The sequence below is a fragment of the Zophobas morio genome, unplaced genomic scaffold (assembly GCF_036711695.1).
Source record: "Zophobas morio isolate AGI-343-1 ecotype UQ-CSIRO unplaced genomic scaffold, CSIRO_AGI_Zmor_V1 ptg000006l, whole genome shotgun sequence".
Taxonomy (NCBI): domain Eukaryota; kingdom Metazoa; phylum Arthropoda; class Insecta; order Coleoptera; family Tenebrionidae; genus Zophobas; species Zophobas morio.
Window position 1 is genome coordinate 907882 of NW_026972111.1, and position 274507 is coordinate 1182388.

At 34.1% G+C, this 274507-nt stretch overlaps 16 protein-coding genes, 8 long non-coding RNA genes and 1 pseudogene across 34 annotated transcripts; 15 read left to right on the forward strand and 10 right to left on the reverse strand.

Annotated features, from left to right (window-relative positions):
- Positions 1–771: 771 nt before the first annotated feature.
- LOC135123204 (uncharacterized) lies at positions 772–3118 on the forward strand. The gene is made up of 5 exons (XM_064047697.1): positions 772–918; positions 1107–1170; positions 1356–1994; positions 2075–2086; positions 2139–3118. The coding sequence occupies exons 1-5, from the start codon at positions 772–774 to the stop codon at positions 3116–3118; spliced, it is 1842 nt and encodes a 613-aa protein (XP_063903767.1).
- Positions 3119–9132: 6014 nt separating this feature from the next.
- LOC135123205 (uncharacterized) lies at positions 9133–11779 on the forward strand. Its single transcript, XM_064047698.1, has 3 exons — positions 9133–9370; positions 9439–10407; positions 10476–11779. The coding sequence occupies exons 1-3, from the start codon at positions 9133–9135 to the stop codon at positions 11777–11779; spliced, it is 2511 nt and encodes an 836-aa protein (XP_063903768.1).
- Positions 11780–13675: 1896 nt separating this feature from the next.
- Positions 13676–15492, reverse strand: LOC135123263 (uncharacterized). The gene is made up of 3 exons (XR_010279579.1): positions 14555–15492; positions 14278–14505; positions 13676–14230 (listed from the first exon to the last, which is right to left on the reverse strand). It is a non-coding gene; the product is annotated as an uncharacterized LOC135123263 (long non-coding RNA).
- Positions 15493–18517: 3025 nt separating this feature from the next.
- Positions 18518–20364, reverse strand: LOC135123206 (techylectin-5B-like). The gene is made up of 4 exons (XM_064047700.1): positions 20141–20364; positions 19050–19992; positions 18768–18992; positions 18518–18720 (listed from the first exon to the last, which is right to left on the reverse strand). The coding sequence occupies exons 1-4, from the start codon at positions 20222–20224 to the stop codon at positions 18518–18520; spliced, it is 1455 nt and encodes a 484-aa protein (XP_063903770.1). The 5' UTR covers positions 20225–20364.
- A 1980-nt stretch (positions 20365–22344) lies between these two features.
- On the reverse strand, positions 22345–22892 carry LOC135123277 (uncharacterized). Its single transcript, XR_010279586.1, has 2 exons — positions 22695–22892; positions 22345–22566 (listed from the first exon to the last, which is right to left on the reverse strand). It is a non-coding gene; the product is annotated as an uncharacterized LOC135123277 (long non-coding RNA).
- Positions 22893–34095: 11203 nt separating this feature from the next.
- LOC135122951 (uncharacterized) lies at positions 34096–36549 on the forward strand. Its single transcript, XR_010279500.1, has 3 exons — positions 34096–34216; positions 34273–34415; positions 36421–36549. It is a non-coding gene; the product is annotated as an uncharacterized LOC135122951 (long non-coding RNA).
- A 20261-nt stretch (positions 36550–56810) lies between these two features.
- Positions 56811–58251, reverse strand: LOC135122952 (angiopoietin-related protein 1-like). The gene is made up of 4 exons (XM_064047454.1): positions 57918–58251; positions 57397–57871; positions 57108–57341; positions 56811–57058 (listed from the first exon to the last, which is right to left on the reverse strand). The coding sequence occupies exons 1-4, from the start codon at positions 57993–57995 to the stop codon at positions 56880–56882; spliced, it is 966 nt and encodes a 321-aa protein (XP_063903524.1). The 5' UTR covers positions 57996–58251; the 3' UTR covers positions 56811–56879.
- A 14451-nt stretch (positions 58252–72702) lies between these two features.
- Positions 72703–74251, forward strand: LOC135123276 (ankyrin repeat domain-containing protein 50-like). The gene has a single exon (XM_064047791.1). The coding sequence runs from the start codon at positions 72945–72947 to the stop codon at positions 74100–74102; it is 1158 nt and encodes a 385-aa protein (XP_063903861.1). The 5' UTR covers positions 72703–72944; the 3' UTR covers positions 74103–74251.
- A 2738-nt stretch (positions 74252–76989) lies between these two features.
- Positions 76990–125169, forward strand: LOC135123265 (uncharacterized). Of its 5 annotated transcripts, none has more exons than XR_010279581.1 (4): positions 76990–77394; positions 77444–77564; positions 124122–124212; positions 124461–125169. XR_010279581.1 is itself a non-coding variant. In XM_064047762.1 (4 exons), the coding sequence occupies exons 1-2, from the start codon at positions 115694–115696 to the stop codon at positions 122267–122269; spliced, it is 5820 nt and encodes a 1939-aa protein (XP_063903832.1). In that variant the 5' UTR covers positions 115663–115693; the 3' UTR covers positions 122270–123903; positions 123953–124212; positions 124461–125169. The 5 variants fall into 5 exon arrangements, 3 of the variants coding, with proteins under 3 accessions (XP_063903832.1, XP_063903835.1, XP_063903836.1); XM_064047762.1 differs by lacking the exons at positions 76990–77394; positions 77444–77564 and adding exons at positions 115663–115774; positions 116531–123903 and having other exon boundaries at positions 123953–124212; XM_064047765.1 differs by lacking the exons at positions 76990–77394; positions 77444–77564 and adding exons at positions 115663–115774; positions 116531–123903 and having other exon boundaries at positions 124086–124212.
- On the forward strand, positions 86656–110533 carry LOC135123264 (uncharacterized). Of its 2 annotated transcripts, none has more exons than XM_064047760.1 (4): positions 86656–86837; positions 98437–109522; positions 109572–109718; positions 109814–110533. In XM_064047760.1, the coding sequence occupies exons 1-2, from the start codon at positions 86820–86822 to the stop codon at positions 104809–104811; spliced, it is 6393 nt and encodes a 2130-aa protein (XP_063903830.1). In that variant the 5' UTR covers positions 86656–86819; the 3' UTR covers positions 104812–109522; positions 109572–109718; positions 109814–110533. The 2 variants fall into 2 exon arrangements, with proteins under 2 accessions (XP_063903830.1, XP_063903831.1); XM_064047761.1 differs by having other exon boundaries at positions 109934–110533.
- On the reverse strand, positions 124387–129124 carry LOC135123270 (uncharacterized). 2 transcript variants are annotated; one of them, XM_064047777.1, is made up of 3 exons: positions 129073–129124; positions 127956–128119; positions 124387–127904 (listed from the first exon to the last, which is right to left on the reverse strand). In XM_064047777.1, the coding sequence occupies exons 2-3, from the start codon at positions 128005–128007 to the stop codon at positions 125413–125415; spliced, it is 2544 nt and encodes an 847-aa protein (XP_063903847.1). In that variant the 5' UTR covers positions 128008–128119; positions 129073–129124; the 3' UTR covers positions 124387–125412. The 2 variants fall into 2 exon arrangements, with proteins under 2 accessions (XP_063903847.1, XP_063903848.1); XM_064047778.1 differs by lacking the exon at positions 129073–129124 and having other exon boundaries at positions 127956–128171.
- A 6107-nt stretch (positions 129125–135231) lies between these two features.
- On the forward strand, positions 135232–136267 carry LOC135122953 (uncharacterized). The gene is made up of 3 exons (XR_010279501.1): positions 135232–135836; positions 135890–136005; positions 136063–136267. It is a non-coding gene; the product is annotated as an uncharacterized LOC135122953 (long non-coding RNA).
- A 2396-nt stretch (positions 136268–138663) lies between these two features.
- On the forward strand, positions 138664–149847 carry LOC135123279 (uncharacterized). Of its 2 annotated transcripts, none has more exons than XM_064047793.1 (5): positions 138664–138780; positions 139171–147874; positions 147926–148125; positions 148352–148512; positions 148587–149847. In XM_064047793.1, exons 1-2 carry the CDS (start codon positions 138763–138765, stop codon positions 147181–147183), a joined length of 8031 nt encoding a protein of 2676 aa, XP_063903863.1. In that variant the 5' UTR covers positions 138664–138762; the 3' UTR covers positions 147184–147874; positions 147926–148125; positions 148352–148512; positions 148587–149847. The 2 variants fall into 2 exon arrangements, with proteins under 2 accessions (XP_063903863.1, XP_063903864.1); XM_064047794.1 differs by having other exon boundaries at positions 148595–149847.
- Positions 149848–157593: 7746 nt separating this feature from the next.
- On the reverse strand, positions 157594–158071 carry LOC135123207 (T-complex protein 1 subunit epsilon-like; annotated as a pseudogene).
- A 1051-nt stretch (positions 158072–159122) lies between these two features.
- Positions 159123–167019, forward strand: LOC135123280 (uncharacterized). 3 transcript variants are annotated; one of them, XR_010279590.1, is made up of 4 exons: positions 159123–163176; positions 163263–163344; positions 163421–163600; positions 163801–164041. It is a non-coding gene; the product is annotated as an uncharacterized LOC135123280 (long non-coding RNA). The 3 variants fall into 3 exon arrangements; XR_010279589.1 differs by lacking the exon at positions 159123–163176 and adding an exon at positions 166594–167019 and having other exon boundaries at positions 163183–163344; positions 163801–166547; XR_010279588.1 differs by lacking the exon at positions 159123–163176 and adding an exon at positions 166614–167019 and having other exon boundaries at positions 163183–163344; positions 163801–166547.
- A 2863-nt stretch (positions 167020–169882) lies between these two features.
- On the reverse strand, positions 169883–178168 carry LOC135123281 (thioredoxin domain-containing protein 11). 2 transcript variants are annotated; one of them, XM_064047795.1, is made up of 10 exons: positions 177826–178165; positions 177345–177780; positions 171926–172102; positions 171684–171875; positions 171549–171636; positions 171032–171486; positions 170752–170976; positions 170511–170704; positions 170303–170432; positions 169883–170250 (listed from the first exon to the last, which is right to left on the reverse strand). In XM_064047795.1, exons 1-10 carry the CDS (start codon positions 178050–178052, stop codon positions 170041–170043), a joined length of 2334 nt encoding a protein of 777 aa, XP_063903865.1. In that variant the 5' UTR covers positions 178053–178165; the 3' UTR covers positions 169883–170040. The 2 variants fall into 2 exon arrangements, with proteins under 2 accessions (XP_063903865.1, XP_063903866.1); XM_064047796.1 differs by lacking the exon at positions 169883–170250 and having other exon boundaries at positions 170309–170432; positions 170511–170616; positions 177826–178168.
- Positions 178169–178248: 80 nt separating this feature from the next.
- LOC135123282 (uncharacterized) lies at positions 178249–179563 on the forward strand. The gene is made up of 3 exons (XR_010279591.1): positions 178249–178591; positions 178643–178758; positions 178819–179563. It is a non-coding gene; the product is annotated as an uncharacterized LOC135123282 (long non-coding RNA).
- Positions 179564–196233: 16670 nt separating this feature from the next.
- On the reverse strand, positions 196234–197854 carry LOC135123284 (pre-mRNA-splicing factor RBM22). The gene is made up of 5 exons (XM_064047798.1): positions 197701–197854; positions 197589–197642; positions 197274–197537; positions 196864–197225; positions 196234–196810 (listed from the first exon to the last, which is right to left on the reverse strand). Exons 1-5 carry the CDS (start codon positions 197752–197754, stop codon positions 196285–196287), a joined length of 1260 nt encoding a protein of 419 aa, XP_063903868.1. The 5' UTR covers positions 197755–197854; the 3' UTR covers positions 196234–196284.
- An 80-nt stretch (positions 197855–197934) lies between these two features.
- Positions 197935–212854, forward strand: Flr (flare). The gene is made up of 9 exons (XM_064047797.1): positions 197935–198207; positions 198322–198443; positions 198490–198580; positions 206855–207183; positions 207238–207522; positions 207585–208055; positions 208117–208350; positions 208518–208668; positions 212498–212854. The coding sequence occupies exons 1-9, from the start codon at positions 198192–198194 to the stop codon at positions 212605–212607; spliced, it is 1809 nt and encodes a 602-aa protein (XP_063903867.1). The 5' UTR covers positions 197935–198191; the 3' UTR covers positions 212608–212854.
- Positions 212811–224328, reverse strand: LOC135123287 (protein bric-a-brac 1-like). The gene is made up of 4 exons (XM_064047800.1): positions 224088–224328; positions 223847–224020; positions 213187–213325; positions 212811–213138 (listed from the first exon to the last, which is right to left on the reverse strand). The coding sequence occupies exons 1-4, from the start codon at positions 224265–224267 to the stop codon at positions 212855–212857; spliced, it is 777 nt and encodes a 258-aa protein (XP_063903870.1). The 5' UTR covers positions 224268–224328; the 3' UTR covers positions 212811–212854.
- Positions 224329–224412: 84 nt separating this feature from the next.
- On the reverse strand, positions 224413–233951 carry LOC135123286 (protein phosphatase 1 regulatory subunit 7-like). Its single transcript, XM_064047799.1, has 4 exons — positions 233792–233951; positions 233467–233743; positions 233263–233425; positions 224413–225089 (listed from the first exon to the last, which is right to left on the reverse strand). The coding sequence occupies exons 1-4, from the start codon at positions 233820–233822 to the stop codon at positions 224607–224609; spliced, it is 954 nt and encodes a 317-aa protein (XP_063903869.1). The 5' UTR covers positions 233823–233951; the 3' UTR covers positions 224413–224606.
- Positions 233952–248802: 14851 nt separating this feature from the next.
- Positions 248803–249390, forward strand: LOC135123208 (uncharacterized). The gene is made up of 2 exons (XM_064047701.1): positions 248803–249145; positions 249284–249390. Exons 1-2 carry the CDS (start codon positions 248803–248805, stop codon positions 249388–249390), a joined length of 450 nt encoding a protein of 149 aa, XP_063903771.1.
- A 12561-nt stretch (positions 249391–261951) lies between these two features.
- On the forward strand, positions 261952–262620 carry LOC135122954 (uncharacterized). Its single transcript, XR_010279502.1, has 2 exons — positions 261952–262041; positions 262089–262620. It is a non-coding gene; the product is annotated as an uncharacterized LOC135122954 (long non-coding RNA).
- A 536-nt stretch (positions 262621–263156) lies between these two features.
- On the forward strand, positions 263157–263723 carry LOC135122955 (uncharacterized). Its single transcript, XR_010279503.1, has 3 exons — positions 263157–263262; positions 263318–263604; positions 263657–263723. It is a non-coding gene; the product is annotated as an uncharacterized LOC135122955 (long non-coding RNA).
- Positions 263724–268505: 4782 nt separating this feature from the next.
- On the forward strand, positions 268506–268988 carry LOC135123209 (putative nuclease HARBI1). The gene is made up of 2 exons (XM_064047702.1): positions 268506–268542; positions 268594–268988. The coding sequence occupies exons 1-2, from the start codon at positions 268506–268508 to the stop codon at positions 268986–268988; spliced, it is 432 nt and encodes a 143-aa protein (XP_063903772.1).
- Positions 268989–274507: the final 5519 nt, after the last annotated feature.

A 274507-nucleotide genomic window follows, 5' to 3' on the forward strand; every position in this document is an offset into this window, starting at 1 on the left:
GAGCCGGATTGCAGCGGTTATAACTCATGCAAAATCGGTGCCGTAATCAGAAGCAGAATCAAGAATCGACGACGTCTTCATCATCAGATTAGTGGCTCTCATTCTTATCTTATTCAATCCCGTTCCACTAATCTCGAATTTGGGCGTGCCTTGGTTAGCGTTGTGCGGTACCTAAGTATTTATTCTAATTCAAATTACGCCTTATATAACAATACGCTTCATTTTCTCTTATTAAATTCTATTCATCTCCCAAAGTCGCTAGATGAATTCATAAATCGCATTACATATTCAATAAGTCATATCGTGGTTCTTGTAAAATCTCAGAAAATCCTTAATTCATCCTATAAGCTAAATCTAAATAGTTTGTATTTTTTAGTTATAATTACGCTTTGGATCAGTCGTAATCTCGATCGAATTCTAATTCTTTATTCATAATTACGGTGGTAATTAGGGTTAAACTTTATCAAATCGTTAACTCATCTGCTCACTCTCATGATTGCAATTTAATTCATAGATAGTGAGAAATCAAATCTTGAAAACATAGCCAACCTCTATATCTCATTTAGTCATATTATTATAGTTACACAGTACGTGCGTTAAGCAATTTATTCGTTAAAGTTTTTAACTTATTCTATATATATTTCTTTAGTGCGTTTTTCATCGTGATTCAAATTCTAAACAGAAAGTCGAAAGTTGCATATATCAAATCAATTTTCTGTAGTTTCCTATTGTTAATATAAACATAATCACTTAATTTATCAATCTCGTAAAATGACAAAAGCCGACGAAGCTAGAAGCGTTCAAAGCACAATTCTGGAAAAGTTATCTCGTATAGAAGACTACCTACAAAAGATTAATACGCAAAATGACAATATCAGCCGTTTAAAAGCGCGTCGAAACATTCTTGAAAGTCTCAGGGTAGAATTTGAAGAAAACCAGTACGAGCTAGAAAAATTAGATTCTAGAACAAAAGAATCTAAAGCGCAACACCGTAGCGTTCGAATTAATTTCGAAAATAAATATTGCGATCTTATGGGGGAAATAATCGAGATTATTGAGAAAAGCGAAAGCTCAAATTCGTATCGTCTTCGACGTCCACTTTGCAGACGAATCAAAACAATAAAGAATGTCTTCTAAATTTGCCGGCGTTAAACTTAAAAACATTTTCAGGTAGTTACAAAGACTGGACAAACTTTGAAAATTGTTTCAAATCCGTAATAGACGAGAATAAATCATTAAATTATAGACAAAAGCTTCAATATTTAAAATCGTGCCTACGCGAAGAAGCCCTAAGAGCGGTTGAATCCTTATCCTTATTAGCGATGAAAATTATTCTAAATCGTGGGAAATTCTAGAAAAACGGTTCAAAAACACTAGACTGATCGTTCAGGATCATGTTATGTCAATTTTAAATGCTCCGCTATTACTCAAATCTTCCCCGGCCGCACTTCGTGAATTACTAGACAACGTCATTACTAATATGGCTGCCTTAAAAACATTAAAAATTCCAGTAGAGTCTTGGGACGCGTTAATAATTCCGATAATCGCGGAAAAATTAGATTTTAATTCAAAACGGGAATGGCAAACGTCCTTAGATACCAGAATTCCTACTTACGAACAATTTATAACTTTCCTAGAAAAGCGTGTTACGGTTTTAGAAGCTCTAAACAGTTACGGAAATTCGGGCAATCAAAATAATGCTCATCCAAAGAGCAATCAAATTACAAAACGCACTACAGCACATTTAGCGACTACAAAACCAAAACGAAGCTCCTGTTCATATTGTAAGTCTAATGAACATATGATTCATCAATGCCCTGAGTTTATTAATCTATCAGTACAAAGTAGACTTGAAAAGGTCAAGCTTATAAAACTGTGCATCAATTGTTTGAGAAATAATCATTTTGTCGAAAATTGCAGAGTAACCACTAAATGCCGCAATTGTAATAAAAAACATCATTCGTTACTCCACGTTGACGCCTCAAGTCAACAGGGTAATACAACTACGCTTAATAATGTCTCAACGCACGCTAACGACTCTACCCATTCAAATCAATCTAATACAGTATTGTAGGCTACAGCGATAGTACTAATCAAAAATTAAAAAAATCAAAATCAGCCACGCAGAATATTCCTAGATCCGGGATCAATGTCGAATTGTATCACGAAAAAGGCGTGCAAGGAATTAGGTTTACGGAGCTTTAAAGAAAATTTTGAAATTAAAGGCGTAAATGGTACCACCAGCAACACGACTCAAGCGGTGTTCATCAATATAAAGTCCCGTTATAATGCTTATTCAGCCGGAAATGTACAATGCATTGTCGTTGACAAAATTACGGAAAGTTTGCCGCTGGTACCATTAAACCCAGACGATTTGGAAATTCCGAAAGATGTGCAATTGGCGGACCCTCATTTCTATGAAAGCTCCAAGGTAGACGTACTAATAGGCGGCGGGCTCTTCTGGTCATTGTTATGCGTAGGCCAATTCTCTCTACCTACTGGATTAGTGTTTCAAAAAACCCATTTCGGTTTTATTGCGGGCGGCCCGTACTGTAGTAAATCTAATGCACATCCTGCAATAAATCGTCGTAATACTTCCGCAATAAATACGGCTTATTGTAATCTGGCTGTAACCACTCAAGATTCAATGGAAGAACGAGTTGCTAAATTTTTTGAAGTCGAGGGCAGTAGCACAGGTTTTCATGATAAGCAACCCCTATCTGATGAAGAGCTGAAATGTGAAAAACATTTCAAAACAACAACAATACGCGATACAAAGGGCCGTTTCATAATTAAACTCCCGACAAAGGGTAATAACATAAACGTGTGGGAGTCAAAAAAATTAGCAATGAAGCGTTTTTGTAGTCTCGAGAAAAAATTTGCCAAGGACGAAAATCTTAAGACGGCCTATTCAAAATGTATGCATGAATACCTCGCGCTAGGGCATATGCAGTTGATGTCGAATAATCCAAAGACTAACACATTATACTTACCTCATCATGCGGTACATAAAGAGTCCAGCACCACCACCAAATTAAGAGTCGTTTTTGACGCTTCCGGAACGACTGTTTTTTTTCTTTTTTTGGTGGAGGGGAAATGTCTACGCAGACCACCGTAATGGTTCTTGGCCTCTTCTGCGACCTACGGTGGTACTGGTGGAATGGTTACCGCCCTAAAACCCCTCCTTTTTCTGCTCGGGTACCAGGACATTGTCCCTTACACCCATGACGCGCATCTCGGTAGACACAGCGGGAGCTGCGCTACTGAGCTCGGTTGAGCTATTGATTGCCTAGGAGTTGGCCCCCATCGTCGGCTCTTCCTCGCGGTCCTGCGGCCGCTGGAGATCTGAAACAGAAAAAGTGCGCTATGCGCTGGCGTTAGTTGTGCAACACCTTGGAGGTGATGCGGTCAGGGAGTGGAGGAGGCTGGGAAAGACCGGTCGGTGGAGACGGCAGGTGGTGTTACTTGCCGATTTGGTCTTCAAGCAGCGCCCTACGGGGCCGCTTGCGACTGGGGGGGGCTTCCTCGTCGAACTCGTAGTCGACGGCTTCTCGCACCAGGGGGTTGGGGTCTTCTTCAGCTTTCCTGAAGGCTCGGAGGGCGATTTCGTGCAGGAACTCCTTCAGCGGCGGGAGGTTGGCCTCGCGGAGCAGTTGGGCGTTTCTGACGAACCATGGGGCTTGGAAAACCTGTCGGAGGGTTTTCGTCTGGATAACTTCCAGACGGTGAAACTGGGTTTTGGACGGTTCGTAGCTCCAGGCCACTGAAGCATAGGACATGGTGGGGCGAATGATGGCGCGATACAGCAACAACTTGTTCCTGATCGACACCTTACTGCGCCTTCCGATCAGCGCAGACAACGAACCCTTTATCTTGTTCGTATTGGCCACGATGTAGTCAATATGAGTGATAAAGGACAGCCGTTTGTCGACGATGACACCTAGGTATTTTGCTTGGCTCCGCCAAGGGATGACCCGGTTAAACATCGTGACGTTTCCTGTTTTGACCCAATACGTCTTTTCGAGATAAGAAGCGCAGTGCTCTTTTCTGAATTGACTGTAATGAGCCATCGTTTGCACCACTCCTCCAGCGCATCCACGGCCTCCTGTAAGTAGGAGGTTACGAGGTACGGCATTTTGGAGCGCGTCAGGATAGCCGTGTCGTCTGCGTAGATGGCAAGGCTAGTTCGGGGGGATTTGGGTATGTCCGCGGTGAAAACCGCGTACAGGAGCGGGGAGAGCGCCGAGCCCTGGAGGAGTCGGATGATTTCACTTTGTTCCCATTGCTCGCTCCTAAGATTGATCAGTGCTTGCCGGACTTCCCATTGGAGGCGGTTCGCTGCAGTCCGGTCGTCCTGTTCTCCAGTTCGTCGTGCTGTGCGTCTGGCTCTGTTCTTTTCCCTGATGAGATTCGCGATACGCTGTGGTAGCGCGGGCCGTTTGAATGGCCGCACAGGGCATCGAACTGAGGTCGCGTCGATGGACGCCCGGATATGATTTTCGTAGTCCAGGGTTGCTCTTTCGACTTGCTCGCTGTCCTGGAAATTCGTTACGAACTCACCAAAGTTGCCCTTGATATGTTCGGCGAATTTCGTCCAGTCCGTGGTCGTGATTATGTTGGCCGCGGGATCGTTGGGTTCGTTCCCGATGCGCATAATCACCGGGAGGTGGTCGGAGTGGAGCTCGTCGACGACGTTGACGTCCACTTCGTGTCGGATGTTCTTGACGAGGGCAATGTGCAAGACATCACCTGGTGCATCTGGTCGGGCTCGGTGGTAGAACGTCGGTTCTTCGGTGGAGATGACGTCTACTTCCGCGGTGTTTTGGAGGAAGGTTAGGAGACCCCTTCCGTTCGCGTTGTTCTGGCGGCTGTGCCAGTCCGAATGCTTGGCGTTGAAGTCGCCAACTGCGATGGTGGCCTCGTCACCTGCGACGAGGTCAGCGATGTCTTCAACCTGGAGCGTGTTGGAGTTGTTGTAACAAGCGATTAGGCGCAGAGGCCCTCTCGCAGTCACAACGGGTGCCGCCGTCGCTTCCAGTTGTCGGAGATCGGGGACGTAAGAAGAAGAGTGTTTAATCTCTTTCCTTACGTAGATGGCCATTCCTCTCCCGTTTCCGTCCCGGCGTTCCGTTCGGTGCAAGGTGTAAACCGGCATCTTTGGATCTCGGGAATTCCACAGGAGGTTCGTCTCGTTGACGAGGATGGCATTGAGCTGGTGGTCTTCCATGAACTCTTGGAGTTCATAACGCCCGCTCCGGAGTCCACTGGCATTCCAGAAGGCGATCTGTAAGGAATTTACAATTAGTGGTGTACTACCCATCTAATTTTTGAAAAGGAGGGGAAGGAATGCCGCCATTTTTTCCGCCATGGACTGCGAGTCCTTGGCGGCGGCGATGGCGGTCATGAGTTGGCTTTTTTGGAGCTGGAGGTCGACCTGTTGGCGAGCCGTGAGGACGACCTTCTTGGGGACGGGAGCGGGTTTGGGTTTTGGGGTGACCTTGGGGGGGGCACCGCGTTTGGGGGCGGCGGTCCTGGGGGCGGTCGTCTTCGACGATGTGGAAGGCTTCTTGGAAGCCTTCTGTTGCTGTGGCTTGGGGAACATGGGACACCCCTTGTAGCTGGCCGGGTGTGGCCCGCTACAATTTGCGCATTTCGCAGGCTGCCTGCGCTGCTTCTCGCAGTCGCTGGTCTGGTGATCAGCGCCGCATTTGACGCAACGGTGTTCGGCCCTCTTGGCCATGGGCATCTCGGCGAGGACGAGAGGCATCGGGCGGTCGTTTCGGTTCATCCGACTCACCTGGATTGGTTGGAAACCCAGAGACTCCAGGTCTTCCAGCACCTCCTGGCTGGCAACACCTACGGCGATGCTGCGGATGACGACGCGGACGGTTTTCTCCTCCGGGAGCGTGAAGGTGTGATACGGCACCTTCATGCTGTCGAGTAGCTTGACTAGTTTTCTAAAATCGTCAGCTTCGACCGGTTGGATCCTCACTCCGTCCGGAGTGCTCTTCGCTTTTGAGTACCGGATGGACTTTTCAGTCATCCTTCCGGAAATCTCCGACCATCTCCGGCCGTCACGCAGGATTACTGGTGGAGTCCTGCACTTCGGGGTGGTCGGGGGCCGTGGTGTCACCACGGGGATGTCCGTCTCGATGGTCTGGGTCTGGGACTCGGCGGGGTCTCGTCGACGACGGGAGTGGTCTCGGCGGTGGTAGCGGGCGTAGCCCTGGCGGTGTCCCGGTGTGGGCGTGCCTGGTGCTGGAGCTTGTGTTGCTGCTTGTCAGCAATTGGGGCTGGCTGGGGCTTTTTGGTCTTCTGCTGCTTCTTGCCAGCAGCAGATGGGGCTGGCTTCTCCGTGGTCGGGGGCTTCGCTTGTGGCTTGGGCACCACGGTCGGAGAGGGAGACGCTATCTTCAGCTTTTTGGCCGAAGTGGATGACGTGGGGGCTTGCTCCTCGCCGCTGAGGGCGGAGAACATGTTGAACATGTTACCAGTCGAAAGAGCAACCCTGGACTACGAAAATCGTATCCGCGCGTCCATCGACGCGACCTCAGTTCGACGCCCTGTGCGGCCATTCAAACGGCCCGCGATACCACAGCGTATCGCGAATCTCATCAGGGAAAAGAACAGAGCCAGACGAACAGCACGACGAACTGGAGAACAGGACGACCGGACTGCAGCGAACCGCCTCCAATGGGAAGTCCGACAAGCACTGCTCAATCTTAGGAGCGAGCAGTGGGAACAAAGACTAGAATCCCTGAACACCGTGGACGGATCGACCTGGAAAGTGGCCAAAGCGCTGAGAAGCGACAAGCGGCCACTTCCACTGATCGACAGCGCGAACAACGGCATCGTCTTCAATGAAGAGGACAAAGCCGCCGCCTTCGCTCACAGTCTGGAGAACCAATGCCAGACGAACATCGACCCTGATGCAGATGACGAGCATCTGGACCTCGTCGAGGAAACCGTCGAAGAAATTCGAATGGCAGAACCCGACGAAGACGCCCAGATCCGCGAAGTTCATCCCGACGAAATCCGTGAAATCATCCGACTCCTCAAGCCCAGGAAAGCCCCAGGCCCAGATGGCATCCCGAACAAAGCATTGAAGAACCTCTCCGACGAAGCCATCGTCGCACTAGCAGGTATCATTAATGCAATGTTCAAATTCCGATTTTTTCCAGCTAGGTGGAAAGAAGTCCATGTCATTTTCGTTCCGAAACTGGGGAAAAATCACATTTTCCCGGAAAATCACCCACCCCTCAGTCTCCTCTCGTCCGTGGGGAAGATCGCTGAACGTGTGATTCGAAAACGATTAGCCGAGTCGTCAACGAACGAGGCCTAGTCCCCGATGAACAGTTCGGTTTTCGCCCCCAACACTCAACATCAACTCCTCCGAGTAGTCGAATTCGCCGCAAAATCAATTGAATGGAAACAATTGACTGGCGCGGTGTTCCTCGACGTTGCGAAAGCTTTCGACACCGTCTGGCATGATGGACTTGTTTACAAGCTTCACCAAGCAGACGTGCTTTCTTCTTTCCTGGATTCCCGCACGTTTAAAGCGCGCATTGGGCACGCTTTATCTGCGGAGCATCCAATTAGCGCAGGAGTCCCCCAGGGCTCGGCGCTCTCCCCGCTCCTGTACGCGGTTTTCACCGCGGACACACCCAAATCCCCCCGAACTAGCCTTGCCATCTACGCAGACTACTACTTACAGGAGACCGTGGATGCGCTGGAGGAGTGGTGCAAACGATGGCTCATTACAGTCAATCCAGAAAAGAGCACTGCGCTTCTTATCTCGAAAAGACGTATTGGGTCAGCAGGAAACGTTACGATCTTTAACCGGGTCATCCCTTGGCGGAGCCAAGCAAAATACCTAGGTGTCATCGTCGACAAACGGCTGTCCTTTATCCCTCATATTGACTACATCGTGGCCAATACGAACAAGATAAAGGGTTTGTTGTCTGCGCTGATCGGTAAGCGCAGTAAGGTGTCGATCAGGAACAAGTTGTTGCTGTATCGCGCCATCATTCGCCCCACCATGTCCTATGCTTCAGTGGCCTGGAGCTACGTACCGTCCAAAACCCAGTTTCACCCTCTGGAAGTTATCCAGACGAAAACCCTCCGACAGGTTTTCCAAGCCCCATGGTTCGTCAGAAACGCCCAACTGCTCCGAGAGGCCAACCTCCCGCCGCTGAAGGAGTTCCTGCACGAAATCGCCCTCCGAGCCTTCAGGAAAGCTGAAGAACACCCCAACCCCCTGGTGCGAGAAGCCGTCGACTACGAGTTCGACGAGGAAGCCCCCCCCCCCAGTCGCAAGCGGCCCCGTAGGGCGCTGCTTGAAGACCTAATCGGCAAGTAACACCACCTGCCGTCTCCACCGACCGGCCTTTCCCAGCCTCCCCCACTCCCTGACCGCATCACCTCCAAGGTGTTACACAACTAACGCCAGCGCATAGCGCACTTTTTCAGTTTCAGATCTCCAGTGGCCGCAGGACCGCGAGGAAGAGCCGATGATGGGGGCCAACTCCTAGGCAATCAATAGCTCAACCGAGCTCGGTAGCGCAGCTCCCGCTGTGTCTACCGAGATGCACGTGATGGGTGTAAGGGACAATGTCCTGGTACCCGAGCAGAAGAAGGAGGGGTTTTAGGGCGGTAACCATTCCCCCAGTACCACCGTAGGCCGCAGAAGAGGCCAAGAACCATTACGGTGGTCTGCGTAGACATTTCCCCTCCACCAAAAAAAAAAAAAAAAAAAAACTCGAGGCAGTCGACAGCGAGCAGACCAACAAGAAGAAACGGATCAACACCACGGGGACCTGGAGGAAAACCACTCCGGCGCTGGTGCGGCCGGCCGGCGACCCACAGAATCAACTCCAGGGGCCCCCGTCACTCGTTACGACACATTGGCGTTTTTATTTACCATCTTTCCCCTGCTCTTACAATTTCGCAACCTTCCGAGCGCTCGTCTTCTTCAAGACGGAGCACGTCGTCGTAGGGAAGTTCACCACGTCCTGAAGCCGGTCCCGTAACAATGATAATCTTATGCGCGGTCCAGTTATTCAACGTGATCTATTCTCGATAATCTTACAATTCCGAACTTTTCGATTTGCATTAAACGCGGATATTGCAAAAATGTACCGCCAAATTCGCGTTAACGACGAAGATGCTAATTACCAATTAATCCTATGGCGCGACGACCCTAATAAACCGGTACAAACCTATAAGTTGTTAACATTAACATATGGTACCAAGCCTGCAAGTTTTATAGCGACGCGATGTTTAGCGGAATTAGCAACAATCAACGAAGAAAAATTTCCCACTGCCTGTCACGTAATAAAAAACAATTTTTACATGGACGACCTGCTAACAGGTGCCGACTCGATTCCTGAATTAATTCAAATAAGAGACGAGCTCAGGTAATTAATATTCTAAAACAAGGGCAGTTCGAGATAAGAAAATTTCACTCGAATGACGATGATTTTTGTTTAGGAAACACAACCAAAAAGGTAACGAAGCGCGTAATCCTATCACTCTCGTCTCAAATTTTTGATCCGCTGGGTCTCATCGGCCCGGTAATAATGAAGGCTAAGATCATTTTACAACAGTTATGGTCGTTAAAATTGGGATGGGACGAAGCGGTGCCATTATCCATACATAGCGCATGGACAACGTTTTTGGCCGAATTACACAATTTAAAGAACATAAAAATCTCACGTAAAACTATATCGAACTCGCTCGTGATAAGCGCGGAACTCCACGGCTTTTCGGACGCATCCCAACAGGGCTATGGAGCAGCCGTCTATCTGAGGGTGCTAAATGAATTTGGTGCGTACGAAATAAAACTCATGTGTGCGAGATCGCGCGTCGCGCCCTTTAAGACGATGACCATGCCGCGACTCGAGTTATGCGGAGCGTTGCTGCTGGCGCAGCTAATGTCGAAAGTACGGCAAAATATTTCTATCAAAATCATTAGAGAAATCTTCTGGACTGACTCGAGCATCGTACTGGCATGGATCCACACTCCCGCGAATTCGTTAAACATTTTTGTAGGAAATCGCATTTCGGAAATCACTGCTCTGACAAAGCCAACCGCTTGGCGCCATATTAACTCCGAGAACAATGCGGCAGATATCCTAAGTAGAGGTTCATACCCATCAGAAATCATTCAAAATCCAATCTGGTTCAGCGGACCAGGATTTCTAAAACTCCCTGAACATCAATGGCCACGATCCCACTTAAAAGTCAATTGCGATAATGCACCAGAGAAAAAGGATCCGGTGATCGTATGCAGCGCAGGTACGATATCAGAGGCATTGTTGCACCAATACTCCACCTTCAATAAATTGCAAAGAGTCATGGCGTGGACTCTTAGATTCGTTCATAATTGCAAAAATACTAACAAAATACGTAATTCCAATCTCTCTACTAAAGAGCTTAACGAAGCACCATTTGGCATAATCCGCATAGTCCAACAGGTAGAATTAATAAGGCGCCTTCGAATAACTCTAAAATACTTTCGTTAAATCCATTTATGGATGAAAACAAACTCATACGGGTTGGGGGCAGGCTGAAAAACTCAGCACTCGATAGAGACGTAAAACACCCTATTTTATTGCCCAAAAATCGCGTAGTCACTAAGTTACTAGTAAGACAAGAGCATGAACGCCTTCTTCATGCCGGCCCCCAAGCCACCTTGGCGTCCATCCGCCAACGTTTTTGGATCATTTCCGCAAGAAGTGCCATTCGACAAATACTTCACAAATGCCATCCGTGTTTCAAAATTAATCCAACACGCCCAAAGTTCAAAATGGGGGATCTTCCCGCGCCCAGAGTGCAACCGGCGCGACCATTCTTAACATCAGGAGTAGATTATGCGGGACCAATCTTAATTAAAGAATCGCGAGGACGAGGTAAACGTTTAATAAAGGCCTACATCGTACTATTCATCTGTTTCGCGACAAAGGCGGTGCATATTGAAATGGTTAGCGACTTATCCAAAGACGAATTTCTTGCTGCGCTACGTCGGTTCATGAGCAGACTTGGCCACCCTCTCGATATTCATAGCGACAACGGCACTAACTTCATCGGCGCAAAAAATGAATTGAGGGAGATAACTGAATTTTTGCGAAAACACGAGGGTCAAATCAGCCGTGAACTCTCAAATATCAATGTCAATTGGCATCTAATTCCACCGAAATCTCCCCACATGGGAGGACTCTGGGAGGCGAATATAAAGAGTATGAAGAAGCACTTAAAAAAAACGGTCGGTAATTCTCATTTAACAATGAATGAGATGTACACACTACTCGTACGCATCGAGGCTTGTTTGAATTCGGGACCGCTCATACCCTTAACCAATGACCTTAACGACCGCCAAGTCCTTACCTCCGGCCATTTCCTGATTGTAGAGCCACTAACCGCGCTTCCAGAGTACGACCTCCAGGGAATACCACTCAATCGACTGTCCAGGTGGCAGCTAGTGGAGAGGCTTCGAAACCATTATTGGACCCGGTGGACACGTGAATATTTGACGACCTTACAGAGCCGCGGCAAGTGGTTCCAGAACAATAGTAATCCGGATCTAGTAGGATATATGGTGGTCCTTGTGGAAGACAACCTCCCGCCCCTATCCTGGAGGATGGGGCGAATATGCGACGTGCATCCAGGAGACGATGGCCAGATACGAGTCATCAGTGTAAAAACGACCAACGGGATCGTCCAACGTACTGTGAAGTTTGTGTGCTTGCTTCCGACAGGAAATATCAGTGACGCGCAGTGAAATAGTCATATGGCCTGTCATTAGTGATGTGCAGTGATGATGCGCTTAGTGCATATAAGTGAAAGTTATTGCGCTATTCCTACTGTATTTGGTCCTTGTTTACGATATATTTTATTAAGTCTTTGATGCCTTTGTGTATATGCATCATGTAATTCCTATAGTGTTTGTCATTGTTATGTTCTAGTGTTAAGGCTTAATACCTTAAGGGGGCAGTATGTACAATCCATGTACAACAATGAGTAGACCCTTCCAGGTAGAAAGGTCGTAAGCTCCACCCCCATCATTTTGTGAATCGGTCTAAGTACCGAAAACTTCCATTACGAACACACATTCCGACATCACAAGTTCAAGTTCGTACTGTAAGCGTAAGAGAAGTAAAGTGTTATTTGTTAACAAGGTGTTTTAATTCCAATAATAACATTCGATCCACAACGGGTTAAAACAGCCTGATTTACAGTTACAATTTAAAATTATTTCGTCCACTCGACCAATGGCTACTTTCATGTTTTTTCGACGTTTCATAACCCCTTGAGTATAAAAAAGTAATCTGTCATTTTAGTTCATCTTCTTGTCTGTCGCCTATGTCGATTTTTAGACAGAAATTGTATGACAACATATTATAGTAAAATATGAGTGTGACTGACAGGTGTTATTTTTTTTTAAAGACTGATTTATTTGATTGTATATGTACTTAGGTATGAGAGAAGTTCTATCTAATAAAGCGAAGCAAATTTTTTTAATCCCAAAATAGTTTTTTACATATAATATCCATATGTTTACTTTAAACATTTTCAGTCTAAAAGAAAGGGCATGCAGTTGATATTAAGAGACTGAACTAAATTATCCACGATTTGACAACAAAAGTACACACGAAAATAATAACAAATAGGAATAACGAACAAAAAACGATGAAAATGAAATTTAAAGAAATTATAGGACGAAAGAACAAAAAAAAAATACTATAAAACTAAACAAAAAAAAAAAAACAGAAACTATTAAACAGTGAAAAAACTACCGCAAAACAAGATTACTATTATAAATATGATTAAAATGACGAAAACAGGTATTATCAAAGATTTTTTATATACAGGTGTTTACTAAAAATGTAACAAAATTCAGGGGTTATTTTAAAATTTTTGTCCATGGATACTTTTGGATAAAATGCTTTCTTCCGAACAGTGCGATAAATGTTTTTTGTGTAGAAAGCATACTTTATTTTATTAATTCATATTACATGTAAAGATTCTTAATTTACAAAAATTGCTGAAAATGACTACCACCAACATGCATTCAATCTTTTTCTCATCGACTGCCGAACTTCTGCAAAAATACCAAGGTTATCACTTATTGGATTGCAGCGGTCAATTGTACAATTTTTCAAATGTTCTTCATTTTCAGCTTGAGGAGTGTCAGAAATTTGTGAAATATTTGAAGAAATATTCTACTAAAATGCCTTCTGTTTTTCTTTGAGAGTCTTCTTACTTTCCTTATAAATATTTTCGTAAGGTTTATATACAGAATAAATGATAATTAGATAAAGGAGTACTATTTTGATAAACCCACACATTCATATAAAAACACCCAAGGAGTCACAAATTTCCAATACCAATTAAACATACACATCCATTGCACTTAATTTTTGGCTCAAAGACGAATTAAACAAAATCAAACCATTGTTTAAGTATATTATATACTGAAGTATATTATATACTGAAGTATATTATATACTTAAACAATAGTTTGACTTTGTATTTCATACTCGTCCGGACTTATGTAGATATCTTAGTGTTCGTGAAGTCTTGTAACCATACAGTAAATAAAGTAGAATAAAAATATTAATTTTTTATTCGAATGATCCATCCGGATCATTAAATATATAATAAATTAAAACCAACTTCCTAATATTAAACAATCTAATTTTTACCAAAACACAAATACGTAAATATTGTGAAAAAACATTAAACAAATTCGACCATTAATATCCAACCATTAAAGATGTATCGTTTCCATTTTACAAAAGAAAAACACGATCAAATAAAAAATTTAGTGCATCAGCCATAAAATCCTACCTCATGCATGATACTCATGAAGGTACTGTGTTCCGTAACATAGATACCAATATTCTCCAAAGTGACCTTAATTATCGAATGAAAAGTTTCATATTTTGTGTTGGATACATGCCAAACTTAGTATGGTGGTTTCAAACCAAATAGCTAAATTTTCAATTGAATTAATTTTTTATTCAAAATGCAAAAACCAAGAATTAGTTGTGTTTGGACAAATTAACTTAAATCGTCCTAATCATCATTCTTGCTTCTTTGAGACTATAGTTATAGCCATGAAATTCATTCCAGTTTATTGCTGACTGATAGTATGTTCCAGGCGTAGGGTTTTTTATATATTTTGCACTAAGATCTACCTGAAGACAACTCGTGTACCACCAGCCACCCTCTGCAAGAACCTTTTTATAAACTAAATCAAAATTAAATAAAGTTTACCAAAACTAGAGGCACAGGTGCCGGTGGAACTATGGTCATTATCGGCGGTACTAAATTTTGCACCATCGTGCTCCCGGAAAGAATTTCCAGCAGTTCCATTATACGCCCCCAAAGATTTTATTTTATAGTCTTCGGCTTGGCTGCCAATCTGAAACCTGTTGTATAAAGCGTAAACCGTTTTCGAGTCCCAGTCCATTAGTTCGAATAACAACTCGGTAGGTTTGCTGTCTGAAATAGCAAAATAACATTGTGCAGTACTGTCAACGAAAAGACTCACTCGTCAATTCGTAAAAATGATCCAAACCCAACCAGTGTTCTCCTGAAAGATTACCAAAACCTTGCTTATAATCAGTTCAATTTAAAAAAAAATTTTCCGAACCGTCGAATCTATTCAGAACGTAAGTCCAACCACCTCCTCTAGTTGACATGTCACACCAAACCAAAAAATTTTGCAAGGAAATCATTGGCTGGATGTTATAAATACCAGAACTGTTATATCCTCTCCTCTGAACTTCTTTACAGTCACTTGGCACCGTTCTACATTGCTGAACTTCATTAATAATTTTTACCTGCGTTTTTAAAAGCCCAACAGTTATTCCATTAAATATTTCATCCTTTGCTAGACTTAGTTGGTGTTCGGTTGTAGTGAGGATTTCCTTTTTAGTTTTATCCAATTCATTTTTTATTTCTGTACCATAAATTTTGAAATTGTTTTCTATCACTTCCAATCTAACATTTTCTTTTGTTTCAGCCACAATTTGTTGTTTCGTTTCTTTCAGCTGATTTTCCAGGTTGGTGAAATGTGTTTGCAAGTTGCTCATTTTATCAAGTACTTCATCCTTTGTTTCGATGAGTTTCTTTTCGATGATAGAATAAAGCGAAAATCCCGATTCTTTTGCGGCGTTCATCTGAATCGTCATTTCATTCTTCGTCTCTGTTAATTGTCGTTTAACATTTTCTTTCGTTTCTAACACAATTTCGGTTTTTGTTTGCGATAATTGTGTTTTTAGGCCTGAGTCGTAAATATTGATTTTCTCTTCTACCACGTTTTCGACTTCTTCGATAATTTCCCGCTTTATGTTTTGCAGGTTGTTTACGGATTCTTTTAATGCGTCAAAGTGTGGTGTGTATTTCTAATAGCAATTCCGCTCGTACAAAGGAATTATCGTTTACGGTGGGTTGAAGTTTTGCTTGATTTTTGCTAGTAGAAAGCACCGAAAACTGCCAAAAAATAAGATAGTTGCTAACCAAAATTGGTGATTTAACAAAATATGTGTTGGTCTTTTGGGGTGACATTTTACAGTATACTGTGCTATACTTTTTTCAACTGTATAGAAATTCTGAATGAATTTTAAAAGCGTACTTACGTCGTCAATGTCACTAGGGTTGAGGAACACATTTCTGAACAGCAACGTTATTAAGAGCACAATTTTTGAAACCATTTTCTGTATGAATACTTTTATTATAATACGAAATTTTTAATCGGCGCTTTGTAATCTCTTTGTTGATATTCGTGGTCCTTGACCAAATGTGTGATAAATGAAAAAGTTATCTAACAATTCTGCACAAAGGTTAAACTATTATGCAAACAAACAACAGTAGGTACATCATTATAGGAATTAAACTGGCAGAGTTGTCCAGACAATTGCAAAAAATTTAGGTTTCGCCTTTTTAATTTACTTAGAAAGTCAAAAAAGCGGAAATCATTAGACGTTAAGCTCTTTTATTGGAAACAATTCTTGAAATGATGATTCATCGTTTTAATCTTTTAGAAGTACCATATGATCCAAAATATTTATCTGTCATAACGGGAGGTTATGATTAATATATAGGTAAACTTATCTTATATTTTTTTTCAATAAAGATTAGCTCTAAACAGTCTCTTTTATAAGAAAACTTTTGTATTATATCTATGGTACTTCGAAAACTGAACAGAGTATAGATTTTTTACTTCCCGAGCGTAAACAAAGGAAGTATTGTAATCGAGTCCGTCGGCCGACTCTCTACTTTTACGTTTTCTCGATCTTTCATGACCCCTAGAAGACGAAGAAATAGGTCTCCCATTTCCGTCTGTCTGTCCGTCTGTCCGTCTGTCCGTCCGTCTGTGCGTCCGTCTGTCCGTCCGTCTGTCCGTCTGTCCGTCTGTTGTCCCGGATTTTTATTAGACAGATAATCTCCGAAAGTACTCGACCGATTGTTGTGAAATTTTGTACTTATATTAAGAATATCATGTAGATGGTAAAACGCTAACCAAAATTTGTCTAATCATCCCCACCACTAATGCGATGACGTCACTTCAAAATTGTACATAGTAAATGGGTTTTCAATTGTATAAAATAACATAGTCCTACACATGTAGTTTACAACTCTGAATCGACTTTTCACCCGAAACGTTCAGATTTTTGGAAAAAAAATCAAAATAATAAAACAACATTTTGAAATTTAATTTTTAATCTGCTAACCAGAATGCTTTGAAATGTTGCAGATGTTTTAAGGCTATAAAGAGCATAATAAATGTTTAGTCAAAATATTTTTGCTTATCCCCTCCAAAAACTTGATGACGTCAGCTCGAAAGTTTGCCGAATAAATCATATCTAAAATGTACAAAATATGATGAGTCTGTACTTGTGATCTATCACTCCATCCATATTTTTTGGATTTGCATATACAGAGTGACTCAAAAAAATTAATGAATGCGTAAATATATTTTATTGATTTAATCAGGAACTACAAAACGGAATGCTCTGACATCTTGCAGATATTTTAAGGTTATAAGGAGCATAATAAATGTTTAGTCAAAATATTTTTGCTTATCCCCTCCAAAAACTCGATGACGTCAGCTCGAAAATTTGCCGAATAAATCATATCTAAAATGTACAAAATATGGTGAGTCTGTACTTGTGATTTATCATTCCATTCATATTTTTGGATTTGCATATGCAGGGTGACTCAAAAAATTTAATGAAGGCGTGAATTTATTTTATCCATTTTATTAAGGAATTACAAAACCGAATGCTTTGAAATCTTGGGAATATTTTAAAGTTATTATAAGCATGGTAAACTTTTGTTCAAAATGTATTTGTTCATCCCTCCTAAAAAAATTGATGACGTCACCCTTAAATTTTGCTGAATAAATCCTATCTAAAATGCAAAAAATATGATGAGTTTGTACTTGTGATTTATCATTCCATTCATATTTTTTAGATTTTCTTAAGAGGTGGTTCAAAAAAATTAATGAAGTCAATTTATTTTATTGATTAAATTAAAGGCAACACTTATTATTAGTATTACACCCCAACCAACCCAATTTGGTAGACACAAAATTTGTTAAAGGAAAAACTCGGTTGAAACATAAGGGTAGCACGCTTATTTACATCGACTTTAACATTACAGACCTGCATTTGTTTTATGCGCTCACTTGGTTCCGCGAATGTGAAATAGACATGTTTATAATCAACCAATTGTGAATTTCACCGTCGAGAATTAAAATAAAACCCAATGTTTTATATAATAAGCGGAAGTCGAAGCAATAAAACCGATGGTCGTTTTGTTTACAGTTTCTCTGTTTTAAATTAAGAATGTTTATACATAAACGATTTTCAGTTGCCTTTCATATTACTAGACAGCGGATTTTTGTCGGGCTACGTCACGATTATAGGAGGGGACGCGTTGGATCGCCGGGACTCAGTAGCGGGTGATAGATAATCACTGAATTTAATCAGTACTAATTCCATAAATATAATTAACGATTTATTAATCAAACGGCTAAGTAAATGAGAACGGGAATTAACAGCAGAGTGCAACGAAACAACGTTATTCTAATCTCAAATAAACGAAGTGCAGTCCGCAACCGCAATGAATTCGCATCCCGTACGAGCCGTACCGAGTTTGGCCTTGCCTAGCCCGACAGAAGTCCGTTCTCTAGATGTTACACACCGGCGCCGTTTACGTGAGTAAATTGTTTCGTTATTTTATTGATTATAAGAAATCAATATTCAAAACGACCCAATTCATTTTCCCGAAAATTTGGGAATACAATAATTTTATTCTTAGTATTACACTACATCTATCCCAACTGATATACGTGTCCTTGCAAAAATGTTGATGACGCCATCACAATTTTTTTTTAAATTGCCACTACAAAAATGTATTGAGAAAAAAAAAACACAATAGGCATGCAGTCGTCAAGTTTCCAACAGCGAGGGAAGTACTGTCTAAACTCTTTAGACCAATTTTTTATTCAAGTTGCAAAAACCAAGAATTTGTTGTGTTTAGACAAATTAACTGAAATCGTTCTGATCATCATTCTTGCTTCTTTGAGACTATAGTTATAGCCATGAAAGTGATACCACTTTATTGCTGAATAATACCCAAGCGTTGGGTTTTTTATATATTTCCCAGTAAGAAGCACCAGATGACAATCTGTGAACCACCAGCCACTCTCTGCAAGAACCTTTTAATAAACCAAATTAAAATTAAATAAAGTTTACCGAAACTAGAGGCACAGCTTTGGGAACTATGGTCATTATCGGCGGTACTAAATTTTGCACCATCGTGCCTCCGGAAAGAATCTCCAGCATTTCCATCGTACGATCCCAAAGTTTTTATTTGATAGTGTTCGGCTTCGCTGCCAATTTGAAACCTGTTATATAAAGCATAAACCGTTTTCGAGTCCCTATCCATTAGTTGGAATAACAACTCGGTAGGTTTGCTGTCTGAAATACATAGCAAAATCACATTGTACAGTACTGTCAACGATAAAAAAAACTCACTCGTCAATTCGTAAAGATGATCCAAACCCAACCAGTGTTCTCCTGAAAGATTACCAAAACCTTGCTTATAATCAGTCCAATTAAAATAAAAATTTTCCGAACCGTCGAATCTATTCAGAACGTAAGTCCATCCACCTCCCCTAGTTGACATGTCACACCAAACCAAAAATTTTTCCAAGGAAATCTTTGGCTGGATGCGATAAATACCAGAACTTTTGTATCCTCTCCTCTGAACTTCTCTACAGTCACTTGGTACCGTTCGACATTGCCGAACTTCATTAATAATTTTTGCCTGCGTGTTTATAAGCTCAAAAGTTATTCCATTAAATATTTCATCCTTTGCTAGACTTAGCTGCTGTTCCGTTGTAGTGAGGATTTGCTTTTTAGTTTTATCAAATTCATTTTTTAGTTCCGTATCATAAATTTTGAAATTGTTTTCTATCACTTCCAATTTAACATTTTCTTTTGTTTCAGCCACAATGTGTTGTTCCGTTTCTTTCAACTGATTTTCCAGGTTGGTGAAATGTATTTGCGCGTTGCTTATTTCATCAAGTACTTCATTTTTTGTTTCGATGAGTTTCTTTTCGATGATAGAATAAAGCGAAAATCCCGATTCTTTCACGGCGTTTATCTGAATCGTCATTTCATTCTTCGCCTCTGTTAATTGTCGTATAACATTTTCTTTCGTTTCTGACAGAATTTCGGTTTTTGTTTGCGATAATTGCTCTTTAAGGTCTGCTTCGTAAATACTGATTTTTTCTTCTACCACGTTTTCGACTTCTTCGATAATTTCCTGCTTTATGTTTTGCAGGTTATTTACGGATTCTTTTAATCCGCCAAGTATAGTGTTTATTTCAAATAGCAATTCCGCTCGTACAAAGAAAGGATCGTTTACGGTGGGTTGAAATTTTGGTTGACTTTTGCTGGTAAAAACCACCGAAAACTGTCAAAAAATAAGATAAATGCCAACCAAAACAGCTGATTTAACAAAATATGTGTTGATGTCTTTTGGGGTGACATTTTACAGTATACTGTGCTATACTTTTGTCAACTGTATAGAAATTATGAATGAATTTTAAAAGCGTACTTACGTCGTCAGTGTCACTAGGGTTGAGGAACACATTTCTGAACAGCAACGTTAATAAGAGCACAATTTTTGAAACCATTTTCTGCATGAATAATTTTATTATACTACGAAATTTTTAATCGGCACTTTGTAATCTCTTTGTTGATATTCGTGGTCCTTGACCAAATGTGTGATAAATGAAAAAGTTATCTAACAATTCTGCACAAAGGTTAAACCATCATGTCAACAAACAACCGCTGAAGAAGGTTAGACTGAGAGAATCCCATGGGTGGACATACACCATCCTCTCTAAAAAAATGTATTTAAGGAACCTGCGTAAAGTGGAATTTTAGTATGACGTGAAAAGTTTAATAACATCAGTTTGACAACCGTCATCAATGGAATCAGGAATAAACTGAGTAACCCAGAAAAGATTTGTTGTCGTGGATCTGCCATGCATAAAACCGTATTGGTGAGGTGTACTATAATTATTAACCTGAAAATAAAGTTGGTTGTAAACTAAGAACTCGAATATTTTGGAAAAAGTATTGATGATGGTCTTTACCTTTCTGGATTGGAATAATTTTAGATATTTTCCAAATGTTCGGAAAAATTCCAGAATGAATGCATAAGTTGAAGATGACAGACAAAGGTTGTGCGAAAAGCGGGGATCCCATCTGGTCCCTTAATATGATTTCTTTTACTCTTTTTATGACTTTGAAAACATGTTCAGAACTCACCTCCGTCAGTGTAACATTATCACTAAAGCTTCCTGTTGAACCATTCAACTGCCTATCAAGAACAGATCGAAAGTAATCAATTTAGAGAGATGGCGGAAAGTAAACCACAAAAATTGTAACAGTATAACTGAGTCAACTGACACTTTAACAGCCAAGACATCAATCAAGTGAAGAGTATGAGAAAGAGAATGGTCTAAATTAATTTTCATGGAGATAAATTAATCTTTTACGGCTTTTCTGGAAAGGCCAGTTTTCTTAAAATCTCTATCTTCTCTATACACTATAAAATTCTTATCGAATAGTTCTGAGTCTCTAACACCTGGATGAATCCAAGTCTCAGTAAGAGCGATCAAATCGTAGTCACAGCTAGACACAGAGTTATAGAAACATGACAGCTTTGAGTTTAGACCATAATAATAAAAATGTGTTATGACGTCATCAATATAGATAATACTAGTCACAGCACAAAAGAAAAGTAGTCACAGCGTCTCCTTGTTTCCGACTTATAGCCACTGCGCCACTTCTGTCCGGTGTTGGTAATATAACGTTATTATACCTTGCATATTTTCGTGTAACATTCATATCATTTAAAATATAATTCATTGAAATGACGTCATCAAATTCTTGGTGGGGATGAATATCCAAATTTTGGATAGCATTTAACCTTCTACATGATATTTCTAATATACATACAAAGTTTGACAACAATCGGTCCAGTAGTTTCGGAGATTACGTGTGCCAGCACATTTTCACTAAAAACAAAAATTAAATTGCATAACATTTTATAGTAAGACTACGGCGGATTCGACCTCATTATAACTATTTTTACTTCCAGAGTTTACCGTTTCCGTATGTCTGTCCCATTTTTTTCCCCTTCAAATCAGAAACAGCACATCCCATTTTCACAATTTATTACTCCTTATCAACATCGATTTTTTGAAAAAAGATCAACTGTAACTAACCTCACATGTCTTTCACACTTCGTTTCTGAATCCATTGATAATCATGGCTAAGTGGATACAATTTATACGGATTTTTGTAAAGCATTTGACAAAATTGACCACTACGTATATTACTCGACAAGTTGCGGCAATATGGTTTTTCAGATCCCTTGATCACATTATTCCGATAATATCTTATGAACCGGCAGCAAGTTGTTATATATGTCGTAATTTTCGCTCTAAATCCATCCATCTTTCCCACAGGGGTCCAATTTAGGACCCTTATTATTTATAACATTTATTAACGACATTGTTAATGAAATTACGTGTGAAAAATTGATTTTTGCTGATGATCTTAAACTGTTTATTAAAGTTGATAGTGCAAGAGACTGTCATATTCTTGAATACAATTTTAATCATTAACTCGATTGGTTTGTTATATTTAGGTACTCAATTCATCATTTTTATTGTTAAAATCGAAACTTGGTCCGTTTTGTAAATGAACCTGCAATAATTCATTAATAGTCGAGCAAGATAAAATAAGAGTGAATTAAGTATAACAAATTTAATAAACATGGCAGTACAGTTGTTACTAAAATTAGAAAAGTTTCATATATGTAACTAACTATATTAAAAACAAATATTTTTCGAAGATGCTTTTTGACATAAGTATTCCACTAAGCTAAGATTCATACACTTTTGTTTACATATTTGATTTTCTTCTGGATTAGACTGATGGGGTGTCTTGACTATAGGTTTTCCTTCGATTCCTGTAAAGATATATTATTAATAGACTTAAGTTTTTACAAATTATTATTAATAGTTGTGTTACAACAGTGTACAGTTGTGTAATCAACAGTAAAATAGTTATTTTTTTATTTGAACATAAAAAATATACCTCTGCCAATTTCCAAAAATCCCTGATACTTTTTATGCTTTTCGAAGACGATTACGTTGGAAAGCCATGTCCAGACCAAGCCCTAAACATTACGTTGTGCACTTGTCACGGTCCAAAAATACATCAAAAAACATTTGTAGCTCTTGCTGAAATTTCCTTTTTTTTTAAATAGTTAAATTGTTGAACTCCGTTTAGACAATGTTTCCTGAAATATTTGATCAGTTACTCTATTTTATTTGTTGACTCTAAGATTAAAATACCTTCGTAAGATCGTGTCATAGATTTTGTTGAACATACAAGAAGGCGTATTCCATTTTTGGAATACTTTTCCATGCATATGATACTCCGAACAAAAAAATGTTCTTAAGCCAGTATTTTTTATAGACAGAAATTCGTAGGGCGGTCTCCCAAAGGACGATGATTTAAGCTGGATAATTTGTCTGTCACTGAAAAAATTTATATACTTATAATAAAAATATACAAAAATAGACCCACTATTATTATTAGTATTTAGAAAATGTGAGCACAAAGTACGTTCAACAATATTAAGCAAAAATAATGGCAGATTCTACTCACACATAATAAACAATCCTCGAAAATGTTGTCCCATTTTGGTAATTTTAGTCCTGTATTCGACATTGCTTCATGGAATAACAATTCTTACGTCAGTTTATCGAATCATCGGTTCTTATCCTTGTGATATTTGTAAGAGTTTATCGAGAATTCCGACTGATGCATCCAACTTGGTTGGAATGCTAAAACAAAATTATGAATAGTGGAAATTTTTGATTTATTTTCTTACCTTCGCATATATGTTGAATTATTTTTTTACAACCAGTAATTTAGGATGTTCTGGTAGAAAGGGTCCTGCAAAATTAAATTTTAATTCATTTTGTTTTCACAACATGCGTATTTACCTAATTTTTTTTCCATTTTTTATTTGTATTATTATTTGTCATTTCTTTCTTTTCAGTTTTCTTACAAATCGATTCAGCAGATTTGTAGATAATACTAAACGGTACCATGCATGGAGTACTTTTTGTTTAATAATAGAGAAAACACAATTGTTATGTACTTATGTTTTTTTACGAAAAAATTGTTTAATTGGTTATTGTAAGCGACATTAATAACTTTTCCATGTTTTTGTTTAAAATCAAGAATTAACATTTATCGCTATACCTATAGGTGATAATCGATTACAATTTTTTATTGGAGTTACAATTTCCGGTATATTTTGTAATGACTCGTGACCAGAAGACTCAGCAAACGTGATGAAGTGACGTAGAAGAATTTTCAGTAAGTAGGTATAACGCTTTATTTGTCAGATAACGTCGCAACTTTAATCAAAGATACAGGGAAATGAGTGAACACATTTGTCCCTGTAGAAGATGCTCCCCAGTTTTCTGTTTTTAACTACAATGCGGCCTATACTTTGTGGAAAACTAAGCATACTGAGGTATGGCGAGCTGTCTCAGACCATGTTCAGATTCTAGCCAAATACATATATTAATAGTATATTACATAACGAGTGTGGTAAATAGGTAATTCAACGAGCGCGTAATGAGCGTTAGCACACGAGTTGTGTACTATACTTTTTCCACGACCACACCTCAAAAATATTTGAATGTGAAAGAAGTTAATATTTGATTTTAGCTATTTATTAACTACAAACTATAATTATACATTGAAAATGTTAACAATTAATTATTTTAATTGGTATGAAAGTTAATCGTAAGGTTTGGCAATTTTTTGTAATTATTGGCGTTACAGTTTTTTCGAGAACAGTAGTAGCACATTTCCCTAATACTGCAGTTGTAGGTGCAAATATGGCTGTTGATGTTGAAGGCATCTCTTGAAAATTTTCAGTTCCAGATAATTCTGCTTTAAGAAAATGAAAATTATGCACAATCGGTGGACTTAAAAGAATGGTACAAAGAAAATTTTCGTAATGAGTATCAAGCTTCAGATCCTTCCTTTTTCGTTATCACTATTGAGCTACCTTTATCTGCTTTTCCTATTACTAGTTGTTCTTCTTTTATTTTCTTCTTAAAAGTTCGGGCCACTTTTATTTTTTCTCTGTTCTTCATTGGTGTTTTTTCAATTTCTTTTCTAAAAATCTCTGCGCATTCTATTCTTGTTTTTTTTCTCACTGTAAAATCTCTGATTGCTATATTTATTTCTACTGCCAGTTTTTCCAGTTTTTCTTTGTCTACGTTCTTGGGTCCGTTATTAAATTTTATGTCGAGTTTTAATTTACTTACTTTTATTGTGTGGTTTCTGTAGTACTGGAGGCAGTTCGCAGTGTTATTGCGTATCTAACTACCTAATAAAATCGCCAACAGACGATAGACAGACGTAAACGGGAGACCAATTTTTCGTGTTCTAAGCGCTGTGAAATGTCAAGGAAATATGAAAATATCTATGCTTCAAGTGGACCCTAAATTTAAAGAACTTTATTCTATTTTTCTACCGCGCACGTTTTTTTATTTTCTGATAGAGCTATTAAAGCACCCAAATGACGTCATAGCAGTTCGTTAATAGCAGAAAGGGGTTCTGAAATAGATCTGGTGTAATTTAGATCGGTAAGATTGGTAGCCATGACGAGAAATGTCAGGTGAATGTTAGTGGCAAATCTCAAATTAAAATTTCCCGTATTTGGGGGGGCGTAAGGACTTCACTAACTTCTTCACAAGACATTTTAACCAATTTTAGCTCGAATTGATTCGAATTACAGTTGTTGTTGTGAAAATTCGAACGTCAAATATTTCGGGGTTCGTGTCAGACCAACCCATCACCAATCACGACAAAATTCCCCAGATTTAAAAAAACGCAAATTTCAAATAAATTTTGCCAAAAAACGTGCGCGGTAGAAAAAATAGTATGAATAAGTCGTTCGTAAGGCCATTGTGGCACTCATACTCAATATAACTCGCGGCTTCGCCGCTCGTTCTATAAACTTGGATTCGTGCCTTATGAAACTCGTTCTTTAATATAGATATATACTATTTTGGAGTCTCGTTAAACAACGCAACTCATAAAATGATTAACCTCAGTTGAATAAGAACTTAGAAAATTATTACATATGAGAATTCGTAAACACTATTAAGTATTAGTTTTTGTGAAAATTTCTCGAACAATAAATAATTAATAACTAATATTTTCTGGATAAAAACATTTTCAATCAAGTAAATGAATATAAGTTTTGTTCTTAAGTATAAATCCATACATTACACAAAAAATATCGCTATGTTCAAATAAACTACGCCTTGAATCTTAGTCATCATCATCAACGATGGACGACGAGCGTCCAAAATTACTCAAAAGTTGTGAAAATGTCAATATTTTGATATTTTTTATCTGCATACGGGTGCCTAATCTGGGTCAATTAAACTTAATTTCATTGAGAACATCTTGACTATAAATTTGTCCGGTTACAATTATTTGTAAAAATATCAAACATGACATATTCCTCCTACTAAGTAAAGAATTTTCATCAACACTGTCAAGTAAACTAATTTGATCACAGTGTCTGACAGAATATATAGCAAACATCTTAAAATATACATACTTCGCAAACTTTCTCAGTACATTCTCTAATAGATCTATATTATGTTATATGGTAAGGTTTCCATACTACACTACAATATTCTAGTTTTGCTCTAACCAATGTATAAAATAACAATTGAATGCATTGAGTAATGGAGCTTTAAGATGGAATTGAGGTAAATAACACAATGACACGTGGCGGAAGCGGAGTGCGCGGTTCCTTGTCGAGCTGGCGGTCGCGCCATCTGCACAAAGGATGCAGGCCTAGAATAGAAGTCAGGGGCGGTCGGGATGACGTGACGCTGTCGACTTGTCCCAATAGCCGAGACCCAACCAAGAGTTTGAGACCGTAACGGCATGCTCGTCCAGGCACATCTCTTCGTGATGCAGCGGTGCTGGACGGCAGTGCTTGCGATAGAATAGAATCACCGTTGTGGGTAGGAGAAAAGCCACGGCGAGGAGCCCCAAATTCCGCTCATGCTACAACGTCCCCTATGGGTCATTTTGCTGTACTCTAGAATGACATTGAAATATTTCGATCGCCAGACTCTTATAGCGCTTTGGTGCCGTTGTCACTGTATAGAATTTTATTAAAATTTCGTTCTCTTTTTGCCTGCCACACGTCCGCAATAATTGGTGTATTTACATCCAGTTTCTTTAATGCAGAGTTTTCTTTGCTTTTATATCTTAGGAAGAAGTATTATGGCAATTTTGAACTAGTTAGTTTTAACAAATGTTTTAATTACTTCAGCAGAGAATTTTTCTAAATACATTCACAGTCAAATCCATCGATGAAAAAAATAGAAAAATATTATCGTAAATCTAGCAGTGACCCGGAAATGACCGGCATTCAGGCAAAAAATTTATAATTACCGGCACAAAGACCAAGCAGTGATGTGGATTCATTAGATTAATAAAATTCCGAGATCATGGTGCCTTCAAGACTCAAACTCACGATCCTGGATGTGATAAGACCGAAAGAATACTGCAAGCTGACGAACAAATTTTGAAGTTAGAGTTTCACAGTTTGTAGTGCGTCGCACATTAAAAGATAGTCCACGATATCATGAATTCTGTCGCACTTTTCACGGTCTTTTCCCAAAGTGGCCAACGTTAGGTTAATTTAACTGCCGTAAATGAACTCTTACCAATCTTGTCTGAAGGATTAAGAAGCGTTATAACGTAACACTTAAGTATAAGCATCCAGAAACTTATTCCTACTGTGATAAACAAAGAACAAGTCCTGATTAAGTGAATTTCATGAAATCTTCTAGCAAGTGGTTTATTTAAAGAATCTAATGTCTGTTAAATTGTGTTAGAACTAGTTAACGATTAAAATCCTAACATGAACTGTGACTTTACAAACAATGAATCAACATTCCATCACTTGTTAACGTCGGTCGGAAACTCGCATGTGTCCGCTTGAAAAAAAAAAACGCAAGAATTAGGTAAACTTAACCTAGCTAACTCAACACAACGACAAACCAAAAGTGACCATCACCACCCCTTTAGCCACCAAAACCACTTCTACCAACCCTCTCAATAGAAATTTCCGCAGGGCAGCTACCAACTACAAGAAAAGAACTAAACGTGCACATGGTCCACAATGTTTAACTATTTTCTTGATTGAATTTTTTCTTCAAATTCAAATTATTCAAATTCGATTTCGGGCCGCTGTTAAATTTTTTTTAGCGCGAAATTTTGATTCAAATTCGGTCACCACAACATCTTCCATATTTATCTTTTTAATTTATAACTTAATTCCACTTTAGGTTATTTAACAATCCAGGCTTGTTTCATATTAAAATAAATTATACAGTGCATCTTTTTTAAAAGTGCCCATAGGGATTCCCATGTTAAATTTAAATTTAAATTGCCTTATGGAACTCGGCTTTTTAATATACTATTTCTAAACACAATGTTTATACGAACGCAAGAATACTATAAATTAAAGATTAACGATGGGTTTGAGAGGATAATTCTCATCGCGTCCATCTCTAAGCGTAGGGCGGATAAAAGTACCTGTTTGGTTGGTTGCATGTTTACAAAAAATGTACCCTAGAGACAAGATATATTTATTAGGTGACGTCGGATATTTTTTTCGTTTCATCGATATACCTAGCTTCTAAATAGGCTGATAAACTTGTTTGTTTTTTTAGCTAATATGCCGCGAGAGCAATCCAAAAAAATCAAAGACAGCTAGGATTTTTGAAGATTTGTCAATTTGAAAGATTGAGTAGAAAATCACACGCTTTTAAAAATTCATGGGTGTCTTTGATCGTGTTTTTATTGCCGTCTCGGTGTTAGAACAAAATGATTTATTTTTTTAGCAGTCACTAGTAAAAATGGATATTCTGTGTATAAAAAAAGATATTTTTTTATGTAACGGGTGGTCAATTAAAAAATCACTCAGAGTAGGTGTTGGAATATCATTTCATATAAACGTCATGTCTGTTCTTATAACATACCCAGTAAACACAGTTGTGATGTTAACGTGTCAGGTACGTACTCACAAAAGAACAATAAGTACATCGCATGATTATGTCTTAACGATATACCTAGAACGTAAGCTATATAACATCACAATGGAGTACTCATGCTATGTAACAAACACGTAATGTTGACTACATTTACTAGATATCTCATTATTATGTCGCAGCGATATAGCTTGCATATAAGCATTTAAACATCACACTGTGGTACTCCTGTTATGTAACTAACACCTAATGTTAACTGCATTTACTAGATATCTCATTATTGTGTCGCTGCGATATAGTTGGCAGGTAAGCCTTGTAACATCACAATGGAGTACTACGGTTATGTAACCAATAAGTAATGTTAACTGTAGTTACTAGATATCTGATTAATATATATATATATATATATATATATATATACATGCTTCGGAATGTTTTATTTTTATTAGTTAATTATGCAAAGTGTTTTTCAGTTGATTTTACAAAATGGCATGTTAAATCTAAAATTAACGTTTCTGACAGAGCAACAGCAAAAAACATTTAAAAACATACATATCGAGTATTATATAGCTCTATTTTATATTTATTATTTACGTTTGTGTTGCAAGTAAATAGTATATTCATAACAAAAGATGCTGAGTCTTAAAAAAAGAAATTTCTTCCCTGTCTTAAATCTTGCACAAGCGAGATGACGCCAATAGTGAGTTGCTCTTAATTTTTTTTTTCATATTATATTTCCTGTAATTATATTTATTTATAATTTTATTTTTATATGTGCATAACGACCTGCGCTTTATAAAACAGAACAAGAGACTTAATGCACATATAGTTTATGATCAGAATTAAAAAATGTCCCATCTAACAGGTAATACGAATTAAGACTAGTAATGAGACATTATTTTTTAACCTCTGCCTATGCGTCACTGCCAAAAAGGAACAATTATACATATACAGAATTTTGAAATGACCTCGAAAAATAAAATGATATATTCCATTATTTTATTAATTCCAATGCAAAATATGTTGATCGGCAACAAAAGCAACAAAAAGAAAAAAATCGAAATTAAAAACCAATCTATTTCAAGGTCAGCGATATCGTTCTTAAATAAAAATGAATTAAATAATTTCTTCACTTTGATCGTAAGGAAAATAAATAATAATTTGAATACAAAACAATAATTGATCATCGAGTTTTGTGTATTGACTTTCGCACTCAGTTATAGGTATATCTGTTTAACATTAAATTTTCAAAAGTTTAGATTTTTCCAATGTAATCTTGGGCTCTAAAATAAACTGGTAATGTATAATGTATAATTATAATTGAGTATTTTTGTGGTTGATCTTTAAATTATTATTTATTCAAAAAATTCACTTAATTTCATATCCAATATGTAACTAACTGAAAACTGATAATAAAGCAGCAGATATGACGAAATAGTGTAGACTTTTTTTAATGTCGGTAATAGAGTGTATGTATAATAACTAGAGAGCGGAAAATATGCAGCAAAATTTTGGGAAATATGATCATATGACATGCATCAAATTTATGCAAATATGCAATAACTTTCTTAATATATGCAGAGATATGCAGTTGCACATGCTCAAAAAATTAAAAAAAAGCGTAATAACCGAACTAAATTTATTTACAAATTGCAAAAACACCTTAACTTTTATTACAAAAAATACATAAATCACATTGCAAAGTGTTTAATTAGATCTCACTGACAAATAAATGACATTTTTAAGATAATATTCTTATACTCAAAAATAAATATAGGTAAACAGAACGAATTAAAAAATAGTAGTAATCGACTATTTAATTACTATTTTGGTAACAATTTATTTTTAAATATTTTTCGAAATATTCTAACAAAAATTTTTCCGGTGATTCTAAAGTATGTATTTGTAAATAAAAAAACTGCGTACTGCGTCCACAGATGTAAAAATACTTATCGGATTAGAGCAGGCACAACAAAACACAATTCCTTCTTGAAGAATAAGTTCAGGAAAAGGTTTAATTCATAATAGTTATTTACATTATGAGTGCGGTAGGTAACATTTTGCAGGTTGAGGTCGTAATTTGCCACCCGACGCGAAGCGGAGGGTGGCATGGGACCGAAACCTGCAAAATGCCTAACGTACGAAAATTGTATTCAATTTTTTCCCCGACATTGAGTTTATTTAAAAAAATATTTCATTTTAAAAATATTTTCCGAAATGGCAAGAAATGAAGTGACATTTTCGGGACTTGACGTTTACTGAAGGAATCTATAATACCGACAACCACGAGATGGCGCCACGTGATTTTTTTTTAAATTATTTATTTTTTCTAATTCAAAAGTTTTGATTGAACAAAACATTATGTAAAGTAGTGTTCTAGTATGTTTTCTTTTATTATTTATACAGAACTTTTTTTAGTAGAGCTTCTAGAGGCTAATGCATATTGAGTTACTTTGGCGCCCAAAGGCGGTAAAGCGACGGTAAATTGATATTTGGTGCGTAAAGTCACTGTTACGCGGCATGTCAAACGTGTGCGAATGTTTTGTTTACATGTGAGGAGGGGAAAAATTAATTTGAGTTATCTACATATTGACACACATCTCTATCGCTTTAAATACTTAAATGCAAACTCACGATGAAAAATAATAGGATAACGTCCCTTCGACCACCATAAAACATACCATTAATACACTTAAGTAACGAACAAAAATATTGAAATGAACGGTATTTCCAAAAGTAATAATTAGGACCCGAATTTACCTGGAAGGATGGCTTAACACCCAGTGGTTCCTCCAAACTACCATAAAACCCAAACCCAGTTATTTGAAGCTCAGGACAATATTTGCAATATGATTCATGAAGTTTCGTTTTTCTAGAAAAATACCGATCGAATGGCATTTTTTTTTCAAAGTAGCACAAAAATTGATAAAAATGCAAAATATGCACCCGGTATGTGAAATATGCAGCAGAAGGCAAATATATGCAAATATGCAATTTTTTATAGCTGCATTCATTTTTAATTAGCATGATTCGTTCACATATTAAATATCAAGACTTATATGCAAAAAATAACGGATATGCAAATTTCATAAAATCCGCTCTCTAATAATAACCAATACCTGCGCCTAAATTAAGGAAAATTTCCAACTGGACAATCGCAATAATCCCCCTTGTGTTCTTAATAGTACTTTTACACCTCTCCCCCCTCCCCCCCATTAAAGTGCAGTATGATTTTGTCGATTTTGTGAGAATACCTACAACATTAATAATAAATAAATAATAGCAAAACGCAAATTCAAAATAAATATATTGTAAAGATATAAACAAAAATCTAAAAAAGGCATAATACCGACACGATTAATACATACATATATCACTATTTAAAGGTACATCACAAAAGTTTGTGTGTTGTCTTCCCAAAACAGAAGACTAAAATAATTAATTAAGCCACAATCGAACAAAATGTTCTGAATTTTATTATTATAATTCTTATTTTGTCATTTTTAAATAAAGACTTGCGTATTCTCATATTTTTAAGAAAATGGGGTGACACGTTCTTAATTGGATCAATAAAAAAATTGTGATGACGCCAATAATAATGTAAATAATACTTGTCATAGCACAAAAGAAAATTAGAAACAGCGCATTACCAATGCAAGAAAAAAACAAAGTGATAAGAGCTGTGAAGGCAGTACGACTCCGCAAATACGACTGATAAAATTTTTGTTGTGCAATTTTTCGAAATCACTGAGACAAGTGTTATTGTTAAGCAGGTACGTGACAGAGCGAAAATAGCACATCTGGGGTTTCTTGAGGTTCCAACTTGACAAATAAAATCATAAAAATTCCTCGATTCTTTTCGGTGAAGGGATGAACCGGCGTCAGTAATAGTAACTTACGCTCGGGAAGTAAAAATATTAATAATGTGAAAAAGTTACTGCACAAAATGTGTAGAAGTGCACATTAATTTAGGCCCTGCCCAATACATCGGGTATGTTTCTGTTGTTGTCTTCGTTCGACACCACTGTATTTACAGTATTTAAGCAGGTATACGTTTCCGCCCCTAAAATCCCACGTACGGCATCTTTTGCCCAAGTAAATACAGCACCTGGAATGAAGACAGAAACAGAAATAGTTTTACAACACCTTATCAAAATTTAAAAAAACCACTATGGTATTATTTGAAATTTATTGTTAAAGATTGTATGGTCAATTAGATGTGGGTCGTCGTATTCTTTAAAAAGTGACCTTCGTCAGTGAGTTCGTAATGCTTAATTAATAATTATATTCAGAGCGAAAAATACAACGGCTTTATTAGAAATACACCAAAGACAAGTTTTTTCATTGTAATAATTTCTAAGAATTATTTCTGTAAACTTGTTCACTTGAAATGTTATTTTGTAAGTACCTGCTTGGCAAATTATAAATAGAACATCTGTAAGGTGACCAGATTTCAAAAGCCCGAAACCGGAACATTAGTTTCCATTTCCATCGTAATCTGATATATAACTGCTTTGAAAATTTTTAGTTGTAATATACTAACAGTATTGACATCTGCTGACATTTAAAACAGTGCTGACAACCGTATCGATACAAGTTTTGTTCCCAATTTTTCACAAAATCAAATTACTATTCATGAAAATTAGTGATTTATCCGAGGATTTATCTTTATTCTTATCAGATTTATAGAAATCGGAACATTCACGGAACGAATGTTGTAATCGGAACATTTATTGGACGAAATTTGAAATCGGAATTATTAGAGTATTGAAATCGGTACAGTTTCGATCAAATCGGAACGTCTGGTCACCTTAAACATCTGGGGTTAATATAGGGAAGACCCAACGACACAAACAAAGCCATAAAAATTCTTTGCCCATTGTCCCTGAAACGGGACAAGGTTTTGAAGAGTTCATTCGTCGAATTTTGATTTTATAACGATGTTTATAAAGCGATGATGGGTAGCAAAAAAACTAGAGAGTGGTTAATTTTGATTTTATTAAATTTATTTTATCTAGTGAAAAAATAACGCTCAACTTCTGCATTTACTATCCACCAGATGTTTGGGGGGTGCAGTCGGACCTTTGTTGGTTTGGTTTGTCTATGAGTCGGACGATCCCTTTTTTCCGTATTTATGGTTATTGCACTTCAGACTCACAGTGAAGCTGTCGAATTCCATTTGGCCATTTGGTTCACAATCACCGAACCTTTCTCGTGAATCCGTAAATCACTTCATTTTTAATGCAGTTTTGTGAAAATTGTGCCATTCAGTGTGGATTAAATTTACACTAGGTAAGTTAATATAATTCTAATGAAGTAATCATTTTAATTTTTACATGCTTCTGTTGTTTTTGATAGCTGTACATAAATAACAACAACAGTTTTTTCAGACAAGCTGGAAATACCACCATTAATCACTGAAGATACTCCCGCTGATTTTGAAGAACTTACGGTGATTGTTTTTGAAAGTGAGGCGCTTTGCCACAACATGTTGCAAAGGTATGTTACTGCAATTTTTTATGAACTAGGTGCTAATGAACATAATTTTACTCTAGACTTGAAACAAATACAAAAAATATGTGCGAAACAAAAGAAATTCTAAAGGAAACGAGTGAACAAATCTCCAATATGAAAACGTCATCAAATGTGACAAATCAAAAAGAAAACAGTAATAGAAGATATGCCGCCAAGACCACAGGTAAACAAATTTTGAGGAATTAGAAGATTATCTCTGCCTACTACAACAAGCAGGTTTCTTTGTAAGTTAAAAAAATACAATTAGTCCAGTCAAATTAGCGATCAACCTCGCAATGAGAGATAATAAGCTGAATTTTCGTATATACCTTCATTTTAGCGTTCTAAAAGTTGTCTCAAAAGTCTCATAAAATCTCGTGTCTGCGTCGTAAGTTATTCAAGGTCAAAGGTCAAGAAAAACATTATTTTGCGATTATCTCGGTTTCTATTGCTCTAATGATGTTAACACCTATTATCATAATTGTAGAGCACAAATTTGGGACAAATTTTATTTGAAACATTTTTTGATACACTTAATCGTTTTTGAGATAGCGGCCAGTGGGCGCGCAGCGTTCATCCATACATACTGTAATGCAATCAACCGTGAAAATATCTGTGAATACTACCTTGAATTTTGAAAAATTTGTATTATTTATCAGTTAATACATTGCATTTAATAACATTTTGCATATTTGCAATACATTTATTTAATGATACTTACCTACTTTGTGTAATTAAAAACTCTTTAAATGACATATTTATTCTAGGTATATCTTAGGTTAGATTATTATACTATATCTTAAAGTTATATTAATTTTTTCAAAGTAAATTTTAAGGAAGTAAAACGAGTTCATATATTTTAATTTTATCTTTATTCAGCAGCTAGACATTTCTTACGATTCATCTTGCAGTGAAAATCTATATATTTTTAATAATTTAAAGAACAAAAGTATCAATTTTCTTCTTCTGCACCGTCATCTTCTGGACGTTCGGGAATTTCTGTTTCATCGTCGTCATCTTCGGTGTCCTGAATTGTTGTTTCCAGACCTTCCCGTTATAATCATGATAAGAAAATAAGTATTTAAAAACTTGCACATTTTAAAGATACAAATAAATTGAGATATACAATAAATATTTCATTAAATGAGTTTTTAATTACACAAAATAGTTAAGTATTATTCTATGAATATATTGAAAATATGTAAAATGTTATTAAATACAATGTATTAATTGATTAATAATACAAATTATTCAAAATTCAAGGTAGTATTGACAGATATTCACGGTTGATTGCATTACAGTACGTATGGACGAGCGCTGCGCGCTCACTGTCCTCTATCTCCAAAACGATTGAGCGCATGAAAAAACATTTTAAATAAAATTTGTCCCAAATTTTGTGCTCTACAATTATGATAATGATTGTTAACATCATTGGAGCAATAGAAACTGAGATAATTGCAAAAAACTGTTTTTCTTGACCTTTGACCTTGAATAACTTACGACGCAGACACGAGATTTTATTAGACTTTTGAGACAACTTTTAGAACGCCAAAATTAAGGCGTATACAAAAATTCAGCTTATTGTCTCTCATTCCGAGGTTGATCCCTTTTTTATGCTAAAATGACTGGACTAAATATATTTATATGTACTTACATATAACATAATTTTGGATATTATATACAGGTAGATGCCTGTAATACTATAACACTTTTTAGGAACCTACTAAACATGACACATTTCGCTTAACACGTTACATACATACTTAGTGGGTTGCAGAAAAGTCTTATAGTGAAGCACCCTGTATGTTATACATACGCGGTGACTTCCAAATAGATTCGGAAAAAAAAATCCTTTAATTGTCACACGGATTCAAAGTAATTAAATTGCTGCTCCAGTTTCAAGAAACAAATACGGAACAACTTGTTAAATGTAAATGATGCGGCAATGATTTATTCAGTTTCCATTGTGACTAAATTTTTTCTTTATTTTTGCTGTGTGTTGCTTAGATGAAAACAAATGACACTGAATGAGGTGTGGATCTTGATATTTTTCCCCTGAATTAGGACTAGATAAAAGAAATTACTTAAAATTTTCTCTACTTCGTGATCTTGTGGTTTTATTTTCCGAACTTATTTCAGAGTTACTCGATATATACACATAAAAATATTTTCTTCTTTTCTTATTTCAGGAACTGCTATTGTCCCAGATAGGTGGTAATGGGAAAAAGAACAATGTGGAGCGTATATTAAAAAAAAAAAATTCAGCGAATTTGCTGTAGCTTGTTTGTTCGGTAGGTAAATTCCAAAATGGTTGGGACAAAAACAATGAATATTATGAAAGGTATTTTTTTTGCAATAAATATAATTATTACAATTTTTATTTTTGAAGAAATTACAATGAAGACCCATTCCGCAATAGAAAAAGAAGTAGAACAACGCTGCTCAGAGTGGCTACGACATTCTAGTCAACGCCTGAAGAAAGAAAAAACAACGACAGTTTATAGTTTCTGTGTCTTTTTTTAAGTGTAAATTATATTGTATTATTTTCGAATTAGGAAATCATATATATATATATATATATATATATATTTATTTATATTATGAATTTATATTAATTTTTGTATTTTATTACTTATTACTAGAGCTGTGCGGTTGAAATTTATTTATCCCCACTATCCGTCCCATCAGGCCAGCAGTGCAGGCCGCTGCAGTCTTGCCTTCCTCGCTTCTCGCTTCCCAGTTGTGTATTATTTTTCATAATTCACACCAATCGGTTTGTTGTCAACGAGACCGACACTTGAACATTATTAAAATTATTGTTCTTATTATTTCGTGGATATGGATTTTAAAATCATCAACTGACTTTCAGTGAACATTATTTTTCGCGTAAATTCCTTCGCGATACGTAACATCGGCTGCGAGACACTGGCCTGCAGTAGTAGGGGTCGATTCAAAGCGTTTAAATTTCGACCGCCTAGCTCTACTTATTACATATTATATTTTTTCAAACATTGAATAAAATAATAATTTACTGTAAGCTCTAAATTTTACTCTCCATATCCATATCCCTAAATGGTAACTAGACTTTCTGAAATGCCTATTCATATCGCATAGATCATGTTAATAAAATATACTGAGAGTCATATGTTTACGATGTTGCGATATATACGTAACGTCTATGTCCATTTAATACGTTATATTGGGGTTTAAAATAAAACGTAACAGATACATAAAAATATAGCGAATCTAGCGACATACTAACACAACGTTATGATGATGTACCGCGAGCACGTCTCTAGTCTGAAAGGATGTGGATGTCACCAGTATGTTACAAGCATGGGTCACTGTTGATTACATTACATAGCACAGGGAAAGCAAATGTACGCAGTTTGGGATGTAACAGCTAACAAGATCGTAGACAGAGTTAAGTGGCATTAACATCGCTACAACGTAACTGTGTTTACTGGGAGTGTTTCAAAAAACAAAGCAGGTTATTCGTCAAATTATAGGCCATAACCTAATTTATTTTCACGTCGATGAAACAACCGATTCATGTGGACGTTATGTCCCAAATTTGTTAATTTAAACTTTTACCAGTGAAAAATGTGGCACTTCATTGATTCGCACAAAAATTTGGGAAAAGACAAATAATAATTTTATTCATGAAGGTTTAACGAACTTTTTCTTTTGGAACCAGTTTCAGATGCTGCTACATACATCTAATTTTTTTTCCTCGTTTTATCCATGTTGCTATTACATGGTTGACTCATGGTATAAAGATTGGCTGAGGAAATTGAAATTTATTTCCAATAGTAGTAGCAGTAGATTTAATCACTAATGTTGCAAAATTTTTATTAAATCACGTTTGAGGGCACAATTTTATAGAAATGCATTGCCCAATTTACCATTACCTTCACAACTTCTTGTAAATAGGTGGGGAATATGGTTAAATGCAGTTGTATTTTATACCAAAAACGACAATGCAATTAAGAATTTTGTTGATGAGGTGTCAGATGATGCTACTGTCGTGCCCAAATTGTTTTTGACCACGGCCGAGCATTTGGACTCTAACGAAATTATTTATTTGGGTGTAGGCCCATTTCCTTGGAAATGGAAGAGCTAAACTGCATGTGGGGAAAGAGGTAATAATCAAACGCTCCTAACATTTTAATACATATATTGAAAGATAAAACTACAAAACTACAAGCATAATAAAAGGATAAATCAGTAAATATATAAATGAAGAATATCAAAATAAAACATGAGATTAAACTTACATAACTGAAACATGCAATTGTGTTCCATTATTGAAAACCTTAAAATCTACGAACATAACCCACGAAACTAATTAAAATTAATCCTAAAAAAATCCTCTAATATCATCATGCAATTAAAAACTTGAATTTAACCTAGTAAATCCCTACCTATAGATACCTTCTAAACCATAATAATATTACGTGCGTGATACATAAACTTCGAAAACTCCTAAATATGAATTCGAGTAATGCACTTAAGTACTTAAATAAACTGCGACTGGGCATTTACCCGCTAACTAAGTGCTATTAAAACAGCTAGAAACAATTAATAGCTATTTAACGAACAAGTTTGTTAAAGAAGGCGATTAGTAATCGAGATATTTTAACGCGCTCGTTCCTCGCGCGTTAATGGTCGAGATTATTAATCGCCTAGTAACAGTCGAGCTAGTTACAATAAACATTAGTTGGATAGGTCCAAATCATGATGGATGCATACATAAAGTGGATCGAAGCATAGAATACTTTGGCCACAAGCGTGCTATTGAGCCTTTTTGGGAAATTTCGGAGAAGGATGTAAGTAATACGAATTCCGAATACCTTACAACCAGCTTTTCGGCTAATTTAGTGACCCCACATTTGCGTTTTCTAGGAGGAGTTAAAGAATCGATTTCTATGCAATTTCCCATTTTGAATCTTGACTTGGAAAATTTTTGACATTCAGAATTATGACATTTCACGTAAGGACGTGTATATCTGGTTGCCTAAAATCATGCATTAATAGCCCTTATTAATGAACGATCACCGGAAAAACTAATAATTCAGTGGAATTCAAAGAAATCTTCCATTGAAAATGAAGAAAACAACTAAAATAACTTGTGAAATTAAACATGCAAAGAGAGACATAAATAAATTTTACTTTATTTAATTAGCTAAAAGCGCCGAGTGCCAACACTTAATCACGAGAAAATCAGTGGCTACGGGATGGTCAAATAAAAGCAAAACTGAATAGTCAGTCTGTAATTACAGCTAAACGTGGAGAAATTAGTACCATAAATGCTCTAAAATACAGTGAAAACATTACATTCGGATGAAGTGTGAGGTTTCCCAAAACTATGGCAAAATAATCAGAAAACGGGATCATACTGAACAGTAATAAACTCAAAATAATTTTATCAACTACAAGGAAATCAGATTAAATTCGTTCCGATTCGAAAACTTCCCAACAACTGCTCTAAAATATCCGTGTCGCGAACGCAGGGGTCGAGTCCGCAAATTAAGGATTGGATTAATTTTCATAAAAAGCGATCGGTAAATTATCAAAAAATCCTCCTCGACAACCAAAATCTGACGCAAGGCCAAGAGTACCACCAGTAAACGAGAACATCTGTTAACGCTAAAAATTCCATCCGCCCCGACGCTATCTATTCACACCAAACGCACGAAACCCCCGACAAAAAACGCATAAATTAAACGCTTAATAGAACCGGCCGAAATCGAGAACATATTATGGCAGAGACAGACCGAGATAAGTTAAGTATGACTGAAATTTAGACTTACACAGATGCAGCATAGAGATTTTTCTATCTTCTTCTCGGACAGAATGTCCCACTACAACTCGGAACTTTAATTAAAATCACTTCCTGCGCTCATGCTTTTATACATATTTACACATTTATCTTGTATCCTGCGACGTTAGTAAGCCATGATTCTAATTGATTTATTTGTTACATGGAACGCGACTTTAGGTCTTATTTTGCTATTTTATAAGGTTTAATTTCGTTTGAATATGGCTTCGTTTCTGACGTTTTTATGTGACTACTGTGACAATCGTCGGTTTTTTTCAAGTTGCATTATGATTCCCATATCGTCATCGCCACATTGCGTCTGCGTTTCGCCTGCTGCTGTTTAACTTTGGGTACGAATTAGAATGAAAATAATTGCGATTAGCGGTTTTTATGGGTGTAAGATTCTGCGCATGTTATTCGCAATGCCTGACAACCGCAATGATATTTGCAATTTGCGAGTATGCAAATTTTTGTTCTGTTTAAATGGTACTATATACAGATTAGGGCATGTGTGTTAAGTAATTAAGATTTGCAAATTTGCGAATTTTGTTATGTTCTAGGGATTTGTTATTCGTCTTTTTGTTACGATGTTCTCGTGAACGAATTTAGTGACGGCTCGTCACACTACCTCTATTAAAGAAGTTAAAATAATTTTTGCTGAAAGAGAACCGCCATGTTTATTTCAGTTAATTTTTTCCATAGTTGCTGATACAATTTTAAAACTTGAATGGAACAATTTAGCACTGGTAGATTCTATTCAGTTAGTCACAAATTGTTTTAAAAAACTATCCAATGTTCAAGGTTAAATAGGTGAAAACGTTTTTCAAACATTTAAATCAGTTTTAGAAAAAAATGTAGGTTCTAATACCTTGTCGCTTGTGAGTAAAATTTTGAGAGGAGGATTTGTAAATGTGGATATAGACATTTTGGAAAACATTTAATAATAATCAATTGGTTTAATAAAAATTATAGCTAAAATATAAATAATGTGTAAACGTCATTTCCTTACATACCTACTAAATTTAGTTATAATTCGAATTCTTATATTGTAAATAAATGTTACAAGAGCTGTACTTTAAACAATAAATAGTTAAAAAATGTAATTTTATTTCATTAGGCATATTCAAAGTAAGTATTTGCATATTTATTTCATAATAAACAAAAAACAATGTGGAAAATCATAAACGACTGTATAAACAAAAAGGACAATGATATGGATAATAGTAAATTTTGGCAGAGGAATTTAATGATTATTTCATACACATTCCTAACTTAATTTTGAATCGACAAGTGTGATAACCTCTGTTTACCCTGAATCCCCTGATGGGTGGTTACCAGGGTGGAAACATACTAACAACTCACTTTCACATCTTTATTTCACTGTTCTTTACTACACTAACAATAACTACTTCTATCACTCTACTTCTGCTTCTTCTTCTTCCCAATTCATACACACGCCTTAAATAAACTAAATATTGCTAACTCTACTATTTCATTAACCTAAACATTATGCCACCTGATTTCGCCAGAGGGATGTACGGAAGTTGACAGTTTGTTAACATTGCAACATTTCGTTTGTGTTTTCGACACTACCGCATTCCTTACACAAGTGTTCAAATTTCATAGCTATTTAACTAATAACGTCAATACGGATCAATGAGCAAAACCTTGTTTTGATTTTCATGAAGTAACTACTGTGACGCCTTTGGTATTAATGCCCCTATGGTGAAACAAGTGGTAAATATATGAACTGTTGGACTGTTGCTTAAAAATCAAATGACTAGTTATTTTGAATCTAATAGTTTTTTTTTCTCCTAGTCAATACGCTTTTCGTAATACTCTTTCAATTACTGTAGCAGTAAATCAATTAAGTAAATGCTCTTAAATTAATAGTTATTTATGTTACAAGTGTTGAAAACGGTCCATTGCATTACGAACGGGAATACGGCGCGAGACGCAGTCGAGCGCTGTATGTAAGTGAGTAATGCAATGGAGTTTTCACACGAGTATCATACAATATTTTTTGCGCTGCCTTTTTGAAAAAGTTACATTTTTCAATCGCTAAAAGAATAAATATTACTGAACCGAAATTATGTTGGTATTGAATTTATTACCAAATACGTCAAATACCAATCTGTCAATTTGTCGGGGCTTGATTTTGAATTTCAAAGTTGAAATGGAAAATCGTGCACGTATTCAGAAAATTGCAGATAAAACAACTGCAAATTTGTTGCCTGCAAAATCCGCAGGTCCATATGAAGCCGAATATAAAAAATTCATCAAGTGGTGCGAAGAAAATAAAATACGCGAATTTTCTGAAAATACGCTCGTGGTTTATTTCCAAATTAAGTCGGAAATTATGAAAGCCTCCACACTGTGGACAATATATTCAGTTCTGAAAAGTCCTCTTGGCATCAAACATAACATAAATCATTCGAAATTTTATAAATTAACAGCGTTTTTAAAGCGGCAGAATGACACAAGCCCAAGAAATCTGAAATACTTACCAGTGAAAACATTTTTATTTGCGGCTCCAGATCAGAGAGAATCTTGTGATTATGATTCAGCGTGAGGTTGCGAATAACGTCAAGTTTAAACGGTTTTTTTAATTAACAAGAACTACTAACAAACAGTAATAACATAATAGTTGTCAACAACATAAACCAAACCACCGAATAGTGTCAACTGTCAAATTACTACAAATCCAAATTTTGATCAACAAATTCCCCTATTTAAGATTACAACTTAAATTGCGCTTTTTTAAAATTTCGAGCCACTTTTTGTTATAATAACTTTAGATACATGATTATCAATTAGTAGTAATTACTTTGTGATAATCAATTTATTTTTTCAAAGCTTAAATTCCTCGTTTGTATTTTGCAGCACTAGATCCTTTTTCATTGCCATTGCGACCTTAGATCATATAATAAATAGATACCACCATGCCGTGTTCTTCCCCTAGGACAGCCTGTGACGACATCCTCCTGTCACACATCTCTCTCGTGCATGGAGGGATTACAATGAAGCTATCCTTGCCTGATCACTATTTGAATTTTGCGCGCCTAAATTTTAGGAAGTATGTCTGTACTAACTTCGGAAGAAAGATGTTGACAGCTTGATTTTATAAATAATTCACAGTAGATAACGAAAGGAATAGTAAATTATTGGGCAGCAATTGTGATCCTTTATGACTACATCACTTAAAATAGGATCTTTGTTTTAAATTCTAAAATTGTTTTTTGTACAACAACTCGAAAGAGAGGTTAGAAGAAACATCTGTCAAAAGCGATTTGTTGCGCTGGTGCGGTACAAGGATGGAAGTGAAATAGACATATACAGATGAAATACATATAACAAAGATGAAGATGTGGTGATCACACAAGGATAGCATTATACTACTCCCCTTGACGTAGAAAACGACAACAGATAGCTTCATGTCTAGTCACAGCTTTCAGTTTGAGTATTGGTATCTATTTATTATATGATCTAAGATTGCGACACGCCACATGTCAACGTAAAATGTCAATTACAACTATGGCAGCGCAAAAAAATTTTTGCATATGCTTGCTTTTTCGACTTAACTAAAGCGTTGTCTCCCAAAATATTTTATTAGATAAATTCAATTATTACAAATTTCTTCAATCCAGTATTAAGAATAACATTATAAAATCTTATTTAACAACTAGACAGCACTTTGTTAGTTTAAATAATAGAGAGTCAGGTATGACATGCTTAGAAGATATCAAAGAAATTAATAGAAACCAAATAAACAGCTGCGTTTATGTTTTGATGCATTTCACACATTTATTTACGTTTCAATTGTTACGTCTTTTTCGACGATTTGTAAGCTGGTTTAATTCTAATAAATATAATATAAACTTACCTAACTTATCTAAACTTATGCATATTTTTAATAAAGTGGTGCATATTTTGACCAAAAATGTGTACATGTTATGCGCATATTTCTTCAACATTTTGATTTCGAAATTCGCAAAATTCATGTTTTAATTTATTTAACTGGAACATTTTGAAAGTTCTACACTTAATTTTGGTTGTATGCATTGATGAGGGAAGTACCACCTGAACGCTTCAAGCCAATTTTGGATTAAACTAACATTGAAAAACTGAATCTTGTTCATAAAATGTTATATTTTTTAAATATTTTGACAAAATTGTAAGTTTCTTGTACGTGAGATTGCTTGTACCTTAACCTATACTTACAGAAATGATAAAAAAAAGCTAGCAACATAAAACACAATCTAACATGAACTATACTATGGTCGTGTTTTCAGTTTTTATCCACACAATAAAACAGATGATTGATACTTGTAATTTTTTAAAAATGAGTTACAAAAGAACAGCGATCGGGCTGAAGTTCCACTTCGTATCGTTTTTCGATAACTAGGATTTCTCCGATTTTGACATCTGTACCGTACTTTTCGTTGGTTTGTAGCTCGATGCTGTTTCTTGTTGACTCAATTGGGTCGTTTTTCTCAGACGGTGGTAGTTCGTAGGCTCTGACTGTTCGTACTGAACCGGTTAGGTCTTCTGTGGCTTTTTCCTTTCGCGTGAAAAATTTTTTGTGCAGAGGCTCGGTATAATAGCTCTAGAGAGCTCTGTCGATGTTCTGGAAAAAATAAGAACAAATATTCATAGATTAACTACAATACAAACAGTTTTTTTTTTAACTAAACAATTGGGACATTAAGTTAAATCACAAAGTCATTTGTGTGTTTGAAATTACAACATTCCAACGTACTCCAGTTGTGTTTTGGTAATTGTTCTTTAGAAGACACACATTTATTTAAGAAAACTCCATTTCCTAAATTAACAAAGTTAAGTAATTTGCGGTTGTTTTCCGCCTCTTGAAAGTGCGAAGCATTTCATTAGGAGACTGATTGGTAACTAAAACACTTGAACAGAATGGATCTCAGATCCGTAGGGTCTTGCACATCTAATTTTTCGGTACGCGCTACTGTCACCATCGCCAATAACTTTTGCATATTTTAAATTATGTACTTCAACCGAAGATTTGAAGCCTTCCAGAATTATTTCTGATTCCATAGAGGCTGATGTTCCCGTCCAATTTTTGAAGCACACATGACTTGAGACTTCACCTCCACGCGAACAGGAAAAACAATATTTGTTTTTCACCCCCAAATGCAAAATTTTATTTGTGCGTGCACCAATTATGCACGCCACGCCCGATGCAGCATTATAATTTGATTTGTAGGACCGTTTACTCCATGCACCATCGACGATTACTGTTATTATTGGTTTGCCGTCTGTATCTATATCTTTTGCTTCTCTCGCTAAAGCAGCTTCCTCTTTTCCCGCTTCCAGAAAACTTTTTTTTGCCTGCATTACAATTTGTTTTTGAATTTCCCTTTCATTAAAAACATATGTATGAGAAGAAATTACTGGTACATTCATTGCCGATAATAATTCCGAAAATTGTGTGTAACCTATTCCCGCTGCATAAGCTCCACAAATCGCCGATTTGTTGATGTTTAGTTTATTTTCGCCTGTCATATCCTGGGTTGAAAAGCTTCCAGACAAATTGCAAACTTTGCATTTCGTTACAAAAACGCTGCCAAGACCAAACCGTTTTTCTGATATAATTTCTATATCATAAAAATCGCACCCAAAACCTGCATGTTTTAGATTCTTCAGTGAATTCCATATGTGTCTCATGTCAACTAATCGTCGACCATGCAGTTCATGTGATTTTCGCTCACAACTTGAATTTGATAATTCTTCTTCAATCTCGAGATCAGGTAATGAGTTGTCAGAAATATATCCCGTACTTTCATTACTTGCATCAGTTGGGCCACTGTTGACAGCTACTGAACTATTCAACCTATAAATAAATATTAATGATAGAATTATTGTCATTTAACTAACTAATTATAGCATTTGCTTGCTTGTGTTTATAGGACCAATTATTTTAAAATAAATTCTACTTACTGTCGTTTTTTCCAACGTTGCTTTGCCAAAGCCGTCTTACTTTTTCTTCGAACACCACAAGTTTTGTGCACTTTGCTATGAATTCCCATTTTTTTAACAGAAGTAAAACAATCAAACTAGTTCAAATATCAGTAAAATCTAAACACTCTCGCCAGAACGACTCTGATAAACTAATGCAAATTTTGTTCATTTACAATTTTACTAGTACGGTCAGGGCACTTAGATCAGGTAAAATTTTCCTTTTTAGGGAGAACCCAAAATTCGTCCATTGTCTCCGGGTATTTGCACCCTCATAAATCATATTGCACTACTGCCGTCAGTAAAATGTTTGCAATGTTGGTTGCCTACTTTTGTAATAAAAAAAATGTTAATTACCGGTTCTTCATTGACAAAAATATAAAATTAATTTAACACCTGTGTAGATTTTACTCATATAACCAAGTGTGTGAAAGCTGAATTCTGAAATATTACTATTTTTACTGACAGCCCGAAAAATCGATTTTACATTTTTTCCAATTTAAAGAAAAATCATGTTTGTTGGCAAAAAAATAATTTAACTCCTGCTTAGAGCTTTACAAGTTGCGTTAAATGTGTTAATTTCGCTTTTTCATATTTAAAAATAAAGCCGTAATCCCACATGAAAATTTATATAGAAACATAGAATACGCACATCCACTGCAGAGGAGCCTTAACAGGACTGCTACTACCGGTTCATTCATGAACTACCTGAAGCGGGTGGTTGGTGTCGAGTTGGCCTATCGTCAAAGGGTAGTTTTTAAAATTATCTGTAATTGCTGGTGCCGAATTGGCGTGTTTATTTTATGACGGATTAGGCTTGGTGCCGAGTTCACCTGTACCCATTCTCGTTATTAAACAAGTAAACCCATTAGACAAATTGTAAAGAAAAAATTGTACAATTAAATTTTTTTATTTGCATTCGCGTCATGTGTAGTTCATATAAATCTTTTGCCCTTCCAGCGCTGGATTATATATGAGGCGCATGAGGCGCGCGCCTCAGGGCCCGGGGAGACAAGGGCCCGACAGCAAGCGAACAACAATAACTTAAGTTCAAATTAATGCTTAATAATTTAGGTTCGCTAATTCATTATTTTAGGTTGTTTTTGGTTTTTGTTGAGAGGTTTGTGTTTATTTTATATTACAGGAAAGACAGGAAATATTTTTTTGTTGTTTTTATGAAAAATATATTTTATTCTGATATTATATTTAGTTTGTTGTTTTTTACACGTAAGTCATGTTAAAAAATTTGACAACAATCGACCCAGTAGTTTCGGAGATCATCTGTCTAATAAAAATCCGTGACGGCAGATAGACAGACAGACAGACGGAAAAGAGAGACCTATTTCTTCGTATTCTAGGGGTTATGAAAAGTCGAGAAAACGTAAGAGTAGAGAGTCGATCGACGGACAATACTTCTTTCGCTTACGCTCGGAAAGTAAAAATTAAAACTAATAATGTCAAGATGAAAGGGGCCAGGGGCCCAGTATTTTTTGCGCCTCAGGCCCGAAGATTCTTTGATCCGGCCCTGTGCCCTTCTAGTATAAACACACACAGTAATAAATAGTAATTTTGGAATAGGTTTACTGGAGATATCACGTAAAAATATAATACTCTACCTCATAGGTGGTGCGGAAAAGAGTATCAAAAAATTTAATTTAAATAAATATGATTGTTCAGGTAAATAAGTGGTTAGTGAAGTGATGAGAATCTAAATCTTGTCAGTTTTGTGTATTGATTAATATATAAAATGACAGATTAATGAAAAATATTTGAATAATTTTTTCAAAGAAAATATTTTAGTAGAATATATAAAATTATAAAAATTTGCATACTTTAAAATCAAATTATATCAGCAATGAAAGAAGTCGACTTGTAAAAGAGTTTCAACAATGTTGGTCAGCTAAGAGTACCTATTTATGAGTTTTATGACCTAAAGTACCTGGACTGATTACCGGAAAGGGTCGGTCGGCAAGGGGCCCTGCTGTGTAAAACTCAGGCATTTATTGAAACGGAAAACTTTGTAAATAGGGTTGCCTAGTTTCACTTTATTTTCATTAGTCAGTACTTTTTTAAAAAGCTAATATTTTGATAAATATAAATTTTAAACAAAAATGACCGGGTCTTCCCCATAGAGGTCAATGTTGTCTTTGCACTGATATAAAAGTTGAAGCGAAAAATGCTCTCTCCTCCTCTAAAAATGCAAATTCCTTCGAAGAATGAACGATTAATAATAATATAATAATATTTAATCTATCAATTGAAATGTCGATCTTTTTTTCAAAGTTGAAATTACGCCCGTAAAATGAAAATCTATTTAGCTCATTTTTCGATCTGCTACTGGGCACCCTTAAGAGAAAGTGGCCATGAGGTTCTTAGATTACCTCCGTACCATTGTTAATATAATCCAATTGAAATGACGTGGGGATTTTGTAAGAACTATTACAACAAGCATATAAATTCTCAACCTTCATTAAAAAAAAGCGTGGAGAATTTATGGCTTGAGGGGCTTTTCCAAATGTTCTCCAAGCATGTGGCAAAATTTGGGAAATCTTTCGTACGAATCTATACCTCCTTTCATTATTTCGCTAGGTGAATCTGATTCAGAATCTGAATTTGAAAATGAGGGTAATGATACAGATTTTCATAGCGAAATAACGGAAATGGAGTGAATTGTACTTTATCGGGGAGTGATATTTTTACACATCTTTCGTTCTAAATTCACCAAGGTAGTATGTGAAAAACTACCTGACGTACAACAAAATAAGTATAATTTTAGTTAGACCATCCACGTTGTTGCTTGGCACCAAACTTTAAGCATTTTCATTTTTTTTTTGTAACTCTTCATGGTCCTAGAGAAGGCGTATAGTAACGTTCTTATTAATAAGCGCTTGGAAGTACTTAGTAAAAGCAAATGAAGATCACTTACGTAAGCATTAGTAATAGCTATATAGATGAATCATTCAATTTAAGGCCGGAAAAATGTTTCAGAAGAGCTAAACCCATCAAGGCACTAGAACAAGATTGTTGTCTTTTACCAACCCTTTTAGTAATCTTAGAAAAGTGAAAAAAGAAGTTGGAAGATATGGAAATAGGCTGTTCACAAAGGTCGAAATTTCCATTTCTAAGAAGAGTGGGCGAGCAGAACGAACTGATGAATGATTGAGAATTAAAGATGAGATGCTAAATGTGGCATGCGACAATAGTCGTATGTAGAACCTCCATTCATATAAAAACAATGTTTAAGTGAAATTTTAGTGTTTGTCCCTTACATGTGAAATAAACACCAACAAAAAGCCGAATAACTGTTTTAAATAGCATAAAGTTTTATGCTTTCTAAGAATTGGATACCGTTAACTTGGTCATTGCTACTGAAAACTGAGATTTATTGACTCTATTTTGCAAAAGATCTGTTCAAGCAACCACCAGTGTAAATTTTCCAAAATTATTTGCTTGAACAGAATGTTGTAACCATTTTTTTTTTGTGTGAAACGTGAAGACTACGTAATATTTATTTTTAAATGTTTTTTAAACACTCGAGATAATTTCATGTTTTCGTGTATTTTATCAACTGAAGGTAAAGTTATTTTTCATGTTACAAGTGTTTTTTCGTGGAATTTAGACATATCTGCACCATTTAATCGTTTGATTTAATCACAATTACAAGCACCATTCAAACAACGTTGGCGCAAAATGACGAATTAATCAATCGCACATTGTTCAAGTGTTTTGCTAGTAAACCAAATCCACATATCTCGTTTCAGACGTCACAGACAATTTAATAGGAATTAATTATTTATAACACTATTCGAACGACGATCAAGAAGAAAAGCACCGACGTTCCAAACCCTCTTTTTACTCCAGCAGTCCAAATGCGTTCACTTAAGTAGTGCTCTTGGAAACAATGTTTTAGCCTTTGACAGGATTCCTTTGCAAGTTTCTCCCCATGTAATATCGAAGCAAGCATAACCTTCACGGTTCTGAATTATAATTGCGAGCATAACGGTGAAATTGTGTGATTTATAAATTAGTGTATTTTTCTGAATTTTTTGATGCTGTTAGTGCCCTTTGCAATATAGGCCGTCTCTAAATTAGAAGCTCGTGAAGTGCATGGTTCCTGAGTTAGTAGAAGTTAATTGAAGATCAATCAATCAATCAGTTTCCATTAATTGTTAATTCCTCCCGTGGCCTACCCAGTCTGTCAGTGATATTAGTCACCATAACAGGCCCTACTGGCGTGAAGAAGTGTATATGCTTTAACATCCCTCGCTTTTCCCAGAAAATATTAATACATTAACAATGGCAAGCTATATTGTGTTAGATGCGAATCAGCCGTTACACCCTCTACTCCGTCGGTGAAATGCACCAAGTGTAAAAAATGTGCTCATATAAAATGTATTAGTTCAGATCTCTTTGTTTTAATTTCTGGTAATTCGTGAACTGGATTTTATTTCATACTGTGAACATGTTTTTTTATTCGATAAAATAATTACTATTTTGAGAAAAATATAGGTACATAAAAACGACTTCTTTGTTTATTTAAATATTGTCCTGTAACGTCCTGCGACGTGGAATGAAGTTTCTTAATGTACAAAAGTATGTTAGATAATAACCGAAAAATTTTCTAACTAAAGGAAACACAATTATTACTTGGAATACAAATAAAGAATAACAAGAACTTGTGCTATGTATTAAAACTATTTAATTTAAATAAGTAAATTATGTTAATAAACCATAAAACCACAAAAATCTTTTTTAACACAAATTATATTTCAATAAATTTTCAGTAGCGAGTTATCGATATACTTAATTGTATTTACATCATAAAATGTGAACGATAATGCCTTATTTTTGACTTTATGCAGCATATGTTACCCTTTTTTAAGATATATATGAATGCATATGTTTTGTCTTTAGTATATATCTGGCTGTCACTAGTCTAATAAATTTTCTAAAACAATATAGTAAGTTTTGAGAAAACGCATTTAGAAGCATTTTCCTTTGTATTATTAGTAACAAAAGCGTGCACATGAAAGCGTAGAAAAAAAATCCAATGTGTTATTTACATTATTTTATTTTACTTCATACTGTGTCAAATTTGATGTTTTACTGGATTCGAAGGAGTCCGGTAAAATAAAAAAAAAACGGACAAGTCCGGTAAAATTGAGCTAAAAAGGACAAATTCTGTAAAGTGTTACTATGTGTTTAAACATTTTTGATGCTGATTTGCACGAATAAACAAATGAAAACATTTACCAAATAGCGGTTGCTATCGATGTCAGAAAAAGTGACTCGATTAGGATTTTTTCCCAAAATAATAATTATTTTATTGAATAAAAAAATATGTTGACAGTATGAAATAAAATACATAACAACATACGTCCGGTAACTCTTTTCGCAGTACTCGTTTCGAAATTAAAGACTCGGCTACCTACTCGTCCTGAAACATCCCACTCGTACTGTAAAATTTAAAATAACAAGTAGGAGTAATAATTTGTTTGTATTGTTTATTCATTATAATAATTCCATTTATTTACCAGAAACTTTTAAACGAAATAAAATCTAATCGACTAGAAATAACGGCAAAGTTGTGTTAGGCTCATCTGGCAACGTTGTAAATTATCTAAATGTTTACTCTGAGATTTTTACACATTTTTTCGTCGCCCTCTATCGAGTGGTAGATTTATTAAATGTATTGTTTCTGTGATTTGGGTTGTCTATGCGCTTGATTGCTGTCCAAGCTTTTCGCCGGCGCTTGACGGCCGAATGTTGGTGCGCCATCTCTTGTTCGCGGGCAATTGGCCTGTTCGCTCCAAACAATAGCATGGGTCTATCTACATGTATTTAGTCAATGTATCTTTCTATCAAGGAGGCCGTGATTCACACCATATTTAGTTGGCGAACATTTCAACAGAGGGTGCTTTATATCGTTTCATTTTGAAACATTACAGATTCCTATCTATATAACAATAATATAATATTACTTTATCTATGAAACAGTGCAAATAGACGAAAAAATCCAACGTTTCCGATAGAAATGAGATGGACAGGTTTCTTGAAGAGGCTACCGACGAATCCTATTTACTTCTTGAGGTATTATAAGAGTATTACATATATATCTTTTACCAGTCATTCACAGCGTCAACCTATTTTTTTTTCAAATTACTTCGAAAACATGACAAGTGGTCTCCGAGATTCTTTAAACTTGTGATGTCACTCCCGTCTGACGTCAGCTACAGCACCGGCAGCTAGATTTAATCGGGGCAAGGCCGTGGATCTTTATTATTTGGGGTGGTGACAATATTTTGGGCGCCAGTCGACAGAATGTCGACGAGAAAATGAAAAAAATAAAGTTTAGACGAAGAGGGAAGAAGAGGTAGTTGAATGACAGAAACAACACCTACTCGCTGATATGTATATAATTTTGAAACTGAATTTCCGGAATGGCTTACTCTAAATAGGCAATGACATGACGCTTAACCTTGTAACGACCCTTAAGGTTTACAAAGTAGGGTAAAAACAATCTGTACCTTGATTCTTGATTACCTTATGCGCTTACGCCACGAAAACTGATATTCCCAATGCCGCCACTCTTGTATGTTATAATAAATTTCTTAACTGATAATAAATACTGGGATCGAAACTATAAATAGGTAAGTGCCTTCTAAAATGCTCCTAAATGATTAACGTACCTACTAACAATTATTGATTAAAGCTACGAATTAATAACTACTAAGCAAAACCATAACTTAACAATTATAACAATTATAACAATCACTTTTTGTGGACCTCTTTGCCACCATAAACCATAAATTGTACAATAAATACCTCCAAATAGTTGTTAGGGGATGGTATCTCGGGCTAATCGCAAAAAAAAAAGGCAGCTACCACATCCCACGGCTATTTCAAAATTGACTCTTGACTCCAGAGTTTGGTAGTGAGTCACCAATATGACACCAATGACAGCACCAAGATATCAGACGTACCATCGGCCCATAAGATTCGGGATCTCAACGGAACCAGTCCACACAAAAGCAGGGGTGTATAGCAGCAACACTATGATGGTTCACACTCTGACTTCATGGCCAAAATTACACCAAATGAGACATAAAAAAAAAGGACCTAGAGAATTCCCAATGATTAGAAATCTATTTTAATTTTACCAAATAAAAATGTTACCTAGGTGTTATTGGTCCTTTTTAATCACTTAATTTTAGTGTGTAATAATTGTAAGGGGGTATTATTAATAAAATTCAGTCCACCGAATTACTCGCCACCATTTTTAAATCTTTATCAGAACCCCTCTCTTTTTGTGTGTCTTTTTCCGCTGATCCTCGCGCCTTATCAATTACACGGCCAAGCGTCATGTCAGTAAAAAAGAAGCGCAAGAATTTGAAATTAGTAACAATTACTTCGTGATTGTTACAAACTACTTCAAAAACCAAACAGAAAGGGCCCCCGAGATTCTTTCAGGCTACTTCAAAAACAAATTCAAATTTTCGACTTTTTTTTGTAATTTTCCTAAAATTTTAAATTTTTTAACTTTTTAATTTGTCAGTTTCTGAATTTTTACATTTTTTTTTTATTTCACAAATTTGTAATTACTCAATCTTTAAATTTTACAATGCAATTGTTCAGTTTTCGTCCTTCGTCCTTTTCGTCCCTTTAGTCCTGTTCGTCCTTTCTCGTCCTTCTTCGTCCTTTTTCGTCCTTCTCGTTCTTTTCGTCGATTTTGGTCCTTTTTCATATTCTTCGTCCTTTTCGTCCTTCGTCCTTTTTCCTTTTTCGTTCTTTTCGCCCTTTTTCGTTCTTCTTCGTCCTTTTTCGTGTTTCTCGTCCCTTTTTGGTCCCTTTCGTCGTTTTTCGTATTTTTCGTCTCTGTTCGTATTTTTCGTCCTTTTTCGTCCTTACTCGTATTTTTCGTCCTTCTTCGTCCTTTATCGTCCTTTTGCGTCCTTTTTCGTATTTTTCGTCCTTCGTTCTTCGATCTTCATCCTTTTTCGTATTCTTCGTCCTTCTCATCCTTTTTCGTCCTTTTCGTTCTTTTTCGTCCTTCTCGTCCTTTTTCGTCCTTCTTGGTCTTTTTTCGTATTTTCCGTCCGTCATCCTTTTTCGTTCTTTTCATCCTTTTTCGTTCTTCTTCGTCCTTTTTCGTGTTTCTCGTCCTTTTTGTATTTTTTCGTATTTTTCGTTCTTCGTCTTTTTCATCCTTTTTCGTCCACTTTCGTCCCCTTTCGTCCTTTTTCGTATTTTTCGTCCTTCTTCGTCCTTTGTCCTTTTCCGTCCTTTTTCGTATTTTTCGGCATTTTCATCCTTTTTCGCCCTTTTCGTGATAGCTCGTTTTTTTTCGTCCTTCTTCGTCCTTTTTCGTGTTTTTCGTCCTTTTTCGTATTTTTCGGCCTCTTCGTCCTGCTTCATCCTTTTCGTCCTTTTTCGTCCTTTTTCGTTCCTTTTCGTATTTTTCGTCCTTTTTCGTCCTTGTTCGTGTTTTTCGTCCTTTTTCGTCCTTATTCGTATTTTTCGTCCTTGTGCGTCCTTTTGCGTCTTTTTTCGTATTTTTCGTCCTTCGCACTTCGTCCTTCGTCCTTTTTCGTCCTTCTTCGTCCTTTTCGTCCTTCTTCGTCCTTTTTCGCTCTTTTTCGTCCTTTTTCGTATTTTTCGTCCTTCGTCCTTGTTCGTCCTTTTCCTCCTTTTTGGCCCTTTTTCGTCCTATTTCATATTTTTCGTCCTCTTTCGTCGATTTTTGAGTTTTTCGTTTATAGTTACCATTCAATTTTTCAGATTCTTGTTTTTTTTTATCTTTCAATTTTGTAGTTTCCGATTTTAAGCTCTTCGAAATTAAAAATTTTGATTTTTCAATTTCCAATTTTTCAGTTTCTTGCTTTTCAGTTTTTTGATTTTCCAAACTTTTGAATTATTTAATTTCTCCATTTTTAAATTTTGCTAATTTTCGACTTTTTGATTCTTCGATTTATCGATTGTTCGAGTTCTCGATGTTTCGAATTCACGATTTTTCAATTTTCGATTCTTTAAATTTTCAAGTTTTTGATTTTTCAATTTCTAGGTTTTTGAAATTTTCAACTTTGAATTTATCAGTTTTTCAATGTTTTAATTATTCGATTTTTCAGTAATTCGCTTTGAAGTTTTCGAAATTTCAACTTTTAATTGAATTTCTAAGTTTTTAACTTTTGAATTAGTCATTTTCTAAATTCTTACATTTTTTTTTAATTTACCACAAATTTGCAATTATGTACTCAATATTTATATTTTGCAACGCAATTTTTCAGATTCTGGATTTTTTTTACAATTTTTTCATTTTTCGATTTTTGGTTTTTATTTTTCAGAGAGATTTTAAGCTCTTCGAATTTAAAAATTTTGATTTTTCAATTTCTAATTTTTTACAATTTCTCGGTTTCTTGCTTTTTACTTTTTCGATTTTCAAAAACATGAATTATTTAATTTCTCTATTTTTAAATTTTGCAAATTTTTGACTTTTTGATTTTTCGATTTATCGAATTTTCGAGTTCTCGATGTTTCGAATTCACGATTTTTCAACTTCTCGATTATTCAATCGATTCGTTAAATTTTCATTTTTTTTATTTTTCAATTATTCGGTTTGAAGTTTTCGAAATTTCAACTTTTAATTAATTTCCTAAATTTTTTAACTTTTGACTTAGTCAGTTTCTAAATTCTTGAATTTTTTAATTTCACAAATTTGCAATTACTCAATATTTAACTTTTACAACGCAATTTTTCAATTTTTCAGACTCTCCATTTTAATTTAACAATTTTCTAATTTTGCGATTTTTGAGTTTTTTGTTTATATTTACCATTCAATTTTTCAGATTTTTGATTCTTAATTTTTATTTTTCAATTTTATAGTTTCATGATTTTAAGCTTTTTGGTTTTAAAAATTTTGATTTTGCAATTTTTAATTTTTTACAGTTTTTCCTTTTCTTGCTTTTCAGTTTTTCAATTTACAGTTTTTTGATGTTCAAAAACTTTTGAATTATTTAATCTCTCCATTTTTAAATTTTGCAAATTTCTGCCTTTTTGATTTTTCGATTTATCGATTTTTCATTTTTGAATTTGTCAGTTTCTGGATTTTTGCATTTTTTTTTAATTCCATAGATTTGCAATTACTCAATCTTTAAATTTTATAACGCAATTTTTCAAATTTTCAAGGATTTTTTATTTAAGAATTTTTTAATTTCCGATTTTTGAGTTTTTCGTTTATACATAGTTACCATTCAGTTTTTCAGACTCTTGATTTTTATTTTTAATTTTGTAGTTTCATGATTTTAAGCTTCTTCGATTTTAAAAATTTGATTTTTCAATTTCCAATTTTTACAGTTTTTCGGTTTCTTGCTTTTTAGTTTTTCATTTTACAGTTTTTTGATTTTCAAAAACTTTTGCATTATTTAATCTCTCCATTTTTAAATTTTGCAAATGTTTCTATTTCACGATTTTTCAACTTTTCGATTATTCAATCGATTCTTTAAAATTCCAGTTTTTTGATTTTACAATTGTTATGTGTACTTTACAATTTTTGAAACCATTTTCTGCATCAATCATTTTATTGTACTACGAAATTTTTAACAATTCTGCACAAAGGTTAAACAGTTAAAATCAACAGATGTAACTAATATTTCCGTGGGAAATAATCCATGTATTGACTAACACTGTTTTAAGCTTTTCAATATGCCAGTATACCTAGTTCAAAAATAATAGTAACAATAATAACAACTTGTAGGTATATTTTACTTTTAAGCCCCTGCAGATACATTTATGTATAACTGTAAACATTACAAAACACTCTAAAACTAATTTTACTATTTTTTACGACTAAATTTTTAACGGTCTTAGCATCATCCTAGCCTCTTTCAGACTGTAATTGTAGCCATGGAACGTACCCCACTTCACACTAGATTTATGTTTGTTTTCATCACCGGATGTGTGATAATTCCCTAAATATTTACCCGTAAGAAGGGAGTGGTAGCACTGATGGAACCACCAACCACTGGCTAAAAAAAATTTATTTAATAACACCCAACTGATCTCCACACAACCCACCAAAATGGACTGCGCACGATATATTTTTCATCTTGTCTTGATCTCTATCAGCAGTACTAAATTTAACACCGACGTGAGAACTAAACGAATCTCCAGCATTACCACGGTATTTGCCCACACTGTGAATAACATACCCCTCGACTTCTCTCCCAATGGTAAAATTGTTATACCGAGCGTACACTCTGCGCTCGTCCCAGTCTACCAGTTCGATTAACAGCTCAGTAGGTTTGCTATCTGTACAAACAAACAAAAACAACTCCAACAATAAATAAACATAACCGAACCTTACTTGTTAATTCGTAAATATGCTGAAGACCTAGCCAATGTTCCTTCGCCAGTTTTCCAAAACCGTGCTTGTAGCTAGTCCAATTTAAGTAAAAATTTTCACTACCATCGACTCTGTTCAGAATCCTGGTCCATCCGCCCTTCATCGTGACCATGTCACACCAAACCAGAAATGGATTGTAGGCGAGTATCGGCTGGATTCGGTAAACCCCAGACACGTTCTTGCCCATGTCTTTGATTTGTTTACAGTCCGCCGGGAGTTGCTTATTTTGTTCTATTTCTAGCGACAGTCTTCTTTCGCTTTTTATTAATTCGTCTTGGAGTGTCTTCTTCATTATTTCTTCCAAGCGTTTGAGTTTGTTATCAAGCGTGCTATCCACACCCCGCACGATATCTTTTTTAAGGGTGTTCACGGTTTCGGTTAAGGTGGTTAATTTTGCCCCGATTTCTATCAGCGGCGCTAAATCGACGATCGAGTGCTAAAACGAGAAAAGTAATTTTCTGTAATTGTATTAAATTACTTACGTCTTTGTTTGGGGCTTCTGTGAGTAAGCTGTATACGGGAAAAAGTAAAAGAATTAGTGGTAGCAGTTTTTGCTGCATATTTTCATTCACTTAAAGCACGAAAAACCAAGAATATTAGTGTGAACGACGCACTTCGCGGATTCGCACTGTTTAAATTTTTTGCTTTGGTTTAATAATTCAAGGTGAACCAGAAAGTGACCTCATGTTCCAGGTATACATACCATTTGCTTTAGCCTGTTTTGATTAAGACCACCACATGTATGTGTTGCGTTAATCAAGTACAAGAAAAATATTGATAACAGAATTTGTAATATCTCGGTAGTAATGAGCAACATTTTTTTATTTTAGTAGAATAGATACATTGTTTTAAAAGTGTAGTTTTACATCGAAATTAAAAATTTATGACAATAGTAAGATGGTGTTTTTAATTATTATTGTTCCTCTGCACCAAATGTCCAGTGAATTTCATAGGTAGCCAGTGACAGTCGTCCGGTGCATTCCCGGTTTTATTATTGGCTAAATTTGGGCGTTCTCTATTGGTTGACTGTTTCAGACATCCGTATTTGGCGCTGACGAACCAGTAGTAGCAGCTGGAGTACACTAAGCAAACTAATTGGTAACATCCTCAAGGCTGGCGTCCAGATTATGTTAAATAATAATTTTAGGTTAGAATTTCCGTGCTTGTGTTAATGTTTATTATTTATTTTGTTTTTTATCGAGATAAGAAAAAGCAACTAAACTTATTAGATAACATACATAAAAAATTATTGGTAGGTATCTTAATTTGATAAAAAATACAATGATATCTTAAATCATTTAAAGTATTCTGAAAAATATTTAGGAAAAATCTTGTTCTAAACATTTCACGAAAAACAGTGTTCAAAAATTATGCTCATTCGGTATGTCGTCGCCTGAGAACTTGTTTGATCTATGGACCAGAGCGCACTCAGGCCAATATCGTCTCTAAGCGATTTATGATTTACCTATCTATAAGCCGAGTTTCCTTAGAGCTGATCTGATACATCTGGTTGATGAAAAATTTACGTTTCAGAATGTATTATCAAATGGTAAACGCTCACCAAAATTTGTTTTTACCTTAGGCGTCAAGATTTTTGGAAAAAAAAATTCTAAATTTTGACGTTTCTAAATTTTCAATTTTCCTATGTTTCGACTTTCCAAAGTTTCGATTTTTCCCTTCTTCAATTTTTCGATTTTTCAGGTTTTTGATTTTTCAATTTTTCAATTTTTTAAGCTTGCGATTTTTCGACTTTGCCGTTTTAATTTTTCGATGTCTCAATTTTCCAATGTTTTAATTTCTCAATTTTTTGGATATTTCTTTGAGTTTTGGGATTTTTCAACATTTAGATTTTTCGACTTCTCGATTTTTGGATTCCTGGAGTTTTTGATTTCTCGTTTTTAAATTTTCGGAGTTTCAATTTTTCGTTAAACTCTAGATTTTTCAAATTTTTGACAGTTTTATAAGATTTTAATTTCCCAATTTTTCAAATTTTCGAGTTTTCAGTTCTTCTTTATTTCAGTTTTTCAATTTTTACACTTTTTAAATTTTGAAGTTTCGATCTCTCGATTTGTCGATTTTTCAGTCTTTCGAATTTTAAATTTTAGATTTTCGAATTTGTATTTTTTGATTTTTAGATGTTTTGGATTTCTCGATTTTTCACTTTTCCGATATTTTAATTGTTCAATATTTTAAATTTTAAATTTTTCGATTTCTCGATTTTTTTATTTTTCTGTTCTTCAAACGTTTGAGGTTGCAAAATTTTCAGTTTTCACATTTCTCAATTACCTAATCTATTTTTGAATTTCCCATTTTTCGACTTCTCAAAGTTTCGATTTTTGGACTTCGCTTTTTTGGTTTTTTAATTTTCCGAATTTTGTAATTTTCAAATTTTCAATTTCTTGAGATCTCGATTTATTGAAAATCGAATGTTTCGATGTTTTGATTGTTCAATCTCGATTTATCAACTTTTTCATTTTTAACTTTTCGATTTCTCGATTTTGACTTATTTATAGATACATTGGTATATTTCGAAACATCGAAAAATTGGAAAATCGAAAAATTAAAACATAATTTTTAATATCGAAAATTTAAAAATTGAAAAGTTAAAATATCGAAAAGTTGAAAAATTCAGAAATCGAAGTATAAACAGAAAAACGTAAAGTTTTAAAAACGAAAAATTGAAAATCAGAAAAGTAAACAGTCGAGAAATCGAAAAATCGAAAAGTCGAAATACCAAAAAAATCCCCCAAAAAAATTGAAAATCGAAAAACGACAAAATCACAAACTTGAACAGAAGGAATGAATTCGCCGAAGGATCTTATTTGAGTCAGAATTTTTCTTACTTTAATGTTTAATTGTCAGCATGTAGGTACACTGATAATGGTTGGTTATTTGCTTTGAATATACATATTTCATATTGTCCGTATGTCTGTGGACGGTCCTTCCTTGGAATTTGCACCCCCATGGCGCAAGTGATTCGAGGTGTCATTTATACCACTGGTTTTTAATATATAGGTAGAGGTTATCAGAAAACACCAATTTTTTATAAAGAACCTACTTCAACGGCGAGGGAAGTTCTATTGAACTAATCTTGGACCATTTTTTTTAACAACCAATTATAAATAAAGTTGTTGAAAATTATACTTTAGTGTTATAGATAAGATTATGAAAATTATACTTTAATGTTATAGATAAGATTACATAGGTAACTTGTTGTGCAGTTACTAACGCAAAATTCACTTATTTCGCTCGTGATCAGGAGGTCGATTCTCGAACTCGTTCGCAAAGATGCGAGTACGAATAGATGCGCATGCCAAGATGCTATTCGAAACGAACATCCGTCTTCTTGAACGAGATTCAATGCGAATAGCAACTCGATGCGCATACGAAGGCCTCTGTTCGAGTGAGGATATGGCAACAGTGGAAAAATACAGAGGATATTTGAATGCGATGGTTGGCAGAACTCACGCGGGGTGAGTTTGAATCCAAGAAGGACTATTTTAATCTGTTACCTCCAAATTTATTAAGCAGCAAAACACGTATTAGCAGGATTGGCTCGATTTAAATTATTGCTTTGAAGTATTATTGTTTTTTTTTAAGTTTTCTTTACAGTTTGGAATATGTAATGCATATTACGGCCCTTTTAATGGAAATTTATATCAAAATAAGTTGAACTTTAACTAGAATATAATATTTCCAACAAAATGGAACGACAATAATTCTTTTAAATTGTATTTTAAAGATTATAGGAGTGAATATTATATTAATAACACTATCAATTCCTTTTTTGCAATGTAAATTACAATAAATTCTCTTTATTGTTCAAAACTAAGAAGTACGACTCAAGGATGACATTAAGTCGGATACTTACTATTTTAATTAGGATTTTAATTCCAGATAATTGACATACTAAAAAAACAAAAAAATCGTGATTAAAAAAAATTGTTGAGTTTACGATTTTATGCAACCCTACGTATTTAATACAAATTCTTGTGATTTTTTTACAATGATGCAGATACAAACTTAATGTTTATTTTTGAGTGGGACCACCACAGCCAGCAGGTATTTGCATATTAATACCTTTATTACTGCGTGTACTCTCCTAGTTTATAGAAAATTCTTAGAATTTGGTTACCCGATGTTTATTCAGGTATACTTATGCATACCATTACAACCGTTTTGTACAGTAAATGATCTTTCAGAATTCATTTTAGTTTTTATTTTTGAAACAACTTCACGTATACGTATTTGAAATGTTCGCAGTAGCTAGCCAAAATATCGCAATAGTGCGTTGTTTCTTCATACATATGTAGCATGTAGCTATATAGTATGTGTAAGTACTACACAGAAATCCGCTGTTTCAATTTAAAATTTTTAAATTTGTATCACAATGTAAATGAAATTATAAAATTCCCATAATCAAATTGATACATTACAATTTGTGTATTTTTGGAATGGTAACCCTTTCTATTAATGTATATTAACAAATACAGCAGATTAAAGATATTATATTGACGTTAACATAGAACGACCAAAACCAAACAGAGTTTTAGGTTAGCTTTCACCACTCGCAAACCAAAATGCGATCGCATCTACCCACTCGTAACTTGACGTTCGTATACGCTCGAACATTTGCGTGTGCGCGCGGTTCGAGAATACCGAATCTTCAAAACCGCTCGAAAATTGGCCACTTGCGTATGCGGAACTTATTCGAACGAGTTCGAGAATCGACCCCCAGGTGTTAATTTGGTTTAAAAGTAGATAGGCATTAAAAAAACTTGGACAATGGTAAGCACTTATTTATATCTTAAGTTGAAAGAAAGTACAATGATATCTTAAATCATTACAAGTAAGTATTCTAAAAAATATTTAGAAAAAATCTTATTCTAAACATTTCACGAAAAACAGTATCCAAAAATGGCGCTCATTCGGTATTTGTGAACATTATTAAAAATTAAACCTCATTCTGTTAAGTCAAATCGGTATTTTTTAGGAAAAACAATAGTCTAAAGTTATTTAGTCAGAACTTCCCTTGCCCCTGAAGTAGAGGCGAACAAATACTGATCAGCGAAAATAAAAAAATTAAATATAATAACTTTATTTTTATTTTTTTAATCATATTTTTTATCATTCTTGTGAAGTTAGTTTGAAATAAAGGGTTTGATTTATCCCCAGAGCCAACTTTTCAAACTATTTAAGTAGTTACTACCAGATATTGTTGGCATTATAGTAAAACATCTAAACATGAAATTTCTGCTAATGTTAGTTGTCATCTTTTATTCTTATATATAACTCAGAGATTTTTGAGAACACTAGCAGGCAGAATAGGAATTACAAACTTAAGTCTTTGTCGTACATACGCCTTTATACAATAATGATAAAGTAAGAATTATAATATTCAGAACCCTTTGTTCGATTGTGGTTTAATTAATAATTTTAGTCCTCTGTTTTGAGAAGAGAAACTCATTCAAATCAAACTAATTTCTATGTGACATTCTTTCGATGTATAAACATAAACAATCGAAATTCAGCATGCACACTGATAATAAATAATACACTCATTTCCGTTAGTTATTTGCTTTGAATATATTTTATATTGTCCGTAGGTCTGCGGACATCACCCCTTTGGCGCCCCCGAGACTAACTTGTTTTTACCATATACCTAAAGGTTATCAAAAAACAAACATTTTTTATAATTTTTCCAAAAAAGCGGGATAATAATAATAATAATAATAATAACATTTATTGCCCAACAGTGTACACCATTTACAGGACAATACATTGTATAATACCTACATTCTGCATAGTATAATGCAATTAACAAAATATGTAAAATAAAATAAGAATTAATTAATTGATTGTGAAAAGACTTAATATGAGTGAAACACATACAAAAGAATTTACAGTTAGTGTGCAATATGAAATATATCATCATAGTGGATGTTAGCAAAATATGATATTCTAGTCATTGGCGAGTTTTTCATGACATTAGTTCTTGGTGTTACCAAATGAAACGTCTCCACATAACGTGATGCATGTTTCGGGACATGAAGTTGAAGCTGATGTGAGAGATACAATGGCGACCATACTATAGGCCATATTCTAGTTTGCTGACAACGAAGGCATAATATAGGGTTTTCAACGCCATGATATCATTGAATATTCTGCCATTCCTCATAACGAAACCAAGCATTTTCATCGCAGACTTAGAAACAGAATCTATATGATTAACAAATGACAGTTTGCAGTCAAAAGTGACTCCAAGATCTTTAATATACTCCTTCCTTTGCAGAGGACTTCCCTTTATTATGTAATTGGTTTGAACAAGATGTTTTTTCTTTGTGTATGACACCACATAACATTTATCAAAATTCAGTTTAAGTCTATTAGAGTCACTCCAGCAAACCAAGTGATCCCAGTTGCTTTGAAGGCGAACCGAATCCTCAATATTGTCGATGGGGCAAAAAAGTTTGATATCATCTGCATAAGCGAGTGTGCTGCAGTTTACTGATGTTAGGAGGTCATTTATAAACAAGTTAAAAAGCAGGGGCCCATGATTAGACCCCTGTGGAACTCCGGATGTTGACACGTAATTATCAGATTCAAACCCATTAAAAAAGACAAAATTCGAACGATTAGACAGATAAGAAGACATCAGGTTCATAAGTTTCAAAGAAAATCCAAAGCTGCTCAACTTCTGTAGGAGGATGTCATGATCGATGCTATCGAAGGCTTTGGAAAAATCTGCATATATGACATCCATTTGTCCTCCCTTGTCTACAACTTCACACAAAGATTGCGTTAAACAGACTAGATTGGTAACAGTTGACCTGTTAGTCATGAATCCATGTTGATGTTGTGAAATATATGACTTGACACTATTGTATATACTGTTGTAGAGGAGCTGTTCATATACCTTAGCGAAGTTACATAAGATTGAGATAGGTCTGTATTTGCTTGCATCTGAGCGATCACCATTTTTAAATACTGGCACAATTCTCGCATTTTTCCATTTTTCAGGAAATACACAATAACGAATCGACAAGTTTATGATTTTCTGTAAAGGTTTTGCGAAAATTCCTTGACAGTCTCTTACTAGAAAAGAAGGTAGTTGATCAATACCACACGTCTGTCCGGCTGGAAGTTTTCGTATGCTCTCCAAGACTTGACACTCTGTAACTTCAGAAAGAGAGAGTGTTGGTAAATTAGAAGAGATGTCTTCAATTTGATACGTTGCTTTGCCAGAAAAATCTTTTGAGAATACCCTTGCAAAGACATTAACAATTTCAGAGGGATTACGATATAGATTATCATCATGTTTTATCAGGCCAGGAATTCTCGTTTCTTTGTTCTTAAGATGAATATATTTCCAAAAATCATTGGGGCATTTTTGCAAAGACTGCTCAGCTTTTTGGGTAAACAGTTTATAGGCATCAGAAATTTGCAGTTTGGTCAGTCGTCGCAGGCGGTTAAATTCTGCATAATGCCTATAGCATCCGGAGCATTTCCATTTTTTTCTATAGTATAGCTTCATTTTGATGTTTTGTATTATTTTTTTATTATACCAAACAGGAAACTTGTTGCCTTCATTGCGATTTCCAATTTTCGGAACAGAATTATCAAGAATTTGATAAACGACATCATAGAACTTTTCCAAAGCTACATAAACATCATTATGTGCATCTAAAAACGACCAGTCAGCATTTAATAAATTAGAATAGAGTTTGATGTAATCTGCTTTACGAAAATTGTATCTTACATTAGTAGCAGAAGGAAACGGTATGGGATCAGGAAATTCAATAAATGTATTTATTGATAGCGCAGGATGATGCAAATCTTCCCTAACCAGTGGGAATTGCTCATGATGAACATTTGTCTCAAATTTTGTATTTGTTAAAACTAAATCCAAGATATTGTTATTGCGATTAACAACACCATTAAACTGAGTTAAGTTTAAGAGGTTACAGAAATCAACAAAACAGCGAGTTTTTGCACAAGCAATGTGACGATCGGGGTCAAGAGAGAAATGTGGCAGGTTGAAATCACCTATTATAAAAACAGAATGTTCTAATAACATCGGTGTAAGTGCTTCAGTAAAAGAAAACATGTCAGCTGATGATATATCTGGTGGTACGTAAACAGTAATAAATAATATAGTTGTGGCATTCGTGACGTATTTGCACATGATAATATCAACCAATGGTACCAGATTGCTAATATGCGTAGTGTCAATTTGCTGAAAGTTATAGTTATTTAAAGCAGCAAACAGAACTCCGCCACCAGTTGAACGACCAACCGAAGAAAATTTCCTATCATTACGCATTACCGTATAACAATAAGGAAAGAGCTTGCTGTTAAAAATGGAATTACAAAGCCAAGATTCAGTTATTATAACTATATCAAATGAGATATCAGAGGTGCTAGTATAAAATTCATGAGTTTTGGTACGTAGACCACGAACATTTTGGTAGAATATTTTAAGGTTTGTTGGAGGTGTCCTGTTGGGCAATTTTAGTTTTCCGGTTGATTTTTCATGACAACTGTTGGGACGCCACGAATATATTTTATTGTTAAATTAGTCTCACCAGAATCAAGTCTTGATGCCAGTTCAGTTTTCACTTCGCGATAGAGTTCAAGTTGCATTGGAGTGCGATCGGTTGAGAGTCGAATATTTTTGAAATCCTCATTATCACGAAGTTTACGACTATCGTATACAAGTTTCTTGACAACATCGGGACTCGAGAGCTTAACTTTGACGGGACGACACAGAGAAGCACCTTGATCATATTTACCACATCTCATAGGACTTATCTCATCCTCACAAACTGAGACACCTACAGTGGAAAACACATTTTTTAAAAAATTTACATCTTTTTCAGTTTGTTCTTTTTTAGCTAAGTTTTCTCCTTCCTTCATGCCAAAAACCATTAAATTGTTTGCTCTTTTTTGTCTTTCTTCAAATTCATAGACTGACTTTTCAATGGTCATCAGTTCTATTAAACGTGACGGAGTCACTGCCGATTGAAATGTAGAGATCTGTTCTTGCAATGATATAATAACAGCCTTAAGACTGTTGATGTCATTTCCCAACTTCCTGCAGTTATTGCACGACCAAGTCAAACCATCACCAGCGTGTATTTTCCTGGCTTCAGCTGTAGATAAACCCACCCACTCAATCTTAAAGGACTTTTTGCATACACAGCAGCATACAAGTTTATGCTCTTCCGCTACCTTACCACAACAAGTACATTTATAATTACTCATTTCGTTATTAATAGGTAACAATGGATCGGAAAAAACACTCTTCACACTACGGGGTCTTTCGCAGTGACTAAAAACAGATTGGGAAGACCACGGTTGGGAATAATAAGGATATTGAGTTGTGGTATAAAAATAATAATCAAATATGAAATTTAATTATTTAGGTATGAATGCAGTTCTCACTGATTAATAGAAGAAGCGTTCATTATAAGAAAGATCACAAGAACACACGAACCTTCAGCATTGGCTGCTGCCAACACTCCCGGTGTAATTATTTCAACGATATAAGTATTAAGTGAAATAAATTTAATGTTATCACCACTTACACTTAATATGCCATAACCATGTACTATTTCATGAAATAAATTCTTATTAAAACACTAGAATAGTTGCACATATGCGAGAGCACACCTTAACGTGTTCACTTTTGTTATACGGGATGTGTTGAGTTGTATTTAGTTCTGTCGAAGTAAGCTTGAACCAATTTTTTTTGTGAATTTATAACACATATTGGTGTCTGTATGAACGGAAAACAAATCAGGCACTTGTCTTTTGGATTTATTACTAAGATGCCTTTGAACTATTGCATTTGTTTCTTGTTTACTGTACATTCGCAAGTTTGTCGAACAGTCTGATCATGTCAGTTAGAATAGGTTAGCACCAGTAGGTCAGAGTAGTGAAATTCATTTTTCAAGTGATATGCGGTTAAACAATCGGTACAGAATCCAGTACAAGTAATGATGGAAGTCTTACCTGAGCGATAATGCCTCACTGCACGGTAACATTTTTACTATGTAAAGTAACCTCATTTGAGATACACCTGTTAAAACTTTTATGACTTAAGCGGCTTAAGCCAAACCACCCTTATAAGTCAAACTGACTATTGTTTTACTTAACTCAGGTCAGAGCTACATTATGCCAACAATGGACAGTAATAATCTTGCGGTTCGGGTCCACAAAGCTGACAATAGCCAGTTTGACTTGTAAGGGTGCTTTAGCTTAAGCCGCTTAAGTCATAAAAGTTTTAACAGGTGTATGTCAAACGAGGTTACAGTAGAGGCAGATTTATTCCAGGTATAAGAAAGTTTTCAGTTTTTGAATAACCTCCAAAATAATAAATTGAAAACTCAGATAATAAATAGGTACTTACCTTTTTAATTTTTTTTTTTACTTGTGGAAAATATATTGAGATAACATTATAACAGGTGGATCTGTAATTTTATCAAAAACAAACAATCAATTGTGTACAAGCTATATATATATACGCAGTGTTCTCCTCTCTTGCATTGTCTTATTGCACTTAGTGTTGTCGTTAAATGTTTGTCTTCCACTGCAACGTTAGAAATGGAGAAACAATTAGAATTTGAGGTGAGTGTTTTCACTTACTTGTACAATAGACACACCTGAATCTAAAATTTGGATAAATAATATGATGTAGTAGTAGTTACTATTAAAAACGTTATGATCTCTGGAGAGACATTTTAGATCCCAACTTACTTTAGGTATTAATATTAAGAGTTGCAAAAGGAATATTTTGACGGATGCTCAATTTAGTGTTTTCTTTGCGTACAAAATACAAACTGTTGTAATAGCGTACCATTTGTCCTAGTACACGCTTTTCATTATCCAACCATAAACAAAGTTGTTTAAATTGTACTTCGAAATCGAGATTGGAACACACTGATGTGTTCAGTTAAATTTTAGTTTTTTGCGTTTTCAAAAATTAAGTGGGTTTAGACATATCCAGACAGCACGAAACAAATACTTTTGTCTTATTAGATTACTGTCAATTTGAACGTCTAACCTGAAAACGCAGCGATCAAAAGCAACTAAGTATTCATAGTCGGCTTTGATAGTATTTTTATTGCTTTATCTTCAACTGATAAAAAGGACGAAAATAATGCGAGATTATTTCGAGTATTCTAAGAAGTAGTTAATAATTCCAAAAAAATTGGGTTTAACCAGAAAATATGCATGCATTCCTTTATTGTCAGTTACAAATTTCTATTAAATAAGTTCTAAGATCACGTAGGTAAGTCTGAAAAATGAAATATTTGTTAATTTTCCTTTGAAAATGACTAAGGAGAGAAGACTGTTTAGAATTAGTTACAATATTACTTTATAAATGCTTTAGAGTCTCTTGGTTTACAAAAAACAGTGATAGACTTTTAATTTATATATTATTAAAAAATTTTAATTAATAACTAGATATTTCTGCACTTTTTAGTGGATTTTTATGTACCTATCAAAATTAACTATACATTCATATTTTAACTTGTCAATTTTTATCAATATCTGGTACAGTAAAATGTTTTTTTTTATTACATTTTGAGACTACTCTTTCATTAGTATTGTTCTACATCTCTATTTTTTTACTTTAAATATTTATGAAACAACGAATAATTTAAGAAGTTTTTAGTATTCCAAAAAATATTTAATACATCACAATTACCTATAGAAAAAAAGTTACTTAAAATTTTCTCTGACTTTTAATTCTTTTTCAAACCCATTGTTCGTTTATCCCTTTCCAGACTTTTAAAAAAAGGCCCGGAACCACGGATAAAGGAAAGGAATATGAAGACGTGGTTCTGGCCAAGGTTGTCCTCGAACTAGCAAACGACCCCGCAATAACAAATTTTCATGTGTCATCAAACCAAGAACTCTTTGATGCATTCGACGACTTAGTCATTAAAACTGAGTCGGGTGAGGAAAAGAAGACACGAATAATAGCAGTGCAGTTGAAACACACAGAAAAGAAAGCATTGTCCACAGAAAATTTACAATCTACAAGCGGAGACTTCAGCATAAGCAGATATTATAAGAGTTTTAAAAAAATAAAGGGACAAGCAGACAAATTTATATTATTTACAAACCGTCCGTTTAAGTGTAAAAACAAAACAAAATTTCAACTGAAATCAAAAAAGTTTTATGTAGAACTTGTTAAATCCAGAGCTAGCTCAGAACTTTCAGTGCAGAAAGGCTGTGTGTATCAGTTTCAAATAGCAGAAGGTCCGTCGATTAAAGAAAACGATCCCAAAATTCAAGGATATAAAGAGTTTTTTAATAAGTTTTATCTGTACACTGATCAAGAACGGCTTGAGGAACTGAAAAATACAACGGCCGAAAAATTCGCTACAACGTATTCATCGAGCGACGAAACATTTGATACATTTCTCAGAACAATATCTGCCTGGAGCATCCAAGACGGGAAAAAAGAAATGCTGAACAAAATGTGGATAGAACGTCTAATCGCGCTACTGCTTCTGTCTCCCCACGTCGAACCACTGTCTTTTGACTCTGTTAATGATAAAATGAAAATATTTCGAGAAGCGATTTCCTCTTTCTGCATCACACTGTTCGAAGAAAAATCGTGCCAAATCGTTAAACAACTGTGGGGTGACGTTGGAAATGACAAGAATATTGACTTTAAAGAATTGAATATAGCACGAAAAAGGTATCTACCTACAGTCAAACATATTGATAATAAAAATATGGATCCAAAGATAGTCTCTCAACTGTTATGGTTAATGGACAAATGTCCATTAATATTACATGAATGCGAAAATGTCAAAAAAGCCATCCAGCTCTGTCCCAATAAACAGTTTATTTTGGTTGGCAAAAACAAGAGTGAGGAGTGGATGACGAAGTATTCCAGCTTCCAAAATCTTTCAGACTTGAGACTGAAACCTGGTTTACGTGAAAAATTAATGCAGAATTTTAGTATATCGATCCAAGGAAAGGAAGAACTTGACCTTCTGACAGCTTTTGGAAGCAACGAAGAATTTTTAGAAAACGTTAAAACGGACGATTTAGTGGAAATGCTCAACGGACCATATCGAATAGGTGGAGCAAAAGAAACATTTCCTTATCCTTATATTGAACGCTATGTCTCTCGAAATATTATAAACATTACCTATTTAGAAAAACTCCACGAAAACACAATTATTATTTTGAATTGTGAGAATAACTTTGATAAAGTTACAGACAAACTAAGTAAAAGTAAATTAATTGACATTAATAACTTTTTACAGAAAACAAACTTCGATAATTTAACAAATAATGAAGTTCTTGAGTTAAAATCTACTCCAGATAAATATACAAAAAGCGTAAATAGACCAAGTGTTGCTAATGCAATGTACGCAGGTAAAAAGCAAGTTCAGTTTGAATTTGATGAATCAAAGTTTGCTAACACGATCTATGTGGGTAACCGGCACTATAATGATTGTGAACTTGAACAAATTTATCAGGAAAACAAACAGACAAAACAATTTCATTATTTTAAACTACTGAGTGATGGAAATTTAAGGTGGATTAAGAGCAAAGGGGATGTTAGCGGTTTAGAAAATTATAAATTGTTTGAGAAATATTCTATGAACGAAAACGCACTCTGGTCTTCTCGGTTAGTTAATAATAATAAGATGAATCTAATAACTGGCGATCCGGGAATCGGTAAATCCGAGCTAATGAAAAGTTTCAAAAATAAATGTCCACCCAAATTCTGGACAGTAATACTTAGTCCTCAATACATTAACTCATTTTTTCACAATTCTGAATATTCGAAAACAACAAACTGCAGAGAATTATTTGAAAAATTGTTAGTAGACTTTAAATGTCAGTTGGTCAACAAGTCGGATCAAAAGTTCTTCGAAATATTTATTAAGAAAAACAAAGTTGTTTACGTTTGGGATGCTCTTGATGAAATTTTAAGCCAAAATTTAGATGCCATTTTAAACATAATTCTTCATCTTTCAACAAAAGGTGTCCGTCAATGGGTTACTAGCAGACGAGGTCTAAAAACGTTATTACAGAACAAATTCAGTTTACTTTCCTTTACCATAAAACAGTTTAGCAAAGACGAACAACATAATTATTTTAGAAAACGTCTGAATACTTTTATTCCCGCAGACACAATTGAAGTCACTATCGACAAAATTAAATCGTCGTTTGCGGTCGTAGAACACGTAGACATGCTGGCAATTCCGCTTCAGATTTTCATGCTCACGGAATTGTTTCTTCAAAATAACGAAAAATATATGAAACTAATGGACAACACATTTCTCTTGACCGACTTGTATGATTATTTCATTTCGGAAAAATTGAATATTTCTTACAAAGATAAAATGAAAATCGATCTTCAAAATCCCCACCTGGCTAGCAGAATTCACGAAGAAAAACGAAAAGTTCTAGATACTTACGAACGAGTCGCTTTTAAAGTGGTGTTTCATGACGAAATTCTGCAACAATTAAATATCAATTTTGAAAAACACATAAAAAAATTTGAAAGAAAATATGCACTTCTTGGTTTTGTTAAAGAATTCCAAAATGACGTGCCACGTTTTCTGCACGCTTCCTTCGCGGAGTACTTAGTTGCGACATACTTTTATAAACACATTAGTGAATCCAAAGATGTAATTACGAGTATATTATTTGACGCCAAGTATAATAACGTTCGTTTCTTTTTCGACATGTTGTTGTCCAAAAATTCAAAAGCTCATATTGCCGTATTGTATAAAAATTATGAATTACTCAAAACATACGACGACGAAATTTTAACACTCAAAGATGAATGTGGTAGAAGTGCTCTGCATCTCATTTCGTCGTGGGGGAAAAGACATCCTCGTGTAAACATAACGATGGAGTATCTTGTACACGAAAATCTCAATTTTGATAAAAAATCGGAAAGCGAAGTATATATTGAATCGGTGATATTTTTGCAACAGAAGAACGATGCTAACGAATGTGACACGCTGCTAAACGCGACGCCTTTGTCATATGCCAGAAAAAGTGAAAGCCTAGGGGCAGAACTAAAATTACTTCAAACAAAAAAGAATGAATTGAGTCAATTATGCGTTCACGCCGATATTGTAAACATTTTGTATTATTCCGCCTTACTCGGCTACGATGACGTGTGCACACTTTTCACGGCCGAAACGTTAAAAAAATGTGAAGTGCCACGTATTACTGTAGCATCCGACGAAATGCCAATGATTGACAGTTTCATACTAAATGCGATTGTCCAGTCTGTATGCAGTGTTACATTGCTTTACATAGCTTGCCAAAGCGGCCACGAAAAAATTGTCCAATACTTGACGAAACTCGGTGTCGAAATCAATCGCGGTAATATTAACGATTGGACACCACTTCACGTAGCTTCCCTCAACGGCCACGAAAAAGTTGTCGAATACTTGGCAACTAAAGTCGGCGCTGAAATCAATCTCGTTGCTAATGATGGTTGTACACCACTTCACATGGCTTCCAACAATGGCCACAAAAAAGTTGTCGAATACTTGACGACAGCTGGTGCCGAAATTAATCGTACTGCTAACAACGGTTGCACACCACTTAACATAGCTTCCTTCAACGGTCACGAAAAAGTTGTCGAATACTTGACGACAGTCGGCGCCGAAATCAACCGTTCCAATAATATTGGTTGGACACCACTTCACGCAGCTTGCTTCAACGGTCACGAAAAAGTGGTCGAATGCTTAGTAACAGTCGACGCCGAAATCAATCGCGCTAACAGTGACGGTTTGACACCACTTTACATGGCTTCCTTCAACGGTCATGAAAAACTTGTCGAATACTTGACGACAGTCGGCGCCGAAATCAATCACATTGACAACGAAGGTTATACACCACTTCACATCGCTTCCCAAAACGGTCACGAAAAAATTGTCGAATACTTAGCGACAAACGGCGCTGAAATGAATCGCGCCGATAATGACAATTGGACACCACTTTACTTAGCTTGCTTACACGGTCACGAAAAAGTTGTTGAATGCTTGGTGACACATAGTGCTGAGATCAATAGCGCTGCTGATGGTGGTTATACACCATTTTACGTAGCCTCCATCAACGGCCATGAAAAAATCGTCGAATTATTGACGACAGCCGGCGCAGATGTCAATCGCGCTGATACCGACGGTCATACACCACTTTACGTAGCTTCCCAAAACGGCCATCTAAAAGTTGTCGAATACTTGGCGAGAGTCGGCGCCGAAATCAATCGCGCTGAGAAGGACGGTTGGACACCACTTCACGTGGCTTCATGGAAGGGCCACGAAAAAGTTGTCGAATACTTGGCGACAGCCGGCGCCGAAATCAATCACGCTGATAATGAAGGTCGAACACCACTTTACATAGCTTCCAAGAACGGTCACGTCAAAGTTGTCGAACACTTGACCACAGCCGGCGCTGAAATCGATCGCGCTGATGACTTTGGTATTACACCACTTGCTACAGCTTCTTTTTTCGGCCACGAAAAAGTTGTTGAATGCTTGGTAACAGCCGGCGCCGAAATCAACCGTGTTGACCATGAAGGTCTAACACCCCTTGACATAGCTTCCATAGGCGACCACAAGAAAGTTGTCGAATATTTAAGGACCATGAGCGCTGAACGAAATTAATCGTCTACTCAGGCGGACCATGAAATTTATACCCTTCGCCCGAGGGTATAAACTTCTAATAATATCCGCTTTGATATTTAAAAAAAAATCATCTTTGCACATTCTTCTATTGGTTGCATTTACTCCAAACGAATTCATTTATTTACTCGGAATTATTCGTAAAAAAGATTTATGTTCATTGGATTTTTTTTGAGGTTTTTGAATTTTTTGTATTTGGAGTTTTTGAATCTCTTAATTTTTTTCGATTGCTTTGGTTTTTTGAGACTTTTGGGGACTTTTTGGATTTTTTTGACGTTTTGGACTTCTTGAACCTCTTGGAATTAGCGCTGTCACCATACTTACACTTACACAATTAGCAATACACTGAGTAATAGTTGGTTTCCAGCTGATTTTCTTTTGACGTTACTGTGGCAACTGTTAGTGACTCTGGTGGGAATCTGTTTCAGAGCCACCCACTCCTTGGAACACAGGGTAATATTAATTCATCATTCGTAACTGATTCAATCATCATAACTCATTCAGTCAACATTCATTCACTCTATATACCTACATTTGTGGACCTAACGATCATACCTATTATATTCTATTCTATTCAATAATAAAACGATAAGACAAAAAATTTGTCTTACCGTTTAGTTTTTGATATTAGTCATCTTTGCACATTCTTTTATTGGTTGCATTTACTACAGAAGAACTAACTTATTTCCTCAGAAGTAATCAGCGATTTAACAACACAAAAAGAAATTAATGTACTGGTAAGCCACGAACTTATATCCACAGTATTTTATGTACTTTAAATAGAAATTACGTTTCTTGGTTTCTTGGATTCATTGATTTTTGTTTTTTTTTTTGGATTGTTGGATTTTTCGAATTTTTTAGGATTAGTGGACTTTTCGGTTATTTCAGATTTTTTTCTATAATCGGTTTTTTGGATTTTTGATTTTTTGGAAAAAATGGATTTTCTGGGTTTTTTCCATTTCTTGACTTTTTTGGATTTTTTATTTTTTTGGGTTTTTAAATCTGTGTTTTGGATATTTTGAACTTTTTGGATATTTTCGATTTTTTGGATTAATGGATTCCCTGGGTTTCTTGGATTTCTTGAATTTCTGGACTTTCCGAATTTTTTGGAGTTTTCGGACTCATTGGACTTTCCGGACTTTTTGGATTTCTCGAATTTTTATTTTTGGGATTTTTCATTTTTTATTTTTTTATTTAATTTGATAATTTTAATTTTTTTAATTTTTGATTTTTCGGATTTTTTGTTTTTTTTTAATTTTGGCCGTTACCAGAGATGTTAGTTTCAATAAAATAAATTAGCGCTGTTGCGGTATCTGCACAACCAGCAATACACTAAATAATGTTTCCCAACCCATTGCGTTTTCTGTTGACTGTTACTATGGCAACTATTCTTAACTACCTAGGGTATTATTTGGGCAATAACGTACCTCAAATCCACGCCATTATAGACCAAAAATAAACCGGAAAGACATAAGAACACAAACGTCGCCCAATAGTTTCATAACGTAGTAGTTACCTAACTGAAATGAATTTTTGAATATTACGTCTGTATTATAAGTTAGAGGTCGCATATATCTAGAACAAAATTGAAAACAAGATAGAAATATTTGTTTAAAATGTTTTGGAATAGATGGCTAAAAACAGTAACTGAAAAAATAAATTACTATATTAATAATAAATTTATATAGAAAAACTGACACTTTGACTTGGTTTACGTGAAACACTACTTCCATTCATGTTAATTAGTTAACTAAATTTGAAGTTGGTTATTTATTATTTACATATGCAGAACAATTATTCTAAGAACGCCGGCGTAACATATAACTAGTTAATACCAGAAAATTTTCATTGTCATTCAAAAAAAATGTTTGCAAAATTTTGTACTCAAAATTTGGTGTAGCTTTTTAAATGACTTAATAATGTTGACACTAAATGGCGAAATGTAAATCAACTGGCCACCGTTATCATAACTCTGGAAACAATGCGGAATACTACGTGTTTGAAAGTACGAGTAAAACTTTTTCTTCACTGATTTATTAGAGGTGCCCTATATTTTGTTCCTTCCAGTTGATACACTGACATGCAGTAAATTCTAAATTTAATAACCACTTTTATCCTCAGGTCGCTGAAGTAGCAATTCGAAAAAGTATAACCGAAGAAGACCACCACAAGTCTTGCTTAAACCTCTAAAATTTAACTCATATTGTGTATATACAGGGTGATTCAAAGGACTATTGCAAACTTTTAATATCGAATTATTTCGCAAAAAATAAGTGAAAAGTTCTAATAAAACTATGATTACCTATTAGTATGTAGAGAAGATACAGAATTTTTAAATTTGAACATTATCAAAACCGCTTTCCACGATCGTCAATTTTAATAACATTTTTATTTGGAGAAAAATGATAAATTAATCTTTTTTATTTGTTCCTCACTTGTAAACATCAATTTACCAAGTCACTGTATTCAACATGAAAATGTCACTTAACTGGCTATAGCCAGTAAAATTTTTACAGCTCTGCTCGTGCTCATACAGCCATGTATTTTAAACTATTATAAGTTGAAATGACAGCCAAAGTTGATTCAGGCAAATTTTCACTCACAATTGCTTCTTCCTCAGTAATATAGCTTGCGCCACACTCATTTCAATACATCGAAGTTTATAATAGTTATTTACAAGTGAGAAACCAATAAAATATTGAACAATACACGCAAGGTAACGGGTTTTTACTGGCTCCAGAAACTGTACTTGCAATAATATCATTTTTATTTTAAAGCACCTGTACAAAATGTATGCAATTAGTACCTATTTATTTTCATTACACATGTCTATTTTTATCAGATCCATTTTCCATATTTGTAAGATACTATTAATAAACATATAACCAGAACAAAAGTGAGAGGCAAAATTAGAAAACCCAGATAACTGAAAATTGTCTTCACCACTTCATCACGTTCGCTTTATCCACCTTAAAAAATTTGATTATTTTTAACTACAAGACAAGTTAAAATTATTCATCATTTATTCGCACTTCTCGCAATAATGCAAAATAAAAAAAAAGTTATTAATGGGGATGTATTTCTGGTAATTGTTAACAAATACAAAGTCTTTCTTAAAAACAAAACAGAATTGTGTTTTCTACAAAATTAAATAAATAAGAAGTCATGCATGGTACCGTTCAGTATTTCCAAAGATCGTCCGAGCTGACTTCTACGAAAAGTGGGAGCATGGAAACGGCAACACCACGATTAAGAAAAGAAAAACATAATTTAGGTAAAGAAGTTTTCTCTTATGAAAGCGAAATTTAAAAATAATGTTACAGAATCGACAAATATCAACAATCTCTAGTCGCAAAGAAAATACGTTGTTTATCCAAACTACACAGGTACTTGATCCTTCCTATTACGAAAGGCAACACATTCATATGAAGATGAATAAAGAAGGTAAGAAAAAAGAAGCAAACTTCCACGATATTTATACTTTGGTTTTAGCTTTCTAGCAAAGTAATACCGAGTAATAGAAGATCCTTTACAAGATTCCCTTCGTTAATTTATTGGGCTGTTGACTCGTACGATGCGACGTGTAAGTGGAAAATACAACCATTTTTTGTTTAATCTTCTCTCTGTGTTTGCATAATTTAAATCATAGTAAACCTATTTGTTTATACTTACAGCATACAATGTTGTTTACACTTTTCGAAAGCAGAATGAGTATCAGAAACTATATCAATAATCATTTTTGTTTAATCATTTTGCATTTTTTTTGTTTACTTGTTTTAATAATAATAGTAAATCTGTTATTATTGCTATTATCTTAAGTTTACACTTTTTCAGACAAACTAGGAGCAAAGTGCTAAAAATAGGCCAACTACTCCGCAGTCCTGGCAATCAGCGGACGGACCATCCTTGAGATATCGGAAATCTGTTTCAAGGCGTTCAGAGAAAATTCATCTACAACAGTCACCGTCCTGGTTCTTCGGGAAATCATCTTTTCTGTCCTGGAATTGTTCGCCAAACTCATTCGTCTTAGAAATTGTAAATACTTATTACATATTGTTTTGAGAAAAGAGATTTAGTATTGACCAGACAGATTGTCCAACTTCCAAACTTGTCGGGGTGTGTTTGATGTACGAACTAAACCAAGGCTGAATAAATCAGCAGAGCAAGTTCCGAAGTTTGACAAATCTTAATTAAGGTTAGAGCGTAGAAAATTCTCGCCGTTTATTTATTTATTTATTTATTAATCATGTTACGGATTATTCCAATTTACACAGATAAACTAAATAAATGTACAAAAGACTGAAAACATATAAGTACCTACTTATATCTAACTTATATCTAACCTAACACTAACTTAGACATAACTCATGAGCAAAATTAACGGCAATTATTGTTAAGAATAGAAAGGAATTCACGTCTGAATATATGTTTTGAATTCTGGAAAAGATCAAACTTGTCTATGGATGCAAATTTGTTTCCAAGTTCCATTAGTCTATTAATTGGATTATTAAAAGCAAAATTTGTTTTTAACGAAGAATGGACTCTAAAAATGTTTACACTACGTGTGTTACAAACCGAAGGATCGGGAACATAGAAATCCAATTGTGATAATATTTCAGGGCTAACAATATGAGCATTTATGACACCAGGTAAAAGGCAACCATCCGACAGTATCCTCCTTGTATGCAAAGAAGGCAGGTTTATAAAATTGGTGATGATCTCGTATTGGCCTTTATGGTGGGGCCAATGCATTCGGAACTCCAAACATCTAAGAAACTTCTTTTGAATTCTTTCCAAATAATCATTATCCGTCTTATAAAAGGGAAACCATATTGGTGAACAATGTTCCAAATGCGAACGTACGAGGGAACAGTAAAGTGTCTTTAAAGAGAACGTAGATAACATGTGACAGTGACGCCATACAAAACCCAACATGTTCATTGACTTTTTGAAAATATAATCGTAATGAGATTTAAAAGACAATTTTGAATCAAACACCACACCGAGGTCTTTTATTTCATTTACTACCTTCAAGACACTGTCACTTATTTTATAGGTATGTTGGTATAAATTTTTTACTTTACAGAATGTTATAACATAACATTTATCAGTATTTATTATTATTATTATTATTATTATTATTACTAATACAATGCCTCAACAGAGTGAAAACTCCAATTATTAGGCAAGGAGCATAAAGATTATAACATAAAACAAAAAGAGAGAAGTGAAATTAGCAAGTTTAAATTATAACAAATAAGGAAAAAACAAAAAGAACATAAATATGAAAATGAGATTTTTAACCAAATCTAAATTTGATTTCTTGCAAACTAGAGCAAAATATATCCAAATCAGCTTCAATATCACAATAGTTACGAAGCAAAGGTGATGAAGCAAGCATGTTAGTTTTAGCCCTAGGTAAGTGAAGTACAGTGGTGTAACGACTATTAACACGCGGTATTCGATAGGATATCTGTTCTACTATGTACTTGCAGTCAATAAAATTGTGTATGAGTTTGTACAAAAATACCGTTAAATGCAAGGATCTTCTTTTTGCAAGGCTCTGAATGCCAAATCTATTTAATAATAAGTCTTGTGGAAAATTACGAACGGGATAGGAGCCATCCAGCATGAATGTAACAAACTTCAGAAATCTTCTCTGAATTCTTTCCAGATTGGAACTGTGGATGTTATAAAAGGGCGACCATATGACAGATGCGTATTCTAGTTTACTACGAACAAATGCAAAGTAAATTATATTAATTGAAGATATTTTAGTGAAATCTTTGGTGTTACGTACAATGAAACCTAAGCACTTGTAAGCTGAGTTTATAATTTTAGCGATGTGATGTACAAATGACAATTTGCTATCAAAAGATACACCTAAGTCACTGACAACATCCGGTCTCTCTAGAGTAACATCATCAAGGCTGTAGGGATAAGTGATTTTTTTAATCCGTCGTGTGAATGTCATGACATAGCATTTTTGTTTATTTAAATTCAGATTGTTTAATCGGCCCCAAGTCAGAATATTGTCTAAATCTGTCTGCAACAATTTACAATCTGCTTCAGTCCTAATTTCAGTATATATCTTAAGGTCATCTGCGTACATTAGATATTTCGAAGTTAGTACGTTCGTTATGTCATTGATGTACAGAACAAAAAGAAGCGGACCTAAAACCGATCCCTGCGGTACCCCGGAAAGCTGCTCAAATGTATTAGACCTGAAGCCCCGATATTCAACAAAGGATGATCTTTTTTCTAAATATGATTTTAGAAAATCAATTAAAGTAGAGGAGAAGCAATAAAGTTCAAGTTTACCGATGAGAATTGAATGGTTTAAGCTATCGAATGCTTTAGAAAAGTCCAAATAGACAACACCAACTTGACCTCCTCTATCTAAACACTCTGACAAGTACTGGCTTTTACATAACAGATTAGTAACCGTAGATCGTTTATTTATAAATCCATGTTGATGTTCAGAAATCATTTTGGAAGTGTGGTAGGCTATTATGTCAGAAACAATGAATTCAAATATCTTGGCAAAATTGTTCATTATAGAAATGGGTCTGTAATTTTCGATGATATTTTTATCGCCCTTTTTAAAGACTGGACTAATTCGTGATTGTTTAAATATGCCGGGATAGGTAGATGTAAATAGAATAAGATTGTAGACAAATAATAGCGGTTTTGTGAAGATATTTATACAGTCCTTTATTAGAAATGCTGGTATGGAGTCCGGACCTTTATATTTAAGCATGAATTAAATACAACATGAGATGGAGTATCGAAATTATTATGAACAGTAGACGATTTAAAATTAGATGCAAAAAAAGACGCAAAACAGTCTGCAATAATTTGGGGGTCGGTGAGCTCAGTGTTATTATAGTTGAAATATTGAGGCATATTTGATGATTTTCTTATGGAGTTAATATAACTCCAAAATTTATTAGGATTTGCAGCCATATTTATTTCTATATCATGGACAAAGTGTTTGTAAGATCTGTGTATGTCCACCTTAATTGTCTTGCGAAGGGATTTAACCGTTTCATAAAAAGTTACATCATTGGTTCGTTTGTATTTTTCCCAAGCTTTCTGCTTCAATTTAATATTCTTAATGATTTCCGGAGTAAACCATTGAGGATACGACTTAACAATTGATTTTGACTTAGGAACATGTTTTTCCAAGACGCTATTGAGACAATGATATAAAGCATTTAAAGCTGAACAAGGATCAGAGAAATCTTCAATAAAACTCCAATCAGTCTTCAATAATTCATCATACAAACTTATAAAGTTCCCTTTTTTGAAATTAAAGCCATCCTTTGTTTGAAACTGCAAAGACTGAACACGATATTTAATGTTTACATCAACTAACAATGCAGGATGATAATTATCTTCTGGCAAAATAGGATCGGAAGCACGTGTTACTGTACACTGCGTGAAATTATGAAGAATAAGGTCTAGGGTTCTTCCATCTATATTAGTTATATTATTAGCTTGCTGTAATTTGAAGAAATTTAAAAAAGTATGCAATATATTTGACCTAGACAAATCAGGAACGTTAAAATCACCTAAAATTAAAAGTTTATTATTACGGAGACATTCAAGTGATGAGATTGAATCAAAAAGAGCTTCATAATACTCGACATGTAACCCAGGCGGAATATATAGTAAAATAATGTAACTAAAGCGACACGACACCAACACTTTAACTAAAATTAGGTCTATGTTATCCGGTACGTTGGGAACTTCTAGTTGCGTAGTTTTTAAGGACTTATCAATTGCTAGTAGCACACCACCTCCTCTCCGTTTATCAAGCAAATTATATTTTCGATCTGAACGAAATACATTGTAAATATTGGGATTAAATAATTCATTATTAACGACTGATGTATTTAGCCATGTTTCTGTAAAAGCAATAAGTTTAAATTGGTCGACTACAGACATATTATATAAAATATTTGTTTTGGTGTTAAGGCCCCGTACATTCTGGTAATAACAAAGAAAACTATTTTTATGACAGAGGGTAGATATTTGTAACAAATTAGTTGTATCCATTAATTGCTACTTAGTACCTAGAATTAAAGATTTGAACTTGTCATGAGCATTTTTGTAAGCGGTACATTTAGACAAATCCCAAACAATTTATTTATAAACAATTGATTCCGATCACACCAGTTATATAAGCTATTTAAATCAGATTGTAATTCCAACGCATCCTGAGGAGATTTAATAAGTTTAAAAATTTTCAAGTCATCGGCGTAAAGTAAAAAATTAGAATATTTGAAACAAAATTGTAGATCATTGACAAACAGCAAAAATAATATTGAACCACAGTGTGATCCCTGAGGTACACCAGAAGTAACTTCAAAACTGTGAGATATAAAATTGCCAATTCTAACTTGTTGACATCTGCCCGATAAAAACGAAAACAACCAATCTACAGTGGAACTGTTAAACCCTAGTTGACTCAGTTTAGAGATCAGAATGTGATGACTGACCCTATCAAAGGCTTTTGCGAAGTCGGTGTAAATGGAATCCACTTGAGACCTTACTTGAAATGAATTATTAAGAAACACGTAGTAAGACAATAAGTTTGTAAGAGAAGATTTACCTTTACATAACCCATGTTGATGAATAGATAAAATCGAAGAAGAAGACCACTGTAGTTGTTTCGCAATAATGTAATCTAAAATTTTGGGGATTACTGATTGGATGCTCACCCCTCTATAGTTTTCTACTTTGGTTCGTGCTCCCGATTTAAAAATCGGAGACACATAACTACACTTCCAAACATCAGGAACTTTGAATTCCATAAGGGATGATTCAAACAATAGGAACAGTGGAACAGCCAAAGTACAAATGCATTTTTGTATAAGCATACTTGGAACACCGTCGGGACCACAGGAATAAGAAGATTTAAGATTGCTAATATTTTGAAAAACATCCAATAATGTTACCTTTAATCCACTATCAAAGACTTTTAAATTAAGTGAATTATTATTTTGTAAATTTGTTGTGGGATCAGTAACATAGACTGTAGAAAAATATTCCGCAAACAGATTGGAAATATCTGCTCCATTGTCCGCTTTCTTATCTTTAAATGACATGTAATTAGGAATCCCATTATCCTTGTTCTTATTACGAATGTATTTCCAAAAATAATTTGGGTTAGATGTAACACTAACATCAACTTGGGCAATGTACGAAGAATATAAATTTTCATTAAGGGTCTTGCAGCGAGATCGAATCGACTTGAAGTTAAGATAATCTACTAATTTGCCAGACAATTTATATTTAAAATGAGCGAGCCTTTTCTGGTAGCACAAATTTTTAAGATCCCTGTTAAACCATATCGGATAAGAACTCTCAGATTTAATCGTTTTCTTTGGAATATAGTAATTAATGCCTGTAAACAAAATGTCATAGAATATCGAGACTTTAGTATCAACATTTTTATTACTGAAACAAGACGTCCAGTCCACAGATGCCAAAAAATTATTAAGTGAGTGATAATCTCCATTACCAAAATCAAAAACATACTTCTCCAAGAGTAAGGGAGCATCTGCTATACAAGATACAGACCACATATAAGGAATATGATGAAAATTTACATTCGATAACAGATCCATAGCTTCGCTAATTTCTATATCCTTAATATTAGAAAAGATTAGATCAAGAAAGACGCCTCTTTCATTTGGGATCATATTAATTTGGTTCATGTTTAAAAACGAATACAACCCACTGATTATATCAAAATTGCTCCGTGCCCCTGCACACGACATAAACATATTGTCATCAATCTTTATATTAGGTAAATTAAAATCCCCTGCAATAATATATTTGGACTCAGGGTATTTGTTAAAAATATTTTCTAAATCATCACAGTGGTTCTTATAAATAACTTCCGCAGAACCAGGAGGAATATAGACCCCTCCCACAATAAAGTTAAATTCCTTAATCTGAAGACGAAGGTAAATACTTTCTACTGATTGACCTATAAAGATAGTTGAGGAACATATATCTTTTTTTACAGCCACCAGTACACCACCACTTCTAACTTTACCACTAACACTAAAACTTCGATCAGCACGAAATATGTTAAAATTAGATAAACCTAGTTCTACATCGGAAACTTCATGTGTCAACCAAGATTCTATTATTATAATAACATCGTAAACACTCGTATTAACTCTATTTGAAAAATCATGAATCTTAGTATTTAAACCCCCAACATTGTGAAAATAAAAATTTATTCGTTTTTTGCTTGACTTCTGCCTTCATTCCTCCGTGTAATCAATGCCATATTGTTCCTATAGGTCAGCGCAATGTCGTTCTCTCCACGCGATTTTCTTTCCTTAAATTTCTCAATTATGGAAGAATTGGATTGTCTTTGCCGTGTAGTCAAATCCGGGCGAAAGTGATTTTGTTTATTGGGATTTTTAACGTTAGATTTTAGTATACTCTTGGCCTCATCATTGTTCGAAAAAATCATCATTAACGGACGTACCGCATTAGGTTTTGGAGGACCAATACGGAAAATTTTCTTTGGCTGTTGGAATGCCCCTAGAGATTCCAAAATGGACGAAACATGAGTTAAATCGTCAATTACGCGTTCGTCTGCAGATTTAGCCAGTGACTCAGGGACATTGTATAAGAGAACATTCTTACTACGGTCATTTCGGTCACAAATCTCCAACACTACATCATTAATATCATAAGAGTCAGTCTTATTGGTAGAGGAAGTCTTAAGATGAATAATTTCAGATTGTATTTTTCGAACATTATCTTCAACATCAGAAATTCTGTTATTAATTTGCAATAATTTTTCATCAATTATGTGAGAAAATTCTAATTTCAAGTCCTCCTTTAATTTGCTGAATTGATTTTCAAACAGCTTCTCGATTGCCGCAAGAATTATTGGAGTATCAGAGGCCGGAGCAATTGAAGAACACTTTTGACACACCCACTGAACGTTGGTAGATATATTTGGGACGGTCACGGTGGAACACCTAACATGAACATGTTTTTTGCAATTTGAACATTTGATCGATGGTGTGGAAGGTGTAACAGCAGATTCGCAGATCAAACAATAAAACGTCGTTACTGATATTTTAATGAAAGGGAATTAAAACGAGGACACAGCTTTTCACACCAACAGGGCCCTTTGTTGGTGACTACAGTAAAAACAAACAGAGTAGGCGTCGGACAGGAATACAGGAAAATGAACAAGAGGTGAATGACACTTGTTAGTCGAAAAAAAAAGAAGAGCATCAAAAAAGAACAAACAAAAGCACTCACTGATATGATAAGAATAAACTTTGCGTACACCTTGATTTAAGTTATACAGAAACTTCAAAAGGACACCAATCCGCAGTATGCAAATTACGGAGCTACACGATTGCACAACAGTCTAACTGTATTCCAAAATTCAATAAAATACACTTAAAAAAAACACAAATTTAACTTAAACTGTGTAAGACACTTGCCGCCTTTATGATAAGCAAAGAATTCAATTTACAATGATGGTAGTTGTACAGTGTGTATTTTGCGTCGGATTTTTGTAAGCCTGATTGTACGGGGAGGATTTTCTATGTAGGGAATGAATTCATCGACCAAACGACTGCATGCATCTGATTTATTACGTTGTTTTGTATCAGGTTGCTTGATTGCTAAATGTTGGTCAAAACTTTACTATTGTCTAGGTTCTGAAGGGGTTTGTCGGTGAATTCATTCTGCGAGTTGTTTTTTTTTTTTGTAATTTTTCTCACCAGTGTCTTATTATGTTTGTTTCTTCTTATTAGTTGTTTGTTTGAATTTTATTTTTGTGAGTGCAAATAAAGGAGGCTGGTCGAAACTACTCAGTGGTTTTATTCCAAAATTTTTACATTCATAAAAAAATTAACAATAAGAGATGTGTAGTGATGAGGCATCAAAAAAAGAAATAGAGCAATGCCATCAAACAGAAATGTTTAATTTAATTGACAATAATTTAGTTAATACGAAACCAGCCAGTCTCCCGATGGACATCAGTGATAGTAGATATAATCCAGCGTCCGGGAAGTAGCTGTTTAGACCCACTGGTTGGCTAAAGTCATTTTAAACATTGCTTAATGTGTATGACAACAATGATAATGAAACCCAGCGAGCCGACATTCTCTCTATATATCACTAATGTTATTATTGTTAAATATAGGCAGGCACAACATTATAGTGTATTAAAATTTTTAGATAATTTAATAATTTTAACAACAACAGGTTTGATTCAGAACTGTCGCTATTATCTTATATAAAAAAAAAACTACGGTAAGTCTTACACTTCAATTACATGTAACATATGTTGAATGTGTTGAATTTCAACATAACCTCACAATCCTTCAAACTTTGTCACATATACCCTAAAAACATTTAATTTTATTTTCATTACTTTCCTCTTTTATCTTTAAATAAACTTAATAAAATTAAACGCAATAATAAGTAAAAATAGTTTTACGCTTGCAATAGAGAAAAGCAAATATATAACATGTTGCCTTGTTTAAATAGATGATAAGGATGACAAGTGTAAAGACATATAAATATTAGCGCACTCAAAAATTAGTGCCGTATAAATAGCATCTCACTTTACTCTAGGTTACTGTAAGTTTGCTAGTTTCGAAAACAAGTGGTTCATTCCCAAGGGTGATGGCATCTTGAGAAATGGAGGAAAAAACTGAAGTAAGTGTTTTTCCACTATCAACACATAGATACTCTTATACGTGAACCCAAAAACTTAATTAAATTGTTTAAATTAAGTCAGGCTATATGAACGGATACTGGAAAAAAAAATTGTGTATGTGCAAATTGTAGGAAGCCTTTCTGTTCCCCTGTAAATTTTTACATTTTCACTAACGACTACATATTATTTAGCGGTTTTGATATTAAATATGTCTTTGCTGTATTACCAACGTAATTTTTTAGCCACATATACAAAAGAGGCCTTTAGATTTTTTTTTTTAGTGTTATACAGAGTAAATTATTATGAATATTATCTCGCTAATTATTATTAGAAATAAAAAAAATTGGTCTAAAGAGTTTAGACAGTACTTCCCTCGCTGTCGGAAACGTGACGACTGCATGCCTATTATGTTTTTTTTTTCGCAGTGGATTTCAAAGAATTCGGTTTTGTAGTTCCTGAGTAAATCAATAAAATAAATTTACGCATTCATTAATTTTTTTGAGTCACCCTGTATATGCAAATCCAAAAAAAAATCAATGGAGTGATAAATCACAAGTACAGACTCATCATATTTTGTACAGTTTGGATAGGATTTATTCGGCAAACTTTCGAGCTGACGTCATCAATTTTTTGGAGGGGATAAGCAAATATATTTTGACTAAACATTTATTATGCTCTTTATAACCTTAAAACATCTGCAAGATTTCAAAGCATTCGGTTTTTTAGTTCCTGATTAAATCAATAAAATAAATTTACGCATTCATAAATTTTTTTGAGTCACCCTGTATATGCAAATCGAAAAAATTTGAACGGAATGATAAATCAGAAGAAGAGACTCACCATATTTTGATAATTTTAGATAGGATTTATTCAGCAAAATTTTGTGGTGACGTCATAAATTTTTTAGGGGGGACGACCAAATACATTTTGATCAAAAATTTACCATGCTTATGATAATTTTAAAATATCTTCAAGATTTCCAAGCATTCGGTTTTGTAGTTCCTGAGTAAATCAGTAAAATAAATTTACGCTTTCATTTATTTTCTTGAATCACCCTGTATATGCAAATCCAAAAAATATGAATGGAGTGATAGATCACAAGTACAGACTGATCATATTTTGACTAAACATTTATTATGCTCTTTATGACCTTAAAACATCTGCAAGATTTCAGAGCATTCGGTTTTGTAGTTCCTGATTAAATCAATAAAATATATTTACGCATTCATTAATGTTTTTGAGTCACCCTGTATATGCAAATCCAAAAAATATGAATGGAGTGATAGATCACAAGTACAGACACATCATATTTTGTACATTTTAGATATAATTTATTCCACAAACTTTTGAGCTGACGTCATCAAGTTTTTGGAGGGGATAAGCAAATATTTTTTGACTAAAGATTTATGATGCTCTTTATAGCCTTAAAACATCTGCAACATTTCAAAGCATTCTGGTTAGCAGATTAAAAATTAAATTTCAAAATGTTGTTTTATAATTTTGATTTTTTTTCCAAAAATCTGGACGTTTCGGGTGAAAAGTCGATTCGGAGTTGTAAACTACATGTGTAGGACTATGTTATTTTATACAATTGAAAACCCATTTACTATGTACAATTTTGAAGTGACGTCATAACATTAGTGGTGGGGATGATTAGACAAATTTTGGTTAGCGTTTTAGCATCTACATGATATTCTTAATATAAGTACAAAATTTCACAACAATCGGTCGAGTACTTTCGGAGATTATCTGTCTAATAAAAATCCGGGACGGCAGACGGACAGACAGACGGACGGACAGACGGACAGACGGACAGACGGACAGACAGACGGAAATGGGAGACCTATTTCTTCGTCTTCTAGGGGTCATGAAAGATCGAGAAAACGTAAAAGTAGAGAGTCGGCCGACGGACTCGATTTGCTTACGCTCGGGAAGTAAAAACTCAAACCTATTTCTTTAACAACATAAACTAAAATTATTTTCAGCTATATACAGATTATTCTCTAATCTCTATATATTTTTAGATGCTCTAACTTTTCCTCAAGATTTATAAGCATTTTTTTTATTTCGGTACAACATGGCGACATGTGATTGTTTTATTCACTTTTATCTACACACTTATTGTCGCACTACATCCAGCTGTTTCAAAAAATTTATAAATTTTGATTTTGCGAATTTTATTTTTTTACGATAACCCTTTCGTACAAAACATCAAAATTTTCTAACATTCTACAATTTAACTTTGATATTGCAAAACTGAATGTTGTGAAACCTGGACGTTTTAAGGTTATCGCAAACATGGTAAATCTTTAATGAAAATTTATTCGTTTACGACCCCCATAAAACAGATGACGTCAACTTAAATTGTGCCAAATAAATCAGTGAGAATAGAGAATAGTGTAGTCTAGAAGTGTTGAGATTTTCGCTCCTGAGATTATTTACTTTTTTAGTATTAGTTCGTGTATTTAATTAATTATTTTTTTACCAACGTGACTTAATATTAGTATAGAAAACTCATTTGACATACACCTTATAAAACTTTTATGATTTTCACGTGCACCTACTAAAACTTTACAGCTCCATTATGACAACAATGATCAATTAAAAGTGTTTACATTTCTGCACAACATGTCATCAGTTCTGATATGGTTTCAGAACCACTTCCAAATAATTTGACCACCACTCTGTCTACTATTACTTCATAAATTAGATCGTATTGGCTTTAATGAAGTTTTATCTTCTTAATCGAAGACAACAAGTTGAACATCGCGGGGATATTTCTGAAGTGAATATTCTCAACATCTGGAGTCCCGCAGAGCTCAAATCTCGCCCCTCTGCTATTCCTAATCTTCGTTAATGATGTGACGGATGCACTAGTATCTGGTAATAAATTTTTGTTTGCGGACGACACAAAATTTTGTAAAGAAAAAACTCATTGATAACTTGCGCTTTTTTACATTTACTTTAACATTACATACACTACACACCTATATGTTGTCCTATAGGGGTTTCGATGAAAAGTAAAATTGCCAAAACCAATTTTATAATTTTTCGAAAAAGCTGGATTTGTTTTATGGGTACTTCAGGGGTGGGGGAAGTTCTGTCGAAATAACCTACGACCAATTTTTTTAAAACAGTGTATGTTTATTCCTTTTCAGACTTTTATAAAAAAGCGCGGAACAGTTGATAAGGGCAAATTGTATGAAAATGTGGTTCTCACCAAAATTGTAACAGAACTATTAGAGGACAAAAAAATAAGGGATTTCTATATTTCATCGAACAACGAAAATTTTGGTTTATTCGACGATATCGTTATTAAACTTGAATATCATGATAAAAGCAAAAAGTTGCAAGCAATCCAGTTAAAGCATAACCACAACAAAAACGAATTGACTATATATAATTTACAAGGATTCAAGCGCAAGGAGAAGTCAAATGCATTACAAAAAGATACAAATTTCGACATTAGCAGATATTTTGAAAGTTTTGAAAAAATAGAGGAAAACGTAGACGAATTGATATTATTTACTAACCAACCATTCAATCCTCCGGAGGAAGAGTTTAATCTTGAAAAATGTCAATTATGTATTAAACCTGTTAAAGTCGAAGATGATGTCTACCAGTTTCGTATAACAAATCCACCCACCCCCAATACTGAAAAATATTCAGACTTCTTTCGTAAATTTTACCTTAAGACGAATCAAGAAAATGTCGAAGACATGAAAAAAACAGTAGCTGCACAATTCACCAAAACGTATTCTTCAAGTGAAGAAAAATTTAATCAATTCTTGTCGGCAATAGTTGCATGGAATATGCAAGATCAGGAAGTACAAGAATTAAACAAAAAGTGGATGGAACGTTTAATTTCACTACAGCTTCTGTCTTCTGCCATCGTACCGTTATCTCCTGGTCCTGTTGATAATAAAATGAAAACACTTCGAAAGGCTATTTCATCGTTTCAAGTGGTAGTGTTTGAAGAAGAATCGCTTGAAAAAGTTGGAAAACTATGGGGTGATTTTATAAGCGACAAAAAAATTGACTTTAAAAAATTAAACAAACAGAGAGAAATGTATCTGCCCACTATCAGTCCGATCAGTACCACTGATAGTGAGAATATCAATGTAGATACAAAGACGTTCACTCAACTGCTATGGTTAATGAACGAATGTTCATTAATTTTACGTGAGTGTGAAAACGTCGAGGAAGCTTTTGAATTCTGGTCCGACAAAACGTTCATCTTGATTACCAAAGACAAGAACAAGATAGATACAATGAGAAAGAGATATTATACCGTGTTTCAAAATCTATCAGACTTGACATTCGATCTTCGCGAAAATGTAATGCAAGATTTTCGTATATCGATCCAAGGAAAGGAAGAAATTAATCTTGCGACAGCTTTTGGAAGTAATACAGAACTTGTAGAAATTGTTACAACCGACAATCTAGTAGAAATGCTAAACGGTCCATGCCGTATAGGTGGTGAACAAGAAACGCTTCCCGAACCTTACATCACACGCTCACTCTCGAGAAATGTTGTAAATTTCACATATCTAGATAAAGTTCACGACAACACAATCATTGTTTTGAATACTGCGAATAACGTTGATAAAGTAGAACTCCATAAATATAAATTAATTGACATTGACAACTTTTTACAGGACGATAGCACACCTGATAACTTTAACCTTAATAAAGCAAGCACAATTTATGTAGTTAACAGGAATGATTTTGAAATTCAACAATTTTGTAACGAAAAAATAGAAACCGAAAACATTCACTATTTTAAAATTTCGAGTGATGGAAATTTAGAGTGGATTCAAAGCAAAGGTGATGTCAGTGATTTAGAGGGTTATAAATATTCTATAAACGAAGACGCGCTGTGGTGTTCTCGGTTAGACAATAACATCAACCTAATAACTGCCAATCCGGGAATGGGTAAATCTGAGCTAATGAAAAGCTTCAAAAATAAATGCCCACCGAAATACTGGACAGTTATTATTAATCCTAAAGATGTTGATTTATTTTTTCATGAGCTTAGATTTACTCAAACAAACAGTGATGTAAAATTATTTGAAAAAAACGTTTTGAACGAAAAATGTAACTTGAACAAAAAACTAGATAAAAATTTTTTCGAAATGTGTGTAAAGAAAAACGCTCTTATTATTATATGGGATGCGCTCGATGAAATTTTAGGCGAAAATTTAGATAAAGTTGGAAAGATAATTCTCGACTTCTCAACAAAAGGGCTCCGTCAGTGGGTTACTAGCAGACGACATCTAAAAGAATCTCTAGAAAAAAAATTCAATTTGTTTTCGTTTAGTATAAATCCGTTTGACGAACAAAATCAGATAGAGTACATTACAAAACGTCTGAATTCGTTCAACTCCCAAGACAAAATTCAAAACGTCGAATACATCACATCTTCGTGTGCGCTTATTCAACATTCATTAGACCTACTGGGAATCCCGCGTCATATATTCATGGTTACCGAATTGTTTCGTCAAAATAACACATTTCTTTTGACTGAGTTGTACGATTATATTATTGATGAAAATTTTAATATTTTTTGCAAAGATAAACTTCAATTAAACACAATCCAGCTGAAAAAACTGAACATGGATAATGACAAAAGAAAAATTTTAAAGGTGCATAAAAGAGTGGCTCTTAAAGTAATATTTTCCAGTGAAATATTGAAAAACTTTAATATCGGTGACTTGGAAAAATACGTGGAAAAAATTTCATTATGGAAGAGATATCTGAGTCTTACAAATGAAAAGCAAAATGATACGCCCCGTTTCCTTCAAACTTCTTTCGCGGAATATTTCGTTGCAAAATATTTTTCAGATCTCATCAATAATTTTAAAGTCATATATGCTGACATATTGTTTGTCGCAAAATATAACAACGTCCGGTTTTTTTTTGATATGCTGTTAGTCAAAAATTCAAAAGCTCACAAAGCCGTATTATACAAACAGTATGAATCACTCCAAAAGTACGACGATAAAATATTGACAGACAAAGATGAAGGTGGCAGAAGTGTTTTACATTTGATGTCATCATGGGGAAAAAGACATCCACGTCTTAAAGTAACATGCGAAGAGCGTGAGGTGTGTAAAGAGTATACTGTGCAAGAAGACAGCAGTTTCGATGGAAAAGCAGAAACAGAGGTATATTTTGTAACGCTAGAGCATTTACTAACCAAAATTAATGTTGACGACAAAGACCTGCTGCTGGAGGAGACGCCTTTAAGTTATGCCATAAGAAGTGAGAGCTTAGGGGCGGAATTAAAATTACTTCAAACAAAAAAAAATGAGTGCAATCAGTTAAACGTTAGCAATGATACAGTAAATATTATCTATTATTCCACTCTACTTGGCTACGACGGCGTGTTTAAACTCTTTATAGCTGAACAGTTAAAAAACTTTTGGGACAAAGCAAAAATTGTTATTGCAAGAGACCTTGAGACACCACAGTCGCTGGCTCACTATATCGTTAGGAATTATCCAGTTGACACGGCTGAACAAAACCGCTACGAACAACTTATTGAATATTTTAAACAAATCAAATGCATTGATGATACTGAACAGTCGGGTACCTCTTTATATAAGTTCCCAAAAAGGATGAGAAAAAATTGACGTATCATTGGAGACATCCGATGCCAACATTAGGCGTATCCAGTGTCGTTTCAACGTGATGCAGTAACTAGTAGATATGCATTTTTTTTTAATATTACGCTAAAGTTATTCGTTACATCGGATAAAAACGTAGATAACGTTGTTACTATTAACATATACTTTAAAGAATGCTCAATATTTTTTAAATATTTTGAACAAATCGCTTAATAACCTGTGGGCGAAAAAAATCGATTATAAAAGAGCAATTAAACATATAAAAATGAAAGAATTGTACTCTTTTGCTGATTTAATAAATTCATAATTTTGTAGTTTACCTATTGCATTATTCTTTGAAGTCTAATCTGATTTTTTTGTTCAAATATTTAATTAAATTTAAAGTTGAACTTTACTTGAACGTTTACGTATTCAGAAAATTGACACATAGTAATGTTAATATCTGTACCTACGTTAAAGATTAGAATAAATAAATTTTTACTATCATCATAAAAGATTTGTATTTTGTTTCTGAAATAATATGTCACTACAGTTAACATTGGTATGTAGTAAAAGCTAAATTTAATAACAAATTAACTACAACGTAAAAACGTTTTTCGTCGACCACTTATTAATGTGAATATTAATGAATTTTTTTTTCCGAAAAAAGGATGCGTTAATGGACGTCATTAACGATCTCTTTTTCATTAACGCACTCTTTTTGAGTTCGTCATTTTCACGGTTTTAAAACGTTGTGATCTGTCATGATGTTAGACAACCAGATATACTCTTTTATTTTTCTTTTAATTTTACTCATTTTACAAGAAACTTTTACAATTAATGAAATATTGTTATAACATATATGCATTTTCGGAGGTGTTTGAGGTTATGTTATTTATCGAGTTGATCGAGTTATTTATTTCTGTTTCTGCTGGCGAATTAGAAGGAAAATTAGCAGTGGCTGAGCAAAACAATTGTGTAGAGGTCTCGGGGGTGGTGGAAGAAGTTGCTGTCTCGTTACAAAACAATTGCTTGGCAATATTAACTTTATTTTGAACTGAGTCTTCTATATATGACTCTGCAACCCTTGTTGATTTCCACCCACCGTGCCTCTTTATTGCCGCAAAATCAGCCCCTGAGTCAGATAAGATTGTGGCTGATGATCTACGGAAAGAATGTCCCGTATAGTTTTGGCTGATCTAATTTTAAAAATTGTGCAACTGTATATGGAATTTTGGAAAATGTGTTGATACCAACAGAGTTTGTAGTGCATTTATTGTGTCTGTAGTGTACAAAGAATCGTATATGTTTTGTATGGTTGGGTCCCAGTGTTATATACCGTCTGATTAATTTTAAAAATATACTTTGGTCATCATCTACAATGGTAAAAACTCTTTTTTCTTTTGTTTTTGTTCTGGAGCCAGGGATAGTAACTAAAAATTTTGATTTCAAATCTTCAACATTGTTGGTTTGCAATTCTAGAAGTTCATGCTTTCTTAAAGCTCCAGCGATGCCGAAAATGAGTGCTACCTATAAAAGTTGTTAGCTTGTACAAATTCAAGTTCTTGGTCTTAATTTACCTTGGCCATTAAAAATACATCATTTGGAGTTTCAATAATAAATTGTTGTACTTGCCCTTTCTCCAATATTTTTGATTTTTTTAGAACATGTCTTTCACTTTGTCTTTTAATGTACATTATCAATTTATGATAATTGCCAATGTCAATATTTTTTTTTAGACGTAGAGTAGACTTCAACATTGAAAATTTTGGCCAGAGGCTCGCAATTAATCCTTTTTGTACGATCTCGGCAAAATACGCCAGCAAGACGGGCTCAATGTAATCGTTTACGTGTTGCTTGGTACACCAATCGCAGAATTCAGAGTATGTTCTTTCGTAGAGATCTTTACTTTTAGCCGGTAATAAACTTCCACACACATCGTTCGCACTTGCTATTACTGTAGCCGGAAGATCACTATTTTCTAGTTCCATTTCTCAATTTACAATTTACAACCGCAATGGCAAACACTTTTTACACAATGAATGTCAACGTTTTTGCTTCGCTTGTCATTTTTTTTTTCAATGATAACTATGTTAACTGTTCAAAATTAAAACACACAAGAATGGGCAAGTTTGTGGAACTATGTTAACTGTTCAAAATTAATAGGTCGATTCTGTAACAATCAGTTAACATTATGTTATTTTAAATTTCTGTTATTAAAATTGCTATGTTATCAGGACGTTAACATAAAACAAGAAATGTCGTATTCTGTAAACCATTATGTTAGTACCTAAATAACAGATGTGTCATTTGTCCGAAAATGTTATTTTTCGAAGTAATGACACCATTTTCATCACTGTCAAACAAATACACCACGAAAATGTGTTTTTTCATAAAATTTTTGCTTAGTAGATATTATCGCTTCTGCTGTCGTTGGGAACTAGATCCAGACAGGCATTAAAATTTTACTAATTAGGCGACAAATTTAAGTCATGACCCTGCTAACCGATGGTTGACTCATGGCAACAGAAGAAGACATTCCTGCGTAGTGTTGGTATGGAGCCATGGCCTAAGAAGTTCACTGTAGCTAAAATTTTTAAGTATCCCGGAATACCACTGGCACGTAGATTTCCCAAATGAGGTTGCAACCTCTCCAGTAAGAAACGGGTCATATTTTTGCTAAAATGAAAGGACTTTCTAAATTCCGTCTCTGTTAAATTTTTGAAGGAATTTTGATTGTCGCGAAGCTCCCTCAGCCGAATTCTCATTCTGTTCATATAATACATGTATTGTTATATTTTTAGTAATACTATGATATGAAAGACCTACCGTTGAATTTCGTCTTCTAATAATAAGTAACTGAAGACGGGTGGAAAATCATCCACTTCTGTCATTTTACTTCTTTTGCCACCTCAGTCAAATTTGTGATATTATTAATTAATAAACCTCAAAATAACCGCATTATGTTAATAACATTGATTCAAATGTCTCTGTTATTTTACAGAGTATTTTAATAACATAATGTTATTAACATAACAGAATGAAGCTTAGCGAATTGCAATTTATGTTAAATATGTTATTACATAGCAACAACATAATGTTAGCTGTGTTTACATAGTGATAACAGAATGTTATTAACATAACAAGTTACAGAATCGATCTATTAAACAGACAAGAATGGGCAAGTTTGTGGTCAACGAAAAAATGTTGTAATAAACTCGTTTGTTAATGGGCGATTAATAATCTCCACTTTTAAAGGCACTCACTCGCTACGCTCGTTCGTGCTTTAAACAGTGTCGATTATTAATCGCCTTCATTAACAAACTAGTTTATTAAATAACTATTTGCTGATGATAGAAATCATATTTACTATTTTTTAATACGAGAAAAGACATTACAATTTTACTTATACGACAACAGTTTTGTGAGAGTTTGATAAAATAATACTTGAGAGATTTTATTTATCAAAATGGTCTAGACTGAGCGAAAATTATCAATTTGATTGTATAGTATGTTAAACGTCTCGGTGTCTTGTTAAAACAGTTCTCGCTCTTTTTTTTTTTTAATAGTATATTACGTAATAAGAGTTGTAAGAAGCATATTACGCACGAATGGAAAAAGTTGCGATTTTCATAAGAGATATATTATGCTTACTTTTTCTACGAGCACCGAACAGCAAAGAAATAAATATTTTCATTTTATTCATGAACATTACCATTTTATTTAGTTTTATTAACTGATTACTGAGTGAGACAGCGCGAGTACATTCCTAGCATGACGGGCTCCCATGACATGTCACAATGCTGCCTATGGCGTTTTGAGGAAAACCAGCTGCTCGAAGTCTTCATCTCGGGCTTTTTGGATACGGCCTGTGTGTAGATCGAGATGGCTCGTTTGACGGGGTCGCGACAATTTATTCCGTTTAAATTGTCCTACAGTAATCATTACATTGGATAAAATAATTCAGTTTGACTTGTTCGTTGATTTCTGATAATAATTTCTAAATTCACTTTGACATTTGGATTTTGCATGATTAATCCAAAGACACGATCGCCGAACTTCGACAGTGGGACGAAACATTTCGGGACAAATCGGCTCGGGCGCGAATTTCAAAATACGATTTTTAAAACCTTTTTACAGTGAATGAGCGCAATGCAACGATTTGAAAAAAATACTGGCCGATAGCCCTCTTCGGCCTCCACAAAAGCATCACTCAATAATAGCTTTAAAGTGATCTAGGGAGATATTATAAAATAAAAACCAATTCCCATGTTAATTCCTTATGTTCAGACTTGGATGCGGCACCCTGTATTTGTGAGGTTAGAACATGGACGTGAGATACCTTCATACCTTACCGATCGCTCGATCATACATGACTGACCCTTTTCGTGTTTTTGCACGTTTGTTATCAGTCACTTTTTTATTCTTAATCCGAGTCGTTCTATGCCATCCATTGAAAGAAATAGGTCAAGAAATACAACCAGAAGCGTGTATGACAATTTATATTTAAATTTCAAATATTTTTTTCTAGACACTGCTACCACATAGAAACGTGTATTTTACACAGGGCAATAATCTTATTGTGAGCTATTCCCCATTTTTTTATTACACATATTTCGAAATCAGGCTGTGGATAGGATTTATTAGGCATTATTAAATCGGAAAGCATGTTTCTCTATAAAATTTAAACAATATTTACTGAATAAAAGTTTTGAAATCAAAACATTAATTTTAATAAGCGAATTACTATGTGCATGGCAACCTTACGACGCACGCAGACTTTCAGAGCAATTGGTTTTCTAGTTTCTCACAATACATAAAATGGAAAACTTTGTGACAGAATTTTGAAGTAAAAATACGTGAATGATATTTGAAACAGTTGTAGACTAAAATTCAAAATTAGTTGGGATTATATATATTACACAATTTATTTTCCTCATACAAACAACACATTATTCATTATTTATTAAAATAATTTATTCCATTCCAGAATTTTGAAAATAGTCTCAGAACAACGACCAGTGCAGGTAATGAATATAACAATGTTGTTCTCACGAGTGTTGTATTGGAGCTTGTTAACAACACTGCAATAAAGAACTTCCATATTTCATCAAGCGACCAAGACTTCGCCGCATTCGACGATATAGTTATAAAACTTGAAACAAATAACGGAACGGAGATAAAAGCAATACAGCTGAAACACAGTAACGAGAAAGAATTATGCATAGAACATTTAAAAGCACAAGATACAGATTTTAGCATTAGCACATATTTTAAATATTTCAAAAAAATAAGAAATGGGGCGGATAAGTTAATATTATTTACCAATAGATCATTTAAATACATCGAGAATAGAGCTTTTAAAATTTCAGGAGAAAAATTCGATATTAAACCTGTTAAAGCAAACGACATTTTACAACTGCGAGAAAACGAAGATTCTGTATACAAGTTTGAAATAATGGAAGAAAATTGGACTGCAGAAAAACTTAATAAAATTCAACAGTATCAAATGTTTTTTAGTAAATTTTACCTCTATACCAATCAAGAATCTCTTGCTGATCTAAAAAATACAACAGCTACCAAATTCAAGGCACGCTATTCTTCGAGCGACGAAGTATCCTATAAATTTCTCCGGACAGTCTCTGAATGGAATATCCAAGATGGGGAAAAAGAAAAACTAAACAAATATTGGACGGAACGTTTAATTGCACTACACCTTTTTTCTTCACAAGTCGAGCCGTTATCTTTTGATTTCGTTAATAAAAAAAGTAGGCGTTCACCTCAGGACGTAAAAATGGAAATATTTCGAGAGGCTATTTGTTCATTCGACATCGCACTATTTCAAAAAATATCGAGCAAAACAGTTAAACAACTTTGGAGTGATTTTGGAAAAAATATTGACTTTAAAGAATTAAACAAAATGAGGAAAAGATATCTACCTACTATTAGTCATATTGATCAAAATAATATGGATCCAAAAACGCTTACTCAGTTGTTATGGTTAATGGACAAATGTCCATTACTATTAAATCACTGTGAAAACGTCAAAAAAGCTATCCAACTCTGTCCTGATAAAAATTTCATCTTAATTGGTGAAGGCAAGATTGAGGAGTGGATGAAAAACTATTCTGTGTTCCAAAATTTATCAAACTTGAGTCAGAAACCCGATCTGTGCCAAACGGTCATGAAGAATTTTACCGTATCGATTCAAGGGAAGGAAGAAATTAATCTTGAGACAGTTTTCGGAAGCGATGAAAAAAGTTTAGAAAAAATCACATCGGACAATTTAGTCGAAATGCTAGACGGTCCAATTTGCATAGGTGGAAAAAAGGAAACACTTCCTGAACCCTATATTGAGCGTTATCTCTGGGGAAATATAATAAATATCGCATATTTAGAAAAAGTTCACAAAAATACAATTATTGTTTTGAATTTTCAAAACAACTTTGATAAAGTCAAAGACAAACTCCGGTACTGTAAATTAATTGACATTGATAACTTTTTGCAGAAAAAAAACACGTGCACAAAGAAAGATGTCAATAAACACGAAAATAGTTACGATAAATCAGACTTTGTTAACACAATTTACGTAGGTAGCAGGCATTATAATAAATCCGAAATTCAACAAATTTATAACGAAAACACAGAAACCGAAAAAATTCACTATTTCAAAATTTCAAATGATGGAAATTTAGAGTGGATGGAAAGCAAAGGTGGTGTTAGTGATCTAGAGGGTTACAAGCTGACTACGAACGAAAATACGCCGAACGAAAACGCGCTGTGGTCTTCTTGTTTAGACAATAATATCAATCTATTAATTGGTGATCCGGGAAGTGGTAAATCTGTGCTAATGAAAAGTTTCAAAAATAAATGTCCACCGAAATACTGGACAGTTATTATTAATCCTCAAGACGTTAATTTATTGCTTCACGATCTGAGTAAAAGTGCAAATTATGCAGATTTAAGTGAAAAAATTATCAGTAACGAAAAACATCGGTTACGCAGTGAACTGGATAAAAATTTGTTCGAAACGTGTGTTGAAATAAAAACCGTCGTTTTCGTCTGGGATGCAATCGATGAAATTTTAAGTGAAAATTTAGATTTCGTAATGAATCTAATTCTTCAGTTATCAAGACGTGGTTTTCTTCAGTGGGTTACTAGCAGACGATATATAAAAACATCATTAGAGAACACATTCAGTTTACTCGCACTTAGTATGAAATGTTTTAGTGAAGACGAACAACAACATTATTTTAGAAAACGTCTGAATACTTTTATTTCCGCAGACAAAACTGAAGTCACTATCGAAAAAATTAAATCGTCATTTGCAACGGTGGAACACGTAGACATACTGGGAATTCCGCTTCAGATTTTCATGCTCACGGAATTGTTTCGTCAAAATAATGAAAGATATTTGAAACTAATGGAAAACACTTTCCTCTTAACTGACTTGTATGATTACTTCATTTCAGAAAAAATTAATATTTTTTACAAAGATAAACTGGAAATTGATTTGCAAAATCCTTACATAAAAACTATAGTTCTTGAGAGAAAACAACAAGCTTTAAAATATTTTGAAAGTGTGGCGCTTGTAGTGTCATTTTCCGAAGAAATTTTGCAACGATTAAATTTCGACAAAAAACAATGCGTTGACAAAGTATTACGAAGTTACATATCTTTAGGTTTTATAAGTGAAGTCCAAAATGACGTGCCGCATTTTCTTCACGATTCTTTCGTGGAATATTTCGTTGCTATATACTTTTCAAAGAATATTAACAATTTTAACGACACATTTGCAGATATACTATTCGACACAAAGTATACCAACGTTCGTTTCTTTTTTGATATGTTGTTAGCTAAAAATTCGGAAGCTCACATTGCCGTCTTATATAAAAATTATGAATTGCTTCAAACATACGACGAGGAAACTTTGGCACGCGAAGATCAAGGTGGCAGAAGTGCGTTACATTTGATTTCATCGTGGGGGAAACGATACCCGCGTGTAAAAGTTACTGCGGTAGGAAGTGTGGCCCATATGGTACACAAAGATAGCAGTTTTGATAACAAAGCGGAAACCAAAGCGTATTTTGCAGCGGCAATGAGTTTGCAAAGCAAGTATGATATTGACAAACGTGATCGTTTGTTCAGTGCGACACCTTTGTATTATGCGAGAAAAAGTGAGAGTTTAGGGGCAGAACTAAAATTGCTTCAAACAAAAAAAAATGAATTAAATCAGTTATGCACTAGTGATGATATAGTAAATATTTTATATTATTCCGCTCAACTCGGGTACGACGAGGTGTGTGGACTATTCACAGCCGAATTATTACATAACTTTCAGTGCGAAATGAAATCTATTTGTACAAATCACTTTGAAATATCCTTGGTGTTGGCATGCAAAATTGGCGACTTAAAATTTTTTGAAAATTTTAAAAAATTTGCCGTGAAAATCAATGGAGCCGATAATGAGGGTTGGACACCACTTCATCTAGCTTCCGTCAACGGCCATAAAAAAGTTGTCGAATACTTGGTGACAGTCGGCGCCGAAATCAATCGCGCTACGAATGACGGTTGGACACCACTTCTCATAGCTTCGGCAAACGGCCACGAAAAAGTTGTCGAATATTTGACGACAGCCAACGCAGATATTAATCGTGTTGATCCCGACGGTCTTACACCACTTTACGTAGCTTCCCAAAACGGCCACGAAAAGGTTGTCGAATACTTGGCGACAGTCGGCGCCGAAATCAATCGCGCTAATAAAAACGGTGCGACACCACTTTACATAGCTTCACAAAACGGCCACGAAAAAGTTGTCGAATACTTGACGAAAGTCGGCGCCAAAATCAATAGCGCTGATCATGAGGGTTGGACACCACTTCACATAGCTTCTCAAAACGGCCATGAGAAAGTTGTCGAATATTTGGCGACAGTCGGTGCCGAAATCAATCGGGCTACGAATGACGGTTGGACACCACTTCACATAGCTTCACAAAACGGTCACGAAAAAGTTGTCGAATACTTGGTGACAGTCGGCGCCGAAATCCATCGTTGTACTAATGACGGTGGGACACCACTTCATGTAGCTTCCCTGAACGGCCATGAGAAAGTTGTCGAATTCTTGGCGAGAGTCGGCGCCGAAATCAATCATCGTACTAATGACGGTTGGACACCACTTCACATAGCTTCACAAAACGGTCACGAAAAAGTTGTCGAATTCTTGACGAAAGTCGGCGCCGAAATCAATAGCGCTGGCAATAAGGGTTGGACACCTCTTCACATAGCTTCTCAAAACGGCCATAAGAAAGTTGTCGAATATTTGGCGACAGTCGGGGCCGAAATCAATCGCCCTCAGAATGACGGTGTGACACCACTTTACATAGCATCAGAAAATGGTCACAAAAAAGTTGTCGAATACTTGACGAAAGTCGGCGCCGAAATCAATCGCGCTACGAATGACGGTTGGACACCACTTCATATTGCTTCACAAAACAGTCACGAAAAAGTTGTCGAATACTTGGTGACAGTCGGCGCCGAAATCAATCGTCGTACTAATGACGGTTGGACACCACTTCATGTAGCTTCTCTGAACGGCCACGCGAAAGTTGTCAAATTGTTGGCGAGAGTCGGCGCCGAAATCAATCGCGCTGATAATGAGGGTCGGACACCAGTTCACATAGCTTCCCAAAACGGCCACGAAAAGGTTGTCGAATACTTAGTGACAGTCGGCGCCGAAATCAATCGCGCTACCAATAACGGTGTGACACCACTTCACGTAGCTTCCTTCAACGGTCACGAGAAAGTTGTCGAATACTTGGCGATAGTCGGCGCCGAAATCAATCACGCTAATAAAAACGGTGCGACACCACTTTACGTAGCTTCCCAAAACCGGCACGAAAAGGTTGTCGAATACTTGATGACAATCGGCGCCGAAATCAATCGCGCTGATAATGAGGGTTGGACACCAGTTTATGTAGCTTCCCAAAACGGCCACGAAAAGGTTGTCGAATACTTGGTGACAGTCGGCGCCGAAATCAATCGCGCTACGAATGACGGTTGGACACCACTTCTCAAAGCTTCTCAAAACGGCCACGAAAAGGTTGTCGAATACCTGGCGACAGTCGGCGCCGAAATCAATCACGCTAATAAAAACGGCGTGACACCACTTTACGTAGCTTCCCAAAACGGCCACGAAAAGGTTGTCGAATACTTGGCGACTTTCGGCGCCGAAATCAATCGCGCTACTAATGACGGTTTCACACCACTTTACGTAGCTTCACAAAACGGCCACGAAAAGGTTGTCGAATACTTGATGACAATCGGCGCCGAAATCAATCGCGCTGATAATGAGGGTTGGACACCAGTTTATGTAGCTTCCCAAAACGGCCACGAAAAGGTTGTCGAATACTTGGCGACAGTCGGCGCCGAGATCAATCACGCTAATAAAAACGGTGTGACACCACTTTACATAGCATTACGAAACGGTCACGAAAAAGTTGTCGAATACTTGGCGACAGTCGGCGCCGAAATCAATCGCGCTACGAATGACGGTTGGACACCACTTATCAAAGCTGCCCAAAACGGCCACGAAAGGTTTGTCGAATACTTGGCAACAGTCGGCGGCGAAATCAATCACGCTAATAAAAACGGTGCGACACCACTTTACGTAGCTTCCCAAAACGGCCACGAAAAGGTTGTCGAATACTTGGCGACAGTCGGCGCCGAAATCAATCACGCCAATAAAAACGGTGCGACACCACTTTACATAGCTTCGCAAAAGGGCCACGAAAAAGTTGTCGAATACTTGGTGTCTGTCGGCGCCGAAATCAATCGCTCTCAGAATGACGGTTGGACACCACTTCACATAGCTTCTTGGAACGGTCACGAAAAAGTTGTCGAATACTTGGCGACAGTCGGGGCCGAAATCAATCGCGCTGAGAATAACGGTGTGACACCACTTTACATAGCATCAGAAAACGGTCACGAAAAAGTTGTCGAATACTTGGCGGCAGTCGGCGCCGAAATCAATCGCGCTCAGAATGACGGTTGGACACCACTTCACATAGCTTCTTGGAACGGTCACGAAAAAGTTGTCGAATACTTGACAACAGTCGGCGCCGAAATCAACTGCGTTAATAAAAACGGTGCGACACCACTTTATATAGCTTCCTTGAACGGCCATGGAAAAGTTGTCGAATACTTGGTAACAGTTGGCGCCGAAATCAATCGTGTCAATAATGAAGGTTGGACACCAATATACGCAGCTTCTGAAAACGGCCATGAAAAAGTTGTCGAATACTTGATGACAGTCGGCGCCGAAATTAATTTTTCTCTTAAAAAAACGGTCGGACACCACTTCCCATAGATTCCTAAAACAGCCGTGAAAAAATTGTCAAATACTTAGATACTTACCTACTTGGCGGACAGACATTTTAGAACGCTACGTTAGATATTATTTGCGCTGTAGTACTTTGCAGAAAGCGTAATGTATGGGTATTTTTATTAATTAAATCATTGTTGAATTCGTTGACGCTTAAAAATTCTAGTAAATTTAAATCTCAGATGTAAAAAATGAGCTTTCGTCGACGTTTACTTTTGTAAATATGAATGTAAATTTAATCAAATAAAAAAGAATTTTTTGTACGCTTTTGTAAGCAGATACTCCTGTAGGATAATTTTCTTTATTTTATAAAGGATGTCTGAACAATTCTGGTATAGAATTGTGGGAATGAGTAAAAAGCCAATAAAGCTTAATACTGATTTCATTCAAAACAACCTAACTTATTTATACAAATCTAACTATTTACAGCGTGTGAGTGCTTCTAAACTAAAGGTAATAAGACATATGAAATTGTATTGCGACCCAGTTTCTTGTATGTTCTTTTGTTACATTACCGCTGCCTTCTTAACGCTGACGATGGTGCTTGTGCGGTGGTCAGCGTTTCGTAGTTCTGGTGCTTGCAATTCCATGTTTCAGCGTTCTACATTTCTGTCGTTGATTCTGACCTCCTTATTGGTGACGTAAAGCGGAAATTTAAATTTAATAAATCATTGTTTAAATTTTAAAATTTAAACATGTTGGGTCTCTCGAAATGGACAGGGACGATGAGGTTTTTAAAAGGGTTGCACTGGGAACGCAATGGTATGGATTGGTAATTAATTAGGGTACTGTTGGCGGGTAAATGGGCATCATCTCGACAGCCTCCTCTTGAGGCCGTGGTTGCGTCCGTTGTCTTCTTCGTTGAATAAAGAACCATGCTGTCCAGACTGCAGCCCCAATTGTTAGAACGGTGATTCCGGTAATGACGTTGAATCTTACAGTGTGCAGAGTTGTCTTTGTCCACGTTGTTTCTTGAAGTTCGGACTGTATTTCTTCTTCTTCCTTTTCTAATTCTTTTGGTGTGTTGAGCCGGGACCATGACTTCTTTTATTGGTGTTAACTGTTGGTGGATTTTTGGTGGAACCAAATTTGCCACCACCGGCCGTGTGGTTGGTATGGGTGTGACTGGAACTGATGCCATCACTCATTTCTGTCTGGTCCTCCCACTTACCTACAAACATACTAACCACTAGATGTATAAAATAATTAATTTCAACAAAGGGGCTAACAAAGAAAAACCAATGGGATGAAACCCCCCTGTGTTGGAAAGAAGTGCTTTCTCGTTCTCTCTCGTCTATACCAGCAAATCGCCGTCGATTTACATATTCTTTATCAAAAAGTCCCTATCAATACCAATTACATTATACAATGAATCTATCGAACAGCTTTTTGGAGTGGCCACTGGCTCGCGACTTAACTAGGATATCCAGCCATGGATCTCGAACCCATCAAACGTTCTTTTACTGGTGACTCGGTTGTTTCTCACAGGTGGAAACGCAAACTTTATTCCACGTGTGGTAGGCTAGGTCTATGTCCATCATCCATCCGAATTTCCAACCTTTTCTTTTCTCAAAACATCTGTACATAATTATTTACAAAGTGAGGAATCGCATCATGCCATTTCGATAACGGGATGTCTCGAACAAAGCCCTTCTCTGCCTCTGTGCCCATCCATCATGGTCGCTATAAAACTGTGCCGTAGCCGTTTTCTTGAAATTCGACAAAGGGCTAGGCACGCTTGAAACTTAATTTACTTTTTTAACGACTCCCTCGTAAAAGATTAGAGATGTCGTACTATAAACTTAACCCGAGGGTCCAATGCCACATGGAGAGAGGACGGGATATAGCTAGATGGGACAAAGGAAGTATATGGATCTATTTGTTGGGATTTTCTGGGAAGGTTCGGAAGAGGTGATTTTTAAGGGGTCGTTAACAAGAATTGGACCCATGATGGATAGCCGAGACAAATTAGCTCGCGACAATGGTGCCCTTTTTGGGGTTGCCCGTGCACTTGTTACAATTGCCTCCTGCTTCGACTAAAAAAGTCGACGATGTGCGTCGAAGACAGTGTCCCGTATATTGTTTCGGATTTTCCAATTTTAAGTAGCGAGCAATAATAGATGGAACACTTTCTATCGTATTTTTCCCAATGGGTTGTGCTGTAAAGAAAAAAATTTTTCTCTTCTAAACCGGGTCGTCTTAAACTTGCGTACTTCCGAACCAACTGCAATGCACCCAATTCTTCCTCTTCTATTATAGTAAACGACTTAGATTCATGGGTTTTAGTTTTTGGAATTCACACTAATATAACACTTCCTTTATCAATAGCATTTTCGATAGTGAGCTGCACCATCTCAATTTTTCTTAAAGCACCAAATTACTAGAATCACCTGAAACAACATTTTGAGAACACGTTGTCAAATAAATCTTTTGCATACTATGTTCAAAAGATGCGTTTCGTTAGACGCATCTCTTATGAACGTTAAAACTTGTTCTCCTGTCAGGACTTGTGATTTTTTGGGAGAATATCCCTTCGACTTTTGCTTAAGGAATGCGATCAATTGTTTGAAATTCGAAATGTCAATATTTTCATTTATCAGGAAAGTCTCTTTCATGTACGAATACTTTGCCCACAAGGAATTAGGGCTGTATTTTTGGACTAATATATAAAAAATAATATATTAACATAAGCCATCATCACAGTTTTGTTTATGCCATCAAAAGAATTTTTCCGTTTCCACTGGTTAAAATTTTCATCGGGTGGAACCCCGTTGCCCATCACGGCATTATCATCCGTCTAACTTCCTTGGTACATTAATATCTATATAATGCAAGAGATTATGGCATCAATGAAAGCGAATGCGATAATTTCATGAGTGCCATAATTCTGCATTATATAAACGAATGTTATACGCTATTTTGTGGTCGAAATAGCGATAACGAAATTTCAAAAATACAAATGACAATTCATGATGGTTACCATGACGTTTTTTCAAACAATTCCATTGTCTTCTCTATGGTGTACCATTTTGTTTCCATGCTACGATTTTATGGCGCTATAAATCGAGCCATAATCTGAAATCGTGCTGTAATGTGACACATTACAAATGATTTTCGATGCGTCAAACGGGAATTATGAGGCTTATCGACCACAATAGTTTTTTATTCAACTAGTTGGGTAATGACAGCGATTAACGATCGAGCAATTTTAATTACACGAGCGACCGAAGGGAGCGAGTGAAATTAAAAATAGGCGAGATCGTTAATCGCCTTTACCCCACGTGTTGATTAGAATATTTTTTCGAAGATCGTAATTTTCGAAAACAGCAATTTAAATCATATTTTTAACATTTGTTATCCAACTAAATATACTTGAAATGTCTAAGTTTGTTTTGACATTTTATTAAATTGGTATGCAACCAACAATACTTTGAAATTTCTGTCGAGTTTATTTCATTTAAATTTGTTTCACAATACATTTTTGATTAAAAAAGCACCCTGTGGATTCAACTTTTAAATATCGCGTTAATTTTAAAAAACTTTTATATTGAAATAACAAACTTTATTAGATTGGTATGCAACCAACAATACTTGACTTTTCTGTCGACTTTAGTTTAATCGTTGAATAATGAGACTCATTATTGATCAATTTTGAACACCAAATTTGTTCGTAAATTTCACTTTAAAATTATATTTCGGAACATTTGGCTTCTGAATAAACGAAAAAGTGTTTTAACCCCTACACATTTGAACAACGAGATCTGAATTTTGGGGAGAAATTGGCGTTTGCAGTTTTGTTCGGGAACAGCAGCTCAATGATTTTAATTTTATCAGGAACATTTTATTTAGGGATGAATCTAAATTTTCCAACACTGCCACTATAAACAAACACATTTACATTGCGCACAAGAAAATCGATGAAGGATTCCTGAAACTCATTTTCAGGGTATTATTTCCATCAATTTTTATTTTAAACGTAATGCGTTACAGTGACTTTTGTTTTGACGTTGTTAAATTGTGATATTTTTGGAATTCTAATATTAATCAAGAAATAAATGGGTAATGTATTTCGGGTTGCCGTTAACCACAAACCAGATACTGCCTAATAAAGAAACAAAAAGGTAGTCGCAACTAGGTACGAGGGCTCCTATAAAACAAACAAATAGAAGAGTATCAGTTTTGGTTATAACAAGGAAACATTTTTATAGCGCACAGGATCTAAATTCTCTACAGACCAATCGTTGAAATAGCAATCAGAAAAAAATCTAACCGGAAATACCACACAAATCTCAACTCAAAATAAAATTAAACGAATCCAATAACTGAAAATTTCTCTACACCACTTTATCACTTTGCCTTCTCCACCGATTACAGCCGTTTAAGAATTCCTGATTATCTGTAACTGCAAAAAAAGTTAAAATTCTCTTATTAAACGTGCAACTATCCAAAATAAATAGCTAATCGATTAGCGCCTCTAAAAAGTTATTAATGCAAATGCCTTGATAGTTACAATAATAAATATTACAAGACTTCCTGAAACCAAAAACAGGATTGTGTTTTCTACTTAATCTACTAATAATCAGCGACGCATGGTATCGTTTAGTATTTTCCAAAAATTGTCGGAAATGATTTTTACGAAAACTGACAACCCCACTACAACATCATCACGCTTACGAAAAGAAAAAAAAAATTGAAGGTAAATAACCTCTGTACTGTGAAACCAAAGTTTAAACATAATCTTACAGAATTTTTTCTCCGTGGACATCATCATTAATAATAGTCTTCAGTGACGGGAATCCTTTTATTTTCCACACGTCCGACAACAACGAGAAAATCACGAAAATGAAGCATTCTCTACGTTAATTTATTGTGCTGTTGACGTCGTGTGATATGTAAGTAGAAACTATACTTACTTTTTGTTTTACGTCTTCTGTCTGCATTATTTAAATACTTACATAATAGTAAACTTATATTTTTGTTATTACAGCGTACAATAATATGCTCAATTGCTCACACTTCGTCAGGTGCAGACTAGAGCTATCAAGATATATCAAGCTCATTAACACTGCAGTCTCCAGAGTGAAGCATTATCGTCTACTCTTTTCAGTGGCAAACCAGTAGCAGTAACTACCAGAGAATAGGTCAACTAGTTGGCACTCCTGGCAATTCGTGGACGCACCATGCTTTGGAAATCGATTACCCGTTTCAAGGTGTTCAGAAGAAATTCAGCCTACAATAGTCGCTATCCTGGCTCTTCGGGAAATCGTCCTGTCTACCCTAAAATTGTTCGCCAAATTTGAAAGTATACGGTTTTTCAAAATTGTAAATATTCTACATAGCATTGTTTTGAGAAAAGAGATTGAGTTTTGACCAGACAGATTGTCCAACTTCCGAACTTGTCGGGGTGTGTTTGATATGCCACCTGAACCAGAGCTGAATGAATCAGCAAAGCAAGTTTTGAAGTATGATAATCTTAATTAGAGTTAGAGCGTAGAAAATTCTCGCCGTTCACAATAATGGTAGATGTAGGTGTATTTTACGTCGAATGTTTGTAAGCCTAATTGTACGAAAAGAATGTTTCTATGTAAAGTTGTTTTTTTTTGTAATTTTTCTCACCTTAGGGTTTAATTGTGTTTGTTTCTTTTTATTAATTATTTATTTGAACTTTATTTTTGTGATTGCAAATAAAGGAGTCTGGTCGAAACGACTGAGTAGTTTTATTCCACGACTCATTGCCGTGGTTTTAAATTAACAAGTGGGACCTGGTGTCAGCATATAGCCTATATGTATAGCTTTTCTTGTATAGATTTTCAAGTTTTCCTAATTTCTTTCTGCATGACTTCCAAAACATTATCGGTGCAAAAATTATTATTCTTTAAATAATCTCTCAAATTACAAAATATTTGCTCTACTAAAATTGCTCTTTGGAACGCGTTCTCTGAAGCGTAATGTAAAGCACCAGTTTTACATTCTTTTAATGCGACAAATTTTGCATAATTTTCATTACAATTCTTCCTAGAGACCAAAGCAACAATACATTTTTTGCAGAAATTTTGATTTTTTATCAAGCTTTAACAACGTAACCTGTGCAACTGTATAAAGCATTTTTTTTTCTGAAAGAAAGTTCTTTTTTCTTCAAATTCCAATTGCTATGTAAAGCTAAATTTTCTTTTCCTTTAAAAACATCGTTTTCTTTTCTGTTAATATTTTTAATATAACTCAAAAACCAACTGAAGATGTTGTTTTGTCGGTTTCGTAACTTGAGTTATTTGAAACGTCCAAATATTGAGAAACTGAAAAAAGTTTTAAGTCATATTTAATTTGAATGGCCGTAGGGACCGGACGTCTTGACCCAATTTGGGAAAATACATTTTCTAAACAATTTTGAGAAAATGTCGATGTTAATAAATATGAGTTTTTTTTTTCGTTCAAAAACAAGTTTTGCAGGTCTAAAATTGATGTTGTAGTCAGTATAACACCTGTTTGAATAGGCTTCCAAACTGGTTTTCCAAATTTGTCAGGAGCTACTTTTAAGTTTAAAAATAACTTAATGAACTCTTGAAGGAAGTAAATTTTTTCGCCATTAACTGGGTCTAGGACATAATTTTTTGTCTCGCATTTTCTTCCAGCTTATATTCCAAAGGTTTTCCACATAGCTTGATTAGCCGATCCCATATCTGAAGTTACAGGATGAACCTTCAAATCAATTGCACTGGTTTTCTTAAAAACTTGCTTAAGAACATCAGCTAGAACTGCCCCATTCATACTGTCTCCAGTAAAATAGTATGAAACACTTTGTTTCCAGCGAGTAGTAATACCTCCCACAAGAATTACCAAGGCTTTTATCGCTACTTTCTCATGTTTTGGTAAAGTAATTCCCCCAATATAGGTCCCACTATGTACACAATAATCGATCCCAGCTTTTATATCCATTTCGTCAAATACCACCATACAATCCCTCCCAAAATCCTGATTAAGCGATTCACATTCAATTTTCAAAAACCCTATAATTTCATCCAAAACTCCAAATTTAAACTCCAAATTTTGTAAATGAAAATTCAATGTTCGAATAGCTGGAAATGGTAGTTTCATTTTTCTTAATAAGTCATAACCTCTAATCCCACATCAAAATTTAAGCTTCAAAGATTTAGTTAGTGATTGTTTGCTCGGAACATTTTTTGAATTTTTTCCCCTTCAGAGCCTCAATTTGATCCTTTGTTAATATAACAAAGAGCTGGTGATGGTTTCTTCAAAAGTTCGTTGGTTATTTTGTTTGGGAATGGCGGTATTTGTTGGACTGTACCTTCACCAAGGGCGAGCGAAGCTTTATCGAAGTAACCTTAGACCATTTTTTTTGTAAATTTATAACACAACCATCAACACTAAATTATTTAATGATATTATGAATGTACATTCGGAAGTTTCTTGAACAGTCTGATCATGTCAGTCAGAATAGGTTAGCACTATCAGGTCAGAGTAGTGAAATTCACTTTTCAAGTGATGATAAATGATTGCTTTAGTTACAATAGGCTCTTGGGGATAGGTTGAAATTATAGAACAATAGCAGACGGATTTATCTATACTTCTATACTTATATAATAAAGCTGAAGCTGTTGTTTATTTGAACACGCTAATCTCAGAAACTACTGGTTCAAATTCAAAAAATCTTTTTGTGTTGGATAGTCCATGTATCATATCTACATATAGGCTACATAAAATCACGCTACGATCATTAGGACCGAAGTAGCAATGAAAAATTCTGAAAAACGGGAAAATTATTCCTCCTTTGACAGCTTCCGTTGCTTACGCTGCTTAAACGGTTAAAGTTACGTAAAAATCATGTATAACGAAATTGTTCCCCTCTAAAAGTTCTAAAGAAAAGTCCCCGACAGCATATGTCTATCTTTTAAGGTCGAGTCAGTATAACCTTTTTTATGGTAATGAAATTTGTTCTAAAATAATAATGCATTATGTATAAAATTCTCGCGTCACAATGTTTGTAACCGAACTTCTCCGAAATGGGTAGACCGATTTGTATGAAATTTTTTATGTCTATTCGGTAGGTCTGACAATAGGTTGTAAACTATTTTTTAAACCCCTAAGTGATAAGGGTGGCCCACCCTAAAAAATTTTTGTCTATTTTTTTGACAAATTTTTTTATTTTTATTTTTTTAAGATTTGACATCAAAAAATACACACAACCCTAAATTTTCACCTTTCTACCACCAACCCCCATTTATTAATCATCTATAAAATAAAAATCAATTGCTGTTCCTATTAGTCACGCTAAGACTCAAAAACGGCTTGACCGATTTGATACATTTTTTATATTACGGGGATGCTTTATAAATAAAAAAAATAAGGATAACTTAAAAGAACAGTAAAAAATTAAAAAATTCTAAACATTTTGTATGGGAATCGCCACTTCGAATTACTGTCAATAGTTGGCGTCTCTGACGGACCTGTCGTCTAACTGACGTGTCATACAAAACTAATTCTTCCGTGTGATTGTGAAAAGTACATATATTGCATTTGAAATCGTTCTTTGTTTTTTCGTAAAAAAAAAACGTCGTTTATTTTAAAAAAAGTCTTGGTTAAATTTAATTACATATTGCGAAAGTTTCTTATTCATTTTGATCTGCCAATCTATTTACCTATATTCACTTTGTTGGTTTTGACAAAACCTCAAACTTTACCGTTATTCGAGGATTTAATTTGAAGTTTTCAATATTTTAAAATTCTCAAGACAAAATTTACAGATTTGATTGACTGTGAAAATAATTCTGTGTCGTTTTATGAAGTTCATTAAAATGCCGAGAAGACGAGAACCTCACATAGGTCCACGAATCAAATGTGCGACGAACTACCTCATGTGCAAACCGCATTGATTTATTTCATGGGTAATTCGGATATGGAAGTTGATCAGCGTTATGCTCATAATCAACATAATCAAACATTGAAGCGAGACATTGGGTGGTATGAATAAAACTGAGTAGATACTCATATTCGAAGTACGAAGTACCTACTTCATTATTTATTACTCTTATATACCTGAGCATCTACTCTATGTACTGAGTACCTACTGGGAAACATTGTATCTCCCCGGACACAAACTGAACATCTACGCGTTTTGCGAGCATTTAATCTAGATGTGAGCATCGGCGTGGCAAATAACTGAGCTGTCTGTAAAGTAGCTTAGAAAACCAGTAGGATCGTTGTAAGAGTGAATTTTAACTAAACATGGTGACTTTCATGAATGTGAAACGTCGTCAAAAGGTGCGTTCAGTTTGAAAAACACATTAGGAGCAGGAATATCGAAAACTTTTCATGTAATTAACATTTATTTGTTCATAAATTGTGCAGTGCATTTTTTCTAACACTGGCCATAGAGATTCCCATCTCAAGGTGTCTACCCCATACTAACTTATATTTTGGTGACTCGATTTTTGCCTTGATGGTTGAACACTGTCACTGTTGTCCTTTTTTGTTGTATCGAGATGCTACTTGAGCATCAACTGTTACTTACTGAAGTATTAGTATCATCTAGAAAAACTAGAAATATTTTGATTTGATATTCGAGTAGATACTTCGTATTTCGAGTATGACCATCTACTGAGTTTTATTTATATCAACCATTGTCAAAAAATTGATCGAACGTTGTTTCGACAGAACTTCCTTCACACCAAAAGTATAATATTCAGCATTTTCGAGTTGAGTCTTTTCTTCACACAATTTTGTGATGACCTAATCAACATTAACTATCAACACGTAGATATACCACCTTGGATTGGTGCAGTGTAATACTAAAAATAACTGTATTGTATTCCCAAAATTATCTGCGAAAATCGAGTGAGCCATTCCATCAATTTTTTCGGGGGAATAAATAAATATTCTTAACAATTTACCATGCTTACAATAACTTTAAAACGTCTGCAAGATCTCAAAGTATTCATTTTTGCAACTCTTGAGTTATTCACTAAAATAAATTGACTGATCCATATATTTTTTTGAGTCACTGTAAAAGCAAATCTAAAAAATATGAATGCAGTGATAAATTACGAAAATATACTGATGATATTTTCCACATTTTAGATAGGATTTATTCGGCAAAATCTTGAGATGACGTCTTCAAGTTTTTGGGCTTAATAAACAGATATATTTTGATTGAAAACCCACCATGTCAAACAGTAACTTCAAAACGTCTGCAATATTTCAAAATTCAGTTTTGCAATTCTTGATTCAATCAATAAAATAAATTGACTCAGTGATTAATTTTTTTGAGACACCCCCTATACGCAAAACTAAAAAATATGAATGGAATGATAAATCACAAGTATAGTCTCATCCTATTTTGGACATTTTAGATAGGATTCATTTGGCATCAATTTTTTGGAGGGGATAAGTAAATATATTTTGAATACAAATTTATTATGCTTATCATATGTTTAAAACATCTGCAAGATTTCAAAGCATTCGATTTTGCAGACTCAAAATTAAATTGTAGGTGAAACGGAGTTCACGGGGTCAGCTAGTATGATATAAATGTAGGATGTCATTACTTGGCCTTAGTAGAAGAAATAATAGAAATCTTGCCTGAGGGATGCACGGTAAGATTTTTACTGTGTACAGACAGATTTATTCCGGGTATGACAGTTTTCAGTGTTTGAATAACCTCCAAAATAACAAATTGAAAACTAAGATAATAATTATGTTTTTTATTTTTTTTTTCTTTACTTGGGAGATAAATATATATGTATAATACCATTATAAAAGGTGGATTTATTATCTTATCAAAAACAAGCAATCAATCAATTATATGATTGATATATAAGCAGATGTTCTCCTCTCTTGCAGTGTCTTATTGTACATGAATTTATCTAAAAGTGTTGTCGTTAAGTGTCTGTCTTCCACTTTAACGTTAAAAATGGAAAACGAATTTGAATTTGAGGTGAGTGTGTTTCCACTTACTTATGCCTATAAATATACCTCAGTCTAAAATCTTCGATAACTAAAATGAAGTATATATTAAGAGTTGTAAAGGGGACATTTTGACGGATGGTCAATTTAGTTACCATATGTCATATGACAAAATTTTTTAAATTGTACTTTGAAATCGAAATTAGAACAAACTGATCTCTTCAATTAAATTTCAGTGTTTTGCGTTATCGAAGATTAAATGGATTAAGACATATCCAGATAGCACGAAATAAATACTTGTAGAACAATAAATATTATGACAGCAATAAAAAATACAATCAGACCCAGACCGAATTTTCGTCTTATCAGATTACTGTCAATTTGAAGGTCTGAGTTGAAAACAAAGCGATCAAAAACAACTATATAAAAATTTATGGTCGGCTTTGACAGTATTTTTTATTTCTCCATCTGTACTTTTATCTGCAAGTGATAATGAAAAAAGAAATATTTATTAACATCCTTTTGAAAATGACTGAAGGAGAGATGCCTGTTTAAAATTAGTTTCAACAATTAATTTCGGAATCCTTTAGTCTCCGGGTTTGCAAAAACAGTGGTGGACTGAAGATAAGTGTTTTAATTTATATATTACTACCTAAATATTTTTATAAATAGTTATCAATACCTGGTACAGTAAAATGTTTTTAATATCTAGAAAAACAATATTACTTAAATTTATTTCTAACTTTTAATTCTTTTTCAAACCCATTGTTCGTTTATCACTTTGCAGACTTTTAAAAAAAGGCCCGGGACCACGGATAAAGGAAAAGAATATGAGGACGTGGTTCTGGCCAAGGTTGTCCTCGAACTAGTAAACGACCCCGCAATAACAAATTTTCACGTGGCATCAAACCAAGAACTCTTTGGTGCATTCGACGACATAGTCATTAAAACTGAGTCGGATGAAGAAAAGAAAGCACTAATTAAAGCAGTGCAATTGAAACACGCAGAGAAGAAAACATTATCCACGGAAAATTTACGATCCAGAAACGGAGACTTTAGCCTAAGCAGATATTTCGAAAGTTTTAAAAAAATCAAGGAACAGGCAGACGAATTTATATTATTTACGAATCGTTCGTTTAAGTGTAAGGACAAAGCAAAATTTCAACTGGAAGAAGAACGGTTTTATGTAGAACTTGTTAAAGCCAAACCTAGCTCAGAACTTTCAGTGCAGAAAGACTGTGTGTATCAGTTTCAAATAGCAGAAGATCCGTCGATTAAAGAAAACGATCCCAAAGTTCAAGAATATAAAGAGTTTTTTAGTAAGTTTTATCTGTACACCGGTCAAGAGCGGCTTGAGGAACTAAAAAATACAACGGCTGAAAAATTTGCTACAACGTACTCATCGAGCGACGACACATTTGATACATTTCTCAGAACAATATCTGCCTGGAGCATCCAAGACGGGAAAAAAGAAAAGCTGAACAAAACGTGGATAAAACGTCTAATCGCGCTACTCCTTTTATCTCCCCACGTCGAACCACTGTCTTTTGACTCCGTTAATGATAAAATGGAAATATTTCGAGAAGCGATTTCCTCTTTCTGCATCACACTGTTCGAAGAAAAATCGTGCCAAATCGTTAAACAACTGTGGGGTGACGTTGGAAATGAAAAGAATATTGATTTCAAGGAATTAAATAAAGCACGGAAAAGGTATCTACCTACAGTCAAACATATTGATAATAAAAATATGGATCCAAAGATCGTCTCTCAACTCTTATGGTTAACAGACAAATGTCCTTTAATATTACGTGAATGCGAAAACATCGAAAAAGTCATCCAGCTGTGCCCCAATAAAAAGTTTATTTTGGTTGGCAAAAACGAGAGTGAGGAGTGGATGACGAAGTATTCCAGCTTCCAAAATCTTTCAGACTTGACTTTGAAACCCGATTTGTGTGAAAAATTAATACAGAATTTTAGCATATCGATTCAGGGAAAGGAAGAACTTGACCTTCTGACAGCTTTTGGAAGCGACGAAGAATTTTTAGAAAACGTTACGACGGACGATCTAGCGGAAATGCTGACCGGTCCACATCGAATCGGTGGAGAAAAAGAAGCCCTGCCTGATCCCTATATTGAACGCTATGTCTCTCGAAATATTATAAATATCACCTATTTAGAAAAACTCCACGAAAACACAATTATAATTTTGAATTGTGAGAACAACTTTGATAAAGTTACAAGCAAACTAAGTAACTGTAAATTAATTGACATTAATAACTTTCTACAGAACAAAAATCGGAACTTCGATAATTTAACAAATAATGAAGTTCTTGATTTAAAATCTAATCCAGGTAAATATATAAAAGGCGCAAATAGACCAAGTGTTGCTAAAGCAATGTACGCAGGTAAAAATCAAGTTCAGTTTGAATCAAAACTAAATAACAAAGCAAACGAGTTCAGTTTTGATAAATCAAAGTTTGCTAATACGGTCTATGTGGGTAACCGGCACTGTAATGATCATGAACTTGAAGAAATTTATCACGAAAACAAAGAAACAAAACACTTTCATTATTTTAAACTACTGAGTGATGGAAATTTAGAGTGGATTAAAAGCAAAGGGGATGTTAGTGGTTTAGAAAATTATAAATTGTTTGAAAAATATTCTATGAACGAAAACGCACTGTGGTCTTCTCGGTTAGTTAATAATAACAACATAAATCTAATAACTGGCGATCCGGGACTCGGTAAATCGGAATTAATGAAAAGCTTAAAAAATAAATGTCCGCGCGAATATTGGACAGTAATAATTACTCCTCAATTCATTAATTCATTTTTCCACAATTCTGAATATTCGAAAACAACAAACTGCAGAGAATTATTTGAAAAATTGTTAATAGACGTTAAATGTCAGTTAGTCAATAAGTCGGATCAAAAGTTTTTCGAAATATTTATAAAGAAAAACAAAGTTGTTTACGTTTGGGATGCTCTTGATGAAATTTTAAGAGAAAATTTAGATGCCATTTTAAACATAATTCTTCATCTCTCAACAGAAGGTGTCCATCAGTGGGTTACTAGCAGACGAGATCTAAAAATATTATTACAAAACAAATTCAGTTTACTTTCCTTTAGCATAAACCAGTTTAGCGAAAACGAACAACAACATTATTTTAGAAAACGTCTGAATACTTTTATTTCCGCAGACACAATTGAAGTCACTATCGACAAAATTAAATCGTCGTTTGCGGTCGTAGAACACGTAGACATACTGGGAATTCCGCTTCAGATTTTCATGCTCACGGAATTGTTTCGTCAAAATAACGAAAAATATATTAAACTAATGGACAACACATTTCTGTTGACCGACTTGTATGATTATTTCATTTCGGAAAAATTTAACATTTTTTACGATAAAATGAAAATCGATCTTCAAAATCCCCACCTGGCAAGCAGAATTCACGAAGAAAAACGAAAGGTTCTAGATACTTACGAACGAGTGGCTTTGAAAGTGGTGTTTCATGACGAAATTCTGCAGCAATTAAATATCAATTTTGAAAAACACATAAAAAAATTTGTAAAAAAATATGCCTCTCTTGGTCTTGTTAAAGAATTACAAAATGAGGTGCCACTTTTTCTGCACGGTTCCTTCGCGGAATACTTAGTTGCGACATACTTTTATAAAAACAATGGTCAATCCAAGGACGTAATTGCGAATATATTATTTGATGGCAAGTATAATAACGTTCGTTTCTTTTTCGACATGTTGTTGTCCAAAAATTCAAAAGCTCACATTGCCGTGTTGTATAAAAATTATGAATTACTTAAAACGTACGACGACGAAATTTTAACACGCAAAGATGAATGTGGTAGAAGTGCTCTGCATCTCATTTCATCGTGGGGGAAAAGACATCCTCGTGTAAACATAACTGCGGCGTATCTTGTGCACGAAAACCCCAATTTCGATAAAAAATCGGAAAGCGGAGCATACATTGAAGCGGTGACATTTCTGCAACTGAAGAACGACGCTGACGAATGTGACACGTTACTAAACGCGACGCCTTTGTCTTATGCCAGAAAAAGTGAGAGCTTAGGGGCAGAACTAAAATTACTTCAAACAAAAAAGAATGAATTGAGTCAATTATGCGTTCACGACGATATGGTATACATTTTTTATTATTCCGCCTTACTCGGCTACGATGACGTGTGCACACTTTTCACGGCCGAAATATTAGAAAAATGTGGAGTGCACCGTATTACTGCAATTTCTGACGAAATGCCCCTGCTTAAAAAGGGCAGTTTGGACGAATATCAACGAAAATTGTTTGTCCAATTTGAATGTAGTGATACACTGCTTTACATAGCTTCACACAACGGCCACGAAAAAATTGTCGAATACTTGACGACACTCGGTGCCGAAATCCATCGTGCTAATTTCTGCGGTTGGACACCACTTCACGTAGCTTCCTTAAACGGCCATGAAAAAGTTGTGCAACATTTGACGACAGTCGGCGCTGAAATCAATGACGCTTCTAATGGGGGTTGGATACTACAATACGCAGCTTCACAAAATGGTCACGAAAAAGTTGTTGAATACTTGGCGACAGTCGGCGCTGAAATCAATCACGCTGTGAAAGACGGTTGGACACCACTTCATCTAGCTTCCTTCAACGGTCACGAAAAAGTTGTCGAATACTTGGCGACAGTCGGCGCCGAAATAAATTGCGCTGATAATGAGGGTTGGACGCCACTTCACATAGCTTCACAAAACGGTCACCAAAAAGTTGTTGAATACTTGGCGACAGTCGGCGCTGAAATCAATCACGCTGTGAATGACGGTGTGACACCACTTCATCTAGCTTCCTTCAACGGTCACCAAAAAGTTGTCGAATACTTGGCGACAGTCGGCGCCGAAATCAATCGCGCTATGAATGAAGGTGTGACACCACTTTACGCAGCTTCTTTCAACGGTCACGAAAAAGTTGTCGAATACTTGGCGACAGTCGGCGCCGAAATTAATCGCGGTATGAACGACGGTCGAACACCACTTTTCACAGCTTCACAAAGCGGTCACGAAAAAGTTGTCAAATACTTGGCAACGATCGGTGCCGAAATCAATCGCGCTGATAATTACGGTTGGACACCACTTTACGTAGCTTCCTTCAACGGTCACGAAAAAGTTGTCGAATACTTGGCGACAGTCGGCGCCGAAATCAATCGCACTACTAAAAACGGTTGGACACCACTTCACGTAGCTTCCTTAAACGGCCACGGAAAAGTTGTAGAACATTTGGCGACAGTCGGCGCTGAAATCAATCTGGCTGCTAATGATGGATGTACACCACTTCACGCGGCTTCCCACAACGGCCACAAAAAAGTTGTCGAATACCTGACGACAGTCGGTGCGGAAATCAATCGTACTGCTAAGAACGGTTCTACACCACTTGGCATAGCCTCCCTCAACGGCCACGAAAAACTTGTCGAATACTTTGCAGCAATCGGCGGCGAAATCAATTGTGCTAATAATAATGGTGTGACACCACTTTTGGTAGCTTCCAACAACGGCCACGAAAAAGTTGTCAAATGCTTGGTAACAGTCGGCGCCGACATCAATCAAGTTGCTAATTGTGGTTATGGACCACTTCACATGGCTTCCTTCAACGGTCACAAAAAAGTTGTCGAATACTTGGTGACAGTCGGCGCCGAAATCAATCGCGCTACTAATGACGGTTGGACACCACTTTACATAGCTTCCCGAAACGGTCACCAAGAAGTTGTTGAATACTTAGCGACAGTCGGCGCCGAAATCAATCGCGCTGATACTGACGGTTGGACACCACTTTACGTAGCTTCTCAGAACGGCCACGAAAAAGTTGTTGAATGCTTGACGACACTTGGTGCTGACATCAATCGCGCTGCTGATGGTGGTTATACACAAAGTGGTGGTGGTTATACACCACTTTACATAGCTTCCATCAACGGCCACGAAAAAGTTGTCGAATGTTTGACAATAGCCGGCGCAGATATCAATCTTGCTGATACCGACGGTTTTACACCACTTCATACTGCTTCCCAAAATGGCCACCAAAAGGTTATCGAATACTTGGTAACACATGGCGCCGAAATCAATTGCGCTAGGAAAGACGGTTGGACACCACTTCACGTGGCTTCCTGCGAGGGCCACGAAAAAGTTGTCGAATACTTGGCGACAGTCGGCGCCGAAATCAATCGCGTTCAGAATGAGACTTGGACAGCACTCCACATAGCTTGCAAACACGGCCACCTCAAAGTTGTCGAACATTTGTCAGCAGCCGGCGCTGAAATCAATCGTGCTGATGACGTTGGTTTAACACCGCTTAGTATAGCTTCACTAAACGGTCACGAAAAAGTTGTGGAATACTTGGCGACAGTCGGCGCCGAGGTCAATTGTGCTGCTATTGGTGGTTGCATTCCACTTCATTTCATTTTTCGGCTTCTTCGAATTTTTCGGATGCTTCGGATTCTTCGGACTTTCCGAACTTTTCGGATTTGACGGACTTATCGGACTCTTCGGGCCCTTCAGACTTTCCTGATTTTTCGCATTTTTCGGATTATTTTAATTTTTTTAAAATTGATTATTTCTTTATTTTGTCTGTTATCAATAGTGGTTTCAATAAAATAAATTAACGTTGTTGCCCGTTTTTGCACCACCAGCAATACACTCAATAATAGTTGATTTCCAACCGACAATGGCTAATATTTTTAATGCCCCAAGATATTATTTGGTCAATAACGTATCTACCTCAAATCCACCCTATTATAGACCAAAAATAAATCGGTAAGACATAGGAACACAAACGTCGGCAAACCATTTCATTGTTGCATAACTTAGTAGTTAATTAATAAATATTATACACCAAGTGAATCAAACATACGTTTATTCACGAGAAGATGTTGATTTCACGAGCACGCAGTGCGAGTCAGATCATTTCTTCGAGTGAATAAATATGTTTGATTCACGCGGTGTATATATGTTTTTATTCCATTTTGACGAATTTTATTAATAAAATTTCAAATTAACACTGAATTTTTGAAAGATATAATGAGAATTTAATTAATAAGTCCGGCCACTGTGATTATAACTTTCGAAAAATGTGGAAAATCTAGTACCTAAGAGAGAGGAAATCGTGCAGCTATTAATTTATCGTTAATTTATTGGAGGTAAGTTATATTTTGTTCCGTCTAGTTGATACACTGACATGCGGTAAATTCTAAATTTAAACCTTTTATTCCACACTAAGATTTTCAGTGTTCACTGTTGTAGAAACTGTGCTGGAAATAATATGTTCGTTATTTTAAAGCACCTATACAAATGTATGTAGTAAGTATAGTGGACCAAGAGCTATAAGGTTATATGGCCATCATAAAATCATCCTATTGTGTCGAAGTTAAGTTGTTTACAATAGAAAAGGTTTTAGGGTCGTAAATAATGTGTCCACTGCAGCTCGACCGCCTGTTGTGGTTTCGTTCAGGGGCGGCTTTCACTAAATATGAAAATCCACCACTCCACTATTTCTTTACTACCTCCAGCCGCTGAGGGTTCCGAAATAACCCCTCGCTTTGAAAGCCGGCCCTGTTAAATGTGAGCAAGAAATGTTTAGAAGACGAATTATTGCCAAGCGGTAAGCTTAGTGCGAACCACACAAAGGGGGTATTTATTTGCGGTCAACTACTTTTATGATGGTCATATAACCTTATACCTTTTGGACAAGTATACCTATTTATTTTCGTATAAGGAATCATTATCCATGTATATTTTTATCACAACCGTTATCCATAGTTGTACAACAAAATTGAAAGATAAAATTAGAAAATTTTCTTTACTACTTCATCACGTTTACTTTATCCACCTTAAAAAAATTTGATTATTACTACAAAAAAAGTTAAAATTTACCTATGATTTCTTGATTCTTCTCGCAATAATGCGAAATTAAAAAAAAAACTGGTAACAAATATAAAGTCTTTCTTAAAAACAAAACAGAATTGTGTTTTCTACAAAATTAAATAAACAAGAAGAGATGCATAGTACCGTTCAGTATTTCCAAAGATTGTCCGAGCTGACTTTTACGAAAAGTGGGAGCATGGAAACGGCAACACCACGATTAAGAAAAGGAAAACATAATTTAGGTAAAGAAGTTTTCTATTGTGAAAGCGAAATTTAAAACTAATCTTACAGAATCGACAAATATCAACAATCTCTAGTTGCAAAGAAAAGGCGTTGTTTATCCAGACTACACAAGTATTTGATCCTTCCTATTACGAAAGGCAACACATCCATATGAAGTTGAATAAAGAAGATAAGACAAAAGAACCAAACTCCCACAGTATTTATACTTTGGTTTTAGCTTTCTAGCAAAGTTATATGGAGTAATAGAAGATCCTTTACAAGATTCTCTTCGTTAATTTATTGGGCTGTTGACTCGTGCGATGCGACGTGTAAGTGGAAAATACAACCATTTCTTGTTTAATCTTCTCTCTGTGTTTGCATCATTTAAATCATAGTAAAACTATTTGATTATGCTTACAACATACAATGTTGTTTACACTTTTCGGAAGCAGAATGAGTATCAGAAATTATATCAATAATCATTTTTGTTTAATCATTTTGCATTTTTTTTGTTTACTTTTTTTAATAATAATAGTAAATCTGTTAGTGCTATTATCTTAAGTTTACACTTTTTCAGTGACAAACTAGGAGCAAAGTGCTAAAAATAGGCCATCTACTCCGCAGCCCTGGCAATCAGTGGATGGACCATCCTGAAGATATCGGAAATCTGTTTCAAGGCGTTCAGAGAAAATGCACCTACAACAGTCAGCGTCCTGGTCCTTCGGGAAATCATCTTGCCTGTCCTGGAATTGTTCGCCAAACTTATTCGTCCAAAAACTACCTATCTTAGAAATTGTAAATACTTATTACACATTGTTTTGAGAAAAGAGATTTAGTATTGACCAGACAGATTGTCCAACTTCCAAAACTGAATGTATCAGCAGAGCAAGTTTGGAAGTTTGATAAATCTTAATTGAAGTTAGAACGTAGAAAATTCTCGCCGTTTGTAATGACGGTAGTTGAACAGTGTGTATTTTGGATCAGATTTTTGTAAGCCTAATTGTACGGAGAGGATTTTCTATGTAGGGAATGAATTTACCGAACAAACGACTGCATGCGTCTGATTTATTACGTTGTTTTGTATCAAGTTGCTTGACTGCAAAATTTTGGACAAAACTTTACTACTGTCTAGGTTTTGAAGTGGTTTTTCGGTGAGTTCATTGTGCGAGTTGTATTTTTTTGTAATTTTTCTCACCTTAGTGTCTTATTGTCTTTGTTTCTTCTTATTAGTTGTTTGTTTGAACTTTATTTTTGTAAGGGCAAATAAAGGAGACTGGTCAAAACTATTCAGTAGTTTTATTCCAAAATTTTTACAATAAAAAAACAATTAATAATAAGAGCTGTGTGTTGATCAAAAAAGAAATAGAACAAGCTATATTTTGACAGAAGAAAATAAATTAAACATATTGTGGCATACAGAGGAGTATCCAATGCCATCTTCAAGAATTACTGCAAAACTATTTTGAAATATTTCTTTCTTCAGTTCGCACAGTTTTCATACAATCACTTACAAAAATTAAGTAATGTAATCAACATTCTTTTCGATTTTTCTTGTTTTCCTTTTGAAAGATATGTTCTTTGAGCGAATTTATTGAGCTTTGTATTTCAAGCAGCATTTTCTCCTGTTGTTCTAGTCTATTAATAAATTTGTCATTTGATCTCTCCGTTTGTTCAGAAAAAAACCGTTTAATTTTATCTAAACATTCCGAGCCCACATTCTCTGGTAAACCTTCACAATCTCCGGACTGTTTCTTCGAATTTTCAGGATTTTTGAACTGTTCCTTAGCGTTTACGTAAAAGTTAACATTATATTTATTCTTGTCGTCGAAAAAAAATAGTAATGGATTCGGTAAACGCAAAAATCGTGTCAGTCCTCTGCTCCGAAATTGTTTTTCAACAAACTCCAAGAAAGTGATGACGTTTTTGAAAGCATTAATCTCAGCGTGCTTTTCGATGCTACTTATGTCGCTGACAGCAACGCCGATCCAAAAATTGACCATAACTAAAGCCACAAAGATAGCGAAAAAGAAAAATATCAAATAATGGCCAGCGGTAGAAAAAACAAAATTTTCGTTCATGTTGAGCTCGCCGGTGGTCATAATGTAAGTCACGAAAAGCGACGTCCAGAAGTTTTCAAAGAACCCTTCCTCATTGAAGAGCAGAAGAAAGGAAACCGCAAAGGCTGCCAATATTAGGGAGAAAAATAACATCAAGTAAGTGAAGGTTTGAAACACTTTTTTCAACATGGCTGACCATTTTGCGATTTTTGGGTGATAGCCGACTGTTAGAAGAAACAAGACGGACATTTCCACGAAAGCAAAAGCTCGACAAGCGATCTGGAAAAACGCTCCTATAAGTGTTAACATAAGTAGAATTTCTATGATTTCGTAGAGCGTAGGACGTTGCCGTTTTCCACGGAAATAAGGAGCTACAATAAACGGAATCTTTATAACGAAGTTAACAACGACTAAGCAAACACACGTCCAAAAAATCCCGGAGGGAATTTCACATAACGCGTAAAAAGATGGGCTCAAGGTGATGAATAAAAAAAATTGTAGAATTAACAACAACCGGTGGTAAAAAGCGACTTTGGACCATTTCAACACAAGAAACGTGTGAAGCAACGGATGAGTCAACAGTTCGCGCAAGTTTTTATTTTTTGCAATTTTAGAAATAATTTTGATTTCGTCACTTGAAGATGATACCAATGATTTGAAGCGGAGTTGCATTTTGTACTTCTCTGAGCCGAAATCGTTATAGTTGTCTAAGGCTAAAGAAGCGTCAAAATGTGCCTTAAGATCGTCAACTCTGATCGTGTCTAGAACATCCTTACCAGCTTCATTTATAACGTCCAACACATTCTCCGGCTGTTTGAGTAGTTTTTGGATTGCTTTCTTGTGGGTAAAACGTACGGCATAATGAAGAGGCGTGTTTCCGGTTTTTTGGCAAATAAACTTTGCTTCCAGCTTGTCCGATTCTAAAAACATTTCGAAATGCTTTCGTTTCACGTGTGCTGGATACCACTTTGCAAAGTGACTGAACATTTCTTCTGTTATTTCTAGCTTTTTGTTCTTCAGGATTTCTTTGAAGCTTCGTTCGTGTTTTTTTTTTCGAACTGCTATTTCTAGAGGTTTCATTGTGTATATCTCGGTGACTTTGTTCGGGTTTGCACCCTGTTCCAGAAGAAATTTTACTACAGCATGCATTTTGCCAGACTTTTTACAAGCGAACTGTAGCAGCGTACTTTCTCCGTTATCACAGTCGACGAACTGACATATGTTCTTAAACTTCAAAAACTCTTCAATTTTCTCTTTACCTATCCAACAAAAAAGCTGATTAATCGTATCATCATCACTATACTCATGTTGCTCGGATTCAGTTGGCATTTCCATGAGCTGTCTCGTTTCTTCTTTCAAAAGTTCCCACAATATACCCTTTTGTTTGAGTTTATCGATGAGCTGCTCAAGTTTTCTTTTAATCTCTTCTTGACAATTATTTCTCTTGTACAGAAAGGCAACATGTTCCACAGCTGTGGCTCCGTTGAAGTCGGGTTTATTTATGTCAATGCCCGCTTCTAGCAAAAGATCTACGCAATCAAAAAAATTTTCCTCGAAAATGTTAGCATGTTTTAGGGTATAAGTTAAAATCGAATCAGAATATCTGGGCGTATTAAGTAGTTCACGACTGCAGCTGCTAATTTTTTCTTTTAGAACTTCTTTATTGCAAATAGCCGCAGCAAAAAAACATAAATCGTATACATCGCCCCCATTTTGTCTACATAGTTCAAACGACACTTTTAATAGTTCTGCTCGAATCTTGTTCTTGAGGTTGCTTTTAGCTAGCTTTGCCTCTTTGGTTTTTAAAAAATTCAAGGTTTCGATGAATTGACGACTATTTGATGAAGTTGATGAAACGAAGTACAATTTCAGCGATTCTATTTTACTGTCGTCTATTTTCTTCTCATTACAAACGGTGATTATTTTTCGAAAAAGTTTGAAAAATAGCATCAGATCATATTTTTCTACAAAGAAAGTGATTACATAGTTAATTTATTAATGTAAATTCGACGTACCTTGTTGTTGAGGGACTTGCCCCATTTCCATAAGATTTTCATTTTCACCCATTTCGACTTTTTAACACACAGTGTTAAAGTTCTAATCCTCCTACACTGTTTTTGTAAAATATTTCGGGTTGTTGCTTTTTGGAGTGACGCCTTATTAATCGGATAACATAACACTGTCGAGAGATAAAATTATTACCAGCATTGTCACTAATTGTCAAAAAACAAACTAACAAAAAGAATTTTATAACTAATAACCATATGTAATAACAGAGATGCGACTGAAAAGTGAACTGAAAATCACTTATGGTAAATACTCGTAATTTAAGACAAATAGCGATAACGCTTGTCAAGCTGTAGACGTGAGAGTGAAACAGAAACTAAACTAAAAGATGTTTTCTACGAATTGCAATAATCGGATCACAATGCTGCCGGTCGAGACTTTTTTTATTCCTCTGACTGTTGTAATTCACATTTGGTTAATGAAATATCGAGAAAATATGAAAGTACCAAATTACCCGATGGACTCCGTTACTGTACGTCTTTAGCTTATCCTCAGTAAGAAAAACAACTTGAAAGTATTTATGTTTATACTTCGGAAGAATGTCACATAGAAATTAGTTTAATTTGAACGAGTTCGTCCCCTCAAAACAAAGGATTAAAACTATTAAGAATATAGTAAGCTACAATCGACCAAAGTGTTCTCAATTTCATTATTATAATTCTTATTAAATAAAGATACAATGGGGTGACTCGTTCTTAATTTGATCAATTAAAAATTTTAATGCAATAATAAATCACACGTAAAAAAACATCATATTTTACAGGATTTGGTGCAATATTTTAAAGTAACGTCATCAATTTTTTAGGGGGGATGAGCAAATATATTTTGATTAAAAATTTATTATGCTTATCATAACTTTAAAATACCTGCAAGATTTCAAATGATGAAAGGTCGAGAAAACGTAAAAGTAGAATCGGTCAATTCTTCCTTCGCATATGCTCGGGAAGCAAAATTAAAAAATTTCTGGTTTTTTAGTGAGATTAATTTTAAACTGATAATAATTACGTGTAGTATACTACTTAAAATGTGCAATAAATACTAACTATTTGCATTAAAAATACTTACATTTTAAATTCTGATGAAATAAATACTTAGAATGAGCTATGAATGAGGAGAGCATTAAAAGTTACTGACAATCTTAATCAGTAAATATCTTATAAGTAGTGTACCGCCTTGCTTAAACCGACGATAAAAATCAAGATAATGCTTAATATACATTTTTAAATTAGCACTCCCAGACTGATATCACCAAGCAATTTGTTGTTTGTTTCGATGGAAATTTTTTTTTTGGTTCATTTTAGATAAGATTAGTTGAAAATTATCTTACTTTTATCAACACGCATCCTGAAACATATCGAGAGATCCGAACTTACGTAATTTCTTTACCATTTTCCACCAGGAATCAGGTAATCAGAAAATCTGACTGCAGCATTAGTTCGTGATTTTTTAACAATCAAATATAAACAACGTTAGTGCCTGAAAATCTTACTACTGTATTAATGTGCCATTTTTAACAATCATGTGTAAACAGAGTTGTCTAAAATTACCTTTTAGAACCAAAGTTATATCGACTTGTTATATGATCTCAAAATTCACTCAGTTGGTTTGTCAAAGTAGATACTTACGTTAAAATTAAAATTAGAAATTAGAAAATTCTGCTAATTCAAGTCAGTACCTGATAATTAAATCACATTTTATAATTTTTTAAAAAAGCTGATAACTAAATATGTTACTTCGTTTTAAGAGTATTTATTGTCTTATCAAAAAAAAAAAACACCCAATCGAGTACCGCTTATATATAAATACAAAAGCCTCATCTCTGAATGCTAGTTTACTGTACAAGTGTTGCTATTAAACATTCTTCTTTGATCGGTGATTGAAACTTTAATCATGGGGGAAGAATTTGAGGTGAGTGTTTCTCCATAGGTGAAATCTATCAACACACATGTAAATCCAAAAACTTGGATAGTTAAATTGTTTACGCTTTACAAACATATATTATTTATATAAAAAAAGTTTATCCACAACTTTATAGTAAAATGATAATTACCTCACTCATTTTAAGCGGTATAACTCACTCGGGAGTGTTTTATTGGTATAAAACTTCGGTCTTCTCTGTGTTAAAAACACTCGTTGGTTAACATTTTTCTCGTGGAATATATCCAACCTTTCTAATTTACGCAAAAATACTGAGTTGTCCTAGAAAATAGTAGAAAATGTATTACTTTTCAAAACAGTTGTTCGTTATTCGTTTCCAGACTTTTAAAAAGAAGGCCGGAACCACGGGTAAGGGAAAAGACTATGAGGATATAGCTGTCGCCAAAGCTGTCCTAGATCTACTTAACAACTCCCAAATCCACAATTTTCATATTTCATCAAAGACGCAGCCTTCGGTACATTCGACGATCTAATCGTCAAACTTAAATCGATTGAAACAAACGAAGTACGAGTAACAGCTATGCAGCTAAAGCACGTCAGTGGAAATAAACAGTTGTCCACAAAAGAATTAGGAAAGAAACAAGGAAATTTCAGCATACAGAAATATTTCAACAGTTTTCGAGAAATAAATGAAGACGTACATGAATTTATCCTATTTACCAACCGATCATTTAAGTATCGAGACAATACAACGATTCAACTAGATGAAGAAGAATTTTCTATTAAACCCGTAAAAGTAAACGCTATTTTCGAATTTTCAGAGAAAATAGACTGTGCGTATCAGTTTCGAATACTAGAAGACGATTGGAATGTAGCAACGCTTCTCAAAATTCGAGAATACCAAAATTTTTTTAGTAAATTTTATATTTACACCGATCAAGAAAATGTTGAAGATATGAAAAAAACGGCAGCTGAAAAATTCACCAAAACGTATTCTTCGAGTGAGGAAGTATTCGAAAAATCTTGTTTGTTACTGTTTTCTTCACTTGTGCGCCGATTTTTGAGCATCCTGTATATTACGTGTCAATAAAACAAAATGCTACGTATAACTTCTTCTTTAACGTGCGATTAGTGTGGGTGTACAGTGCAAATTGCTCCGCTGATTTTCAGTTATTTTGCTTGATCTTCTGTGCTTTATTTTGACGTGAGTTATACGGATTTGTAGCTTTTTCTGAGTTACATTATTGGTCTATTTTTTTGACCCTTATCTGTCACCGTGGTTGAAGTATTGTTTTACTAAACTTCAATCAACGTTAACCTTTTATCCAGCCACGCACCTTATCGCGTTTTTTGTGAATCGGTATTCTTTTTATCAGCAGCATATTTTTGGGTGTTTAACCTTTGTTTATTCATTTTTACCTACCCGTGACCCTCTTGTTTGTCAAAGTAAGCCACCTTGAAAGGTCCCTAGGTGCAAAGTGTCCCAGTGTGTTCCTAACATAGATTTCCATAATGATCTGCCCGAATTGTGACAACTCCGTTAAAACTAATGAAACTAAGCTTCCAATGTGATGCCTGTCAGAAACATTTACACGCTAAATGCATAGGATTATCTGAAAACGATGTGAAAATGACCAGGTCTAAGTCAAAATCTATCAAGCTTATATGTAATTCTTGCGAAAAAAATTTAAATACGCTCAGCGATTTAAAATCTCTCATTTCTAACATCCGTGCTGAATTTACCTCTTCACTTGACGATCTGAAAACCACCTTCCAGCAACAAATAAACGATTTAAAATCGATGATAAACAATCACCACCAACCTAATCCTGCTCAGCCCAATTTTGAAGACGTGGTACAAGAGGTTGTAGAGAGACAAAAACGAAGTAAAAACGTCATGATTTACAATGTTCCCGAGCAGCCTGAAACAATGTCTCGTGATGAGCGTTTAATGTCTGAGACGACTGACATCTCTAACATCTTGCAAGTAGCTAGTAATGATGTAAATATCGCTAATATTCGTTTACAGAGGTTAGGTAAATTTATTCCTGGTCGCTGTCGCCCAATTAAGGTCTTCCTTCAGTCTGAAGTGGAGGTATTAAACATAGTTAGAGGCGCTAAAAATCTCAGCACCAGAGATATTTATAAAAACGTTCGGTTGTCTTTCGATAAAACACCTAAACAACTCGGAAACTTGAAGCTACTAAAATCTCAAATGCTGGAAAGAATCAACAATGGTGAAACGGGACTGAAGATTCGGCATTTCAATGGTGTTCCTCGCATAATTCGTCATTTAAACTAAATACTGCACCTGATTATGATTCCAATACTCATTTTTTTTACCAGAATGTACGTGGCCTGCGTTCAAAAGTTCCTACTTTGTATAATAATATTTGTTCTTCTTCTTTTGAATTTATCGCACTATCGGAAACCTGGCTTTCTGAAGATATATTGAATAGCGAATTATTTCCAGATAATTATTTAGTGTATAGAAAAGATAGAAATTTTGCTGCAACTAATGTCACAAAAGGAGGTGGAGTTCTTATTGCAGTTCTTAATACATTTGTTTGTTCCGAGATTGATTTATCGCATATCACGTCAACTTTACCAATAATAGACATACTTGGACTAAAAATTAAATCTTCATGTGGACTCTCTCTATATGTCTTCGTTGTCTATGTTCCTCCTTCAATTAACCTCAATGATTATGAGCTCTTTTTGAATTTATTCAGTGCTGTTGAAGAATCTCATATGGATAATGTTGTTGTTCTTGGTGACTTTAACGTACCAGATTTTTCAGCCAATTTAGATAATAGAGCCACAATTTTGCTCAAAAATTTTGCGAATTTTCATAATTTTTCTCAGTACAATAATATCTATAACAAATTCAATCGCTTTTTAGATCTGCTATTCTCTAATCTTCATTGCTCTGTAAAACAGTCGGATCTTCCCCTTGTACCAGAAGATGACTACCATCCTGCATTAAATATTTCATTTCACTTTATAATAAAATCTTCTGGTCATTTTCTTATGAATCCAGATTCAAGCTGTTTTAATTTTCGTAAAGCTAACTTCAAATTATTATACGATTTACTTCTTTCTACTGACTGGTCTTTTTTGGAAAACGTAACTAACGTTAATACAGCATGTTTTGAATTTTATCAAGTTTTAAACAAAATCTTTGAGGTATCTGTCCCTAAGTTTAATTTCAAAAAGGAAGGTCATCGATATCCCCCGTGGTTTGACTCAGAGGTTATCAAAATGCTACGTTTGAAAACGCTTTTTCATAATAAATTCAGACAATACAAAAGCCAGTATTTTTATGATGCTTTTCAGATCTAAATGCAAGTCCTTGATTCAATCCAACTATCTCAGATACTTAAACGAAGTTCAGTCGTCACTCACGTCCAACCCTAAGAGGTTTTGGTCCTATGTTCAGACTAAAAAAGGAAAGTCCAGAATTCCAGCAATCATGAAATTTTCTGATCAAGAACTTCAGACACCACCTGAAATTGTTAATGCTTTTGCTTCTTTCTTTAAAAGCGTATACGTTATTTCTGACTCTTCTTACTCTTGTGTTTTAAACCAAAGTGATTTGAGCAACTCTACAATACAAATTGAGAACATAACAGAAGATGAAATACTTGAAGTGTTAAAACGATCCAAAGATTCTCTAATCGCAGGTGTAGATAACATTCCCAGCTTTATCGTAAAAGACTGTGCATCGATCTTTGTAAAACCTCTCCATTCTCTGTTTAATCTTATTATTAAGACTTCGTATTTTCCTGACATCTGGAAAGAAGCGACAGTTACTCCAGTATTTAAAAAAGGCGATCCGTCTATGATTGAAAATTACCGACCAATATGTGTTCTCTGCAACTTTTCAAAAATTTTTGAATCTGTTATTTATAAACGTTTGTATTTTTCGGTTAAGTTTAATCTCGCCCTTCCAGCATGGTTTTGTGGAGAAAAGATCTACGGTTACGAATCTGTCTTGTTTTACTCAGTATGTTTCAGAGGCTATTGATCAAAATAACCAAGTAGATGTTATCTACACAGATTTTCGTAAAGCCTTTGATCAGATTGATCATTATGTACTACTTCGTAAACTAAATCATTTCGGATTTTCGGATTCTCTACTCCTGTTGCTTGAATCATACTTACTTAATAGAAAGCTTTCAGCTAAATACCGTAATTTTGTTTCCGAGGCATTTTGTCCTACGTCGGGTGTCCCGCAAGGGTCCAATCTTGGTCCCTTGCTTTTTTTACTATTCGTCAATGATGTCGTAAACTCTTTGACTTGTCAAAAGCTACTATACGCCGATGATCTCAAAGTTTTCTTATCTATTAGTACCCTTCGAGATTGTGAAATCTTGCAGCACAATTTGGATCAGTTAACTTCGTGGACCATAAAAAACCGGTTATTCTTAAACAAAGACAAGTGTTCCAGAAAACTAACCAATATAGTTTATGAATACTCTATTGAAGAATTTAATTTGGTTAGACTGGATACGTATAAGGACTTAGGCGTTGTCTTTGACAGTAAATTCTTCTTCAAAAATCATATTGTGGAGTGTACGACTAGAGCGTATAATATGTTTGGGTTTATTTATAGAAACTGTTCTGAGTTCTCGAACGTTCAATCGTTGCTTACGTTGTATTACTCATTTATACGTTCTAGACTTGAGTATGCCGCTGTTATCTGGTTTCCTATAATCCTATATATTCTACTTACATTCAATTACTGGAGTCAGTTCAACGCAAGTTTCTCAAATTTGTAGTATTTTTAGTTGATGGGATTTACCCTCCTCGCGGATATAATCATGGCGTTTTACTAAGCAGATTTAACTGCAATTTACTTAGTACTAGACGGGTAATTTCAAGTGTAAAACTTCTCCACAGCTTAATTAGTAATATAACTGACTGTACTTATCTGTTCAATAAAATTGTATTCTTAGTTCCTCGGTTAAATGCTCGAAGTTGCCGTACGTTTTATTATAGTACTAGCAGAACAAATGTTATGACTAGATCACCACTTGTTATAATGTGTAGTAATTTTAACTTAATTAGTGATTTATGTGACATTAATAATGATCCTTTTAGTTACATATCTAACGCTTTAATTTCTTATTTAGAGAATTAGGGAGTATTGTTTGATTTATATTCTGACCTTTTATTATAAATTCAGCATTGTATTTTTTTTTTCCTTATTCTTAGTGCTACAGTTTGTACCATTATGCCTACATTGTTTTTCTGTTTTTGTTTCCTGTAATTGGGTGCTTACCCGTTGGAAATAAACATTATTATTATTATTATTAATAATATTATTAATATTATTATTATAAACCATTAAGTATGTTTTCAGATAAAGATAGGACATGCAAAGTTAGTAATTTAGTTGGCAACCAATTTTGTATATGCAAAGATCCCTAGTGAAAAATGAAATTTATTATATTAAGTTGATTTTAATGTAAGGTTCGGTTAGGAAATCTGACAAAAAAACTACGATTCAAAGCACTGAAGTAAACAATTATTATTTCAGTATTTAATAACCATAGTCAGTGGCACTAGGTATGATTAAATTTAAAATTCATATTTGAATGAGTAAGAATTAAGTTTTAAATCTAATAATCCGTATCATAACATTTTTGGTTTGGTGTTTTCATATGGAACGACCCCAAAGCAAATAACTGTAAGCAATTGGAACCTCTTTTCCGAATAATACTGAATTTAGTAAAAGTTATTAATGCAAATACATTTACGACAAATAAAATGAGATTTTCTAACAGAAAAAAAGTAGCAGAATTGTGTTTTCTCTGTAATTAAATAAACAAAACACGATATATTGTACCGTCCAGCATTTTCAAAGATTATCCGGACTGAATTTTTCCGAAAGCTGGGAGCACGGAAACGACAATGCCATGATTACGACAAAAGAAACAATAGTTTTGGTAAATAATTTTCATATGTATAGTGAAAACTAAATCTAAAAGCAACCTTACAGAATCGCTTCTTTCCGGACATCGCAAATCGCTGCTCACAAAATAAGTCGTAGTTTATTCCAATCTCTATATTCAATCCTACTACGAAACGAAACGCAAATGACGCAGAATAAAGAAGGTAAAAAAATAATAACACACATCTTTAGTATTAATACTTTGATTTTATATTTTTTAGGAAGATCCGTTACAAGATATCACCTACTAAATATCACGAGGATATTAGCTGATGTTTCGATAAAATAGTGTGACGGTCTCAGGAATCGTCGTTCAAAGACAACATGAAAATCACCAAAACAATAACTTTGTCTACCTTGGTTTATTTTATTGTTGACTTCCTGAGATGGCTGAGTAAAAACTATAATCATTTTTTGTCGTATTTTTTTATATAGTAATAAATTTATTATTTTTAATTATTGTTTATACGTGTTTTTATGTTAAATTTTTTTCAATAATAATAGTGATAAATCTACTTACTTTTAACAGTTTTTCAGTGGGGCATATTAATACAACAGTCCTTACAATTGACGGACAATGTTCAAGGGAAATACAGCTCACAATAACCACTTCACTTATCTATCACTTTCCACCCAAGAGATGCAAATAACTGTCACTTTCCACCCAATAGATAGAAGTGAATGTCACATGCGACCCTCAAACGTTACGTATGTGTAATTAATGGTAGCTGAAATGTAAATGTGATTGTAAATGTAAGGAGACCCTGTGATCAAGACTTCGCCACTTTTTGATTGATGCCCCCATTTAATTTCACATTATTATCACCGGCCATTACCTTGAATTTGACGTTTGGCAATGTTAAAAGTTGAATTTTATTAGCAATTTGCGGGATAAATCTACTTAAAACGATTGTGTATAAAATAGTATAGAAACCTCGGCAAAAATACCATTCCTGTGTTTCGAGAATTAGTTCACCCTGAGGCATTTATATTCTTGAGTGTTTAATTTATATGTTGTATAAATATACCCAACAATTAAGCATGTTATTCAGATGGATTTCCTCAGATCAAGCAAAACTAGAAATAGCACATTTTAGTATTGTATATATTAAGTTTAACAATGTTCTACCATTATGTACAAGAGAGTAGTTTTATAATCTATAAAAAGAAAATCAAAATGTGTTTAACTGATAACGCTTTCTATAGCTTTGATTAATTTTTTGAATATTGCTCTGTGCATAAAGGTTTATAATTATATACTTATTTCATTCATTATTTTATTATACTATTTTTATTAGACAAGTGCATTTTTTTTTTGTAAATTTAAGCATAATAAAGCATATTGTTATGTTATTATCAAAATCCAAAAATGCTCAAAACACCAAAATCCGAAAATCCTCAAATCACTAAAATCTCAAAATTCTCAAAACACCAAGCTCCTCAAATGGTCAAAACACCAAAAGCTTAAAATCCTTAAAATATCAAGATCTTGTGACATTATTATATTGTTGGTTTCAATCTTAACTACGACTAGCCTCAACTAGTCGCCTATCTTCACAAACAACATAGGCAAATGTGATTACCCATACTCTTTGGTTTGCATTAGAACAAAGGAAACGCTTAATCAAGAGTAATCTCAAGCGGTACTTACCGATAATAAATGGCTCCGAACTTCACTATAATCCTTAAATCCCTTGATGATACTTCGATGAGGCTGCAAGAATCGGCATCGGCGTACACGGTTTTCCTACCATCTTTCAGCTAGTCAAAATGGGTTCGTTGGTAAGATCCGCTCTTATCGATGGTCGTGGCGACTATTCGCAATGCCTTTATATTAACGCCCGATAACCCCCAAAATTATATGCGGATAACATTTTCATGTTACAAGACTGTAGGGTGGCTCAGTCACTTAGGGGCTTAGTTACTTGGTGACTTAGTGATTTAGAGACCTAGTGGTTTGGTAACTGATTTTTTGACTGACTGATTGGCTGACTGAGTCTGTGACCTAGTGGCCTAGTGATCCAGTCACTAAGTCACCTAGTCAGTCAGTCATTACGTCAACGTCAGTCAGTCACTGAGTAACTCAGAGATTGTCTGTGACTTAGTGACCGAATATTATATCAGGTTAGGTCAGATCAGCTTAGAGTTATAAATCCACAAAAAATCCTAGGAAGTTTATATGGCTTAATTTCACTTCTGGACCTCCTTCTGACATTTTCACTTCTTGACCTCTAGACGCCTGGAGCTCCTATGTTCAAAATTGTAGTAAAAAATCAATCTAGAGGTTTTATACAGGACTTCACTCAGCGGTGGCTTAATGTTTGTCAGGTCATGGCAGCTCTGGTCAGATTTTTGGTGACTTTGATTTGTCTATAAATTAGTATTTGTTGTCTAAGAAAGTGGATTCGTTTAATTTTACTTTAAGGAAAATTAGCCGAATTTTTTAACAACCAGATATAAACAAGGTTGTCTAAAATTGTACTCTAATTAACACTAAGATTATGTCAGCTTATAATTCATTTGTTTGGCTCGTGATCAACACTTAAGTTAGTGCTACAAGTTGGTTCCTTGAAAACAAAATAATTTGTAAAACAATAAGCACTTGTACCTTAAGTTGAATGAAAACACAATAATATCTTAAATTATTTCAGCTGCTTTAAAAAATATTTAGAAATAGATGGATAATCTCAAGAATCTGTTTAAATTCTACTGCAATATATCAGTTTATGATAAATCCTTATCTAATTAAAAATGCCACTTTATTTTTAGACGAGTGTTTATTATCTGATCAGTGATCAAAGATGAATAGGTTTTCAGTTTAGTGTCGCTTACATACAAATAGAAAGGTGTTACTTCTTTATACTAGTTTACTGTAAAAGGGTTGCTGTTAAATATACTTTTCCAACTGTGAAACTTTAAACATGGAAGAAGAATTTGAGGTGAGTGTTTCTCCATATATATGATTTATCTATCTGTACACACGTAGGTAAACCCAAAAATTTGGATAGCTAACTGTGTTTTTACCCTGTGTACAATGTATTGTATAAAATTGCGATTTTTATATTTATGAATTTATGGACCATAAAATTGCCGTTTTTGTTGAGGAAAATTGTTTCTAAGTGGAAAGTTTCAATAACACATTTATCATTATTTTATCAAACAAATAAACACTAAAAATAAATCGAATAATAATAGAGATATTATTTATCGTAATAACTTGAAGTAATGTAAATTTCTATTTTTCTTGGTCGTACAAACAGGAACATTATTAATTAATAATTTTACAATTCATTTTCAAAGGAGTTGTAGGTGTATTTGTCCCTTTCCAGAGTTTTCAAAAAAGGGCCGGTACAACGGATAAAGGTAAAGATTATGTGGATGTGGCTCTCGCCAGTGTCGTACTACAACTAATCAACGAACCAATAAATAACTTCCAAATTTCATCAAACGACGAAGTCTTTGGGACATTCAGCGACCTGATCATTAAACGGAAATTAGCTACAGAAAACGAAGTACGGGTAACAGCGTTGAAGTTGAACCATGCCGAAAACAGAGATCTGTCCACAGATAATTTCAAAAAAGGAAACTTCAGCATTACAAATTATTTCAGAAGTTTCCAAAAAACAAATAAACACGCAGACGAATTCATACTGTTTACCAACCGACGATTTACGTGTGACGACAACACAACATTTCAACTGGATGAAGAAGAATTTTCTGTTAAACCTGTTAAAGTAAAAGCTATTTTCGAATTTTCGGAGAAAATAGACTATGCGTATCAGTTTCAAATAGTAGAAGAAGATTATAATGTAGAAACGCTTCTCAAAATTCGAGAATATCAAGATTTTTTTAGTAAATTTTATATTCACACTGATCAAGAAAATGTTGAAAATATGAAAAAAACAGCAGCTGAAAAATTCACCAAAACGTATTCGTCAAGTGAGGAAGTATTCGAAAAATTCCTCACAAGAGTATCTGAGTGGAACTTCCAAGAAGAGAACAAAGAAAAGTTAAACAAAAAGTGGATGGAACGGCTGATTGCTTTGCTTCTTCTATCTTCCAACCTCAAACCTTTATCTTCCGGTCCAGTTAATGAGAAATTCGTTAATGAGAGAGTGGCGATACTTCAAGAAGCCATTTCCATTTTCCATATTACACTATTTGAAAAAAAGTCGTATGAAAAGCTTAAATACATGTGGGATGAAATGAGAAAAGAAAATAAGTTTGACATTGGAGACTTAAACAAAGTGAGAGAAAGGTACCTTCCTACAGTCAAATGTTTTGATAATGCCAATTTTAACGAAACGGATCCAAGAATATTGATGCAACTGTTGTGGTTAATGGACAAATGTCCACTAATAATACACGAAAACGAAAACGTCGAAAAAGCCATCCAACTCTGTCCCGATAAAAAGTTTATCTTGATTGGCGAAGGCAAGAAACAGGCCTGGATGGAAGAAAACTATTCCGTGTTCCAAAATCTGTCAAATTTGAATTCGAAGCCAGACTTGCGCGAAAAAATCATGCAAAAATTTACCGTATCGATTCAAGGAAAAAAAGAACGTGATCTTGTCGAAACTTTTGGCAGTAATGAAGAATTGTTAGGCAGAGTTACGACGGATAATTTGTTGGAAATGTTAGACGGTCCATATCGTGTATGTGGAGCAAAAGAAACACTTCCTGAACCCTATATCGAACGCTGTATCTCGCGAAATGTTGTAAATACCACATATCTAGAAAAAGTGCACGAAAACACAATTATTGTTTTAAATTGCGCCAGTAATTTTGATAAGGTTAAAGACAAACTCAGCAAACACAAATGTATTGACATCAATAACGTTTTACAAGAAAAAAAAGACAATGTCGAAAATCGAAAAAATAGTGAATCTAATTTTGATAGACACAAAAATAACTTATATGCTAATACAATCTACGTAGGTTATAAGCACTATAGTGACGATGAACTTCATCAAATTTACGACAAACATACAGAAACTAAATCAATTCATTATTTTAAAATTTTGGAAGACGGGAATTTAGAATGGATTCAAAGCAAAGGGGATGTAAGTGATCTAAAGAATTATAACTTGTCTAATACATATTTTACGAACGAGAACGAGTTGTGGTCTTTACGGTTAGATAAAAACATCAAACTAATAACAGGTGAGGCGGGAATGGGCAAATCGGAATTAATGAAAAGTTTAAAAAATAAAAGTCCGCCGGAATACTGGACAGTTATAATTAATCCCGACGATGTTAACTTATTTTTTCACAATTCCGATTTTTCTAAGCCAGCAGATTATCCAAATTTATTTAAAAAGTTTATCACGAACGAAAAATATCGCTATCTCGATAAACTTGAACGAATGGTTTTCGAAAAGTGTGTTAAGGAAAATAACGTTATTTACGTGTGGGACGCCCTCGATGAAATTGTAGCAGAACATTTAGAAGTCGTGTCGGAAATAATCTTCAATCTGTCAAAAAAACAAGTCAGTCAGTGGGTTACTAGCAGATGCCATTTACAAACATATTTAGAAAACAAATTCAGTTTACTTTCACTCAGTATAAATCAGTTTAGCGAACAAGAACAACAAAATTACATTAGAAAACGCCTAACTAATTTCGATATTTCCGCAGACAAAATTGACTTCACGTTCGAAAAAATCAAATCATCTTTTGCGGTTGTCAAAAACGTAAACATTTTGGGAATCCCGCTTCAAATTTTCATGCTCACCGAATTGTTTCGTCAAAATAACGAAAAATATTTTAAACTGACGGAAAATACGCTTCTGTTGACCGACTTATACGAGTATTTTATTCAAGAGAAGTTTATTAGTTTTTACAGGGATAAAAAGAAAGTCGATTTTAATAATCCTTACCTAGAAAATTTAGTTAATAAAGAAATAGAAACGATTGTAGATAGTTTGGAAAAGTTGACGTTGAAGATAATATTTCCTCAAGATATTTTACGACAAATAAATATTGATTTCGAAATCGAGTTGGCAAAAATTAAAGATGAAGAGGCTTGTCTGAGTCTTGTAGTGGGATTCCAGAATAATGTGCCGCGTTTTGTTCACGGTTCATTCGCGGAATACTTAACGGCTAGCTACCTATCAAGGAATATTCACAATTTTAAAGACAAAATAATTTGGAACACCATATTTGACGCCAGGTGCGATAACGTTCGTTTCTTTTTTGACATGTTGTTAGCTAAAAACTCAAAAGCTCACATCGCAGTTTTGTACAAAGATTACGAATCACTTAGAACTTACGACGATGAAATTTTAAAACGTAAAGATGAGGGTGCTAGAAGCGTTCTACATCTGCTTTCGTCATGGGGGCAAAGACATCCGCGCCTACAAGAAGCAGCTATAAATGAAAATTTCGACAAAAAGCCCGAAAGCGAAGAATATTTTAAAACGGTAACATTTTTGAAAGACAAGAACGATATTGGCGAACTTGACAAATTACTAAATCTGACGCCTTTGCTTTATGCCAGAAAAAGTGAGAGCTTAGGGGCTGAACTAAAATTACTTCAAACAAACAAAACCGACTTGAATAAAGCATGCAATAGCACAGACATGAAATATATTTTTTATTATTCGGCTTTATATGGCTACGAAGACGTATGTCAATTTTTAACAGTCGAACATTTAAGTAAATTTTGGAGCGATTTGAATTTTTCTACTTCACAATTCGCATTAACATTCCTAATACGGGCTTGTGAGCTAGGAAAATTATCCATTGTTGAATTTTTAGTAAAATCTGGTGTCGATATCAATCACGCTAACAAAAACGGCTTCACACCACTTCACACAGCTTCTCTAAATGGCCACGAAGGGATTGTCGACTATTTAAAGAAAAACGGCGCCGAAATCAATCGCCCTAATAGAAATGGTGAGACACCAGTGTATACAGCTTCCTTACGCGGTCACGAACAAGTTGTTAAGTCCTTAGCAACATCCGGTGCCAATATCAATCTTGCTGATAAAAATGGTTGGACACCGCTTCACGTAGCTTCACTAAACGGCCACGAAAATATTGTCCAATACTTAGCGACAAATCGCGCTGAAATTAATCGCGTTGACAAAGAGGGTTGGACACCACTTCACATTGCTTCTTGCCACGGACAGTTAAAGGTTGTCAAATACCTAACAACAAAAGACGCCGAAATTAATTGTCGCAATAAAAACGGTCGGACACCACTTCACTTAGCTTCCGAAGACGGCCACGATGAAGTTGTCAAACACTTGCACAAATCCGGCGCCGAAATCAACCGTATTGACAATTCCGGTTGGACACCACTTCACATAGCTTCATTCCGCGGCCACGAAAAAGTTGTCAAATATTTGGCTACAGTTGATGACGAAATCAATCGCGCTCAAATCGACGGTTTGACACCAATTCATTTAGCTTCGCTCCAAGGCCACGAAGGAGTTGTCAAACACTTGAAGACAATCGGCGCCAAAGTCAATGGCACTAATGAAAACGGTGTGACGCCACTATACGTGGCGTCACAAAACGGTCACGAAAAAGTTGTCGAATACTTAACGACAGTCGGTGCCGGAGTCAATCACGCTCTGAACAACGGGTCGACGCCACTTTACATAGCTTCATCAAACGGCCACGAGAAAGTTGTCAACTATTTGGTAAAACACGGTGCCGAAATCAATCACGTTTGTAACGACAGTTTGACACCACTTCACATAGCTTCACAGCACGGCCACGAAAAAGTCGTCGAATCGTTAGTGAAAGCAGGCGCCGAAATCAATCGCCCCAATAGTGATGGTCGGACACCACTTTTCATGGCTTCTTACAACGGCCACGAAAAAGTTGTCGAATTGCTTGCCACAGCTGGCGCGGAATTTAACTGCGTTAATAATGGTAGTTGGACACCACTTCACGTAGCTTCCCAAAACGGTCACAAAAAAGTTGTCGAATACTTGATAACAGTCCGTGCCCGAGTCAATCACACTCTGATAGACGGTTCGACACCACTTCACATAGCTTCACTCCACGGGCACAAAGAAGTTGTCGTAGCATTGGCGGCAGCCGGGGCCGAAATCAATCGCACTGATAATTATGGTCGGACGGCACTTCACTTAGCTTATCGAAACCGCCACAAAAGTGTTGTCACATTCTTATCACACATCAGTGTCGATGTGAATCACACTGATGATGAAAACGGTGCGACACCACTTCATTCAGCTTGCGTTACCGGCGATCTAAATGTTGTTAAAGACTTAGCGAAATTCGCTGGAAAAGTCAACCATCATGCTAATGACGGTTTCACACCACTTCATGTAGCTTCTTTAAATGGACACGAACAAGTTGTCAAATTCTTGACGACAGTCGGCGCCCAAATCAATTGCGTTACGAAGGAAGGTTGGACACCACTTCATTTAGCTTGTCAAAACGGCCACGAAAAAGTTGTCGAATTCCTTACCACAGCGGGCGCCGAAGTCAACTGTGTTAGTAATAAAGATTGGACACCACTTCACGTGGCTTCCCAAAACGGTCACAAAAAAGTTGTTGAATACTTGACGACAGTCAGTGACGGAGTCAATCATACTCTGAAAGACGGTTTGACACCACTTCACATAGCTTCACTCCACGGACATGAAGAAGCTGTCGTAGCATTGGCGGCAGCCGGGGCCGAAATCAATCGCACTGACAATTATGGTCGGACGCCACTTCACTTAGCTTATCGAAACGGCCACAAAAGTATTGTCACATTCTTATCAAACAAAGGTGTCGATGTCAATCACACTGATGAAAACGGTGAGACACTACTTCATTCGGCTTGCGTCACCGGCGATCTAAACGTTGTTAAACAGTTAGCGAAATTCGATGGAAAAGTCAACAATCCTGCTAATGACGGTTTCACACCGCTTCACGTATCTTCTTTAAATGGACACGAAGAAGTTGTCAAATTCTTGAAGACAATCGGCGCCCAAATCAATTGCGTTACGAATGAAGGTTGGACACCACTTCATTTAGCTTGTCAAAACGGCCACGAAAAAGTTGCCGAATTCCTTGCCACAGAGGGCGCTGAAGTTAACTGCGTTAATAATGGTAGTTGGACACCACTTCACGTAGCTTCCCAAAACGGTCACAAAAAAGTTGTCGAATACTTGACGACAGTCGGCGCCGGAGTCAATCACGCTCTGATAGACGGTTCGACACCACTTCACATAGCTTCACTCCACGGGCATGAAGAAGTTGTCGTAACATTGGCGGCAGCCGGGGCCGAAATCAATCGCACTGATAATTATGGTCGGAAACCACTTTACTTAGCTTATCGAAACCGCCACAAAAGTGTTGTCACATTCTTATCACACATCAGTGTGGATGTCAATCACACCGATAAAAACGGTGCGACACCACTTCATTCAGCTTGCTCCATCGGTGTTCTAAATCTTGTTAAACACTTAGTGAAATTCGGTGCAAAAGTCAACCATTGTACTAATGGCGGTTACACACCACTTCACGTAGCTTCTTCAACTGGACACGAAGATGTTGTCAAATTCTTGATGACAATCGGCGCCCATATCAATTGCGTTACGAATAAAGGTTGGACACCACTTCATTTAGCTTGTCAAAACGGCCACGAAAAAGTTGTCGAATTCCTTGCCACAGAGGGCGCCGAAGTTAACTGCGTTACTAATGAAGGTTGGACACCACTTCACGTAGCTTCCGAAAACGGTCACAAAAAAGTTGTTGAATACTTGACGACAGTCAGTGTCGGAGTCAATCATGCTCTGAAAGACGGTTCGACACCACTTCACATAGCTTCACTCCACGGGCATGAAGAAGTTGTCGTAGCATTGGCGGCAGCCGGGGCCGAAATCAATCGCACTGATAATTATGGTCGGACGCCACTTTACTTAGCTTATCAAAACCGCCACAAAAGTGTTGTCACATTCTTATCACACATCAGTGTGGATGTCAATCACACCGATAAAAAAGGTGCGACACCACTTCATTCAGCTTGCGCTACCGGCAATCTAAATGTTGTTAAACACTTCGCGAAATTCGGTGGAAAAGTCAACCATCCTGCTAATGATGGTTTCACACCACTTCACGTAGCTTCTGCAAATGGACACGAAGAAATTGTCAAATTCTTGACGACAGTCGGCGCCCAAATCAATCGCGTTACTAATGAAGGTTGGACACCACTTCACGTAGCTTTCGAAAACGGTCACAAAAAAGTTGTTGAATACTTGACAACAGTCAGTGTCGGAGTCAATCATACTCTGAAAGACGGTTCGACGCCACTTCACTTAGCTTATAGAAACCGCCACAAAAGTCTTGTCACATTCTTATCTCACAGCAGTGTCAATATCAATCACACTGATGACAACGGTGGGACACCACTTCATTCGGCTTGCGTCACCGGCGATCTAAACATTGTTAAAGAGTTAACGGAATCCAATGGAAAAGTCAACCATCCTGCTAATGATGGTTACACACCACTTCACGTAGCTTCTTTAAATGGACACGAAGAAGTTGTCAAATTCTTGATGACAGTCGGCGCCCAAATCAATTGCCTTACGAATGAAGGTTGGACACCACTTCATTTAGCTTGTCAAAACGGCCACGAAAAAGTTGTCGAATTCCTTGCCAAAGCTGGCGCCGATGTTAATTGCGTTAATAATGATAGTTGGACACCAGTTCACGTAGCTTCCCAAAACGGTCACGAAAAAGTTGTCGAATACTTGGCGACAGTCGGTGCCGGAGTCAATGACACTCTGGTAGACGGTTCGACACCACTTCACATAGCTTCACTCCACGGGCATGAGGAAGTTGTCGTAGCATTGGCGGCAGCCGGGGCCGAAATTAATCGTACTGATAATTATAGTCGGACGGCACTTCACTTAGCTTATCGAAACAGCCACAAAAGTGTTGTCACATTCTTATCACACATCAGTGTTGATGTCAATCACACTGATAAAAACGGTGGGACACCACTTCATTCAGCTTGCGTCACCGGCGATCTAAATGTTGTTAAATACTTTGCGAAATTCACTGGGAAAGTCAACCATCGTGCCAATGACGGTTTCACACCACTTCACGTAGCTTCGTGTAATGGACACGAAGAAGTTGTCAAATTATTGACGACAGTCGGCGCCGAAATCAATTGCGTTACTAATGAAGGTTGGACACCACTTCATTTAGCTTGTCAAAGCGGCCACGAAAAAGTTGTAGAATATTTGGTGACATTCGGTGCGGAAGTCAATCGTGTTCAAAATAACGGTTTCACACCACTTCAAATAGCTTCGTCCCTACGCCACGAAAAAGTTGTCAAATATTTAAAGAGTATAAGTTCTCGAAAAATGTAGTGTAGTACGCAAGTTTCTTATTTTGTTAAATCATGTCGTTACCGTTATTCTTAGGTAATAGCAGTAATAGTGTAAGAAAAAAAAAGGCTCCTGAGGGGGAATCGAACACACCACCGCTTCCGCATTGCAGGTCCTAGGCCGTCTAATTTAGCCAGTCACCACTTAGACCACGCATGTCAATCCGAGAAAAATTCAACTGGGAAAACCCTTTTTTACATTACTTTATCACCTTTGCTTTGTCCTATAGCTACAAAAAAAGTCAAAATTTACTCGTGATATAATTCCTCAAAAGAAATTGCTGTAGTACATTAGAACACTCTCTTGCAAATATAACTGAGTTAAAAATTAAATTGTTAACCATTGACGATATCAAATATATAAGGCTTTCTGAAAAAATAAAAACAAAATTGTGTTTTCTCCATTATTAACGTAAATAAACAAAACCCGATGGATGGTACCGTCCAGTATTTTCCAATAATTGTGCGAACTGATTTTACTAAAACAGAGAACACCACGATGAAGAAAAAGTTTTATATTGTGGAACAAAACTGAAAAATAATCTTGCAGAATCGCTTTTCCACGGACATCTAAAATCGCCAATCTTAAAGAAAAGGCACAGTATATGTGCTAAATTATATGTTTAATCCTACTACTAAATATAACCCAAATGAAGCCGAATAAAAAGATAAAGGTAAGGCAAGAAAAAAAACATACCTCAGCAGGATTTATACTTTAGTTTTAGCTTTCTGTGCAACTTATATGGTGTAATAGAGAATCATTGACAACCCACTTCTAAATATCAAGACATCAAGAGTAATTAATAGCTCATGATTCGATAGAATGGTGTAATAAATATGGTTTCATTGGAAGAAACCCGCAGAGTGCCCAAAATGACACATTATTGTGACCTTAAGTTATTTTGCTGTTGACTTCCTGCGACATGTGAGTAAACACTATATTATTTTTACTTCCCAAGTATAAGCTAAGGATGATTATTCTCTATTACAAAATTTTATTATGGAAAAATTGTTTACCTTTACTTAAACAGTACATACATATCTTTATTTTAACTTAATACAGATTATCATAAAAAATAATATAAAATCTGTGAAAGAAAATTTTATCATTTTTCAAAAAAATAATGTGTGGTTTTACGATACATTTTCAGTGGCAGACTAACTACCTACCTAAAATAGGCCAAATCCTAGTAACTTGCCTTAGAAAACTATATTTGTTCAAAAAGTTCGAGACCTCCAGCCCACATCAACACAACTTCCAACGAAAATCATTGTCTGCGCTGGTTATCATGCTTCTGACTTCCTCGGACGTGTAAGTAAAATTCATAATTATTTTTAGTTAATAATAATAATAATAATATTTGTGTTATTATCTCATGTTTATAGTTTTTCAGTGGCAAATGGCAAATATTACCAAAATATGCCAAGCACTCAGCAGTTCTAGCAATGGAAGATGACGATCTCTAGGAAAACAACCTACGGATTATTTGTTAGACTTAATTCAGACTGTTCTGAACTTACTAAATTGTCAAGGTGTGTTTATGTATCACCTGATATTGATAATCTTAATTACGGTTAGAATGTAGAAAATTCTAGTTGTACAGTGTGTATTTTGTGTCGGATATTGTCAGCCTAATTGATTTTTCTATGTAAAGAATGAATTTGCCGATGAAACGACTGCCGCAGTCTGATCTTTTACTTTGTTTTGAGTCAGATATTGCTTAACTTCAAAATTTTGCCTAAAATTTTAATTACTATCTAGGTTTTGAAGTGGGCGCTCGGTGAATTCATTTTGGGAGTTGTATTGTTTTTGTAATTTTTCTTCTTATTGATAATTATATCTGATATATATTTCTGTTAATCCATACTTTTCAGTAGATTCAGCCAGTGGGAATTTTTAAATTTTCCCGTCTAATTAAGAAAATACCTTGTCGACTTTGGTATTTGTGGTGATAGAGATAGTGACATTTGTCCTTTTATGTTTATTTTCATAACTTTTTCATTCGCTGTAAGCAGTAATTGGAACAATTACTGTGCGAAAATAATTCATTAAAATTACTCATTACTCAGTAAAAGTAGTAATGCATTACAATTACAAATTACTTTTTTTAAACTCGCTTTAAATTTTGACTCCCTACTGGATTAATCTTCTCTTTGTGGGGACGAACCAGGTATAATAATCTCAACAGATCAGGTAAACGATTCGTAAAGTAACTGCTAAAGTAATTGAATTTCTCACAAAAAGTAATTCACTGCAATTGCTCATTACTTTCAAAGTAACTGAGTTACAGTACTAGATTAGGTGTAATTCAATTCCTTCCGACCACTGCAAATGTGTTACAAATAGATGTCAAGTTGTCATAAAAAAAAAACAGCAAATTGGTTAAAAAATATATTCAAATGAATAATTCGCGGAGCGGCCTGTGAGAATATGTATTTTGGGTTGCATAAACACGATAAATAGTGGATTCAAATTCAAAGAGTGTAGTTTTAGTCAAGTAGAAATGCAGTAATTTTGGTAAAAAATGTTACGAAATTATTGTAACGCTCCAATCTTAGCATTAAAAGTACATAATACATTTCCAGAATGTCTTAAAATGTATAGGATGGTCTAGTTTATAATAATAACAATAATAATAATATTATATTTTATCTTTTTTTCATCTTTATTCAAATAAGTGTCAATGAAAAGAATGTAACAAAATGGCAATCACATTAGTCGTTGAGATCTTTAAAACTGCAAAACAATAATTTTCTATGCAGGTACGAACTTTATCCCGGCGCCTCCACCTTTTTTCTTCAAAATTTTTATATTTATGCAGTATTAAGAAAAATATGTGTATAACATACAGGATTTCTATAAATGATTATAGGGTCGCAGTAGGTCATGCAAACGTCCTCCTCTTCGATTTGAAGCGTACTAAATGCCCACAACGTATTACAAAGACCAAACGCATCTGTATAATTGGTTGCCTAAATGCTTCATATTTAAAAAAAAATTAAACTAATTCATTACAATAAAAAGAAACAAATTTATTGCGGTTAAACATCACCGTAAATGTTGAAAATGTTCATTTTGTTCAAGGCCCATTGTTCAATTTCATGTTGCAACAGAAACTCCTGACTGCAGAGGAAATGTTGTCAAAGATGTTCGCGAATTCTGCTCAAGTCGTGTCAAATCATCAACAACTTCCTCAGATACTCAACGTTTTTCCCGAGATTTCTCTTTGTTGACACTGCCAGTTCGAATAAATCTGTTGATTACATCTTTAATGTGAGCCTTTAACGATGTTGGCAATATATTGAGCGTGTTGTAGGTAACACAAAGAAGGCCCATTTATTAAAAAGTCATGAGAAAAAAAATCTAAATGCTGATAGGAACTAAATTAAATTCTTTAAAACAGAAAATTTCCAAGGCTTAGACACCCTATTTCAGAGTTTTGCTGGATATTATTGGTTTCTAAATATACCCATATTTTTAAGAATTGTAAAAAGTAAACCATTTTATCGATGTTAATCTTATTTTCCCAGAATTTTGAGATTATCTTTATTATTAATCAAAGTGATGAAGTCATAGCATAATTTTATTAAGGTAAATTCACTTGAAACATATAGGAGAGTGCCGTAAGGTTTATATCTCGGAACCCGAGTCCACTCAACGGATTTTTGTAAAACCTTTAGGAATGTGTTTTTAACACTAACTACTAAAATGTTTACCCATTTATTTTTGCTGATCTCAATTTTTTTATTATTAAAATAAATAATAATTTTTTCGAAGTTTTCATTAATTTTCTATTAAAAACTCGAAATTTTTTGCTCTTAAAGTTAGATTTTTCATAGGATAACTAGTATAAACCTGTCCTTGGGGCCCCGGGTAAAAAGGTTTATTCAAAATACTCTTGATCCAGTTAATCTTGACATTGTTTGAAACATTGTTTATCATATAGAAGCGATTAATAAATTATTGCAACCTAATGATTAGTCGACCGATAATTCTTTCAAAATTTTTATGAGTTGAGTACTAAATCTAAAGTCGACATTTTACTGATACAATATAAATATACGTAACTTATATCATAAGTAGGAGTCAAGTTAATTTGCGATAGGATCTACATCTTCTAAGATAATTTCAAAAAATTCCAAGGTTTCTGGAAAAAAAACCCACTGAATCACTTCAAAACCTATTCAAGACATTACATATTATAGGTATATACAATATATTACTTAAGAGGATGATAAAATATGTGCAAAATATTTATTAATTTCGTCACTCATAAACTCATAAGCTGTATATGTTACTTTGGAACGCCGCTTCGACACCGTCCGCAATGATGACTCACCCATCAACGGCGTGCGTATTAGAAAGCTCGGGAACCCATAGGCGTCACATCGGGGGGGTATGGGTTTATTTCGTAACAATAATACAGAGGATATGATAGCTTCTAATAAGCAAAATAATGCGTCTTACAGTAAATCCACCTACAGCTGCTGTTAAATCTACAGAATTTGAAGATGACGAATTATCTGATAACGGTGATGACTGATGACTGGTAAAAGTAGAAAATGTTCATCAATCTATGTACGGTTACCCAGGAATGATCACGTACCTTTCACGTAATGACTACTAAGTCAACAACCAGGTTTACACGGTAACTAAACAACGTAAAGTGGTCGAAGCATTTGCGGTGGGAATTTCAAAAAAGGCTTCTAAGAATATTTTGAAAAATATATCAATTTGATTTATTTACCACTTGCTTGTGCCGTAAAATTAATATTTTCAACTTTAGAATTGTTTGGGATTTCATTCTAACATGTTTTAAAAAAGTTCATCACTGATATTTAGTCGTCCACTGAAAGAGCTTTTCTGGACCGCTTTTTAGGAGGTGATAATTGCAACTGATTTTCATCTGTCTTAAAAAACACAACAAGTGTGTATCAACAAGTATTAACAAAGTCTTGAAAATGACTGATTTATTGAAAATAAACAAAAAGTTGAAAGAAAAACACGAAAAAAAAGCGAAATAGACACAAAGAAAACACCGACGATGAAGTTGAAATGATGTCACACCAACCCACCACGTGTACGACAGCTAGTTTCAGTTTAAAATTTAAGCTGCGTAAATCCGACCGAGTGCAGGTTCTCGGCAAGCATCCCTTGACCAATAGTATTGCGGTTCTGAAAAATCACGTGAAGATCACGCACTTTTACAACTTCAGAGCTTGGAGGATAGGCGTGTGGCGAAATTTCTAATCAGTCAGCAAGGAAAAATTGGCTTATAGTCTTACTCGCGGAATCTAATAATAACATATAACCGATAAACCATAAACCATAAACCATACATCAATTTGAGATGGTAATCATAGTTGGATTAACTAAATCGTTCAATAATTTCATCATCAAAAACAACATTTTGACCAAAAGACATTAAGTAATACTCGTAATAGGTAGCAACTTCTGGAAAAAAACTCTGGGATTGTTTGCCAAACTTCTTCGTAGAGAAAACGCATTTCTTGAAATTGTAAATATTATTGTTATATGTATAATCATTGAATTCTTTTGAGAAAACGTTCCAACATGTCGAAATGCTACCTGAACTAAGGCTAGATAAATGAGCACAGCAATTTTCGAAGTACGATAACTTTAATCAGAGTTTGAAAGTAAAAAATTCTCGTCTTTACAGTTGTGTATTTTACGATTGTATTTGCAATACGGTAATTTTTTTTTAAAGAAACACAAAATTAATAGATATATCAATTCGTAAGTAAATACTTCACAATCGCAGTAAACAAAATAGCCATATATGTTTCACCATTGTGATAAGATTGATAAAAAGCAAAGCGTTATACGACATAGCATATTCAAAAGTCAGTGCTGCTTACCTGTAGGTGTACAAATGGATGTTCTCACCTTACTCTAGGTTACCGTAAAAGTTCAATAGTTTTGTAAACAGGTGGTCTTCGGTGAGAACAACTTTAGAAATGGAGCAAACTGAGGTGAGTGTTTCTCCACTATCTCTATATACTTATTTATATACGTAACCCCAAACACTTGATGATTAAATTGCTAATTAAGAAGCTTTTCTTTTTCCATGTAAACATTTACATTTTCGCTAACGGCCAATTGAGTGTTGAAGTTAACCAGAATACTACTCACATATACAAAAGAGGCCTTTAGAAATTCCATCTAAATCGCACTTTCGTTAATCTCGTTTATTAGAGACAGAAAAAAGTCAAATACTCTTTAAACAACTTTAATAAAAAAAATTATTTTCAGCTACACCTACAGATTGTTCTCTATGTATTCTTATGCCCTGACGTATAATTGCGTCACAGCTTCTGTTTCCTCAAACTCGGCCTTTGTTTTTTGATTTAGTGAGTGAAGATTCCCGTGAAGATAAAATGAAAATATTTCGAGAAGTCGTTTCCTCTTTCCACATTTGAAAATAAATCCAACGAGGCTCTTAAAAAACTGTGGGGTGCTCAGTGGCGGCTGGTGGGTCAAAATTTCGGGTCGGCCAAATATTTTGAGTCTACACCTTGGTGTTATATATTTTCGTAATGAATGGCCGCTACTCGTTAACCACTGACATTTTACGTGCCAGGATGTACAAAACATCTCAAATGTTTCGACCTGTTAAAATAATTTTTTTATAGGAAATTGACAATGTCAGTTTGATTCCAAATACTATTAATCCTTAATTCTACTTGTTCTGCTTTATCATTAATGGAGAACCACCGAAAACATTATTTTTACTGAGTTCCGCGTCGACCGGCGGCTATACGGCTTGCCGACCCCGGACATCCACAATTAAATAATAATAATTAAATAATGACATGCAGTTAAAAAATATAAAAAAAGTAATAATAAAAGTACCAACTGTTACCTATCTTCATTTACATTTATTTTTTTTTTTTAATGTATATGACAAATTGTCAAATAAATTAATTGAATAATTGAAAAATTAAAATGATTTAAAACTTTAAATTCCTTTGTGAAATATCTGAAAACGCTTAGATGCTAAAAATATAGAAAAAGCGCATTTATGTTGTAGCTAAGTTATGTACGAAAAATAAAATTTTAGATAATTTAATGTAATTTTTTTCGTTTATTATTCATACACAGGAAAATGTATTAAATCGACAATTATTATTAAAAAAAAATAGTATGCACTGAAGAACATCGAAGCCTTTATTGTTTTGTAGTTTTGTTAGCTATCTTAAATATCAAGCGTTTTAAAAACTAAATTCGCGTTGCTGGGTACGGCGAAGGAGGATTTCGCCGGACCTGGCGCAACATACGTTCCGCCAGGTCTTTGTCTACTACAGTGTAGTAGACAAAGAGAACGATGAAACCGTAAGCTGCTACGAAGTCGAAACATCGAGCATTATGCATTCCTGGGTACGGCGTGCCGAAATCTCGCCGGCAAAGCGTCTTTATCAGCATTTAAAATGAGCAACAAATGCTTTGTTTTGTACCTACAATATAATAAAATATATTTTTAATATATATGATCTATCCTAACGTACATTCAAACTTCATTTCTTTTTTTATTTTCTAATTTCAACGTTTACTAAGTATTTTAAACTGACTGGTACGGCGTGGCCGACCCTGCCGCCCCTGACCAGCCGCCCCTGGGGGTGCTGTTGGAAATGTAAAAAACATGATTGACTTTCAAGAATTAAATAAAGTAAATAAAGCAAGAAAAAAAATACCTACCTACAGTCAGACCTATTGATAAAACAAATATCGAAAAGATAGTTGATCAACTGTTATGGTTAACGGACAAGTGTCCACTGTTATTATTACGTGAACATGAAAACGTCGAAAAAGTAATCCAGCTTTGTCCCGATGAAAAGCTCATCTTGATTGGAGAAGGCAAGAATGTGAAGTAGATGACAAAGTATTCCGTGTTCCAAAATCTGTCAAATTTCACTTCACATAGCTGGCCAAAATGGCCACGAGAAAGTTGTCGAATGCTTGGTAACATTCGGCACCGAAATCAATTGTATTACGTTGAACGGGTGATTCAAATGGACATGTCAAGATCGCCAACTTAACATCTTTCAGTTCTTTAGGCATGTGAGGATGACTCATGGTCTTGTCAATAACAACACCATTCACAAGAACAGTATCTTCCAGTCTTCCCTCAACTTTTCCTTCCACTTTAATAAGCTCAAAATTCGCAGCCTTGTGCGCCAAATCCGGCCATCTGCCTATGACACTTGTTGATAATTTTCGAACCCAGCGTTGTCTTTGCCACTTTAATCAAAGGCTCAGTATTTTCAGCAGACACCGAGAAGAGTTCAGCTATTTTGTCTAAGTGTTTAACAGCGGTTTAACAAGCCAATTGAACCAAGAAATTTGCGTCCATCTTTGGTTCATTTCCTCCATTGCTGAAGTCCGACCTCTAGTCTCGATAGGCATAAATCTTCAGAATTGTTGTCCAAACTGCCCGGAAATCGTCGTAAAACCGGTTATTTTATTATCTCACTTCCGACACCAGTGTTAATAACGTTGAACGGGTGATTAAAACTGCGTCAACAATTTATTTCTAACTAAGTCGAATTTACACGACTAACTATTATTACAGCGATTATAAAATAATTCCGGCGCAACTTCTCTTGACTCAACTGGCTGAATAGTAATCGTTCTCGAAGAGTCCGCATTATTAAAGCCCTTGCGCATCATTCGATGCCCTTACATCATCAATTGCGACGAAATTCCGATGTGACGGGCGGACGGACCGAAATCTCGCCGATAACGTGTGGTGACGGCGTACCTGGGTGCCAAACCTTGGACCGACCAGTGTGGCTTATTTAAGAAACACGTCTGGCCGACCTAAGCTTATGTGGCGACCTTCACGCCGCCGGGAGTGGCGCCTTCGGTCAGGAACGGCGATCGCTCAGGCGCCAGCTCCCTCTCCGAGGGAGAAAGCGCCGGGGTTGCTCTCAAACCGGAGACACGGATCTCAGGTGGTGAGCGCCCTCGAAAATGAGAGAATAAAATAAAACGGCAAAGAATATTTTAAATAATAATCCGGTTTATTCCCTGCCACCAGCTACACGGCTAAAATAATAAAACTTACGGCTAATCTTAAATAAAATAAATACAAAACGGTTTTCCAAAGAAAAAGAATAAAACGTCCGGCACGGTCGTTCCTCCTGGGCGGCGACTTCCTTCAGGACGGGTTCCTCCTGGACTTGGGGGCGGCGACTTTGAAGCCTGGACATCGTACGAGGACGGTACGGCGACCCGGGAGGGGAGCGCGGTGACGGTACACAACGCGTGCACGACGGTTCCGACTTATGACGGCGACGACATAAAAAACCGGTGACGGTGGTAGGCGATTCAAAAACCGGTGCTTAAACGGCCAGACGACCCAAAAAGTTACTTATGGTGGTCGGAGGGTCAGACTGCACTTCAAAATCACTTTTACTTTAAAGCAGCCACAGCACTTCTTCACCCTTTGAGGCTTCTTTAGCCGCGGCGGCGCAGCGATCGCGGATTTAACCCCGGCTCTCGCGGTAGGCGTCACGGTTTCCGGCCCGCGTAAATTCGCTTCGTTACACAATCCTCAAAATCATCTTCGCCAACTGCGTTGCTAGCAACAGTTGCTGCCTCTTCGATTTCGGAGATTCAATAACATGTTGTTCCCTCATGTTCATATTTCCAGTTGCCATACAATCAACGATTTAGGTGTCATACTTGACAAAGAGCTATCTTTTTCGGAGCATACCGTTCACATTGTAAAAAAAGCCAATGTCAGAAGTTATCTGTTGCAAAAGACGTTTACCAATCCGGACGAAGTTCTGTTAAAAACACTTTTTGTATCGTACATTCGTCCTATCGTAGAATACGCGAGTGTAATCTGGTCTCCTGCCCTAGTAAAAGATAAGCAATTAATTGAGAAAGTCCAGCGTCGTTTCTCTAAATTTGGCCAATCTCTCAAAAATAAATCTTATGAAGATAGACTTTCGACACTGAAACTCCCTACCCTCGAAAAACGGCGTCTCTTCAATGATTTGGTTTGTACTTATAACATCCTCTCCAATAAATTTAGTTTTAGCCTTGCCGACATCTTTGTTCTGTCGGATATTTCCCGCCTCCGGGGACACTCGTTGAAATTATACCATGAAAATTACAAAACTAAATGGCGTCAAAATTTTCTGACCAACCGAGTCTTCCAGATCTGGAACGGCTTAGCCGTAGAAATCGTCGAAGCAACTACAACTGCTTCCTTTAAAAACAAACTGGGTATATATTTGTACCAGTCATCTTAACACCCATCTGACACCGGAACTCTTCCTATGTGGGAAGCAGTAATAAATTGTAGTTACTGGAAAATTGTTTTCGGCGAATGGGCATAATAGGCTCTGCCTCTGCCCAACGTTTTCAATAATAATAATAACAATAATAATAATAATCAATACCTAAAGCCGCATCTCCAGTGGCCACTTGCTTCGCCTTCACCTCTCCCAACACATGAATAGCCGACATTCCGCTATTCTCGGCGAGAGCCAGCGGAATGCTCTCCAAAGCCTCAACGAACCCTCTGAACGCAGACTGTTCCAATGAAGCCAACTGATCGGCTTGCGCCGCCACCGCCAAACTGCAGGCGATCTCGGCGGCGACGCCACCGTACACACAGAGCGTCGTGGCGACTGCGTTTAGTCTCGGCGACCAGCATCTGATTGCCGCCACGCACCAGGATGGTGACGGCGCCAGAGTTTGAACAATCCTCGATTACCATCATGCGATCCTTGGTGGTACCGAAGGACAGTTCGCTGACTAAACCAGCGCTGCTTAGTTTATCTGGGCTTAGTTCTTCGAAACGGGGGACGATTTGGGTTTTAGCAGTTGAAATGGACATGTCAAGATCGCCAACTTAACATCTTTCAGTTCTTTAGGCAGCTGAGGATGAGTCATGGTCTTGTCAATAACAACACCATTCACAACAACAGTAACTTCCAGTGTTCCCCCAACTTTTCCTTCCACTTTAATAAGCTCAAAATTCACATTCTTCTGCGCCAAATCCGCGACAGCCAGAATCGCCTTCACGGTAATTTCGGCCATCTGCCTATGACACTTGTTGATAATTTTCGAACCCAGCGTTGTATTTGCACCTTAATCAAAGGCTCAGTATTTTCAGGAGACACCGAAAGGAGTTCAGCTATTTTGTCTAAGTGTTTAACAGCGGTTTGACAAGCTATTTCTTTATTTCTTGAGTCCATCTTTTGGTTCATTTCCTCCATTGCTGAAGTCCGAGCTCTAGTCTCGATAGGCATAAATCTTTAAAATTGTTGTCCAAACTACCCGGAAATCGTCGTAAAGTCGGTTATTAATTTCACATTTCACGTCCGACACCAGTGTTGCCTACGTTGAACGGGTGATTAAAATTAGCTCAACAATTTATTTCTTACTAACTCAGATTTAGACCACTAACTATTACAGTGATTATAAAATAACTTCTCTCGACTCAACTGGCTGACGGACGGTCCGGAATTTTGCCGATAACGTGTGGTCACGGCGTACCTGGGTGCCAAACCTTGGACCGACTAGTGTGGCTTATTTAAGAAACACGTCTGGCCGACCTAAGCTTATGTGGCGACCTTCACGCCGCCAGGGGTGGCGCCTTCAGTCACGAACGACGATCGCTCGGGCGCCAGCTCCCTCTCCGGGGGAGGGAGCGCCGGTGCTGCTCTCAAGCCGGATCTCAGGTGGTGAGCGCCCGCGAAAATGAGAGAGTAAAATAAAACCACAAGCAATATTTTAAATAATAATCCGGTTTATTCCCTGCCACCAGCTACACGGCTAAAATAATAAAACTTACGGCTAATCTTAAATAAAATAAATACAAAACGGTTTCACAAAAGAAAAAGAATAAAACGTCCGGCGCGGCCGTTCCTCCCGGGCGGCGACTTCCTTCAGGACGGGTTCCTCCTGCACTTGGGGGCGGCGACCTTAAAGCCTGGACATCGCGCGAGGACGGTACGGCGACCCGGAAGGGAAGCGCGGTGGCGGTACACGACGCGTGCACGACGGCTCCGACTTGTGACGACGACGACATAAAAAACCGGTGACGGTGGTACGGTTTTTCCCTCGGGGGCGGAGATTCAAAAACTGGTGCTTAAACAGGCAGACGACCCAAAAAGTTACTTACGATGGTCGGAGGGTCAACTGCACTTCAAAATTACTTTTACTTTAAAAACAGCCACAGCACTTTTTTACCCTTTGAGGCTTTTTAGCCGCGGCGGCGCAGCGATCGCGGATTTACCCCCGACTCTCGCGGTAGACGTCACGGTTTCCGGCCCGCGTAAATTTGCTTCGTTACACAATCCTCAAAATCATCTTCGCCAACTGCGTCGCCAGCAATAGTTGCTGCCTCTTCGACTTCAGAGATTCAATAACATGTTGTTCCCTCATGTTCATATTTCCAGTTGCCATACAATCAATACCTAAAGCCGCATCTCCAGTGGCCACTTGCTTCGCCTTCACATCTGCCAATACATGAGTAGCCGACATCCGCTATTCTCGGCGAGCGGAATGCTCTCCAAAGCCTCAACGAACCCTCTGAACGCAGACTGTTCCAATGAAGCCAACTGATCGGCTTGCGCCACCACCGCCAAACTGCAAGCGATTTCGGGGGCGACGCCACCGTACGCAACTCTAGTTTCCTGAACCAAGCTTCTGACCACACACAGAGTTTATCTGGGCTTAGTTCTTCGAAACGGGGGACGATTTGGGTTTTGGCGGTTCAAATGGACATGTCAAGATCGCGAACATAACATCTTTCAGTTCTTTAGGCATCTGAGGATGAGTCATGGTCTTGCCAGTAACAACACCATCCACAAGAACAGTCACTTCCAGTCTTCCCCCAACTTTTCCTTCCACTTTAATAAGCTCAAAATTCACATCCTTGTGCGCCAAATCCGTGACCGCCAGAATCGCGTTCGCGGTCATTGCGGCCATCTGCCTATGACACTTGTTGATAATTTTCGAACCCAGCGTTGTCTTTACCACTTTAATCAAAGGCTCAGTATTTTCATCAGACACCGAGAAGAGTTTAGCTATTTTGTCTAAGTGTTTAATAGCGGTTTGACAAGCCATTTCTTTATTTCTTCAGTCCATCTTTTGGTTCATTTCCCCAACGAGGATTGCTAGTTGGGTTTTTAAATCCCGGTTCTTTCTCTCAACCATATTCGCAGCTCAGTGATATACGGGAGTCAGACTTTGTGCGATGTTAAAACAAAGTCATATTCTGCCACTGGGTACCATTAACAGAAATGATTTTCCGCGGAAGCTCATAGCGTAAGCACACTTCATTCCCTAAAGTCCAGGCGCATGCTTCCGAAGTGGCGTGTTGTAGTGGAAATAATTCAACCCTTCTGGACGCGCAGTCTTCCAGGATGAGTATCCATTTCTCTTCCTGTGGGCCACGGGGAAGGGGTCTAGATAAATCCGTGGAAAACGTTATTGCAGTATCGGAGTTTAAAGTAAAGCAGCGGGTCGTTAGTTACTGGCTTTATAGCGTTGACGAGCAACAGTGTTGGATGTACTCCCGAATATCTCGTTTTAATCCGGGTCAATAAAATTTCCGGGAAACCTTATGATGGGTGTGGTCTAGCCCATAATGACCTGCTGTTGGTGAAATGTGATATTCTTGCAAAATTTTCTTGCGCTCATTAGCGGGTACTACTTCTGGGGTCCCGTGTTCGTAGGCATCAATAATTTTCTTTACCTCCGGGTCTTCGAATTGTTTTTGTCGGAGAATTTCGGGTTTTTCTCGCGGCACTTCTATCGAAACCAGTCCGACGTGGTACTCTTCGGTCGACTAAACTCCTGGTAGCCGTGACAGGGTGTCGGCGACTACGTTGGCTTTCCCTAGTGAGTATTCGATCGTTAAGTTGTACGGCTGGAGTTGGAGGGACCATCGAGTCAGTCGTGCACTCGGAGACTTTAGGCTCATTAGCCAACGCAACGGCTGATGATCAGTAACAACTATGGGGGGGCATTTTTTCCAGGTATCCGCGAAAGTTATTTACTACCCAGACAAGGACCACGGCTTCTCTTTCAGGGGGCGTGAGGAGGCGACTTGCGTATTCTACAGGCTGCTCATTTATTCCCTCTCCCCTGTGTAGCACTCGGAGGGTGAAGCCCGGCGCCGTTGTGAACGCTTTCTTCAGGCCCTCGAAGGCGAGAGTACTGTGGCGGCACAATAGTAAGTAGTAATAAGCGAAGAAAGATAAGCGGCCTGGTGGTTTAGTGGTTAGGATACTTGCCCGGCAAGCGGGGGGCGTGGGCATCGATTCCCACCGAGGCAGCAACATTTTTCTTCGCTTACCTACATATCCATCGGGCTAGCGACTTCCTGAGGGCGGTTCTCTATGAACTATGAACTATGAATGCGGTTCTCCTTCAAAATGTTGGCGTTAGGTGGGGTTGTTTTTAACTAGTGGAAAGCGAGCTCGATAGGACCTGGTGTTTCCTCCTTCGAGATAAGCCCGTAACACTCGTGGCGATTTCCTGCATAATGTCACCTTTGGCTCCCATAGTTGATGACCATTCTTGATTTCTGTAGGAAATCGGCCCCAAGAAGGGTTTTCGAATTCACGTCTTCTGGGATAACAATAAACTGAGTCGTTTTCGTGCGTCCTGAAAGTGTGATCGGCAACATACAGACTGATTGTGCTGATTGTGGCCCTTTTTCTTAAGAAGACCGTACAATTGTTGTTCGAATTTGCGGGCATCCAGAAAACAGAACTGGACGTTGAGAGTTGAGACCAAGTAATAATATGCATTAATCACATTAATTTAATTGATTTGATTATTATTATTATTATGATTATTGTCAAACTTCTATCATCTCTTTCAACATTTCCAGTTTTAACATTAGGAAATTTTGTTTACTACATCATGAAACGGCACAAACTATTATCCTGGAAATGTCACCCTTATCTCAGATGATCAATATTTTTTCTTCTACTGATATTGACATCTTTTACACCAACATACGTCAGTTTAGAGGAATATTAAAATATATATGATCATTAAAGAGAGTCATTGTTATACTAGAAAATCTATCTCCGACAATACGGACAAGTAATAACTTGTAGTTACTTGATTGTGATAGATACTCCTAATATTAACAACTGGACGTAAAATCTGTTGGCCAATTTCCACTAATAATAATAATAATCATAATAATAATAATCGCCTCACCACATCAGACAGTCACGAACCACTACTTCACACAGCTTCGCAAAACGGCCATGAACGGTCGAATATTTAAAGCGGCATCACTCGGGTTGCTTTGGCACAATTTTCTTTCCAAATTTATTCTAGCTTATAAACGAGGAAAATCGACTTAGGGTGATAGTTTTTTTTCTTAAGAATCCTGCATACTAGACATATTTTGTCCCTCTTGTAATCGAAATTTTTAGTGCAGGTCTTAAACACGAAAAAACCAATCAGTTTTAATTATTAACCCACACATCTCAAATACCGAGGGTGCACTTTAGTCCAAGTTAGTCAGAGTCCGTGAGAAGCGGTGGACGTGAAGACCCAGCTGTGTTGTGATGGTTTGACAGGGCCGGACTCGGGTTGAGTGATATGAGGGCGTATTCAGGTAGGGCGCCTTTGGCCATTGACACAGCAGGCTGGCGAAACCCGTGAAGGAGGTTGTGGTCGCGGTGGTAGCAACCGAATGCCACAGAGAATACGTTTACTGGTTAGGTTGGGAGATTAACCCGGTTTCTGGAGGGAACATAGTGACGTATAGACATGGAGGTGTCCTCTCCACTTTGGCCGTGACAGTGCTCCTTCTGAGGGGGCTGTGGGCGGGCAGTACATCCCAAACTGTACGGCTAGGGCGATTTCAGATAACTCGACATCACCAGGAGATCGAGCGCCGAAGACAACGCCGTGAGTTGGAACCGCTGATCAACAAGGAGTCGACTAGGGGGTGGAGAGCCCCCGGTGAGTGACCCCATTCTTAATCATTAGCGACAGATAAGTCAGGTGTGTCTGTTTTCATATTCATGGTTGGGGCCGAACAAATTCAGAAACCAACATTCGACAACAATGGTAAAATCTTCAAAATGAAGCATTCTCTGTGTTTATTGTGCTGTTGACTTCGTACAACATGTAAGTGGAAACTATTTAACGTCTTCTTTCTGCCTGCATTCTTTAAATAATAATGAATCTATTTGTGTTATTACAGAATACATTATATACTCATACTTCATCAGCGGCGGACTAAAGTTCCAGAAAAAAACCAAATCCGAGCAACTAAGGATTTGTTTCAAAGCTTTCGAGTACATCTAGATAGCAATATTACAATCTCCAGAGTGAAGCATTATTGTCTATGCTAGTTTACCACGCTCTTGGCTTACTGCGAGGCGTAAGTATTAATCTATAATTTTTTTTTTTTTCATTTTTTTGAACTCACGTTTTTTAATAATAAACAGTGCGTCAAAAGTTAGGGATATCGTAATTAATTTAATTTAAGTCTTTCATCAATGTTCTTAACTTTTGATCCGCAGTTTAATAGAAATAAATATAATTGTGGTAATTATACTATGTTTACACTTTTTTTAACAGCCTTTAAGTACCAGAAAATAAGGCCAAGTACCCCTCAGTCCTAACAATTGATGGACGGACCATCCTTTAGATATCGATGATCTGTTTCAAGGCGTTTAGAAGAAATTCAGTCCTTCGGAAAATCGTCCTGCCTGTCCTGAAGTTATTCGCCAAACTTATTCGTCAAAAGAATACGTTTCTTAGATTAGGTACTTGTAATTACTTGGTATATTATCACCACGTATAAAGTCGATAAACTGGATTTATGGATATCTAATTTTGTTAAAATATGCTTATGTACGTACAAAAAAAAGGATACCTTACTGGCCTCTTTTTACTACGCCAGGGTACTGGCTACTTTCATATTTTTTTGACGTTTCCCATGGCCTCTAGAGCCTGTCTGTCTATTTATCTACTTGCCATCTGCCGTTTGTCGTCTGTGTTAAGTTTTGTTAGACAGATAATCTACGAATTTATATAATCAATTGTTGTTAAATTTAATATATATGTTAGGAATATCAAGTAGATGGTAAAACCTTAGATCATATAATAAATAGATACCAATACTCAAACTGAAAGCTGTGACTAGACATGAAGCTATCTGTTGTCGTTTTCTACGTCAAGAGGAGTAGTATAATGCTATCCTTCTGTGATCACCACATCTTCATCTTTGTTATATGCATTTCATCTGTATATGTCTATTTCACTTCCATCCTTGTACCGCACCAGCGCAACAAATTGCTTTTGACAGATGTTTCTTCTAACCTCTCTTTCGAGTTGTTGTACAAAAAACAATTTTAGAATTTAGAACAAAGATCCTATTTTAAGTGATGTAATCATAAATGATCACAATTGCTGCCCAATAATTTACTATTCCTTTCATTATCTACTGTGAATTATTTATAAAATCAAGCTGTCAACATCTTTCGTATGAAGTTAGTTCAGACATACTTCCTAAAATTTAGGCGCGCAAAATTCAAATAGTGATCAGGCAAGGATAGCTTCATTGTAATCCCTCCATGCACGAGAGAGATGTGTGACAGGAGGATGTCGTCACAGGCTCTGCTAGGGAAAGAACACAGCATGGTGGTATCTATCTTAATATATATAAATCTCGTGTCACAATGTTTGTCCTCAATGGACTCCTAAACCACTTAACCGATTATAATAAAACTCGCACACCATGTGCAGTTCGATCCAACTTGAGAGATAGGATAGTTTAAATCTCAAATTATAGTCGCAATTTTAATTTATTGCTAATTATTTGTCTGTTATTATTTGACAGTCACAATTATCTGTTAACTCCAAATGATTCTAACAGATGTCGATACCTTTCGACTGGGTTGAGTAAGTAATCAATAGATGGCGCTGCTATGGTAAATCTACTAAAGTCACTAGATAGATAAAGTACCGCAATTGGGCGCCATATTGTGTCCGCGCCAAATTCAAAATAAATAAATAAAAATTAACGGACTCGATACTTGCGTACAAAGCGTAAATGTAGATTTTTTTCAAATAAACATTTATTTATGTTTAAGCGTTATTTGTTCAATGCACTTAAATGCCATTGATAAACATAAGGGGTGAGTAAAAAATATAGATGAGAAACCTTGCAATATCAGTTTATTAACAAAATTTCGGCCGCAATAGTTTCCTTCCATCTGCTCGCTTTGCTTCAAATTGTTGTAACTAAAAGTAAATAGCATTTAACATTGTGCAATTACATATTCAAGCTTTAAACAAATTACTTCGCAAACTCTGGAGTTGTCTTTCAAATCGTCCCGGCCTATTAAATTCTCCCACATCTCTCTTCTAGTCTAGCCCTATTACTAACACCTGCAACAATTTAAATTAGTTGAGAAAACTCAATTGAAAACTCAGTTGTAACCACGGCCAACTGTATTAATATATATATATGTATTAATACAGTTGGCCGTGGTTGTAACCTACCTGTTGGAAGACGAAACAATCGGCTTTTATTTCCACACAAAGGAACACAACAACTTGGCATTTTAAAATAAAAGTCATAAAACACAACAAAAAAACACAAACAACTTTACAAAAAACACAAACAACTTTGCAAAAAACACAAACGGCGTTTGACAATTAACATTGACGTTTGTCGGTCGCCATATTGTGTCCGAAATACACGTTCTCTCTCTAACACATTGAAACATTCAATTGCGGTACTTTGGTTATCTAGGGACTTTAAAATCTACGAACGTGTCATATAAGCTACATTTTAAATTTACATTTTTTTTAAACCGAGCACATGTTTGAACTGTAAAATCTTATTGAACAAATTAACAACATTGTGGGTCATGTGGGACGTGCATTTTATTTCTTTGATTTAGACCATTATTTGCACAACGCAACAGGATTGATCACATTTCTGGCAGACATATTTTTGTCGCATTTTTTTTAACGACGCCATTTTGAACCTCCAGATTGCCTATGTTTCTTGTGTTTGTTTGGGTGAATGTAAAACGATGGCCCACAATGCGGCTGAATAAGAGGTCTATTTTGTAACTCTTAACGATCTCGCTAGACCATCGTTAACTTACGATAATCGTTCCCATAACGATTTTGGGACTGATAGCGATTTTGTAACATCTATCGTCTCGTTACATAGCGATCGTATCGTTAGAATGTCATCGTTCCGGAACGATAGGTTTCAGCTCACCGTTACAAGTGTCAGAATACGTTAGAAAAGTATTTATACAATGAAGAGGAACGTTTTGGTGCAAATATGGGTAGAGAAGGTAAATGTAAGTAATTAATGTATGTTTGGATTAGGTTGATAACTTATTATAGGTATATTTTTTTTACTGCAGAGACAGAATGAGAAATTTGTCTCGGGTCTTAAGAGATGTAAACGACCCCTTGATCGTTCGAGAAGAAACCTTTAGGAAGACCTACCAACTATAATGGGAAGCGGCGAGAGATACATTTCCAGAAATACTGCCGCAGAGTTCTGTATTATTCACCAGAAGTTGCAGGAAAAATTACATACTCATGTGCTGTTTCACACAATCTTACGCATAAGAAATATCGAAAATGACGAGATCAACATTGTCTATGACAAGGAGAACGATAATAATGAAGAACTTGAATATGAAGAACACAATTTACTACATGAATGGCATATCACAAGAAATAATTTAATAATACAGCATTTTCAATAATGTATTTATTATTTTTTTTACAACATAATGAAATTATTAAACAGTTCCTCTTTCACATAGTCTTAAATTTCTGGCCTTCTTTCAAACATTGAATTTCCAATCTACAAATCTCTGGAACACACAGTGACGTTTACTTACCAGGCAGTACATTGTAATTAGAGTGCCCTATGTTATATTCTTGGTGTACTAAAAAACACAGAGGTTATGGTTTATTGTGTAACAGTATTTATAAAGATTAAACATCTCAGTTCTCATAATTGATTGGTCATGACTAAACAAGATGTTCACTTTGTCATAACCAAAGTGTTGATGTAAGCAGAATAATTGCTAATAGTTGTACGATAAATTATAGTAAAGTACACATTTTTAAAAAGAGTGTTCGGGAGATTCATTAATTACACATACCTCTCTGAACTGCTGAAAACTTTTTTGTGGTCCTCCCACAGAATTTAGTTTTGCTATCAACCCTTCCCAAATCTTTTCTAAAAGATCTGGCTTGTCCGCTACGAACTTTTGGGCCCTAAAATCTACATTACCTTCTAACTCCTCCACATACAACTCATGTTACTCTTGGGTAATACGCTGGGTCCTTTTACGTTTTTCCATTGCTCCCGTGAACGTATTGTAAACTGAATTTCGTGTTAGTGTGATTATTTTGATGTTTTTCTTTTATAATTATTGTTTACTTACATGTTATAAGTTCACAAATTTGTCCAAACTTCAATCAGTAGCAAAACAAATGTCACATGTCACAACAGAGAACAACGTAATCTAGAGGCTACACAAATTTAAATACTACCGATTCTAAAAACATTAGATTCATCGTTCCGCTAACGATTTCAAAGCTTTACGATTACGATAGTGTTTATAAAATTGGAAATTTGTACAATCTCGCTAACCTGATTTTACGATTGCTTCTAACGATTATCGTTTGGGAACGAGATCGTTCCGGAGCGATAAATTACAAAATAGACCCTATTTTGTAATTTATCGCTCCGGAACGATCTCGTTCCCAAACGATAATCGTTAGGAGCAATCGTAAAATCAGTTTAGCGAGATTGTACAAATTTCCAATTTTATAAACACTATCGTAATCGTAAAGCTTTGAAATCGTTAGCGGAACGATGAATCTAATGTTTTTAAAATGGGTAGTATTTAAATTTGTGTAGCGTCTAGATTACGTTGTTCTCTGTTGTGACATGTGACATTTGTTTTGCTACTGATTGAAGTTTGGACAAATTTGTGAACTTATAACATGTAAGTAAACAATAATTATAAAAGAAAAACATCAAAATAATCACACTAACACGAAATTCAGTTTACAATACGTTCATGGCAGCAATGGAAAAACGTAAAAGGGCCCAGCGTATTACCCAACAGCAACATGAGTTGTATGTGGAGGAGTTAGAAGGTAATGTAGATTTTAGGGCCCAAAAGTTCGTAGCGGACAAGCCAGATCTTTTAGAAAAGATATGGGAAGGGTTGGTAGCAAAACTAAATTCTGTGGGAGGACCACAAAAAAGTGTTCAGCAGTTCAGAGAGGTATGTGTAATTAATTAATCGCCCGAACACTCTTTTTAAAAATGTGTACTTCACTATAATTTATCGTACAACTATTAGCAATTATTCTGCTTACATCAACACTTTGTTTAAGACAAAGTGAACATCTTGTTTAGTCATGACCAATCAATTATGAGAACTGAGATGTTTAATCTTTATAAATACTGTTACACAATAAACCATAACCTCTGTGTTTTTTAGTACACCAAGAATATAACATAGGGCACTCTAATTACAATGTACTGCCTGGTAAGTAAACGTCACTGTGTGTTCCCGAGATTTGTAGATTGGAAATTCAATGTTTGAAAGAAGGCCAGAAATTTAAGACTATATGAAAGAGGAACTGTTTAATAATTTCATTATGTTGTAAAAAAAATAATAAATACATTAGTGAAAATGCTGTATTATTAAATTATTTCTTGTGATATGCCATTCATGTAGTAAATTGTGTTCTTCATATTCAAGTTCTTCATTATTATCGTTCTCCTTGTCATAGACAATATTGATCTCGTCATTTTCGATATTTCTTATGCGTAAGATGTTGTGTGAAATAGCACATGAGTATATAATTTTTCCTGCAACTTCTGGTGAATAATACAGAACTCTGCGGCAGTATTTCTGGAAATGTATCTCTCGCCGCTTCCCATTACAGTTGGTAGGTCTTCCTAAAGGTTTCTTCTCGAACGATCAAGGGGTCGTTTACATCTCTTAAGACCCGAGACAAATTTCTCATTCTGTCTCTGCAGTAAAAAAAATATATAATAAGTTATCAACCTAGTCCAAACATACATTAATTACTTACATTTACCTTCTCTACCCATATTTGCACCAAAACGTTCCTCTTCATTGTATAAATACTTTTCTAACGTGTTCTGACACTTCTAACGGTGAGCTGAAACCTATCGTTCCGGAACGATGACATTCTAACGATACGATCGCTATGTAACGAGACGATAGATGTTACAAAATCGCCATCATACCCAAAATCGTTATGGGAACGATTATCGTAAGTTAACGATGCTCTAGCGAGATCGTTAAGAGTTACAAAATAGACCTCTTAATCTCAGAGAAGAATTCTTTGCTGTTTAAATGTTGTTTATTGTTCTTTTTGAAACTTTAACACTTATTGGGTTGTAGTTTAATACTAGTCATAGAAATTGCACATTTAAATGGAATTGAAGTAAATAACACACAAACACGTGGCGGAAGCGGAGTGCGCGGTTCCTTGTCGAGCAGCGGTCGCGCCATCTACACAAAGGACGCAAATTTAGAATAGAAGTCGGGGTACAGTATTTTTAAAATAAACCTAAATACTGCCGTTAAGATATCACAATCCTTAAAAAATAATAAAAGCCCGCTTCTACTTGTAAATCTTCTTTATTAAATTATATCACAGACATCATGCAAAACAAAAAAGATAATTAAGAGTAGACATCCCAAAATACATCAATTCGGAATGTAGATTTCTTCTAAGTGCACTTGGTGATTCACCTTGACACGTCTTTGGCCCTTAACATCAACCTCTTAGTTTATTCAAATAAGTCCTAATCTGTACATGATCTTCTGGAGAATGAGCAAACAACAAATGCAGATGCTTAAGCACCTGCAACTTGTACAAGATCTTCTGCTTCTGCGCCGAAATTCTCCACTCCCTCAACGTCCTTCCAATAATGGACAACGTCTCCATACGCAGCGACGCCAAACACTGAGCTTTCTCAGCTGCGAACTTCACGTCAATCGTAATTTTACGCCTCTAGTTGGCAACACTGAACACTCACCTTAGTTTGGCAACAAATGGACCACATGGTTTTTAGTTTAAGTACGGGCTCTACGTTCGTAAGGATAAAGCCGATGAGATTTGGCACCGTTATGGGGAGGTTTTTGGGAAAAGTCCGCGATTCGGATTTCCTACAACACAAAAAAAAATGGTGAAAATGTGTTACCAACCCATTCAACTAAAGAAACTAAACTGGTTTTAGTACCTACCCGTACGCTGGTAAAAACAATATTGTGGGGTAGCTCTCCATCGTGTACTCCCATGGTAATAAGTTCGACTCCCCGTCAATCCTGGCAAAAATAATATCATCCACTCCTACCAACAGTTTCGCTACTGTCAAAAACATATACCCAATCCCATTACAAAACGAACATTGTTTAGAATAATAGAACACTAGAACCACCTAGAAACGTCCGATCTACCAGACCTGCCAACATTGCAAAACCCTACCTTATTCCTCTGAAGAATAGTCGAAAGAAAATTCTCACTTGACAGCTCCATCAAGCAAAACTGCTCCCGTTTCGAGCAATTCGAATAAGGATAAACATGCTCAGACGCATTTATGTACACTTTCGACCGCAAAGACCGAGACAACGTCTTCTGAGTGAAGTTGTGCACGTATGACCGTAAATTCGCCGAACTTATGTTGGCAGCCATGACGTGATGCGTTTCCATCTACAACGCCAAATCATGATTAAAGTCCCTCAAGTAACCACGCCCTCTAACCTACCTTCTCATTAACCACAACCACCCCGCTTTTGTCTTCAGATTTAGACAAATCCAGGCCCAGCCTTTCGGCGAATTGAAAAAAGCGCAGACTGTCGATGGCCACAAACTTCAGGCTGGAGTTGGTGGCGCAGGCCAGACCTGTCACGTTGGCTCCTCCCTCGACGCCACGCCTTTCAAAAATGGGAGGAGCGTATTTCTCGGCCAATAAGAAATTATGGCACTCTTCTTCGCGTACGGCTTTCTGCAATTGATTAGGCGATAGCTTATCAGGTACTGAGACTGAAGTGTCACTTTTTGGGCACGGTGTATAGATAGGGGCGGAGCTTACGCAATTGCATATATCTCTGAAAGTCGTATTGGTCCAAATGTTCGAAAGGTTAGTTATGACGCCTCTGCGCGCAGGCGTTTGGCGATTCAAACATTTGTTCTTCAATTTATAATAGTTTTCTTTGTTTCCTATACCAAAAAAAAAAATAAAAAAAATACAATAAGAATTTAAATGAGTGTCCACAGCTCACTTGTTCGTTCCGCTGTAATTAGTTTAAGCCTAGTTGAAACGTACGTCTCAGTTTCACAGTTAAAGTACTCATGCGCAATCTCTCTCAACTAAAATAATACAATACAACTACGAGAATGTTAGTTTGATCAAATACCATATCGTAGTAGTCATTTTCTCTCACGAGAGGGTTTTTAGGAGTAAACAAAATCAGAGTAGGTCCTGGCTGCATGAAAGTGGCAAGAGTTACGCTTTTCATGCCTGTTGGGGTGACCCAACCCGTTAAATGGTGGGAGTTCATCACGATCCATTGAGCTATCGAGTCAGGACTCCATTCTCCGTCATATTTCTGTAAACTAGGCCTAAGAAACACAGCACACTCTATAGAAAGCAACTCACAATCGTACCATTCCAGTTATGTAAAAATATGGAACCCTCGTCGTCGTACTTTTGCGGAAAAACTGCAAAAACTGTGTCCCTAAAGGGATCTCGTTCTAGGAACCTTAAAGCAGTCGCATAGAAAACAGCATAGTCGTAACTTCCGGGTAGGACGTTTATGTTAGCTGATACGACGATCTGAAAGGGCATAAATGCAATTTGTTGTAGATTTTTCGGTATTTGTTTACTGGGTGTTCGTGGATTGTTAAATTAGAGGTAAAGAGCATGTTATGTGGATGTTTCAAGTGAGTTTGTCATAATGAACTTGTGGAGACGGTATCATTTTTTAGCAAACACAAGAAAAATGAAAAAAAAAACAACAAAAAGGGGACGAAAAAGGCCATAAAAAAGGGATACAAAAGTAAAACAAAAGGTGGCGAAAAAGTTCACAAAAAAAACGAAAAAGCAATAAAAACAGGGTGTGGGGAACAAAAAAATTGAAAAAAACAAAAAAAAACACGACCAAAAAAAAGGTGAAACAAAAAGCGACAAAAAAAACAAAAAAGTGACAAAATTCCATAAAAATAAGCGTTAAAAAATGAACAAAAACGATTTTAAAAAAGTGACAAACACAAAATGTCAACTCAAAAAAAAAAAAAAAACATTATGAAAAAAAAAGAGAAAAATAAACTAGAAAAAAAGTTTAAAAAAACAACTAAAATGGGTCGAAGAAAAGGGACAAAACAGGGTGACTAATAAACGACAAAAAAAGCGAAGAACCGATAAAAAAGTGCACAAAAAGACGATTAAAAAATCACAAAAATGGTGAAAGGTGGGGAAAAACATCGAAAAAAAGCACAAACAAACGACGACAAAAGTGAAAAAAAGGCAACAAAAAAGTTCACAAAAAAGAAAAAACCCGTCAAAATTGGTCAAAAAGGACGAAAAAGTCCATAACGGAAGCGTCAAAACGAAAGCAAAAAAAGCCACAAAAGAGTCCAAAAGAAGTAGTGCAAAAAAACAAAAAAAAAAGGAAAAAATTATTTAAAAATTGGACTAAAACAAGGGGTCATAAAAAAACGAAGAGAAAAATGCAACAAAAAAATCGATGAAAAAAAAAGCAAAAAATAAACTAGAAAAAAAAACGACGAAAAGCAGGGTGACAAACAAACGGCAAGCAAAAGCAAAGAAACGATAAAAAGTGCACAAAACAAAAAAAACGATCAAAAAAATCACAAAAATGGTGAAAGTTGGAAAAAATACCAACAAAACGGCAAACGGCGACAAAAGTAAAAAAAATCAAAAAAGACCGAAAAGTGAAAAATAAAGCAAAAAAAGATAACAAAAGTGACAATAAAACGACAAAAAAAGGCGAGACACGCTAAAAATATGCTAAAAAAATGACAAAAAAGGGCAAAAAGCAACGAATAAGTCCATAAAAGGAAGCGTCAAAAGTAAGGCGAAAAAGTCACAAAAGATTCCATAAAAAATAGCGTCAAAAAAAGGGCGAAAAAAGCAACAAAGAAAATTAAAAAAACAATAAAAAAAAGGTTACAAAACCAAGGGGTCACAAAAAAACGGTAAAAAAAAGGTGATCAAAAAAAAAGTTTAAAAATACGGCAAAAAAAACAAAAACGCCCTAAAAAAGGAAGCAAGAAAAAAAGACGCAAAAGAGAAAAACAAATTAGAAGACAGTTGGCGAGAAAAACGATTATAAAAAACGAAAAACGGAACCAAAAAGGGGCGAAAAAGGAGACGAAAAAAGGTGAAAAAACGATTAAAACAACGGTTAAAACGTGGGAAAAACGACCAAAAATCAAAAAACAATAAAATATTTACAAAAAGAAACAAAGAAGTGACAAAAAAATAAGAAAAAACAAGACGACAAATACAAAAAACAATAAAAAAAATCCTACAGAAAAACGAAAGAAAGGCGATAATAAAGGCAAAAAATAAGCGACAAAGAAAGATGGAAAAACGACAAAAAAGGGGACCAAAAAAAGGTAAAAAGAAGCGTTAAAATAAAAGCGAAAAAGACGACAAAAAGTGCACAGAAAAAAAACTATTCCAAAAAAAAAGCGGCAAAAAAGATTAAAAACAATAGGCTAAAAAAATGTCTAAAAATAAAGGACAAAAAAAAAAGAAAGAACGACCAAAAACAGAAAACGAGAAAAAAAGTCGGAAAGTAGCAAAAAAGCGAAGAAGGCAACAAAGAAACTAAAAAAAAATTTTTTAAAGCGACAAAAACAAGGAGTAACAAAAAAAATAAAGAAAGAAAGGCGTCCAAAAAAGCTACAAAATACGGCAAAAAAAAAACAAAAAGGCAACAAAGAACTCAATACAACTTAAAAAAGGAAGCAAAAAAGGCGTCACAGAGCAAAACAAACTAGAAAAAAAGGCGAAAAAACGATCCTAAAAGACGAAAAAAAGGAATGAAAAATGGGACGAAAAAGAGACAAAAATATACAAGAAAAAAAAAACGAAAAGCCGAAAAAAAATGGTGGAAATGTTGGGAAAAAACAACCAAAACACCAAAAAACGATAAAAAATGAACAAAAAAAGGCCCAAAAAGTGACAAAAAAAAAGAAAAAACCCAAGACGACAAATACAAAAAACAACAAAATAATCCTACAGGAAAAAACAGAGGAAAGAAAGACTACAAGAAAGGCAAAAAATAAGCGACAAAGAAAGGTGGAAAAAACGACTAAAAAGGAGGCCAAAGCAACAAAAAGTTCATAAAAAGAAGCGTTAAAATAAAAGCAAAAAGGGCACAAACAAAAAACCTGTTAAAAAAAGCGACAAAAAAAGGTATTAAAGACAAGTGGCCACAAAAAGGATCGAAAAATAAATGACCAAAAAAAGGGGCAAACAAAAAAATGTCAAAAAAAATTTTCAAAAAAAAACAACAAAGACAATTAAAAAAGAAAAAAGCATTGCGAAACAAACAAGAAAAAGGGCGAAAAAAGGATTATAAAAGACGAAAAAGGGGCAAAAAAAAAGGAAAAAAACACGAGAAATGCAAAAAAAACAACAAAAAAAATCCTAGAGAAAAAAAATAAGAAAGGCGACAACAAAGACAAAAAATAAGCGCCAAAGAAAGGTGGAAATAAAACGACCAAAAGGGAGGCCAGAAAGCTATAACAAGTTCAGGGGCCTAAAAAGGTGATAAGAAAAGGAAAAATAACAAGACGACAAATGCAAAAAACAACAAAACAAATCTTATAGAAAAAAAAGAAGAAAGGCGCCAAGGGCAAAAAATAAGCGACAAACAGAGCTGAAAAAAAACGACCAAAAGGGGGGCCAAAAAGCAACAAAATGTCCATAAAAAGCGTTAAAATAAAACCGAAAAAGGCGACAAAAACTACACAGAAAAAAACTATTTAAAAAAAAGGCGACAAAAAAAGGTAAAAAAACAAGGGGCCACAAAAGGGGCGGAAAATAAACGACGAAAAAAACGACCAAAAAAACGACAAAAAAAAAGACAAAAAAGAAGGTGGGGAAAAACGACCAAAAAAAGGGAAACAAAAAAGTCCACAAAAAAAGTTGGAAAGTGACAAAAAAAGGGCGGAAAAATGCAAAAAATAGTAAAAAGCCAATACAACAAGAAAAAGTTCAGTAAAAACAAGGAAGAAGAAAAAAAGCGACAAATAAACAAAAAAAAAAGGCGAAAAAACAACCAATAACGCGAAAAAAGTTCACAAAAAAAGGCGAAAAGAAAGACGATAAATTACAAAAAAAATTTAAAAAGCAACAAAAATAACCCACAAAAAGAATTGATAAACACGGCGACAAAAAGGGGTGCAAATTTAATGACAACAAAGTCCATAAAAAGAAGCGTGAGGAAAGGCGAAAAAAGCGGCAAAAAAACTCCACAAACAACAATCTAAGAAAAAAAGAGGTGTCAAAAAAAAGGTGAAAAAAATGACGCCACAAAGAAACGAAAAAATGGCGACAAAAAAAGATTTAAAATAGCACAAAAAACAAAAAAAGGTAATAATATATAAGTCAACAAAAATGACAATAAAGGCGACAAAATAAGAGCGAAAAATAAGAGGTGAAAAAAGTACTTTAAAAAAAGGATGGAAAAAGCGACAAAATAAAGTGTGAAGAAGACAACGAAGAAAGGGGAGACAAAAGTGCACACACACAGAAAAAGACAAAAAAGGACGATTAAAGGAGAGAACAAAAAAATAAACGAAAAAAATTAAACCTTAACAAAGCACCAAAAAACAGCCAAAAAAGCGACCAAAAAAAAAGACAACTAAAAAAAAAGGGGAAAAGAACAAAAATTATTATAAGGACGGAAGAAGTAGAATGAATAACAAAAAAGACGAAAAAGCATAGAATGAGGAGCGGAAAAGGGTGGCAGTGTGAACAATTTCGAAGAGAGAGAGGAGAGATGTCAGAAGAGAAAGGAAAGCAGGTAAGGAAAGAGAAGAGAAGGAAAGAAACATAGAGAGGAGTGGAAGGGTGACGCTAGAAATAGGAAAGTAGAGAGAACCGAGAGGGAAGAAGAAAATGAGGAACGTGAAAATGCGATAGGAAAGACACAAGAGATCGAAAAGAGGAGATGAAAGCTAGATGACTAGAGAAAAACGTCGTTAAGGATAAGAGATAACAATTGTAAAGGTATAAGAAGGCAACAGGCGAAAAGGAGACGCAAAGACGATGGAAGAAGATTGTGAGAGCATAGGAAAAGGAGCACAGAGAGGACAAGAAGGAAAAGAGGCGAAACGTTAAAAATATGAAATAAATAACATGGAGAGATACAGGGAGGTGGGGACCAGGCGAAGAAAATGAAAGAAGAGAAGAAATGAGAGAAGTAAGTACCAAGAGAAGGAGAAGACTACAAGAAAGTTATGGAGAAAGAAAGAAGCAAACCCAAAGAAAAGGTAACTGAACGACGTGTTAAGAAGAAACTATCATGTGAAAGAACAAAGAAGAGATAAAAGAATATACATAAGAGAAAACAAAAATTGAAGAAAAACAAATAAAAATTGAAAAAAAATAGCCATTTTTAGATCCATGGAAGTCAAATGGAGTCATCATTTTTTAAATCCTATGTAAAAAAAATGCCATTTAAAGATTGTACTTAATACCTTCATAATAATTATTACAAACCAAGGCAAGAATTTTGTCAGTAATTAAAACACAAACACATTTAACAAAATAAACACTCCAAATATTGAAACAAAACCTTGAAATCTGATCAGTAAATAATAATTATAACAAATTTTAAAATATTTATGAACAAAAATGCAACAAAATTTTCTGATAAGCAACAAAAAACTACCCACATGGACTGATGACAATTTTTATAAACTGTGGCTCACTTCCACAATGAACCTTCGGCTTCTAATTTTGTTGAAACATCATGTACTTAACAACATAATATGCCATAAAATCATTACCTACTTAATTTACCTCTCACTCTACTTACATTATGTTTGCCCATGAGATCATCCAGCTTATCCGGCCTCACCAAAGGCTGACACATATTCAACAAAAACCTAATCATATGAAAAGCCTCCAGAGGCCCATTATACTGGATCCCCCTCCCGTGCGTAGGATACGCAATCAACACAGGCCACTTGTACACCTTACTATACTGTCTCTTGCATTCGCTGCCCGGCTGCCAGCAATTAACCGCCGCAAAAGCCACCTTCTCATGCAAATACTTGGCCGCCAGCTCCAGCTCCCTCCGCGCATTCTGGCTCTCCGCGTCCCACGGGGCGTAAAACATCACGAACGCCAAATCCGAAGCCCGAGCTTCCTCTATCGCCGCCGTGATCTGCCCCTTGTACCAGTCAGTGACGTGCGAGTCCCTCGGAAAGAACGGATAGGCGGCGGGACTCTTGCTCACTTTCGGGGGCCTCCTAACAAACTTGTTATTGAGGAATTCGCCAAAATGACAGACTTACTCGTTGGTTAGGGCTGCGTACGCCAGAGCTACCAAAGCCATGATGCTCAGTTCTTTGAGTAAACTTAACATCTTCAGCACGAGAGTGGGCCGGGGTGCGTCTGGCTCGGGTCCGTCGGTGTCACTGTCTGAGTCTGTACAGACAGCAGAGGGGTCATTATTGTCGGTGGTCCCTGGGTCAGGTGTCGGCGAGGTATTAAGGTCTGGCTCTTGTAGTGGAGATGACATACCCAGATGACCTCATACCATTGACCCTTGCTTTATTTTACGTGAACTCGGTGCTATTTCGGGCGCGGGCTTAGTTGAGATAAGAAGAAATTTGGAATTTTGACATCGTGTCACACACGTCAGCTGTCACGGAGTGGCAGTTGGTGTCAACGTCAAGCAGTCACTCAAAATGACGGAGGTAGAGGGCGCCACTTAGAAGTTTAGTCATGGCCGACTTCAGTAATAAAATGTGTCAATCGTTTCAGTTTTCCTTAAGTTTTCTATAAAAAAATTTGTTGTCGCGTAATCCATGAGTACGTACGCATACGCCACCTACGGCAATCTCTTGAACTAAATTGTCACTACTGTCAGAAATTTTCTTGACAATTTTCAAATCCAAAATACTTTTGGGCTTGAATGATTATCGTTGTTAATGAAACTAGGGATTAATATGGGAAGAAAGTGTTTTATTTGTGGTAATACACAGAATCCATTTTTTGAATTTCCGGCGGAAGTCGATCTTAGAAACAAATGGTTTGAATCACTTTCAAAATTTTGTGGTACTTCATAAAACGAGTTCCTCAAAAAATATTTTATTAGAATTATTTTAGATCTGACCAATGTAAACGATCGCACTGTTTTGTGTTCCAAACATTTTGTAAAAGAATGTTTTGTTAAAGGCACAAAAAGAATTCGCCTGAATAAACAAGCGGTTCCGTTTATATTCGTATGTATTTAAAAATCTAAGTACCTCACATAATCTACAATATGTTTCTTCTAATTCCAGAATGATGCTGATCCTGACATTTCTAGAACCCAACCAACGAATCTTTTTTTAGAAGACATTCATCAAAATTCCGTTTCTTCATTCCAAATTGGTAATAGGGAAACTAATATTTGCACATGTTCAAAGGATAAACAAGAACTTAAAGATCTCAGGTACCACAACAAAGTTTTAAAGCAACAATTGAATAGAATGAAACGAAAGAATTCTGAATGCTTATCAAAAATAAGAACTTTAGAAGAAAAAGTTAAAAATTTGGAAACTTTAAAAATAAAAGTCAATATTTCTTTTGAACGTGATAAAAAATCACCATAAAAAATAGGTACGACCTAGGTGGTCAGAAACATCTATTTGGCTGTGGATTGTCTGGAGGTTTTGTGGTGCAAGGACTGAGTACTAGACACATAATACCAGCAGGATACTTTTTCTACTCATTGTTAACTCAGAACTTATATTTATTAATGAAAACATTTTACAATTTCTGACAAACTGTGGCCACATTGTGATAGATTTGTTACAGACAATATTTCAACAAATGTGTCCCTTTTTAAAGAAAATTGGAAATGGATCACTAATAAAGTGATATGTAATAATATTTCATATTGATTCATATTAATATTTGGTTCATTGTGACGAATGTTTAACACCTTTATTATGTACAAGCATTCCTGGTCAGTTGCTACAATTGATTGCCATTCATACTTATTGTGTTTTGTGATAAAGCTAAATAAAATCATTAATATCTGGATTGAATCGCTTTTTTTTATCCTTCGAGTAAAATTTGTTGTCAATGTCAGTTTCAAATTGACAATTAATTTGACAGAAATAACCAGAAATATGTAAAAGACTCGATACAATCTGTCTCTTTTAGGATTTCCATAGACTTGTAAAACCGCAACAACAATACTTCTCAAACGTTACTATTTTTATCTCACTTTCTCTCATTGCGGTTGAGACGGTACGTATTACCTAGCATTTTACGGACAGCCCTAAAAATCTAACGGAACGTTCGTACAAAGCAGAAGTTCTCAAACAAAAAATACTTGGAAAGGAGATGTTTAATGGAACAAATGAAATCTAAATTTTAAGTTAAATGTCATTCACAATGGATTGAGCTTTTCAAGGTCAAATAATTTAATTTTTTGGCGTTGTAATGTTGTCTTGAAAATTTTGTTATCGTGTAATGTCACTAAAGTACGGAAATAGTTCTTGCAATATTTTGCCTTTTTTTCTTAATACACATAGTATTATTTGGACAACACGAGACTTAAAAACATGTTTTTAATTTCTTGTAAAGAAATCAGTATTTTACAGTTAGGCTTCGTCCCCTTGGTTCACGGTGAATAAAAAAAATCATCAGAATTGAGATAGGGCGGGTGGGCGGGCTGACATTTTGCCTTTTTGTTTCAACATGTGTAGACTTATTTTCACAACATAAAACTTAAAACATGTTTAAAATGGAAAATTTGTATAAAGAAATAACGATTTTGTAATTAGGCTCCGACCCATAATTGCAAAATTCATATTTCCTTGCAAAAATGTACCATTTTAACCATGTTCGAAGTTTCTTGTTGTGAAAAGATGGTTATGTATATTAAAAAAAAAGGCAAAGTATAAGCCCCGCCCGCCCACCCTATTCCAATTCTGATGATTTTTTTTATTCGTCGTAAACCGAGGGACGGAGGTTAATTGTAAAATCCTTACTTTTCTACCAGAAATTACCTGTGAAATTGTTCGTAAGTAATTGTGTTATACAAAGAAAACTAGATGTAGTAATTAAAAAAGAAAACCAAAAGGGAAGCCCCACCCATCCGTCTCGATCTCAATCGTGACGAATTTTTCATTGGTTGTCAGACCGGCGGGCGGAGCGTAATTGCAAAATCGATATTTCCCTATACAAATTTATCATTTTACACATGTTTTAAGTGTGTTGTTGTGCAAAAATGATTACACATATTAAGAAGAAAAGACAACCTCAGTAATGGAACTTCAGTAGTTTTACATTTGTAACAGTGACAGTTAGGTTGCTGCCAACTTACATGTCAACTGTCAAGAAATCCCAATCTCTCACCGGAACTACTATAATATTGTAACGAGCGATAAATTTATTTATTTTTGGAGATGTTAGTATGAATCAGAACAATCGTCCTTGTCGTAAAAATCAAGGTTGTCCTTGTGAATTTTCGCGCTGAAATTAATTAACAGCTGCGCGAAATCACACTTGAATAATCTGAATTTGAAAAAAAAAAATCAATCACGAAAAAAATCGTTAAACATAGGCAACCTGGTGCACGGAAGCGCTTGCTTGGTAGTCGGGCAATTAATAGCGCTTAGGGGTTAGTTCTGCATGATTATTGAGTTAGGTGGCGGCTCGGTATCGCTAGGGACTTTTTAGTTAGAGGGTTGGTAGAGACAGAGAAGCTGCATGGCGTAGCGTCATTCTAAATGTGATTGTGTGAGTGTAAACACGTGATAAGAGCTAGGTTTAAATTAGTTGTGCTGTAAATTTGTTTTATTGTTTGTAAATTCACCAATCAAGTTAGTTTTTCTTAATCGTGAATTAGTGCAAACACAATTTAAATAAACCACTTGCTAGAAGATTTCATGAAATTCACTTGGTCAGGAAAACACCTTATTGTTTAATTACGAATAAGTTTCTGGATGCATATTCGTAAGTGTTACATTATAACACTTCTAAATTCTTCACACAAGATTGCTAATAGTTCATCCTTATTATCGTCGTTATCGTGACTACATCACTGGGGCATGTCCTCGCAACGCTATAGATTGATTACTTCATCGAGGCATGCCCTCACAACGCTAATTAATTGATTACTTCATCGAGATGCTTTTTCCCTTGGAGCGATTAATGGATATTTTTATGTTTGTTTATTATGTGTTTTGTTGGGGTAACCAGTTCGGGATATTTTAAACTCTCAAAGTAAATTGTTTTTTGAAGTAACCAATCACTTAGATCATGATATAATTTGGCATATTAATGTAAACTCTTTGTTTGAACTGTTGATAAAGTGTGGAAAATATTAATCTCATGTAAATTTTGTTAACTTTGCAATTTTCCACCTCATGCAATATTTCTCAATCTCACAGTTTTAACTTCAGTAAATTTCCTTTGTTGTATAATTTTAATTGAACGTAAATTTCTTGCTCTACAGTTTTAACCTCACATAATTTTTATTTGCACAAATTTATTTCACACCAGATCTTTTGTTTTTATAAATCTGTGCTAGACTAAGTGAGTTTTTTTGGTACATATTTAGATGATTTTACATATTTTGTTTAACTAAGAATTAACTCTTTATTTGTGTTGAGAAAAAAATAAACAATTAAAATAATCGAAAAATCGAGAAATCTAATAATCGTAAAACCGAAACCTTCAAAAATCGAAAATCGAAGAACTGAAAATCGAAAAAATGTAAAATTTAAAAATCGAATAATGAAAAATCGGGAAATCAAAAGTCCCAAATTTAAAAAATCGGATAACTGAAAAATCTAAACATCGAAAAACTGGAAAATCGAAAAACTGAGAAATCAAAAATCAAAAGATCAAAAAATCGTGAAGTCGAAAAGTTGAACAATTGAGAAACCGAAATAGGTCAAAATCGAAAGGTTAAAAATTAAATAATTTATAAATTGAGAAATTGACAATCAAAATATCGAAAAATCCAAATCTCCTTAAATCGAGAAATCAAAAATCTTAAAATTTCCAAAATTGAAAAATTGAGAGATTGAAAGATCCAAAGAACGAGAAATCGAAAAGTGATGAAGTCGAAAAATCGAAAAATAGAGAAATCGACAAACAAAAGTTAAAAGTTGAAAAATTGGAAAAGCGGAAAAATCAAAAAACGAAAACCGAAATAGACCAAAATAGAAAATTGAAAAAATGATAAATCGAAAATTTGAAAAACAGAACATCTAAAACCAGGAAGTCGAAAAATCGAAAGATTAAGAAATATTGAATAATTAAAATACCAAGAGACTGAAAAATCTAAAATTTAAAAATCCAAAAATTGAAAAATCGAAAAAGTAAAAAGGTAGACACATCGAAAAATCCAGAGGTCAAAAATAGAAAAGCCGAAGAATTGAAATATTGAAAAATCCTGAAACTGAAATATCTAAAAACTGAAAAATCGAAAAATCAAAAAAGTGAAGTCGAAAAATAGAAAACCTTAAAAAATCGAAAAATTGAAAAATCAGAAACCTGAAAAATCATAAAATTAAAGAATTGAAGAACAGGAAAATCGAAACACTCGAAGGTCAAGAAATGGGAAAATCAAAACATCGATTAATTGAAAAATCGAAAAACTGAGAGTTTATAAAAGTCAAATTTGGAAAATTAAAAAATCGAAAATTTCACAAAATGACAATTGAAAAACAGAAAATCTAAAATTTAATCGAAGAATCGAAATATTGAAAAATCCCAAAACTGAAATATCGAAAAACTGAAAAATGAAAGAAAAACTAAAAATGGGAAACTAAATCGGGAAATCAAAACATTGAAAAATCAAAAAATTTAAAACGACAATTGAAAACAGAAAATCTAAAACCGGGAAATCGAGAACCCGAAAGATTAAGCAATCGAAAAAGTAAAAAAATCGACACATCGAAAACTCCAGAAACCAAAAATCGAAAAGTAGAAGAATAAAAATATTGAAAAATTCCAAAACTGAAAAATGGAAAACCTGGAAAATCTGAAAACTGAAATATCCATAAACTGAGACCCTAAAAAGTCGAAAAATTGAGCAATAAAAAAATCCAAAAAATGAAGCCGAAAAATTGAAACCTTAAAAAAAATCTCAAAAACCTGAAAAATTGAAGAATTGAAGAACAGGAAAATCGAAACTTTCGAAAGTCAAGAAATGTGAAAATCAAAACATCGATTAATTGAAAAATCGAAAATTTTAAAAACGACAATTGAAAAACAGGAAATCTAAAACCGGCAAATCGAAAAATCTATTGATTAAGAAATCAAAACATTTGAAAAATTCGAAAACTTGAAAAACTGAAATATCGAAGAACTGAAATGAAAAATCGAGAAAAAGAAAAATCTAAAATTTTAAATATTGAAAAATTATAATATCAAAAAACCGATAAATCTAAAATTTAAAAATTAAAAAATTGAAAAAACGACAATTGAAAAACAGAAAATCTAAAACCGGGAAGTCAAAAAATCGAAAGATTAAGAAATCGAAACATTTGAAAAATTGAAATGTGGAAGAGCTGAAATGAAAAATCGAGAAATCTAAAATTTAAAAATCGAAAAAGGAAAAATTCGACACATCGAAAAATCCAGAAGTCAAAAATGGAAAAGTCGAAGAATCGAAATATTGAAAAATCCCAAAACTGAAATATCGAAAAACTGAAAAATGAAAAAAATCTAAAAATGGGAAACTAAATCGGGAAATCAAAACATTGAAAAATCGAAAAATTTAAAACGACAATTGAAAACAGAAAATCTAAAACCGGGAAGTCGAAAAATCGAAAGATTAAGCAATCAAAAAATTGAAAAATCGAAAAAGTAAAAAAATCGACACCTCAAAAACTCCAAAAGCCAAAAATCGAAAAGTCGAAGAATCAAAATATTGAAAAATCCCAAAACTGAAATATCGAAAAACTAAAAAAGGGAAAACCTAAAAAATCCGAAAACTGAAATATCCAAGAGCTGAAAATATAAAAAGTCGAAAAATTAAGCAATAGAAAAATCCAAAAAGTGAAGTCGAAAAATTGAAACCTTAAAAAAATTAAAAAATTAAAAATCAAAAACCTGAAAAGTCGAAAAATTAAAGAATTGAAGAACAGGAATATCGAAACCTCGAAAGTCAAGAAATGGGAAAATCAAAACATCGATTAGTTGAAAAATCGAAAATTTGAAAAAACGACAATTGAACAACAGAAAATCTAAAACGGGGAAGTCGAAAAATCAAAAGACTAAGAAATCATTTGAAAAATTCGAAAACTTGAAAAACTGAAATATCGAAGAGCTGAAATGAAAAATCGGAGAAATCGAAAAATCTAAAATTTTAAATATTGAAAAATTAAAATACCAAAAAAACTGAGAAATCTTAAATTTAAAAATTGAGAAAGTAAAAAGTCGACACATCGAAAAATCCAGAAATCAAAAATGAAAAATTTGAAGAACAGAAATACTGAAAAATCCCAAAACTCAAATATCGAAAAACTGCAAAATCCCAAAACTGAGAATCTAAAGAATCGAAAAATTGAGAAATCGAAAAATAAAAAAAGTGAAGTCGAAATATCGAAACCTTAAAAAAATCGAAAAATTGAAAAATCAAAAACCTGCAAAATCGTAAGATCGCAAAATTGAATAATAAATAAACTGAAAAATCTCAAAACTGAAATGTCCAAAAACTGAGAAATTAAAAAATTGAAAAATTGAGAAATCGAAAAATCAAAAAAGTGAAGTTGAAAAATCGAAACCTGAAAAAAATTGAAAAACCAAAAAACCTGAAAAATCAATTAATTGAAAAATCAACAAATAAAGAGTATAAAAGTAAAAAATTGAAAAATCGAAATATTTAAAAATCGTAAAATTGAAGAGAAAAACTGAAAACCGAGAAATTGAAAAATTGAGAAATTGTAAAATCCAAAAATTGAAAAATAAATAGGAGTAAACTGAAAAGTCCCCAAACTAAAATTCGAAAAACTGAGACTCCGAAAGTTGAAACAGCAGAAATTATGGTCGAAACCGGTTAGGCTTATAAATCAAATCGTTTCCGAACGCTTAGAGTCGACATTGGCCTGACTGCGCTCTGGTCCGCAGATCAAACAAGTTCTCAGACGACGAACTGTACTCGAAAAATTGAGAGTTTATGAAAGTCAAATTTGAAAAATTAAAAAATCGAAAAGTTGACAAAATCGCAATTGAAAAACAGAAAATCTAAAACTGGGAAGTCGAAAAATCAAAAGATTAAGAAATCGAAACATTTGAAAAATTCGAAAACTTGGAAAAAATTGAAATATCGAAGAACTGAAATGAAAAATCCAGAAATCGAAAAATCTAATAAAAAAAATCGAAAATTTAATCGAAGAATCGAAATATTGAAAAATTCCAAAACTGAAATATCGAAAAACTGAAAAATTAAAGAAAAACTAAAAATGGGAAACTAAATCGGGAAATCAAAACATTGAAAAATCAAAAAATTTAAAACGACAATTGAAAACAGAAAATCTAAAACCGGGAAATCGAAAACCCGAAAGATTAAGCAATCGAAAAAGTAAAAAAATCGACACATCGAAAACTCCAGAAACCAAAAATCGAAAAGTAGAAGAATAAAAACCAAGATGGATGCCAATAGTAGTAGTCAGTCCGGTTCGTCTGCACAAATCTGCAGAAAATGTAAATCAAAAGTTGTCAGTGCATTAAAATGTATATCGTGTGATAATGTGTACCACCTTAGTTGTGCCAAGAGTGTATCTTATATAAAGATTTTGGACAATAAGTCTCTAGTTTGCTGTGATAAAGTGAAAATGTCTCCTGTTGTGTGCGAGGATTCTGAGTTTTTTGAAGCAATGGAACAAATGTGTGGTCCTGAGAAAAAGGTTGATATTGTTGTTTTCAATTATATTATTAAACAAAAAGACGAAATTATAAAGGAGCTAAGGGATCGTGTAAAAACGCAAAGTGAGATGATAGACATTTTGATAAAAAGTTCGAACAACTTGGGAGGCTCCACTCATTGTAATTTATCATCAATGGACGCTTTTTCGAGTAAGTTAATGAATAAAAACGTGAGTGGTGTGGAAGCAAGAAAAGTGGTAAACAAATGTGAACCTGAAATACGGAACACTATTATTAATCCTAATACGAATTTATGTAATGAAGTTGATCTAAAAAATTCTTCAGACAATGGTAAAAATCCTTCTGAGCAGGTGGAAACAGGTGATACTTTAAAACGTCGGCCGAAAGTAAGTAAGTTAATTATTGGCTCAGCAGATATAGCTTCTAGTTCAGGTTCGTCAGATTTGTCATCGAGTGATCATGATTTCATAGCTGTTACCAGAAAAAAAAGCAGTCACATACGAGGTAAACGCCAAATATTCTCGGCCTGATATATTTGCGATTGCTCGTCGGGAAATTTGTACAACTCATAAAAGACTAGAAGGTCCCCGCAGTATGTGTGTAAAATTTCAAGCCCCACTGCCCATTAGTTTTGATACATTTGAGGAGTAACATTTGAAAAATTATGGACTCATCATGCCTGTTTAAAATTGAAAATCGAACGGCAATAAAATTCTTATCAAAAGATGGAATTGCTCTAAAGGGTATTAAGGACAGGATGGTTTTTGTGTTTGCTGAAGCTTGTCCTTCACATTTTACTAAAAAAAAATGATCACAGTTATTTCACATGGGGTAAGAAACCCTTGAAGACGAACCAATCTTCCAAAAAAATCATGGCCACAATTTTTTGGGACTGTAAAGGCATGTTGTTGATTAATTTTAAAGGATGAAATACTACTGTCAACGCTACATATTATGCTTACTTACTGCATAAATTAGGAGACCGTATTTGGGAAAAAAGGCCGAGAAAATTAACAAGAGGCGTTCGATTGCTTCATGAAAATGCGCTCGTTCATACCGCATGTCTTTCTCAAGCTGCTATAGGGGCCTGTGACTTCGAGTAACTTGATCATCCACCCTACAGTACTGACTTAGCTTCGAACGATTATTAACTGTTCTCTAAGATAAAAAACGACTTGCAGGGAAAACGTTTTGGACGGATAAAGAGGTGCAAACGGCAGTACTACATCATTTTAGTGATAAAGATTCAAATAATTTTTTTAAACGCATAGAGCTGTTAGTTGAACGTAGTTTTGAATGTATTGAAGTTAACAGAGATTATGTTGAAATATAAATATTTAATTTTTTTCCATCAGGTCTCTTTCTTTGTTAGGCCGAGAATATTTGGCGCTTACCTCGTACATATTACAAGAGTAAACCCTAATGTTGATGTAAACAAGATCACTGATTATATCAAATTTAAGTTAAAATCCCATGAAGAAGTGCTGAAAAGTGAACGTCTTCCTGACTTTAAGCTTATTAAATTGGACTCTAAATTTCCTGAGTTATATAGTTCTTTCAAACTTACTATCGATTTTGTATATCAAAATGATATTCTGGCTGCATCTTTTTGGCCCAAGGGTGTAGCGGTAAGGAAGTTCTTTCAAGCGAAATCCATGCATTTTCGGCAAAATCAGGTAACATTAGAAAACACTTAGACATATTCTATCAAAATACACGTGGTCTTAGGACAAAAATTAGTGAATTTAACTCTAGTGTATTGTGCAGTGATCATGAAGTAATCGCTCTAACTGAAACGTGGTTGGTTGACAATATTTTTAATAATGAACTTTTTGATGATAGATATGTGGTTTACCGGAAAGATCGATCTCCGGTAGTTACTGCCAAATCAAGAGGTGGTGGTGTTTTGTTGGCCGTAAACAAAGATATCCCCTCTCGTGAACTTATTATTGATGTAGAAAATCGTGAAGAACTCTGGGTTTTATTAAGCTTAGCTAATTTAAATCTTATGTTATGTGTTGTGTATTTTCCACCTGGTTATTGGTTATACGAAGATTATATAAGTCATGTTGACACTGTAGTATCTCTCTCCTCTGCTTATTTTGATCATTGCATTTGTATAATTGGTGATTTTAATCTTCCAAATTTAAATTGGTCATATGACTCAAACCATGACTATCTGGTACCGACAAATGCAATATCGTCAACTGATATATATATTTGTGATAATTTTGCGGAAATGAATGTCCAACAGTATAATTCCATATCTAACTCTTATAACTCCTTATTGGATTTATGTTTTTGTAATACTAGATTAGATATAAACAAATGTAATTCTCTTGTTTCTGAAGATTCTTATCATCCAGCGTTGGTTATCCGACTCCTTGATTTGTTTATTGATTATTTAAAAAATGATGTTTCTCCTAGATTTTTCTATGAATTTGGAAATGCTCCATATGAGCTAACCCATTTAAGTCTTATAGATTGGTCACAAATGAACGCGATGGAAAAGTTGTCGGATGCTATATATTTTTTTTACTCTAAAATAAATTCATTAATTCTTGAGTATGTTCCTTATAAAGTAAAATCATGTTCAAATGGGGGAAACTTTCCTTTGTGGATAGATAAACAAACAAAATTATTGATTTTTGAAAAAAAGAATGCTCATAAGAGGTATAAAAAGAGTAACCTTTATTCGGACTATTTAAAATTTTGTAATTTAAGAACCATATGCAAAAAAGCACTTACTTCTTGCCGAAAGAGATATATACTTAATATAGAAAAAAATATTTGCTCAAATAGCAAGTATTTTTGGAATTTTATAAATTCAAATCGTTTAAATCATAATGGTTTTCCCAGTACAATGTATTATAATAATAAAAATGAAACTTCCATTCAGGGTATTGTAAATCTTTTTGCTGAATTCTTTCAAGAAGTGTATGTTTCTAGTTCAAATCACAAAAAATCTGTTAACATCATGAAATCTGTTTTGGATCTAAATGATATATTTATTTCAGATGAAATTATTTTAGACAAATTATTAAAATTGAAATCTTCAAATGCATCTAGTCCGGATGGGATTCCTGCTAGTTTTGTTAAAAATTGTGCTCAAAATCTTTGCTTTCCGCTAAATATATTATTTACAAAATCTATCTATGAAGGTGAGGTTCCCGACATTTGGAAATTATCATTTCTTAAGCCTATTTTTAAAAAAGGATGTAAGAGTGATGTATCAAATTATAGAGGTGTTTCTATTGCGTCACCTATAGCTAAAATATTAGATAACATAGTAACAGATTCTTTCTCTTATCATGTTAAGCAATTTATAGTAAACGAGCAGCATGGGTTCCTAAAAGGCCGTTCCACTGAAACAAATTTATTTGTGTTTACTGATTTTATTGTAAATAATTTAGAGTTAGGTAAGGAAGTTGATTGTATTTTTACTGACATGAAAAAGGCATTTGATCGGGTGGATATAACATTGCTTCTGGTAAAACTGTCTGAGCTCGGTATTGGAAATCCTTTATTAAATTGGTTAAGTTCATTCTTGAATGACAGAAAACAAGTAGTCGTTATAAAAGAAGTAAAATCTTGTAATATAAACGTAACGTCTGGTGTTCCCCAAGGATCACATTTGGGTCCAGTTTTGTTTTCTTTATTTATAAATGATGTAATAAATGTTGTTAAACACAGCAATATTTTACTTTTTGCCGATGACATAAAAATATTTCGATTGATTTCTAGTACGGGTGATTGCAGTTATCTTCAATCTGATTTGGATAGATTCTATAATTGGTGTATAAATAATAAGATAGAATTAAGCATTTCAAAATGTAACAGTATTAGATTTAGCAAGAAATTAGAGACAAATTTATTTGATTATTTTATTTCGAATTACAAGTTAAATCATGTTTGCCAGATTCGTGATTTAGGTGTGATTCTTGACTCAAGACTACTCTACTCTGTTCATATTAATGAAATTATTTTAAAAGCTAACAAATTATTAGGTTTCATTATACGTAGTTGCAAAGAATTCAGTGATGTTCGCCCGTTGTTAATCTTATTTAATTCATTAGTTCGCCCTATTGTCGAATATTGCTGTGTCATATGGTGTCCTTTTTATCAAGTGTTTATTAATAGATTAGAAAATATTCAAAAAAAGTTTGTGAGATTTTTGTGCTTCAAATTTAATGTGTTATATTCTAGAGTAAATTACTTAAATATTCTTATTTATTTTGGTCTATGGCCATTAGAATTACGTAGGTTAATGTTTGATGTGTTTTTTTGTTTTAAAATTTTAAATTCTTTGATTACGTGTCCACCTTTGTTGGAATTATTCTCATTGTATGTTCCACAACGAAATGTAAGATCTACTCATCTGCTGAGCATTCCATTCCATCGCACTTTGTATGGTAGGGAATCAGCTCGTAGCAGGATCAGTAAAAGTACCTTAACACTAAGAGATATTGTTATTGTGGGTGTCCCTTTTGTATCGTTTAAACGTAACTTGAAAAATGTTCTGTTAGATAAAGTACATATGTAATTTCTCCATTTATAATTGTTAGTTTATTGACATTTGTAAAAGGTACAACAATACCGTTAATAAAGTACATACATACATAAAAATATTGAAAAATCCCAAAACTGAAAAATGGAAAACCTGGAAAATCTGAAAACTGAAATATCCAAAAACTGAGACCCTAAAAAGTCGAAAAATTGAGCAATAAAAAAATCCAAAAAGTGAAGCCGAAAAATTGAAACCTTAAAAAAAAACTCAAAAACCTGAAAAATTGAAGAACTGAAGAACAGGAAAATCGAAACTCTCGAAAGTCAAGAAATGTGAAAATCAAAACATCGATTAATTGAACAATCGAAAATTTTAAAAACGACAATTGAAAAACAGGAAATCTAAAACCGGGAAATCGAAAAATCGATTGACTAAGAAATCAAAACATTTGAAAAATTCGAAAACTTAAAAAACTGAAATATCGAAGAACTGAAATGAGAATTCGAGAAATGGAAAAATCTAAAATTTTAAATATTGAAAAATTAAAATATCAAAAAACCGATAAATCTAAAATTTAAAAATTAAAAAATTGAAAAAACGACAATTGAAAAACAGAAAATCTAAAACCGGGAAGTCAAAAAATCGAAAGATTAAGAAATCGAAACATTTGAAAAATTGAAATGTGGAAGAGCTGAAATGAAAAATCGAGAAATCTAAAATTTAAAAATCGAAAAAGGAAAAATTCGACACATCGAAAAATCCAGAAGTCAAAAATGGAAAAGTCGAAGAATCGAAATACTGAAAAATCCCAAAACTGAAATATCGAAAAACTGAAAAATGAAAAAAATCTAAAAATGGGAAACTAAATCGGGAAATCAAAACATTGAAAAATCGAAAAATTTAAAACGACAATTGAAAACAGAAAATCTAAAACCGGGAAGACGAAAAATCGAAAGATTAAGCAATCAAAAATTGAAAAATCGAAAAAGTAAAAAAATCGACACCTCAAAAACTCCAGAAGCCAAAAATCGAAAAGTCGAAGAATCAAAATATTGAAAAATCCCAAAACTGAAATATCGAAAAACTAAAAAAGGGAAAACCTAAAAAATCCGAAAACTGAAATATCCAAGAGCTGAAAATATAAAAAGTCGAAAAATTAAGCAATAGAAAAATTCGAAAAGTGAAGTCGAAAAATTGAAACCTTAAAAAAATTAAACAATAAAAAATCAAAAATCTGAAAAGTCGAAAAATTAAAGAATTGAAGAACAGGAATATCGAAACCTCTAAAGTCAAGAAATGGGAAAATCAAATCATCGATTAATTGAAAAATCGAAAAATTGAAAAATCGAAAATTTGAAAAAACGACAATTGAACAACAGAAAATCTAAAACCGGGAAGTCGAAAAATCAAAAGATTAAGAAATCAAAACATTTGAAAAATTCGAAAACTTGAAAAACTGAAATATCGAAGAGCTGAAATGAAAAATCGAGAAATCGAAAAATCTAAAATTTTAAATATTGAAAAATTAAAATACCAAAAAAACTGAGAAATCTTAAATTTAAAAATCGAGAAAGTAAAAATCGACACATCGAAAAATCCAGAAGTCAAAAATGAAAAAGTCGAAGAACAGAAATATTGAAAAATCCCAAAACTCAAATATCGAAAAAGTGAAAAATCCCAAAACTGAGAATCTAAAGAATCGAAAAATTGAGAAATCGAAAAATAAAAAAAGTGAACTCGAAATATCGAAACCTTAAAAAAATCGAAAAATTGAAAAATCAAAAACCTGTAAAATCGTAAGATCGAAAAATTTAATAATAAGTAAACTGAAAAATCCCAAAACTGAAATGTCCAAAACTGAGAAATTAAAAAATTGAAAAATTGAGAAATTGAAAAATCAAAAAAGTGAAGTTGAAAAATCGAAACCTGAAAAAAAATAGAAAAATTGAAAAACCAAAAAAAAAGTAAAAAATTGAAAAATCGAAATATTTAAAAATCGTAAAATTGAAGAGAAAAACTGAAAACCGAGAAATTGAAAAATTGAGAAATTGTAAAATCCAAAAATTGAAAAATAAATAGGAGTAAACTGAAAAGTCCCCAAACTAAAATTCGAAAAACTGAGAATTCGAAAGTTGAAACAGCAGAAATTATGGTCGAAACCGGTTAGGATGTGTATCAGATCACGGATCATGGCTTATAAATCAAATCGTTTCCGAACGCTTAGAGTCGACATTGGCCTGACTGCGCCCTGGTCCGTAGATCAAACAAGTTCTCAGACGACGAACTGTACTCGAAAAATTGAGAGTTTATGAAAGTCAAATTTGAAAAATTAAAAAATCGAAAATTTGACAAAACGCAATTGAAAAACAGAAAATCTAAAACTGGGAAATCGAAAAATCAAAAGATTAAGAAATCGAAACATTTGAAAAATTCGAAAACTTGGAAAAAATTGAAATATCGAAGAACTGAAATGAAAAATCCAGAAATCGAAAAATCTAATAAAAAAAATCGAAAATTTAATCGAAGAATCGAAATACTGAAAAATTTCCAAACTGAAATATCGAAAAACTGAAAAATGAAAGAAAAACTAAAAATGGGAAACTAAATCGGTAAATCAAAACATTGAAAAATCAAAAAATTTAAAACGACAATTGAAAACAGAAAATCTAAAACCGGGAAATCGAAAACCCGAAAGATTAAGCAATCGAAAAAGTAAAAAAATCGACACATCGAAAACTCCAGAAACCAAAAATCGAAAAGTAGAAGAATAAAAATATTGAAAAATCCCAAAACTGAAAAATGGAAAACCTGGAAAATCTGAAAACTGAAATATCCAAAAACTGAGACCCTAAAAAGTCGAAAAATTGAGCAATAAAAAAATCCAAAAAGTGAAGCCGAAAAATTGAAACCTTAAAAAAAATCTCAAAAACCTGAAAAATTGAAGAATTGAAGAACAGGAATATCGAAACTCTCGAAAGTCAAGAAATGTGAAAATCAAAACATCGATTAATTGAAAAATCGAAAATTTTAAAAACGACAATTGAAAAACAGAAAATCTAAAACCGGGAAATCGAAAAATCTATTGATTAAGAAATCAAAACATTTGAAAAATTCGAAAACTTGATAAACTGAAATGAAAAATCGAGAAATGGAAAAATCTAAAATTTTAAATATTGAAAAATTAAAATATCAAAAAACCGATAAATTTAAAATTTAAAAATTAAAAAATTGAAAAAACTACAATTGAAAAACAGAAAATCTAAAACCGGGAAGTCAAAAAATCGAAAGATTTGAAAAATTGAAATGTGGAAGAGCTGAAATGAAAAATCGAGAAATCTAAAATTTAAAAATCGAAAAAGGAAAAATTCGACACATCGAAAAATCCAGAAGTCAAAAACGGAAAAGTCGAAGAATCGAAATATTGAAAAATCCCAAAACTGAAATATCGAAAAACTGAAAAATGAAAGAAAAACTAAAACTGGGAAACTAAATCGGGAAATCAAAACATTGAAAAATCGAAAAATTTAAAACGACAATTGAAAACAGAAAATCTAAAACCGGGAAGTCGAAAAATCGAAAGATTAAGAAATCGAAAAATTGAAAAATCGAAAAAGTAAAAAAATCGACACATCGAAAACTCCAGAAGCCAAAAATGGGAAAGTAGAAGAATTAAAATATTGAAAAATCCCAAAACTGAAATATCGAAAAACTGAAAAATGGAAAACCTGAAAAATCCGAAAACTGAAATAGCCAAAAACTGGAGAATCTAAAAAGTCGAAAAATTGGGCAATAAAAAAATCCAAAAAGAAGCTGCAAAAAACCTTAAAAAAATAAAAAAATAAAAAATCGAAAACCTGAAAAATCGAAAACTTAAAGAATTGAAGAACAGGAATATCGAAACCCTCGAAAGTCAACAAATAGGAAAATCAAAACATCGATTAATTGAAAAATCGAAAAATTGACAGTTTATAAACGTCAAATTTGAAAAATTGAAAAATCGAAAATTTGAAAAAACGACAATTGAAAAGCAGAAAATCTAAAACCAGGAAGTCGAAAAATCGAAAGATTAAGAAATCGAAACATTTGAAAAATTGCAATATGGAAGAGATGAAATGAAGAATCGAGAAATCGAACAATCTAAAATTTTAAATATTGAAAAACTAAAACACCAAAAAATTGAGATATCCAAAATTTAAAAATCGAAAAAATAAAAAGTCGACACATCGAAAAATCCAGAAGTCAAAAATGGAAAAGTCGAAGAATCGAAATATTGAAAAATCCCAAAACTGAAATATCGAAAAACTCAAAAATCCCAAAACTGAAACATCCAAAATCCGAGAATCTAAAGAATCGAAAAATTGAAAATCAACAAAGTGAAGTCGAAATATCAAACCTTAAAAAAATCAAAAACCTGCATAATCGTACGATCGAAAAATTGAATAACAAGTAAACTGAAAAATCCCAAAACTGAAATGTCCAAAAACTGAGAAATTAAAAAATTGAAAAGTCGACGAATAAAGAGTTTATAAAAGTCAAAAATTGAAAAATCGAAATGTAAAAATAGTAAAATTGCAGAGAAAATCCGAAAACTGAGAAATTGAAAAATTGTAAAATTCAAAAATAAAATAAATAGGTGTAAACTGAAAAGTCCCCCAACTAAAGCAAGAAATTATGGTCGAAACCGGTTAGGATGTGTATCAAATCACGGATCATGTCTTTAAATCAAGTCGTTTCCGGACGCTTAGAGTCGACATTGGCCTGAGTGCGCTCTGGTCTGTAGATCAAACAAGTTCTCAGACGACGAACTGTAATTCGTGTGACCTGAATTAAAGTGAAGGAAACAGTAAGCAGTTTGTAATATTCTGGTAAATCTAGTGTCAACTTGTCGAAAGTAAAACGCGTCGTTAAAAATATTATGACATATTTTCTAGTTCATTTTATTCCTAGTTAGAACAAACACTGTTGCCAACATAAGTCGAGGAGTCCTCAACCGTCATTTAATTTAAACTATGACGCTCCTCTATGTTCTCTGGTTTAATATCCGAGTCATAGAAAGTGAATATTTAAATGGAATTGAGGTAAATAACACAGAAATATGTGGCAGAAGCGGAGGGCGCGATCCCTTGTCGAGCTGGCGGTCAGGGGAGCGGTCGGGATGACGTGACGTGGCGTGCTGAGTGGCACGTGCTTGCAGATAGAATAGAATTGCCGTCGTGGCGGGAGAACAGCCACAACCAGGAGCCCCAAACTCCGCTCGTGCTACAACGCCCCCTATGGGCATGCCACACCGCATTTCATACAATTTTTGGTGAATATACAAATGTATTGTTAAACTCGTAACAAAAACACAAACCATGTCATAATCACTTTAATAAAAAAGTTTACACCTTCATAGTAAAAAACCCTACTCTTGCCTATCCGCATGTAACTGCGTCGCCCCCAACCTCGACGGATCCTGACTCGGGTAATGAACGGCACTTTTCGCCGCCGCCTCACTAGTGACCGTGCTGGTGCTAGCCGCCGCCGGGGCCGGCACGTACGCCGAGATCTGCGGCGGATTGAAGAAGAACGGGGGCATCGGCGGCGGCCCGAACATAGGCGGCACGATGAGAGACGGCGGCGGCGGCATATTCGGTAACGGAATGTGTCCCGGTTCCAGATTGAAGAAATTATTACTGAGTTCGGGCAACGCCCCTGGTAGCCCCGGCACGGGCTCGTAGGCCTCCAATCCCGGATTAATAGACGGACCGGCGCGGCCTTGCGACCGCCCCCATTTAATAGTCAGCCGCCGCCCCCCTAGTATCAACTTGTTGAAAGTTTTTTCGGCCGCCGTCTCCGCCGCCGCTCTCGTCGTGTACTGGACGAAAGCGCATTGTTGCTTAGGGACTAAGCTCACGGAGCGGATTTCGCCGTATTGGTAGAAGTGGTCCCTAAAATTAAGTTAAGTTGGTACTGGTGTCTATAGACATGACAAACTACAAACCTGATATCCTGCTCTGTGAGGTTGCCTAAATTGCCAATATACAAAGTGGTGATGGTTTTGTCTTCTGGGGGCGGCAGCGCCGGCATGGCGGCGGCCCGTTTCAGTAGTTTGTCGGCTACGGGGTCGTTGACACCGTAATAGCGATCCTTAATATTTTGATCAGCTAGAGGGTCCTCAGGGTCTGTGGGTTTCTCATGTCTGTAGGGGCACTCTTCACCACGTCGGCATTCGCCTTTCACCCAGAAGGAGCACACATGGGGCCTGTTTCGTTTATAGTAGGGGGCTGTGCGTGCAAGACGCATTAACAAGTCATTTGGTTCGTTTAATTTGTTGGTTAAGACACCAGAGTCGGAACGTTGGAGCTATAAAAACCTAATTAAACCCACGTTTATAGAAATTCCAAAACCTACCTCTCTCTCCATGTTTTGTATGTAATACTCTTTATTCACATCGCTCTTGGGCAAGTCGTCTTTCAATTTGAGAGCCGCATCGCGCACTTGTATTGGTAACCCGTATTCCAAGTCTAGGAGGCACGTCTGACAAACATTTTTCAGTTTACTGCAAGTCTGACAAACTTCGGTCTTTTTGAAGCGCATTCGAGCACCGGGGCACCACCGGAATACTGTGAAAGGTCTTGAGCAAATTTTACACTCCTTGCCATATTTTTCTTTAGTCTGGAAGTTCACCCAAGTTTAAATCGCGATTTTATAAGTATTATTTCTTACCATTCGTATGTAGGGGTTGTCGCCTAAGCACGTCTGGCACAAAATCGGAAAATCCTGAAACACAAGCACCCATTAGTGAGGTTAGGTCCTTCGCCCAACTCAAATAACCCACCGCATCCTCCCAGTTCTGCCTATTGTACGTATTCGTGGTTTTGGAAGTGGCCATTGCGATTTAAGTCATCTGCGGGCTTCGGAATCAACCAACAACGCATAAACAACTTTTATAATTCCAACGCTTTGACATTTGACACCGTTTGACAGTAGTGACAACGACAGGTGACATAACGCAGGGTCGCCAACCTGCCGATGGGAGGTGACCCGCGGACTCCAGTGGCGCAGGCGTCATCCGTGGTGTCTCATTTATGACCATTTATGGCAAACATAACCGCTAGATAATATATAAAATCGAGAAATTTGCGAAATTGTACACAAGCGTTCGTAATTAATCCGTGTGCCAGCGGATTTTCTCAACTGCCAAACTTCACACCGACCAAATTTTTGTAGGCGTTTATCGTACTCGTGTTCCACTTGAGGATTTTCCCCATTTCCGGTAAACCGGGTCAGTTTGCTAATTTTTCACAGAAAAAGGGAGAAAGCCTGACCATGTCATACGCATCAAGTAAGTGTGACTCATTTGTTTCGTTCTGACATTAAAAACAATTGAACTGGCTAATGTAAAATTGTGTGAAAATCCGGCTTTTTTGTCGAATGAACGTTATCTTATCTTTCCCAGAGAGTATTTATGCGACTTTGCCGCGCACCCAACGCGGACAACCCCTGGTGCTGGGCGGGGACCCCAAAGGCAAAAATTTCTTGTACACCAATGGTAACTCTGTGATCATTCGTAACATACAAGTAAGTGTGTCGAGGGCGAAGAACACGTCTGATTAGTCTGTTGCAGAATCCAGCCATTGCTGATGTGTATACCGAGCACTCATGCCCAGTGAACGTAGCCAAGTACTCTCCGAGTGGATTCTACATAGCTTCTGGAGGTTAGTAACCCATCATGGAATCTTACCATGTTCGTTTATTGAACATCATGTCCATTTCAAACGCCAATCTAGTGGCAAATTGAGCTGCTTAGTTTGACAGTTCCATTAATAATGATAATGGCACGTTAACCTCAAAATTTTGCTAATTGTGTATCAAATTTTTCCAAATCAAACAACTTAGGCAACACACAATACCCATTTTTTTGGTGATTTTTTATCCAGGTTATTTGTATACCTATACTGTAATCGAGTCCATCGGGTGACTGACTATTTTCATGTTTTCTCGACGTTTCATGACCCCTAGAGTACGAACAAATCTGTCCCCGTTTCCGTCTGTCTGTGTTGATTTTTTTTAGTCAAATAATATCTGAATTTACTGGACCAATTGTTGTTAAATTTTGTATGCAAAATTCGTCTGACCACCCCCACCAACAATGGAATGACGTCATCTCCAAATTTAACAATAGTAAAGTTATTAAATTTTATAAACGAAGTAACGTATTTTTCCATTTGTGGTTTATGAATTCGTGCTGAGTTTTTCTCTTACCTTATTTAAATGTTAAAAAGTAACATACTTGTCGTTTATGAATCCGTTTTATAGACAAGGAGATTTTTGGAAAAAAAGTCAAACTTGTTTTTCGAATTTTTTAATTTTTTCAATCACATTTTTCATTTTTTCAATTTCTCAGACTTTTGATTTTTCGATTTTTAAAATTTTCAGTTTTTCGATTTATCAATTTTTCGAGATTTCAGTTTTGGAATTTTTCGGTTTTTTATTCTTTAATTTATCAATTTTTTAATCTCTCGGTTTTTTCGATTTTTCAATTTTGGACGAACCAAAGTTTTTGATTTCTCGACATTTCGATATTCAGTTTTGGAACTTTGAAATTTTTCGATTTATCAATTTTTCGACATTTTAGTTTTGAGATTTTTTAATTTCGATTTTTTAAATTTTGGATTTTTTGATATATCAGTGTAGGGATTTTTCAGTTTTTTGATTTTCAATTTTTATGGTGCTCAATATTTGGGTATTTCATTTTTGGAACTTTTCAATTTTTCGATTTCTCGATTTTTATTTCATTTTTCGATTTCTCGATTTTTATTTTATTTTTCGATTTCTCGATTTTTATATTATTTTTCGATTTCTCGATTTTTGGCGTTCCTAAGTTTTTGAATTTTCGATTTCCCAAATTTTTGATTCTTCAATTTTTCGATTTTTTCCGAGTTTTTAAATTTTAGATTTTTCAATTTCTTGATATGTATTTCGATTTTTCATTTTTTCCATTTATCAATTTCTTGATTTTCTATTTTTCGATCTTCATTGTTTTAGTTTTTGACAAGTTTTCCATTTTTGGATTTCTCGATTAATCGATTTTTCAACTTTCCGATTTATCGATTTTTTTGTCAATGTCTTGATTTCTCAATTTTTCGATATTTCCGTTTTTGGATTTTTTAATTTTTTGGTTTTTAAATTTCTCCATTTTTAAATTTTTCGTTTTCTCGATTTTACATTTATCAATTACATATTGAATTTTTCGATATTTCAAAATGTATTTCGATTTTTTAAATCTTAAAATGTTTCGACAACTCGATTTCAGTGTTTCGGTTCTTCAATTTTTCGATATATTAAATTTTAGATTTTTCGTTTTCTCGAATTTTCGATTATTTCAGTTTTGACATTTTTCATTTTTTGATTCTTCAATTTTTCGATTTTTCAATTTCTCGTTCTGTTTTCAGTTTTTCTATTTTCAATTTTTGGGTTTTTAAATTTTTTGATTTTTCAGTTTTCGACGTACCTAAGTTTTTGATTTCTCAGCATTTCAATGTTCGATTTTTTAGTTTATCAATTCTTGTATTTTCCATTTTTTCGACTTTTCTATTTATTAATTTTTCGACATTTCAGTTTTAGAATTTTCTTACTTCGATTTTTTAAATGTTACATTTTTCAGTTTTTTGATTCTTTATTGTTTCGATCTTTCAATTTCTCGATTTTCATTTTTACTAGTATGTACCCAATTTTTGGGTATTTCAGTTTTGGAATTTTTCAATTTCCTGATTTTTATTTTATTTTTCGATTTCATAATATTTGGTATTCGTAAGTTTTCGAATTTTTGATTGCTCCATTAATCGATTTTGTCGACTTTTCGATTTTTCAGTTTTTCAATTTTTTAAATTTCCGAATTTTCAACAATTTTTCAATGTTTCGGTTTTGAGATTTTTCAGTATTTCCAATTTTCAATTTTTCGCATTTTTTTTTAATTTCATCAATATTTTGAGATTTCCCGATTGTTAAATTTGATTTTTTAAATTTTTGATTTTTCGATTTTTAATTTTTTTGTTCTTAAACTGTTCAATTTTTCGATTTTTTTTTTTGTCGAAAATATTTCAATTTTTCGTTTCCCAATTTTTCAGTGCTCCGAATTTTCCATTTTTCGAGAATTCACTTTGGGGATTTTTCAATTTCTCCGTTTTTGTTAGTTTTCAGTTTTTCGATTTTTTCAAATTTTCGATTTCTTAAATTTGACATTTTTTGATGTTCCGATTTCCCGATTTTGAGAGTAACAAACGGGAGAATGAGAGAGAGAGTGACAAACGGGAGAATGAGAGAGTGATAAATAGGAGAATGAGGGAGAGAGTGATAAATGGGAGAATGGGAGAGAGTGATAGACGGGAGAATGAGAGAGAGTAATAAATGGGAGAATGAGAGAGAGTGATAGACGGGAGAATGAGAGAGAGAGAGTGATAAAAGGGGAGAATGAGAAAGAGTGATAAATGGGAGAATGAGAGAGAGTGATAAATGGGTGAATGAGAGAAAGAGTGATAAATGGGAGAATGAGAGAGAGAATGATAAATGAGAGAATGAAAGATAGTGATAAATGGGAGAATGAGAGAGAGTGAGAGTGATAAATGGGAGAATGAGAGAGAGAGTGATAAATGGGAGAATGAGAGAGAGTGATAAACGGGAGAATGAGAGAGAGTGATAAAGGGGAGAATGAGAGAGAGTGATAAATGGGAGAATGGGAGAGAGTGATGAACGGGAGAATGAGAGAGAGTGATAAAGGGGAGAATGAGAGAGAGTGATAAAGGGGAGAATGAGAGAGAGAGTGATAAATGGGAGAATGAGAGAGAGAGAGTAATAAATGGGAGAATGAGAGAGAGTGATAAATGGGAGAATGAGAGAGAGTGATAAACGGGAGAATGAGAGAGAGTGATAAATGGGAGAATGAGAGAGAGAGAGAGAGAGTAATGGGAGAATGAGAGAGAGTGATAAATGGGAGAATGAGAGAGAGAGAGTGATAAAGGGGAGAATGAGAGAGAGTGATAAATGGGAGAATGAAAGAGAGTGATAAACGGGAGAATGAGAGAGAGTGATAAATGGGAGAATGAGAGAGAGAGAGAGTGTAATAAATCGGAGAATGAGAGAGAGGGATAAATGGGAGAATGAGAGAGAGAGAGAGAGTAATAAATGGGAGAATGAGAGAGAGAGTGATAAAGGGGAGAATGAGAGAGAGTGATAAATGGGAGAATGAGAGAGAGAGTGTAATAAATGGGAGAATGAGAGAGAGTGATAAATGGGAGAAAGAGAGAGAGTGATAAATGGGAGAATGAGAGAGAGAGAGAGAGTAATAAATGGGAGAATGAGAGAGAGTGATAAATGGGAGAATGAGAGAGAGAGAGAGAGAGTAATAAATGGGAGAATGAGAGAGAGTGATAAATGGGAGAATGAGAGAGAGAGAGTGATAAAGGGGAGAATGAGAAGAGAGTGCTAAATGGGAGAATGAGAGAGTGATAAATGGAAGAATGAAAGAGGGTGATAAATGGGAGAAAGAGAGAGAGAGTGATAAATGGGAGAATGGGAGAGAGTGATGAACGGGAGAATGAGAGAGAGTGATAAAGGGGAGAATGAGAGAGAGTGATAAATGGGAGAATGAGAGAGAGAGAGAGAGTAATAAATGGGAGAATGAGAGAGAGTGATAAATGGGAGAATGAGAGAGAGAGTGATAAAGGGGAGAATGAGAGAGAGTGATAAACGGGAGAATGAGAGAGAGAGTGATAGACGGGAGAATGAGAGAGAGAGAGTGATAAAAGGGGAGAATGAGAAAGAGTGATAAACGGGAGAATGAGAGAGAGTGGTAAATGGGAGAATGAGAGAGAGAGAGAGTAATAAACTGGAGAATGAAAGAGAGTGATAAATGGGAGAATGAGAGAGAGTGATAAATGAGAGAATGAGAGAGAGAGTGACAAACGGGAGAATGAGAGAGGGTGATAAATGAGAGAAAGAGAGAGAGTGATAAATGTGAAACACACACACACACACACAGAGAGAGAGAGTGATAAATGGAATAATGGGAGAGAGTGATGAACGGGAGAATGAGAGAGAGTGATAAAGGGGAGAATGAGAGAGAGTGATAAATGGGAGAATGGGAGAGAGTGATGAACGGGAGAATGAGAAAGAGTGATAAAGGGGAGAATGAGAGAGAGTGATAAAGGGGAGAATGAGAGAGAGAGTGATAAATGGGAGAATGAGAGAGAGAGAGTAATAAATGGGAGAATGAGAGAGAGTGATAAATGGGAGAATGAGAGAGAGTGATAAACGGGAGAATGAGAGAGAGTGATAAATGGGAGAATGAGAGAGAGAGAGAGAGAGTAATGGGAGAATGAGAGAGAGTGATAAATGGGAGAATGAGAGAGAGAGAGTGATAAAGGGGAGAATGAGAGAGAGTGATAAATGGGAGAATGAAAGAGAGTGATAAACGGGAGAATGAGAGAGAGTGATAAATGGGAGAATGAGAGAGAGAGAGAGTGTAATAAATCGGAGAATGAGAGAGAGGGATAAATGGGAGAATGAGAGAGAGAGAGAGAGTAATAAATGGGAGAATGAGAGAGAGAGTGATAAAGGGGAGAATGAGAGAGAGTGATAAATGGGAGAATGAGAGAGAGAGTGTAATAAATGGGAGAATGAGAGAGAGTGATAAATGGGAGAATGAGAGAGAGAGAGAGAGTAATAAATGGGAGAATGAGAGAGAGTGATAAATGGGAGAATGAGAGAGAGAGAGAGAGAGAGTAATAAATGGGAGAATGAGAGAGAGAGAGTGATAAAGGGGAGAATGAGAAGAGAGTGCTAAATGGGAGAATGAGAGAGTGATAAATGGAAGAATGAAAGAGGGTGATAAATGGGAGAAAGAGAGAGAGAGTGATAAATGGGAGAATGGGAGAGAGTGATGAACGGGAGAATGAGAGAGAGTGATAAAGGGGAGAATGAGAGAGAGTGATAAATGGGAGAATGAGAGAGAGAGAGAGAGTAATAAATGGGAGAATGAGAGAGAGTGATAAATGGGAGAATGAGAGAGAGAGTGATAAAGGGGAGAATGAGAGAGAGTGATAAACGGGAGAATGAGAGAGAGAGTGATAGACGGGAGAATGAGAGAGAGAGAGTGATAAAAGGGGAGAATGAGAAAGAGTGATAAATGGGAGAATGAGAGAGAGTGATAAATGGGTGAATGAGAGAAAGAGTGATAAATGGGAGAATGAGAGAGAGAATGATAAATGAGAGAATGAAAGATAGTGATAAATGGGAGAATGAGAGAGAGTGAGAGTGATAAATGGGAGAATGAGAGAGAGAGTGATAAATGGGAGAATGAGAGAGAGTGATAAACGGGAGAATGAGAGAGAGAGTGATAAAGGGGAGAATGAGAGAGTGATAAATGGGAGAATGGGAGAGAGTGATGAACGGGAGAATGAGAGAGAGTGATAAAGGGGAGAATGAGAGAGAGAGTGATAAATGGGAGAATGAGAGAGAGAGAGTAATAAATGGGAGAATGAGAGAGAGTGATAAATGGGAGAATGAGAGAGAGTGATAAACGGGAGAATGAGAGAGAGTGATAAATGGGAGAATGAGAGAGAGAGAGAGAGAGAGAGAGTAATGGGAGAATGAGAGAGAGTGATAAATGGGAGAATGAGAGAGAGAGAGTGATAAAGGGGAGAATGAGAGAGAGTGATAAATGGGAGAATGAAAGAGAGTGATAAACGGGAGAATGAGAGAGAGTGATAAATGGGAGAATGAGAGAGAGAGTGTAATAAATCGGAGAATGAGAGAGAGGGATAAATGGGAGAATGAGAGAGAGAGAGAGAGTAATAAATGGGAGAATGAGAGAGAGAGTGATAAAGGGGAGAATGAGAGAGAGTGATAAATGGGAGAATGAGAGAGAGAGTGTAATAAATGGGAGAATGAGAGAGAGTGATAAATGGGAGAAAGAGAGAGAGTGATAAATGGGAGAATGAGAGAGAGAGAGAGAGTAATAAATGGGAGAATGAGAGAGAGTGATAAATGGGAGAATGAGAGAGAGAGAGAGAGTAATAAATGGGAGAATGAGAGAGAGTGATAAATGGGAGAATGAGAGAGAGAGAGTGATAAAGGGGAGAATGAGAAGAGAGTGCTAAATGGGAGAATGAGAGAGAGTGATAAATGGAAGAATGAAAGAGGGTGATAAATGGGAGAAAGAGAGAGAGTGATAGATGGGAGAATGGGAGAGAGTGATGAACGGGAGAATGAGAGAGAGTGATAAAGGGGAGAATGAGAGAGAGTGATAAATGGGAGAATGAGAGAGAGAGAGAGAGAGTAATAAATGGGAGAATGAGAGAGAGTGATAAATGGGAGAATGAGAGAGAGAGTGATAAAGGGGAGAATGAGAGAGAGTGATAAACGGGAGAATGAGAGAGAGAGAGTGAGAGAGAGAGAGAGGGATAAATGGGAGAATGAGAGAGAGAGTGGTAAATGGGAGAATGAGAGAGAGAGAGAGTAATAAACTGGAGAATGAAAGAGAGTGATAAATGGGAGAATGAGAGAGAGAGTGATAAATGGGAGAATGAGAGAGAGTGATAAATGGGAGAATGAGAGAGAGTGATAAATGGGAGAATGAGAGAGAGTGATAAATGAGAGAATGAGAGAGAGAGTGACAAACGGGAGAATGAGAGAGGGTGATAAATGAGAGAAAGAGAGAGAGTGATAAATGTGAAACACACACACACACACACACAGAGAGAGAGTGATAAATGGAATAATGGGAGAGAGTGATGAACGGGAGAATGAGAGAGAGTGATAAAGGGGAGAATGAGAGAGAGAGTGATAAATGGTAGAATGAGAGAGAGAGAGAGAGAGAGAGAGAGAGTAATAAATGGGAGAATGAGAGAGAGAGAGTAATAAATGGGAGAATGAGAGAGAGAGTGATAAAGGGGAGAATGAGAGAGAGTGATAAACGGGAGAATGAGAGAGAGAGAATAAAAACTGGAGAATGAGAGAGAGTGATGAACGGGCGAATGAGAGAGTGATAAAGGGGAGAATGAGAGAGAGTGATAAATGGTAGAATGAGAGAGAGAGAGAGAGAGAGAGAGAGAGTAATAAATGGGAGAATGAGAGAGAGAGAGTGATAAAGGGGAGAATGAGAGAGAGTGATAAACGGGAGAATGAAAGAGAGTGATAAATGGGAGAATGAAAGAGAGTGAAAAATGGGAGAATGAGAGAGAGAGTGATAAAGGGGAGAATGAGAGAGAGTGATGAACGGGAGAATGAGAGAGAGTGATAAAGGGGAGAATGAGATAGAGTGATAAACGGGGGAATGAGAGAGAGAGTGATAAATGGGAGAATGAGAGAGAGTGATAAATGGGAGAATGAGAGAGAGGATTTTTAGACTTCTCGATTTTTCGATTTCCAATTTTTCAGTGTTTCGGTTTCTCAATTTTTCGATGTTTCAAATTTTCGATTTCTGAAATTTTACATTTTTCAAATTTTCTATTGTTTTCCCAATTGTTAATCTTTTTCTGCATTTTCCAATTTTAGTAGTTTATTTGACTACTAAATTGCATTTCTGCATTTTCCAATTTTTAAACTTTTTCGACTTTTAGATTTTCCAAGGTTTTGATTTCTCAATTTTTCAACGTTGCAATCTTGAAAACTGCTCAATTTTTCGATTTTTGAACTTTTCGGATTTCGATTTTTCGGTTTTTCAATTTTGCGATTTTTCGGTTTTTAGATTTTTCGGAAAGTATTTTTTCACGGTGGCTATCTGTTTTAAATATGTATAGTTCATAGTGTCCGCACTTGTACAAACGCTAAGAGAGTGTTATTTATTTTAGAAAACAAAAATAACAAAAAACATTTCTAATTTTTCGAAAAAGCTGGATATGTTTCATTGTACTTCAGGTGCGAGGAAAGTTCCGTGGAACTAACCTTCGACCAACCTTGGAAAAATCCTTCAAAATCCTTCTAATTTTCAGACCAGTCGGGCAAAGTCAGGATCTGGGACACCGTCAACAAGGAGCACATCCTCAAAAATGAGTTCCACCCGATCGGCGGCCCCATCAAGGACATCGCCTGGTCCCCCGACAACCAGCGCATGGTGGTGGTGGGCGAAGGCCGCGAGCGCTTCGGCCACGTCTTCATGTCAGAAACCGGCACCTCCGTGGGCGAGATCTCCGGCCAATCCAAACCCATCAACTCGTGCGACTTCAAACCGTCGAGACCCTTCCGAGTGATCACCGGCTCCGAAGACAACACGATCGCCGTCTTCGAGGGACCCCCGTTCAAGTTCAAAATGACGAAGCAGGTAGGCCTCGACCCAAAGTAGGGTTGCGTAGTCACGCGGTTCGAATTCCCGTAGGATCACAGCCGGTTCGTGCAAGCCGTGCGCTATTCGCCGACCGGGAACCTGTTTGCGTCCGCCGGATTCGACGGGAAGGTGTTCATTTACGACGGGACGTCGTCGGATTTGGTGGGGGAAGTGGGAAGCCCCGCCCACAGCGGAGGCGTGTACGGGGTGAGTTGGAGTCCTGACGGGAAGCAACTGTTGACCGCCAGCGGGGACAAAACCGCCAAGTTGTGGGACGTGGAGACCAGGCAGGTCGTGTCCGAGTTCGTCCTGGGGGCGTCGGTGGAAGATCAACAAGTAAGGGCGTGATTGCGTTAAGTTTTGAGGTTAACCACGCCCACTTTCCGTTTTCTTTGTAGGTATCCTGCCTATGGCAAAACGAATATTTGCTCACCGTCTCGCTGAGCGGTTTCATCAACTACCTCGACGTAAACAACCCAACGAAACCTCTTCGAATCGTCAAAGGTCACAACAAACCCATCACCGTACTGGAATTGAGCGAGGACCGTGGTACGATCTTCACTGGGTCCCACGATGGTAACGTAACCCGGTGGACCGCCGAAACCGGCGAGAACGACCGCATAGAAGGGGTGGGTCATGGTAACCAAATCAACGGGATGCGAGTCCACGGAAACGTTTTGTACACCTGCGGGATTGACGATTCCTTGAAGCAAATCGACATCGAAGGTAACACATACAAAGGACAGGACCTGAAACTGGGAAGCCAACCCAGAGGGATGGACGTGTTCAAAGAACAGAACATTGTGGTTACTGCCAGCGTGAACGAAATCACTGTGGCGCAGGATAATAGGAAAGCTAGCACCGTCAAGGTAACTATTGTGTGGTTAAATTTGTAATTTTGTGGGAGGGGCTAAATGGCGTTGTGTGTAGGTGTCGTACGAGCCTACCAGTGTCAGTACGTCGCCGAGAGGCCACGTGGCCGTGGGCGGAGCCTCGGACAACAAAGTGCACCTGTACGAGTTGAAGGGGACGCAGTTGGAGCCAATGAAGGAGCTCGATCACTTGGGGGGCGTGACCGACGTTGCGTACTCGCCAGACGACAACTACCTGGTGGCGTGTGATGCGCACAGGAAAGTTGTGCTTTATAGTGTGCCTGAGTATAAGGTAAGTGTATTTGTGTGATTGGTGGAACGAAACGAAACGTCAGTCAGAAAGTTGAAAGTATGAGTTTGATTTGTTGTGTGTTACACGCGTTCTGGGATTATGATAGAGCGTAAGTATATACACGGTGTCGATATTTTTTTGAGTTTTCGATTTTTTTTTTTGTGTAGCTTGCCACTAATCAAGAGTGGGGTTTCCACAACGCCCGCGTGAATTCCGTGGCTTGGTCCCCGGACTCTCTGCTGGTCGCTAGTGGCAGTCTGGATACCAGCATCATCATCTGGTCCGTGGAAAAACCGGCCAAGCACATCATCATCAAAAGTAAGTGTCAGACAGTTGATTAAATACATATAGATAGTCCCATCCCATGGTTTCGAGCGTACAGCCCGCAAAAAGATTGAATTTGATTTTTATTATTTTATCAAATTAGATTCACATTAACAATAATAATAATAAATAACATTATTAATAATAAAAAAAAATAGCTGAAGTAACTATGAAATTATATATCCAGATGTTCTGTATTTGGGAATCTCCACCAAAAACTCGACTAGGAACCGCGCACTCCGCTTCCACCACGTGTTTCTGAGTTAAAGTTTCTAAAGAGCAATAAACAACATTTAAGGTGGTATCACTCAGAATTGTCACACAATTGTTTTCGTGTCCCATCTAGTGAATCATCATAACGAATGGTTAATTGTGTGTAAAGATAATAAGACGTAAATTTGAGGCAAAAACAATCCCATGATAAATGGAATTTCAATCGCCAAATTTTTATAATTAACTTTAAATTTCGAAAATAGAAAAATTCAAATATAGAAGAACTGAAAACTCGAGAAATCGAAAAACTTAAAATTTTAAAAATTGAAAACTTAAAATATCGAAAAGTTGAACGATTGTGAAAACCGAAAGTTCAAAAAACGAAAAATTGAAAATCCAAAAAGTAAAAAGTCGAGAAATCGAAAAATCCAGAACGTGAAAAATCCAAAAGTCGAAATACTAGAAAATCCCAAAATTGAAAAATTGGGAAATCGAAAAGCCGAAAAATTGCAAACCTAAAGAATCGAAAAATTGAAAAATCTGGAGCCTGAAAAAGCGAAAAATTGAGGAACTGAAAAACTGAAAAATCGAAACCTTCGCAAGTCGAAAATGGGAAAACCAAAAAATAGATTAATTGAGACATCGTAAAACTGAAAATTCAGAAACGTCAAAACTTGAAAATATAAAAAATTGGAAAATTCAAAAGTAAAAAAACGAAAAACCGATAAATCGAAAAATCGAAACATCGAAAAATTAAAAAACTGAGACAATCAAAACATCGAAACATCCGAATCTCGATAAATCGAGTTCTCAAAAAATTGAAAAATCGAAAAACAAAATTTAGCAACGTCAAAATTTTAAAAATTGGAAAATAGAAATATTGAAGAAACGGAAAATCAAAAAATCCAGAAATCGAAAAATTTAAAATTTAAAACATTGAACAATTGAAATATCGCAAAATTGAAAAATGGAGAAATCCAAACATCAAAGAATCAAAAAAGAAAAATTCGAAAATCTAAAACTTAAAAATCGAAAAACAGAAAAATAGACAAATCGAAACTCCAGAATTTAAAAAAATTGAAAAATCAGATAACTGAAAAATCGAAACATCGAGAAATAGAAAAACATTGAGAAATTGATAAATTGAGAAATAAAAAAAATTTAAAAATTTTAAAAAAGAAAATTAAAACATCGAAAAGTTGAAAAAAAAATTAAGAAATCTGAAGTTAAAGAAAAATTGAAAAAAAGGGGTGGATACCCAAAAACTGCAAACTGAAAAATTTAAAAATTGGAAAATCGTCGAATTGGAATCGATTGGCCTGAAAATTTGAAAAATTGAATAAACGAAAAATTGGAAAATCGAAAGAAACAACAAAAATTAAGGAAATGAAAAAACAAAAAATTGTGATATAAAATCGAGAAAATGAAAAATAAAAAATCAGGAAAATGCAAAATAAAAATCGGGGAGTGGAAAAATAGAGGGGACAGAAAATTGAAAATGGGCACAATTAAAAATCGAGAATGTGAAAAATGGAAAAATGAGAAATTGTGATATTGAAAAATTGGAAAATTTGAAAGTCGACAAATTGTAAAATTCAAAAATCAAAAATAAAAAAACGAAAAAGTATAATAAAAACTTAAAAAATGTACAAAGTGAAAATCAAACTTGAAAATTTGAAGAAAAATTGCTAAAAACCTGAAAATTTGAAAAATTTAATAAAAGAAAAATTGTAAAATCGAAAGAAACAACAAAAAATAAAAGAAATCAAAAAAAAGGAAAATTGTGATATAAAATCGAAAAAGTGAAAATCTGTAATATTGAAAAATTGCCAAATTGCTAACTAACTAATGCAAACCGAAAAATTGAAAATTTTGGAAGTCGAGAAGGAAAAATTACAAAATGAAAACTTGAAAAATCATAAAAATCAAAAAAGTGAAAAATAAAAAAAAAGAAATAGGTGTTATGATATAGAAATATTTAAAATTAAAGAAATTGGAAAATCGGAAGACTGGAAATCCAAGAACTGCAAAGTGAAACATTTAAAAATTGAAAAATGGACGAACTGAAAATTCAAAGCCTGAAAATTTGAAAAACTGAACAAATGAAAAATTGTAAAATCGAAAAAAAAACACAGAAAATAAAGGAAATGAAGAAACGGACAATTGTGATATAAATCGAGAAAATAAAAATCAAAAATTCGCCACACTGAAAAATAAAAATCGGGAACATGAAAAATTGTGGAAACGAAAAATTGCAAATCAAAAAATTGAAAAATTTAGAAGTCAAGAAACTGTGAAATTGAAAAATTAAAAATAAAAAACGAATAAGTTTATGATGAAAAAATGAAAAATGTCAAAAGTGAAAATCAAACATGAAAATTTGAAGAAACGAAAATTTGAAAAATCGAAAGATTAAAAATTGAAAAACTTAAAATTCGAAAACGTGAAAAATAAAAAAAAAGAAATATGTATTGTAAAATCAAAATATTGAAAATTAAAGAAACTGAAAAATTGGAAGACTGGAAATCCAAAAACTGCAAATTGAATCAAAAATAAAAAACGAAAAATTACAAAATGAAAACTTAAAAAAAAATCATAAGAATCGAAAAAGTGAAAAATAAAAAAAAAGAAATATGTATTATGAAACAGAAATATTTAAAATTAAAGAAATTGGAAAATCGGAAGACTGAATATTCAAAGCCTGAAAATTTGAAAAACTGAACAAATGAAGAATTGTAAAATCAAAAAAAACACAGAAAATAAAGGAAATGAAGAAACGGACAATTGTGATATAAATCGAGAAAATAAAAATTAAAAATTCGCCACATTGAAAAGTAAAAATCGGAAACATGAAAAATTGTGGAAACGAAAAATTGAGAAACTGAAAATTCGAAAAATTGAAGAAACGAAAAATTGAAAAATCGAAAGAAACAAAAAAAATTAAGGAATTGAAAAAATGAAAATTTGTGACATAAAATCGAGAAAATGAAAATTAAAAAAATCGGGAAAATGAAAAAAAAATCGAGAACTTGAAAAATTGAGGAAACGAAAAATTGAAAATGACAAAAATTAAAAACTGAGAATGTGAAAAATCGAAAAATGAGAAATAATGTAATATCGACTGCTGCACTTTTCTACGGTCTTTTTCCACAGTGGGGGGGGGGGGCAACGTTCAGTTAATTATTGGCAATCTTTAAGAATTAAGAAGTGTTATAATCCACTTACGTATTACCATCCAGAAACGTTGTTCGTAATTCGGTAACAAAAAAAATCTCCTAGCAAGCACTTTATCGGAACAATCTCTGACGGTTAAGCTTGTCTTAGAACCAGTTAACGATTAAAATCCCAACATGAACTGTGAATTTACAAACAATAAAACAAATTTACACAACATGTTAGCGTCGATACGATTAACTGTCGGTAAACAAAGGCTTCCTCCCTTTTATTAACTATCAAGCCAACTTAACTTATCCACTACCCAAAAGGCGCTAACGTGCACATGGTTGCCTATGTTTAACGATTTTTCTTTAAAATTTTCATTTTAAATGGGACTATCTATATGTAATCACTACCTTAGGTTAAAAATGACGGTACGATTGACCCATTTCAGACGCCCATGCTCAAAGCCAGGTGACCAGACTGGCGTGGCTCGACAACCAGACCCTGGTTTCGGTGGGCCAAGACTGCAACACGAAGCTGTGGACCATCACCAAGTTCTAATTTTCCTATTTTCTCCTTTATTTTGCATTTAACGTGCGATTTCGTAAGCTTTTTATTTATTTAGGGTGAAGCAGTGGAGCCCCGCGGCTCGCCGGGACTGACTTGTCAATTAATTTTATTTATTTCCCCTTTTCTATTAATCATGTAAATATTTAAATTACGGAGGAGTGTTCGATAACTGCTAAATCATCCAAAAACTATAATCTAAAGTATTATTTTTATTTATATGAATAAATGGCTGTATTGATCAGGTGATTTTCTTCCGCTTCCTGGTGTGGTACTCCTCGGGGTGGCGGTACGACACGTGCTTGCGCAGGGCGTCCCTGCTCCGGGACACGTGCGGGCAGGACTGGCAGGCGTGGTAGGCCTCCTCGTGGGTCTCCATGTGGACGCGGAGGTTGTACTGGTTGCTCAGGTACTTGCCGCAAAGGAAACACTTGCACGTCTCGGATAAGTCTTTCGGGGGTTTGCGGGTGAAGAGGGTGAAGGGGTCGTCGTCTTCGTCGGGTTTCAAGGGGACGTCGGCGAAATCTGCAAGATGCAGGTTAGTGGCGGGGCGGCGCGAGGGGCGTGACTTACTCTCGGCGGGTTTGTCCCAGAGGGGCGGTCTGGGCGGGGTGGCGTCGCGCTCGTCGGGTCTGGGCGGGGTTTCGAGTGGAATTTCTTTGGGGGGAGGTCTTTTATCGCTTGTGTCGGCTTGGATGGGTTTATCAGGTACCTAAACACTGGTGGTGTTAGTTTTTAGACAAGTTTCAAACTTATAAAACATTATGAATTGCATGCAAGGAAAATGTCAATTTTCAAAAAATTTAAACGAACACTTTTATTAGTTGTAAATATGAAAAGATACAAGTCAACAATTGAGAAACTTGAAAGCGAAAGATAAATTTAAAACCAGGAATTTAATACAAATCAGGAACATTATATTAATATCGGGTTGGCAATTCTGACTTATTGGCAGCCATGCTAATATGTCAATTTGACAATCAGGTATGTTGCCAACCTGACAAAAAATTATAAACACTAATAGTAACTCGGTACAATTTCACAAACTATGCTGATTCATATGACTGTAACAAACACCAGTCAAAACACACTTAATCAAGTTATTTTTTATTTACGCCTATAACTGGAAATTATCCAGACATATTTAGAGAAAGTAAGGGAGACAAACAGACACAGAGAGCGAGAAAGAGAGAGAAATACAATATTGAATAATTTGATGACTTAAAACTGTGGAAGATATAAAAATTTGGAATGATTTTAAGGCTTAGAAGTTTTGGGAAAAAACAGCAAATTAGGCAAGTTACGACGTTTTACCATTTCTTGACATTCTAGGAATCTCACATTTCTAAAATAGAATTTAAAAATAATACTGAAGTTTCACTTATCACATCACATTTATTTGAATTAGCTAATGACTTACAGGATACTGCTTCAGTAAATTCTTGTAGAAACACAAGATTTTGGACGTTATAATATTCACGTATTTACTAAAACTCGGCTAACGCCTCGTTGCACGCAAGCTGATGGTTTTACTCTACATTTATTTTAATTTAAGCAGTTTTCATAAAGTGATAATAGAACTTTAGACTTCAGCATCCTTAATGAGTTGTTTACTATTTTTTTTTCTAGTTTAAATACGCACTTTTTATGTTATGAAAAACAAATCAATTCATTTATCAATTTTTTCCCAAAAAAAGATAGAACCAAATCTTCATTGGACAATTTTGTAAGATGACGTCATCGATTTTTTGGAGGAAGGAATAAACAAAGAGTAAAACGTTAATTAATAATACGATTTAATTAATAATTTGTAAACTAAAAAAGTATTGTAATCGAATTTAGCGGGCGACTGCTGCTTTTATGTTTTCTCGACGTTTCATGACCCCTAGAATACCAAAACATAAATATCTCGTTTCTGTCTATCTGTGTCGATTTAGATTATCTCCGAAACTACCGAACTGATTGTTGTCAAATTTTGTAAGCTTTAGGATGTTGAAATCTACAAATTTGTTTAGATATTTTTTGAAAGTGCTTGAGAAAAGATCAAAATGTAATACCTCTAAAATCAAAATTTTTTATTAAAAAATTGACCTCTTAGAAAAATTGCCGAAGCATCCAGAACAAATTCCAAGATATAGATCTTGAATGGCTGATTCGAAAAACATAAGGTGTTTATGGTTTCGGATCAAGATTTGCTAAATAGTCGAATGGAAAATTAACAATCAATTTCAAAAATTATAAAAAAAATTTTGAACCTCTATAAGATAAAAATCGAAAAATGAAACATTTTAAAAATCGAAAAATTTTAATTAAACGTAAATTGAAAAATTTTAATAAATGTAAATCGAAAAATTGTAATTAACGTAAATCGAAAATTTTAAATTTGAAAAAATCGAAGAACTGAAAAATCGGGAAATTGACCAATCGAAAAACTAAAAAATCCTGAAACTGAAAAATGGAAGAAAAACTGAAGAATCGAAATATTGAAAAAATTTAAAACTGAAGTATCAAAAAATGTAGGAGGTAATCCAAAAATTGAAAATCAAGGAATAAAAATCTGAAAAGTCGAGAAGTTGAAATGGTTTTAAATCGAAAAATGAGGAAATTGAATAAACGAAAAATTAAAAAACCTAAAATTTAAAACCGAGAAGTCGAAAAATCTGAAGATCGAAAAATCGAAACATCAAAAAATCGTATAAAATCGAAGAATAAAAACATTAAAAAATTAAAAATCGACTAACTGAAAAATCAAAAAATTTAAAACTCGAATAACGGAAAAATGAGAAAACTGTTGAAAATTTTGGAAATCGAAAAATTCCTATAATTGAAATTTTGAAAAACTGAGAAATCGAAAGTTTGAAAAATTGAAAAATCGGGACATCAAAAGATCGAAAAATCGAAATAACAAATAAAATCGAAAAATTGAAAAATCGAAAATTTTAAATTTGAAAAAATCGAAGAACTGAAAAATCGGGAAATTGACCAATCGAAAAATTAAAAAATCCAAAAATTTAAAAACCGCAAAATTTAAAACCTAGAAGTCGAAAAATCCAAAGATCAAGAAATCGAAACATGTAGAAAAATAAAAAAATTTAGAAATCGAATAACTGAAAAATCAAAAAAACGGGAAAACGCAAAATCCTGGAATCGAAAAATTCCCAAAATTGAAAATTCAAACTTGAAAAATTGATCATCGAAAAACCGAAACATCAAAAGATCGAGAAATCGGGAATTGAACAGTCGAAAAATTAAAAAATCAAAAATTTTAAAAACCGAAATATCAAAAAATATATATATTAAAAAATTTAAAAATGGGGAAATCGCACAAATTAAAAATTTTAAAATCGAAAAATGAAAAATTCCAATTGGGAAATGATCAATTCAAACATTGAAAGATTTTAAAACTAGAAAAATCGGAGAATTGAAAAGTCGAAAAATCGGGAAATTGAACAAAGGAGAAATTAAAAAATTGAAAAATCGAAACATTTTAAAACCGCAAAATCTAAAACCGAGAAGTCGAAAAATCTACAGATCGAAAAACGGAAATATCAAAAAATCGTATAAACAAAAAGTAAAAAAACCAAAAAAATTAGCAATCGGATAACTGAGAAATAAAAAAAAAAACGGATAAACGCAAAATCCAAAATTTAAAAAATCGAAAACTGAAAAATGAGAAAACTGTTGAAAAATTGGGAAATCTAAAATTTAATAAACTGAAAAATCCAGAAACTGAAAACTTCCCACAATTGAAATGTTCAAAAATTGAGAAAGCGAAAACTTAAAAAACTGAAACATCAAAAGATCGAGAAATCGCAAAGTCGGAAAACCGAAAAATCAAAATAACAAATAAAATCGAAAAATTGAACGGTCGAAAAATCGGAACGTTAAAATTTCGATTAATCCAGAAATCGAAAAATTTAAAAATCAAAAATTTCAAAAATCGAAATATCAAAAAATTGATATCTAAAAATATTTAAACATGGGGAAATCGCAAAATTTAAAATTTTAAAAATCGAAAAATGAAAAATTGCAAAACTGAAATGTCAAAAAAAAAATGGGACATGATCAATTCAAACATTGAAAAATTGAAAAATCGAAAAATTAAAACATTAAAAGCTCGAAAAGTCCAAAAAAAGCTCGAGAAGTCGAAATGGCATTAAATCGAAAAATGGGAGCATTAAAAAACCGTATAATATAAAAAAATTTAAAAATCTAAACTTTAAAAATTTGAAGAACCGAAGAATTGAAAAATCGAGAAATGAAACATCAAAAAGTGTCGAAATGGCTTTAAATCCAAAAATTGAAAAATATAAAATTTGAAAAAATCGAAGAAATGTATAATCGAGACATGGGGAACCTGAATAAACGAAAAATTAAAAAAAAAACAAAATCTGAAACCGAGAAGTCGAAAAATCGTATAATCGAAGAATCAAAAATCGAATACCTGAAAAATGAAAAAACGACTGTTGAAAAATTTGGAAATCGAACAATTGAAAATTTAAAAAATTGAAAAATCCAGAAATTGAAAAATTCCCAAAATTGAAATTTTGAAAAACTGAGAAATCGTAAACTTGAAAAATTGAAACATCTATAAATCGAGAAATCGAAATAACATAAATAAAATCCTAATGTTGAAAAATCGGGAATTGTGCATTGAAAAAATCAGAACATCAAAATCTCGATTAATCCAGAAATCGAAAAATTGAAAAATCAAAATTTTTAAAAATCGAAAAACCGAGAAATCGGAATTTCTAAAAAATTGGAAAATATAAACTTTAAAAATTCGAAGAATCGAAATATTGAAAATCGAGAAATTGAAACATCAAACAATTGAGGAATTGAAATATTGAAAAAATTCCAAATCTGAAGTATCGAAAAATTAAGTAATCGAAAAATCAAGAAATTAAGAACTGAAAAACATCGAGAAACTGAAGAATCAAAAAACTAAAAAATCCTGAAACTGAAAAATGGAAGAAAAATTGAAGAATCGAAATATTGAAAAAATTTAAAACTGAAGTATCAAAAAATGTAGGAGGTAATCCAAAAATTGAAAATCAAGGAATAAAAATCTGAAAAGTCGAGAAGTTGAAATGGTTTTAAATCGAAAAATGAGGAAATTGAATAAACGAAAAATTAAAAAACCTAAAATTTAAAACCGAGAAGTCGAAAAATCTGAAGATAGAAAAATCGAAACATCAAAAAATCGTATAAAATCGAAGAATAAAAACATTAAAAAATTAAAAATCGACTAACTGAAAAATCAAAAAATTTAAAACTCGAATAACGGAAAAATGAGAAAACTGTTGAAAATTTTGGAAATCGAAAAATTCCTATAATTGAAATTTTGAAAAACTGAGAAATCGAAAGTTTGAAAAATTGAAAAATCGGGACATCAAAAGATCGAAAAATCGAAATAACAAATAAAATCGAAAAATTGAAAAATCGGGAATTGAACAGTCGAAAAAACAGAATATCGAAAGTCTCGATTAATCCAGAAATCGGAATATCAAAAAATTGGAAAATCTGAACTTTAAAAATTCCAAGAGTCGAAAAATTGAGGAATCGTAAAATAGAGAAATTAAAAATTTAAATACATCGAGAAACTGAAGAATCAAAAACCTAAAAAATCTTGAAACAAAAATACCAAAAACTGAAAAATCGAAGAAAAATTGACGAATCGAAAGATTGAAACATTTTAAGACTGAAGTATCGAAAAATGAAGGAGGTAATCCAAAAATTGAAAATGGAGAAATAAAAAATTGAAAAACTGAAAAGTCGAAATTACTTTAAATCAAAAATTGAAAAATATAAAATTTGAATAAATCGAAGAATTGTAAAATCAAAAAATGGGGCAATTGAATAAACGAATAATTAAAAAAACCCAAAATCTAAGACTGAAAAGTCGAAAAATCAAACGATCAAAAAATCGAAACATCAAAAAATGGTATAATCGAAGAATAGAAAAATAAAAAATCAAAAATCGAATAACTGAAAAATGAGAAAACTGTTGAAAAATATGGAAACCGAAAAATTGAAAAATCTAAAATTTAAAAAATTGAACAATTCCCAAAATTGAAATGTTGAAAACTGAGAAATCGAAAACTTGAAAAATTGAAACATCTAAAAATCCAGAAATCGAAAGAATATAAATAAAATCCTAATATTGAAAAACTGGGAATTGAGCATTAAAAAAATCGGAACATCAAAATCTCGATTAATCCAGAAATCGAAAAATTGAAAAATCAAAATTTTTAAAAATCGAAAAATGAAAACACCGTAAAATCTGAACCCGATAATCGAAAAATCGAGAAATCGTAATTTTGAAAAAATTGAAAAATATACTTTATAAAATTCGAAGAATCGAAACATTGAAAAATTACAAATCTGAAGTATCGAAAAATTAAGTAATCGAAAAATCAAAAAATTAAGAACTGAAAAACATCGAGAAACTGAAGAATCAAAAAACTAAAAAATCCTGAAACTGAAAAATCGAAGAAAAATTGAAGAATCGAAATATTGAAAAAATTTAAAACTGAAGTATCAAAAACTGTAGGAGGTAATCCAAAAATTGAAAATCAAGGAATAAAAATCTGAAAAGTCGAGAAGTCGAAATGGTTTTAAATCGAAAAATGAGGAAATTGAATAAACGAAAAATTAAAAAACCTAAAATCTAAAACCGAGAAGTCGAAAAATCGAAACATCAAAAAATCGTATAAAATCGAAGAATAAAAACATTAAAAAATTAAAAATCGACTAACTGAAAAACCAAAAAATTTAAAACTCGAATAACGGAAAAATGAGAGAACTGTTGAAAATTTTGGAAATCAAAAAATCCAGAAATCGAAAAATTCCTATAATTGAAATTTTGAAAAACTGAGAAATCGAAAGTTTGAAAAATTGAAAAATCGGGACATCAAATGATCGAAAAATCGAAATAACAAATAAAATCGAAAAATTGAAAAATCGGGAATTGAACAGTCGAAAAAACAGAATATCGAAAGTCTCGATTAATCCAGAAATCGGAATATTAAAAAATTGGAAAATCTAAACTTTAAAAATTCCAAGAATCGAAAAATTGAGGAATCGTAAAATAGAGAAATTAAAAATTTAAATACATCGAGAAACTGAAGAATCAAAAACCTAAAAAATCTTGAAACAAAAATACCAAAAACTGAAAAATCGAAGAAAAATTGACGAATCGAAAGATTGAAACATTTTAAGACTGAAGTATCGAAAAATGAGGGAGGTAATCCAAAAATTGAAAATGGAGAAATAAAAAATTGAAAAACTGAAAAGTCGAAATTACTTTAAATCAAAAATTGAAAAATATAAAATTTGAATAAATCGAAGAATTGTAAAATCAAAAAATGGGGCAATTGAATAAACGAATAATTAAAAAAACCCAAAATCTAAGACTGAAAAGTCGAAAAATCAAACGATCAAAAAATCGAAACATCAAAAAATGGTATAATCGAAGAATAGAAAAATAAAAAATCAAAAATCGAATAACTGAAAAATGAGAAAACTGTTGAAAAATATGGAAACCGAAAAATTGAAAAATCTAAAATTTAAAAAATTGAACAATTCCCAAAATTGAAATGTTGAAAACTGAGAAATCGAAAACTTGAAAAATTGAAACATCTAAAAATCCAGAAATCGAAAGAATATAAATAAAATCCTAATATTGAAAAACTGGGAATTGAGCATTAAAAAAATCGGAACATCAAAATCTCGATTAATCCAGAAATCGAAAAATTGAAAAATCAAAATTTTTAAAAATCGAAAAATGAAAAAACCGTAAAATCTGAACCCGATAATCGAAAAATCGAGAAATCGTAATTTTGAAAAAATTGAAAAATATACTTTATAAAATTCGAAGAATCGAAACATTGAAAAATTACAAATCTGAAGTATCGAAAAATTAAGTAATCGAAAAATCAAAAAATTAAGAACTGAAAAACATTGAGAAACTGAAGAATCAAAAAACTAAAAAATCCTGAAACTGAAAAATGGAAGAAAAATTGAAGAATCGAAATATTGAAAAAATTTAAAACTGAAGTATCAAAAAATGTAGGAGGTAATCCAAAAATTGAAAATCAAGGAATAAAAAACTGAAAAGTCGAGAAGTCGAAATGGCTTTAAGTCGAAAAATGAGGAAATTGAATAAACGAAAAATTTAAAAACCTAAAATCTAAAACCGAGAAGTCGAAACATCAAAAAATCGTATAAAATCGAAGAATAAAAAAATAAAACAATTAAAAATCGTCTAACTGGAAAACCAAAAAATTTAAAACTCGAATAACGGAAAAATGAGAAAACTGTTGAAAATTTTGGAAATCGAAAATCCAGAAATCGAAAAATTCCTATAATTGAAATTTTGAAAAACTGAGAAATCGAATATTTGAAAAATTGAAAAATCGGGAATTGAACAGTCGAAAAAACAGAATATCGAAAGTCTCGATTAATCCAGAAATCGGAATATCAAAAAATTGGAAAATCTGAACTTTAAAAATTCCAAGAGTCGAAAAATTGAGGAATCGTAAAATAGAGAAATTAAAAATTGAAATACGTCGAGAAATTGAAGAATCAAAAATCTAAAAAATCCTGAAACAAAAATACCAAAAACTCAAAAACTGAAAAATCGAAGAAAAAAAGACGAATCGGAAGATTGAAACATTTTAAAACTGAAGTATCGAAAAATGAAGGAGGTAATCCAAAAATTGAAAATGAAGAAATAGAAAATTGAAAAACTGAAAAGTCGAAATTACTTTAAATCAAAAATTGAAAAATATAAAATTTGAATAAATCGAAGAATTGTAAAATCAAAAAATAGGGTAATTGAATAAACGAATAATAAAAAAAACCCTAAATCTAAGACTCAAAAGTCGAACAATCAAACGATCAAAAAATCGCAACATCAAAAAATCGTATAGGTAATCGAAGAATAGAAAAATCAAAAATCAAAAATCGAAAAACTGTTGAAAAATATGGAAACCGAAAAATTGAAAAATCTAAAATTAAAAAAATTGAACAATTCCCAAAATTGAAATGTTGAAAACTGAGAAATCCAAAACTTGATAAATCGAAAAATCGAGAAATCGGAATTTTGAAAAAATTGAAAATCGAGAAATTGAAACATCAAACAATTGAGGAATTGAAATATTGAAAAAATTCCAAATCTGAAGTATCGAAAAATCAAGAAATTAAGAACTGAAGAACATCGAGAAACTGAAGAATCAAAGAACTAAAAAATCGTGAAACTGAAATCTTCAATTTTTCAGTTTCACGATTTTTTAGTTCTAGAAATCGGAATTTTGAAAAAATTGGAAAATATAAACTTTAAAAATTCGAAGAATCGAAAAACTGAAAATCGAGAAATTGAAACATCAAAAAATTAAGAAATTAAGAACTGAAAAACATCGAGAAACTGAAGAATCAAAAAACTAAAAAATCCTGAAACTAAAATATCGAAGAAAAATTGAAGAATCGAAATATTGAAAAAATTTCAAACTGAATCAAAAAATGTAGGAATTGAAAAGTCGAGGAGTCGAATTGGCTTTAAATTGAAAAATACGAAATTTGACAAAATCGAAGAATTGCAAAATCGAGAAATGGGGGAATTGATAAACGAAAAATTAAAAAAACCCAAAATCTAAAACCGAGAGGTCAAAAAATCTAAACAAAAATCGAATAACTGAAAAATGAGAAAACTGTTGAAAAATTTGGAAATCGAAAAATTGAAAAATCTAAAATTTAAAAATTCCCAAAATTGAAATGTTCAAAAATTGAGAAATCGAAAACCTGAAAAATTGAAAGATCTAAAAATCGGAACATCAAAATCTCGATTAATCCAGAAATCGAAAAACTGAAAAATCAAAAATTTTGAAAATCGAAAAATCGGAATATCAAAAAATTGGAAAATCAAAACTTGAAGACTTGAAAAATTGAAAATAGAGAAACTGAAACATCAAAAAATTAAGGAAGAAACAAAAAACTCAAAATTCTGAAACTGAAACATCAAAAATTGAAAAATCGAAGAAAAATTGAAGAATTGAAACATTGAAAATTTTCAAAATTGAAGTAGGTAATCGAAAAAATGAATATCGAAGTATAAAAAAAAATCGAAAAACTAAAACGTTGAAAAGTCGAAAAATCCAGAAATCGAAAATTTAAAAACGACAAAAACTGAAAATTGGAAAATCGAAAAATGCAAAAACCGAAAATCGAGAACTCAAATTATCAAAAAATTGGAAAATCTAAACTTGAATTGAAAAATTGAAAAAATTCCAAATATGAAGTATCGAAAAATTAAGTAAACGAAAATTCGAAAAAATGGAGAAATTGAAGAATCAAAAAAATAAAAAATCCTGAAACTGAAATATCAAAAACTGAAAAATCGAAGAAAAATTGAAGAATGGACATATCGAAAAATTTTAAAAATGAAGTAGGTATCGAAAAATTGAAAATCAAGGAATAAAAAAGGGAAAAGTCGAAAAATCTAAAAGTTGAAAGATCAAAAAATCCAGAAATTGGAAAATCAAAAATCTTTAAAATGAAAAATGGAAAAACCACCGAAAAATCTAAAACAGACAGTCGCGAAATCGGAATATTAAAAAATTGGAAAATCTAAACTTTAAAAATTCGAAGAATTGAAAAATTGAAACATCGCAAAATTGAGAAATTAAAAAGTAAACAAAAGTCGAGAAATTGCAGAATCAAAAAACTAAAAAATCAGAAACTGAAATATCAAAAATTGAAAAATCGATAAATCGACAAATAAAAAAAATCAGAAATTGAAGAATAGGAAAATAACAAGGCGGATTAAACTTACAAATACAATAATATGTAACAAACAAAACAATCGGTTCGGTAGTTTCGACACAGACGGAAACGGGAGACCAATTTTTTCATACTCTAGGGGTCATGAAACGTCGAGAAAACTTCAATTACTTAACTTCCATCGAATTTCAGTTTTAACTAAAATATTTCATATGAAGTAATACCAACGCTAATAGGTACTAACGGCTTAAATTAAACCAAAGAAATGTACTTTATTTCGGTAAATACCTTGCGCGTGCAAAATTTGGCAGAATTTCCGAGCATCCACGGAATGCCCTAGTTTTAACACTCCGAGATAAACACCCAGTAATCATCCCGAAAAATGTCGATTAGAAAGGGAATTATTTTTTGAATTTTTTCGCATCGCCCGCGCTCTACCCCACCCCTCACCCACCTTCATATCACACAATCCCTGGATCTTGAGCAACCTCGCCAGCGACAGCAGGCCCGGCAGCTGCTCCCTGTCGACCACGCACTGCCCCCTGTATATGAACGCGAGCACGGCCTTGATGTCGCTCAAGGCCACGTTGTGCAGCACTATGACCGGATGCTGCGTGTCGGCCATTTCCTGCAAGCGTGGGCGGCAAGCGTTCAAAAATAACCACCGAAAAGTGCACATTCCGCGCAAAACTCACCTGGAACAGTTGGAAAAAGTAAACACTGCACATCGCGAGCACCAGCTTGTGCGCCTTGACCGTGTGCGAATCGACCGAAATGGTCACGTCGGTGAGGATATCGTTTTCTAGGAAGGAGGTGAGGTTTTTCAAGAGGGTGAATTCTTGGTAGTGCCACCGCAGGACGAACTGCTCGCTCATTTCGACCCGTTTGGCAGGAAAAATCGCAGGAACTGGCCCACAAACCCAGAATTTATCCAGCTGCTATTTATAAAACCACTGGAGAACAAAACAGGTGCCAGCAAATTTGGGCTAGCCTTTGGAACGGACTTTTTCCAAACAGAAATAACACGTTTTATTTTATTGGGATCTGGTCGTCGCACTTATCAAAATTCCTTTTTTACAAATGTTAACTATTATTAGACGCCTAAAATTAATCATTAGCTAATCAGTGGAATAAATAAACAAGTGGGCGCTCAGCGACACTTTTCGCTTACAGAACGGAACTTAGCAAAAATAAAAATTCAAAAAGTGACAAGATTAACGGCACAGAGTCGCGTCGATCTGCGTCAAGGACGCGGCGATTATCTTCAGCTTCCGCCTGTACATTGGGTCCCGGTCCACCGGGTTGCCCTCCAGGTACACTGTTGCCAACTTGGCGTTGCTCGCGAGGTTCTGGACGGTGTTCCAGTCGGACACTTGGTTGTCGTTCATCCAGAACTCCTCCAGCTCCTGCAGGTGAGCGATGTTCTCGATCACTTTGACCTGGTTCTTCGCCAGGTCGAGGGTCTCTACGAGGGTGTTCTTCTCCAGGTTTTCGATTTTCTTGATGCCGTTCTCGGAGATGTACAACTCGGTCAGCTTTGTCAGGTTTTCCAGGTTCTCGATTTTCGTGATTCGGTTGCTCTGCAGGCTGAGGCACGTCAGGTTTACCAACGTATCGAGGTTTTTGATTTTGTTGAATTTGTTTTTGCCGAGGTAGAGGTGTGTGAGGCTTGTCAAACCATCCAAGTTTTCGATATCCTAAAAAAAATGTTGATGTTTAATTGTGCACTAGACAAATATTTATTATTTTTCACACAGTAATTTTTTTATTCTTAGTGTGGCATTACCCATTTTTGACGTTTACAATGATAAAAACGTCACCTAGATGGCGACACCACTTTAGACGCTTGTGAGGTCAAGCCCTCTATTTTAAGAAAGTCATTGGTGAAATAAATTATTGATGAGAAAAAAAAAATGTTCGAACGTCCCTCGTCCCTGAACTGCAGCCCAACAAATTCCGTTTCATTGAAAAATCATAAAAATTGTTTGCGTTTTTTTGATTTACAATTTTTCGAGTTTTTAAATTTAGTTTAAATTTTGAAGTTTTTCAATTTTCCAACAATTTCCCATTTTCTTATTTTTCATTTGTTCAAATTTTACATTTGCAATCTTTCGTTTCGGATTTTATGCTATGAATCCTAGACATCGAGATTTTTGAAAAAAAAAAATAAATAAATAAAATTGTGTAAGAATATTTTAATTTTTCAAATTTCCATTTCTCAATTTTTCGCTTTTTCAATTTTTGGCCTTCCTAAGTTTTCGATTTTTTGATTAATCGATTTTTTGACTTTTCATTTTTTCGATTTTCTAATTTTACAATTTGTCCATTTTCGAATGATTCAACTTCTCAAGTTTTTGATTTTTCTATTTTTCGATTTCTGAATTATTTGTTTGCATTTTTCAATTCTTCAATACATATGTATTTAATTTTTCCATTTTTTCGTTTCTTAAATTTTTCATTTCTTCAAATTTCGATTTGCAATTTTTTGTTTCGATTTTTTATTTTCGTTATTTTTACAATTTTTCGATGTCTCCAATTATATAATTTTTCGGTTTTTGATTTAAATTTTTTCAATTTTTTTTTTGTTTCTTCAAATTTTACATGCTGGAACTCCTCGTGTTTTCATTTTAAAATTTTTCAGTTTTTGGATTTTCCAAGTTCTAGATGTTTCAATTTTTCAATTTGCAATTTTTTTTAGGTTTTTTATTTTTTTATTTTTCCAATTTTTTGGTTTTTCAATATGAAATTTTTCTATTTTACATTTTTGATGATTCTATAATTTTTGGATTTTACAATTTTTGGGGTTCTCAATTTTTCAATTCGATTTGTTTTTGCCAATTTTTCGATTCATTGATTTTTTCGATTTTCAAGTTTTCAATTTTTATTTTTTCGATGTTTCAATTTTTGGATTTTTCAGCTTTTCAATTTTTAGATTTTCAATGTATCGATTATTCAATTTTTGGAGTTTTGGAATTTTTCGATTATCGATTTTTTTAGTTTTCGATTTCTCAACTTTCCAGTAATTCAATTTTAGATTTTTCAATTTTTGGCGTTCCTAAGTTTTCAATTTTTCGATGAATTGATCTTTCGACTTTTCAATTTATCGATATTTTGATTGTCCCATTTCCTGATTTCTCCACTTTTCGATATTCGTTTTCTCGATTTTTTAGTTTATCAATCATTATATTCAATTTTTCGATTTTTTAATTTTACAATTTTCGATATCCAGTTATTCAATTTCTTAGGTTTTTGATTTTTAAATTTTTTAAATTTTCGATTTCCCAATTTTTCAATATTGTTGGCATTTTCAGTTCTTCAATTTATCGATTCTCCAATTTTTCGATTTTTTCAATTTCTGCACTTTTTCGAGTTTTCATTTTTTTGTTTCTTCAATTTTTCGACATGCAACTTTTCCTGTTTTCATTTTTAAATTTTTCAGTTTTTTTTTTTGTGTTTCAATTTTTAAATTTTGCAATTTCACGAGTTTTCAATTATTTATTTTCTCATTTCTCGATATTTTTATTTCTGTTGCACTTGTTAAGCTTAAACATAAATCTTGGAAAAAATTCAAAAAATTTAATAAGTTCTCAGACTTGCTTGAATTTAAAAGGTTGCGTGCCAAATTAAAGTATGCTTTAAAAAACGCTTATAATTCCTATATATGTACAAGTGAGAGCAAAATAAAAGTACAACCTGATAAATTCTGGAATTTTGTAAAAAATTTAAAAAATGAGGGTTTGTCCCCACGATCAATGAACTATGAAACAAGTTGTTTGGAAGGTGCTGAGTCAATAGTTGATGGTTTCTCCAGTTATTTTGCTTCTAACTTTGTGAATTCAAGATCTGCACCTGCTTGCATCAGCAATGAAAATATCATCGACTCCATATTGTTTGATTTTACTCATATTTCGATTGATGAAGTGCAGATGGCTCTTAAATCCTTAAAATCCAAATTTACATCGGGCCCGGATGATGTGCCGTCGTTCTTGTTGAAAGATTGTGCTTGTGTGTTGGCGAAGCCACTAGGTGTTATTTTCAATTTGATTTTAAATTTTGGTCATGTTCCTAAGATTTGGAAACTATCTAAGGTGGTCCCAGTTTTTAAGGGAGGGGATAAATCTAATGTGAGTAACTATAGGCCGATCTCTCTTCTTAGTAATTTTGCCAAAGTTTTTGAAATTGTCGTCCATTCCCGGTTAAATCAGTATATTAAAAATAAAATATCATTCAGTCAGCATGGATTTATAAGTGGAAGGTCCACAGTCACTAATTTGGTCACGTTAACGCAAAATATACGAGGTGTGTTGGATGGCAGGGGACAAATGGATGTGATTTTCTTAGATTTCAATAAAGCGTTCGACAAGCTGGATCATGACTTGCTAATCTTGAAGTTGGAGAAATTATATGGGTTTTCTCCAAAATTGATAAAAATGTTTACCTCCTATTTACAAGACAGATATCAGTTTGTTGACTATTTTGGATACAGATCGACCAATGTTTGGCAGAGCTCTGGTGTTCCTCAAGGCTCGGTTTTGGGGCCGCTGCTTTTTGCATTGTTCGTCGATGATATCACTAAAATTATCGGAGACAACTGCTTAGTATATGCTGATGACGTAAAGGTCTTTTCAAAAATCGGAAATATTGCCGATTCTATCAAATTACAGGAAGTTTTGGATAGAATTGTACTATGGTGTATAAATAATCGATTATTTTTAAATCCTGCTAAATCCAAAGTGATGTCTTTCACAAAAATTAAAAATGCAATGATTCATTGTTACACTATTTGCGGTCATGTAATAAATCGACCTGAATACATTAAAGATTTAGGAGTCACTTTGGACAGCCAGCTAAATTTTGTTAAACATGTTGAATTGGTGGTATCAGCGGCTTACAAAAGTTTGGGGTTTGTGGTCCGTAATACTAAGTGTTTTCGTAACTCAAGTACATTCATTAATTTATATTATGCATTTGTAAGATCGAAGCTTGAATATGCTAGTGTTGTGTGGAATCCATCATTTAAGTATTTAACTGAATCTATCGAAAAAGTTCAGAGACGGTTCTTGAAATATCTGGTGTTTCGGATTGATGGCATATATCCCATAAGAAACATTCCTCAAAAATTATTGTTGAGTAGATTTTCCATATTAAGTTTAGAGTGCCGAAGAATTATAAACTTAGTAATGTTTTTACATTCCCTAGTAAACAACAGATTGGATGCTCCAAGTTTACTTGAACAAGTGTGTTATTGGGCTCGACCACGTAGTTTGCGAGACAAAAGCATCTTTTATATAAAAAAATCAAGGACGAATATTTTGAAGTTCTCGCCTATATATATGATGCAAATGTATTTTGATAAGTTCAATGCCGATGTAAATATTGATATTCACGTGGTCAGTGGCCAAGTACTTAGAAAGCATCTAACAAATTATTTTTTAAACAGAAACGGCATTGATATTGGTAGTGGTGTCTGATCATCTTCTTGAGATTGAGATTGGTTTTCTACTGGTTAAAACATTAAATTTTTCAGCAGTTTACTACATTTTTTTTTTTTTTTTACTCTCTGTTTAAATGAATAATTTATTTATGTTTTTTTTTTTTTGGTATTTCATGGTTTAAGCTTCGTAATTGGGTTGCGACCTGTGGAGCTTATATGATAATAATAATAATAATAATAATAATAATAATATTTTTACGACTTTTCGATGACCGATTTCTCGAATTCTCCATTTCCTGATTTTTCTGTTTTTCACTTCTTCAATTTCTCGCTTTTCCAATTTTTTGGTTTCTCAGGTTTTTGATTTTTCAATTTTTCAATGTTGGAACCTTTCACTTTTTTAATTCTTCAATTTTTCGATTTTTCAGATTTTCAATGTTTGGATTATTCAATTTTTGAACATTAGTTTTGGAATTTTTCAACTTTTCAATTCTCGATTTTTTTAGTTTTCGATTTCTCAACTTTCCAATAATTCAATTTTTCAATTTTTTGATTAATTGATTTTTCGATTTTTCAATTTATCGATATTTTGATTTTCCCATTTCCCGATTTCTCCACTTTTCGATATTCGTTTTCTCGATTTTTTAGTTTATTAATTCAATTTTTCAATTTTCTAATTTTACAATTTTCGATGTTCCAGTTATTCAATTTCTTAAGTTTTTGATTTTTTAAATTGTCGATTTCTCAATTTTTCAATATTTCAGTATTGGCATTTTTCAATTGTGCAATTTATCGATTTTCCAATTTTTCAACATCTCCATACATATTTAATTTTTCAATTTTTCGATTCTTAAAAATGTTCATTTCTGAAAATTTTCGATTTGCAATTTTTTGTTTCGGTTTTTTATTTTCTTGTTTCGATGTTTTGGATATTACAATCTTTAATTTTACGAGATTTCCTGACTTTTCGTTTTCTCAGGTTTTTGATTTTTTAATTTTTTAGTGTTTCGGTGTTGGAATTTTTCAGTTTTTCAATTTATCAATTTTTCGATATTTAAGTTTTTGGATTTTTCAGTATTTCAATTTTTAGATTTTCAATGTTTTAATTACTCAATTTTTGGATATTAGTCTTGGAATTTTTCAATTCCTTAATATCTCGTTTTTTCAAATTTCAAAATTCTCAATTTTTTTAGTTTTCAATTTCTCAACTTCCCAATAATTCAATTTTACGATTTTTCAATTTTTCGGTTTTTTCAATTCTGCAATTTGTCGATTTTACAATTTTTCAAATTTTCGATTCTTAAATTTTCCATTCCTTCAATTTGCAGTCTTTTGTTTCAGTTTTTTTATTTTCTTTATTTTTACAATTTTTCATTTTTTTCGATTTCTCGTTGAATCGATTTTTCGACTTTTCATTCCTCAACTTCTCAACTTTTCGATGTTCGACTTCTCGATTTTTCAATGTTTCAATTTCTCGATTTTCAGTTTTTCAATTACTCAATTTTTGGATATTTCAGTTTTGCGATTTTTCAATTCTTCAATTTCTCGATTTTTCAAATTTTCTATTTCTCGATTTTTTTGTTTTTCCATTTCTGAATTTTCCCAACTTCAATTTTTCGTTTTTCCAATTCTTGGCTCAAAGTTTTCGATTTTTCGGTTTTTCTATTTTTCGATTTTTCAATTTTCGATTTATAAATTTATCAGTTTTCCGATATTTCAGTTTTCAATCTTTGCATTTTTGGAATTTTTCAATTCTTCAGTTTCCTGATTTTCAAAATTTTTGATTTCTTTTTTATTTTCATAAAATTTTTGCTTTTTCGATTTTTCAGTTTTTCGGTATTTAAATTTTTAATTTTTGAGTTCTTCCCATTTTTCAATTTCCTAATTTTTAGATAATTCTAGGGATTTTTCGACTTGATATTTCGGGTTTCTGATTCTTCAATTTTTCTGTTTTTCAGTTGTTCAATTTCTCAATTTTCAATTTTGCGATTACCTATGTACCAATTTTTGGGTATTTCAGTTTTTGAATTTTTCATCTTCAGTTTCTTGATTTTCCAAAATTTTGATTTCTAATTTTTTTATTTTTCGATTTCTCAATTTTCCGATGTTTAAATTTTTCGATTTCTCAATTAATCCATGTTCGATTTCTAGGCTTCACAATTTCTTGATTTTTAAGTTTCTCAATTCTTAAATTTTTCGATTTTCTGATTTTCCAATTATTTAATTTCTCAGTTTTCTGATTTTCCAATTTTTCGATTTCTTTTCCAATTTTTCGGTATTTCAGTTTTGGAATTTTTCAGTAATTTGATTCTTCAATTTTTTAATTTTTGTTTTTTCGGTTTAGGAATTACATATATCAATTTTTCGATATTTCATTTTTGGGGTTTTTCAATATTTAGAATTTTTGTTAGATGTTTTTATTTCGATTTTTCAATCTTTTGATTCTTCAATTAATCGATATTTTGATTTTTCAATTTTTTAAATTCCACGTTTTTAAATTTCTCGATTTTGCAGTTCTTCGATTTTTCTATTGATCAACTTTTCCAATTTATAAATTTTAGATTTTTCGATTTTTTTTTTGTTTCGATGGCTTGAATTTTCGACTTTTTGGTTTTAGATTTTTAAATTTTTTCATAAAATTTTTGATTTTTCGATTTTCTAACCTTCCATGTTTCCATTTTTCAATTTTTCGATTTCCTAATTTTTATTAGATAATTCAACTTGGGGATTTTTCGACTTAATATTTCGGTTTTTTATTCAATTTTTCGATTTTATGTACAAATTTTTGGATATTTCAGTCTTTGGATTTTTCATCTTAGGTTTCTTGACTTTCCAAAATTTTGATTTCTCATTTTTTTATTTTTCAATTTTTCAATTTTCCGTTGTTTTAATTTTTCAATTCTTCAGTTTTTCAATTTTTGGCGGTCCTGAGTGTTCGATTTCTCGACTTCTCGATTTTTAGTTTTTCAATCCTTCAATTTTTCGATTTTCCAATTTTACTATTTTTTGATTTTCCAATTTTTCGAATTCTCAAATTTTCATTTATTGATTCTTCAATTTTTTCAATTTCTCGATTTTTCAGTGTTTCAATTTCTTAATTTTCTTCAAATTTTCGATTTATGGATTTTTTTATTTTTCAATTTACCAATTTTCCGATTTTGAAAAATTTGGAAATCGATAAATTGAAACATTGAAGAAATTAAAGTTGCAAAAACGAAAAATTATGAAACCAAAACACTGGAAAATAGAAAAATTGTAAAATCGAAGAAAAAGAAAAACGAAAAATTGTAATACCAAAAAACTGAAAACTCAACACGGATTCATACACCACAAATGCAGGAGTATCTTATTTTATAAGAGTAACAACAAATTAACTATTATAAATTTCGGAGACGACGATAGTCGTAAGGCACGTACAAAATTTGACAACAATCAGGCCAGTAGTTCTGGAGATTATGTATCTAATATTAAACAAACAGATGGAAACGGAGACCATTTTTTTCGTACTCTAGAAGTCATGAAACGTGGAAAAAACATGAGAGTGGCAATGGTTTAGGTTCAGGAAGCAAAAAAAATAATGTTTGGGATTTTTTGTCAGGTTGGCAACATTGCACTGACATTTAACTGTCAATTAAATCTTTTCAGTTAATTATTTAACGTTTCCAAAGTTTCTGCATTTATAGTCAATGGAACAACGGTAAAAATAAAACTTTCGAAGAATTTGAAAGATCAGTAACAACTTTGAATTACGCAGTGCTGCCAACAATTGAATATCAAATCCAGAGCTTCCTTTGAACTTAACATGGAGCTGTATCAAATGTAGTGTTAGTTTGCATCATAAATAGATGCATCAAGGTGGCGTTGCCTGTCAAGTTTTGGATGTTCATCGTGTGCTTTCTCTTACCACTGTATTGTTAGTTGCCTACATACAAATGAATTTTCTTTTGCAACATTGCGAATAAAAACTCCCATTATGCAATTTTTAAAGCAGAACAAAATATGTGTTATGTTTTTAGCTACTATCAAAATTTTATATTTAAAAAAAATAATCATAGTTGAGATTTATAAAAAATTACAATAAAACAAGATAGAAAATAACCTAGTTTTAAGTAAATTGAAAAGTTACTTTTAACCTTGAACTTCATCCAAATTCCATGAAGTGATGGTATGAGTAAACCCACAAATATGACCTCACTTCAATCTGTTTTCTCACTAAACCTGATTCACACTGACGAAATTGAAAAAACCCAAATTTTTGGCATTTTGGTTTAGTGTAAAAAAAAACCTGTACGCCACTGGCGTACAATGAGTGGTCAAAATCTATGTTTGTTTATCTCAATTGAATAAATGAGCAAACATTGCACAATGAATAATGTATATTACAAACTTAAGTCCTTATCGCCCCCCCTTATCACAATTATCATACTTAAACTTACCCTAATTTTGTTATCCCCCAACTCCAACATAGTCAACTTCTGCAAGCAATTAACATTCTTAATCTTGGATATTTTGTTCGAAGACAAAAACAACTTCTCCAAGCTCTGCAAATTGTCCAACCCTTCAATCTCCTTTATCCGGTTAAATGACAAATCTAGAATCCTTCAAACCCAATTACACTTCCACCAACTCCACCTACTTACTCAAGGTTCACCAAACAATTAAGGTTCTCGATTTTCACGATCTGGTTATCGTACAACTCCAGCTCCCTTAAGGTCACTAGCGTGTCCAAATTCTCGATTTTCTTGATCAGGTTCCACCTCAAGTACAGGCGTTCGATTTGGGTTAAAGGTTCCAGGTTTTCCAGTTTTCCGATTCTGCCATGGTTCAGGTCCAGCTCCAGAGTGTCTGGATCTATGACCATTATTTCATTGACGGTTTTGCCGTCTTTGTTTTGGTCTTCCGGCGTGTCGGCCCCGGCTAGGGTTAATGTAATAAATGTTTGATGGCTTAATTAGGGGGGCTTACCTCGGTCTGGAGAACTGTTCGGTGAAAGCATTTTGTGTGATCCTTGTGGGAGTTTGTTGTTAATCACGCATTAATTATCAGTTTGACTGTAATGTAAACGCACCTGAAACACCCATTGGATGATGACAGGACAGGTGACAGGTGACAGAACAAGGGACATTTGCGCAGGAGCGCCAACTTCAAACATTGTTTTGTTTTCTTGAAAATTTTCTTTTTAACGACGTTATTATTAATATTTAGGTTCAGGTTAGTCAAAATATTAAGATATTAACATTTAGTTAGTGTGAAAGGTGTGTTTGATCACAACGCAGAAAAAACGTGATTGTGGACGGCTATGGAACAACTACCCTGCCTGCACCCTGATTTTTCCTTTTGGGTGGGTGAATCAAAGTCGACGAATTTACGATTTTTATTATTGACGAAGGTTTAAATTTTAATGATAAGATAAGATAAGATAAAATGTGTAAGGTTTATTCCATTTTTTTTAAACTTTATCCTTTGGAGAACAAAATAGACTTTGGGTATCAAAAAGTTTAATTTAGAGTATTAAAAAATTATAAATTAAAATATGAACAATGGCCAAAATGGCATTTAAGAACATGCATATGAAATAAAGTTGCGTGCTAGGAAATTGATTTTAAAAATCGGTTTTATGGTATTTACTTATTAGACATAAGTGCCCTCACCCCTGAAGTACAAGTAGAAAAAAATGTACATAATACCAGTCACAGTGTAAGAAAAATAAAGGCATATGATTATAATTTTGATTTTTTTAAGAAAATTATAATAATTAATTATCAATAATATAAGCACAGAAGTATGTTACTGTATAAAATTTTTAGTATGCGTTTTACCATCTAAACTCTAAACGATACATATAAAAGTTAAAACAATCGGTCCGGTAGTTTCGGAAAAATCTAAATATCGAGAAACCGAGCAATCGAAAAATTGAAAAACTGAAAAATAAAAAATTTCAATAATCGAAAAATTGAAAAATACGGATAATGAAAAATTTGCAAAATTGAAACCGAAAACTTAAAAAATCTAAAAACTGAACAATCAAAAAAATCGACAAATTGAAAAATCCGCAAGCTGAATAATCTAAAAATGGAAAATCGAAAAATTGAAAAATGGAAACATGAAAAAATTGGAAAATCAAAACATCTAAAAGCTGAAAAGTCAAAAAATTGAAAAATCTAAAACCAAGAAGTCGAAAAATGGAAATATCGAGCAATCGAAACAAAAAAATGAAAAATCTAATATTTATAAATTGAAAAAGTTGATAAATAAAAAAATCGAGAATTTGAAAAATCAAAATATCGATCAACTGGAAAATCAAAAGATTGAAAAATCAAAATGGAAACATCTAACAAAATATTAAAAATTTTAAAAATCAAAATATTGAAAAATCCAAAAAATGAAATATTTGACCAATTGATAAATAAATAAACCAAAAATCGAAAATTTGAAAAATTCGAAAACTGAAACATTGAAAAATTGAAAAACCGAAAACTCAAAAAATCGAAAAATTGAAAAATCAAAGACCTGAGAAATGGATAAATTAAAAAATTGTAAAATAAAAAAATTTTAATACTGAAAAATTAAGAAATCCAAAAATTGAAGAATTTCCAAAATTGAAATCGAAAACTTGATAAATCGAGAAATCGAAAAATCGAAAAACCGAGATATGGAGAAATCGAAAATTCGGAAAATTGTGTTATGAAAAAATTTAAAAATCGGGAAACTGAAACAACAAACAACCGAAAAATTAAAGGATCTAAAAACTGAAAAATAAAAAAATCGACTAATTGAAAAATGGAAACATGAAAAAATTGGAAAGTCAAAATATCGAAAAGCCGGAAAGTCCAAAAATTGAAAAATCTAAAACCAAGAAGTCAAAAAGTCGAAAAATCGAGTAGTCGAAACATAAAAAAATTGATAAAAAGATTGAAAAATCGAAATAGCAAAAAATCGAAAATTTGAAAAATTCCAAAACTGAAACATTGAAAAATTGATAAATCGAAAAGTGGAAAAATTGAAAAATCAAAAATCTGAGAAATGGAACAACTGGATAATTGTAAAATTCAGAAATTAAAAAAAACTGAAATATTGAAAAATTCAGAAATCGAAAACTTGATAAATCGAGAAATCGAAAAATTGAGTTATTAAAAAATTTTAAAATCGAAAAATTGAAAAAAAAAATCCCCAAACTTTTATCGTAAAATTGGGAAATCGAAAAAATGAAAAATTGAAACATCAAAAATTGGACAATAAAATCGAGAAGTCAAAAAGTCGAAAAATTTAATAATAATAATAATAATAATTTATTTGCATCGAGAAATCTAGAAATCGGAAAATCAGGAAACTGAACAATCGAAAAATCGAAATCTCGATGAATTGAAATATTGGAAGAAATGAAAAATTAAAAAATTGAAAAATCGAGCAGTCGAAATAAAGTTTATAAATTGGAAAAAAGATTGAAAAATCGAAATAGAAACATCAAAATCTAAAATTTAAAAAATCAAGATTTTGAACAATCCTAAAAATGAAATATAGAAAAATTGAACAATTTCAAAACTGAAAATTCGAAAAATCGAAAAATTGGAAAACCAAAAACCTGAGAAATGGAAAAATTGAAAAATTGCGAACTCGAAAATTGAAAAATTCAGAAATTAAAAAAAATTGAAATATTGAAAAACTAAAATATCGAAATTTTGATAAATCGAGAAATCTAAAAATCGATATGTACAAAAATCGGAGTTATTAGAAAAATTTAAAATCAAAAAACTGAAAAACAAAAAAACAACAAATTGAAAAATTTCCAAACTAAATTATCAAAAAATAGGGAAATTGAAAAACTGAAAAATGGAAACTTCGAAAAATTGGAGAATAAAAAATCGAAAAGTCGAAAAGTCGAAAATTTCGATAATAATAATAGTAATAATAATTTATTTCCATCGAGAAATCCAGAAAACGAAACATTGAAAAATTTCGAAACTTGACAGATCGAAAAATTGAAAAATCGAGAAATCAAGAAATAGAAAAATTGAAAAATCGAAAAATCAAAAACCTGAGAAATGGAAAAATTGGAAAATTGTTAAATCAAAAAATTGAAAAATTAAAAAATCAAGAAATTGAAAAATGGGAAATCAAAAATCAATAAATTGAAAAATCGAAAAATTGGAATATCGGAAAATTGGTAAATCAAAAAATTAAAAATTCCATATATCGAAAATTTGAAAAAATTGAGAAATTGAAAAACTGAAAAATTCCGAAACTGAAATATCGAAAAATTGAAGAATTCTGACACTGAAACATTGAAAATTTGAGAACACAAAAATTGAAAAAATCGAAGAATTGGGAAAGAAATCGAAAACTTGGAAAATCGAGAAATCGGAAAGTCGAGAAATCGAACATCGAAAAGTGGAGAAATCGAGAGATGGGAAAATAAAAAAATCCAAAATTTAGGAACGCTTAAAATTGAAAAACTAAAAAATCGAAAAATCAAAACATCGAAAAATTGAGAAATCAAAAAATAAAAAATCTGGAAGATCGAAAAAACTGAAAAATCTAAATCCCGGAAAAATAAAAAAATTGAAAAACTGAAACACCGATAAATCGATAAATGGGAAAATCAAAAATCGATAAATTGAAAAGTCGAAAAATCGAAAAATTGAAGAATTGGAAAATTGGAATATCGGAAAATTGAGGAATAGAAAAAAAATTTGATAAATCAAAAGCTTAAAAAACCGAAAAATTGTTAATTGAAACATCAGAAACATTAGAAATTGAAAAATTGGAAAATTGAAAGTTAGAAAATCGAAAAATTGAAGAACCGAAAAACTGAAAACTCAAGAAATCGAGAAGTTGAGAAATGAAACATCGAAAAGTAGAGAAATTGAGAAATGGGAAAATCAAAAAATCGATAAATTGAAAAGTCGAAAAATCGATTTATAGGGAAATCGAAAAATGGAAAACCTAGGACCGCCAAAAATTGAAAAAGGGATGAATCGAAAAAAACATCGGAAAACTGCGAAATCGAAAAAAAAAAACAATGAAAAATCAGAAATTTGGAAAATCAAAAAACCGAAGATGAAAAATCCTAAAATCGATATATCGAATAATTGAGTAATTGAAATATTGAAAATTTAAAATCTGAAAAACACAAAGTTGATGAATTAAAAAACCGAAAAATCCTAAAACTGAAATATCGAAAAATTGATAAATTTATAAATCGAAAAATTGAAAAACCGAGAAATTGAAATAGCTCCAAATTGAAAAAACGGTAATTTAAAAAAAAAAAACGAAAAATTGAAAAGTCGGAAAATCGGGGAATTAAACAATCGTAAAATCGAATTCTCGATAAATCGAAAAATTTAAAAATCAGAAGAACTGAACAGTGAAAAAATTGAAAATGCTAAAAATCAAAAAGTTGAAAAATCTAAAACTGAGAAGTTGAAAAATCTAAAACTGAGAAGTCACAGAATCAAAAAATTGAGCAATCGAAACATCAAAAAATTGAAAAATCTAAATTCTATAAATCGGAAAAGTTGACATTTAGAAAAACTGAAAAACCGAAAAATCGAGATATTGAAACCTAAAATTTAAAAAATCGAAACATCAATTGAAGATTCGAAAGATTGAAAAATCGAAACAGAAACATCGAAATTTAAAAAATTAGAATATGTATTAAAAACTCCCAAAAATGAAAACATGGAAAATTTTAGAAATAAAAAATACGAAAAATCGAAAAATTGAAAAATCGGAAACCCGAGAAATCGATAATTCGAAAAATAGGAAAATCAAAAATCGATAAATTGTAAACTTGAAAAATCGAACAATCGAAAAACTGAGGAATCGAAAAAACCATTAAGATTTAAAAAATCAAAATAATGGACAATCCCAAAAATAAAATGTCAAAAAATTAAGAAACTTATGAATCGAAAAACTGAACAACTCCACCAGTGAAACATTGAAAAATTGAAAAATCAATACATCGAAATATCGAAAATTAAAAAAAAAAACGAAAAATTGAAAAGCCAAAAATCTGAAAAATCAAAAAACCTTAAAATCAAGAAATCGAGAAGTCGAGAAATCGAAAAGCGGAAAAATAGAAAATCCATAAATTGAAAAACCGAAAAATCGAAAATTTGGAGGCAAGAATTAAAAAATCGAAAAACTGAAACATCGAAAAATTGAGAAATCGAAAAATAAAAAGTCGAGAAATCCAAAATTTGAAAAATCGAGAAATTGAAGAATTGAAAATCTAAAAAATTGAAGAAGAAATTGGAGTCAAGAATTGGAAAATCGAAAAGTCGTAGAATCAAAGAATTAAAATATCGAAAAATTGAGAAATCGAGAAATAAAAAATTCGAGAAGTCTAAAATTTAAAAAATCGAGATATACAATCGGTCCGGTAGTTTCGGAGATTATATTTGTCTAATAAAAATCGACACTGATGTGATGACAAATAGTCGGAAAGTGTTATGACTTATGATGGATAAGAAAATACACGTTTAATTTTTTTTTTTTTTAATATAACGTCTGAACCAATTTAAGTATTTATTCAGTTTTCTCTGAAATCATTTTTTTTTTTCATAAAATGTGTAATGAAGCGTTCTAGAACTGATTGTGCTACACTGCTTAATTATACAATTTTTTGCTTTAGACCCACTAGAACCAAACAAACAAAATGCGCGAAGCACGTTTTTAGTGTAAGAGATTTATCGCTGTCGACTTAAAAAAAACATTTATCTGACTTTTCCGTGCCTTCCTCTTCATTCCCACACCTTTACCAGTGAAAATTTTAGTTTCAACAATGACAACTTTCTTCGGAGCTTTGTCTTTGAACCCCACACAAAAAGCCCTACTGGTTGTGTGTTTAGAAAAGTGCCTAACTGTATCGTCAATAGGACTATCCAAGGTTATACACCGCCTAATACTGACCATATATAACCGCGTGTATGCAGCTTTTTTCGTGTTGGGACTAATATTGCTGTGTTTACTTACTGCTAATTGGCAGAGTGAAAAAATAGGTGATAGTTCAACATCCACCGAACACGTGAAAATCCCAGGAACATTTGACAGACGACCTCTAGCAGATTACTACTATAAACACCTTTTGGAGGAAATTTGGCAAAACGACGGCTCGATGCCATTGTTCTGGTTGGTGGACAGGATGGAGGGAATAGGTTTGCAAACCCACATCCACAATTTCACGTTCTATAATCCAGTGGGAACACCAGGAGTAACACTCTAGTAACATCCAAAGCATAGTATAGGTACACGGTTCTGTTACAGTACCTTTCTGGTAGGAACGTTTACGGGATTTTGAGAGGCAGCAGATCTTCAGAAGACGCTTTAGTGTTAAGTGCCCCATATCGTCCCACTTGGACGTCCAATCTTACAACAACCCCATCCATCGCTGTATTATTAGCAATGGCATTTCACGCAAGACGTGTGTTATAAATTCAGTTCCAACCAATTTTGTTAATTCGGGTTTTCAGGCGTCAACCGCTGGGGCAAAAACGTTATATTTTTGATAACCGAGCACGAACAGCTGGGTATGCAAGCATGGTTAGAAGCCTACCATGGGGTTGGTGGTAGAAGTCATCTTTTCCGACATGGCGATTTCAAACGCGCTGGACCCATTCACGCTGTAATTAACCTTGAATTCCACCACCGCATATTCAGCGAAGTGGATATCAAAATAGCCGGGCTAAATGGACTAGTGCCCAGTTTAGATCTGTATTTTCGAACCATTGATGTACTGAACAACCATACCATTCCGTTAACTTTTAAAAACGAACGCAACGTAAGTTTAGACAGTTCTATGATGCAAATGCAGATGGAAACTGTGGTGAATCAGATCTTAGGGGTAATTTAATATCAATTTGTTTATTGTGAATTTGGTGTGTGAAAACATGTTTTTAGATTCCAGATGGAAACCATGGCTTGTTTTACGGATTTGGCATTCACGCCCTGACACTCAAAAGTGTTTACAGAAATAATACCAAGACATTTGACTTTACAGTGATGGGTCGCATGCTTGAGGAACTTTTCTACGGGTTAAATTATAAGGAAGGTCGCATTTCCCACGATTTTCCCAATCTGATGGTTGCACCACACAATTTGGACACTTTTAGTAAGTTCACAACTATACTTTTATTCGGCAAATACCAAGACATTTCGGTAGAATCTTCTATTATGTATTACCGTAATTTTTTTGTTATACTATTTACTTTAAGATTGTTTTCTTATTTTAGCAAGTACTAGCCCCGCCCACCCGCCCTCTATTTTCTTAAAGAGTGTCATCTGTCAAAATGAATCTTATCTTAGCAAGTACTAGCCCCGCCCACCCGCCCTCCTACTTAGAGGGTACATCATTGGCCACACATTTCTCAATTTTTCGATTTTTCGGCTTCTCGATCTTTTGATGTTTCGATTCCGCGATTTTTCAATTTTTCGATTTCGATTTCTAAGTTTTTCCATAATCGATTTTTCGATTTTCTAATTTTTTCAACGTTTCAGTTTTGGGCTTTATGTATTTAAATTTTTCGATTTTTCAATTTTCCAATTTTTGGCGTTTCTAAATTTTTAGATTTCTCGATTAATCGATTTTTTATTTTTTCGACTTTTCGATTTTTTGTCTTTCCTATTTCTCGATTTCTCAAATTTTGAATGTTTAAGTCTTGGGATTTTTCAATGAATCTCGATTTTTAAATTTTTAGATTTTTCGACTTTATTGTTTTTGATTTTTTATTTTTTCGATTTTTCAAAATATTGTGACTTAAGACTTACGTTTTTCAGTTTTTCAGTTTTTTGATTTTTCGATTTGTTGGTGTTTTGATTCCTCAATTTTTTGAATTTTCAATTTTTCGAATTTTTGAATTTCCGATTTTGATTTTTCGATTTCTCAATTTTTCGTAATTAATTTTTCAGTTTTTCGATATCCCGATTTTTAAATTTTCGATTTAACGGTTTTCTTTCAATTTTTCGCTGTCTCGTTTTCAGATTTCCTGGTTTTTCAATTTTTCGGATTTAATTTTTCACTTTTTCGATTTATCGTTTTTTTTTTAAATTCAAATTTTTCAATTTTGCATTTTCCCATTTTTCGTTTTTAGCCACTTTCATTTCTCAATTTTTCGATATTTCGACTTCTTGATCTTTTGATATTTCGATTTCGATGTTGCGATTTTTCCGTTTTTCGATAATCGATTTTTCGATTTTCCAATTTTTCAGTGTTTCAGTTTTGGGATTTATGTATTTAAATTTTTCGATTTTTCAGTGTTTCAATATTTAGCGTTTCTAAGTTTTTCGATTTCTCGATTTCTCAATTTCTCGATTATTCGATTTTTTATTTTTTCGACTTTTTGATTTTTTGTCTTTCCCATTTCTCGATTTCTCAATTTTTCGCTTTCTCGTTTTTAGATTTACTGGTTTTTCTATTTTTCGGAATTAATTTTTCAATTTTTCGATGTTTCGATTTTTCAATTTTTCGATTTATACCTTTTTTTAAGTTCAAAAATTTCAATGTTGAATTTTCCCATTTTTCGATTTTTATCCCATTCCATTTTTCAATTTTTCGGTATTTCGACTTCTCGATTTTTTGATGTTTCGATTTCGCAATTTTTCAATTTTTTCGATTTTTGAATTTTCCAATTTTTGGCGTTTCTAAATTTTTGGATTTCTCGATTTCTCAATTTCTCGATTAATCGATTTCTCAATTTTTCGATTTCTCAAATTTTGAATGTTTAAATTTTGGGGTTTTTCAATATGTATTTCGATTTTTAAATTTTTAGATTTCTCGACTTTTTTTTTTAATATTTTTTTTCGATTTTTCACAATATTGTGACTTATAAATCTTGCGTTTTTCAATTTTTCAATTATTTGATTTTTGGATTTGTTGATGTTTTGATTGCTCAATTTTTGAATTTTCAATTTTTCGAATTTTTAAATTCTAGATTTTTTGCTTCTCGATTTTAAATTTTTCGATTTTTCAATTTTTCGGAATTAATTTTTCAGTTTTTCGATGTTCAATTTTTCACTTTTTCGATTTATACTTTTTTTAAGTTCAAAAATTTCAATGTTGAATTTTCCCATTTTTCGATTTTTATCCACTTGGATTTTTCAATTTTTAGATATTTCGACTTCTCGACTTCTTGATTTTTTGATGTTTAAGTCCTACATTTTTCAATTTTTCAGATTTTTGATTTTTTAATTGGTTGATGTTTTGATTGCTCAATTTTTCGAATTTTTAAATTTTAGATTTTTCACTTTTTTGTTGGTCTTTGATCTCTAAATCTTTCGATTTTTTGCCTTCTCGTTTTTCGATTTTTCAATTTTTGGGAATCAATTTTTCAGTTTTTCGATATCCAGATTTTTCAATTTTCGATTTAACGGTTTTCTTTTGATTTTTCGTTTTCTCGTTTTTAGATTTTCTGGTTTTTCAATTTTTCGTAATTAATTTTTCAGTTTTTCGATGTTCGATTTTTCATTTTTTCGATTTGTACCTTTCTCTAAGTTCAAAAATTTCAATGTTGAATTTTTCCCATTTTTCGATTTTTAGCCACTTCCATTTTCAATTTTTCGATATTTCGACTTCTCGATATTTTGATGTTTCAATTTCGCGGTTTTTCAATTTTTCGATTTTTCGATTTCGATTTTTCGATTTCTCAATTTCTCGGTTAATCGATTTCTCAATTTTTCGATTTCTCAAATTTTGAATGTTTAAATTTTGGGGTTTTTCAATATTATTTCGATTTTTAAATTTTTAGATTTTTCGGCTTTTTTTTATTTTTAATTTTTTCGATTTTTCACAATATTGTGACTTTTAAATCTAGTTTTTCAATTTTTCAATTATTTGATTTTTGGATTTGTTGATGTTTTGATTGCTCAATTTTTTGAATTTTCAATTTTTCGAATTTTTAAATTCTAGATTTTTCATTTTGTTGTTGTTTTGATATCTCAATTTTTCGATTTTTTGCCTTCTCGATTTTAGATTTTTCAATTTTTCGGAATTAATTTTCAGTTTTTCGATATATCCCGATTTTTCAGTTTTCGATTTAACAACGTTCTTTCAATTTTTCGATTTCTCATTTTTAGATTTCTTGGTGTTTCAATTTTTCGGAATTAATTTTTCACTTTTTCGATTTATCGGCTTTTTAAGTACAAATTTTTCAATTTTGAATTTTCCCATTTTTCGATTTTAAGCCACTTCCATTCCTCAACTCTTCGATATTTCGCCATTCGATTTTTCGATTTTCCAATTCTTCAGTGTTTCAGTTTTGGGATTTATGTATTTAAATTTTTCGATTTTTCAATTTTTCAATATTTGGTATTTCTAAATTTTTGGATTTCTCGATTAATCGATTTTTTTCATTTTTCGTCTTTTCGATTTCTCGATTTCTCAGTTTTTCGATTTCTCAAATTTTCGATGTTTAAGTTTTGGGAATTTTCAAAACGTATTTCGATTTTTAAATTTTTAGATTTTTGGACTTTCCTTTTTTATTTTTTATTTTTTCTATTATTTGGTCAATTTTTTGAATTTTCAATTTTTGGGATCTTTAAATTTAGAATTTTTCACTTTTTTGTTGTTTCGATTTCTCAGTTTTTTGATTTTTCGATTTGTCGACATTTTGATTGCTCAATTTTTTTAATTTTCCAATTTTTGGAGTTTCTAAATTTTTGGATTTCTCGATTTCTCAATTTCTCGATTAATCTATTTCTTATTTTTTCGACTTTTCGTCTTTCCCATTTCTCGATTTCTCAATTTTTCGATTTCTCAAATTTTCATTGTTTAAGTTTTGGGATTTTTCAATACGTATTTCGATTTCTAAATTTTTAGATTTTTCGACTTTGTTTTTTTTATGTTTTATTTTTTCGATTTTTCAAAATATTGCGACTTTTTAAGTCTTATAGTTTTCAATTTTTCAGTTTTTTGATTTTTCCATTTGTCCATGTTTTGATTGCTCAATTTTTTTTATTTTCCAATTTTTGGAGTTTCTAAATTTTTAGGTTTCTCGATTTCTCAATTTCTCGATTAATCGATTTCTTGTTTTTTGACTTTTAGATTTTTTTGTCTTTTCCATTTCTCGATTTCTCAAATTTTCAATGTTTAAGTTTTGGGATTTTAAAAAATGTATTTCGATTTTTAAATTTTCAGACTTTTCGACTTTGTTTTCTTTTTTATTTTTTATTTCTTCGAATTTTCAAAATATTGCAACTTTTTAAGTCTTACGTTTACCAATTTTTCAGTTTTTTGATTTTCCGTTTTGTTGATGTTTTGATTGCTCAATTTTTTGAATTTTTCAATTATTGGCCTTTCTAAATTTTTGGATTTCTCGATTTCTCAATTTTTGTGTTAGCAGATTCTTATTTTTTTGACTTTTCGATTTTTTGTCTTTCCCATTTCTCGATTTCTCAAATTTTCAATTTTTAAATTTTGGGATTTTTCAATATATATTTCGATTTTTAAATTTTTAGATTTTTCGATTTTGCAAAATATTGTGACTTTTAAGTCTTACGTTTTTCAATTTTTCAGTTTTTTGAATTTTGGATTTGTTTATATTTTAGATTTTTCACTTTTTTACTGTTTCGATTTCTCAGTCTTTCGATTTTTTGCCTTCTCGTTTTTAGATTTTTCAATTCTTTAATTTTTCGGGATTAATTTTTTAGTTTTTCGATATTCAATTTTGGATTTTCCCATTTTTTGAGTTTCCCATTTTTCGATTTTTCAATTTTTTATGTCTTCAATATCGAAAGATTTGCAATTTTTCGTTCCGGTTCTTCATCTTCATTATTTTTACAATTTTTTTGTTTTTCATTGTTCTGATTTTCTAATTTCTTTTTTTCAATGTGAAAATTTTCAATTTTTGATTTGCAATTTTTCTAGTTTTCGCTTTAAATAGGTAATTAATCATGAATATAATTTAAAAAAAATCACTTTTTCAATTTTACGATTTTAGAATTTTTCCGTTTTTCAACTACCGGATTTTAAAACCTTTTCTTTTATTCGATTTTTCAGTTTCTCCATTTTTAGTTTTGAATTTTTAGATGTTTCAATATTACAGTTTCAGGATTCTATAATTTTTCGATTTTACAATTTTTGAGTTTTCCAATTTTTCAATTTTTCGAATCAAAAAAATGAAAAAAATTGCAAAACGGTAAAACTAAAAACCAAAAATGAAAAAAAGAACAAGTATAAAATGAAAACTTTAATGAAAAATCTAAAAGTTGGAAATTAAGACCTTGCAAAATTGAAGAAACGAAAAATTCAAAAATCAAAAAAACGAAATATATTTCCAAATCGAAATATTGAATATTAAAGAAATGGAATAACTGGAAATGCAAAAATTGCAAAATTGAAAAATTGGAAAATCCAGGAATTGAAAATCAAAGATCAAAAATTTGATAATTTGAATAAACGAAAAATTAAAACAAAAGCAAATGAAAATACGAAAAATTGTGACATAGAATCGAGGCAATTAAAATTAAAAAAGTCAGGAAAATGAAAAATAAAAATCACTTTGTGGAAAAGAAAATTTCGAAAAATTGAAAAATCGAGAAACTGAAAATCTGAAATTGAAAAATACTAGATAATATAAACCGAAACGAAAAATTGAAGAAATGAAAAACTGAAAGTAGAAAAATTGAAAAATTGAAACATCTAAAAGTTGGATGAGTTGTATATCGTAAATTTGCTGAAACCAAAATTACAAATCAAATAATTGTAAAAGTAAAGAAAATAAAAAACCGAAACGAAAATTGTAAATCGGAAAACTGAAAAATCAAAAATTAAAAACCCGAGAAACTCAAATAGAAAATCTAAAACCTGAAAAATCCAAAACTTGGAAAATAGAATAATTGAAAAATCTACCATTAAGACATTTTTTTGCGTTTGTTTTAGATATATACACTTGGATTGTGTGGATAATGGCTGCAACACTCATCTTCGTGAGCTATGGTTATTGGTTTAACTATCTCAAAACGCCACTACCCGTGATTGCCGGTGGTGGTCCACCCATCAAGGTCCGCACCCCCGTCATACCCGAAGACATGAAAAAATATCTAGGCATACAGAAAACAAAATACGAAAAAGCCCTCAGAACTTACAAGCCAAGCCCACACTTCAAAGACTGGGTTGTCATTAGTTGCATCATCCTGACAGTCCACCTCGTCGGATTTTTCCTGATGTGTTACCCTGAAAAAATCCTCACTCTGGGCGAAATCTGCATCTACCTGAAAATGCGCTGTCATTTATTCCTGTCCACATTCATCCCATTCCTATCACGCCCTTCCGACAATTTTCCGCCACCAGAAGCCCTTTTCTTCTACGGTGTTGTTTTAATCAGCATTGCAATATTAGCAAGTCCACGTTTTATCCCTCTTAATGTTCTCAAAGGAGCTGCACCCGTTTTGTATATTTTGGCTCTGTTGGAGTTAGCCACTATTTTAATTTCGGTTTCATGTTGTAATTTTGCGCTGGCGCTATATTGTGGGGTTATTTACGTCCCGTTGGTGATGTTTCTAGGAGTTTGTCGGCCTTCTCTATGTCGTGTTTGGTTTGTGACTTATCCTGTGTTTGTTTTGTTTTTTAATGTGGTAGTGTACATGAATGTGATGTTTCCAGAAGAAGGATTTTTGTATAGTTGTTCCAGAGGTTTTGAGGTGACACAACAAGCCATAGTTTCAAGCTTAGAACAAAGTATGATTTATGGCAATTTGGTGTTTAATGTTGTTATTGGTGCTTTACTGCCCAATTGGATGTGTTTTTGGATTGTTGCGTTTGCCAAATTTTCAGCAAAGAATGATTCAGTTAAATAGATTAAAGATTCCATATATTGTACAATCATGTTTTTAATACACATTTATACTTATATTAAGTGTTTGTTTAATTGAACGCGCTATTCTCAGAAACTACTGGCTCGAATTCAAAAAATCTTTTTGTCTTGGATAGTCCATTTATCGTGTCTACATATGGGCTATATAACATCACACTACGATCAATAGGAGCGATGTAGCAATGAAAAATTCAACCTTTACCGTTATTCGAGGATTTAATTTGAAGTTTTCAATATTTTAAAATTCTCAAGACAAAATTTACAGATTTGATTGACTGTGAAAATAATTCTGTGCGACGAACTACCTCAGGTGCAAATCGCGATGATTTATTTCATGGGTAATTCGGATACGGAAGTTGATCAGCATTGTGCTCATAATCAACATAATAGTCAAACATTGAAGCGAGACATTGGATGGTATGAATAAAACTGAGTAGATACTAGCAATAGAAGAACAAGACAACCAGAAACGAAAAAGAGAAAACTCCTTTTCACCATCACCGGAAGGTCAAAGAGTACAGAGGAAGCAGAAGAGGGTACAAGCAGGAGACATGGACGAAGTAAAGAATATGTTCAAAACGTTAATGGAGGAAATCGCAGAAATGAAAACCAAAGAGCATACCAAACAGAAGTAACAACACTAAGAGAAGAAAACCAAAGACTGACCGAAAGATTAGAAAGAGTGGAGCAACACTTAGAAAAACTGGAAAAAGCAGAAAGGAGAAACAACATCGTAATCCAAGGAGGGAAACTACAAGGAAGCGAAATAACAGCAGAGGTTGAAGAACTCCTAAAAAATAAGGTAGGAATCCAAACTAAGATACAAGACGCAAAATTAGTCAGCGAAAAATACGACATAGTAGTAGCAAAGATAGAGAACTGGGACACAAAAAGAGCAATCATGAAGCAGAAGAACAAATTAAAAGGATCAAAAACGTTTATTGAAGACGATTACACCAAACAAGAGAGCGAGATACAGAAGAAAATAAGAGGAATAGCAGCAGCAGAAAAAGGGAAAGGAGTCGAGGCAAAAGTAGGGTACAAAAAGACGATATGGGCAGGAGAAGTCTGGCATTGGGACACTAAATTAGACAAATTAGTAAAAGCACCGTCGCACCCCAAAGAAAATCCAAAAAACTAACAGAGGAAGAAACCACACACCGGAAAACAATGACGACGTATGCAAAGCTCATGGATGACCCGATAGGAATTACGAAGAGAAAGAAAAACCCGAAAATTAGAATAGGAACATGGAATGTTCGAGGAACATATAGCGAAGGAAAACACAAACAAATAGTTCAAGAATTACAAAGGTATAATATAGATGTAGCAGCTATACAAGAGACGAAACAAAAAGGCAAATTCATCACTGAAATAGACAACTACATATTATTTAATAGCGGAATTGACAACAGAGAACTAGGAACAGGATTCATGGTGAAGAAGAGCCTGAAAGGAGCAGTAATTACCTTCAAATCAATCTCAGAAAGAATGAGCTATATAAGATTGAGAAGTAAGTAGAGGAAAATAAGCCTACTGAATATACATGCGCCGACTGAAGAGAAAGATCTAGAAGTAAAAACAGAATATTACGAAGAACTAGAAAGAGAGTATGTGAAAATACCAAAGCATGACATTAAAATGGTTATAGGAGACGCCAACGCAATGATAGGTAAAGAGAATTGCTACAGGCCAACAATCGGGAAAGAAAGCAAACACCAAAAAACAAATGAAAATGGAGAAAAACTGATAGAGTAAGTAAGTAATTTTTTTTAAGTAAGTAATTTTATTGTGCTAAAAACATAAAGTTTATACACTCGTCCAAAGGTTACAAGAATGTAATAGTAAAAATAAACATAAAAACTATGCAATACAATACTTATGTAGATTATGAGCTACATGATAAACAAGAAATTACTCAAAATTATATTGAAAATATTCATTAAAACTATAAAAACTATTTTCGGTTAAGACATCCTTGATTTTTTTTAGAAATTGAGATGGTGGAAGGTTGCGGAAACTCTGAGGTAATTTGTTAAAGAACACTATACAGAAATAGTTCCCGGCAGTTCTGCAACGGTTTATTCTCAAATTTTCGATTAACAAATTTGTGGACTTGGTATTATAGTCATGGAAAGAACTCAGTGTAGGAAATTGATTGATTTGGTTTACTAAAAATTTAAAACAGTGATAGATGTACAAGCAGGGCAATGTCAAAATATTTAAGGATTGAAATGAAAATTTGCAATCATTACGATAACCAATACCTGAAAGGATTCTAATAGCTCTTCTTTGAAGCCTAAAAAGGTTTTGTGACGAGGCGCTGTGTCCCCAGATTAGTATACCATATACTACGTGAGATTGTATTAGCGCATAATATGCAATTTTTAATATGTTTTGATCAACATGATTTGATAAGTTTCTTAAGAGATAAGTATTTTTAGAAATGATGTGAACAATATAATCCACATGTTCATGCCAAAGTAATTTAGTATCTAAAACAATTCCGAGGAACTTGTTAGTACTTTCCGTATCCGCAAAAGACTTATCTTTCTTCAATGAAAATACCATCTGAACTGATTTGTCCTTATTTACCCAAAGTTTGTTGGCGAAAAACCAAGGTTCCGCTTGCGAGAATATATTCATAAGAGTACTTATTAGTAATGAAGATGACATTGCTTTTTTACTAAAAGTAGTATCGTCCGCGTACAATATCGTAAAAAAATCGGGGAAAAAGTATGGCAGATCGTTCACATAAATTAAGAAAAGTAGAGGCCCTAAGATGGACCCCTGAGGTACACCATACGCGATTTGTTCTTTATCGGAGACTATACCATCGACAGAGACTACTTGCAATCGATTCAAAAGATACGATGAAATTAATCTAGTGGCATCTGGCTGAAAGTTGTAAAAAAAAAGTTTACGGATTAGTATTTCATGAGACATGCAGTCAAATGCCTTACTAAGATCTAGGAAGGCAGACACAAAATATTCACCATCTTGAAAGGATTTAACGACATTATCAATAAAAGATAGAACAGCTTTTTCAGTGGATAAGCCTTTACGAAATCCAAACTGATTTGTACAAAACAAGTTATTACTAATAAAGAATTCAAGGATTTGTTCTAACATTAATTTTTCGAACACTTTAGACAACACTGGAAGAAGGGAGATTGGTCGATAGTTATCAACTTCATTGACATTACCTTTTTTGCATATTGGACATACTAAAGCCAATTTTAAGCAGTCTGGAAAAACCGAGTCAAAAATACATTTATTTATTAATTTGGTCAAAGGTGCAATTAGTATATCCTTTACTGATTTTATAACGTCGACATTGAACCCATAAATATCTTTGCTGCTCTTATTTTTTAATTTATTCAATGCCTCACGAACTTGTACCTCTCCAACTGTCCTGAATTTAAAGAACATATGTGACGTGTTATTAACAGATATAATAATTTTAACAGGATCAAGATTAGTATTTGGTAAGGAATTAAGAATATTTTTAGCAATGCTCGAGAAATGTAAATTGAATTCGTTAGAGGAAATTTTTATAGTTTCATGAATAGTACGTTTTGTACTTCTATTTATTAATGACCACATAGCTTTAAAATTATTAGAATTGTTTTTAATAAAGACATTGTTGGCTGCAATTTTAGCTTTTTTAATAGCTTCTTCATATTTACGCTTAAAATTATTATACATTATTTTTAAATCCAAAGTCCCATATAATCTGTAAGAACTATATATTAGATGCAGAGTTTCTCGCATGATTTTTAAATCAGGGGTATACCAAATTATATTATGGACCATGGATCTGTTACACGATAGTTTCTTCTCAGGACAGGCGATATTATAATACAACAGTAGCGTATCTATAAAGATCGAGAACAAATCAGACGTATTAAAGTCGCAATTTTGATCAATGAAACTCCAATCAACTTGTTGTAATAAATTAAAAAACATGATTTTCCCAAACTGTGAGATGGGCCTTACATATTTAGGGATAAATGAGTTATCGAATACAGCTTCCTTTAGAGTAACATTTACACATATTCCAGTATGGTCCGACTGATAAAGTTTAGCAGGTGTTATATTTATCATATTTGAATTAATATTAGTAAACACATTATCAAGTGTGTTGTTATAACGCGTTTTAAATCTGACAGTAGAATATAAGCCGTAGCTAGACAAAAGATTACAAAAATAATTGGCTTTTGCATCATTAGTGCCAAATAATAAGTTAAAATCTCCACCCACTATGACGTATTTAGATTTGCAATGAATTTCATTAAGAAGAATGACTATAGTATCAATAAATTTATGAAAATCGCCTTTTGGCGAGCGATAAACCGTTATTAAAATTAAATCTAACTTAGTGATAAGTACGCCGCATGATTCGCAATCCACCTCAGCAGAAAGTGGTGATACCTTATCAGACAGAATCTTGAAGGGGATACTTTGGTGCATCAGCTGCATGACTCCTCCATGCTTCTTTGAAGACCGCGCAAAAAATGCTGCCGTGTTGAAATCGGGCACATGAATATTATCGATTTCGATATGGTTCAACCAATGTTCACAAAGGCAGAGACAATTTATTTTTAGAATTTCCACTTCTGATGTCTATATTCATTTAAGATTCACCAAAAAAACCCTTCAGATTAAAAATTTGCTGAAAATTTTCTACAGAAGAAACTTTTTCGGTAAATTTAAAATTATTCTCGAAAAATTAATTTTGCCCATCAAAGTATAAGTTTCTTAATAAAAAAAAATCGCCATTTATTTAAAACCCATCGAAAAACTGCTAGATTGAAAATTAAGAAAAATTTTACGGATCATTGTCTCCACTTGAAATTTTTGGAATCTGTATAGATATTTGTTTGGCCGAAATTATCACGATTTTTAAAAAGTTATCATTGTATTTTATTTATTACGTTATTTATTTATTATATCGTTTTATTTTGTTTATATTATTTATTTATTTGCATATTTTGAAACGTCATTATTTTTCAATGTATAGATTTGTTCAAGATCTGTCGAAAAAAACTCCAAATTTATTTTTTATAGAAGTTATTCCACTTTTGATAATAGTTAAATAAGTTTTCAGTTTCTTGTTATGAAAAGATTTCGTATATTAAAAAAAAAATGTACAAAATATAAGCCCCGCCCGCCCACCCCCTCGCAATTGTGATGATTTTTTCTTCATAGTGAGCCGAGGGCGGAGCTTAGTTGCAAAATTCTCATTTCTCTGTAAGAAATTACCATGTGAAATATGTTCTTGAAACAGTAAAATTTTGCAAAAACCTATGGATTTGGTAATTCAACAAATAAAAAATTCATTATAATTGAGATCTGGACTTTTTTAGTTACTTATAGTTTTATTTGAACAACACGATAGTTAAATATGTTTTTAAATAGTTTCTTGTTCGGGAAAGATTTCGTGTATTAAAAAAAAATGTACAAAAAGATATTCACGACACTTGGCATGCTTTTTTAAACTGAATAAATGAGCCTAATACACATCAGATCTAAAGAAAATGATTTTGAAATAAGTTATTCTGAAAATCCTATTAATTTATCCGGATTAAAAGGTGAAATTGCTTTAAAAACAGCAAGTCTCTGGTATAGTTGGGATAACATTACTGAAGAGTATAAAAATAATGAAATGAAATACAGGTCGTCCCTAAAGGGACTAGTCCAGCGCATGTCTAAAGACCCTCGTGAGCATAAACAGAATGAAATTAGAAAAGATGGGGTTCGGGTTGAACAGGATTGGAAAATATTAAAATTACCAAACGGCCTGTACGATGAAAATGAATTAAATAATTATATCCAAGAATATTTTGGAACTTTTGAAACACCCCCGTTTTATTTTGATGTAAATTATGCAACTAATCGTTTTATGCTAATTATACGCGACATAGATGGTGAAATTGACTTTTCCCACGGAAAGATTCATGAGCTTTTAGGATTTGATAAAAAAATATATAAACAAGGAATAAACTATGCAACAAAAATTGGTAATATCACCAAAGATATTGATCAAATTTTGATTCACTGTTCCTTAATTTCATCTAGTTATTAAAACAATCTTAAAAGTGATGTTATATACGCTTTTATTCCAAATATTTCACCTAGATCTTTAATTAATATTGAACCAACGCATTCAAAATATTTACCAATTAATCGTACGGATTATATATTTCATATTCGCATTTCTGTTACAAATCAGCTAAATCAATTGATAAATTTTAATGGAGAGTGCTTAAATTTTGTTCTAGATATACAGTAATTGTCTTCGCCTTTGGGGACGTCTTACCTGATTCTTTCTTGTAGAATAAATGGTACTTGTCGTTCATAGAAAACAATTATTTCCGAAACAATATGGGTTTGGTCTTAAATATCACAGAGATATTAGAGGTGGAAATATTTTTCAATCTATAAAAAAATTTGCTATACCAGCATTAGGCTTCTTATATCGCAATATACTAAAAGCTTTTTGGAAAAATAATAAAGAGGATATCATTCAAGGTGTAACTTCAGGGCTTAAAAATATAGCGTCTACATACGTAAAATCACCGCCGTTTTCTACATATAAAGAGGAAATTATAAATCCCATTCTAAACAAAATGAAAGAAAAATCGTTGAATGAACATTTACGAGGTGATGGAATAAAAAAGTGTCTCATAAGCAAACCGAATCGATTGACTAAAAAATCAAAGGATATCATTAAAAATCTGCTGAAGGCAGAGGATTAATTACCGTTTAAGTGAACTTTTTCTAGGTATTTCTCTCTAGGAAAATAATTAAAATTACTGACAAATTCCTCTTCACGTATATTTATTTCTTTTTCATTTATTTTATCAGCCTTATATAAATGCAATAACTGTCTATAAAATTTATAAATCAACTTATATTCTTCAATTGTTTCTGATATTTTTAATCTCTTATCTAATATTTTTATAACCCCTGCACCAAGAGATAAACAAACTAGTGGAGGAAGGGCTAACGAAGACAATCCCGATGCACTAAATAATAATTTACTAATAGATAATCCGATTCCAATTTTATAAAAATATATGTAACTTTTTCTGTATACATACAAGCGTTTTTGTAGATATTTTTCCATTTATAACATACAAATATTCTGAATCAAAGATTCATCATGAAGGCATAGCCGAATATTGAAATAGCTCATGAGTGGACTATGTCCACGAATTTTTTCTCATTGAAACTACACGGTATCTGTTAAAAGAATATAATATATCATAAAAATCTTTGCCTCTGTTTACATTAATTATTACGTATATATACAGTAATGGCCACATAAAACAGACGAATTCATTTGCAATTGTGTGTTGTTCCACGCAATATTTTTTCCGCTACTTAATAAATATGTTTTAATTTTTTCTGGTGGAGAAATACCAAAACTGTCAAAATATAAAATATTTCTTAAATATGGTTTGTTTACATAACATACCCAGTGTGAGCCGTAACGATTAGAGGGTTGAAAATTAATTATGCCTGATTCATCTTTTCTAATTTTTTTTGGTAACATGTCAATTGCAAAAACACCTCGAAAATTTCGCGTAGCTTCATGATTTTTCTCATTTTTCATAATATCAGATATTTCTATATTACTTAAGCCGTATTTCCTATCAATTTTATTCCTTGTCCATATGTCTCCGACTTGTTCGGATTCTTCGGTTTTTTTTTATTCTTTTTTAAACCATCTCCGAAGGCTTTTTGTGCTAATTTAGTACCTGCATATCCGACTGCACCTAATCCCAATGCTTTGGCTGCAGCTATTGCTGCAGGAATTAAAGCAGGCAAAAATCCACCTATCTGTGTTGGAGAAAATTTGATATCACAGTATTTCTTCTTGTCTTTTTTACATTTTTTAATTTCATCATTCTGTTTTTCTCTCAATTTAATTGTTTTATTAGGTCTTTCTGTTAAATCAAATCTTATATTACAATATATTCTTTTACCTTTGCAACTTTGGAGTTTTTTTATTTGATTAGGTGATAAATATACTTTATAATCAGTCATTTATTTAATTAAAAACTAAGCGAAGCGTGAGGCAGGCTACTTCATTTCCAAGTAAATCTTTTCATCTATGATATTCATATTTGCAATTCTTTGAGATTCAACTACAGCATATATATTGTAATTAATATTTTGATAATCTTTTAATGTCCAATTAACTTCTAGTTCAGACGATTTTGTTTTACTAAACAAATTTTCATCATTTTCTTTTGTTACATCAAAAGCAACAACTAAATATCGGTTACAAAAATCTTTATAACTAACACACGTACCTTCATCCAAATCTTTTTTATAATTACATGAAAGGAATGCGGCATACAAACGTTGTAAATCCTCATTATTCACCAGATATTCATAAGTAGGATGTTGCGTACCATTGATTTTAATATTTATTCTTTCTAAATTCATATTATCAAAAATCATCATTGTCTTGGTAAAATTATCATTTCGGTCAGCTATAGAAAAAACTATAAAAACTCTAGATATTTTATTTTGATTATTTACAATGCGCCAGTTTCCACTTCCAGAAGACCACAAATTACTACGGTAACAGTTAAGCGCATTCCATCCACAAAGAAAGTTCGATTCGCTAACTAATAATGAAGATAACATTTCTTCAGTTTCTAGTGAGGGTTTTGCTATTGGGATCCACAAACTAATATCAGATATTTCATAATCATAATTTCCGTCAATTTTAGCATGTAATATATTTTTCACTCGATTTTTACGTAATTCAATGCGAATTTTTCCATTCAAAACTTTGTTATAGTCTCGTACAAATCGGAAAATTTTAGATAAAGGAATAAATTTTGTAATAGTTTTTCCATCTTTTGTTAACAACCATCTCTCTAAATATCCTTTATTGAATGCAGAATTATTTGTGATTTTTGAAACAATAGTTTTTATATCGACATCTAAATCTTTAAAGTTTTCAGATTTATTTTGCTCATCATATTTATATTGAGATGTATCTGCTGAATCTGCTGTGTCTGGATACCAACATAATTGTGATGCTGAAGTGTCAGACACATCTCCTGAAAATTCAATCAGATTTGAAATTAACGCAGCAACACCCACATAATTTGTTTCTTCTATTAATACACCTTCATAGAATAGCCTCACATAGTCAAAATCATTTATCCCATTATTTGATATGGTTGCATAATTATTTGGATCGTTTTTAATTTTAGATTTGACAAAAATATAAGCACCTGATAAATGTTTCCGTCCACTTATGTTAGTTTCGATCGTATACTGTTCAAGTTCTTTCACATTGACATTAGTTTCTCTTATTTCATTGTAAGTATAACTTTTTGTTGATTCATCAATTACAGGTATTTCATCAATACGCCATAAATTGTCTACAACGTTTTCCATTTATTTAAATAAAAAGAAGGTTGATGGAATCAGTGTCCACACAGTGGACTATGATTCTTATTGTAATAAATGAAATGTATTACTTCGGTCTGCCAGAATTTTTTACTATTTTTTAGTATTTCATCTTTATCAGGTAGTCCCTTGGAAATGAATATTACTAATTATTTCGAGCAATTTGGGTATTCAGATAGTAATGGATCATCATTAACAGAAACTAATGAAGCATTAATAAGGTTTCAAAAATTCCGTAATTTACCAACTCATGGAACTTTGAATCAGGAAACACTTGATTTAATGAAAACACCCAGATGTGGTGTCAAAGATAATCCAACAGCTTATAGAGTTTATTATCAAAAATGGAATAAAACAAATCTTAAATGGTATTTTTCGTTAGCTACAAACGAAATGAAAGAATTAGCAGAAAAAGCCTTTGATCAATGGGAATCTGTTTCAAATTTAAAGTTTAATTACAATAGCGTTAAACCGGACATACTTATTTCATTTTCTAATACGCTGTTTCAACATAATCATAATTCACGTTGTCAACAAGGAATATGTTCTAGCAGTTTTGATGGAAAAGGTAATGTTTTAGCACATGGCTTCTTTCCAAATAATGATGAATGTCTAGGAATTCATTTTGATAAATCAGAAAATTGGTATTTTGGGGAATCAGGCAATACACCTGATAGCCAAACTAATTTTTATACAGTATTATTACATGAAATCGGACACACATTAGGTATTGAACATTCTGCAAATAATAATTCAATTATGTACGCCCATTGTAAAGGTGATATTGATAAATTAACTCAAGACGATATGTGGGCAATTCAATATTTATATGGAAGAGCTGAACGATTAAAATATGAATTAATACCAACAACAACAACAGTTAAACCTACTGTAAGGCAAAGCATCCCTGAAGGTCAGCCTAGAGGTATATTCGGTAATTTATGTGATTTTAATGAAGAAATTGATACATTCTTAATTGCAAATCATCATATGTATATTTTTTATAAGAAATATGTTTGGTTAGTCAATTTAAAAGACATGACTTATGATAAAGAACCAAAATTTATTAAAGATTATTTATATTTTTTGCCAGATGATTTTCAAGAAATTTCACATATTTATCAAAGACCTTCAGGTGATGTTTTAATGATTGTTAAAAATTTATATTATTTAATTGATTTTCCAAGTTTTAATGTTAAAAGTGGATATTGAAAATTTAGGAATACCAAAAGGAAAAAGAATTGATGCAATATTTAGAACGTATTCTGGAAAAACATATATATTTTATGACAAAGTCTTGTACATTGAGTTTGATGAGTGTTTGTTTAGATCAAAGAAAAATGGCCTTATTTCAGAATTATTTGCTGGAATACCTCCAAATATAACCAGAGCATTCAGATATAGAAATTTATATTACTTTAAAGATAAAATGCATTATGAATTTGATGATATTTCGAATACGTTAGTTAAGTCTGATAAATTTGACTTGACAGTTTTCGGATTTAAATGTGGACTTATCGATCAAATAATAAAACTAATTAATCGTCTGTGATTCACCTAAGCTGTACTATACATTTTCATACAGTAGGTATTTATGAAAACTCTTACTCAAGTGACTCAGATGATAACTCTAATTTAACTGTTGAAGAAAAATTTTATTCTGGCTCATATAATACTTTAAATATTCATTGTCCCAATACATGGTAGAAGGAGACATGGTATAGGCATCCGATGTACCAATTTAAAAATCGTCTGCGCGTCCATTTGTGACGTTAGGTGGCATCAACGACCTTGTGACTCTTGTGAGCTTCGCTAGGGAAGTCTAGGGAATTTCAGCTTCAATACGTCAATTAGTTGTCGACTAATGAAAGTTAATGAAATGAATAATGATAAAAATGTAATTATTGAAAGTTGAACGGTCCAAAAATGTGGTTTCATATCAATTTCGATAAATGTGGGACATCAGCAAATGCAAATACGAATTTGTGATATCCCTTGAGTGTTGAAAGGAGGTTTTTGACATATTTATGCTCAGTTCTCTCCACAAACCTAAATTCTGCGATCACATCACACATACGACTGCAGCAACTGAATAATCACAAATAAAATTTTGCAATTTAAAGAATTTATTTTAAATTGCGCGCTAATTTCACCCCACCTGACGTCACACCCGATGCGTATGCCTATACCATGTCTCCTTCTACCATGGTCCCAATATACCTACTTAGGTACAGGGTCATTATAAATGTTTCTTCATCACGTAATTTTATTAAATAATTGGTTTACCATCGTTTCTTAATTAATTCATTTCTCACAAATATTTCATTTAAAAACCAAAAGATTATTTGAATAATAAACAATGCGCCCCTCTTTCTATCCTCTCTACTCCACGCCTATGCTCCTGCGCGCAAGTGCAGTCACAGAACTGCCGCAGAAGAACGGCGCAATTGACCAGTAAAGTGAATGACGCGCGAAATTTGAACTCAGTTCATAACACGAGACCCGTATTTCAGTTCCCCGTGTAATCCTTATGGGTGAAATCGAGGCGTCACTTTAACGCTTAAATTGTACCATTAAAGTAATTTTCTTATATATCCCACTACCTGTACCATTAAGACTGATATTTTTTACTGTTGATCTTGATACCAAACATGAACGGAACCGGTAGTATTTAATAAATATTTAAATTCAACTTTTACCACTACATTTGCCTCGAACGTATGTCGTACAGTGGTTCATACTGCCATTGACTTCCCTCTCCACATAAATGGCTTTGATTTTCAGATGCTACAGATACGGCTGTGAATTTAAAATAATACATAAAGGAGATCTCATATGTGCAAATGTTTTCAATCAATTGCCAAATTTTGATTTAAGAATCATCATCAATGCCAAGCTTTTTTCTTTTCACACATTTTTGCTAGAAAAGGAAAAACTTAGCATTCCTGATTAAACCTTTCATGTACAAGTAAAAATCACTTTCATTTTAGTACGAATTGGGTCTGAAACACCCATTTAAAAAAAAACACAATTTATTAAAGAACAATTTATTTCAAAACAAAAAAAAAGTATTTTACAATAAAAAATTGCACTTCCTAATGCAAAATCTGATTCACTTTTGGTGAAAAACTGATCCACAAACTGTTTTCTTGATGGGCCATTTAAATAGTCCTCGGACACTAATAGTTCTTTGACACTGTGAAGTAGATTTTCTTCAGATCTTTCTAGTTCTGGGCCCAATAGCAAAAGCAGTGCTTCGCTCCTATCAGTTTGTCGTAAGCTTTCATGAAGTTGTACCTCAACATTAGCTGTTTTTAGGCTGACTTGGGGATTAAAAGAATTTTCAGAGACAACAGCTCTGACCTCAGCTGATTCACTTTTCTTCAGATGTACGTCCCAAGCACGCAAATTATTGGTCCAAAATAACTACATTATAACGTCCGTGTAGGGCAGGTGTAGTCATATGGTGACATACAAATGCACCTCTTGGGGTTTCACATGTTGCCTCTCTTAAGGAATATCTAAGCATAATAAAACAAAATACGTCATAATTTTACTTGACACAGAATTTATCAATATACATTAACTTATTACCATAATCTTCTCGCATTCTAGCTCGAATAAACTCTTCAAGCACATTTAATTCAGTATACCAATTGACTTTCACTACATTATTTGACTGTAAAGAATTTTCTCCAAAAAAAAAAATGGCAGTTGCCCCTATTGTTAACACATGTCTTTCTGTCATTATTAATAACAAATACAAAAAAAACAGTCCACAAATACATAGGTACAACCTAATGTGAATCAATATCACAGAACTAATATATCATCCAAAAATTGTGATTATGATTGTTTGTTGCAGCGTTGCCACGCCGTTTTGCTTGCTATCGGTAGATTCCTTCGATAATTTTCGGTAAATTTCGGTATTTTTTCGGTAGATCGGTTTTTTGTGATAGAAAAGGTATTACACATAAATAATACAATTTTTTTTGTCATATATGAAGAAGGTAGAAATATTTTGTTATTAAAAAGAAACAAATAAAAAACAAATATATTAACATAGATCATTTAAAAAAATATATAAGTAAACATGCTAAAGGTATTGTAGTAGGAACATTTTGTTAAAAATAAAAACACAATAAAACTATAATATTCCCCTTATTTATAGCCTCAGATGCTGAACTGTTTCGGGGATATACCAAATTTTGTCTAAGTAATTAAAAAAAAAATCCCCTTTTAATTATTACGCGTTTAAAAAGAACAGATATTTGGCGCTATCTGTAAAAATGTATAGTGGTTACGCGCGTAATAGAGGAAACTAAACAAATCCGCAGAACTAAATTTATACTGAAAAAAATTTTAAGAAATAAAATTATATAAAAAAAATTATTGAAAATTTATAAATACATTAAAAATAAAAATTTCTTGAATTATCGTAGACTTTTCGGTAGATTTAGTGTTTCAATCGGTAGATCGGTAGACAGAGCCCAAAATCGATCTAAACGTCACTAGTACCGCAAAATACTCGCGTTCTTTTTCTTTCCCAAGTGTTTCTGGATTTTCCATTTTACTCATGCGCAAGACGTTAGAAACGATGTACGTTACTTCGATGAATAGCGTAGTTTTTAATTTGCAATATATCTTTAACAGAAGCTTTTTATATAGTTAAACCTTTAGTAACAGGAAGATAATTGTACAGTCTTTATCGCTTGTAGCATAAACTAGTTAAGATTTCTACCTATGCGGCGTATTTTGTCTGTAAAATCAAGCTCCCATAAGGAACCCATAGTAGAATTTTTGAATTATGAACTGCCGCGCATTCTAAATTCTAACCTTACTTTACTGGTCAATTCCAGTTAGGTAAATGCGATCGAATCTTGGTGTCTTGTGTCCGCCATTTTAAGCAGTAAGAGATGTCTTCTCAATTATTACAAATAGAAGCAAATTATCCAGATCTTAATAATAGTAAGTTTTAATACATGTGTCTGCCTGTTAATGTATAAATATTTTAGAGGAATTGCCTTACTACATGGGATGTGTGTTTGAAATCCAGCGAGACCAGGCCAAGGCTTGTTTTTTGCGCACGTGCTTTGCAGAGGTCACGATAGAAAATGTCGTTGGGTTCAAAAGAAATCTCCATCCCTCTTGCGTTTGGCGAGTTTTTTACAAAAGAAAGAAGCGAACACCTGATTATTTTGAAAAAGGTAGCCAAAGCAAGACACCCATCGATCCATTACCAGAAAGTGATGAACAATTGAAACAACTGTTTGATGATATAACCAAAGTCAGTGCTTCTGTTGGAGTGAAGGTACTGCAAAAGCAGTACACTGACAATAGAGAGTTCGCAGTAGTGGACTATAGTCCGATATTCTGCTCTTGTCCAGTACCGGATTTTAAATTGGCCACAGAGCCACCTGGTATGTGGTCGATTTCAGAGGTGACAATGGAATTATGCAGCATGAAATTATAAATTAAGTAAATTAAAATTTTTGGTTGTTAATTTTATAGGAATGTGATTTATATTAATAAAGTAAAAGTATTATATATGTGATTTTTTTTTTGTTCACTTGGAAAAATTTATGTCCATAAATTTAAAGGAGAATATTATCTACAATTCAATTTAAAATAATCAAGTTTTTTAACTTATTCTTGATAAAGAATTTGAGTTGTTAAAAATTATCTCATGAAGAACAAACGATAGCAGTCTAATATGTGTAATGTTCTATCTAACTCAGATTATTATGCGAAGTTTTGTTAGTCATTTTCTATGCATTTTTTTTTTTTTCAACAAAAACCACAGATTCAGTTGTTACGTCTGACTCACATTTTTAAGAAATCGTAAAAACAGGGTAGTTTTCTTTATTTTTAGCATAAAAATCTGGGTCACATTTTTAAAAAGACTAAAAAATGGGGTAGTTTCCATAAAAAATTGATGTTTCAGTAGATAAAATGAGCTTAAAAACAAGTCATTTTCTCTATTTTTCGTGTTTTTGAACCGACTTCAATGGGCTGTTTTTCCAAACTCAACAAACTTCAACGACAAAACTTGAAAATCGACTCATTTTCCTAAAAAAATTTCTATGGTTTACCAGAGCTTCAATTTTTCCAAAGATTTCGACTAACAAAACCAACAGTTTTACATTTATTAACGTTAATTGAAGAACGCTTGGAATTTCCTACAGACAGGTAAAAGTGGTTAAAAAATTTAATGTGTAAATATATTATGATTTGATCATTACAGAAATCAGGCGGTGTCACCTATAAATCAGCTGCTTACTACATTACGATTCTTTGCAAGCGGGGGCCATTTGAGTACAGTAGCGGACTATATGGGAATGCACATCTCAACTGTGTCGAGAATAATTAGACGTGTATCGGACGCTATAGCAAGGCTTTACCACCATTTTATTAAGATGCCCCAAACTCTCATGGAGCAAAGGCTTATTCAAAATGGTTTTTTTGACATCGCGAGATTCCCTAGAGTGATTGGGGCCATTGATTGCACTCATATCAAAATTGAATCACCAGGTAAAGATTTAAAAAACCAAAAACACATTCTTTTCATTGGAACGTTTTTAAGGTGGAGAAAATGCTGAAGTTTTTCGCAATCGGAAAGATTATTTTTCAATTAACGTTCAAGCCATGTGCAATGCGAATATGGAGTTTACCAACGTAGTTGCTAGGTGGCCTGGTTCTACTCATGATATGACCATTTTCAATAACTCGATTTTACGAGCAAATTTTGAGAATGGAGATTATTATTATTATTAGTACTAAAAGCCAGTCTACAGGTGGTGGAACCCAATTACAGACTAACCGAATGATCTGTAAAGATTATGTATTTACATGTGTTACGAAAAATTGTTGACTATTCAGGCAGCTATTATTACTACCTTATCCTATAGGAAAGTTAAACAATTTTAATTGGCTGATTCTATTATGTTGTATATCAAGTTAGGATAGCTGCTCTTAACACACAATCGTTTACTATGAATATGTCTATGTTGTCATTAACATCATGATAGTTCAGAATCATCTGATATATTGGAGACATTAGCAGTGCATTTGTTCTGGGCGTTGGAATTTCGAACGTGTTCAATTTCCTGCTGTTGAATGATGGGGTTTTGAATAAGATTTTTGACAATAAATAAGGACTATCGATTTTATTCGTTAATATTTGTGTTAAAAATTTTAACGAAAAATATTTTCTTCTTTTAATTAGCTGAGGCAGTTGAACTTCTTGTAGTAAAATATCATGTGGATAACCTCTCTCAGGATATTGGTTGTTAGAAACGAAGAAGATGAATTTAGCAAACCGTCGCTGAACTTTTTCAAGACTAGAGATATGTATTTGATGGATAGGCGACCACACAACACTGGCATACTCCAGGCGAGATCGAACCAATGTTTTGTATAATAGAATAAGAGTATCGACGCTGTTCAAATATTTACCGTTGCGCAATATAAAACCAAGAGCTTTACAAGCTGAAGAAACTGTATTTTCTATGTGATACCTAAATGTGAGCTTGCTGTCATAAATTACGCCCAAATCTTTAAAAGTGTCGGAACGATTAATTATTGTACCATCTACAGAATAATCGAAAAGTAGAACATCAGTTTTCTTAGTAAAGCTTATAGTAAAACATTTTTCTCCATTTAAAAGCAAATTGTTGTCAGTACACCATCGTTGAAGTATATCGATGTTACCCTGCAGTTTAATGCAGTCTTCCAGCGTATCAACTTGACAATATATTTTCAAATCATCCGCATAAAGTAAATGAGGAATGTTTAGTCTCGAAGATAAGTCGTCTATATACACAATGAAAAACAAAGGTCCCAAAACAGATCCTTGAGGAACGCCCGAAATTTGTTTAAATAATTTAGATTTATAACCCCGGTACTGTACATATGAAGATCTATCATACAGATATGATGATATCAGATTCAATAAATCCTGTGACAACCCGAAGTGTTCCAATTTAGCTATAAGCAAATTGTGATCGACTCGATCGAAAGCCTTCGACAAATCGGCATACAATACATCAACCTGTTTTCCCTGATCGATATGTTCACAAAGGAATTGCGTGATAGATATTAAATTTGTGACCGTTGATCTTTTTGCCACAAAACCATGCTGACATAAAGAAACCTGATTGAAAATGTGACGGGGCATCCTTTCATGCATTATAAGTTCAAAGACTTTACTAAAGTTATTAATTATAGATATAGGTCTGTAATTTTTTACTTGGGACCTATTACCTTTTTTGAAAATTGGACAAACACGAGCAATTTTCCAGTCAGAAGGAAAGGTACTTGTTTTGAGTATTTGATTAAAAATTATTTTTAGAGGATAAGCTAAAGCCGATTTACAGTCTGAGACAATAAAGGCTGGAATTAAATCTGGTCCAGTTATTAAATTAGGTTTTATTTTAGAAATAGACATCAAAATTTCTTCTTCTGTTATATTATTTTTGATATGTAAGGTTTTTGGATATAGCGCAATATTATTATCAGAGATAACGGAAGAGTTATTCACCGAGAACGAATCCGAAAAACAATCCGCAAATGCGTCAACGATTTGTTGTGGCTGAGTAATTATTTCATCACCAGACTTCATAACAGAGGGGATGGATGTACTATTGTTAATCGAATTTATGTAGCTCCAGAAACGTTTCGGATTAAATTTGATTTCGTTGTTCAATTTTTTAATATAAGCTGAGTAGGCAGTCTTAATATCAGCTTTTATTTTACTCCTTAATCGTTTAAACTCATTGTAATCGTCATTTTTATTATATTTTTTAAACTTTCGCCAGACTGCATGTTTTTGTTTTATAAGCAAAATAATATTTTTGTCAAACCAGGCTGGATAGGCTCCAAGTGACGGCGATTTTTTAGGAACACTTTTGTTAAATAAATTATACAACATGTTGTTAAAGGAAGAAACCAAAATGTTAGGGTCAGAAATATTTAGAAGAAACGACCAATTAACCAGTGCCAATTCATTGTACAAGTCATGTAGTCTAGCTTTTCTAAAATTGTACTCAAGAACACCAGTAGATGAATATTTAGTTGTTTTTGACTTGAACGATTCTACTACAATTTCGAGAGCTGGATGATAATCATTTTCAGCGAGAATTAAATCGTTTGCCTTCGAGACTTTACATTGCTTGCTACACAACACGAGGTCTAGCAATCTATTCATTTTATTTGTAACACGATTTTGTTGACTTAAATTGAAGAAAGATGTAAATGATGAATAGGATGCATGGATAGAAGAGCTCGGTTGGTGATGTGACCAGTCAATAAATTCCGGGATATTGAAGTCACCTAAGATGAGCAGGTCGGAATCATATAGTTCGTGCATTGACATAAGCGAGTCGAATAAGATGGAGTAACTGTTGGTAGGACACGATGGCGGAATATATAAAACACATATATATGTGCAACGACAGTTATTAAATATCTTTACCAGTAATACATCGATAGTCGGAACTTTATGGATATCATTACAAATACTATAGACATCTAAATTAATTGCTTTAATATTATGTCGTATTCCCAATAATACCCCACCTCCTCTCCTGTAGTTTAAAACAGTAAATTTACGATCGGATCTAAATATCTGGTAAGAATTTAAATCAATGATTTCACCATCTTTTACACTATCGTGTAACCACGTTTCAGTCAGTACGATGATATCGTAAGGTACCTGAGTTGTTGCATGAAATAAGTCTTTTAATTTTGTATTAACACCTCCTACATTCTGGTAGTAACAAATAAGATTAGAATTATAGATATAAGGTTGCGGGAATTGCAGTCCAGGTGACGTATTTAAGACCATCGAGGAAGTAGGAGGTATTGGTGTTTGAGGAGAAGCAGTTGAAGAGACTGATTGCTACAAGTCGCTTAAGCCGAAAACTTCTGATTTTAATTTCCGAATAAAATTTTTGTAAAAACAACAATTCTCGTAGTCCCAGCTAGCATGAGAGATCTGTTCTGTATTTAAGTTATCCCTAGCCTGAATACTAGAGCAGTTGATGCATTTCCATTGATCATTTTGAGCTTTACACTATTTTAACTCATGTTCTTTAGAGCATTTTGGACAAGAAAGAGTTTTCTTACAAGTTTTTACAGAGTGGTTAAAACCATTGCACTTGTAACAACGCAAAACATCTACAGCATCGTAAATATTGCAGCCGTCCAAACCAATTAGACAGTGGCCTAGGTTCAGTGCTTTTTTATATGAGGAAATGTCGACTTGCAATATTATTTGATGTAGGTTTCGTCGTCTTTTTATAGGCAAATATTTTAAGAGAGTACACTGCGAATTATCTGAAAATATATGTTTATTTTGTTTCAATAGGTAAGGTACTATCATTTCTTCACTTATATCCTCTGATATACCTGAAATACGAATTCTTGGTAAGGGTGTCTTGACATCACGAATGTCATAATTTTCGTTTAAATTGTTATCATGTGCAAGTTTTTTAAATTCACCAGGGTTTTGGCATTTTAAAAATACACCACCATTTTTTATGGGTTTCACTTTCGCAATTCCGATTTCATCAGAAATTCCAGGGCTGATTGATGTTAGAATGTCAGATTTAGTTTGAGCAATACTTTGAGCTCCATTTTTTGGTTTGACTACAATGGCAGACGCGTTTTTGAGGGTAGCAGCATACGATGCAACTGATTCTGGTGGAATTTGTAATTCACGGTTATGATAGTGTTGATTCATCATTTTAATTTCTTGGCGTAATAGTGTGTTTTCGTGTTTTAAATCCTCGATTTGCCGACTGAAGAAAGTAAAGTTTTTATTAACTGTGCGTGTAAAATCAACAAAAATATTTCTTATTAGACAATCTGGAAGCTTCCCTATTGCGGCACTATCAAAAAGTGACATGGATGGTACAGGAGTTAGAATATTTTCCGTGTTTGTTACAGAGGTCGAAGTTGAACTGCAGTAATCACAACTCCAAGATTTTATTAAGCCTGTCTCTTTCATAGAAATAACATCATTTTTGTTTAAGTTGGCACAAGACAGGTGGTAATTAGCGCTACATCCCTTACGACATGCTATATAATCGTCATTTCTATTTATATACTTGTTGCACATTTTACATTTAACCGCCATTGTAAGGTATAATTCCCCGAAAAGGGGGAATTCGCAAAAACTGTACCAGAAAATACGTTTATAAGAACTTTATAAGAAAATGGTGTATTCAATAAACGATCTTAAGTACTAGGGTATACGAGCCACATTCAAAAGAGGCCCATACCGAAACACCCTTTTGGAACGAACTCACCACCACAGGAATGCAGAAATTAGACCAGGGATGACACCTAATAGTTAAAAATTTAAGTGAACAAATAACCTCAAAAAATCGCCGAGATTACTGGAGCACCAAAACACAACACACGCACCGGTGATGCCGACTCGAGTTATTCCAAATTGTATAATATTGGGTAAGTTTCAGTTTTTAATATGTGTTTTAAATACATTGCATTTGTTTTCAGGTGATGGTGGCTATGGTGTAAGACACTATTTTTTTACACCATTATTAAATCCACTCACTCAAGAAGAGCAGTTGTATAATGAAGCTCATATTCGTACAAGAAATGTCATCGAAAGAACTTTTGGTGTCTGCAAACGAAAATTTCCTGTGCTAGCATATGGATGTCGATTAAAAAAAGAAACTGTTTTGAGTATTATAATTGCGTGTGCAGTCCTGCATAATATAGCTCGACAAATGGGTGAAGATGAACCTCCTCTCCCAGCTGACATTAACCAGCATGAACTGCAGCAACTTATTGAAGATGGTCAAATACCAGAGGTCAATGTTATTGACAACCAAAGGAGGGGCAGTGAAATTAGAAGAAATTTTATAACAAATTTTTTTGGAAATTTATAAATTTAACAAATAAATGTTTTATTAATATTTTATTTTATATTTTATTGTTTTTCCGTATTATCCTGTTTCAGTTTTCTCAGCTGCTCCTTTTTTATTTCAATATCTAGTTCTAAAATTTGCTTTCGAAGCAAACATTCAACTTGCTTTCTTTCTTCGTCATGTTTTTGTCCTTCGAGTTGTGCCTCAACTAACTCCATTTTCTTTGTAGCTAGTTCGTCGTAAGCTTTCGACAAATGGCTGGAATGTAGTGCTGTTATTGTTGGCCTCCTCCTATTAATGACTGATTAATGTTAAGACAAAGGTCTTTTCATCTGCCGTAAAATTTGCTCCCCTCTGGCGCTTTGTATTATTCATCTGAAAATAAAACATATGTACATAATTCTTTACAACAAAACGTTCTAATTGTGGTACATACCTTCTTTATATTATTTTTTGTCTTGTTAGAACTTTATTCCACACTTTTCACCGCTGATTACAAAACACTCACGAACGCTGCTACTGTTGAAAGGTTGAAATGGCTAAAATGATTGCAAAATTGCAAATTTTCGATTTCCAAAACCATCAGCCAATAGAAACGAAGTATTGTTCCGTTACTATGGCTACCGCACATGCGTTGTATCGTTGTGTCTCCTTAAGCACTGCTTACAAATTTAAGCCACAGGTAAACGGGCACTTAAATTAAGGATTTCTTAGAAGGCTTTAAGAGAGAGTTAACCGTTGGTGCAACGCATTCTTAGTTTTAAGAAAAGTACCTGACTTAAACGTTGGTGCAAATGGGCATTAAAAACCAAAAGATTATTTGAATAATAAACAATGCGCCCCTCTTTCTATCCTCTCTACTCCACGCCTATGCTCCTGCGCGCAAGTGCAGTCACAGAACTGCCGCAGAAGAACGGCGCAATTGACCAGTAAAGTGAATGACGCGCGAAATTTGAACTCAGTTCATAACACGAGAGCACGAGACCCGTATTTCAGTTCCCCGTGTAATCCTTATGCGTGAAATCGAGGCGTCATTTTAACGCTTAAATTCTACCATTAAAGTAATTTTCTTATATATCCCACTACTTGTACCATGAAGACTGATATTTTTACTGTTGATCTTGACACCAAACATGAACGGAACCGGTGGTATTTAATAAATATTTAAATTCAACTTTTACCACTACATTTGCCTCGAACGTATGTCGTACAGTGGTTCATACTGCCATTGAGTTCCCCCTCCACATAAATGGCTTTTACTTCCTCTTGTCTTGTTAAAGGTCGTTTACTGTCGTCTGAACTAACTCGGTAAATTAGCCTTTACACGCACCCTGCCTGTAAAACGTTACCGTGGCAGCTTTACAGGCACCTTGCCTGTAAAACGTTATCATGACAGCACCGGAATCAAACACACATTCGCTGCGTCGGCCTTTTTCCTAATCTCACTAATACTGTGCTAATACTAACGTTAAAATCACCTTCAAACTCTTCATCTTCATCGAATTCCACAATTAACAGAGCTCAGAAACAAAATTAAACTATTTAAATTATTAATCGAATTTACAAATTGACAGTCCCGTTATTTTCAAACAATTCAATTTTCCATAGTTACCGGAGCAAACTATGAAAAATAACTGCAATTTCTATGACTGTAATTTCAAGTAAAATTTCTAGAGATGCCAAAGTTGTTCATTTTCAGGATTTTCAGCAAGAGGAAGTAAAACGTTGTACGCGGCTCGCTTGCAACTAGCCTTTACTGGGGCTCACCGGATTACAGAGCTCGCTCCTACGTCGCTCGCCCTGCAAACATTCCGGCTCGCCCGTAAAGGCTAATTTACTAAGCTTGCCACGTAAATAACTATGATTTTCACATGCTACAGATACGGTTGTGAATTTAAAATAATACATAAAGGAGAGTTTTCAATCAATTGCCAAATTTTGATTTAAGAATCATCATCAATCCCAAGCTTTTTTCTTTTTACACATTTTTGCTAGAAAAGGAAAAACTTAGCATTCCTGATTAAACCTTTCATGTACAAGTAAAAATTACTTTCATTTTAGTACGAATTGGGTCTGAAACACCCATTTAAAAAAAATCACAATTTAAAGAACAATTTATTTCAAAACAAAAAAAAAATATTCTACAATAAAAAATTGCACTTCCTAATGCAAAATCTGATTCACTTTTGGTGAAAAACTGGCCCACAAACTGTCGTCTTGATGGTCCATTTAAATAGTCCTCAGACACTAATAGTTCTTCGACACTGTGAAGTAGATTTTCTTGAGATCTTTCTGGTTTAGAGCCCAATAGTCCAGTGCTTCGCTGTGGTGCTTCGCTCCCATCAGTTTGTCGTAAGCTTTCATGAAGTTGTACCTCAACATTGGCTGTTTTTAGGTTGACTTGGGGATTAAAAGAATTTTCAGAGATCATAGCTCTGACCTCAGCTGATTCACTTTTCTTCAGATGTACGTCCAAAGAACGCAAATTATTGGTCCAAAATAACTACATTATAACGTCCGTGTAGGGCAGGTGTAGTCATATGGTGACATACAAATGCACCTCTTGGGGTTTCACATGTTGCCTCTCTTAAGGAATATCTATGCATAATAAAACAAAATACCTCATAATCGTACTTGATACAGAACTTTAATCAATATACATTAACTTACCATAACCTTATACCTGGTTATTTCGCATTCTAGCTCGAATAAACTCTTCAAGCACATTTAATTTAATTCAGTATACCAATTGACTTTCACTATATTATTTGACTGCAAAGAATTTTCTCCGTTCACAATGCATTTCCGATCGTCAACAAAAAAAAATTGGTAATTGCCCCTATTGTTAACACATGTCTTTTCGTCATTATTAATAACAAATACAAAAAAACCAGTCCACAGACTCTTAATATGTGTGGGTTTGGAAGAAGGACAGTGTTCTCTTAATATCATTTACTATGTTTATTCATTTACAAAGCTGGTTTTTTCACCAGAACAAAATGGACACACTTGCCTTTTTTTTTCAACTTAGCTTGTGCGCATGTGCATAATTGCCTTCCTAATAACATTCTCTCCCAATTATGCAATTGGTTATAACACAAAAAAAAACTTACAATACATCAACTAAATCCATCTTATCTCTAAAATAAACAAATTTTTCTACAGGCAGGCCCTTCGTAAAAATATCTGCAATTTGTTCACCTGTCTGTAAGTACTGAATCTTAAATTTTCCATTATTAACAAAATCTTTTACATAATGGTATCTTACATCTATGTGTTTACTTCGTTTAGTTTCATACGTCTGAGCCATTTTTATGCAACCCTGATTATCTTCATACAAAATTATGGGTTCATCAAGATTGCAACTTTCTTTAAGTATTTGGCTTACAAAGATGCACTCAGTCATACAAGTTGCCAATGCATAAAATTCTGATTCGCAACTTGACAATGCTATTACATTCTGTTTCTTAGATTTCCAAAAGATCGTTTTTTCATTTAGCTTAATCACACACCCAGATATGCTTTTCCTATCAGTAATATCACTTGCGTAATCTGAATCTACATATGCTGTTAACTTAAAACTATTACAAATATTACTTTTATAAAATAGTCCAACATTTTGAGTGTAATTCAAATATCTAAGTACATTTTTTAAATATTTCCAGTGCCTGTCATTATAACAATTTTGAAATCTTCCAAAATATGAAACTGCGTAACATAAATCTGGTCTAGTTCCTAACATTATGTACATTAGACTTCCAATTAATTCCTTATATGGGACGTTTAACACATTATTCTCGCCTTTTTCAAGATTCAATTTAGGCTGAACTGGGATCTTAGATATTTTGCAATTGGTCATATTAAAATGTGACAAAACCTTATTAATTAAATTTTTTTGGTCAATAAATATTCCATCACTATCTTTTCGAATTTCAATCCCTAAAAATACAATTTTATCCGAACAAGTTAAATCTCTAACATCAAGATTAGTTCTTAAATTTTGCTTAATCATAGCTACATCACTATCCGAATATGAAAATAAAAGTAGATCATCAACCCAAATTAAGATGTAGGTTACACCATTGAAATAGAGACATGGATCTACAGATGACCTCCTAAAATTTAACTCAAGTAAATTTCTATTTATACACTCATTCCAACATTTAGGACTCTCACGCAAACCATACAAAGCCTTTGATAACTTGCATACCAGTCTATTATCTCTAACATTAAGTCCATCTGGAGGCTTCATGTATACATTGGTTTTGAGTTCACTCTTTAAAAATGCCGTCTTGACATCCAGTTGGTGTATCTTGAGATTCTGGTCCGCTGTAATTGCTAGTAAGATTCGAAGAGTTACCACTCTTGCTACTGGAGCATAAATTTCTTCATCCTCCAAGGCTGGCTGTTGATATCCTCTTGCTACCAACCGAGCCTTTTTCACATTTTCGCCGTTGACCTTCTTTTCCGTGAAAATCCATCTAGAATCAATTACCTTGACGTTTTCAGGTTGTTGTACCAACGTCCACGTCTTATTTTCACTCAAAGACTTGAATTCCTTTGCGACTGCTTCTTTCCAACCATCATCTTTCACTGCTTCTTCATAGCTTTGCGGTACTTCTGACGGTAAGTGACCCGCTGAAAGCGCCAACATTATTTCATAATCATCTAGATATTTGGGTAACTTTTTTTCTCTCCGACTTCTATGAGCAATATTTTCTTCCATCGTAATTATCTCCTCATCACTTGTTTCACTCTCACTCATGTGAGTATCACTTATCTGGTTTGGTAGATCAATAATCACATTTCTTTGATCTTGTTGTTTCTTTCGTTCATCAAATATAACTGATCTTGTAGTCACAATTTTACTTTTGACTGGATCCCATACTCTATATCCATTATCACAGTATCCTACCATTATCATTTTCTTGGAATGAGGATCTAATTTACAAGTTCTGTCTTCTTTTGGCACATGGGTATAGGCAATTGAGCCAAAGACACGAATCTTGGACAAATCCGGTGCATACCCATACCACAACTCAGCAGGTAAAATTTTTGATGACAACGCAGTGGTTTCAGTTCTATTTGTAAGGTATACTGCAGACAGGACAGCTTCACCCCAAAATCTCTTCTCCATTCCTGAGTCAAATATTAAGCATCTGGCTTTATCTAAAAGTGTCCTGTTAAGACGTTCTGCCACACCATTCTGAGACGGATTTCTTGGAACTGTATACTGTACATTGATTCCTTTCGAAGCACAAAACTTCTTGATTTTTTCTGAAATATATTCCCCACCATTGTCACAACGAAGTCGCTCGAGCTTTCGGTTAAATTTTGTCTCGACCATAGCAACATACCTTTGCAGTAGTTCTTCTACCTCACTCTTGTTTTCCATTAAATAAACTACAACGAAGTGGCTATAGTGATCTGTGAATGTTATAAAATACTTCTTATTGTTGTAGGTAGGTGGATTGATTGGACCACATACATCCGTTGATACACATTCTAATAATCTTTGTGTTTTTCGTTCTTCCGGAATT

Excerpts from the sequence above, each read along its gene's own strand:
- LOC135123287 (XM_064047800.1), bottom strand. The coding sequence starts at position 224,267 with ATGAGCGAGCAGTTCGTCCTGCGGTGGCACTACCAAGAATTCACCCTC. Across the intron at positions 213,326-223,846 it reads AGGGATTGTGTGATATGAAG|GTACCTGATAAACCCATCCA; the intron begins GTGGGTGAGGGG and ends ACCAGTGTTTAG. Across the intron at positions 213,139-213,186 it reads CTGGGACAAACCCGCCGAGA|ATTTCGCCGACGTCCCCTTG; the intron begins GTAAGTCACGCC and ends TGCATCTTGCAG.
- LOC135123205 (XM_064047698.1), top strand. The coding sequence starts at position 9,133 with ATGTACCGCCAAATTCGCGTTAACGACGAAGATGCTAATTACCAATTA. Across the intron at positions 9,371-9,438 it reads CATGGACGACCTGCTAACAG|GGCAGTTCGAGATAAGAAAA; the intron begins GTGCCGACTCGA and ends TTCTAAAACAAG. Across the intron at positions 10,408-10,475 it reads CAAAAATACTAACAAAATAC|GTAGAATTAATAAGGCGCCT; the intron begins GTAATTCCAATC and ends ATAGTCCAACAG.
- LOC135123208 (XM_064047701.1), top strand. The coding sequence starts at position 248,803 with ATGACGACGTATGCAAAGCTCATGGATGACCCGATAGGAATTACGAAG. Across the intron at positions 249,146-249,283 it reads GAGCTATATAAGATTGAGAA|GAGACGCCAACGCAATGATA; the intron begins GTAAGTAGAGGA and ends AAATGGTTATAG.
- LOC135123209 (XM_064047702.1), top strand. The coding sequence starts at position 268,506 with ATGCCGACTCGAGTTATTCCAAATTGTATAATATTGG. Across the intron at positions 268,543-268,593 it reads TCCAAATTGTATAATATTGG|GTGATGGTGGCTATGGTGTA; the intron begins GTAAGTTTCAGT and ends ATTTGTTTTCAG.
- LOC135123281 (XM_064047795.1), bottom strand. The coding sequence starts at position 178,052 with ATGTCATCTCCACTACAAGAGCCAGACCTTAATACCTCGCCGACACCT. Across the intron at positions 177,781-177,825 it reads TACGCAGCCCTAACCAACGA|GAGGCCCCCGAAAGTGAGCA; the intron begins GTAAGTCTGTCA and ends CAAGTTTGTTAG. Across the intron at positions 170,705-170,751 it reads CTATTCTTCAGAGGAATAAG|GTGGTTCTAGTGTTCTATTA; the intron begins GTAGGGTTTTGC and ends GGACGTTTCTAG.
- Flr (XM_064047797.1), top strand. Across the intron at positions 198,581-206,854 it reads ATTCTACATAGCTTCTGGAG|ACCAGTCGGGCAAAGTCAGG; the intron begins GTTAGTAACCCA and ends TCTAATTTTCAG. Across the intron at positions 207,523-207,584 it reads CGTCGGTGGAAGATCAACAA|GTATCCTGCCTATGGCAAAA; the intron begins GTAAGGGCGTGA and ends TTTTCTTTGTAG.
- LOC135123206 (XM_064047700.1), bottom strand. The coding sequence starts at position 20,224 with ATGCAGAAAATGGTTTCAAAAATTGTGCTCTTATTAACGTTGCTGTTC. Across the intron at positions 19,993-20,140 it reads ACCCTAGTGACACTGACGAC|TTTTCGGTGGTTTTTACCAG; the intron begins GTAAGTACGCTT and ends ATTTTTTGACAG. Across the intron at positions 18,721-18,767 it reads AAGCTGTGCCTCTAGTTTCG|AGAGTGGCTGGTGGTTCACA; the intron begins GTAAACTTTATT and ends AGGTTCTTGCAG.
- LOC135122952 (XM_064047454.1), bottom strand. The coding sequence starts at position 57,995 with ATGCAGCAAAAACTGCTACCACTAATTCTTTTACTTTTTCCCGTATAC. Across the intron at positions 57,872-57,917 it reads CAGAAGCCCCAAACAAAGAC|CACTCGATCGTCGATTTAGC; the intron begins GTAAGTAATTTA and ends TTCTCGTTTTAG. Across the intron at positions 57,059-57,107 it reads ATCGTGCGCAGTCCATTTTG|CCAGTGGTTGGTGGTTCCAT; the intron begins GTGGGTTGTGTG and ends AATTTTTTTTAG.
- LOC135123276 (XM_064047791.1), top strand. The coding sequence starts at position 72,945 with ATGGCTTCCAACAATGGCCACAAAAAAGTTGTCGAATACTTGACGACA.
- LOC135123204 (XM_064047697.1), top strand. The coding sequence starts at position 772 with ATGACAAAAGCCGACGAAGCTAGAAGCGTTCAAAGCACAATTCTGGAA. Across the intron at positions 919-1,106 it reads ACATTCTTGAAAGTCTCAGG|ACGAATCAAAACAATAAAGA; the intron begins GTAGAATTTGAA and ends TCCACTTTGCAG. Across the intron at positions 1,171-1,355 it reads AAACTTAAAAACATTTTCAG|AAAAACGGTTCAAAAACACT; the intron begins GTAGTTACAAAG and ends GGGAAATTCTAG.
- LOC135123284 (XM_064047798.1), bottom strand. The coding sequence starts at position 197,754 with ATGGCCACTTCCAAAACCACGAATACGTACAATAGGCAGAACTGGGAG. Across the intron at positions 197,643-197,700 it reads GGCAGAACTGGGAGGATGCG|GATTTTCCGATTTTGTGCCA; the intron begins GTGGGTTATTTG and ends CTTGTGTTTCAG. Across the intron at positions 196,811-196,863 it reads CTCACAGAGCAGGATATCAG|GGACCACTTCTACCAATACG; the intron begins GTTTGTAGTTTG and ends ACTTAATTTTAG.
- LOC135123265 (XM_064047762.1), top strand. The coding sequence starts at position 115,694 with ATGAATTTATCTAAAAGTGTTGTCGTTAAGTGTCTGTCTTCCACTTTA. Across the intron at positions 115,775-116,530 it reads AAAACGAATTTGAATTTGAG|ACTTTTAAAAAAAGGCCCGG; the intron begins GTGAGTGTGTTT and ends ATCACTTTGCAG.
- LOC135123286 (XM_064047799.1), bottom strand. The coding sequence starts at position 233,822 with ATGCTTTCACCGAACAGTTCTCCAGACCGAG. Across the intron at positions 233,744-233,791 it reads GAACAGTTCTCCAGACCGAG|CCGGGGCCGACACGCCGGAA; the intron begins GTAAGCCCCCCT and ends CATTAACCCTAG. Across the intron at positions 225,090-233,262 it reads TGGGGGATAACAAAATTAGG|GATATCGAAAACTTGGATGG; the intron begins GTAAGTTTAAGT and ends CATTTTTTTTAG.
- LOC135123270 (XM_064047777.1), bottom strand. The coding sequence starts at position 128,007 with ATGGGTGAAAATGAAAATCTTATGGAAATGGGGCAAGTCCCTCAACAA. Across the intron at positions 127,905-127,955 it reads GCAAGTCCCTCAACAACAAG|AAAAATATGATCTGATGCTA; the intron begins GTACGTCGAATT and ends CTTTCTTTGTAG.